Raw genomic sequence first — 253562 nt, 5'->3', positions numbered from 1 at the left:
CTCCTCTTCATGGAGTTCTGCACGTAAGTGAATCATAGGATGCTGAAATGGGAAGACATTATCTGTGCTGGCTGAGCTTCCTTGTCACTTTGACTGGATTTGCAATTACCCAGGAGGGACCCTCTGGGCATTTACGTGAGGGTATTTCCATAGAGGTTGAACTGAGGAGAGAGAAGCCGCTCTGAATGTGGGTGCGACCATCCCATGCTCTGGAGTCCTGGGCTGAATAAGAGAAAGGAGACAAAACGTGAACATCAGCATCCATTTTGTCCCGCTTCCTGACCGTGCATGTAAAGTGACCAAATAACCTCCATTCTGGCTGCCACACCATCCCCAGACTGGAAAGCAAAGTGAACTCGGCCTCTGTAAGTTGCTTTTGTCACAACGACAAGAGAAATAATTGCTATGTTCAGGGCTTCACAATATCACCCCCAAAGGCAACTGCTAGGTTTGGCTGCCATGTGGAGCTGCTGTACTTCTAACCGGCCTTAGAAAGCCACACGTGCACACCGTCCTGCTCATTTTGTGTGTTTCCTTCTACTTTTGTTAATTGATTAGTGCTCTTTATTTATCGGAGCCTTCTTTTTGTTTAGACTTCAATGCACTCTGCCGATAGGTTGAGCTTTCTGTAAACATGGCCATCTGCTCTCGGTGTACCAACTCCACCTCTTATCATTTGCACATCCTACCAGGACACAGGTCACCTGCTGCTCGGCATTCTTGAGGCTTAAGTGACATGAACCATGCTGTCTTGGTGGGGGGAGGGTGCAAGGCCTGAACATTCCTTTGATGATGTGCCTTATGACACTCACTGACTAAATCCAAGCATTTGCTGTTTGACCAGATGCCAAATGTATTAAGCCAGAGCATCTATGAACTTACAGATAGCTGGATGCAAAAATGTGATCAACCCCCCCAGGAAGATGTCTCCATACTGATTTTGCAGGGATAAGCAAGGTAGAGTTTTGATTAATTGGAAAGTTACTTGAGAAAGATATTTACTTAAGGCAGATACTTCAAAATTCAACACTTTAAAGAATCCTATACAAAGTATCTTATAATAGTCATTGTTGCAAAAAAAATGCCTTCTACTTCTTTCCAGTGCTTCCTAATACTTTTGCTGTTACAAAATGAGATCATACAGACTATTTTCAGTTCACATTTCTTCACCTGACATTACAAGACTTTAACTTAAGAATCATTCTGTGCTGAGTGCAGTGGTGCACTCCTGCAGCACTTGGGAAGTCAGAGGCAGGCAGATTGCTGTGAGTTCAAGGCCAGCCTGGTCTACAAAGCAAGACCAGGAAAGCCAAGGCTCAAAAACCCCAAAATAATAATAATAATTATTAATAACAACAACAACAACAATAGTAATAACAACAACAATAACAACAGCAGCAACAACAATAATAATGATAATAAAATAAATAAAAAGAATCATTCTGTTAGGAATATGTAGTAGGGAACTGAAACATTCTCATTTCCTGAAAGTTTGGATTCATTTCAGTTGTTTTCCCCTCTATTGCTAATTTTAAATTTTCCTATGCAAACTTTTATATGTGCAATAACTGGATCGAAGGACATGTGTAAGTGCTCATTGTTATTAATATTCACTGGACTTGCTTTCCTAAGGAGTTGCTCCCTATCAGCCCACAATCATCATTGGATAAGTTTGTCTTTACTATCTCCATTTTTATTACTAGGTGCAAGTGTGAGCAAGTGTGTGTGTGTCTCTGCGTGTGTGTGAACTTGGTCTTACTTCTTTTGAGGCCAGGCTTGTTGTGTCTTACTGTCACAGCAGCCCTTTATGTAACAGCACGGGGCCAATTTAATGAGCCTTTCAAGACAGGCCCAGAGAGGTGCACATGAGAACGCAATACATGTGGATGAAATAAGCCTGGAACAGGCCACCAGGTCTAGAAATGAAAATGGCCAATAAGATCGCTTCCTTGATAACCAAGCACTCCAGCCCCAAAGAGTGAACAATTTTAACTATTTTATGCATACTTTTTCATTCTTCTATATGTACCTTAAAACTTTTTTTAGTATGTTATTTAATAGTGCCTAAGAGTTGGAGTGTTTTAACTAAACTCAGACACACATGAGTAACTCCAGTTGGAAGCCGTTCATGCATATCGGCAAGCAGACTGTTGCCTTTTGACTTTAGCTTTTTAAACACAAGGAAATTCCATAGTTAAAACTCCACTCTTAGCTCCTCAGCCAAGATAGGAATGGTTCCAGCCATAAAACAAGACAGACATGCCTCAAGTCCCAGGAGCCTGTTGGAATTGCCACGTGTGCTCATCAAGTAAATCAAGACTTCACCTTTAGTACTCAAAATGTGAGTTGGTTAAAAGTGTGTGTACGTCATCCTTACTGGTGAGGAGGTAGGCAGATGTTGCAACAAATTGGCCACTTCCTTATTTGCTAGGATGAACAGGGGAAAACTCAGTTTGCAGCCCACAGTACTGGAAAAGGCCTTTTAGCACTACCCTCACAGTGTGGCTGTGGGACTTGTATTCACCCAGAGACTGTGGTGTTTGGATGGCCTTATCTAAGCTAACTAGGAGGTTGAAAAGCATGGTTTACCCGACCCCCCCCCCCTCATGGAAGCAAACAAACAGCAAAGCAGCAACAAATGGTGGGCATTTAATTTACAGAGACATGGTTCAGAAATGCAGATACGCAGGAAGTATCCTGCTGACATCATCAGCGTCCTCTTGCTAACTGCAGGGAAGAGTGGTTTCTTCATTCAAGTGTTGTCATCTGGAGGCTAGTATAGGCATCTGAAACTACTTTGATTCGACTTCGCCACAGCAAACATGGTGGTTTAGACTTGCCCTGACTTTGAGGGGGAAAATGCGAAGCTTGCAGGATACATTTGCAGAGACACCACATCTCCGCGGGTCCCTTGCTCTACAACCAGATTTTAATTTTAAGACACAAGAACTTGGAAGCAGCTTCCACTTTCAGAACCCTATAAGGAGATCTCTACTCCACGAATGTGTTTTCATAGCCATTTTCTTGAAAGTCCAGGCAATTAGTACACTGGTCACAGGTCTGCCTGAGGCTAAGCTCTTGTTTTGCTGGTGGCACCAGAGAAAAGGCAAGCTGAGGAGGGCCGCCCAGCTTCAGGCCTTTGCCCTGTCTAGCCTGCATGGCTTTTCTCTGCCTGGAGTGTTTTCTGTCACCTCCAAACACTGCGTGCTGTGGTGACATTCATTTAGAAGTGCCTTTGAAATGGCAGCTGAGTTAGACAAGATGGCTGTCACACCTAGCCTGCACTGGCACTGCAGGAATGGGGAGGGGGCTGACCCTCAATTGGCCCCCTGTTGTTTTTGGAAGGCTCTTTTTCTTTTTCTTTTCTCCTCCCCCCTCCTCCTTCCTCTTCCTTCCCCTCCTTCTTTTTGATACCAGTGGGTGGTCCCTTAGGTCTCCCACTACATTCCAAATATTTCTAAAATGTCCTGAGAGGTGGGAGTCAACCACATGTACACACTCCTGACTCTGGCAAGGCTGTGCACACTGTTTGCCCTCATATCCTGTATTTGTTTTCTTTTAACTCAAACTGAACACAGAAGAATTTGTGAAGATAGACCCACCTTTCCTTCCTTCTTTCCTTCCTTCCTTCGTTCCTTCACTCATTCATTCATTTCTTTTCCACAAACCCTGTGGTTTCTAAGCTTTAGGAGCCTATCAGAGTCAAAGAGTTTAAGCAGGATTTACAATACATATTTATAAATCATATGCATGTGACCAAATCAATACTCTGATAATTAAACAGAAAAATTTAAAGATGGAACATGAAATAATAATGTTACATATTTTCCCCACTTTTGCTTCTACTGGCACAGTAAGGTTGTATGCCTACTTTCTATTGACATGGACTGAATTTAATGTGTCACTTGCAGAGCTTGCCTTAGCATTTTATGATTGTAGTCGCCTGTGGGTTGTGTTCTGCTTATTTTTAATACCTGGGTTTTGTGGCTCTTCTGGCTAGAAGCTCTGTCAGAGAAAACACAGGAGGGGCACTGTCGGGACTTAGCCACCAGTTACTGTTTTTTCAGTCTCATCTACCAGTTTTATGGAGGTTCTATTGAAAGTTCCTGAAACATTTCTATCTGCATCAGTGTCAATCAAGTGCTGTTATAATGTAATGAAAAACTCCCTTCCATGGGACACATCCACAAAACATAACAAAGGGTAAGGTCAAGTTGATTTGCTGTTTTTCCCACACATATAAGCAATGATAAAAAGGTGAAAAGCTCTCTCTTTACTTTTTTGGAAAGCCACTGAAATTATACACTAGAACACTTTAAAATAATTTAGAAAGTCCTATTTCCCAAGTTTTCAAATATGCAAGTATTAGATTTCCCCCTTTTAATGAAATAGATTTCCTCTCACATAATAAATTCTGATTTTAGTTTCTCCTCCCTTCTCCCAGTTCTTCCTCATCCCACCTCCAATCCAGATCCAATATTTTTCTGTGTCTCATTAGAAAACAAACTGGGTGGCAGTGGTAGCAACAGGCACATGCCCCCCTTGCTTCTAATTCTAGCACTCTGGAGGCCAGCCTGGTCTACAAAGTGAGTTCCAGGACAGCGAGGGCTCTATAACAAAACCCCATCTCCAAAACAAAACACAACAAAACAAAACAAAACAAAACCTAAACCAACTCCCACAACCAACCACCAACAACAAAAAACAAAAAGGCATGGGGGAAGGAGGAAAAGGAAGAAAACAAACAAATAGAGAGAATAATAAAATAAAAACTATGTGTTTTTCTTTTTTTAATTTTTATTATTATTAAAAAACTAACACATTGGAGTTGGACAAGGCAAACACAAGGAAAAGAGCCGAAGAAAAGGCACAAGAATCAGAGACCCACTCATTTGTATAATCAGGAATACCATAAAAACACTAAACTGGAAGACATTATATACACATATACACATATACACAGAGCGCCTGGTGCAGGCCCCATGCAGACCCTGTGCAGGCTGCTTAAGTTTCTGATTTCATGAGCTTTGCTCATGTTGATTTCGAGGGCCCAGTTTTCTTGGTGTCTTCCATTCCCTCTTCCACGGCGAAGGGATTTAATAGAGACATCTCATGTAGGGCTAGAGTTCTAAAGTGTCTCACTCTCTGCATTATGTCTGGCTGTGGGTCTCTGTATTTGTTCTCATCAACTGCAGAAGAATCGTCTCTAATGATGACTGAGCAAAGCACTGATCTGTGAATATAGAAGAATGTCATTAAGAGTCATCCTTATTGCTATGTGTGCTTTTGTTTTAGACTAGTAGAATTTGGTTTTACCCCAGGTCTCTGGGCTACCTAATCTTAGGTTCTTGGTCACCCAAGCAGTGTCTAGTATGGGTTCCATCTCATGGAGTGGGTGCTAAGTCAAATCATATACTGGTTGGTTAATTCTCTCACAAGTTTGTCCCACCATTGCCCTGTTCTATCTTGTAGCTGGAACATCTGTCAATCAAACGGTTTGCGCGTGACTTGGTGTTTTAGTGGTTATAGTTTTCTTTTGGTAGCATGCAGAGTAACTTCCTGGACCAAAGACACTAGACCGTAGGGGTGAAGGCTTGATGTAGGCACCGGCTCAACATCTCCATGGTCAATGGGTTGTGTAGCTGTTGTCTTTAGCAATGGGATCTTGCCATCAGTTTGTAGAGGGCAACTTAGAGTTTTGGCAACAGCCTGGGTTCTTTATGGAGTTCCCATGGGACCCTTTTGGGCAACAACTCAATTAGATGTAACCCAATTCCAGTATTGGTAGCCTCATTTGGTGACAACCAATGGCCAGTTAGGATTCTGTCTCTCCATTATTTGGCAATTTTACTTAGATCTCCTTCGTATACATGTATATTTTAGGAAACTTCTATGTATTATATTTCTGTACTATCCCTCACATGGCCTTTATTTTTACCTGTTTCTTCTCTTTTTCCTCCCCTCATCCCTCTCTTCCCTCCATCATTCCACTTGCTATCCCTGTTCCAGTCTCTTGTCCACCCATAACCATCCTATTTCCCTTTCCTAATGAGAGAGATCTACCTGTACTGTACCTCTCAGCCCCTTCCTCTGCATCTAACCTCTTTGGTTCTATGGCCTGTAGCTTGGATACTGACTTAAAAGCTAATATCCACATATAAGCAAATATATACCCTATTTGTCTTTCTAGGTCTGGGTTACCTCACTCAGGATGATTTTATATTTAATTCCACCTATTTACCTGAGAATTTCAAGATTTAATATTTTTAAACAGTTGAGTAAAACTCCATTGTATAAATGTACCACATTTTCTTTACCTGTTGTCCGCTGTGAGACATCTAGGCTATTTTCAGTAATCTGGATGGCATCAGTAGAGCAGCAATGAAGATGGTTGAGCAAGTGTCTCTGTGGTAGGATGAAGTATCCTTTGGGTATATGCTCAGGAGTGGTAGAGCTGGATCTTGAAGTAGATAAATTCCCATCATCCTGGGAGAATTGCCACACTGATTTATATAGTGGCTGTACAAGTTTGCACTCCCACCAGCGATGGGTGAGTGTTCCCCTGACTCTACATCTTTGTCAACATGAGCTTTCACTTGTTTATTGGTCTTAGCTGTTCTGAAGGATGCAATATGAAGTCTCAAAGTGGTTTTAATTTACGTTTCCCTGATAGTTAGGGATGCTAAACATTTCTTTAAGTGTTTCTTAGCCATTTGAATTTTCTCTTTGAGAATTCTGTTTAGATCTGTACACCATTTTTAATTGGGTATTTGTTTTCTTGATGTCTAGTTTTTGTTTTTATTGTTTTTTTGTTTTTTTGTTTTTTGGCATTCTTTATATAGCTTAGATATTAGCCCTCAGATATATAGTTACTAAAAATCTTTTCCCACTCTGTAGGCTGCTGCTTTGTTTAACTGAAGGTGTCCTTGGCCTCGCAGAAACTTCTCAGTTTCATGAGGTCCCATTTATTAATTGTTGATCTCAGTGCCTGTTCTAACAGTGCTCTGTTCCAAAAGCCTTTCCTGTGCCAGTGAGTTCAAGGCTGTTCTCTGCCTTCTCTGCTGTCAGGTTCAGTGCGTCTGGGTTTATGTTGAGGTCTTTGACCCATTTGGAGTTGAGTTTTGTGCAGGGTGTGAATATGGATTTATTTTGATTCTTCTACATGCAGACATCCACCCTGATCAGCACCATTTGTTGAAAATGCTGTCTATTTTCCAGTCTGTGTTTTGGCTTCTTTATAAAAAAACCAAATGTCCATAGGTGTGTGGATTTATGTTTGGGTCTTCAATTCAATTTCATTGATTAACATGGTTGTTTTTGTGCAATATCATGCTTTGTGTGTGTGTGTGTGTGTGTGTGTGTGTGTGTGTGTGTGTGTGTTTGTGTGTGTGTGTAGCTCTGTAGTACAATTTGCAATCAGGCAGAGTGCTCCTTCCCACAGTTCTTTTATTAGTCAAGATTGTTTTAGCTATCCTGGGATTTTTGTTGTTGTTATTGTTCAAACTTTCATTTTGGATTAGGATAAAAAATTGACAGATAAACTAGTAGGAAAATATTTTGATTAGTAGTTACTTAGTATGAATGCTTTCCATAATAATAGCTTGCCCAACTATATAGTACCTTTTTTCTTTTCTTTTTTTTTTTTTTACATTTTTTAATTAATTTATTCATATTACATCTCGATTGTTAGCCCTTCCCCTGTTTCCTCCCATTCTTCCCTCCCTCCCACTTCTCCCCTTCTCCCCTCCCCTATGTCTGTGATTGAGGGAGACCTCCTCCCCCTATATATGCTCTTAGAATATTGAGTTTCTTCTTGGTAACTTGCTATCCTTCCTCTGAGTGCCGCCAGGCCTCCCCATCCAGGGGACATGGTCAGAAAAGGGGCACCAGAGTTCGTGTGAGAGTCAAATCTCACTCTCCACTCAATGGTGGAGAATATCATGTTCGTCGGCTAGGTCTTGGTAGGGGTTCGAAGCTTACTGCCTATATTCTCCTTGGCTGGTGCCTTACTTTCAGGAGGACCCCAGGACCCAGGTCTGCCTGTCATAAAGTTCTTCTTGTAGGTTTCCAGGACCCTGTGGGTCCTACTATTTCCCTATTCTTCCATGCTACTCTCGCCTAAAGTCTCAATAGGATGTCCTCTCCTCTGACCCACTTTCTTGGAAAGTAAAGTTTTTCATGGTACGTATCCCTTGGACTAGTGTTTTGATATAAGTGAGTATATACCATTTGTCTCTTTTTGCTGGGATTTTTGTGTTCACGTAAAGCTGAAAAGTAACCTTTCAATGGCTTGTTTAATTTCTTTCTTGAATGTCTAGAAGTTTCTTTCATACAGTCTTTCACTTGCTTGCTTAGTTACCTGAAGACATTTTATATTATTTGAGGCTGTTGTGGAAGGTGTTGTTTCCCTGATTTCTTCTCAGTCCATTTGCAGTTGTATGTAGGAGGGCTACTGATTTTCGTGAGTTAATTTTGTGTCCAGCTACTTTGCTGAAAGTATTCATCAGATGCAAGAGTTTTCCAGTGGAACTTTTAGGGTTGGTTATATACACTGTTATGCCATTTGATTTCTTCCTTTCCAATTTGTACCTTGATCTCCTTCAATTGTTTTACTGCTCTAGCTAAGAGTAAGTATGTATGGAAAGAGTGGACAACCTTGTCTGGTTCCTGATTTTAGTGGAATTGCTTTGAGTTTCTCTCCATTTAAGTTGATGCTGGCTATAGGCTTGCTGTCAGCTGCCTTGATTATGTTTAGGCATGCCCCTTGTATCCCCAATCTCTCCTGGACTTGAAGGGGTGTTGAATTTTGTCAAAGGCCTTTTCTGTATCTAATGAAATGATCACGTGGTTGGTTTTTCCCAATTTGTTTATATTGTGGATTACATTTATTGATTTATGTATGTTGAACCATTCCTGTATCTCTTGGATGACACCCACTTGATCATGGTGGGTGATCTTTTTGATATACATTTGGCTTCAGTTTGCAAATATTTTACTGATTATTTTTGCATCTATGTTCACAAGGGAAATTGATTTGTAAATTTTGTCTTTGTTGAGTTTTACGTAGTTTGAATATCAGGTTAATGTGACCTCATAAAACAAATTGAGCAATGTTCCTTCTGTTTGCATTTTGTGGAGTACTTTGAGGAATATTAGGGTTAAGTCTTCTTTGAAAGTCAGGGGGGGGGTGCTGCAGAGACAGATGTACCAACCAAGGACCATGCATGCTGTGGACCTAGACCTTCTGCTCAGATGCAGCAGATAGGCAGCACAGTCTCCTTGTGGGCCCCATAATATGGGAAGTAGGGACTACATCTGACACGGACTCTGGCCCCTACAGGTTGATCACTTCCTCCTGGCATGGTGCCCTTGCCAGGCCACAGAGGCAAAGAGTACAGGCAGTCCACATGACACTTGATAGGCTGAGGTCAGATGTTAGGGGAGGAGAGCTCCCCTGTCTGAGGACTGGGGGATGGGGGGAGAAGGCATAAGGGAGGGAGGGCGGGACGGGAAGGTGACTACAATCAGGATGTAAAGTGAACAATATTTTTTTAAAAAACGAGAAAACTAAAATTAAGGGGGGAAAAAAAAAAGGAAAGTCTGGTTACATTCTTTGCTAAAACCATCTGGCCCTATTGGTTTTATTGTTGTTGTTTTGTTTTTATTCTTTTTTTTTTGTTGTTGTTGGAAGACTTTTAATAACTGCTTCTATTTCACTAGGCGTCATAGGTCTGTTTAAATTGCTTCTCTGGTCTTGATTTAACTTTGGTAAATGGTATGTATTGAGAAAACTATCCAGCTTTAAAAGATTTTCCAATTTGGTGGAGTGCATACTTACAAATTATGTCCTTGGTACCTGTTGTTATGCCCCCTTTTCATTTAATTTTGTTAATTTGGATATTTTCTCTATGCCTTTAAGTTAATTTAGATAAGAGTTTGTCAATTTTATTGATTTTCTCTAAGAACCAACTCTTTGCTTCACTGATTCTTTGTATTGTTCTCTTTTGTTTGATTCTATTTTACTGATTTTAGCCCTGAGCTTGATTTTTTTCTTGCTGTCTATTCCTTTTGGGTGTGACTGCATCTTTTTGTTCTAGAGCTTTCAAGTATGCTGTTAAGTTACTATTATGAGATGGCTCCACTTCTTCTTCTTCTTCTTCTTTTTTTTTTTTAATGTAGGTTCTGAGTGCTGTGAACTTGTCTGTTAGAACTTATCTTTATTGTGTCCCATAAGTTTAGGTAGGTTGTGTATTAAAAACTGTAAGGGAAAAAGAGCAAGTAACATATAAAGGTAGATCTATTAGAATAACACCTGACTTCTCAATAGAGTCTCTAAAAGCAGGAGAGCCAGGTCAGATGTCATGGTGTCTCTTCATAGCAATAGAAACCCTAACTAAGACAGTATTCTTTGTTCTATATAGTTAGTGTTTTGATTACTATGTGTCAAGGGGACTTTCTCTTCTGGCCCAGTCTATTTGGTATTCTGTATGCTTCTTATACCTTGATAGGCATCTCCTTCTTTAGGTTAGAACATTTTTCTTCTAAGATTTTGTTGAAAATATTTTCTGTGCTTTTAACCTGAGTGTCTTCTCCTTCATCTATTGCTATATTTATTAGAATTGGCCTTTTTATAGTATCCCAGATTTCCTGCATGTTTTGTGACAGTGTTTTTGTTTTTGTTTTAACAAATATTTATTTCAGTGAGGTATCCATTTTTTCTATCATGTCTTCAGTGCCTGAGCTTCTCTGTTCCATCTCTTGTATTCTGTTGGTGACACTTACCTCTTAGTTCTTGTTTAAGTTCCTACATTTTTCATTTCCAGATTTCCTTCAGTTTGGGTTTTCTTTATCAATTCTATTTCCACTTTCAGGTTTTGAACTCTTATTCATTTGCTTCCACTCTTTATATCTGCAGAGATTAAGAGATTTATTAATATCCTCTTTAAAGACATTGGTCATGTTCATCAAGGTTATTTTAAAGGTGTTGTTGTTGTTGTTATATTATTGTTGTTGTTGTTGTTGTTGTTATTATTATTATTATTATTATTATTATTATTATTATTATTTTGTGCTTAAGCTATGTTGGAATATATGGTTCCTGGGCTCTACTGGAGACATACTGTACTGGATGGCTGTTATTGATTTTGTTTTTACAGTGGTGTTTGGGCATCTGGAATTGGGAAGATTGTATTTCCAGGTGATGATGTCTGGTCTTGTTCTTATTGGGCAAGTTTTTTGTTCCTTGGTTTCTGTTACCCTCTCTGATTTTCAGAAAAGTGTGGTGGCTGTGTGTTTCTGGTAGAAAAGTCTTCTGGATCCTCAGTTTGGCCGCTGAGGGTTCCAGGTAAAGTGTGTTTCTGGATATTGGCAGATGACACTAAAAATGAGGGGGCTGGGGGGCCCACAGGTTGGAGGACAGCAGGGTATACCACCAGAGTCATCTCCTAAGAGTGGGGCCAAGAATGAGGGGAGGCCACAGCAGAAGGACTCCCATAGAGCTGAGGATGAGACCAGGTAATCGGACTTGAAGGAATGGAGGGAGAGGTGAAGAGCTGCAGTAAGCCTACTGGCTTCCCTGGTCAGTGCGGCCTGTGGGTTCCCAGGGAGTGTCTGCTGGAGTTGGAGGCTGGGATAAAGCAGTGAGTTGGAGATGGAGGTGAGAAGGAGAGATCAGCGTGATCCACTGGAGACAGACACTTGGTATTGGAAGAGGCCGCAGAGCTGGGAATGAGACTTAGGGGTGAGGGGGTGGGGTTAATTTGGAGTAGGGGGAGAAGTGGTAAAGATTTATAGTCAGCCTACTTCATTCCCTGGCAGGACTCAAGTATTTTGAATACGGGTGTTTTTATTTTGGGCATGAAATATTTCGTAAAAATGGCTCGGAGTACTGAAAGCTTTGTTCTTGATGCAAGCAGTAGGCAAAGGGCTTTGCCTGCTTCAGCCGATCATTGTATCAGTGAATTCAATCTTGACTAAACTATTAGGAGATGGTTGGCCCTGGGAAGTGCAGGCTGGTTGTAGAAAGCTCACTGGAGCAGTCTCTGGGATCTGCTTTGCCCTAACCCCTTCCTATTAGTGCTGCTCATGTAACAGGAGAGTCTTCAGCCTTCCCTCGAGTAGTAGCCATAGCATGAACAGACTATGGGCTAAGGATGCTGATACTTGGAGCCCAGATACATCTTTACTCTTTCAAACTATTTCTCTCAGGTACTGGGTCACCATCTGAGTTTATTCCCTGTTGCTGTGATAAAAGGCCCTCACAGAAGCGCCTCTGTGGAGAGTTTATCTTGGCTGACAGCTCTAGGTCACACTCTCTGATGGTGGGGAAGCCACAGTGGCAGGAGCTTGAATCTGCAATCAGGAAGCAAGACATCCAATGTGTGTTTACTGCCCAGTTTCCTTTCCCTGCACTTATACAGTCCAGGATCCCCTGCTTGGGAGACATCTCACCTACGGTTAAGACGGGGTCTTCCCACAACAGTGAACATAATCAAGACAATCCCCTGACATCCTCAGGGGCCAACTTTAATCTAGGTAATCTCTCCCAGGTGTGCCTGGAGGCTTCTCTCCCAGGAGAGTCTGGATTCTGATGAGTTGACGATTAACAGAAACCATCACACGGTAACCAAAACGCTAATAGAGGCACCATTGTTTCAGGAACAAATGTGCACAGTGGTGAAAAGGCGAACCCTGTATCCTTCCCATACCCGAGGCTGTGGGTTCAATACCCGGCTCCATGTAAATAAACAGACAAGCAAAGTAGCCTTCTTCAGAGTGTTTTCTCCATCTTTCTCTCTCTCTCTCTCTCTTTTTCACAGCAGATACAATGTCATCATTTCTGGCCCAGAGCAGACTATGAGCCTCTATTTTTGCAAAACTAAGTGCTCTATTGTGTGTTCTTAAAAAAAAATTCTTGTCGTCAGTAATGTGGAGAAGCCGGTGCTTCCTCGGTGGGCTGGTCTGTCTTCTTGTGACAGGGAACTTGCATTTAGGAACAGCATAGGCAGCTGTGGTGGGGACAGAATGAACGTGTGTCCCTGCAAGTGACATCAGATGCACTGCAGAAACATGGCAAGTGAAGTCAGGTGAATGAAGGCAGCTACCGAGGCCAGGCCCAGTTCAGAGAAAGCAACACTGGCAGGAAGCAACAGGGAACAGGAAGCAATCTACTGCCCTCCTCAAACATGAAGGGGAAAACGGAAGAGGCCACTTGAAGAACCTGTGACCAGTGCATGTGGCCTTGGTTACATTACAGGAGCTGTCTTAGCTGCTCAGATTACCCAAACATTGATGCTTAAGCAGCAGAAACAGATTTTCCTGAAATTCTGGAAGAAAGACCTGGAGCCCCAAGATTAAGGCTCTGACAAATTAGTTTCTTCTGAGGATTCCTTCACTATTATTGTCTTCACCCTGTGCCTCGGTGTGGTCATCCACTGTGCTTGGTCGCTGTACCCATATTTCCCAGCATTATAAGGCCTGTAGTTATTTTGGAGTAAGGCCACGGCTAGCAATTTTACTTTAACTCATCTGCCTATCTCCAGATGCCTTAGCATCCTGAAATACTGGAGGGTTAAGTACAATTTTAGATGTAGCTATGCCTGAGGCACTCGGCATTCCAATTCTAGTTGCAGTCTCGTTCTGGAGTGCTGGCGATTAGGTTCTATTTCCAGTTGCAGCCATATTCTGGTGTTCTGGCTATTAAACTCAGAATAGGATGGGAAGGGGTACAGTTTAGTCCCTGACAGGGACACCTCTAATCTGTGTGGCCCACAGGGAAGGAGCCTGAGCAACCATGTCTTAACGGGTCATTCTCTTTCTTGTAACTCGCCTTGCAGCTTCTTGTTGCCTCCTCCTGGATACACCCAAATAAAAGTCTGGAGGCAAGTGAGGCTGTCCGATGATGCCCTGGAAGTCAGTCTTCCGGGATGCAGAGAAGGGAGTAAATTGTAGGAGTGCATAGCATATGCAGCATACAGGGTGGCTGTTCTTTTCTTGTCATACAGACAAGCTACCTGACCAAAACCACCACAGGAAGGGGCTTATTTGGCTCACAGCTTGAGGGTCTACCTCACTGTGGTGGGAGAGGCATGGTACAGATGCTTAAGGCAGCTGGGGCAGGTGGGATGCGGAAACATGGATGTTGCTGTCCAACCGCCTCGCTCCTTCCTCACAATCCCTCCCCCCATGCTTTATTCAGTCTTTTCAATGCAGCCTGTGGGTGGTGTTGGTGCTGGTCATGTGTTAACTCTGGACACTTAACTCAAATACTCGCTCACAGTGTGTGTGTCTCTGGCAAGGTGCCATGGAAGAGCAACCATCATGGTCACTGTGGCTGAACTTAGGAAGCACGTTTAGAAGCACTGTGAACTGTGGACATAGAGAGGGGACAATGGGGGTGTTCTGAGTGAAGTGGTGGGCTTTGTGGGGCACACAATGTGAACGTGATTGGCAGCACCAGCCCTGGTGAGAGAGAATCAGAGTAAGGGCTGTGTTTGTGGGCCGACGTGAAAAAGTTCTTAAATCTTTCTTTTGGTGTATACCTTCCAGAAGTTCATCTCCTTTAGCCAGACGCATCCTGTGTGGCTGTGCAACACCCTGACCATGGCCTGAGGTGGATAAACAATATCCCAGAAGCCATAAATCCGGCCACCAGAATGAAGAACCTGACTAGATTTTGATGCTATGAATTTTGTGTTCTTGTCTTCTTCAAGGTGTAGCCTTTTAGTTCTATATGGGCAAATGCAATACAAGTCTCTCATGCTTGTTTTTGTTTTTAAATAATTCAAACTCCTTTGGCTGGCAGTTTCTGGATGACCTGCACTTAAATAAGTATATGGCATATTTTATGCCAAAAGGGAGCAATTAATGTTAATTAGATCACTGTTTCTCGTTAGAGTCTCTGATAACCTAATTTTAAGAATGTATAATTATTGGTAAAAGCATTGAGTTGGTTTTAATATTTAAACAGCCTGTAATTTATGAGAAAGCTGCACACCACCCAATGGCAAAGGCACAGCTCACATGGCCACTGTCATGTGTTTGTTCTGACAGTTTTCTGGCAGGTGACATAAGAGATCCTAAGAGCAGGGGCTCTTATTCACCCTCAGTGGATAAGTGGCCGAACATTAGTGGCAATGCAAAGGGAAAGACACCCAGGAGAAAGACATGGCTTTAGTCTCCCAATGCTGAAAAGGAGGAAGACAAAGGGTACCTGTCAGCCTCAAAATACCCAGGCACACTCTCTCCAGCCTCCCTCAACCTCACTTGTGTCTGCTGTTGAACCACGAGTAAAGAATCAGTGAGGAGAACATTCTACCATCATATCCGCTCAGTGGCAATGTTAGAGCGTGGAGGCTCTTGTTTGGACTTAAGCCTGAGACCGGCTGAGCCTTATTAGCCACTGTCAGACTACAAGGGGAGTTTCCCCAGGCCAGGGGTTGGGGTGGACTATGAGCAGTAAGTTATTCAAGCAGCAGCCTGGTCAGCTCTTCAGCTGTTGTGGCTATCTCTGGAAGCTGTTGGGACATTAGCTGAGGTACCGGGAGCGGGGGGAGCCCCTTAGCCCAGAAGTTCGTCCATGTTTAGTCAAACATGGCCCCTTCTTTTTAGTAATGGAGAAGGTCTTTCATAGTGTTCACAGAGGGAGCAAGTATGCCCACAGATAGGACCTCCTTTATAGTCACCATACCTTGGCCTCAGCACCTTTTTTCATGCCCCACATGAAGGCTAGCCATCTCCCAGATATGGTTCCTCCTGTTAACTGCTCATCGTTACCAATCGCTGGGCTCTCTGTATGTCAAAAAGAGGCATTTCTTGCAAGAACGAGAAGTACTGTATCTAACCCTAGAATGACTACTATTCTAAAGATATTTTGCACAATCTTGTGAAACAGATGCTAGGCATGCCCCATGATCTAGCACTTGCACCCTTTAAGTCATGAACACACTGTTGAGACATGCGCACAGATATACCGGGAGGTGTGTACAAGTGTGAACATCCCAGTGCGTTTACAGCAACTTCAAATGGGAGAGAACCACACACTTATGGAGAACAAAGTGGCGTCCAGTGCAATACTATATAAAAATAAGGTGTAGATATGCAATGTACTTAGCAAAAGGACCTGGTGGCAAGGGTAAGGCATTCTAGGAGGCGGTGACATGGACAGCAGGGTGGTCCTGAGCGGAGGAGACACTGGGGCAAACACCAGATGCCACTAGGGGGAGCTGGAGTGGGAGGGAGGGAGGGAAAGAGGGAGCGAGGGAGGGAGGGATGTGGAGACAAATGACCAGAATTGTACAGAGGGCCTAGTGGGATGACAACCAGATCAGACGTATTTCACTGGAAGAAACTATTTCCCAGGAGGCTGACTTCTAGTCTCCACACCCACACCTGAATAGACACACACACAGACACACACACACACACACACACACACACACACACACACACACACAAAGCGAAAATAAACTAATTCTCAAGATTGGTTTTATTTTCACTCTTCCCCATCCCCCAGTTCAACAAGGAACAATTAAGATATAAAATTTGTACTATTAAGAAAAACAACTCACGTTAAATCAAGTGGCTCAACTGGTGAGGAATAGCTCTACACTCCGTGACGTTGGTTCTTGCTGGGAGGTACAGGAGACCTCCTGGGAGGCCCAGGTCTCTCTGCAGATCAATGTGAGTTTTGACTTTATAGTCTCAAAAATGGCAACTCCCTGCTGGTATCTTAGCAATGTTGACTGTCCCTTTAATGGAACTCACACCAAAGCTGGTGGCTAAGAGCTTGTTTAGGTTGCAGCTCTGAGAGCTGGCAGGAATCGACACCTCACTGCATCTTTTTTCTTTCCTGTACTTTTCATATGTTCTCCATCTTGGCAAGCACTTTGGCACAGTCCATACTTTGGCATCTCCTTTGTTTCCATTCTCTCTCCCCTCCATGCTCTCATTCTTGGTTTACATTTTCTCTCTGGGTTTCCCACTGTCACCTTTCCTGCTTATTAGCTCTTCCACCCTTTACCAAGTTCCAGAGATAAGCAGATTTCAGGGGACTGGCTTACGCCAGAGGGCACTCATGTGACACTGTAAGGTAGAGCCCCTCCCAGCTTCCTGCTCTGGGTATGAGGAGTTGCTTCCTTGTCAGCCTGGCCCCACAGGGGGAGGAGTTGGAGCCTGAGGGATCCAGCTGAGACTTGCAACTTGGGAAGTAACAGAGACGGGAGCCAGGTTAGACAGAGGGATTGATCATTTGGACAGGTTTCCCAAGGATACCAGGTTTCTGATTGTCAGAAAAAAAACTATAGAAACAAAGAAGAATGAATTGTAGTGTTGTTTTGAAACCAGAGGGATGCAGATAGGAACCTGTGTTCTCCAACACGTGTTCAGAGTTAGACAGGTGTGCCATCGTGTGTACACACTCCTTCTGCACTGTTCAGTGTCAAGGATTAGGAACAGTGACATGTTGGGAACAGACACTTCATGCCCAGATCTTAGCACCGAAAAGCCAAACTCTACTGAAAAGAGGTTGAGAGAAACGAATGATTCTAGTTGGAGCAGGGAGTGGCCAAGGCAGACAGCGCTTACAAAATGACCAGCCATATCTGAAAGACACATTAGCTGGCTGCACTGTCCAAACTTGGGAAAATGTGGCGATTACAGGTTGTGACTACTTACAACCCATTGAATAGAATAAGAAAACTGGAATTGCCTTCATACAGGCAAGGAAATGGAAAGATAGGACGAGACCATTTCCATGGCACTTCCCGCAAAACACTGTTTAACTGCCAAGCCGCAAAGGGTAACTTACCGTACAATGGCTGGCAGATGTCACTGTGCCTAAGTGAGAAGCAGGACAGCAAGCAAAGTGACATCATGCTTTCTTGATGGGACCCAGCTAGAACACAGCTCGACTGGGTGGTAATCCTGCCAGTGGTGGATGACCCAGAAATGTCATGTACCAATTGGACATGCCCCCAAATGACTGGCCTATAATCCTCAATTGTGTTGAAGTCATGAATGTCAAGGACAGATGAGCTACTTCATACTGAGAGAAAATGAAGATGGGACAACTGAGTGTGTCACGTGATCTCCAGTTGACCCTCTTTACAACGAGAAATGATACCAGACTCACTGGTGAAACTGGACTGTGGTCTGAGGGTTTATATCAGTGGTGACATTCTCCTCCTTACTTTCATAGTGGGATTGTGACCATATAGAATGTCCATTTTGTGGAGTCACAGGCCAGTAACTTGCTTTTAAGTCAGAGAAGTTCTTTGTGTTGTATTTGTGACTTTGGTGTTTTTAATTTTTAAAGATTGTTTACTACATCAAATGTCATCCCAATAGGGAGATACATTATGGTAAACAAAAATTGCTCTTTAACTTGGAAGAAGGAATGAGAACTAATGTTAGCAGTGTTTGACAGTAGGCCAGTCAGGACCCTCTATTCTCTGTCCTCTGCTCTCAAGGGATTGTTGGCTGGTGAAACAGAGATGCACTACCATTTGTGAGAATCCTTGGAAAGCTACAGCATCTGGTACCAGAAGGCACTGTTTGCTGGCTCTCCAGTGCATTGGTTACAGGCAGGGCCACTTACCCAAATGTGCAGTCTAGTAACACCCTTAGCTGTGGCTTCTGGTGAGGAGTACACAGTGTCCTCAGAGTAGTTTAAAATGCTCAGCAAGGCACTAGAAGTATTGTGAGCTCATGCATGCTTTCAGGGTGAGTGTAAAGTCAGAGCAAAGGGCTCTCAGAGGGATGAAGTACATGACCTAAGGGCGTTTGACTAGAACCTGTAAGTCGGCATACTGGTAAGAGTCTGCAGGCATCACTTGCAGAGAACAGTCCTGTCACACCCTGTAAGAAATAACCTATTCAATAAATAAGTACTCGATAACTATTACAAGCACTTGCTTATTCACAACCTATACCTTGAGCAAATGACTGATGGTTAAAAAAATTCAGAGTGCCATGTGGAAAGCATCCCATATGCTACTTGGATAAATACAAAGCCAGAAGACAACATAATGTCTTCTTGCTGCACTGGCATCTTCAGAGCAGGAGCAGCAGAGGACCATCAACTTCCCGGACATCTGCTCCAAGTCTCTGTACCCCTCACGAGGCCTCACAAGGAAGCGGTGAGAGCTCTGGAGTGATTCTTACCAGCAACGAGTAGACGTCAGCTGTGCTGGTGCCTCTCAGGAGAAATGCTGACATAGACTTGGTCCCTCACAGAGCTCACAAACATCTTAAATTGGCTCTTGCTTTTTGTTACATTTTGTGACACTGCCACTCAAAGAGATCAGCTTAACATCTCTCCTCAAGTGTTCCTTAAGGGCTAGAACCAGATCATGTCATTTTATCTTGCTTTCCAATGTGTTAAAACAGTATCTTAAGAGAAAAAATTATCTTTGTCTATATTCTGGTGCCCACAGAGGCCAGCAGAGGGCAGTACATCTCTTGGATCTGATGGTTATGAGCTGCCTGATCTGGGCACTGGGAACCAAAGTTAGATCCTCTGGAAGAGCTGCCACAGCTCTCTCTCCAGCCCTGGGGCAGCATCTTTTAAATGATGGCAATCAAACCAAAATTGTAATTTTAGGAGCCCAGTGCTTTTTGCATAGTTTCAAAATGTTCTGAAAGTATCCCTTTGGAAATTTTTGTTTATGGAATATGTTCTAGTTTTTTAAAAATCAGAAATACGTCAAGAAAGTGCCACAGCCCTTTCCATAATGTCCTCACCCACTGTTAAATACCCTGAGATATGTTCTCCTCAGTTTTCACACTTCAATATTTCATACTTTAGGGTCATGTGTTATCTCTAATTCTGTACTGAACACTCTAGCCTTAGCACTCTTCCTGAAGCTCTCTTTAAAATGACTTCACAATGCTTCCTTGCATGTTTTTAGTCATAGCTACTCCTTTTCAAATAGCCAAAGAAATGCAATTTTAATTTTCTCTCATGTATTATATCCTAGCCAGTTTCCCTTCCTCCTTTTCCCAGTCCCTCCAGTCCACCTCTCCTCTGCCCCAACACCCCCACCCTCAATCCACTCCTCTTCCATTTTCTTGTCAAAGGACAGGCTTCCCAGGTATATGACCCCAACATGGTCTATCAGCTTTTGAATTCAGGCTGGATGAGGTGACCCAGACAACACACATTTTTGAGCTGCAAATTTGAAGAATCTACTATGATTCATGTGTCTTAGGATTGAGAAGGGCAGGGACATGAAGCTTGACGGTGCTCCTTGTGACCCAGCGAGTGCTGTCAGCTGAGGTACATGGGGGAAGGTGAGCTGCTGGTGTGGAGAGTGCAGCCAGCAAAGGGGGCAGGTGGTGAAAGAGCAGTGAGAGGGACCGCTCAGTGCTCAGCCCAGAGAAGCCCAGCGCTGTTGACTGACAGTTCACACTTTAGAAGGACTCACTCCTTCTAGAGCAGAATCCTGGCTTATTCCAGTTGGCAGAACCAACGTTGGGAGGTGAAATGGCAACAGTTTTAACTAGGCCAACAGGTTTGAAGGCTGCTATAAGGAGATGCTCTGTGAGGTGAGGGAAAGCATCACTGAAGGTTTTCAAGCAGGGACAGCTTTAGGGGTGCCAGAGGGTGTCTGTGTGTGTGGGGTGCCTATGCTCCTATATGATGTGTCCACATGAATGGTCAAATCTTTACCTTTGAGTAATATTTTAGAATTAATAGCAGCAATGGCATTTGTGTTTAAGCCAATGCCACCCGCTTTTAATTCAGAGCAGTTACGAAAACCTGCTGGTACTTTCTGGTGCCCAGCGATGTGCTTGGGCCAAGCCTTTGGCTTCTTCTGTCCCTTGGCATCCTCTAGCCTTAGAAGTTCCACTGAAATCATTCTGCAGTTTAAGCACTTGTTCCCATCTCTAAGACTGTAAGACTGTGTCTGGGCTCTTATCGTGAAGCCTAAATTCAAACAGTACACATTCTGAGACATTAAACCCTCTCAGGCAGCTGGCCTTGCAGTTTGTACTGCGTCTGGTCACTTTTTGGGCTCACACCGAAGGTGAAACAGTAAAATCCTCCCTCTAGTAGCTCTAGTTCATGCATGATCTTACCCTACAGAGACAGCTTGAATGCCTGAGACACTCTGGAGGTGTGAGTAGGATTCAGACTCCATTCCTGAGCAGTTGATCACCCTATACGCTGGGCACAATGTCCACATCCGGGCTGTGCCAATGACCTCAGATTCTGATCAGTGTACCCATGGAGACGGAGTGCATGATCACCCACCTGTTCTCGGCCATAGATGAAGCTTATCTCCCTGCTTTGCGATTTAAGATGAAGAAATGGCCTGGCTTTCCTCAAATCCAAGTTCTGAGTCCTCTGCCCTCCCCTAATTACTGGTCATCCTAGGCTTTTTGTAGAAAGAGGAGGAGGGCAGATGTGATAGGTTGATGAGCTCTGTAGCAGTGTTACTGGGTCTTTCTCCTTTTGGCTATGCTGGTGGGGGGAGGTTACTGTCAGTCGGGTGTCAGCATTTCAACAGCCCCTAACAGGCTAGGGAGCATCACCGCCCCTCCCCCGGCATTGATACTGCATGTAACTCAAGGCGTAGAATTCTAATATTCACACTCCCTAGACAATACAGAGCATCACCACTCATGAAGGACATGGGTGTTGGGGGTGACCGGGGCTCTAGCCCGTCCCATGCCGCCAAAGGCAGCAAGCACATGTCTATGCTTCCCTTTCTTCCAGCCCCCAGCTCCACATTCCCACTTCTCAGGTTAAAAGGTAATCTTGACACCAGCTAACCTTCCAGCAAAAGCTTGGTTTGCCTACAAAAGTGCTGCCCCTTCTCTTGTTTTTTTGAGCCACCATGTCACTAAACTGCACTTAGGTAGTGTTCCTAGGAGTGTTCATGGACTCCTGTAAATGGCTAGCCCCTGCATCCATGCATTATGCATGAGTAGAAGTAACCAGTCCTCAACGAAAAATATTTAAGGAAAATAACTGCTCTACCTTTGCACTGCACATGTGTGGACCATCTTCCTGACATAATGAACATTACATTACAGTAGTAACTGTTAGCCCCATGGTACATAAGGCATCATACAAGATCTGGTGATGAGGTGTGGTGGTGCCACACCTTTGATCCCAGCACTTGGGAGGCAGATGCAGGTGGATCTCTGAATTCAAGGCCAGCCTGGTCTACAAACAGAGCCCAGGACAAGCCAGGGCTCTGTGTAACAGAGAAATCCTGTCTTGAAACAAAGCAAAACAACAATAAAAGATCTAGCGATGACTCAAACTGTAGGGGCAGCTACATGCAAACATTATTTAAAGGACTTAAACGTGTATGGATCCTGGCATCTGTGGAGTCCTAGAATCCATCCTCCATGAACACCAAGGGATACCGCTAAATGTAGTCAGATGATACTCATGGGACTTGTGACAAACACAAGGAAATAAAGTTAACAAAGTCCAAGGTGCCCAGTTAACTTAGTGTTTCCTCTGGCCTTTGCCATCATCCACAGGCAAGGACACATAAGCGTGTGGTTAGGAAGCTTGGCTACACACTCTGAAATCCATGTCCCCGTCTCCCAGCCGCCCTCACCCGCACCCCTAGGCAGCCATTACTTCTTCTAGGTGGTGGCATCTTTGTCTCTGGAGTGTTAGCCAGCACCAAGGGATCATGCTTCCTCTTCTCCAGGAGCCATCCAGTGCCAGGGGATTCCCCAGCTGGGCCAAGTAAAAGGGCTAAATGCCTCCTATCCATGGACTGTAGGAGTCTCAGGAATAGGGGCCCTGCCAGATGGTGCAGTGAATAAAGCTGCTTGCCATTGAGCTCCACGATCTGAATTTGATCCCTGGGGTCACATGGTAGAAATGGTAGAGAGATAACTTACACAAGCTGTCGCTCATGAGCAGTCTTCAAACCAAATATACACACGATAAATGAATAAGAAATGTAGTAGGACTTTTTTTTTTAAACTCTCTTCTTCTTACCACTATGATAGAGAACCAATGGACAGACAATACTGTATCAACTACATTAAAACATTTCATGCACTTTGCCTCCAATAAAGCAAGCGTCCATGAATGTCGCATGGGAGCCTGCTATCGGGAACAGTCAAGAGGCCACCTTTAAAGGATATGCTTTAATGAGCTAAGGCTATTTTGACACATCTGTGCTGGCTGCAGACAGGAAAATGTCTCTTTATTTTGTTTCAAATAATGGGTAGCTTAGGATGTCTGAGGCCCAGGGTCGCCAATATCATGAAACAAGCCAAAACCCCAAAGCAGACCAAGAGTGGGGTACTTTGGGCTGGACTTATGCCAAGGTGAAATTGTGAACATCTAAGATCACGTCACAGATTTAAACAAGCAGCAACCACTGCGGGGGGGGGGGGGTGGGGAGAGGGGAGAAAATGCATTTTCAGTGCATGCGGAATATGATGTAATTTTCAATCAACTTCTGAACCAATCTACCATGCTGAAGAGTGAGGTCAGAACTGAGATGAAGTTTTGACGTGTGCTTAATCTACTTAAAAAAAAAAAACTGACAGAAGAATAAAGTTTCAGATGTTTTTATTCAAAGGTTCTCAAAAGAAATAAAACAGAAAAAGCTAACAATCTGGTCAAATGTACAGTTCAAAAATGTCTTTTGGCGTTTTAACAAGTCCTAGGAAAGAAAACTACAGAGTCATCTTGAACCGGTAAATAAGTCACCACTGGCAAGTATGTAGCACTAGTAGAACAAAAATAAAAAATTAACTCTCTTGATCATATAGATATCTCTATGAAAATCTTTTTTTTTCAATCTGTACAAAAGGTCTTTCTTCATAAATTAATTTTTTTTTTTATAATTTAATGGCTGTCTACTATGTGATGTTTAACTGATTTTTTTTTTCTTTCATATGTACAGAGGTTGTTTCCCAAATCTGACCCAGACGACCTTGGCACTTAGTTCAGGCATACCTAGCAGCAGATTCCCCCTCCCCTACTGACTGAGCTGTCAACATTCTGTCTTAACTAATGGAAAAACTATCAAGTAGTGAGAGGCCCGGGCTGATAAACATACTAGGTACACACGGAGGGCGCTGCCTTCAGTCTGGACTTCCACAAAGCAGAATGTTTTAGGGAGCGTAGGACCAATAATACCACAACTTCTTAAAAAAAAAAAAAGAACAAAAATAAAAACACATTTCTTTTATGACTATGTAATTTTCACTAGAATCTACACTTTCAGAGCAGCAAGGACTTTTGAAACTATGAAATGTCACTGACATCGATAATCAAATACAAGCAATAAAATTTAAGAACTAAAAAATACTCAAAAAGAAACAACTGCTCAGCCCTAGCTCCCGAGCTAGGAGGATTTGGTCGGTGGAAACAGGGAGGGCCAGCAACCTGTCCCAGCACAAAAGAAAAATAGCCTCTGAGGTAGATAACTGATCATACAGAGCTGACCAGACAAGTACACAGTTCTGGAAGACAACTTAATTTACCATTGCTTTTAAAACGTATGCAACTGCCTTAATAAAAGAGCATCAATAACAGTGAGTTATCCCATATGTACTAAAGTAGAAATAACTATTTATGAATCAGGAATTTCATAGTTTCAAAGTTGGTTTTCTTTACACTTGAACACCTGTAGTGATGACATGAAGTGTGGCACTGCTTGGATTCAAATCTTCCTTCATGCTTTTTTTTTTTTTTTAAGTTTGTCTCTGTGAGTCCATACATCAGTTAAAATTATAAAACCTAATGCAAAGGTACAAAAAAGGCACATTCTCCTAACCGCAAACTGGTCCGGCAAAAAAGAAAGAGCAGACAAGATATATGACGCTGAGACAAGGTGGGAACTACTGGCTACTGGCTCTTCCGTCTTTGGTGAAGTTACCTTTGAAAGTGCCAAGTAAATTTTTAAGTTTTCCAAATTTACCTAATATAGAAGAGAGCGCGCGAGCGTGCAAGCACACGCCAGCGTGCAAGCGCACGCCAGAGCTAGTAGCCAATCGTTTTGTTTCTGTTCTTATCTCAGCTTAGGTTTGAAGAGAAATCCTTATTTTTCAGCTTCTGCCATTTAGTTTCAACAGCAACATTCCCCTCCCCCCCCCTCGGTTTGCCAGATCACAGGCGTGACTCTCATTCTAAAGCACTATCAGTATAAAGGACAAAACATTCGGTGACTCCCCTCCCCCGCCCCCACCCCCAAAGCTACCTACGCTAAATCTAGAACATCGTAAGTTTGTTTGTTTGTTTGTTTGTTTTTTATCCTGAAAAAAAAAAAAAAAGGCAAAAAAGACTTTACATTGCATCATACAGCAGAAATCCTAAATCGGTCAAACTATCAGAGGAAACTGTCGGTGTACAGCCTTTACAAACGATTTACCCCATTAAAAGTCCCCCAGTCAGAAAATGTGTTTCACACAAAACAGTTCTCTCTTCTTGCACATCACTACCTTACACATTATATGAAAAAAAAAAATCATTAAAAACACCTACTACATATTTAAAAAAGCCAAAATTTCAGCAACTTTTATTGACTACCTTTTAAAAGCCCTATGCTGCTGTTTTACAAGGCGTAATGGACCAGCCCATTTGGTCAAAGCAGTCTACATCATTAGTTTGAACTAACTTTACTGAAACAGCTACAGCATCTAAAGAGTTAAGGCAAATTGGAATTCATAGAAAAGGATAAGACACTTGACGCTACGTCGAAAGAAAAATGGAAAGCTAAGAAAAGACACCGAGGGCAACACTGAGTCACAGCGACACTCGCACGGCCAGCACAGAACACCATGGGGTGAAGTCAGACAACTGAAACTTCAGAAAGCCCATTTCATACAGCTGAAAAAAAAAAAGACAAATTAAACACAAATTGAACAAAACTGCAAAAATCCGGTCATGCACTTGGATAAGTCTTCGTGGTCTCTTTGTGCATACCCAGAAAATTGACATTTTCTTTTTCTCTCTTTTTTTTTTTCCTTTTTTGCATCATTATATTTGATAAAAATCTTTGATTTTTTTTTGTTTTTTTTTGTTTGTTTTTTTGTTTTTGTTTTTTACTAAAATAAACCTGTTCAGGGGAACAGCTACTAGATGAATTTAAGGGTTTTATGCACCTTATAGAACTTATAGCAAAAATAGTTTTAGTTGATTTCATTATAAATAACGTTTTCAAGAACCTGTGCAAAACTGTCAATAATTTCCTAAAGCACAATTGATCAGAAAAATCCATGATTGTTCAGCCTTCACACCCTCTTCTTGTAAGAACTCGCTCCAGTACATCTGGAAGAGAAAAACAAAACACCAATGTCTTTGCTGACTTAATAAACACAATGGCAGGGCTTTGTCATGGTTTTAAAGAGATGAAGATTGTGCTCATCCATGGTAGCAGACTGAGGGACATAAACTGGGGACCTGAGGGTCACTTTACATTCCTTGGAGTCCACCTTTCAAATCTGGGCCTTGCAAAAAGTCTTCCTTTCCCGAGGAAGCCAGAGCCAACTCCTCAGCGGTCTCAGAGGGTGACTCGATGATACCAACTCAGGACGATCCCGAAACTGGATCCCACATAACCATTTTACTAAAATATGCATGGTAAAGAGAAGTTTGACATTTGTGGCTCCAGTGAGAGCTGGTAATACAATCTTTTGCTCCAAGGATGCTAACAGTCTGAATACATAGTCAAGATGCTGCAGAGCTTGTGAGATTTGGTTAGGCAACATCTTAGCTGTATCTTCCTTAGTCGGTATTTAAGGAATATGATAGATGATGCTTCTACCGCAGGAAATTTTTGGAACCGAATGTTCTATGATGCTTTAGATTTTATGAATTCGGAGGTAGAGGAAAAATAGATTTTATTTCAACGTAAGCGTTGTTCGTTACCTAGAGAAAATCTTTACGTTCACAAACATATTAAATCTGAGTTATTCCAAGCATCATTTGACAAAGGTTACCCCAGACTGCCTCATCTGAGCCCTGCAGTCATAGAGACTTCCCCTCATACCTCACAGTTACTTATTGGGTTGAAAGGTATATGGAGAATGGTCATTAGACGTCTCCACAGCCACCTGCTGCTGGCCACTTGCTTCCTACAACAGAGCAGAAGACAAGAGATAAGTTAGCAATCGAGTCTTAACTCTGCTGCTGAGGCCTGAGTCCAAGGACATAAACCTTTAAACAAACACTCTTCAAAGTGAATTTCTTCGAGTCAAATGAGCTTTTAAGGCTAATCACTGACTGCCCTAATGCAGCTGAAATATGACAGACCCTAAGAACCTCCCGTCTAAATGTTTAACTTAAATATTGATCAAAGAAATCTCTTGGCTCCATCTCCCTGGAGTCAGATCTAGTTTGTAATTCTGTATTTTCAGATTTTAGAGTCTGAGACATATGTGTGCATATGGTGAAGGTCACAGGCCCACCCCAAGAAGGCACCTCACAACCAAACGTTCTAATATTTATATCTTAAAACCGTGAGTCAACTCAGTAAATGGAAGCAGGGCCTGGTGGTAGTGCAAGGATGTTATCTCAGCCACTTGGGAGGTAGGGCAGAAGGCTGCAGGTTCACAGCTTGCCTGGCCCAAGACTTTAAAAGGGACACAAACATAGCTCAGCAGCAGAGCACTTCTCTGGTATGTCAGAGGCCTTGGCTGAACCTCTACTAAAATAAGAATAAATCAATAATAAAACAAAACAAACAAACAAACAAACAAAACCCAAACAAAATAGTTTGGCTATTTTGCCTTGTCTCAGTTCAAACTGTGTTTGAAAAGCTATAGGTCAGCTTTGATGAGGTAGTTAGAGAAAATTTTTGTTTTCTGTTGCTTCAGAGGAGGAGGCTGCATATAAAAGCTGTGGGCTCGGGCTGGAGAGATGGCTCAGAGGCTAAGAGCACTGGCTGCTCTTCCAGCGGTCCTGAGTTCAATTCCCAGCAACCACATGGTGGCACACAAACATCTATAATGTGATCTGATGCCCTCTTCTGACATGCAGATATACATGCAGGCAGTGCGCTGTATACATAATAATAAATAAATAAATCTTTTTAAAAAGATTAAAAACAAGCTGTGGGCTCAGGCAGCTGTGGTTGTTCAAAGTTGTATGATCATGCAAATAATACCACCATACTTCTCGGGACCCTCTGGGTCCAGTAAGATACTGGAACCGAGAACGCCCTTGGATTCTTGAGGAGCCTTTCACAAAAATGCTATGTTTCCTGTCCAACCATAATTCAGGTATCAGACTTCTTCAAATGCAATATATATCCCCCAAAATAACCAAGAGTAGTTAGCTATAAAACCAGGTATGGGTCTTCATGCTTGTTACCAATTACAAACACAAGTTTTTCTTTCCCTGTTATCTGAATTATGACCAGTTTCTTTCAAGAATTATTACCATTGATTCAATCCTTAGGACCAGAATGGCAAACTCCAATTGTTTTTTTTCAAGACAGGGTTTCTCTATGTAGCCTTGGCTGTCCTGGCAGTCTTTGTAGACCAGGCTGGCCTCGAACTCACAGCTGTCTGCCTGCTTCTGCCTCCCAAGAGCTGGGATTATAGGCACATGCCATCACGCCCGGCTTCCAATTTTATCTTAATGTGCCTGTAAATATCATTTCAGGGGTAACAAGACAGAGCCTTGAAGTGGTGGGAAGTGTGCTTTAAGCCTGGAAAGTTATTTGGGGAAGTCTGGGAATGAGATGTGGTCCAGATGTTCCTGTATTAATTTGCATACAGACAATTTTACAGTCAAAAGATAATACTAAGCACACACTCTTTCTAGACCCATTTATATAAATGTTTGAATTTTTTTCCCTTTTCTTTTCTGAAGGATGGTCTGGCTATGTAGCCTATGCTGGCCTTAGCCTCTCTGGTGCTGAGACTACAGGCATACGCCACTATGTCCTGATAAAATATTTGGCTCTTGATAAATGTTTTTTGTTGTTCTATCTAAATGACTCAGACGTAAAACTACCCATGGCCACAGTGGCCACAGGATGCTCTATACCAACCTCAACAGGAACAGCTGCAGTCTGCATGTGTGTATACTGTGGCAAGTAGGCTCCTTGCATGGCTGATGTCGCAGGCATGTACTGAAAAGGAGAAAGTAGTCAGGGAATGCAGAGGCAGGCCATGCCAAATTCAGATTACTGGGGTGGTAGTGGTGGCAAGACAGATATAAAGCAGTGAGGTTTGTGGCCTACTTCTGCTGGGTTGTGTACTGTCCTGGACTCAGCTTCACAAAAAGCTGTCGCTGGCTCTCAGATTAAGAGGGAAAACACACGGCTCTTTTGGCCTCCACAGACATAAGCCGTTGTCCATCTTTTATATTCTAAACTCTACAAGTAACAAGTTGCTAGTTGGGTCTTGTACTAACTCAGCCTTATAACCCAGCCCGTCCCCTGGAGTATAGGAAAACAAGTCCGTATGAAAGCTGCAATTCAGTGCTGCAACCGTGCGTGAAAGAGGAACAGGTGAGGAGAAACTGCCTGCCTACCTGCCATGTACACGTGTGTCTTTCACTTTCTGACCTGTACCTTGTAACACAGGTTATAAAAGCTGCACTGTGGTGCTATGTGGGTGAGTGAGAGGCATCCAGAGATGGACTTGCAGGGCACCAACTAATCAAGAATTTTCTGAGTGCTGTCTTTCTTTGTGGAAGGCAATGACTGCCAGCTAGGCAGGGAGGTCAGACACAACCATTGTCACCCCTAAGCCTGTACTTTCACTAGGGATGACACGGACTTCTTTAATTCACTTTCCTATTTGCAGAAACACAGGATATTAACTTGCCACCTACTGTTCCTGTGCTGCCTAGTGACAGATGACTCATCTGCTGGGCCAGAGGGCTGATCATAGAAGCGGGTTGTAGTGACATGGTGTGTTCCATTGAGGGAGTTAGCACGGCACCCTGGAAAAGGGAGAGAAGAATGACAAAAGACAAATTGAGGGAGAATTAAGATGCGGTAGTTACAATCTGCAAAGGAAAACCCTTTGTTAAGGCAAACATAACCTCTCTCAAACTTGGAGGAGGGCTCCCAAGCAACTACTCCAAATCTTCCAGGCTGCTTTCCTGAAACTTTCATAGCCGAGGTAGAGAAAACAGTGCTGTTATTCCATTCCTCAGAAATCCCTGTGTTCAGCTTGGCTTAGCCAGCTAACCCAGCAGGAAGGGCAGTAATATGAAACAAACCGAGGACTATTGTGGCTGCAAGAGCCACCAAGTGTTAAAAAAAAAAAAAAAGGAGGAGGGGAGGCAGGAGAAGCTTTTGTTTTCTACAGCCACAAAATAACAAAATCAACATAGCCTCTTGTTTTATAGAAAGTCATCTGGTTTAAGATTATGTAGGTAGGTCCAAGAATACGTTCTTCATGTACTGGGTATTTCTCAGAACTTCCTGTTCTATGTCTGGGAAGCCAATTAAGTTAGGATTAGTAATTCCACTCCAGTTCTACGTTCACTTATTTTGCTTGGAAAAATTCTGCCATTAAAAATCAAATTAAACGTATGTAAGAAAACAGAGGAAAGGAAAAGAGGGGAAAAAAAAACCTCTCATAAAAATCGGTTCGCAGCATCTAACTGAAAGCTGAGTTCTCCATCAGAGAATATGAGTGATTTCCTACTTTGGGTTCTTGTTCTTAACTTAGCTTTCTACTGGAAACTGTAACTGCCTTGCTGTCATCCATTTTAATAGCTAGATCATGGTCTATTAACCAGATAGCAACCAAACTTGAGTTGTTTGGACACCTGTCAAAACTCTTCCACATAATCAACGGACTTTACCACTCCTCTCATTTTTGCAATCACCCGGTTGTTACAGCAGGCAACTACTCCGCCCTTCTCCATAACTATGAAAACATGTTTTGGGATCACTGTAGCTGATGGCCCCCAAACACATTGGTATTTACTGATAACCAGGCACCAGTACAGGGTCCAAACAGATATTTCATTTAGTATGAATCTGGATGGGGAACAGTAACCCAGGTCTTCCCAGAGTTCAATTAAAATATATGCAGTGCTTGCCTCTAAAAGTCACCAAAAGGAAAGACAAAGGATACAATTCATTTTTAAGGTATATCATCAAAAAGCACAGGGTAATAAGTATTATTAGAAGTCTAGATTATAGGGGAGGGGTTTTCATCTTCCTTCCTCACCTACAGGTACCTCCTATATACTAAGGAGTCCCCAGATTTAAGAGTGGGCTGACTTCCAGCCTTCCAAATCAACCATGAAGCATTGGGGCATAGACTGTCCTGGGAATGTGTGGATCGGTGCCACGGACATCCACTTGTAGCATGTGTGGGTTTATGAATGTATGGATGCACAAGAACAGGCACACAGCACGTTTTATTGTGTCTGAAAGGGTGCCTTGGCACCTCCTGTTCAGCTGTTTGTCTCACGCTGCAGTGTCCACTGTAGAGGAGCCATGCATGAGACAACTCCTTGCGTCATTTTAAAGCCAAGAGCTGAGCTCTTTTCCTAAACAAATTATCTGGTTCTTGCATTCTAAATGCTGTGGTTTATCCTGCATATGAGAATGACTATTTTGCACTGGTAACTAGAAACCAAAGGGCTAAAAACTGTGGTCTTTTTGTGGCGAGTGTGTGGTGGGCAATGTTAGTCTGAGTTTGTTCTATACAATTGTTTTTAGTTTTGGCTGTTATTTTTAAAATTGAACAAACCGGATTTTGTGTATGTTTGAAAGACACAGACTATATAAAAAGGCCTAGCATAATATTTAAAAAGATGCAATGCATCTTAGGATAATAAATGCTGAAATTGATGAAGAAATCATATTTGTTATTTAGAAAAAGCACTGTTTCCCTTCTGCATATCCGTTCCACAGATAGGCTAAGTGACCCAGACGAAAGGCTCGGCCTGGACCTGAACTTTATGTCTGAACTACAAAGAATATAAAAAGGAAGAGCCGTTTCTTTCTATGTACTGCAAAATATTTAGTCACTCAATGGTATCCTATGAACTGTCTTGCGTAGGAAATAGGATGTATTTTTCAATTCTTAACATCTACCAATAATTCGTTTTAAGTCAATGGTGAGTTAAAATTTCCTAACAAACGTGACATTTTCATGTTCCATGTTTCGAATTTTCCCACCGTCTCTGGCAAAGAAGTTTTAGCTCAACGGGCTGCACACACAGCTTGCTAGGAGGATACAAAGCCATTAACATGAGACACTTACAGGATGCTGCAGGATGTATGGCTGAGGTTGCATCCAAGAGGGACTTTGTACCTAGAAAGGATTTTAAGAGAAACATTGATTTGCACTGCAATTCTCATCTGACCCTCTAGAATTCTTTTTAACTGTGTTAAGAATCTATAGTAGGAAGATAAAGAGACAAAACTATCAATGATTACAAAGGTTAAGGCAGTTAGAGCTCATGAGGAACTGGTCACTCTAAAGCAGGTGACACAATCACTTGGAACCAATGTCAGTTTGCCCACTCAGTATGCATTTACTGAACATTAGGCACCAAGGAGCAGTAAGGGTAAGGCACAGATGGGCTTCACCCCTGAGCAAGATACCATCTAAGCAAAGGCAATAAACACATAAGCAACCCAAATTAGTGCAAAGTGTTATAATCGAGGTATGAACTACGTTTTAGGAATACTGATGGATCAGGATGAATTGTAGAACATTTCAGTAGACACTAACCCCCACAGTGCACACATTACTAGTTAAGCATAACCAAATGCAATTCTCTGATAATCAGGAAAAGTCTGTTTAGAGGTCCTGTGTACTCCTCAACAATTTCTAGTTAGTGGGGAAAAGAATGTCTGGAATGCAGATCTAGGATATTAAACGGAGGTTAACTAGATCTTGACAGTTAAATTAAAAGGGTATTCGCACAGGAACCCTCTGAACTGAGAAACAAGGTGTGAGGGTCAGGCTTTGCGGGCGGGAAGGGAATGAATACCCTGCCACGCGTGAGGCCCACGGCTTTTCTAGGTCTATGGGATTTTTAAGATACATTCCGTTCTCCAGTTCGTATGAGAGCCCTCCTGAGTCCTGTCCCTGAGTGTTAACTTCAGAGATTCTACAGAGAGAATGCGGGGAGGAGTCGGGGGTGGGTGGGTGGGGGGGAAGAACGGAGGGATTTACCTTGATAGCAGAGCCCCGATACTTGTTTTCTCTGGTTTCCTTTGCCACCTAAGGCAGACCAAAGTTAAGTGCTTCTGCCTTGTTAACGGTTCAGTTATCTGGACTGCAGCCTTTCCCCACTGGGGTACTGGTGGTGTCTCGCAGATGCCACTTTCTCAAATCCAACTGCACAAGCATATGGTGGTTTAGTGGAGAAGGCCAACTCCAGCACCAGTGTGGGCCCTTACATACACATCACAGGGGGCAAGCAGCTCCCTGCAAATCCCAATGTGGGCCAGATGCCCCATTTTTATATGCATCTGTGGTCATAATTGCCTAAGCACTTATAGTATTATAGGGTTAGGGAGCTATGACACCTAATCCCCCGTTTATTTCAGCGGCAAAGTTGCCACTGTTAAGTTTTTATTCTTCAATGTTCCCTAGTTATAAAATGGGAATAATCATCTATGAACTTTTTAACCATTGGTTCTTTGAAAACCTGAAAGGAATAGAAACTCTATTCCAAACTAACCATACACAAATCACATTTTTGGAAACATCTTAAATGGACCTCAGATTACTTGGGGCTTATCCCCGACCTCTGCCTGGCACTGGCCATATAAGGATAGTCCCATATGAGAGGTTATGGCTCTTGAGTGTACGGCACATAGAAGACATTTCACATGGGTCTTAAAAAAAAAAAAAACACCCCAAGGAGGACACGAGGCCTTGAAATGACAGGTTATCTGCAGTTAGCCTCGTCTAGTTGGCATCCAACACTGGCCTCCTGACTTTTTATTCTATAAAACGATTGATAGGCAAACTGCTTTAAAGAGGGAAAGTGGTAGAGAGATGGATTTGGAGCTGAAATGTCTATAGCAACATAATTAATAGTCCTTTGTCTGCTTAAGAGTAAGCTTACATTTGCCCTTATTTTTAATAACAGATCATCAAAGACTACATCTTAATATAAGCTGTAGAAGCTGTTCATGAGGGGAGATGTGCTATATATCCACTTGCTCTCATTGAGAAACAAGGAAGAGACAAGCATCTCAACTCCTAAGCATCTGAAGAGACACAAATGAATGAATACTGTACCCAGAAAACTGTCACTTCAGAGCTAGGTTACAACTCAGGGAAAATAAAGGGAAGAAAAGGCAGGGAGACTGGGAGTGGGGACAACCTAAAGGCTGATGGTGACAGACAGCTGTGAGACTCTGCTTTTAGCATACAACCTGTTCTCCCTTTCAACATTATGTACATTATCTTTTAGGCAGAACCAACCTTGAGAGTGTCTTATACTGACCATTATTGGAAACATGCAATTAATATGCATGATGACGCTACCAGACCACGCTTATGGAGTATTAATGATATGCCAGTACTGTGGAACCCTGTTACAGTTTCATTCTGTGCTTAGGACTCTCTCAGGTTTATAAGGCAGAAACTATTATTATCCCCATTTTAAAGACGAGGAAACTGAGGCTTGTAGCTATCACACAGCACAGTTGTTAGACCAGATGCTGTAGTCCCCTAACCCCAGATGTCAGGACTACAACATCTAACTCAGTTTTAAAAACAAGTATACCCCAGAGTTTAGTCCCACAAGGTCCCAGCAGTCAACAAGAGAGAACTCTCTTACAGGGCAGTAACTGAACTCAGTGACAATGCTCCTGTCTGGGTCTGGGCAGGAGAAAGGCACGTAGGCCTCGCTAGCCCTGTTAATACCATCAGCTCTGTGTCAGACGAGGAGCTTAATGAGGGTTCCTTCCTCAGCTGGGAATACAGGAGAAAGTAAAGCCTCCTCCCCAAGTAACAGAGGAGGAGCTAACAGTCTCTTGCTTCTTGGTGGGGGAAAGACCTCAGAGCTCAACTGCATCAGTTAATGTCACCTAATAGAGATTCTCTGTGTTAGCAGTTTTCACTGTCCTTGGATCTCTTCCTCCTAGTGAATAAACGAAGATGGGAGCGCACACTCATCCTCCATTCTGCAACTCTCTTAGGTTTCAGTTTCTGGGATACGTGACGGAGAGGGTACAGGGGCTCACCCCAATTCTAGAACCACGTGATGTTTGGAACACTTTCCTGGCTTTACACTTCCCTTCGCGTAAAAAGCAAACCGCTATGCCAAATAAAAGGCAGCTTATTCCAAACCAGGTAGCCAAGCTGCGTCAGATTTGACTTAGGTTTCATTTTTTAAAAAAAAACTGTTCAGGATTTGAAGAGACATAAAAACCGCCGCAGAGATGCACAGTGTGCTGCTGACGAGTCCTGGGGTACAAACCTGGTAGGCAGATACAGGAGATGCAATATAGGGTGTAAGAGAAGTTTGAGTGATCATTCGGTTTGTGGCAATACTGTATGGTGAAGGGTAAAATCTAGAACAAACACAAAAGCCTTTATTAAGTAATCCTTCCAATGGAATCATTCATGGAACAATGTCTGATACTTTCCACCGTCACTGTCCCTCAAGCCACGATGCAGCTGTCCTAATGACGTACCCGTTATGTAGAGCAGCCGAAGTCGGGTCGTACGTCAGGGTCATCCCAGCCTTATGGAAGGAAGCAGAAGGAAACCGTGAGAGGTCCATCTAGAAAGGCGCTGTTTGCACACCGCGTTTTGTAGGGTCACCCCATAGCATAAGACGGGTAAGAGTCACATCTGATAAAACTGGGAGTTTCTGTTAGCCAAGGATGAGCACAAATTCGGTATGAGAAGTAAGCGCCACTGTGCTGCCCCACACAGTTAGCCATTACTGCAAGGAGCTGCTGAAAATGAAACGGAAACCAATCTCTCTGGTGAAATAGCCAGACATCACGTGCTCAGGGGGCCACATGTGGCTGTCACTGGACGGTACAAGTTCAAGACATTTTCTCCACATATTCTGTTTTTTTGTTTTTCTTTTAATATTTGTTTGTTTTGTTTTTTAAGACAGGGTTTCTTCTGGGTAGCATTGGCTGTCCTGGACTTTGTAGACTAGGCTGGCCTTGTAACTCACAGAGATCCGCCTGCCTCTGTATCCCTGAGTGCTGGCATTAAGGCGTGTGCCACCATGCCCAGCTTACATTCTGGGTTCTTTCTTTCTTATTTTTTTTACATTCTGGGTTCTTTATGATCCTTTTAAACTAAAAAAACTATTGAGATAAATGCAAGGAGGAGGAAGTCCAATGTTACATTAAAACTGAAAGTTTGTTTGTTTGTTTGTTTTAAGAAAGCTTCAAAAGATTGTTTGCCTGTTTGCTTTTGAGAGGCAGGAGAGATAGTGTATAGAAATGAGGAGGAAAAATCCCGATCAGAATATATCGGTATGGCACAAACCTTTTCCAACAAGGAAAAAAAAAAAGCCCTCGAATATATAAAACTAAATTCTCAATGACAAATACATTATTGATTTCAATGTTAAGGGCAGGTTCCTGAATACTACTAATGTAAGCCTATTGGAAAAGCTATACCTACAACTGGAACCCTCTCCCCTCAAAACCTGTTCATTCACAGTAAATGCAGTGTAGCTGTTCCCATTATCTACCTGTCCCCCCGCCCCCCCACTGCCCCACCCACCCCTGGGGAATCTGCACCCAGCGAAACTCTGTGTGCTCAGGCTCACACCCCCACACTAAAGTTTCCGGAAAGGACTTACAAGTCTCACCTCTCCTTCTCTGTGCCATGGCCGCCCATTAGGGATGTATTTGTTGGGGTTTTGTCTCTTCTTCTGTCCTCCATCCGCAAACTTGCACAGTAAAGGTTCTGTAGGAGCTGTGAACACAGGGGAAGACGGCGTGAGCCCACTGTTGTAGGTGCGTCTGACAGGATGTAAGTGGGGGGGCCTTCTCTCTTTCAATAGGAGCACTGCTGGTGCTATGCAGGAGCACTTTTAAGGCAAGACCTCAAGCCCTGTGAGTCCATGGACGAAGAACAGAGCAGGCTGATGTGCTAGTGACTGTCTCTGAACTGGAGAGCTGAGGGTAAGACATGTCTAGACACTGCAGACGCCATGGCACTCGCCACTCTGGACTTGCTACAGTTCTACTACCGGTCAGCGCATACTCCCCCAGCTTCCCAGACAGCGCTCCACTCCTGACACCATGTATCCATTTACAGCAGTTATAACTGTATGCGAGTGTCTGTTTTGTTAGCACCATGTCCCCAGAGCCTACAGTCTGGGCACTCTGGTTGCTTGCTGGTTACATCAATGGATGAATACAGATGGACATCATCTGCACTTGAGAAAGCTACAGGGGCTGGAAAGACAGCTAGGTAGTTAAGCAGAGAACTCAAGTTTGTTCCCAGCAGCACCCACCAGGTAGCTTAAAACCACCTGCATGTAACTCCAGCTACAGGGGAGCCAATGCCCTTTCCTGGCCTGTGAGGGCACACACTTGCATGTGAGCACAAATACGTGCATACGCATATACACAAATGACATATTTAGAAAGTTACAAACGCCCACCCTACTTATTTAAAGGCTCTTCTGTGTCTCAGATTTTTCCCAGTTAGTCATTTTACCACCCCGTTTTCACCACAGTCCTAGAAACCCAAGAAAGGAACATACAAAAAGAATTATAGACACTCACTGAAAAGATACGTCCATGAGAGTCAAGGAAAAAATGACACGCAAGTGGCACAACAGGCTACCCACAGCCTTTCCTTTACTCTGCCTTTTGGTGACACACACACACCAGCACACTCCTGGAAGCTGTGCTTTCCTATGTTTCTAGTTAGTGTAATAAAGGCTTTCACACCTTCCTGTCTGGCTCCCACACTCAGGCTTTTGTCTCCTGTAGAACCATGATTATCCCTTTCGAGTTCTTTCAAAGTTAAATAACCATGAAGACAAAAACATTACTTGTGGAAAATTTACTCCTTTGCCTCTTATTATCCTAATTCGTCTCTTATTTTATATCACGTTACCCACCCACTAATGACATGGTACAAGCAACTGTGTCTCTTACCACGTCACTGCCAAAAAAAACCAAAACCAAAAACAACAACAACAAAAATGACAACACAACCGGAGCTGCAATCCCTCCCTGGTGTCTGGCACTCTGCATCTGACCCTGGGCTGCAAAGCGATTCTAAGTGGATCTGCTATGGTGTGGAGGTAGTTCACTTTCCTCTGGTTCAAGTTTCGTCCCTAGTGTGACAATGTTACAAGCTGGGACGTGGCAGGAGGCTCTTAGGTCACCAGGGTCACACCCTCAGAAGCAGTGAAAGTGGTTTTCTCAGGAGTGAGGCAAGCCCCTGAAGAAAGAGCTCTCTGGCTATGTCTTGTAGTACCTTTTCCCTGACTGTCACGTGGTCCCCACTGTAGCGTTGAGATGATGCAGAAACCAGGCTCTTCAAATTCCTGACCTATGACCTAACTAAACCCCTTGTTTATAACTCCACTGGTATTTTGGTACAGTAATGAAAAATGTATTGGTTATAGTATAGGAGGAGTTAATAATAAAACTGCTGGGTATCTGACAAAAAAATACCTAGTTTACCTTCTAACTCCTCCACCCCAGGCTTTCATGAATAACAAATCCCATTTAATACAAACTAGGCACAATGGAGGGTGGACGTGCCGAGGCCAAACTTCCCCTGAGCAACTAAACTATACTGCTTGTCCAGTCGAAACAAGGTGGTGATTTTAAGTTCTACCTTTCCAATAACCACAGGAGGCGGAGACTCACTGATGGGACAGGGCAATAGAGCAGGATAATTCTGTAACAATCACTGTTGGTCCTTTTAACTCTATAACTGGACCATCAGGGGACAGATGGGAACATGGCATCCAAGCAAAGGCTGCAGATAACAGGCACACCTTTCTGAGAGGAGGGGCTTTGCCACATCTGACGTTCCCTTAAGTTACTCGCCTTTCTAGGCAATCAAAAAATAATGACTACTTAAACTCCAATATAATGACCCTTCCCCCCTACCCAGGCTCTTACGTGAGTGAGCTAGTGTGACTGACTGGGAAGGGTGTGGTGTAGAAGATGCCCCAGGTGATGACTAAGGACAAATCAAGAGCTCAGCCAGGACAGGCAAGACCCACTGTTCTCAGCCCCAGTGCCAGTCCAGGTTAGCAGAGCCTATGATAACCTCTGAGGAGCTCAACTCTGCCCATGCTCATAGTAAGGAGATACTGCCCATCAGAGGCTTTAGAAAAATGCCCTCTGGTTTACTTGGATTGTCAGAAAGACAAACTGTTTTCTTTTATTAGCATGGAGTTCTTCCACAGAAAGAAGGTACAGGCAGGACTCATTCACTCTAAAGTGCATTTCCGGCAAAGTGGCTGAGAGCTCAGTAGCCTATCTGGGGACAATGCGGTGCCCATGGATGTTTGTTCATCTAGATTCTGCCCTGTCACAAAAAAGTCCCAGGTGACAACAACAGTTTGGTGTGTGAAGGCGACGGCATGTTTAAGTAGACATCATTTAACATGAAACGAATGGACTGGGAGTGGCTGACGTTTTTTTAGAGAGTACATTATATTTACTATGTTGTTTTGTGCTACCATTCCAATTTTTCCCCCTCTAAAAGCAAACATTACCGAGCTAAAGCAGCGCGTGCACCGGCAGTGTTCATCTTAGGCAGTTTCCTACTTTAAAAAACTGTACGCCGTTAGAAATGGCATGGCTTTTAGACGGTTGCTGGCTCCGCATTTCAGCCAAGTCAAGAGTGCAATAAAACTCCCAGCAGCTTCCTTCCTCTATCAAAGGTCTCTTCAGTCTCCTCAGCTCAGTGTCTACCCTATGTTAGGTCCACAAGAGCACGCTCTATGTAAGCAGCCCACAAGCCAGAGCTGCAGCCTCCTCGGGGCTTGCGTACAGTGCGGATGAGGATGCGCCCACTCTCCTGAAAGCCTGTCTGATCATCCACAGGACAGAACGCTGAGCACAGGCATACACGCCTAGATAAAAATGCTCCGGTGGAAAAGCCACAGATGCAAGAACAGCTGTCATTCTCTCCTGACTCTGCTCCACTGACTTGGGGGGAGGGGACTGGTAAGAACAAGGTCCTGAGTGAACCCTCTCAATGCTTTGTTTACTACCAAGACCACCCACTTGCCTTCGGAAGAGCAAGTCATACCAAGTTAGGGAATTTCCCGGCGCTTCTGGCAACAAAGGGTTTAATTCAGTGTGACTGACAGCTGTCTTGACAGTGTGCAACAGTTGCATGAATTTGGTTAGATTTTTGGGTGGGAAAACAAGAAGTGGGCCAGATTTTTAAAAATGTTATTGAAGCGCATGCAAGCTTGTTACAGACTGGGTGGCCTCACTTCACCAGCTTCTCTGGTGCTTCCCACATACCAGGGTTAGGTAGCTTGCCTCTGGGAGCCCAAAGCTCAGCTTCCAGGCTAAAAGAGGCAGGACTTCCTGTATGATGTCAGCCTGTAGACAGCACAGATCCTTCAGGTAGCCTCTTTATTGTCTTTTAGAAAGGAAATACTGAAGCACAAATGACACGTCAGAAATATTGAGCAATAGCTTCGTTTGGCTGGATGAACTTTATAGAACTAGCATGTAACAGTCAACCTTTAGATCATTTTCCTAGAACAACAATTCTTTATGATTTTTCATTATTTTTGAATTATATGCATGTATATGTGCATTTGAGTTCATGTGCCCATGGAGGCCGGAGAGCAGGGGTGGTGGAAGCCCTTGGGGTAGTTACAAGCAGCTTGTGAGCTAGCCAACACGCATCCTGGGAACTTCACTCAGGTCCTATGTAAGAGCTCTAAGTGCCCCTAAGTGCTGAGCCACCCCTACAGCCCTTCAACAGTGATGCTTCACATCACACTGTTGAGAAGGTTAACTGCAGAGTTCTGATGGTTCCTGTGTGTGCTGTTCACACGTGTACGCAAGCCTCCGAGGTGCTGCTTGGTACCTTCTTCCTCTATCCTTTTCCACCTTATAGTTTGAACCTTAGGGATCCTCGTGTCTCTGTTGCCTCAGTACTGGGGCTATAAGGCACATGGTTGCCCATGGCCCACTTTTCATGTGGGTGCTAAGCATATGACCTCAGGCTCTTAGGCTTTTGGAGCAAAAAGTTTATTGACAGAGCCCTCTCCCCCACCCTTGGCACACTGTTATTTATACATTCCACATTAAGAGAAGATATAAATATATACCTACTCTGAACCAATGGACTTTGCCAGGTACGCAAGCCCTCACAGGCTAAATTTACCTTCAGTACGGGTTAGCTCTGATATCTTGTGTATTTCTCAGGTTATATGCTCTCAGCACCCAACCCAGAAGAGTTCTTATGCATTGGAACCCACAGGAACATGAACCTTCCAAACTCTCATGACTCAAGTGTTACCTTCAACGCTGCTAAGGGCCCCAGGCAACAGCACAGGTAGACCCAGATGTCATATTTCCTGGCACTTCTTGAGAGCCACCTAAGGTAATGGCACTATTGCTTTGACCAGTATGTCGACAGAGCTGGAGCGAGAGGCTCTTTACACATGCCTGCTTATGTGGTGCTGGCACTTCTAAGACAGCAGGGGTGGCTATACCCATAATGCCTTGCTGTTATCTCCATCACGTGTTTTATCAAGCTCCCGAAGCCCAGACTGTGAGGTCTGTGCTATTCATACCAAACAGAGCGCTCCTCAGGGCCTGCTGTGATGTAGAATGGCTTCTTTGTAAGTCATCGCACTCATGTAGCTACCCAGCCTCACGGTGTCAGCTCCGCGGCTCACAGGAGAGTGGACCAACTCCCCAGTGCATCCTAAGTGAGCTTTTCTCCAGGATTTAATGCTCAGACCTTCACAGCAGCAATGGCTGGAGAGCCCACTCCTTCCAAATGCCCCATTTTTCTAGTTGTTCAGTCAGTATTTGACCTTAGCCATCATATTGCAAAATGTAAACTGCCCTTGACAAGCTTCTCCTCCTAATCTGGAAACTCAGTATCCTCAGCCACCGCAACTTTTCTAAGAATGATGGCTACTTCAGAATGGCCCTATCGCGGTGAGCTGACCCCAGAGGAGATAGAAATGGAAGTTCCTAGCAGCTTCAGGAATCACTTTTAACTATAGAAACTTTCTCCATCTATTTCAGCCACGTCAACTGCCCTGAAATTTTTTTTATCTAAAATTTTTAATCAATGAATTTATTCACTTTACATCCCAATTGTAGCCCCCTCCATTCTCTCCTCTCGGTCCCACCTTCCCTCCCTATTTTAACCTCTACAGTGTGAAAAATGAGCCTGGAGTTTCCCCAGAAAACCTGACCCCTGGTTTTAAGAGCATTCTGCTGCTTTGCTTGACGGAGTTCAGAGAGCCGCTCACTTCTCGTGGCCGGTGGCACTAAGAAGCATCACGGCCCAGTTGTCACCTGTATTTAGAGGAATTTACTGTATCATCTCCGCTCTGTTGTGAGAATATGGCTGAGTCTGGAGTAGGTTCTTAAGTATTTGTTTTGAACTAGAGTTTGTCATCGTGGTGTTCCTTGTGTGGACGTCATGGGACAGGCTGTTCAAGTACTGCTGAATGTGGTGAAGTGTGAGAAAACGACTTCAGCGGTGTATGATGTGGAAAACTGTGTAGCCACACTGCTGGGGCCTTTGCAGGCACACCGAGGAAAGCGCAGTGTTTGCTGTTAGGTTTCTATCAACTTGACACAAGCTAGAGCTACTTAAGAGGGGGATATTAATAGAGGGCACTGTTCCATCAGGTTGGCTTGAGGGCAAGCCAGTCGGGTGTTTTCTTGATTGATGACCGGTGTGGGAGGGGACAGCTCATGGGACAGGAGGGATAGTGTCACCCCCTGGGATCCATGGTCTAAGAAAGCAGGCTGAGCAAGTCACAGGAGCAAACCAAGTAAGCAGCACCCATCCATGACCTCTGCTTTAGTTCTTGCTTCGACTTCCCTCAGTGATAGAGTGTGTGCCCTGAGAGCTGGAAGGTGCAATCAAGCCTGCTTTCCCCAGGCTGCTTTTGGTCATGGTGTCACATCAATAGAAACCTTGACCAGAGCGTCTGGTGAGAATTCCAGGACGAACAGACGCACCCTCACAAAACGCTGCTTTGTGGTGCTGCTGAAGACTACACGCCACTCTTCCGATGCAAAAACAGATCCAAGGCTGCTGACTGGATTTCTAGCCTCTACGTGCTTACAGTTCCAAGACATAAAATGAATGCAGGGGGAAAAATGCCCCATATGCAAAAAAGCAGAATACCTGTGTAGGCTTTCCCTTTATTCTAGAAAGGCCTGTAGGTTCAGAGACATTTCAAGGCCTTAACCACACTGGGTTTTGAGATGAGATAATATGGGAGACGTCATAAATTTGCTGCAAGCTATTCAAATGTGATGGATACTCTTGGCATTCCTACACAAAAAGTTACAGCCAGCCGTGCGTAAAGTGCTTCTTACAGTCAGCTTTTAAAATATGACTTTTTATTAAAAATTTTTAAAAATGTAATTATTACAAGTTAAAAATATACCTCAACTGAGAACACGATAGGAGCGGCCCAGGCTTTGCTTTTAAAATGTTCATTGTGAGCAACCATTAGTGATTACTCATCTTTTACAAGCACACTGCTTCCTGTTTTGCCCCGTTTCTAGCCAACCAAGGGGCACAGCTGTGCTTCTCCCTATGGACACTCTTCTTCCCGGGGCTGCTGCTGTGGGAGCTGGTGGCCCCATCTGCTTTTGTCTCTTAAACAGCGCGAGGAAAGTAATAGTGCCAACTTACACATGGTAGCTTAGTTTCTAGTGGGTTTTGACTCTTACTGAAATTCTTTTTCTCACCTCATTTCACAACTCACCACAGGTTCTAGAACCCTCAGAGAGTGGAGTCCTGTGAGACAGAAAGCAGCACCCCCACCCAGCAGAAACACTTTTTACTCTTCTGTGTCTGTGCTTTTTCCAAGTCTATGCAGATGCACTCATTCTTACAACGTGCAATGCTAAGTCTGGCCCCTCCTTCTAACCTTCATATTGTAGGCTTCCCCTATCTTACCACAGACCTGTTTAGTAGCCACAGAGTGTTTTATGTGAAAATAGGTCACATACGGTTTCTGCAGTGTAACCAACAGTGCTATAATAGAGTTTGTACTGTATAGTGGTTTGGACATTAGGTCCAGGTTAGTCCTCCCAAGGTCTGAAACGTATTAGCTAAGGCTTGCAAGTCATTTGATGTCTCTCGCTCCATAATCTGTGGGATGGGGGTGACAGTACCTTCTTTCAGGGGTTGTTCCAATTAACAGTGCTTAACAGCGGTTTGGTGAGCGTCATCTACTGCTCTTTGGACTGTGACAATAGGGGCGTTCAGGCTTTGTAACTTACTGCTTCTCTCACTTCTGAATTAAGGTAATTTCTCAGGAGACTTGTGGCTCAGAAGTTACCAACGCTTGTGCGGACTGCCTGCTGTCACAGGATTTGATTAGGAGAGATTTAATGAGCTTTTAGAATGAAGGCATGTTCAAGCTGGGGCCAGGGTAAATCTACTGGCAAATGTCTCTTAGAAGGCGGGTGTAGGAACGCCCACACATTCTATGGCCTTAACACGATGTTCTCCAGTTATTGTTCTTTAGAGGCAGAATTTGGTGACACTTTTGGTTTGCAGGGATGATGTAGGCTATGCTCAGTAGCTCATCCCAAGTAGGATTTGGCACCGACACATGTGGAAAGAAACACAGCCATGTGGGTAGCTGTAGCATTCACTGGTGTGTAGTGTAGAGTCAGGTCACTCCTTTCACGACGTGGGTTCCAGGGATAGAGCTCACATCATTCGGACTGGTGGCAGGTGCCTTTACCTGCAAGGCCACCTCACCAGCCCCTTTGTTACTTTTCACAACTGGCGTCTCCTCATTGTAGGGCACGTTTTTGCACTTGGGTCTGAAGGCAGCTGTAGTGTGGGTCAGCTGCAGTGTCTCACTGATGCTGTCGTGTGTGCGCTGAAGGCTCACTTCTCCACGTAGCCTTGTTCTCAGGCAGACCTTCCGGGAAGTGACTGGATAGTGAGGGTGTTGACTTTATCAATGCATTGATCTGATGGCATCACTGGGACTTGGTAAAGAGAGAAGAGGTGGGACTGACTGGAGAACAGACAATAGGAAGTGTGTCCTGCAAAGGTCTACCTTGTCCTCAACCCATTCCCGTCTCTGCTCCCTGCTTCCTGGCCACCATGAGGTGAACAGCTTTCCTCTATCTACCATGCCTCTGCACCACGGTGATTCTGTCTTTAATCACGATGGATGAAACCTCTCCAACTGTGAGTCAAAATAAAACTTCCCCACTCTACTGTGGCTCTCATGGGTGAGTACCTGTTGCAGTGAAGCCAAGTCTTAAAGGGAAGCCCCTGTTTTAGGGGTCATTCACAACCATGTGAGCATGGCAGCAACGACACAGTGAGCACTAAAGCCCATGCTCCCACAGCAGCGGGGGAGGGAGAGACAGCACCTCCACAGGGAATAATAGCACCATTCTAACGAGAGCACCCTGCACATTGTGAGGTATATTTATCCTGTGCTGTCCATTGGGGCTGGTTTCCTGGACACACTGCAGCTACCCAAGGCATACTACTCAAGTCTCTTACATGCAACTTGGGCTGCACGGGCTTTACATGGCTTCTTGTATACCGCTCCGGATTATTTAACTCCTACGATGATGTAAATGCTACAGGAACAGTTACACTGTACTGTTTACAGACTGATGACAGCGTGTAGCACACATGAAAATCCTTGCCGAGTATTATCCCATCTGTGTGGTTGGTTCCACTAATGTATTTAGAAGACATGGTGTATTTAGTCTCAGAGCTGTCCAAATGTTCTGTTTGCCTGGAGTAAGCACATCTAAGAAAAATGTGTGTTTAATATAATAGGCACTAAAATCCTTTGGTAAGGTTCCTCACATTTACCCCTCTGCCTTCTGGTATCGGACAATGTCCTATTGATATTACCATCCTCAGAGCTATGAAGTGTGGGTGAAGATGGGTTTTAAGTCTTGCTGGGTAAAGATCCAAGCTGATGAGTCAGAGGACACAGGAACAGATGTAGAGCAGACTGGCCACTGGGTGCCCCCAGTGTAGTCACACCCACAGCTCACTCCAACCCAATATGAACCTGCTGCTCGCGACATGGCCAAGTGATGCCAGCACAATGTGTGAATACATGAGCAACCTGCCGCTGTTGCAGGATATCTGATCATACTGTGAACCCCAAGATTGTGTTGTTTATTGGAAAAACCTGTTTCTGGTTGTGGGGTGCCTCAGTCCTAGCACATACCTTTAATCTGAGAGCTTTCTGCTTGAATTAAATGAAATCAACCATAGGTCAAGAGGCAGGGCAAGCAAACAGCTGACAGGGAGTGAACATAGGAACAAACCCAAGAGAGTAAGAGGAAGTCAGGGGGATGGAAAGAGAGACCAACAGGAAGTAGAAGGGAGGGGCATTTCAGTTTGAGATGGTGTAGAGAGGTAGAACTTTTTGTTTGTTTGTTTGTTTGTCTGTTTTCCTTTTGGGACACTGGCTGAGGAGGAAGGTCAGCTGGGTGCTTTCTCTGCCTCTCTGAACTAACAGGCTTTCATGCCAGCATCTGGTTCCCGAGTCTTTTTTTGGTAAAATGGAACGACTGAGATTTTGCTTAAAACAACAAGCCGCTCTTCCTTAGCACACACGGACTACTTATTAAATGTACTGCAGAGGTCCAGAGCGATGGGTGGACATGTCATGTCCTGCAGTACGAGACACACTGTTGTCCTTGGGGAGGAGTGTACGGTGGCAGAGGTGTTCATAGCTCTGGGGGTTGCCCAGCTAATGGCATTGAGAATATTCTTCTCAAATAACATGCCCTTTTCCAGGAAGATAGTGCAAGAGCATTTTGAGACAAACCCCCAAGTTCTGATCATGCCCAGAGTTTGTGCCTGGAGCATAGCTCCTACTTTGGGCATCAGCTCTACACAACTGAAATTTCCCAGCCTGTTTCTAATTCTCTGCCACGAGGGAAACCACTACCACATTATTCCTCAATAATAGGATTTTTGTCAATCAGTATTAAATAGTGAAAAGCTCTACAGAATTCACCGAGGTTCTTTTACCCTGGGACCTTCCCAAGCAAATGTGACCTACTTCAAACCCACCAACACTCAAAACTGAGCTAAACCCAAAGAACAATATCCCAGAATTTTTAAGGAAAAATGGGTGGAAAAGGGTAGAAGAAAAGAACTTATAAACAATTTGAAGATATTATAAGAATATACTGCCTCCTTAAAATATGGCAATTGCAGACAGAAAACACGGTTCTTTTAAAATAAAAAACATTCAGAAAATAGACTACATTAAAGTTGTAATGTGATAGCTTGGACTTTTTACAGAGCTACGAACATGTCCTATTATATGTCATGGCCCCAGCTAGCGTGAGCACAGCTGGCACGGGGAATCCCAATGACACCTTAATATAAGAACATGCGTTGGCAGGATGTTGGGTAACATAGAACTCAGTATTCAAACGTGTCTTTGTTTGTTTGTTTATTTGTTTTTTTGTGAGACAGGATCTCTCTGTGTAGCCTTGGATAGCTTAAAACTTACTATATAGACCTGAGTAGCATGGAACTCAGAGATCCATCTGCTTCTGCCTCAAAGGCATGCACCACCATGGCCAGTTTAACCTCCATTTGGCCTTCTAGAAGCTAGTCTGTATGTGTCACAGCTAATATGACTACACTGTTCACTTTAATTTCAGAACTTATCTTTGGGGACTTGATTACTTTTTTTTTTTTTTTTAAGTTTCCTCTTTTATTGGGGAGAATGTTTGTGACCTGGGTACTAACTGGCCTGCCAATGACTAGCAGATCCCTTTGAGGACTCTAGCACACCAGGACGAAAGCTGTCTCAGGATGTGATTCTAGCTAAAGTGCATTTCTTTTCCTGAGCTTGGCTCCAGTGTTGTAGGCAAACTGCCAACTGTGCAAGAATCCAAGTACTCCAACAGGAACCGTGCTGGTTAATTCTGCTTATGCCAGCGCGACAGCACATTAGCAAGTAAAGCCACCTTCTGACCCTTCGTATGAGACGTTCCGTCTGCCTTGCGAACAGCCTGCAGCACTTACACATCCAAGGCGGCCCATCTACTGTAACCTGCCCGCCCTCGACATTTTACTTTTCTGCCCGATTTGGTTGGTAATCTCCAGTTGTCCCCAGACGAGGAGGCCTGTCCCTGTGACACTGGCTAGCATTCAAAGCTCCACTCAGTACGTGTAAGAACCTAACAAGTCCAGAGAAGCTGACAACTGTTTAGATTCCTTATGGGTTCCAACGTGTTGCTGGGGGTGGGGGTGGGGGGTTTGTTCTGGGGAAAAGTTGAGTTCAGCGCAAGAGTGTGCGCTTCCAAATCCCAAGCTCAGACGAGAAGTTGGTTCAAGCGCATTTATATGTCAGCGGCCTCTAAGAGGCTCTGAGTGCCGGGATGTGTGCTACATGGCAACTGCTCAGAGGTGACTGCTACAGGCACAGAGCGGTGCACACAACGAAGAAGAGCAAATGCTCCTGCACAAACAACTTTCAACCCAGTCCTGAACCCAGATCAGCACACAGTGACATCATCAAGCATTTGGAAATGAACTGGCGTTAAGCGGGGACTGGAAACACAGAGGGTGGCCCAGGTGTAATGCTGGGCGCCTACAGCCATGCTTGCAGTATCGATGGCACCCCTGTCTTGTACTCATTTGTCCCTTGGTACAACTTGGAAGAAGCTATCCTCTGGCAGCTGCAGCGATGCCCAGGCTCCTCCAATCAAGTGCATGTGGTTTGGAAACCAGGGGTTTTTCCTTGACTGGGCGTGACCAGATGTCTGTAAACCCGTGCCAAAGTGACAGTCTAAGGACACAAGTGCAGTGTCCTTTAGAGAACAAAGGGAACTGTTGACCCAGTCTGTCCCAGTCTGTGATAGTCTGAAGTCTCTTTCACAGAGGGAATTGGAAGATTTTTATCTTATACTGACACAAATGCCCCTGGATCCTTTTCCATTTTCAACCAACCTTGCTGCTGCATGAAGAACGAACCAAGAGAGGTCCCAAGTGGGTGGAGGTCAGTCCCTGGGAGGGACAGAGGCTGTGTGTGCAGGGCTGGGGTGTCCTGAGTAAGTATACAGAGGGCACTCAAGCTGGCGCTATGCTAAACTCACAAGGCAGGCTTCTATTAGTTTGGGGTTAAAACTTACTTTCTTTCCTTCCTTCCTTCCATCCATCCATCCCTCCCAGGACCCAGTGTTTATGGTCCAAATGTGTGCCTATGGGCAGCTCACCTACAGCAGCAGCTTGAGCAGTGATGTGCTGCCAGGTTTAAAGTTACAAGATCAAGTCCGGTCTGTGGTCCTACACACACATATAAGTCAGTTCCCCCTGTGAAACGAAAGGGAGCTGGCTACGCAACATTAAAGGGATTCTCTGATTATCTTCATCAGTCCTCCAGTTATAGATGGGAGCTGGGAGCTCTGGGAAGGTAAACACCCAATACCAGTTACCCGTGGGCGGGCAGCTCGAGAGCACTGCTCACTTCAGAGACTCCTGAATGGAATGAATCCAACTCCAACACACCTCAGCGCTTTCTGGATGTGTTCTAGGTGACAAACACGGGCACACATATGCTCTTGCCATTAAGAGGTGGGGTCTGACCAATCTTTTATGTTATTTAGGCTCTATCTGCAAGATCTACTCGCTTCTAGAATACATTTTCATATGAAAAACAAAACAAAACAAAACAAAACAACAACCAAAAACCAAAAACAGACTCTAGGGGCAAAGCTGCACTTGGCCAAATGACAAATTTGCCTCCTCTGGATTCCTGCATGTTTGCTTACTACAGAGGCTACCATGGCTCAGGGTGAGCTCAAGGACCAGACTGTTCCCCACAGGAGCATCTGGGTTAATTCTTGCTGATACAGCTGATCTGCTGCAGCTATTAGTGGAGTTGGAGGAACACCTCGGAAACGACCCCTCTCCAGACGCCTACCCAAGCAGGGCATTATCTGCACGGGCAGACAATAATGCTGTAAGGAGACAGACACAGAGGCTGACACTGACTTGCTGCTCTAGACCCAGAAGCAGAAGGCGTTAAGCCTTGTGCCTGCCGAGCAAGGAGCCTGAGAGTGCAGCGGGGGAGGGCACTTCTCGCTTCACCTGCTCTAACAGCGCCAGTGCCTCTCTCTCAAAGCCAGGTGCGGTGGTTTCGGAATTCGGAGACGCCGCAGGCTGGCAGGGAGTGCGCCAGGGGAGTAACTGTAAACCAGAAGGCACTTCAGTCTCTTCCATGTGCTACCCTGTGAGGAGCCAGGGCCGTCCTGGTGCTATGACAAAGTGGAAATGTATTCAAAACTAAACGAACACGAGTTGCTGCTTAGTATAGCTCAATCACTGCAAGGCCTGAACATATAAAGAGACGAGAAAACTGCTTCTAGGAGCTGCCAGTACACTGGGACTGGCATTCGCAAACACAGTCAGCGTTCCGATGGCAGGGTGAACACTATGGAGGTTCCCCAGGCGAAATGTAACCCAGCTGGGTCACAGCAGGTTCGCACAGGGAGAAGACAGACTCTCAACAGTCTAGAAAGGTAAGGAAAGGACATCCATTTTAATGGAAGCAAAAGAGATCAAGGTATGGGAGCCCCAAGAGAGAACACAGATAGGAGTGACAGAGTGCCATATATTCGGGGTTCTACTTGTGGTTCACTACTGAGGAGACAGCTCAGAAGGTAAGAATGGAGGGACAGAATTGAAGGGCAAAGGCTCTAGTTGCCATGGCCTTCGCTGTCATTTGGGAATCCTGGGTCTTTTCTTTGGTGTTGATGGGTGGACGAGCATAGTGAAACCTAAGTGTGCACTTTGCCTAAAGTCCTCTGGATATTTAGGAAGGAAACTGAGGGAGACAGGACAAGCTGAGAGACAAAGAGGCGCACAAGGCATGAAGGGAAGGGGAAGAAATAATTAGGAAGAAAAATCTAGGACCAGAGCTGTGATTTGAAAGGGAGGGAGGAAGGCTGGAGATGGCCAGGGGAGTCCCAGTCCTGGGTTTCTCACTCGGGTGTCTGATTCTGCTGAGGCGGAGAAGGCAGGAACAGCAGCAGGGAGGGCAACAGGCTTAGCTCTGGAGACAGTGGACACGTGCAGCCTGAGACCAAACAGAAAGGTAAGAAGGGACGAATGCCTGTGACTCCCTAGAAGCCGGGACTGGAATCTCAAGGTTGTGTAAAAACTCTCAGAAATACTAGTCAGAAATGTCATTCAGAAACAGCAAACCATGGGGACGGGGGTAGTGACTGGGAGAAGAATCATATGGCACAGAAGCTGTCAGTCACGAGCAAGGGTTGAAGTGTTCCCTTTCTACTCTCCTCTCCCCTTAAAAAAAAAAAGACATGCTAGAGTCCTAACTCCTGGCACCCCAGAATGTGACCCATTACAGACAGAACTTAAGGTTCCTGTCAAGTGAAAATAGCATCTCTAAGGCAGGCCATTAATCCACCATGATTGGCGTTCTCATAAATGAAAGGACACACAGAGGGCAGGTGATGTAGAGACACAGAAAAAGGAGGGTGGCTAACTGAAAGCCAAGGAGATGTCTGGAACGGACCCTTCCCTCCCAGGCCTCAGATGGAACCTTGTATTCCTCCAGCTTGGCCTTCTGGGCCCTGGGAGTTACTAATGTACTGTTTATGCTCCTTTGTTACAGTTGCCCTAGCAAACAGGAAGGAGTTTAAGCTACCTGGTAGGAGAAGATACCAAACTGGACCACACTGAGGGATGACGGGAAGTAGTGCTTCGAGAAAAAGCAGAGGGGGACTTTGCTTCGAGATCACAGAGACCAAGGTGACTTCAAACACAAATAGTTATCTTCTGGAAGAATCTTGGCATAGAGTAGTTTTACCCCTACTCTCCAAAATCTGTGATAAAAGCTGGGTCCAGTGGTGTACACCTATAGTCCCAGCACTCAAGGAGGCACAGGCAAGTGGATCTCTGTGAGTTCGAGGCCAGCCTGGTCTACAAAGCGAGTCTAGGACAGCCAAGGCTACACAGAAAAACCCTGTCTCGGGGGAAAAAATCTGTGATTAAAAAAAGTCCATTATAGCTATAGTCAGGAGTTTTTGTTTCTAATTGTGACAGTTTTGACAACTTGACACACTTACAACCACCTGGGAGAAAGTCCCAGTGACAGTGGGCGTGTCTGGGGGACTATCTTAAGTCAACTGATATGGAAGACCCAGACCACCGTGGGGGGCAACATTCCCTAGACAAAGGGTTCTAAGCTATAGAAGAAACAGAGAAATCAAGTCATGCACAAGGACATGAATTCATCCATTTTCTCCCTGTTCTTGACAGTGGACATGATCTTCCCGCCACCTTGACTTTCCTATGCTGATAGACTGTAAACCTGGAATGCTGAGCTAAAACAAACTCATTTCTGGCTGCTCTCTATAAGGGTGTTTTTATCACAACAATAGAAAGGAAACTAGAACACTGGTCGTGGATTTTTCTTTCATTTGCTCACCAACTAGTCTTGTCAGAAACATGTTATTCTATAAGTGCAAAATGAAAGCTTTAAAAAAAAAATGGGATATAAGCAAAAAGCAGATATAAGAGAAGAAGACATAGCGAGGTCCCAGTGGAACAAGATCACAAACAACTCTGAAATCCTTAAGAAAAGAGAAAGGAGAGAGTGGGACACAGGCATGGGTCCTTCACTAGAGGATACAGAAATCAAGTGGCATTTCTGGTACTCCAGATTCCAATTAAGTAAGGAGTGAGCTTATCTGCTGGAGGACGGTACGTGTGGGTGGAGGGGAGGAAAAGGCAGGTGCAGGAGAGGTCAGTGGTGGCTGAGAGTCTGGGTAGTCTGTGAATGCACAGAGAAACAAGATGTCTACCATGGATCACTGCAGTCTCGGTGTTCTTCCAACAGGCACAACCAACACTGAGTGTACAAGAAAGCGGAGGCTGCATAAACACAGCCCAGTCTTGGTAGAGACAGGAAAGAGATTAGGAAGTCAACTCTCAGCAACTATGGGAGTCGTCCCTTGGATTTCAGACCGGAGAAGTTTGGGTGTTGTCTTGGCATGACACACTGGTGAGGTGCGGCGGTGCTGATTAATGACAACACAGGTGGAATGACACAGGGAAGGGGCTGACACAGAGCGTACACAGAGGCCACGGGATTTGCAGTCCAGGCCCTCTAAAGACAAAGATGCTGAGCTCTCACTGCTGGGCCCAGTTGTGGGAAAGTCACTGAGGAGAGTGTGAGGTGGCATGAAAGATGGCTGCGGTCACAAGGGTGTTTTCCAAGTCAGTTCCGTACTACTTACCTCAGGTGAGACTCCAGCACCTCCTGTTAGTCTTATTTGCCAATACAAACAAGTGAGTTTTAAAGAGTAAGGTGAGAGGTTTTCGGTCTTAAGATCCATTGTGTGCTAAAGTTACAGACATGCTACATAAAAAGACGATTGATAAAAATTTAGGTAAACAACGTACCAGAAACTCCTGGTGGGGTCTTAATGAACTTTCCATTAAAATGACCAATTACGGCTTCGCATTTTTCTGTTGATTCCATCCTAGTCATGTTAAAAGGAAAAAAAAAAAAAGACATTTATAAACTGTACATGCACAGCATCAAGAGACTTTTGTAACTACTGCTTTAGGGTTAGGATGCAAATGAAACCTAGCAGAAAACCATGGACAGGATGAAGTGAAAAAGAGCTCACTGTTCCTTTAAGCTGTTGCTTTGGCATTTCTATAGTAAAATAACTGATTCTGCAGAATATTCTGAATTATAAGAGACAGAATAAATTCCATGCAGAGTGTTTTACAGCAGTCATATCAAACCATGATTTTCCAATTGTTGGAAATTTAAAAAATTAATTCATAATACTTAGTCATAATTTTGCATAAAAACCAAGTTTAACTTTTTGTTTTAAAGATGGTCTTTTCTTTTATGAACTCACACAATGGTAAGACTAAAGGATGGAGGTAATGGCTGGTGTCAATCAGGACGTACCTCACGTGTTCTTAACTTTGGCTCCGGGCTTAAAATTAATCTAGTGAACCTAATTATGTACTTTGCCATCTTGACTTTGAAGGAGGAAGTAAAGGCTAGAGCCTAATTTTACAATGTATGTTACATCTACAGGTGACTAAAAACATTTGAGAGGCAGTTAATTATTCTTGACTTGCTTTTCTTCAATGAAAACATCCAATCACCTACTCTTAATGCGTTATTTTCTGGCCCACTCAGGAACACTGTAGTTTTATCTGGCAGCGATAGGTGTTAAAAAACCAACAGGAGTCCGCTGGACTATGAAGGAGTGCTACACTTATTTATGTTCAGGAGAGTGCTGCAGAGGGATGGCATGAGGCTGGAGCACCAGATGTCTTGGCTGGAGCCTTTTCAACCAGTGAAGGACTGGGTGTGTGCTACTGATAGTGCTAGAAAGCTATTTGGGTATTATTCCAGGCTGTCTGGCCCAATGGGGCACGTGACAAAAAGCCAATAGAACCCAATTGCAGCCCTTGCCTTTGTGACTTAATGGTGAGGTGACAATGATAAGGTCCCTTGGTAATAAACGCTTTGTTGAAATCACAAGTTTGCATTAAGATGTGATTGTCCTTTGTATAGTTAAGAAAACGTCAGCATTTTCTCTCCAAAAATAGGTTAATAATTTAATACATGCTGATATTATCTGTCAATGCCCACTGCTAAGAAAACTCTTAAATAATTCACTGTAAAATTAGCTTTTGTGGGGGGGGGGGGCTTTAGGATTATAAACCTGCCACAAATCAAAGCTCTCTAATTTAATTCTCTAGAAACTAATTTAGCCACTAAAGTATCCTTTCTAGGAAGGAAGGGGAAAAATTCCATAGGAGGGGCAAGGGTGCTTCAGTTATATCTAGAACAGTCATTAAAAATAAATGTAGGGGCTGGAGAGATGGTTCAGTGGTTAAGAGCACTGCTTGCTCTTCCAAAGGACCTGGGTTCAATTCCCAGCACCCACATGGCAGCTCACAACTGTCTGTAACTCCAAGATCTGACATCCTCACACCAATGCACATAAATTAAATAAAAATATTAAAAAAAATAAATAAATGTATATGTTAAAAAAAAAAAAAGAGAAAGTAAAACAAAACAAAGCAAAAAAACCTGAAGACTTATCAATGGTTAACAGCTGTTAAGTTGATGAGGGTTAGTATTATATTCCCTTTTCTCTCCTGAGTATTAGAGATATATAGCTTAAAAACCTAACTAAAATCAAATTTCTGTCTGGCAAAAAGATACCAATGTATCTGTGAGCCTTAGGAGAGTGTTCATTTGTGAGTGGTTACAAGCACCTCGAAGTAATGAATCAAACTGTCAAGGCCATGTGTCCAGGGACACTGTTCTTGTAATTCCAGCCATGCGCCATTGGGTACTTAGTGTGCTTGATTTGTGGAGTCCAAAACTTCCCAAGGCTTGGAAAAAGTTTTACATGTAAAGTCGCACGTACTAAGTCTACAGTACAACTGGATCCCTTGACCCTGGCTTGGACATTTCCTGCCCCCCACCCCGACCTCTTTCTCTCTCTAACTCTTCCTTTCCTACCACCCCCTCTCTCTTTATTTTATTTATTTATTTAGTTTTTTTTTTCGAGACAGGGGTTTCTCTGTCCTGGACTCACTTTGTAGACCAGGCTGGCCTTGAACTCACAGCAATCTGCCTGCCTCTGCCTCCCAAGTGCTGGGATTAAAGGTGTGCGCCACCATGCCCAGTGGCTTGGACATTCGCTTTCTAGCCATTTATCACTTTCTAGAGCGACTTACTATAGTTAACCAGGGAGAGGGCAGCACACTCACCTGGCAAAGCCAACACCACGGCTGGTACCACTCGAATCACGCAGAACCCTTGTAGAAATAACTTGTCCAAAGGGTTTGAGCATATTTTCAAGTTCTTGCTCGTCCATGGACAGCGGCAGGTTAGAAATGTACAGGTTGGTAGGATCTTGTTCCTGTTGCTAAAGCAGAACAGAAAGTCACCCATCACTTTCCAACAGAAGGGAGACATTCATGGCAGCATGGTTTTATTCATCAGGGGCTCTACAAGTCCTTCAGGTGCTACATAGTGAAACTGGGGCGTGTATCAACACTCAAGTCACCCTGGACACTTGGAGATTGTGTCTGAGCCTTGAACCACCTGCACAAGCCAGACATGGTCCCCAGTGTCATCCTCAGCAGATGTGGAAGTGACATCACTGGTCTGCACTGAGTTGTGGAGGATGCTCTCACACATGGACAACTCCCACAGCCTGCAGTGATTCCAAAATTGACTAAGCACTGTGTTCTCAGAAGTCCAGTTTAAGCTCACTGTTACCCAGGAGGCTACTGCTGCTAATAATTCAACTTAGAGATCTGTGAAAGAAGATTCTGGATCAAACCGGTAGAGTCCAGTGCAGGTTGGGTACCACTGCCCTCCACTGGCCCGTGGTAGAATCCAGACTACCTTATTTTTGTTTGTTTCTCTTTTTTGATACATGGCCTCATTATATCACAATCCTCAGTGTCAGCTTTCTGAGTGTTGGGATGAGAGATGTCTACACCACCATACTTGGCTCCATTCTTTTCCGAGACAGGGTTTCTTTGTGTAGCCCTGGATGTCCTGGAATTCACTCTGTAGACCAGGCTGGCCTCGAATGCAAGAGATCTGCCTACCTCTGCCTCATGAGTGCTAGGATTAAAGGCATGTGCAGCCACCTGCCGGTGGCTACTATTCTATTTTAAATAGTGGTCACCAGAGAGAAAAGGATAGCTTTGAACTTGAACCAGAAACTGTAAGCCAAAGCAAATGGTACAGCACAGGCAGAACAAATTTTAGATTGGAGAATGGACAGGGAGGGCAGGCTGGGTCAATCTTCGCTCCACAAAAGGGTCATCTGTCATCAGCCCATAGGTCAGTGGACTGCGCCTGCCAGGTACTGGATTAGAAATCCAGAACTTCAGGCCCATACGGCACCCGCAGAACCAGAAGCTGCACTTTAACAAGATGCTCAGCTGATTAAGAAGCCCATTAAGTTAGAGAAGGGACTCCCACATCAGATCATTTCCCACTTGGCCTTCCTTTGTTAGAGAGGTCTCAGCTGGAATCAAAGACACACGACTGTGTGTTTTTGATGAGCACTGATGACGACCTCAGCGTGCACATATGAGGAGTGTGGTGTTGAAGTCGCCAGGGAAAGCCTTCCTGAGAACAAGAACATTTTCTGAGTAAGTCAAAATTCATCCATGCAACCGAGGTCGGCACAACCTTCATTTCAACTTTTCTTTTGATATTTCCCTTGCTTCTTTCTAGTTTTGAAGATGAAACCAGGGCCCTGAGCTTTCTAGGCAAGTATCCTACCACAGAACTGTATCCCCAATCCTCCAATTTTTATCTTTACACATTAAAGCATGAGCTGACTTCTCTTTAATAAGTGCTATTGGTAAAGTCATTAATTGATGTCTTAGCCTTTGGCAACAGAATAACACCCTCATTATGGCTCCCTCGATTTCTGAGTACACAGTGTTCTAAAGATACATGTGACGCACTGTGCATGTTTGCATATGTACAGTCTTTCTAATATATCTTAGCAACAATTAAACCTGAAGCAAAGTTTTTCCTTTCATATAATTTTCACATAACGACAAACACTGACCTTTTGTGCTCTGTCTTTTCTGGAGCTGTTAAGAGCACTTGCCTGCCATCAGATCCTAGACTTGATCCCTGTCACAACAGACATGACTGAAGAAATGGATGGGTGAACAAATGACGTAATTCAGTCTCCCACAGAATGACATATGTCCTGATAGTCTCAAGAATTAAAAGTTAACAAGGACAAAGGTACGGACAAACACATACCACCCTTAGAACTTCCTGGCCCAGATCTGAAAAAAGACAATGCACAGCCAGGCTGAAGGAATAGATGAGTGATTTCGAGCCCAGATGAACCTGAACCCAGGTCCTCAGAATGAAAAAATGAAAAATTTCAAAATGCTCAACGGCAGCACACTGACCAATCCCCATCATTAACCATTCACAGGCTAGTCAAGCCAGCACTTGTCTTTGCTTCAGCTGAGATTAGAGTTGTTGAGTGTGGTCCCCCTGATTAACCTGATGCTGAACAAAGCATCTTATTGTCAATGAGATAAAGTTTATCTTTAATGCTGAAAACATGCAAGTTATTTAACAGACGCAGGGGCAATAATGCATGCAGTGTTTCAAAGCAGAAGGAAAGATAATCAGGTTGGCTCCAGGTGTTGAAGTTTTCAATTTCTCCCCGGGGCGGACTAAGAGGGCAGCCGTATCCCTCTATCTCCACTTCACTTGCCACCTCTACTCACTTCACCCAGTAAACTGCATAGTTCCTTCACAGGCCGTCCCATTTGGGACCCAACCTCCCAAGACTCTGAACCGCTGTTATTTGTGGAAAAATACAAGCTGGGTGAAAATAGATTCATTGGAAATAGCTTCATAGAAAAAGGGCTTTCCCAATGCACCCCAGACTCTCACTACAAAACAACTATGACCCAAGTCCCGCCTTCTAGCAGCTTTCAGATCAGTACAGGTGACAGAGAACAGGTGCTCTGGAGGCTTGATATGTTCACATCACAATGGGAGGATGGATGGAAGCTCTCTTAAACATGACAGAGTAGCCGGGCGGTGGTGGCGCACATCTTTAATCCCAGGACTCGGGAGGCAAAGGCAGGTGGATCCCTATGAGTTCGAGGCCAGCCTCCTCTACAATGCAAGTCCAGGACAGCCAAGGTTACACAGAGAGACCCTGTATCAAAACATCCCCGCCCCCCGCAAAATAGTGAGAGAGTAAGTGTGTTGAGAGAACAGAGAGAATTGAGAACCAGTTGAGACACTGAAGCAGACTGCGATGTGGTCCCCAAAAAGCTTGGCCTTATTTTGTCAGTTATTTCTCCCACTCCATGAGTGGAAGGCAATGACCACATAGCCTTGCTCTAGCTACAAAACTTCCTTGAAGCCCTGTGCTTGGAGTCCATGCCTATGTGGCCCCTGCCCTCACAGAGGCTGAGACAGGAGAATTGCTGTCAGCTGAAGGGCAGCCCAGGCTACAAAGTGAGTTCTAGGCCAGCCTAGTCTATAGTGTGAGACCCTATCCCAGTATCTATCTCTATCCAACAAAGAGTTAAAACTTGACTTTCTAGTGTGTAACAATTTGAATTCTTACAGACAAGGTTTGTAACCTCATACCATAAAGTGACTGATACTTCAAGGGGACAAATGCTTTGAGATGCCTCCTTCCTCAGAGGTGGATTAGGACAGAATGGAGGAGGGGCTGTCACTTGACAGCCACACTCTCCAAGAGAGGAAGGCTTCAGGGGCACCAAACCGGCTAAGTAAAGGTCGTGAAAATACTTTTAGACAGAGATAATGCTGTAGTGACCTGAATGTGTTATATAAGAAATGCACATTAAAATTCTTTCGACTTCTGAAATTACGTTATAAAGATTTCAATGACATTTGCAAGCATGCTCAGAGAATTTGCTACATATTCAAATATTTTTAAAACAGAGTTGATGAGGTAGATATGAGAACCTTCTCATATGTATTTTACTTGCTTCTGGGATGAATATTAATAAAAGCATTACACACTTTTAAGAGTTTTAATTCAATTTGAAGGTTTACCAATAGGAGGAAAAAACAAAAAAACAAAAACAAAAAACCAAAAACCCCAAACCCTCACTCTGATAGAGCAGCATGCAATTAACTAAATATATGTAAGTATTTCCTATGACTTTAAAAATAATATCCTGGGCATATGAACTCAGGGACCTTTTGCGTGCTAGGCGGGCACTGTACTGCTGAGTCATGTACCAGGCCTGCTAAGGGTTCTGGCATTTGTTTCCCATAGCAACAACCTTGTCAGTTAAGTTTCCTCATTTTGAGATGACCATCACAGCTAGTATTATGTATTCTTTCTTTTCATGTGGTCGGCCTGTTCTGCAAACACTACCCACAATACTGTAGTTATTCAAAACTTAGCACACCTTTAATCCCAGCACTTGGGAGGCAGAGGCAGGCCGATCGCTGTGAGTTCCAGGCCAGCCTGGTCTACAAAGCAAGTCCAGGACAGCCAGGGCTACAAAGAGAAACTTTGCCTCGAGAAACAAACAAACAAACAAACAAACAAACAAACACCCAAACAAACAACCCACGAAAGAATGGATGGGATGAAATACCAGGTTGGTTGCACTTAGCCATACACACCCTAATCAAATCCCCTAAATGTCCAGGCTCATTATTGCAAATATTCATAGGAAATGGGACATAAAGTATTTATAGTAATTGGTGGTGTTTTAAATGAAGATTAGTCCCTTTAAAATCAGCATCAACCCTAACTGTGTCATTATGTCTAAATAATAAATTGCCGTGTCTGAAAAAAGTTATTCTGTTAATTATAGGTAGCCAAGAACAGTGGGTGCAGAGGGCCTCTTTATGTCCCTAGGCACAGATGAGGTTCAGGAGTTTTTCTAACTCGTGGAAAAAGAGGTCCCACATTGGCTGTGAGAAGGCTAAATGGCACTAATGCTCACTTGAGTAGAAAAGCCGGGCTCGGAGGTCTCGCATGTCGTAAAGCACTCAGTCACCATCTGAAAGAAATTAACAAAACCCTCCTTGCGCTTCTGGAATGGTTCCTAAAATGCAAGAAAGGGACCTGGCAGGAGGAACAGACATCTGTTTTCTCTTGTATTGAATAGGCTCACACACCAGCAGATTGCCGCGGACGGGTGGGTGCCTGCAGACTACCCAGAGCATGGTGGGCCTCTGGGTAAGGGGAACTCATTTCCTGCTTATTTTCTGGCTTATTTGTTGAGAAAAGTGTACAAGCTTACCACCCCTGATGGTCTGCTGACCCCCAGGTAGCTTTAGGAGGTGATAAAGAATGGCCCACAGGAGCCACTCTGCCATAGGTTATCATCCTCAGAGTCATGCCTTCCAGCATTTTAGTTGTCTGTGTTTCTTTTAATAGAATCTGGTTGTTGTTGTTGTTATTATTATTATTATTATTTTCTGTTTGGAGGCCGGCTCTCACATCTGTACAGGCCAGGCTAGACTTAGACGTACTATGTAGCTCTGGCTGTCCTCAAACTCACAGCAATTCTGCCTCACCTTCCTTCCACGTGTTGGGACTGCAGGCACAAGACCTCGCACCTGGCTTAGAATCTGAATCTTTTGTTGGGGAAGACGGCACACATATAAAGCATCTGCTATGCTTCACACACACAGAGGATGTCCAAGAGGCCCAAGGCCATTTCTGTTTAAGTTTCATCAAGGTTCTGCTCCAAGCACGTAATTTCCAAGCACCCCTTCTGAATTCCTCGTGTCTCTTCAAACTTGGAATAACGACTTTTGCTTAATTAGTTAATATTTTTAATGACAAAAGCAAACGCTTTGTGCCCTCCCCACGGCAGGTACTGAGCAAGGCTGTGGAGATTAGAGCACGAGTGAGAAACAGCCACCTTAACGTCCTCAGTTTACAGTTTTGAAATTCGGTTTTAAGTGCCCCCTGTGTGTCAGCAACATTACATCTCTGCCTTCCCTCCCACTTGGTTGTTTCAGATTGCACAAGAGGGAGAGACTTGAATCTGTGGGTTTTGAATATACTGTGGCATCTCGATTCATTCACAAGGAGAAAGTAAACAGTGGTTGGTCCCTTGTAATACAACCACAGAAGCCAGCCTTAAACTTCCTCTATAAAAATCCTCTCCCAGAAAGATGTACATCAGGTAGACCTTGAGTGCACCAGCATAGAAAATTAAGTCCACACTCAAACCCACAACTTTATGGTGGAGAGCAAGAGACTGCCTGGCATTTAAAGTGCAGTTTGTAACTTTATAAATAAAGTGAAAAAGAATGGAGTTTGTAACTTTAAAGTAAAAAAGAAACTATGTCCTAGATTTTACATTCTGCAGAATGATGGCACACAGCTACCATCCCTGACCCTGTGCACCGATGACGGAGAGTCACGTCCCTGAGCCAGTGTGCAGACTAAAGCCCTGAAGTCCTTGACTGGAGCTTGTTCTTAACCCTCAAGGAAGCTGGCATTCAGAGTGCATCACTGATATAATCTACAGAGTCAACCTATACACAACCCTGTTCTGAATAAACGCACAGTAAAGAGTTCTTCCAAGCAGAGACCATCTAATATACTGCACTCCTTTGTATTACAGATGCTAGAATGGTATTTAGGAAACAATGCTATAGAGGCTTCAGCATTTTTTTCAATAGGTTGATAAAAACAGGCTTCTTTCCAACTCAGTTTCGACAGCGGGCGTTGGCGCTCCCAGGATCCATAGTGAGAAACCAGACAACCTAGAGGAAGCCTGCAAGAATCCAGCTGTGATTTAGATGAGGATGCACGGCTGACGATCCAGCTCTTATCTGGAAGAGACACCGAGTCTGAGAACGACACTCATGTGGAGAGGAAGGCAGCCATGTTCTGAGCCTCCACATGTTGTCTGCTACCCTCTTGTTGCCAGCTGAGCATCAGGGCTGTTAGCAGACCCAGAACAAAGCTTGATCGTACCCCACTAGCTTGCTGTATACAATGGGTCTAGGTCTGACTCAAAAGCTCAACAATAGAAAAGGAGACGGCTGATTGAAAGGGCCTACGAGAATGCCTGGGGAAGTAATTACTCTCTTCCTGGTGGTTGGCAAAGATAGATGGGAACTAGGACTCAGTGGAAACTGGCTTGGTAATACACGGAATAACCCTAGCACCAGGAGGAGGAGGTGGAAAAAGTATCACCCTGGGCTATGTGCTAAGACCTCTCAAAAACCCAAAAGAAGTGGCCACACAGAATGGTCCTAGAATGAGATTCCCCAAGGAAAGCTGTCTACAAGGCAGGGAGAGATAGCTCATCAGAGTAAGGCTGAAGGGTAGCCTGGGGGATGGGTGGTAGGTTGGGGAGAGAGCTTAGAAAATCTCCCAGAGTTCCTCAAGAGAAAGAACATCAGTGTGTTGCCTGGGAGATGACATCACCGTTAGGCCCATAAACCTTGCCATTCTTTGCTATTGCTCCAACTCTGACAGGGTTAGAAAACACAGCTAGGGAGCTGAGAGAGACTGGAGAAAATCCCATACTGCAAACATGCCAGTGGAGCACATCTGACTCGGGAAGGGAACTGTCACCACTGTTACCTGGCACTCAGAATTCCTGTGAAATAGGACTGTATAGTTGACTTATAAGTACTGCACAGCATACATTAATAATCTCTTCTTGAAAATAAGTGCTTAGCTTAAAAATGTTAATCAAATGTTAAAATATTTTACGTTATTTTAGTAAGGAAAAAAAATGATAGAGTGTACACTAGTCACAAACCTAACCAATCTTCTAAAATGTAATTAGATTTAGCTACAATGTAACTAAGGCCATTCATTACACGTCCACCTATGTATTCCTATAATAAATGATTGTTGGGATGGAAGCCTTCAAAATGCTGCTTCCAGATCATCAAATAGTCAATACAGTTGCCAGCCAATAATTGCAATGCAGGCTGTGAGCCCCCCAGCCCCTCCCAAACCAGCAGCATCCAAGACTCAACATATTTTGTAGGACTCTAGGGAGTTCGTGAAACCTCTGTATATGACCCCACATTCTACACACCCCTTCTGAAACATAACGAGCCTCTCCCACCAAAGATTCTTATATAGATGTCATATTGAATGAGGTTGGACAACGTGAATACAGACAGAAATGGTTGTAAATGTACTGAAAGAGATTTCCTGTCTAGCGTGGTGGTGCATGCCTTTAGCCACAGCACTCAATAAGGCAGAGGTAGGCAGATCTCTGTGAGTTCAAGGCCAGCCTGGTCTACATACATATACAGCCAGGACTACACATAGAAACCCATAGGTTTTCAACACCAACACTGGACACTGCTCACAGGAAGGCAATCATCTGAAAACCAAGATGCTTTCTATTTCTCGTTTGTTTGTCTTAATTTTCACTCTGGAGGTGATGAATACTCAAAGGCCAACACGGTAACAAGATGTGAGGAGTACATGGGGAGGAGTACTTAGAAAAGGAATCCTTTTAGTGAATCTCTGTTGACTCTTGTAGTCAAAGTATCCCTAAAACTGCAGCAGCGGTAGCGCTGTGAGCAGCTAGCTTATCTCTCAGGTCTCTGCAGGTGATGTATGCTTTCCTCTCAGTCCTTGAACTTCTACAAGCCTTCTTTCCTGCACATGTGAACATTACTCAGGGAGTGATCCTGTGCTTCTACTCAGAAGTAGCCAAGGACGATACCCAATTATTTTCCTCTGCACTTCAGAAAGCCTGGTAACAGAAAACTATTGCTCTTTTGAAAGGAAGACTTGAAATAGTATACTGCCAAATTTTAGGCTTGAAAATATTTGCCCCAACAACTGATACAAGGGGGGAGGGGAAGCCCCACATGATTATCTTCATAGATCATCCAGGCTTACATCTGGTGTATAAAGACCAGGATATAAGTACTAGTGTAGTTATTACGACTCTGAGATGTGCTTAGTGCTGAATGAAATTCCCGTTACTGCACACAACATCTAAGAGATACAGGTGCTTCAAGGCTCACCTCTTTCTTGATTCTTACTTCCTTTTAATAAAAATACGCTTACTTGAAAGCTATATATGTCTGGCATCTCAGGAGTCAGGAGGTGGACATAAGGCATCAGAAGCTCAAGGTCACCCTCAGCTACCTCAGGAGTGCAAGGGGAGCCTGGGTAATGTGAGACTCCGACTCACAGAAAGAGAAAAGGCTCTCCGAAAGCAGGCTGGCGGTGAACAAGACTTGTAACTACACTGGATCAGTGATTTCCCTCACGCCAGACTAGCTTTACCAAGTTCATCGAATCATCTAAGGCTGTCAGCATTTTACACACGTGGATGTGTCTGCACACGTGCTACAGTGCGCTTACTGGTATCAGACGAGGAGTTGTAGGAGCTGGTTCCCGCCTTCTATAGTTCTGGCTCCGGGGATGGAACCCATGTTATCAGGCTTGGCAGCGAGGATGCTTATTGGCTGAGCCATCTCATCACAAGCATGCAGACTTTGATGAGAAATCAGAGGTGAAAAGGAAACACAGACTAGCCAGTTGTTAATCCATTCACATTTCTATGTGATGATGTCTTGGATTCTAGGTGGGTTTGTTTGTTTTTTGTTTTGGAGACAGGGTTTCTTTAGGTTTTTAATCTTGCGAGCAAACTAGCAAACAGGAACACAACTCAGGGAAACTATTATGTCCTACAGTAATTAAAACCCATGCATACTGTGCTAGAATGCTTATGATGCATGAACATACGGTCTCCGTTTTATAGTCCTTGAGCATTTAGGCATACTCCTCACTTGGAGGAATACTTGAGCAGAATTCCTCAGCTAGAATGATCAACGTTCACTGGAAACAAGTCATGAATTATACATAAAATTGCTGAAGGATAGGTTTGTATTACATAAATAACAACATATAAAAATCATCTCCCTATTATATAGGTAAAATGGCACCTATGGCATACACTAATATCCAACCTTTCATTTGTATGGATCCATGTGTGAGCCAATTACACATCCCTTCAAAACATGACACTCTGTGCAGTTACCTTTTCTGTCTAAGCGTGCGTCTGTTTGCAGAGGGAAGGAGGTTGATATCAGATGCCTTTCTCCATAGCTCTCCACCTTACTCTTTGACAAGATCTCTCTTCCTGGACTTCACCAAATCAGCTAGACTGGCTGGCTAGCAAGCCCATGATCCCCTCCTGTTCCCTGTCCAGCATGGAGATTGCTGAGGCACTCCTCAGGGCCTTGCTGCAGCCCTGCAAGACTCAACTCCAGTCAGATGTTTGCATGGCAATCACTTCGCCAACCAGACATCTCCCAGTTCCCACCTTATTAAGATAATCTGTTTATCGCACAAAGGAATGAGTTTCATTGTGACATTTCTATACATACATACTATATGTTGCTTCCTAATTAAATGTACTCATTCCTTCCTTCTCCTTTTTGCTGGTCTCCCTCCACCCCTCAAACAGCTTTTCATTCCGCTTTGGAGACAGACATTCTATTGCCTTCTCTTTGAGGTGTGCCTTAAATGGATTAATTCCTTGGACAATGAATTGTAAAGTTCTATTTCTAGAAAACAGTATCAATCTTAAAGCCTTCTGTGATTGCCCATGAAAATCAGGTGTGCTATTTCTGGATTGACTTACAGGGTTAAACAACTTGCTATGTAAAGCATATATATTTATTAACCCTCCTTCAGAATATGAGGAAGAAAGCCTTTGTGTAATTGCTGTTGCTGAGGGATGCCCAAGTGCATTCTCTGTGTTTGGAAGGATGGAGGAACTGCAACTTTCAGGAGCACAGGTCTCCACTCACCTTTGCCATCTGAGCCTGGACTCCACTAGCCTTCAGGGCGGAGACAGCTTTCTGGGCTGCTGCAGGACTGTCAAAGTCAACAAAGCCATAACCTGAAATGTAAAAGACACTCTTCTTAAGATGTTACCTTTTAAAAAAAAATTTATTTATATGAGTGCTCTATCTGCATGTACACCTGCACGCCAGAAGAGGGCATCAAATCACATTATTGATGGTTGTAAGCCACCATGTTACTGGGAATTGAACTTAGGACCTCTGGAAGAATAGTCAGTGCTCTTAACCCCTGAGCCATCTCTCCAGGCTCCTAAACTGTTACTTTTTAATGGTAGAAAGTGTTTAAAAAAAAAAAAAAGCTAAGGAAAGAAAAGGACTTCATTTTGGTTCTGATAAAGGCAACAGAAGCAGATGTGTCCTGCGGACACAAAGGTACTGACAGCCGTAGTGCAGTGACTGCCTCAGGTCCTTGGAAGCACACATTGTGTGTATGGAAGGGGGGAGGGGGCCGTGCAGCTTTGAACTTTGTCTTCTTAAAGATCTTCTCAGGTGTCTGGTAGCTAGAAAAAAAAAAAAAACCTGACATTTAAGTTGCTAATCAGGGTAAAAAAAATAATGATAAAGGGTAGTTAGGGGTATTATGAAAGACAACTTCAGACAAACTTTTAAAGGATAAAACAAAAAAGATGAAGCTATCTGACTCAGCTAAAAAGTGACAGAAACAAGAACTATATATTCTATAGACTATGTCTTAGTTTTCTAAGTTAAAATAAGTGTAAATATTTGATATTCAACTATAATATAAATTTTAGTACCTAGTTAAAAATCACTCATTTATCTAAAAGAACAGTTATCTCCCCTCAAAATACAAGAGAGAATGAAAAATGCCTCCAGATAGCCAAAATAGTTATTTCATCCATCTCAGTGTAAAGTTTAAAGACAGTTTGCAACAGAGTAAAACATGGCCACCCAAGAAAGGCCAGTGTACAGAACTCTTACCCATGGTTTCCATAAACACTGTCAGTGAGCACATCAGCTCTATTTCCAGGCCACAATAAATCGAAACAGGAAATTAGGGGGTGGAGGGCTGAAGTGGGCAGGACTGAAAAATATACACATGGATGGCACCTAGCGATGCAGAATAGCGCAAAGGACTGTCACAGAACCATCAGAAGTTGCTGCCTGAAAACCATCAGTTTTCTTTTTTTTTTTTAAATTTATTTTATTTTATTTATTGCATATGAGTGCTTTATCTGCAGAAGAGGGTATCAGAGTACATCATAGATGGTTATGAGCCACCATGTGGTTGCTGGGAATTGAACTCATGACCTCTGGAAGAGCAGGCGGCGCTCTTAACCGCTGAGCCATCTCATCAGTTTTCATTGCAGCAACTCTTTCTATAATGAGCAACACATAAGTACACTTAGTGCAGTTTGAAGGACTAGCTAGGAGCCTAGCCCAAATACCAGCTTTTTTTCTGAACTCATGTCAATTGTGAAGTTTTATTTTTGTATAGGTAGGGTGTCTCTATTATACATGTGTGCCTCTACGTGTGTACGTATATGCACATGACTTATTTAAGTTTTTGTATGAGGCAAGGTCTTGCTATGCGGCACAGGCTACCTTGGACCTCCCCACTGCTCCTCAGCCTCAGGACCACATCTGGCTCTAAAATGAATTTTAGTAAGTATAATTTGAAAAAGAGTGGCCCTAGTTAGAAGTTGTGAAGAGGAGGAGGAGGAGGAGGAGGAGCTAGGCCTACCACTGGTATTCAGAAGTTATGAGGAAATAGTAATTTTCAGAGTGTTGCACTGGTAATAAGAGGTCCAAGCATGGAGCAGCGAATCGAAACAGAAACACTCAATGCTGGCCTCGAAAGTTGCTTCTTCACAAAGTAAGCTGTAATGGAACAGACTATCGATTACAGAAGTGGCTGCTTCAGGAGAGATGGGTGCTGAGGCTGAAACAAGCAGCAGGCTTCTTTATATTACTGAGAATTGGATTGAGAGGGGCTTAAATTGATTAGCCAGTACAGAAATAGCCAGGATGGGAAGGGAAAAAAGACTGCTGACCCCAGCTCGAGCAGAGTACACTCCCCAGCTGCCAGGTTAGGAGACAGGGTGAACATGTTTGGAGCTCATGCTAATCTGAGTCACGCTTGGATACACAAGCAAGTTCTGTACCTATCTTTTTCATACAACACAATTTCTGGAGCTCGTAAGTGAACGCCCTGCCTCACTGAAGTGATGCAGCTCCCACTGATGTATATATCTCTCCCGCCAACGCAGCCATGGCCAATGTATTACGGTAAGCAGAAAGTCTCCGACGGGATGCTATTTGTTGCACTTGAAGTTGCAATATGCTCGTGTACTAGAACCATTCTTTTTTATCATCTTCATAAGAGAAACACACAACTGTTGCACTCAGTCATTGTTAGCATGCATTTCTACTTTGTCCAACCTTACTCTGAGAATTCAGAACTGTATACTGAAGAGAAACACAACAGGTAAGCCATGTGGTTTCCACTTATCTGTGCTACTTTCAAGTAAAGGTAAGACCTATAAAATTTTACACAGGGTCTATAGGACTAATTAGGTTTTATCATATAAGCAGGGGTGTCGCTGTCTTTGAAGGTGGGGCTTACTAAGCGACATGCAGGTTTGCTTATTGATGCTCCCCAGAGATAAGTCATCGGGCCCTAAGTTATATTGGTTACTGGAGTCTGCTCCCATTGGGAGATAGCTGGACACGAACAGAGCTTCATTTCTGCTTTGATTTCTATCAAGCACAGGCTTGTTTTGTGATAAAATAATTCTTTATGTCCTCACTTTATCAGTCCAATTTATCCTTACCTTTCTTATGTGCAGCCCCTCATCTCCCCCACCAAATCCATCACCCACACTCTCAACTCATCTGTACCTCAGTTTCTCAGTCAATCCTTTGTGTGCTCTGCTGTCCTGCCCTGCCTGTGACATCACTGTCAAGCACTGAAAACCCATTTGTTTGCCAAATTTCGACAAGAATTAAAACATAAAATACCAACTGAATCTTCAATAACTAACGCACCTTACTCAAGACTTATTTTCTTCAGCTTAACTTTGTACAAAATCAGAGGGCCCCGGATATGTTTGTGGAAAAGTTTCATGAGCTTCTAAGATGTCCTGGTGTCATGTGTGAACTTCCTGAATATATTTAATCTCTAAAAATTGTATTTGTGTTTCTTATTTATAGTAATCCTCTATACTCTCTTATTATTACTAATGTATCTATATTCACCCAAACCATCATATATGAAAACAACTACAGACCACGGCAAGTTACCATGGGTTGCATGTAATCTGGCTTTATTGTGAACCAAACTGTTGCTTCTCATTTGTCTCAATATTACTTCCCCATGCCACAAATTGACTCTGGCTTACATGGCTTTGTAAACCTACTCTTGAGCACCCTCTCCTCTCACCCAGATGCCATATCCCCTTCACATCCCCGAAGCTAGTGACACGGAACATCCTGGCCCCACAGGGAGGTCTCCGAAGACCAGCCTGCAGGCCTGGAAGGTGTCCAGGAGACTTGCTGGGCTTACCACCAGCTCTGCATCACCTCTACTTGTATTTAGAAGCCTCGAAAGTCCCTCCACTTCATCTACAGACACTTTCTAGCCATGCAGCTTTGCGTATGGTAATGTGAGATTAGCTGTCATTTCTTTTGACTCATGCCCTTGCCTTGTCCACACTGAACGTGGGGTAGAATTTTGGTTTCTAGGAAAGAGGCAGCTATTGGAGAAGAGAACACAGTGGTGTCTTCAGTGGAGCATGTACTGGAGAGTTCAGCTGGGAAGAGAGGTTCTTCCCTACTGCTTTTCCAGCATTCTGAACTGCCATATCAGATTCTTTTGGAGTGAGAAAGAAAGGGAGGGAGGTATGGTAGGCCAAAACCCATTTATCCACTGTTATTTCTCTCCCGGTTTGAACTTCACTTTTGAGATCAGCTTCCTGCATTGTGCTTGGCAAGAGCCGATTTTTCTCCATAAAACCAAAAGACATTTTTTTTTTGAGTGTGTGTCTCTGATCTCCCAAATCATTTATTGATGTTAAATAAGACTAATCTTGGCAACTAAGTGCATGCACTTCCGCACACATTTCTCTCTCTCTCTCTTTCTCTCTCTCTCTCTCTGGTTTAATTCATTTTAAATACTTACTGGGTACCATTTTACATAAAGCACACTCTATTCACTGTCCTAAGGCAAAACTGCCTTAATATGCCATGTTGATTAAACATGGACTTAGATATTTGCCACAATGGCTCCTTTAAATCTAGGGACTTTGAAGAGGAAAGAGTACAATGAAACACTTCAAGTCTAGATTAAAGGGAAGGAGCGGCTTACAAGCGAGGCCTCACCATAGGCTGCGTTTATGTTCCCTGCCCTTTTCCTTGCTGAGCCAATGCCCCATCACCACTACTTGAAAAACTGGGGTCTAATTAATGAGGAGATTTGCCTTCTCTGCCTATTCCTGTCAACCTTGCTTCAATTCCCAGGGTCAGTCGTTAGATTCAAAGTCAGCTGACTCCATTCTTCCGTTTTCCTAGAAATCACATGCCTATTGTTAAGATGCTGGATCATTAAAAGTCAGATGCACAGAGCATCTGCGGCGCCCCGCTCGTGACGCTTTCGTTGGCAGCTTGAGGAGCTGGGTGAGCTCACCCTAATTGCATGGAAAACTGAAGGTCAGGGCATCAAATTAATGCAGCAGCATATTTCAAAGGGGCGCGTGACCTCCCCTCCCTGCTACAATTTGGTCAGTGAAAATGGCTCTCTCCTCCCCGCCGCTGCCAATATTGTCAACAGGCATTCAGCAGAGAACAATCGGGAGTATTGAAACATGTAATTAAGTACTGCTTAAAACTACTCTATTCTAATTAATAGAGCCAATTTACACAATATGTAATCTTTTCAGTTCTTTAGTACAGCCCAATGGTCTTCAGTAAGCAGCTCTAATCTCCTCAGGCTCAGGGGAAAAAAAAAAGCTATTCTCGAGCTCTGCTCCCCCTTTTAAAAGCAGGGGCCGGAAGCCAACTTGTATTTTGCATGTTAACTCTAATGGCGCCAACCCCTGAATTCTGGCAAACTGCTAGTTGTTGGGTTTCCAGCCAAAACTCAGCCCAGGACAAAACAAACGTAAGCAACATGCTGACACTGCACAAGACAGAAACTGGGTGCCATATGAGATCTGCTTTTTAATACCACGAGGTTAGTTATGAAATCTAAGAGCGAGCCACCGTCTTCCTACAGTCATGCCTGCCCACAAAAACGTACCTTTGCACTTGTTTGTTGTCTTATCCAAAATTGCCTTCGTGGAGACGATTTTCCCATATCTAAAACAAAAGAGGAAAAAGGAGAAGTTATAAGGAACTCTGTATTCATGTCTAGGTCCAAAGAACACACTTTTATTTTTTTCTTCAAACATCTGCAAACTTTAGAGTACAAAATGTTCTTTACTATGGGGAAACACAATGAGAATTCCAAACTTTAAACCAAAAAAAAAACCAGAATGGACAGGCTTCCCCTTTGAAGCTCTGTATTAAGTTTGATGTTTAGCTTTGAAGAACAGGTACTTTCCTCACAATCTTCAGGGGGAAAAATGCACTGTCCACTCCATACAAAAAAATATTTTTTTTTCCCTCTTCTGGTGACATGATGTCTGTGGCTAACTACAAAGCCAACTACAAGGCCACAGATCTATTAAAGTTCCATGACCCACACAGGGTTTATGAAACACAGTCAGTGAAAACGTTGTTGTACTGTTTGTTCTATTCATTCTAGGCCAGCAAACAGTGTTGTGTGGGCGCAGGCTGCGTGGCAGACGTGTATGTATTATGCTTAACGAAATGACAAAAGATAGGGTTTTCCCCCTTCTTTTGCCAAAGACTTCTATATTTATACATATTACTAATAGCACTTCTAACTGAGTAATAAACTGTTTAGTTGGCAAGAGTGAGCACGTGCGTGCGTAAGATGGGCAGTTGAGACTACGGAACAGTAAACTGGAATTAATCATTAATTATATGGTTGCATGCATGAAAAATGTGGTTAAATTCCTTAAGGTGTTATAGAAATTGGGGAGAGGAAAAATGCAGACTATTCTGAGGCAGTGCACTGATGCTAACAATTAAATGTAACTTATAAACATAGACAGATACTAGCCCCCAAACCAGCTGAGTGCAGACCCCGAGGAAAAGCCCTGCAACCTACACTTGTTTTCTACAAATTCAGGGAAAAGTCTGAAAACTAGCACTTAAAATTAAAAAAAAAAAAAAAAAAAAAAAAAAAAAAAAAAATCAAAGTAAACATTAAAGAAATGTGCAGGACATATTTGATGAATCTGGAGCCCAAACTTTCTCATGTATACATAGTAAGTGCTAAAATTCCACTTTCCTGATGGTTAATTTGCACGTTTTTAGATACGTTTTCTTACGCCTTTCTCATGATTGACTTTTAAGGATTAAAAAAGGGATGAGTCTCATTGCTGGGGAGGTCACTGGGTGGCCGAGCACTTGTTTAGCATGTCACAAGCACACTGAGGACGGAAGAGAAGAGAAACTCGGTCTGAAGTATGTTGGGCCATCAAAGACGGCTATATCCCATTTACACCACTGTGAATATTATATACTCATATCTGTACATTGAAAGCAGCTGAGATATATTTGTTTGAAAGAAAGAAATGGCCGAGCCGCCTCTCCTGTCCACTGAAAGCCCCTCCCTCCTTCCACCCTGTCTAATCCCATAGTCAAATGAGTTCTAACTAGGCATGAAAGTAAAGATAATTTAAGGTTCAAATGATAATTACATCCAAGAGGCAAAATGCAGCACAAACACCTTCAACTCCCCAAAGAAACCCTGAGCATTTATAACAGCGTTACCATGGATCACTAAGTTTACAAAAAAAAAAAAAAAAAAAAAAAAAAAAAAAAAAAATAGATGTAAAGAAGCAGAAATGCTGAAAAACAAACAAGGACAAGACATAAAGATGACCTGGAGCAGCCACTCACTTCCAAGGCCACAAGCTTCACTTCCTCAGCACTCGCTCGCTCATTTGCAGTCTCCAGCTTAGAAGGAGGTGGACTTAACAGAGAGCCAGCTTTTTGTCAGGCAAACAGTAGGACGTTTGGGAGTTCTTGAGTTGGCACTGTCCCCTTGAACACATCATGGTGGCGAAGGTGTAGGGGGAGGTGAAGAGGGTAACAGCCAGACTACATCCCTGCCCCACTGGGCTCTGCCCTCTCTTCTGCCTGTGACACTGGAGCCCACTCCCACACCTGTGGGAACTGGCTCTCGATTTCAGTGGCCCCTTTTGGGGATTCCTGTCCAGTCCATTTCCTTAACTCCTTCCTTAAATTTAACCCTTAAGTTTGACCCTTGACCTTGCCTTTATTTGGACATTTATCCAGAGATGTAGCTGTAATTATTTTTTTTTATATCATTTCCTGACATTCCCCCCTCTCACAAATTCTGCAAGAGCTTTTGTTTCTGTCTTTTCCTCTTTTTACTTAAATGCCTTAATATTTGATTAAGATGTCAAATATTTAGTTAAAAATTGCCTCAGCCCATCACTTTCTAGATTCTACTCTCAAAAGCATCCCAAACACATATTCCTCTTTATTCAATAGCACTTTTGCTCTCCCAGTCTCCCACCAGGCTCAGGTTACCCGAGACTGTGTCAATGCAGGCATTCCTGAATGCAGACAGTGACAGTGCTGAGTTTTGTCTCTGATGCTTCCAAAATTCCCTCCTTCCCTAAGTCGTGACTCATTTAAGAAGCGCCGAAAAGTCTCCACCATATATATGCCACCATAAATAAACCTAAGAGGGCTTCTGCTATGCACGTTTACCTCAGGCACCACTTTGGGCATGTCCATCCTACCTGGCCATCGCCCCAGCTTACACGTCTTGATCCCGAAGGCCTGCACCAATCTTTTTTTCCCAGAAGTCAGCCCTAATTGTCTCACCTATTCACTGAAGAAATAATAAAGGGGATTACAGTAACCAAATTCTTACTCACGCTCTAAGAGCCGTGCCGCATACAATGACGATGTTTGTGTGTGGTGTGTTATATACATGTTATGTATTTTACTTATTTTCAAAATCTGTTACTATGCCCATTTTGTGTGTGTGTGTGTGTGTGTGTGTGTGTGTGTGTGTGTGTGTGTGTGTATGATAAAAACATACAACAAAATCAGGGTTTGAGGCTAAGCCTTTCCCTAAATTTCTAAAGTTCAAATACAGAAAGCATGGTATTTTCAATGCAACCTATCTATGAAGCCATTGTGAGGAGCGGTTTGCCTTTCATAAGCTCAGCCATGAATGCGGTTGGGAGGGCTAGATTGGTCTCTTCCGCTTTGGTATCGGCACTCATCTTTTTTTCCCTCCAAGGCGCAGAGTTTTTGTTTTTCGGCATGAAACAAACACACAGTTCGAGATTGACAAAGAGGAAAGGAACAGAAGAGAGTTATCAGTTTTACTTTCCATTGTGGTTTTCATCAGTTCATGGCCTTGGACTGGAAGACAGTGATTTCACAGACCATTAGAGAGGTTTCTAGTCCGCCTGTGGAGTTCTGGTCTGCTGGCTCCTACATACATCGGGGTGATTATCTGGTGCCACCAGCGGGTGTTAAGGGGTTTCCCTTTCATTAAGCATTTCCACCATGTCCTCTCAGTAGCTACACTCAGGGCACCATTTTAAATGGTCACCGTTGCCCTGAGAGCTTTACTTGCAGTAAGATTTAATATTGAGAGTGGTGGTGGTGGGGTGTTACAGGTAATTAGAACTTAATCTAAATCTCCTGTCAATCACTAGTGTCCACAAGATTAACAGATAGGAACAAAAACTGTCAGCTTCCATTGTTCCTGTATGAAGCTTAATTTGATTTTTCCAATCACCAAGGAGAAGAGATGTTCACTGTACAGAGGGAATAGCGGCCCTTGACTGGCAGAATGCACACTTGAAGGTCACCAAGAAAGAACACGCCCAAGGATGGAAGGAGTAGGACTGTGTGGAAGTTAATGTGTCTATGTTGATTCTTTAGGTTTTATCCAACTTCAAAGTAAGGAGGCTCAGACCACAGCCCTCGCTGCCCCATTATAATGCTCTTTGCTAAGAGGCGCTAATCCACTCCAGAGGAAGCTGGTGGCAGAAAAAGAATAAAGAGTAATTAAGAGATGTGACTGCAGAATAATCAGAATTTCAAAGGGAGAGGATCACAAGTGAAAACTCACATTCAAACCTACTTGCTCATGTGGACATGGCTGAAGAACTGCTTAGAATGAATGAACTGCAACCTCTTTAGTGTGTAATGTGCCTTTGCTCCTTTCTCTCCCACTTCTACTTACGAATAAAATCAGATATATATTCGCTTTAATTTTGAAAAAGGATCTGCTGTCCCCATAGATTTCTCCTTTCAAAATTATACCTTTCTTTTTAGTTTTATTTGAATCATAAAAGTTACATACTACTGGAATTGGAACACAGATTATTAGGTTGACAAAATAAAATCATCCTTAGTCCTAGCTGTAACTGGTCATTGGCTTCCTTATAGGTTGTAAGTGATGTGCAAATTTGTATGTGCATACACTCATTCCCTTCCCTACTTTCTCTCCTTTCTTCCCAGTTAGAGCTTGGGAGCCTACACCAACCACCACCAACAGATGGCGATCATGGTTGATGTGTTATCTTAATACTGGTCATTTAGAAAGTTTAAGGTATTGGCAGAATTCGTGCTAGACCTGGAATATACTATGGACACTATTAAAGCTGAAAAGGCAATGCAAATATTAAAAACAGTAAGTGATATCTTCTCACAATGTTAACAGAAAAAGATAGATTACATTTGAGAAAGCCAAGTCTTGTTCATGAATATAGGAGGATGGCTTATGTTTACTTTAAACTCAGGAGTGCTCCCTAAGCACAAGATAATAGACGATGTGACTATGTAAGTGACAGCAGACAGCAAGATAGACAGATAGCATGAAATGAGGACAAAATAAAACCATTGGAAGCTGACTGAGTTAATTGAGGGGGAAAAAAAATCAAAGGGTTCCGTCATAAACTAAAAGACTCATTAGCCCACTTTTTACCTCAAGGCACACCTATCACACTTATCCCAATACTAATTATTATTGAAACAATTAGTCTTTTTATTCAACCCATAGCCCTAGCAGTTCGACTTACAGCCAACATTGCTGCTGGACACCTACTCATGCATCTAATTGGAGGAGCTACATGAGTACTCATAAGCATCAGCCCCCCGACTGCCATAATCACATTCGTCATCCTCTTACTCCTAACCGTACTAGAGTTTGCTGTAGCTCTTATCCAAGCCTATGTATTCACCCTATTAGTAAGCCTTTACTTACACGATAACACATAATGAACCACCAAACCCACGCCTTCCACATAGTCAACTCTAGCCCATGACCACTAACAGGAGCCCTATCTGCCCTTCTCCTCACATCTGGCATAGTAATGTGATTTCACTATGGCTCTACAATCCTACTATTAACTGGCCTACTAGTGAATCTACTAACGATACTCCAATGATGACGAGACGTAATTCGTGAGGGGACTTTCCAAGGCCACCACACCCCTATCGTACAAAAAGGCCTACGCTACGGAATAGTCCTATTCATCATCTCAGATATCTTCTTTTTCGCTGGTGTATGATTTGTACTCACGAAACTTAGGAACAGAGTGAGTCTTCTCAGGGTCGTACAGCTAACAAGTATCAAAGGCCCAGGGCAGGAAGTTTGCTTTGGAGTTTAAAGGCCATGCATGCATGTTGACAATTACAGAAACTTGGGCCACCAACCGCAGATAGGTTCAAAACAATTCCACTTTGAGGTGCATGCTTTAGCTGAAGGAAGGCCAGGCTGTCACTGCTAATATCTCTAGGACTGATGCTGATGACATTCAGAGAGACGTCACTTTGGTGTATCTTGGGATCAGATGCCCAGTAAAATATGTCAGTGAGAGGAGACACAACTGGTCTTAAAAGTTTGAAAGGCATCATCTGTGGATCTATGTCATGGCAACAAAAACCATGGAGACTGTCAGTCAACTCCTCTCATTATCTCAGAATTGTTAGGGGAAAAGGAAAAAAAGCCCTCATATACAAACACAAACTTATCTTTACTGCCCCCATGTGTCCACCCAGCTATATGCTCACACCCCTACCTACCCCTACACAACTACCAACCCCACCCCTACCTGACAGGAGCACAGATGACACTGAGAGTGGAGTTTTCTCACCCTTACTGTTGCTTTAGTCTGTCAAGGGCCCCAGAGCAAAGGGGATTTCCTAAAATCTGCTTTAGTTCGTCAAACGGTGTGGCTGGACAGAGGAAATGAAATACAAATGACATCTGTTTAACGGGAAAGGTTGTTAATGAACAAAGCCTACGGTAAAATAGGAGAGATTTACCCATGTTCTGAATCCCCACTACCTTAAATAATTCATCTGGTAATATTTTCTCTATTTATGCAGTAAAAGTAGTAGTAGGGGTTTGAAGATGAGATATAAGATGTGAAAATTTTAAATTAGGCAATGAAGTTCAAACAGACTTTCTAAGACTTTATGTTTCACACTGACAATTTTTATCGTTTACAGAAAAATGGTCTAGGACATGGAACACAGACACACACAGACACACACAGACTCTCTCTCTCTGTCTCTCTCTCTGTCTCTCTCTCTGTGTCTGTCCCTCCCCCCCTCCCTCCCGCCCCCCCCTCCAGTTTCCAGGTCAGCTGTTTGAGCCAAACTCAGATAACAGCCCCATCTGCTTGTGCTGTGTGGCTGCAAGGGGTGGCATACACACAGCACAGGGAACTGTGCCTTACACAGCTGGGTATGAAGCCAGAGTTTCCAGAAGGAAAACGCTTGGCAAGAAAAGCAACTGCAGACCTGAAGGTCAGATACAACGGAAGGCCTGGTGTGGAAGGCCAGGCGATCACAGGAAAGACAAGCACAAAAGAAGAGATCAAACCAAGAACGCAACTCACTGATATTCATAGCACGGCCCAGTGTGACCTTCACCACGCAGGACCTATGAAATACGTATATGATGCCAGATCTGCTATGAAGGGGGACAAGCCTTTGAGGGATGTGAAGAATATTCAGTACAAAAACCCTCCTTAGTACTAAGTAAAAGTACAGAATCTTGTCTGCACAACCCTAAACAGAGAAGGCATAATAAATACAGAGAGAATGTCAAAGGCAAACAAGACAGCCTTTGGGGAGCACAGGAAGCCAGGCGGGCCATGAAGAAACATGAACAGATGTTTCAGGGAAACCCATGTGAGAACAACAGAAATCAAGGCTGGGAGGTCCTAGAGTGGCCTGCCTTCCAGAAAAAGAAACAGATCTTGGCTGGAAATATTTCAACTGTAGGATTAAATGGCAAAAGCAAGATTTTTAGCAAGATTCATTAAAAAAAAAAAAAAAGAAAGTTTATGCCTAGGATTAGCAAGGAAGACAGCCGTGTCTTTTAATTTACTTTGCTGTATGTTTAAAAGTTAGTAGGGGTGACTGATGAGAACTGGGGGTTTCCAGAGGCCAGCGGAGATTTAAGACAAATGGCTTCCCTAAAGGAGCCTTAAATGCTCAATTAAACTTCTAAGAAAAACAATTCCAGGTGTCTGCTATGGAGAGCGAGGGGCTCGCTCCTGAATTCTGGAGACAGAGGAAGGAGACCCTCAAGTTTAAGTTTGTGAGCTGGAGAGGTTAGCGCTTTTAGCCCAGGGCCTACAGGCTGGGATACATAGCAGAACTAGGTCCACAGTCATGTGGTTTCTCTCGAGGGCAGCTAGACCTATCCTGCAGCAGATGAGGTGATTGGACCATACCACAGAGGCCTCGGTACTAAGTGCCACGCCACACTCTAACCTATACACCTGTTGGCACCCACCAGTAAAAGAGAAAGCATCCTTCAAATTAAAGCGAAATTGATTTTAGATCTAATAAAAGTACTCACTAAACTCAAAACCATCGTCATCAACTTTCCTACATGAAACCAGTACTGCCCATACCATATTCAGCTAGAAATATAAAGTGCATGTATACTTGCATACTTAAAGTGAGCATCGAACTATCTTGCTAAAAACAGGGAAGATGTCCACTGGGTGGGGGAGTTTATATTCTATGAAAAAAAATGGATAGCCTCTCTTCTAAATAGATGCACTATGGAGACTTTGAGTTATTGCATGCATTTATGGTTACAGTTTAGAATCAGTTCTATCAGAACTGGTAATCAAGCTAAGGTAGTGAGTGTCACAGGAGTGCACAGCACACCAATGTTGATGAGCATTACACCACCATTTCACAAGTCCCTGTACTGCAGCTCTTCAGGGCACAGCTACAGATGCTTGAACCCAAGTTAGTGTTCTCAAATACTGCTGTGTTAGAGGAAATGACATGTGCTAGAGACAGAACCAAGGATGTTTTTAAAGTATATTTCATTCAACTGATCTCAATGTCTCATACACTAATTAGTTTACAAATCCTAAAGCAAAGTCAACTGGACTACAGAAAGCAGTCTGTCTCTGTCCTTTTCCTCTCTGCCTTCCTCCCTTCCTCCCTCTTTCCCTCTGCATTTTGAGACAAGGTTTCTCTGTGTGTAGTCCTGGCTGTCCTGGAACTCACTCTGTAGACCAGGCTGGCCTCTAACTCAGAGATCTGCCTGCCTCTGCCTTCCAAGCCCTGGAATTAAAGGTGTGCACCACCACCTTTTATCTCTGGATTGATGACACCATCATGATTATTTTTAAAGCTGTTTTCCTCTTCCACAACAATCTATGCTGTTCTTCTTCTGTTTCCCTAATAACCTCACCTTTTGTAGTAATGTGCCGTAAGGAAAACTTGGTTACAGCAGACAGAAGGCAGAGAGTTACAACACGGAGATGTGGCTTCAGGTTCCAATACAGCCAATGACTGGCTCTGTGGCATCTTGTTGTCCTCATCTATAAGACGGGTCAGTAATACTTTCTTCACAGAAGACAATACAGACTGGTCCATAGTGGCTTCTTCCTCCACCCCATCTCCAAAGAAGGATATCAAAAACAGCAACATGGACTATTTTGCCAAAATATTAACATTGACCTCTACTGAAAAATGTTGATTAAGTAAAGAGCAGACCCACTACTTTTGTTCCTTTTGGCATTGTTTTCTCTGTGTATCCCATATAAACACTCAATGTGTATTGGTCGAATACATCAAACATAAACAGGCAGTATAGTTTTTGCCCAGTGAAAGTGTTTGGTGAGAGAGAGAGGGAGAGAGGGAGGGAGGGATGGATGGAGAGAGAGAGAGAGAGAAAGAGAGAGAGAGAGAGAGAGAGACAGAGAGAGAGAGACAGAGAGAGAGACAGAGAGAGAGACAGAGAGAAAGGAAGGGGATTGGCAGAGATAGGGTTAGGGTTAGAGTTAGGGTTGTCTTGGAAGGCAGCTATGGGTGGAATTGTATCCTAATTTAGCTTATAAAAACATAGGAAGGAAAGCAATTTAGAAGTTTCGCATGAAATAAAAAATTAGTGGCAAAAAGAAAATTACCCAGTTGGGCCATAGGAGAAATCCAGGCGATTACTTTTTAAATAGATCTAAATATGTTGCACTTAAAAAATAAACAAATAAAGCAAAACAGAAAATCTTAAGTAACACACAGAAACACCCAGACAACCCCCAGTTAGAGTCTGTAGAAACTGAATGGTACAACCCAAGCACTGAAAGCCACAATGACTACTTCATTCAAAGCAGGGCAGACTGACGGAGGGCTGAAGCAAGCATGCTTCCTGAAACAGTTCAAACAGAATGCCAAATGACCCCAATATTTCTCTCCATTCTACCACAAGCCAAAAGTATAGGAGTCAAACTGGAAACTTTCTTGCACTTAACAAAAGTTGGCTGTGATACAGAATATGGCATCAGTACAGCAACTCTCCACTCCCCCACAGTCTCAGGAAGCCAGGCTGAGAAGAAACTGGCGAGGGAAACAGTATTGATCTTCCTTGTTTTACTTCTGACGAATCTGGAAGTACGGTCTAAATGCCTCACAGTGAAGATCACACTTGGTCCGAGAAAGTAACGCAATGCCAGCCAGCAGCCTGACATCTTTAAATTTACTTAGCCCAAAAGGTCGCCCGTGACAATAGCTGCAGCCCCAAGAGCAGAGCTGAAGGGGAGGGATAAATAAGGTTCCAAATTGATCACCCACAGGTCTGTCCCTGAACCACACTGTCCTCAGACACTGCAGACAAAGATGAGCAAGCATTCCAAAAGCACAGGGGAAGAGACGCCAGGGCTCAGAACCTTTACGCCGCAAGAAAGGCAGAGAGAAATGATCTTTGTCTGAAAGAATGTAGCCGAAGCGAAGCAAATGCTCTAAAATTACTCTCCTGTCAGTTCCACTCAATTGCCACGTCCTAAATGAAGGTGCTGCGCTTCACTCCAACTGGAACTCAGACTCACTTCGTTTTCTGGAAGGTGTTCTGCTTGTACTCTGCAAAGGTGGGGGAGGGCTGTGGGTAGCGATGGCATGCTAGATGCTTATGTACTATATGACCCAGCCAGGAAGACTTTCCCCAAGCTCAGTTTTGCAAAATCATGTGTCACAGAACAGGTAATCATGCATTGCAAAATGCTAGATTCTTTCCAACAACAACAACAACAACAACAACAACAAATCTCCAAGATGCTAGGAATTAAAAGCTAGGGAAAGGAAAGCTCACTGGAAGCCAAGTTCTGGAGTAGCCATGGAAGAGAAAAACTAGAGACTTGGGAAAAGATCAAGCACTAGTGTGCGAGGCTGCTTCCTCCCAATGGGGACACTCCCCTCCTAGAGGGAGGAGGTGCCTCCATAGATTCAGGAAGCTGGGAATACTTAAGAGGGCTCACAAGGCCACCCCACGAAGCTGCACAGTCAGGAAGCACTGCAGCAAGTGCGAAGACACCATAGTGGCTCGGCCTGCTAACGGTCCAGGAGCCCCAGGAGCAGCTTCCCACGTTATATCACGCACACTGGGATGGGGCTTTTAGATGTCGCTTTTGGAAATGACCTTGGTAAACTCAATGGTTCCTTGCTGTGTCATCCGTGTCTTCTTTTGGCTAAGGACACACCTGTAAAGCCCGAACACCCAGGGATGTCCTTAATAGCCAGCCATAAGCATTGAACGCCGGCTCTGTTTGGGACATGGTGAGAAAGGGAGGGCTGCTTTATTTGCACCGAAGGAAAAGAAATTATTTGTTTGTAAAACACACAACGTGACCAGGAAAGGTGAAATTTGGTTTGAGTAAGTGGGTAACTAACCAGACTAGTGTTCCGTTAGCATGGAGCAAAGCGTGTAGTGACATCTCATGAGGCCCAGTCATTAGCTAGCACATCGAAAAACAAAACCCCCAAATCTACAACCTACATAAAGCTACTGACAACACACTTTCAGATAGATCACTGTCCTAGAGCTAGATGGCACGGTGTAGACAAGCTGTCTGAATACTCTGAAATGATTTGAACAAACTAGGACTGACACTTGGCCAACAATGATTCAGTTACACTTAACAGGGAAAAATAATTCATCCCTAAGTTCTGAAGTGGCAAAAATCAACTGACAAAGGCTTGCTTCATGCACATAAAAAACCCTGGGTTTCCCGACAGGGATATAAGTAAGATTTAGACTGCATGGATCCTAATTATAAATTATGTTCTTGGTCCTCCGGCTCAGTGTTCATCCACACAGTTATAGGTGAGTGATGTCGCCACCAAAAGCTATGCCAACGCCCTCTGTCGTCCACATGCCATCTCTTGAGACAGGGTCCTCTTTGCAGATGCAATCAAGGTAAGACAACCGCCTCTCCGCTAATGGGAGCTCTAGTCCAGTATGACTGGCACAAAAAAGCAGGAGTGTCCAAGTGATGCTGCAGACAGGGCGCGATGATGCTCTGGCCGGCAGAGCTGAGAACTGCTGCCACACCCAGGAAAAGATAAGGGAGGTGCCTCCCGGACATGGTCCCTCGACATATCAAATGTGGACTTTTGTCTTCCAGAGCTGCAGATAATGGACGCGAGTTGTTTAAGCTCCCTAGCTTGTGGCACTTGGTTATGGCAGCCCAACAGCGAAATATAGCTTTAGCTTAACCGTGTATTTCTTTATAGGCCTTTGAACCTGCTCGGCTCAATCTTCATTTTCTGCTCTGTTAAGACAATACCTCACGTGGTAAATGCACTATCATTCTGCAGGGCTCAGTTTAACAGCATTTCCCACAGCAAGCCTTTCCTGACCTTTGCAGGCTAAGCTAAGCGTTGCCTCTGCAATGTGCCCACAAAAACAGCATGCTCAACTCCATTGTGCCCCCTGTATGGCTCTGTCCTAACCAGGCTGGCACCGTTCGACTGTTTACCTCCTCTTTGAACATGTGGCCTCAGCATAGTGCTCTAAAAGCAATGAACATTCACCATTCAGGAGAAATGGTACCCACAGCCAGTTTCTACTGAGTGCTTCCTGTCTGAAGATAATTACTCTCAATAGTTTGCATGAAGTCTGGGAGAGCAGACTATAAGCCAGCCATTTCCCATGTGAAGCAGTGGGGACCCTGTTACATTTTCAGGGTGAGTTAGGTGACTGCCTGGGTAAGAGGGATGGGGTACACATGATCTTTCATTACAAACTGACCAAGGGAGGGTTATGCGGTCACTGCAGGGCACCAGTGGTCATCACCAAAATAAGTGCAATGAAATTTCCCCCAAACTAAATATATTCTGTGATTGTAACCTTTCCTCCTTGAAAGTTCACACAGGCCTCAGGTTGTTCTTTTTTCAACATTATACAAAACTTTAACTGTACCTGAAAAACTACCAAACAAAGCAAAACAAATTTTAAAAAAGGCTGGAAATATTCTGTGTTGGAGATCAGGAGCTGAGTCTGTCCGCTTTTAGAGTGACCTAGTCTGATCAACAGGATTAAAGTTTAAAAAACAAAACAAAACAAAACAAAAAAAATAGCCGGGCAGTGGTGGCGCACGCCTTTAATCCCAGCACTCGGGAGGCAGAGGCAGGAGGATCGCTGTGAGTTTGAGGCCAGCCTGGTCTACAAAGTGAGTCCAGGATAGCCAAGGCTACACAGAGAAACCCTGTCTCGAAAAAAACAAAAACAAAAACAAAAAACAGGAACAAAACAAAACAACAAGGGTTACTTACAGAGATGAGCCAGTGATAAGGACAGGCCCAAAATAGCCTTTAAAAACCACACCTGACAGGATTTATTCTGTGTAAATCTCAATTTTAAATCAAAACAAACAAAAAGAGCTCAATAAAAATTCTGGAAAATTGTTTACAAAATGAGCAGACCATAAACAAAAGAATTCCCATGGGAGAATGCAGAAGGCAGAAGGCAAAGTCTGCCATCTTCCTGTCTCTGCAGGCCAGGCTGGGGTGGGCACTTATGGGCAATGGTGTCTCCTAGCACTTCCTGGCACCACCCTGCTGAAGCAGCAGAACAGCAGTTCCTCAGCTTCCTGTTTCCTTTGCTGCTCTGTTTACACTATATGCTTAACCGGGGTGAAGGAGAGCCCAGTAAGACAGCTCAGTGGGGTAAAGGTGCAGCCTCACGAATTTGGGGTTCATCCCTGGAACCACCAAAAGGTGACAGAAAAGAGCTGTCCCAACAAAGCTGTCCTTCTGACATGGGTCATGGCATGAGTGTGCTAGTGTAAACACACACACATACACACACATGCATACATACAATAATAATAACTAGAATTGAAGACAATTTAAATGAAAGTAAAATGTGTCCTGAATATGAGGGAAGTATTTCACAGATCCCTGAAGGTCCCTTAGGCTTTTCAAGGACTACTTTTCAAAAGAAAGCTGAAATATTAGTGTTATAAGACCGGAAAGCATGACATCAAATCAACAGAGCTGAGAGTGTCACCACAGAACAGCTATATACACATGCACTGTATGTACACACACATACACAGTCTTTTTCAAAGAGTGTAAAAATACCTGTCCTTTAAAGTTTGAGTGTACCATCTCTGGAGGGGAGTGGCTACAGTCCAACTCAGATGGCGGTGAATGTATTGTTTGTTGACCCAATCCAAGGTGCTGCTGGGTAATGATGTAATTGGGAGGCAACTATGGTAGATGGACTTTCGTTTTGAAAGTTCTGTGCGTGTGTAAACGTGAGGTAGAGGATGGAGGACAACCTCAGATGTCCACCTCCTGTGAGACAAGGCCTCACCGGCCTGGAACTCACTAATTAGGCTAGACTGGCAGACCTGTGAGCTCCAGGGCTCCTCCTGTCTTTGCCTCCCCAGTGTGGGATTACAGGAGTGGACCACTACAGCCTTACATCCTCACATGTGTGCTGAGGACCAACTTCAGGTCCTTAACCTTGCAAGCAAGCACTTTATCAACTGAACTGTTTCCCTAGCATCCCCTGAGCCATCTCCCAGCCCCAAGGTAGGCTTTCTACTCATTTGAATAATGCAGATTACACATAAATTGACATTCTGATCCTGATCCTACAACTCCCTCTCCTTTAAGGAATATGGTATCTGTCCTAGAACTGGGGTAGAATACAAGATACAGTCCTAGACAAAAACCAAGCACCTTCCTGGCTGTTCAATGATTAGCAGCTCAGCTTGTCAGAATACTGCTTTCTTTACCTGACTGAGCCCACCAGGCCCACCTGAGACCTTCCAACAGGACAGTGCCAGTTCCAAGCCACATCCAAAATGAAGGTAATAACTGCCCCTTTACCATCCAGGCCTACAACCGGGCTCATTTATCATGCCAAGCCCTGTGTGTTTCCTCTCAAAAACACTTGTTCAAAAAGAAGGCAGAGAACGGCCTTAAGATCAGTGCCTAGACCTGACTCCCAACCCTGGATTTCATTACGGAGGCAGCGGGACAGACTTGAAAGAAAGGCATGGGTAGTGTGGACAAGAATACGCACTTTCGGGTTCATTCAATGACAGATCAAACTTCCTTTTCTAGTGGCTGGGCATAAAACACAAGAGACCATCAACCACAGAGGAAGCAGAAACAACTGTGGCAGGAAGTCAGAAGGCAATAAGTGACAACACAGGCTTTCTGAAACTAGCAAGCACTTCAGAGATGAAGCTATCAGACTTTCCTGCCTGAACACTAGATAGAGACAACAAATGCAGGATGATCTGATTCAAAGACATCAAACCTAGAAGCAGGTCTTGTGTCCCAAGATGCCCACACCTGTACATCCGTTTGACAGTAGCTAGTTTGAGAACTCAATTCTAGGGATATTTTTGTTTTTGTAATGAGGACATACTGCGTGACTACCCATAGAGCATTCACCTGCAGTCCCCAGAGAGTTCTTGTTCTCTGATATACCATTCTAAAAGGAGAGTTTGTATTATGTACTTTAGGGCCACAACAAAATCTAGAGTAAACTGATGGGCAATGAGGCATTATGTATTTGTACTGAGTTTATGGCGAATATTAGACATTTAGAGTAAGGGTGAGGAAGAAGCTCTGCCAAGTGTTTGTGATGACCTTTGAGACAGCTGTCACAGCTGACCCTGGAGAGTTCCCACATGGAATCTTGGCTGTACCTCTGGCAGCCAGCAAAGCAGGTACAGTATGAATCCTGTGCTCTGGAGGAAACCAAGCAACGCCCTGGGAAGCATACCAACACACCGCATCTTTCCACTTTCCTGCACTGGAAACGAGCCAGGCAGAGAAATCACACCGTTCCCTAAGTCCTTCGTGGAAAGAATAGGTTTGTGTCAGGCTCCTTCTGGGGTTTCCTTAGCGGCCAATCTTGAATGACAGTGCGTGTTAAGGAAACGGTTAGCTAAAACAGAACAGACCATTACGAGGACCAAGATGGGATCCGTGCCATGAAAAGCACCAGCCAAGGAAATCCTGCAACACAACTCTCTCCTTGAGTGAGAATGAAAGCTAACATCCAATCCTTTAGTCACACCATTCCAGGGTATGGAAGTTTAAATTTATATAAAAACAAGAAGAGACTTGACAAAATGATGGGGGAGGGGAATCACCTCAATAATAGTCTTTGAGCAAAACATGGATTGCTCTATGATTAAATATACACTTAAGGTTTATATTGAAACAGAAGGAAAAAGATATTTATTTATTCCAGAAAAAAAAGAGGCTAAACTCCTTTAGCTCACCATGAAACCAGAGCAGAATAATGAGTTCTCAAACCTCTCCTGCCCAGTCTTCACAACACAGGAAGTAGGGACTAGTCCGATAACGTGAGAGGTATGATTTACACTTATAAGCACAGCAGAGAGACAAGTACTCCAGGCTAAACGGTTGTGTGATGACCTACCTACCTACCTAGGGGGGATTGAGAGATTGATTGATTTTTTTTTTCCTTGGTTTTTTTGAGACAGGGTTTCTCTGTCTCAGCCTTAGTTGTTCTGGATTAGCTTTGTAGACCTGGCTGGCCTCGAACTCACAGTGATCCACCTGCCTCTGCCTCCCAAGTGCTGGGATTAAAGGTGTGCGCCACCACGCCCGGCTTGATTGATTTTTTTTTTTTTTTTAAGGGAAGAAGTATATTCTGAAATGTAGTTTACTATGAATGTAATGAACTATCTTTTGAAAAATGCAGAGCTGTGGTACTTTCAGCTCCATCACATTCTACTCAGGAGAAGGAACTCACCAAACAGCTGCTGCTATTGTCATGGTGACACAGCCAACCCAGAGATGACATATTATAGAACAGCAAGTTCCAAGGGGGCTTGATCAAGCCGCTGTGTGAGAAGAACGCTGGCATGCTACAGACAACAGTGACCATCAATTTCTTGGTATAAACTCCCACTACTCTTGCTAAACAGAGGAGAACTAAAGTGCGCTCAGGGGTCCTTTTCATGTGTTCTTCTCAACTTCAGGAAGTACAGGATAGGTTTTTGGGAACCCTTGGCTAATTGGATGTGCAATCCTGATGTAACTGTATCCCAAATAGCCGTGCCAATTAAAAACTTCCCAGTTGCGAGGGACTCTCTCCCTCAGGATTGTCATTATGTACTTCTAACTTCTAACACACGTGTGGTGTAGTTTCTAGGTCATATCTATGAATTGGTTTCCATAAGATTCACCTTGCCACAGCTCTATGCATTTTTAACTGATTACTGCTTATGTCTTTGTGGCCGACAAAGAGGACCAGCCACTCACTCCCAGTGTAACTTGGAATGATTACTGAACCTGATGCATTTCTGCAGTGACAACAAGTGAACTTAACCTCTTATCCAAAGAGGGTTACAGCAAGGGCTACACTCTTCCATTATCTTACACTGAGCAGCTCCTGTCACAGTATGAAACTTAGCTGAATTTTCCTTTAAAACAGAGACAACATACTCTTTAGGCAACGGGCAAAGATGCATTAACTACAAAAAAGGGGGTAAAAGTCTTTAGGCAGAAGACAAAATGGCAAAACGGACATATGATTCTGCTGGAAATTAGTGGGCCACCTTCAGAGGCCAATCTGCCAAAGTGCAGCAAAAGTTCTGCATCATTTCCCCCAAGTGAAAGCACTGCTAGTACGCACAGTCACTGCTGCAAAGACTGAATGGAAAAGCTATAAAGAACCCAGTACTGAGTAAACCACAGGACAGCCAATAAATGGGAAAAACTTGTCACTGGTGACACTGTGCACCCTTGTTTCAGAGAGGAGACAGCCAACACTAAGAAATAAGCAAAAAAGGCAACCAAACAACAAAACCCAAAACCTCCGAGACTCAGTGATACATTGTGAATAAACCATATATATATATGCCCTACAAACCTAGGCCACTGTCCTCCAACAGAAATAGAACCACAGATGAAACCATGTATATAATTTAAAATTTCCTAGTAGCCACATGTAAAGTTAAAAAAACATATAAATTAATTTTAATAATTGTTTCCTTAACTCAATATATCCAAAATACCCTCACTGTAAGCCGTAATGAATATAAAATGGCAGCACGCAGGGTAACATTTCCCACAAGCATTTGAGATCTGGTGTGTCTCTTACCAAGGCATCTCTACTTGGACCAGCCACATCCCCACACTGAAGAACCACATGTGCTGGCTGCTGCTATCTGTGCAGATCCAGAGTTTTTTTTTTTTTTTTTTTTTTTTTTTTTTCTTGGCTGCTGCTTCTTTCCTGTTTTAACATTGTCCCTATTATGGCAGATAGCAGCTTAGCACTATTTAAACCTTAGTGAAGGTGAGCTTGCTACTACTGTATGTTTATAGCAGTTGTTTTAAAGTAGGCAAAAATCATCAACAGGATCCAACTTCTGTACTTTTGATGTTCGCTTTTAATGCTGGATGTAAGGGCAATGGCCTCTTATCATCTGTAACAGATCTTTGAGAACACTGGAATAGCAAGATCTGCCTTAATACCCCTAGTAGTGTTTCCTTCCTGCTTAGCGGGCAAGGGTCTGTATTTACTCTCACCATGTATGCTACACAGTGTGGACAGTAAGCAAGTAATCACTAATTCTTCCTTGGTCATCCTCAACCCTTGAGGCTTTGGTCACACACTACAAGTTTACACCTTTCTCATATTATCTTTACAACACTCGCTTTGTGCATGTAACAGCCTCTATCAGAATGGCACATTTGGGGGTTACGGATAGCTCAGCGGGCCTACCTGGCCCCACATCTGATGAGTTTAGTTCCTGGGACCCACTTGGTAAAGAGAGAATGCTGATGGCCACAAGCTGTCTGTCTGCCAGTCTGCCATTACATACACACTCACATACAGACGCACAGACAAATAAAGTTACAAGTTACAAAATAAAATATATTTAAGAGAAAGGAAAGTAAAACATAGGAAAAACAGCCATATTTATTATCTGAAAGTAATAATTTTTAAAAACTTGAGTAAGGCTGAAGCTAGCCAGTCTTGGATTTTTGTTTGGTACCAATTTCACATCTGAAACATATGGCACTAGGGGAGCTATCTGGGCAGCCATAGACCCCTAAAGTATCTTTCTTGCAAATCAGAGAAGGACGTCCTGCAGAAGAGGAACTAGCAGCTTAGGTATAGGGCTTAGTAAAGGCGACTATGCTGGACTGAGGCTCACTTGACTCAGGAAGGCCATCCTCTGCACGGGCCAGTTTCCCCAGTTGTGCACAGGGTCCTGGGAGCAAGGCCTCATCTGGCACTTAGCAGCGGTAGGTTAAGAACTGTCCCAACAGGTCAGTCTAGCCTGTAAGTTATGAGGGCTCTTCACATACCTCAGTATCTGCAACAAGCAAGAACTGACCTTTTTTTTTTTTTAATGGGAAATTCTATATACATATAGGTTGTAAACAAAAATGTCAAAACTTCAGGTAGTTCTTACTGAATTAAAGAGAACTTTTTAAATAAATATTTGTGACGGATACAAAAAATGATTCCATGAGAGACCATGGGATGAGACGCCTGGGAAAGTTGGAGCTTGTGGACCATGTGACCTTGAATTCTTCTGTTCCTATAGTGAGTGTAACAGAACAAAAACTACAGGATAAAGTGGAGCACTCAAATGTATATGCTTGCTACTAAATAGTTATATCGTAATCAACTATCTATTTAAATATGGTCTAAAAGATGATTCAAATTAAACTTATCTCCTCAAACAAATCTTGTATTTCTGCATGTCAGAAAAGAATCTTAACCCATTCATCCACCCTTCCTTCCTTCCTTCCTTCCATCCTTCCTTCCTTCCATCCTTCCTTCCACTTTTCCACCCACCCATTGATCCACTTACCCTCCTTTTCATCTCAAATATATGTCATATGCATTAAAAAAAAATGAATCTACTTCCTATCGCAATGCTTTTTAAATGACAGGTGCTTAATAAATAGCAGTTGAATTTTTTTTTTTTTAACTTAAAAAGAATTAAACTGACCATTGGGGCCTACGGATCTGGACAAAGGGGGGCCCTGCACGGCCTGGTGCACCAACCTAGGATACGGCACACAGAGAACTAAGGCCCCTGGCCAGATGGAACCCACAGACTGCCAATTCTGCACGGAGATTTGGGGGGAACTGCTGCTCAACCTCCGACATGCATGTGGTCCCTGCCTCTAGATAAGATGGCCTAGCAGGCACACAGAAGAGGAGGATGCAGGATATCCTGATGAGACCTAATAAACTATCACCAGACATTTGGGGGGCGGGCTCCTGTAGGAGGTCTGGGGGAGGGGAATGGGCAATAGAGGGAGGGAGGGAGGGAATGGGAGGATGGGAGGGGACGGCAGTCAGAAAGTGGTGTGAATAGGTTACAACAAATAAAATATTCATTTAAAAGAAAATGGCCAAAATGAAATAGACCTAGATGAAAGAGACTCCAAACTCAAGTCAGTCTATACTTACATGAATTCAAACTTGAGAACAAGCAGGCAACTTATATTGCTAATCCCATTACACGGAAACAGCTCTGAGACTGGCCAAGACATGAATGTCTATGCATAAGCAATGCTTCTTGTTGGTTACAGAATCCCCGTGACTTATTTTCAGATGCCATTCTTCACATGGTATGAATGAAGATTTACAGATGTCTTTCTTCTGCTCATACAAAGAGCAGAGAACCAGCCTTAACTCTTCTGTGCATCTTGCACACCTCATACTTTTATAATGTTAGGACTGTATAAATGCTTGAGAGAAATTGTATGTTTTCAGAATAGAAGAACCGGACACTGATGCTGGATCAGACCTGACAGGATACATTCCTCTCAGCATGCTGGATGCTGACATCCTGCATCTTCCATGTTCCAGCCCCAAGTGCTTTGGTTGCTGTCCCACATCAGAACAGGACAGCTTCAAAGACAGCTTCTGATCCCAATTGGTCCAGAATTTCAGACTGTCCCACACAGAATTTCTATTAAGTGTGGAATTTCTCAACATTCAGAAACTGGACCACAAATGCTATTCCTAGCTTGATTAACCATTTTCCCCAACTGTATGTGGGCTCCTATGAAAGTATTACTCATCCAAATCAGCCAGAAGAAGCCTCAAAAAGAGAATTGACACCACTTTTCCCTTAAGGACGGTTGGGCAGGGTTTTGGTTGTTTTCTTGGGATATGAATATTTATTTTCACTGGGAGTTAGTTATAAATTATTATTGGTCTTATTCAGAGAGAAGAGATATTTCTCTCTTCTATCTTTCTTTCTTCAGGTATGGAGATAGGGGTTGAAAAGAAAGAAGGGGGAACATATAGGGAGGATAGGACAAAAAGTAGATTACTGAATCTACTACTCAATTTACGGCCTGTTACAAATAAGGCTATTTTTAATTCATTGATATAGAATGTTGTATATTGATGCAAAGTAACTTTTATTTTGATACATTGGTATAGAACTCAAATTCAAGATTATTCTTCATACATATTAAATATATTTCTACTAGAATATGAGATAGTATACCCATACAACTCATTTATAAATACAAGATTTACTTCCAATACTTTGAAGGTGCAATTGTAAGTTGTTTAGGATAATTAATACAACTGTTAGTTGATCAACTCATGGTCATGGCAATTAGTGTATTTTTATCACAAGAATATACACCCTAGTTTTAACAGATAGATATGATTCTATAGATAAGGTAAGACAGAGAAGGTCTTCAAAAACTACAGAGACCTACAGAATACGGCAATTAAAGATGTTTTTATGATTTTAAGGATCCTTCGACAGCCAGTCAGGTTAACTCCTGGCAACACTCAGCCTACCTCAAAGATGAGCATCAAAGAACCTCTGTACGGAGATGGCTTCAAATGTGGCAATGAAGCCACTGGGTGAAATGTCCTTATTTCTGCCACAGACAGAATTCTGCCTAAAAGTGGACAAGCTTGGATGCAGGCAGAGTCAACGGCTAAAGTCTGCAAAGACAGGATAAGCAAGTCCTCATTAGGTCCTGCCTCCCAAATATGTCAGAAGGCTGAAGATGATGCTCCAACGTTAGAGAAGAGTTTGGGTGACTGTCTAGGCAGCGAACTGTCTGTCATTTTCTCATTTTGGAAGCCGCTAACTTATACTTCCTGTTTACTCAGATAATTAATTTTATTCCTTCTCAAGTCTCTGATGAGGTTGAAGACCAGATAGTTTCGTTTTACAATTAAGCTTAGTTGTTTAGGGGTTAAGATGTTTTTAGGTTGATAAAGATGAGATACTGATTTACATTCAGAATTGTAAACTCACCAAGATAGAAAAGATGTTTTCTCCAAGGTTGCCAAGTACAAATAGGCAAAACAATATGAATGCAACATTTATATAATTCCTAATTGTTTTGTGGTCCTTCTTGCTGTAGGTAGTTTATTGCATATATGTGTAATAATACAAATGCATATGTAAAAGTAAGAAAAATAGTAAAAGAAAAAAAAAAAACAGCAGCAAAACAGTGTTAAACTGGAAAGAAAAACAGATGAAAGGAAGAAGATACAAGACAAGACGATGAGCACTCACTGTCGGGAGACGGGAGGGAAAGACATCAGCGTTTGTTATTCTCCCTGTGTGTGTTGTCCAGGAACTTCACCCTCGTCACTCTGTCACCCCTCTTAATCTTCATGGTAGCCATTGTCATCCCCATCTTATCAACCGAGAGCCACAGAGGCCAGACAGCAAAATCATCATGCCCTGCCAGCCCCAACCGGCTGCACAGCCCAGCCAGGATTTGCCCAGGTCTTCCCATCAGATCATAGATAGCCCTTTGCTCACACCCTAGATGGAAAACGGCTAAAGAAAAAGTCAACATGCCGGGTGGTACAGGTCATATGCTGTCTGGGTCAGGGACATCACCTCCTTGCACTCTATGACACACAATCTCGATAGGATTAGAAACTGATGACCAAGTTATTTTAAAACCGTTCAGTAAAAATGTCCAGAAAATAAAAATACTTCGATCTTTAATTCCTTTGACGTTTTGATAACAAGCATTTAGATGTTAGTTCTTCTTGTGTTTCTGATGTAGGTGAAAACGAGCATGACAAAGCTGTGCTGGTACTTCAAAGCCACTTGGGGTGAGCTCTGAGTTCTGGGAATGGCATTTATAAATTAGTTTTTGCTGCAATGCTAGGATCTTGGACACAATGGTGTATTTATTACACACTGTGGGGTGTCTTTTCAAAAAGGTTCTCAGTGAAGGATCCAAATTAGCAAAGTGAGTACAGAGAAACTGAAAGGTCATTCATTTTAAAATACTTACAAGGGACACAGTTTTTAAATAATGTCTCTATATTCACATATGTATAGTAGCCTTCGTGATTAAAGTATATTATAATAAGGTATAGTTATTGAAAGTTAGGCTAGTTTTTAGCTTACAGAATTTATTATTAAAGTAAATGTACTTTAACGTAGTATATACATTTTTTCCACATTAATCATGTCTGAATCATTATCTGTGCACTGAATGTCACAATACTGAGGATGCTGAGCAGCTTCCATCAGTTTTAGAGTCTCATGTGTCAGTCACCCTCACTGAGATACTCAGGGGGACATGCGGGGCTCTGTCCTGCGAAGCTCCACATGAATCAGCTTGTTGACTAAATACACACATCCTGGGTCTCAACCAAAATAAGAGGTGCTACTTCATTAGAAACAAGATGACTTTTGATTTTTCAGCGTCCTCTTTATGTCTTTCTATTTACCACCACACACACATAGTGCTTCTGAGATAAAGCGTAAGAATTTTCCATTTCCTTTGCTGTAATTTACTACTCGATCAATACTATTCAAAGAATGTTGCTCAAAATATTTTTAAAACAGTGAGACAATCATTTGAATCCATCTCTGATTCTGTACAAACACACTGGCAGCTTTTTAGTCACTGAGCTCATGTTTTCATGGTAAATATAAGATTACCATATTAGAGAGGAGAATTTCTCAAAATTCTCAAAACACACTCCTAGGAGGCCCACACTGTGCTCTTAGTTCTCTAAGGAGCCCTATGGGAACAGCAGACACGCAGCAGCAGCTGACAGCACAGTACCTGAGGGGAGAGGAAGGAAGGTAGGGGCCCTCAGGAAGCAGCAGGGGAAATCACAGGAGGCCGAAGCATACAGGCACCTAGAGTGGACAGAACACAGGCAAGGCAGGAGCAATCCAACAGAAAGCAAGGGTGGTACCAAAAGCCCGACACAGAAGAGTAAGGCATGGGCACACTACAGAAAAAGAAAACAAACAGCTTTTAGGTCCTGGTTCCAGTGTTGAAGAGAGAGAGAGAGAGAGAGAGAGAGAGAGAGAGAGAGAGAGAGAGTATGTGTGTGTGTGTGTGTGTGTGTGTGTGTGTGTGTGTGTTTGTGTGTGTTTGTGTGTGTATGTATCATACAAAGATCTCCAGGTTAGGTTGTAGTTGGGGAAACAGAATGATGACACTGCAAAAAATTTCTTTACCAATGGTTGCTTTTTTTCCTCATCTGAATGCTCTTAGGAACTCTGGTGTGAGCACAGGGAGTTAGGCTTCAGAGTGAAACAAGCATGTGACCTCTAATACTTGCTGCAACTGTGACTTACTGCGCTGAGGAGGAGACTGGGCAGAGCACGTAAGTAGTCAGCCAGTGTCTTGAGAATGAGAAAGCATATGGCTTCCTCACCTGTCTTTCTGGTTGGATTGCCTTACTTCGCAGTATGCAGTTTCACCGCTTACTTCAAGTGCTATTAATGACTCTGCTGCAGGGACACACCTCTCAGAAGATTCTTCTGTACCCCTCACACCCCAGTGTTTCATGGATCATGTCACTCATTAACAGTAGCCTTTTTTGGGGGGCAGGGAGAGAAAACTTCAGATAGTTAAGGTAAACATAGATAGCTGACAGTAATTAAAGTTACTCAGAATCCAAGCAATCTCAATTAGTCTTTTAAAAATAAGTTACTGTCTCTCTCCATCTCACAAGGCATTTTTACTCGTATTAAGATCCAGTGAGGCGATTATGAAATGAGACTCATTGGTCAATGCTGGACAGACCAATGACTTAGGCAACGACTCGCCAAGCTTATGGAACTTGTCTTTGGGAGAGTCCGAGTTGAACTCGGTACAGTTAGAATGCTACACCAAGTCATTCAGTTGTACATTTCTAAAAAACACACGACACGGTTAGAAGCAAAAATCTAACCGTAGACACTGCTTTGCAATGACTTACCTACGCAAATATTTATTGTGGGACATGAAGTAAAAGAGAAATCAAAATGTGGGATAAAATTCTACGGCCATTTTAGTGTACCTTGCTGGTTCAATTTACAACAGAAAGCAGATGGCAGCACAGCTCAAATGCCCCACTCCTCCTTAATTAGGCACACTCCTTTCTAGCTGTCCCCAAGAAGAGGGAGCTTGTCCTCAGGTAATAGCTAATTAACATGTCTCCTTCTGCAGCACTGCAATGAGATTTAAGCTCCCTCTCCTCAGTTCTGCTTTCTTTGGAGACTCTGATCTCCCTAACTCACAGGGAAGACAGGGTCACCCTGACCCTTTGAGCATGCTGGGGCGGGGGTGGGGGATGGAGACTCCTGCAGGTGACCTCAGGACTCAGTTTTAGTGTGGGGATGGTTGAGCTGGGCCTGGATCCCTTCCCAGGCGGCAGAAGCAGGAGCTGCCCAGTGAAGAGGGTGTGGCTGCAGGCCTGTGACCACAGAGGGGCATTTGCTACACAGTCATTGGTTAGGATAAAAAGCTGGAAATAACCTGAGCATGAAGAAATCATTAATAACTCTGTAGTGCCCACTCAAACAACATTACTATAGGCTTCCAAGGGATATTTAATGACACACACACACACACACACTCACACTCACAAAAAAAAAGTCTGGCTATACTAAATAAGTAAAAAACATATGTGTACTCAACACAGTTCTGGTCTGATAGAATAATTATTCACTCATCCACTTATCCATACACATGTGAAGACAATGCCCTACTCTGGCCTTCAACTCTTGTTAGCTCTAAAGTGCGGAGATAACAGGTGTGGGTGTGGGTATATGCCCGTCTAACTCAACACATACTCCCCTGACTAGTAAGAGAACTAGTATCTTGACAATTTTATAAGAGCAAGTTTATGATCAAGAGCAAAGAGAACATTTTACAAAAGGGAAGAAAGAGCATGCAAAGTCAGACTAGACGGAGAATGCACTTAGCCACTGGAACATGGACCGTGATTTCACACATGGCATGCTACTGAGTGGTCACTGAGGTCCATTTAACAGTATTGGTCACTTCTCTAAGACTTACATGAAGTTTTCTTGAAAGAATCTGTGTATGTACTAATATTCCTATGAAACATCCCAGTTTTCTGGAAACGTAACATGGATGTTTCACCTCTTCATGAAGCAGTAGGCACAGACTGATTTCTGTAGGTTGGCATCCACCATGAGCATTTCCACAAGGCCAGGCCATACGAGGAAGACAACTACTGAGTGGGTGAGCTGGGTTAGAAATGTTCACTTCAAACTATCCAGAGGGGTAAAACTGGCGCAAGAATCCCCTTTTGCACAGAATCAGATTTCAAGTGAACATCTCTACAGTAAAAAACCAGTGTGCCCATCAAAGGACCTTCTGAAACAGTTGCTCTGCACTTCCAACATTCTCCAATATCATTACAGACGGAGAAGTGGTCAAATTTACACTGTCAGGGAAAACCTGCTTTGTAAGTGTGGGACCACATTTTGCAGTCTCTCCGTAGCCAAATGATAGCTATGCCTTCGTCTTTGGGCTGCATCTAGAAACTGAACCACAGCAATGGGCCCTCGAGTTCTATTACAATGTGAAGCCCACTGGATCAGTGGTTCTAACTAAGAACAGTGGCACTGGCTCACAGTCGTGAGCAAGCACTGCCGCTCCTATGGACAGCTATGACCTCTGTGGAGTCACCTGGAGCAGAACGGAATTGTCATATGGAGAAAACGGGAGCGAGGATGACAGGAGATGGCTTCTTGTGAGGCATTGTTAAGTTCTATTTGGTAATGATTGCTCTGCCATTAGCGGATTAATTACAGAAAATCCCTTACTGAAATCCAAAAGCAATTCATCTAGAAAGTGAGACCACAAGGTATCTTTTCATGTGTTGGTAATTCAGCAAATTATATGGTATATTTTTCAAAGCTCTAGAACATGAGCTACAAGAAACTGAACTTCAGTAAAATTAGGCTAATGTTTATAACACCATCAAAGAACCTGTCAATCAATGTAGGTTTTAGAACTGCATATATAATCTTTTATCTTATCCCCTGCTAGCCACATCTGCATTCAAGTCTTCTGGGGATACTACTGGTCATTTTTGGATGTTGCATGATAAACTTTGATAAAAGTAATTAATTAGCAATCCAGACATCTTAGAACTAAAGTAATGTGAACGCTGTATATTTTTTTGAAAGTCAATGTGGCATCAATGAGCTGATTCAGTTTGATATTTCAATTACAAAACTATTATTATCTCACAGTTGTTCTTACAGCAGCTAGTAAGGTAAAAACACGTGAGTGGTAAATAGGACACCAGGGACGCAGCAGCAGGTGTCCCCACTGAAGAAAACAGCTTATTTACCCTGCAGGAATTATAACCGCAGACTAAGCATTTACCTTTCCGAATTCTTCCGGATTGGCTGTTGACAAAGGCCTCATGCATCTGATGAGCATTTTAACCTAGGACTCCAATACGTGGGGACACTGAGGTTTTCTACAAAGTGTAAGCTATTTTAAAAAGAGGGCAGCCAGGTGTGGTGGCACACACCTTTAGTCCCATCACCCGGGGGGCAGAGGCAGGCGGATCGCTGTGAGTTCTAGGCCAGCCTGGTCTACAAAGTGAGTCTAGGATAGCCAAAGCTACACAGAGAAACCCTGTCTCGAAAAAGCAAACTAAACCAAACTAAAAGGAGAGCATCAAACTTTAGTTTTTTGAGAAGTGTATTGAAATGACAAAATATTTCTGAAGTAAATAATTTGATAAGTAGTCAGTACCCATCACTGTCAGCAGTCAGTGTAGATGCCAGCTGGAGAGGAGAAAAGACAACCCAGTAATACAATACAATTGGCTCAATGTCAGCTACAATGGTCAAAGCACAAGCTTCCCAAATTAGCGTCCAGGTAGTAAGTCTTCTAGTGATGCACTCCTACACTATGCGTCTCTGGTTTGGTTATCTACACTTGTAACATTCATGAGATTTCCAAATGTGCTCCAGAGGCTTGCTCTGCCTGCTGAGCCTAGTACCAACATAAACCACATTATCATCTCGCACAATGCCTGATGAATAGTTAGATGCTAAAATCAGACCAGACAGGCAATCCATCATGATCTCTTAAGAGTGAAATGGCATCGGTGATTTTTACAGAAACATCCAGCTATGTGTGTCATGAGGCTGGTGGTCTCCCTGGCAGCTAGGACACATACGGCAGCTACACATAAATTACATTAGCATTCTTCCCTATCTTACTAAAATGGAGACTGAGCCTCTGGGGGAAAAAAATCTGTCCAAAGTCACATGGTAATTCCAGGGGGAATGAAAGGAGAATCCTGTTCCTAGCTATTGCGGAGCCCTCGGTGCTGAGCTGAACGACCCTACAGGACGGGCAGGCTCTGAATCCTAGACAGACACAAGACAGGATCAGCTCAGGGAAGAAGGGCTTAGTAGGCATTTCCACACTGCCTTGCTGGTGTATGGAGAGCAGATGGACATAGGGGAGGTGGAAGAAAATGAGCTATCAGCATTTAAAGGCAGGAAGGGTTAGCCCACAAGGCAAGGTGCTAGTGTCTCAGGACTGTGACAAGTTCCTCCAAAGGGAACTGAAACTACCCACTTCCAAGAAAATTAAGGGACGTGAAGTAGGGGACATTGATTCATATGCCATGTAAAATGACCTCACTTCCATTTAAAAGCTTAAGCACTTGGCATGTTGTTCTGGGTTTATTTCTATGCAACCCTTGGAAGTACCCGGCAGATCCAGGCCTGCAATCAGGTACTCTGCTTCTAAGCTTCAAATTACATGCTCTGTCTTTTACTTATTCTTGGAAAGACACGTCAGGCCACTCAGGCCAGGCATGGTGGCGCATGCCTGTAATCCCAGCACTCGGGAGGCAGAAGCAGGCAGATCTCTGTGAGTTTGAGGCCAGCCTGGTCTACAAAGCGAGTCCTGGACAGCCAGGGTTATTACACAAAGAAACCCTGTGTCAAAGAAAAAAACAACAAACAAACAAAACAACAACAACTGCAACTCCATTCATGAATCACCTCTAACACCCGGCCCCATGGTCAGGGGTTCTATACATTCTCAGTTCTTGATCTCTTTGTATTTGGTTCTTACCAAAGATGGCTTCAGTACTATTTGCCGTCAAAGTTCTACTCTCTAACATGGGCATGCCAGCCCAGGTGTGTGGCTAAGCGTAGTCAGTGCCTGGTATGATACAGATATGGTGAGCAGCAACCAGTGAGCCTGCTTGATGCTGCCTGCAACCTGTAAACAGCCTGCTCACCCTTTCACACACTGTACTTTGCTATTTTCCTAAGGTGGGCATTTTGCTTATCAAAACTATAGGAAACAAGAATCTGCGCCTATACGCAGCCACCACAGAAACCATCTTCATCACCTCATAGGTAGTCGGCCTCAACTGACCTGAGCTGGAAAGCTGCCTCACACCTCCACTCCACTCGTCCATTTTAAGTGCATCTTGTCCACCTGGGAGTGGAGTGGAAGCAGCCACCAGGCTAGATTCTGAGTGCGCAGTCTTATGACTCACATCAGGACTGGACCTTCCATTTGTCTTAAGCTACTTAAGCAATCCTAAGTAAGGAAAAGAGCAGGAGAGGAGAAACTAGTGTTCTTATTTTTACCAAGTAACACAATCTTTTGAACATTACAGGGTTCCAAACAAAATTTCCTAAAGCTACCTTGCAAAAGATACCATGTATTTGCCCATTTGAGTTACTTAATAAACTTAAACATAATGCAAATACTATATTTTAAGAATAGATGACAAAATTAAATAGTTTCCTAGAAATACATGAGAAGGAATTTCTTTGCTAGTAGTAAAAACGAACAAAACCCACAAACAACTCCCTCCCCTTACACACACACACACACACACACACACACACACACACACACTGTAGAAGCCTGGTCAGAGAGTGAGCCTTTGTGTTTTAAATCGAATATCAGGGCTAGCAGGTAGCAACAGCCGGTAGACTGCTTGCCAAACATGTGGGGTTCCCTAAATTGACCCCACCACCTCATAAACTGGGTATGGTGAGACATGCCTTTAATCTTAGTACTCAGGAGGTAGAGGAAGAGGATCAGAAGTTCAAGGTCATCCTCAGATATACAATGACTTTGAGGCCAGTCTAGGCTACATGAGATTTTGTTGAAAGGAAGAAAGGAAGAGTGAATCAGAGAAAACACAGATGACTGAACAAAAGAGTAAGACTATTTTTAGTGTCAATCCAGAAATGAGACCATGGATGTCTTGTCCTTTCCAAGGGCTGGCAAGTAACCACTTAGAGTACTAGAGCAATATTCGCTGTGGGTCCAATTCATAAGGCTTCACGTTTCATGGAAACCCCCAACATCATTGCTCACGAGGTACCCCAAACCACATAAGCAAACCAAAAAATGTAAACTCAACCTTACCCAAACACAAGATCCTCAAACATGCTTTTATGTAACAAGTGCTCACAGTTATAACCCACACTACACTTTTTTATTGAGATGCTGTTTTGACCTTATTTTCATCCCTGCATAACCTCATGTGCTATCCAGTGATGCAAAAAGTAGCGCCACGACAACACTATTCCTCGATAGGAAGGATCCAGCGAGAGTGTGAAACTAGAAAGTTATTCTAAACAGAATAGTAGTGAATACAAGACAGTAGCAAGACTACTTAGCTCTTCCCCGGAGGTCAACAAGGACTTGACAGATCACAACCAACCCAGAACACTATGGACAAAACCAACTTCCAAGTCTATACAACGACGTCTACTTATGGTATGTACAATTTCCAGCTATAATGTTACTGATCTATAAAGCCATATGAAAGCATTTTTTCATTTATTATCACATGAATTATGTTTTGAAACAGAGGAATTTTATTACATTTCCTGAGTAATTCATCTAACCCAACAACATACCAGAGAAGCTATGATAGCCTCGACCCTGTTCGGATGGCATGTTTATACTTCATAAATCTATTTTGCATTCATTATCTCAAGCCTAATTTAAAGCTCATGGTTGAAAAAGAGGCTAACATAAGCAGTAAAAATAATCAGACACTTTCCATTGCAGGGTGTGTGTGTGTGTGTGTGTGTGTGTGTGTGTGTGTGTGTGAGAGAGAGAGAGAGAGAGAGAGAGAGAGAGAGAGAGAGAGAGAGAGAGAGAGAGAGAGCGAGCGCGAGCTTTACTGGCTTTTTCAGCCTGTTGTCTTATAGAATCCAGGGCCACCAGCCCAGGTATGGCACCACCCACAATAGGCCAAGCCTTCCCCCATCAATCAGAAATTAAGAAAACAGTTGGCATTCTCTACCTGAAAGCATGTTCTCAATTGAGGTTCCCTCCTTTCAGATAATTGTAGCTTGTGTCAAGCTGACATAAAACTAGCTGGAACTGCATGCATCTATCTTACATTCTAACCTATAAGCTTGAGTATATGCAAATGTGTGCATATACATGTGACGCACAGAAATATGTGTACATGAATGTGGGTATGTCTGTGCACAGTCTCTATCAGCATATAAAGCATCACACAGATGATCATATAAAGACTGAAAGAATGGAATGACAAGGAATACATGACACAAACACAAAACCAAAGCAGGAATGAAATGCCTCCGAGGGCAGCTACTGTCTCACGTGGAGATCTCTCCCTGTGGTGGCAGGATCTGAGAGTTTAATCTATCTAGTGACTGCCAACTGGGGCTGATCAAACAGAGGAAAAGGGCCTGGAGACGAAATGCCTGACTGACAAGAAGCCTATCCCACGCTGTTCCAGAGCACACGCGCGCCCTGACGATGACCAGTCCCGACAATGGCATTCAAGTACAAGTGTTAACTGTAGCCTGAATCATGGAGACAGAAGACTGGTTTCAAAGTCCCCTGTTGCCTTGAAAACCAACAGTAAGGCAAAGCTCCATGATCAGAAAGCCAGATTAATTAGTGCCACATTCTTGGAGACACTAGAAGGTAGCCCAGTTAATGATTACTCGGGGATAATTGTTTCCTGCAGGGGGGCTTTAATACTAAAAGCAAACAAACAAAAACAAACAACCCCTGAAAACTAGTCAAGGTTCTAGGTCTGTAGAAACCAGAGTTGCCCTTTTCTTTGTTTTTGTTTTGGATCAGAGCTGGAAGGAAGGAAATCTACTGGGAGCTCTGAGCAGTTTTCCACTGACAAGCTGCCTCCTGTGGTCCTGTGGGGTAGGGAAGGGCTCTGAGGGCAAGCAGGAAGTGCAGCTCCGCTGGAGAGGGGAGAGTGCTAGTAGGGTTGCTGTTTCCTGGTCTCTGGTTCAGTTTGCTGATGTCACCAGAGAGGAGCTGGCAGCTGGAAGTGGCTGGTTCCTCATGTACCCGTTCTTTGATCTACTCAGTCACTGGTGACTTGCCTTATAACAAAACTTAGCTGATGCCACAGAAAAATACGTAACAAGATAACCATAAACAGATGAGAAAAACAGGGTGAGGGAGAAAAATATGTATCATGGAGGAGGTCAGAGGAGTGTTCCTTCATCAAGGCCTTTCCCAACACTGAGGAATCCACACTCATTCACAGCAGCTCAGCAAGGGCGGGGAGTTAATCGATTCTATTTGGCCATCAGGATAATAATTCCTATACAAGCTGGGCTCTAAAGGCACATCCCAAACTTCGTGGTGATAGACAGAGAGGCATTCCACTTCTTAATTAAAAATCATTTACAGATACTTGTGCAATGTGATTTTTTTAATCTTATGCGTGTTATGTGTTCAATGTCTGTGTGGGTGGACATGCCTGCATGTGTGTGTAAGCTGAAAGAGAAGCCTGAAGGTCTTTCTCAGGAAACAACGCCCACACCTCCTTTGAGATGGGGGACTTCAGGTTAGGTTAGTCCTGAGGAACCACCTGTCTCCACCTCCCCAGTGTGGGATCAGAAGGGCAAGGCCACAACCTCAAGTGGGTTCTGGAGACTACATTTCTACCTGCAGTCACAGGTTACTGAGCCATCCCCTCAGCTTCTGCGCAGCACAGTATTAGAGAGTGGGATCTTGACAAGTGAGAAATAGTTGAGATGGCTGAGGCAGGCTGCGTGGAAGGTAACACAAGCAGAGTCTTAAAGGCAGATGAAGGGAGTGAGGGGCAGGCAGACGGCGAGGACAGGGGCAAGGGCTGGAGGGCAAAGAGAGGGCTGGTGTGGAGATAAACAGTCTACAGCCACAGCAGGATTTGTGTAAGTCTCAGCGGAGAAAACCAAAAGATGTGAAGAGACCACGTGGAACCTGCCGAGCCTCTGGTTTTTCAGGAACAGTATTTAGAACCAGAGCAGACCTGTGCTTTTTGTGCAGACGTGGACAGCAATGGGATATGGAGATTTCAGGCACATGCACAGAGATGTTTTTCCTTATGGCTTATCTTGGTAATAAATAAATAAATAAATAAATAAATAAATAAATAAATAAATAAATAAAAACATGCAAAGACATGCTCAGACTGGGACAAATCTACAATGGTGACACCATGGCCCCAGCACACCTAAGACTGCCCTGCTGAGTTGTTCATAAATGATCAGCTACAGCTGTGCAGGGGGAGGGGCAGCTAATGTGCTGCTGTCTGAAATGCCCCGATAAGTGTTACCTCCCATGTCTTTAACATGCATTAAACCTTTGCTCCAGACATGGATTACCTGTGGGGCCCATGCAGCAAGCTCCAAGCCTGGTTGTACCAGAGGTCAGGGAATCATCAAATCTATGGAAAGATTCGAGGGAAAGCTCAGTGAAGATTTACAGACAATCCTGGAAAACTTAGGTAATGTACATGGATGTCTTTGTAGGCCCGGTTAAGGTGCACTGTTAGAGCAGGTACCCAAACAGAAAGGCAGCTGTGGAGGAGAGCTCCTGACCATGTGCAGGATGAGGGACTTCCAAGAGAGGAGTTCCAACCCATGAGCAGCTCACAGGTGAAAACCAAGAAATCTAAACTGTAATTGTATTTAATTTTTTTTTATTAAAAAAATTTTTTTTGGAGACAGGATCCTACTGTGTAGCCCTGGCTAGAATGTAACTCACTATGTAGACCAGCTGCCCTTAAATGCATAGATCCAAGTACCTCTGCCTCCCAAGTGCTGGGAGGTGTGTGCCTCCAGGCCCACTACAATTGTTTTTTTGTTTGTTTGTTTGTTTAAGGTAACTAAAATACAAGTGAAGTTAAAACCTCTGGATCTAAAGCACATGCTCTAAGTGGGTTGTTTTCCTGCCTTCAGACATTAAGAAGAAAGGCAATGAAGTGAATCCCAAGGAAGAACGAGCAAAATGAAGCTGCGGGCGCGCACACAGACACTCCGTCACACTCTTCCTCTCCTTCCTTCCACTAGGGATGTCAATCACCGGAGGAGCTGCTCTATCTCAGTGTGAGTATTTGCTGCTTTTGGTGACTACTGACAATTCAGGGAACAGGCATGCAACTACTCTTTTCTCTGAAGGACCCTTACGAGAAGGGATCAGATTCCCTTCCCCTAGCCCCAGGATTCCCAGGGGAGCCACTCTGACAAAAGTAGTGACTGCTACACAAACTGACAAAAGATGATGACTAAGCAATGCTCCTTGTACCCAACCTCAGAGCAAGTAGTCAGCGAGCATGGGAAATGCTATGGATGCCCCTTCTCCTCCAAAGATCCAGGCTTCTGGCAAGTATGTATGCAGGAAGGAAGGACAGAAACAGATACAAAGCTGAAGGAGAAGAGAAAGTAAAGCCAGGAGTACATTTTCCCCATATATATTGTATACATACTCACACACACACACACACACACACACCCACACACACCCAAACGACCGAAACAGAAACATATATATGTATGTATATATGTGTGTGTGTGTGTGTGTGTGTGTATACAGACACTATATACATATACACACATAAAAACCAAACTAAACAAAAATATATGTATGTAAATATATGCACATATACACATATGTATTTGTGTGTATATATGTATACATGTGTGCACATATATATATACACGTACACACACACACACACACACACACACGCACGCACGCACGCACGCACGCATGTACGTACGTATGCTCCAAACAGAGAACAATTCCTTGGGCTTGCTAACCTAGAGTTTATCTCAACTAAGAATGTTGTAGTAGGCAAAATAAAAAGGAAATATAATTATGAAATTGAGTGCTCACTAGATTAAAGTCCTGAGCCAAAGGGAGTTTAGATTTCCTCAGCTGTATAGACAGAAGGCACTTCCTCAGGGTAGGTGGGTGCTGGGTGTTGGCAGTACCCTGACTACGGCCTGAGCTACATGCAGACAGTTTTAGGGTTAATTTATAAAGCTATAGGGACTCTGAATCCCCCAGTGAAATCTATGCTCCCTGGAGTTATTATCAAAACAGTCTCTGGGCCAGGTGAGGTGATTCATGCCTATAAACCCAATACTTGGAGAGGCAGAGGCAGATGGATCTCTGTGAGTTCGAGGCCAGCCTGGTCTACAAAGGAAGTCCAGGACAGCCAAGGCAATTATACAGAGAAACCTTGTCTCAAAGAAAAGACAGGCTCTAGGCAGGTCTGTATTAACTTTCTATCTTATTACCTCTTAACCTTGAAACCTGACAGATGAGAGAAAATGTGGACAAACGACACCACGCTTTAACACGCTGATGACTGCATCTATATTAAGTTGCTTCATGTGCAGATACTTGTCAAACATGTTTCTTGCCATCTTTTTGGTACATTTGAACTCATACATGAGTCACTAACCAGGAAAGTTTATTCTGCCTTAGTGTTTCGGTTTTTTTTTTTTTTTCCTTTCGGTGAGCTCAAGCCTGTGCATGTTCATTCATATAAAACTGTGCCAACGACCTACATACACATCACTTTCAAACAAACACCAGGCCAGAAGCAGGTACAACTGGTTGGCACAAACGCTCACAGCACCTGGGGGCCAGTTGTATAACAGAGCCTGGCCTGCTGGTTGCATCATAATGAAGTGACATCATGGGCTGGCACGGGCTCTACGTTTTAGGTGCTCCTATGTGACTTTTATGTCTTCCGTGGAGCTGCGAATAGCTGTGTCTTTAGGAAGTCGATGGGGGAAACAAAGAGCTCTCAATGTGCTCGCTTTCTAAATCAGATTAACTCAAAAGTCTACCAAGAAAAGTGAGATTAGCAATTGTCAACTGTTATATACTCTTAAACTGCTTATACAGGTAACTGAGGAATTTCCAAGTCATACAACCAAAGCGAGAGAAGTAAGTAAGTGACACTTTCCACTGGCTATGTCATCGCTCTTGGGTGGCAGCTGTCACCCAGGAGCTCTGATCTCTGATCTGTGCATTGGCCTCGCCTATAAGTTTATAAAGTATTATAAATTTCTACTTACAAAATATTATAAAACCACTACTTTTAAGCATTTTACGTGTGCTTTTGTTTAATATTTCATTTTCCTGGAGGGCTTTTCAACTTAAAATTTACAGCGACAACATCAAACCCCACAACGCTCGTTGAGATAGTGCTGTTACAGACAGGAGGCGGTATGTCGTGCCCCATCGGGGCCTGACCCAGCAGTGAACAGCTTCTCCAGCAGCCATGGCATGCAACCCAACACAGTAGCAACACACTTACAATATAGACACTGTCCCTGTGTCTGAGTCTGAGCTCACAGAGTAGGAAGCTGTTCAGTGAACATGGCTCTAAATAAAGCTTGCCCTTTATTCTCCTGTCTGATTCTCACCCTGATGGCAAGGATGCGCAGTGGAGACAAGACAGTCACATTCCTTGGAAAGAAACGGAGGTACAAGCTAAAGCTATGTCATACTTATAAATGAGCGCGAAGCCGAGATTCCGTTCACTCGGGCAAGGAAGAGTCAGATCAAGACCAGGTGGGTGTTTCAGTAGACACAGAATTCATTCTGACTTGGGCACATCCTAATCCAGCCTTCTCGGGCATAAACCACGAAAGCCCTCAGTTGGAACTTCCCAGGAAAGCTTAAAAAAAAAAAAAAACTAAAAGAGGCAAACAACTAATTGCACGGTGGAAGATGGAAGAACACAAACCCGAGACCGCAGGTGCTCAAAGCCCTTTAACGCCTTTAGCTTTTCCAAGAAACTGTGTGCAGCTGACGCTATTATCATCCTGGCTTTCCATGGGGGGGAGACTTGGGCAAGGGAGTTCAAGGGGTGTGGTCAGGTGGAAGGCTGCGCCTTGTGTGGCATAGCCCCTCTCTGCGCTGACTCAGAAGCTAAGGGAGAGGCTGGGCACGCAAAGCCCCGTTCTTAAAGCACTCCTTTTTCTCCTTTCTTTAAAGGATGGGGGGAGGGTGGACAAGCGCAGAAGCTGTCAGGATGGTGGCTCAAGGGACAGACAGAGTAAACACTCCTTCACAGCACTGTGAGTAGGAGACACAAGGCTCTCAATTTCTCAATTCTAACTAGAAGGGGCAAGAGTTCAATGAAATTTTAAATCAAGTACTTTAGCTTCAAAAAACCTGAGCCAGCATTAATTAGTATGTATTTTAATAGGTGGTATCAAACGTCAACTAAAGCTAATAAAAAAAAACGAATGGATTGGAGGAAACAAAATATAGTCTTCCTAGTAGGGATGAGACACTGACCCCACCACATCCCCTCGATACTGCCATCTGCGGGTGCTTAAGACCCCAACATACAATTTGCCTTATTTGAAGGGGCGGCGATGACGTTATCATTTGTGGCCTGAATTTGCAGATGAGTGCGGAACACGTGTGGAAGAACCCTTTGTACGCAAATGTTTTAACAGGCTTCATCTGCTTCCGGGACCAGAAATGACTGCACCCTCCTTTCATCTTTAAAGAAACAGCCCTTGTGCCATAACAAAGTGTTCTTTGTAATTCTGGAAATCTGAGTATAAACACTGATGTTTTGACAAGTGGTCCCCTCCATGCAGAGGTTACATTACACACTGTTATAGAGATGGGCATATGCTACATCATAAAGAGAAATTAAGCAAGATGCTGGTTTGGACCCCATAAGCAGCTTAGGCCAAGGTGAGGGAGGGAGCAGGCAGCCAAGAGGAGAGAGAATACACACCCCCTGGTGGAACTACACACATGTGCCCAGAACTGTTTGTGTTTTGAATCTACTCCCTTGCGAGCTCTAGGTACCCCACTTAGGGAGCTACGTCCTCACTTCTCCCTCTGACCAGGCTCTATGACTCTTGCAGTTTTCTCTCAAAAGTCTCCAGTCTGAAGGCAAATGACCCTGGTCAAGGAGACTGCCAGGCATCTGTTACTCAAAAACCAACTTTGAAGGCGTTAACCCCTTGACACTCTACTATGAGATTCCGGTTTGGAGTTTTTGTCGGTTATTTTTCCAGCCGGGTGTTGCTAGGTAGGGCGGGCCTGGTAGTACGTTTGCTATGTTGTACCAGTTCTCCTGGGCCAGCCTCCCAAATCCTGGGATCATGGGCACGTACTGGTAGGTCTGGGTCTACTACAAAATTTTAAGAATAATTTCTGGAGAAACATGAATCTTATCATCACTTCCCTCTGGCTAAAGTTTCTAACACACCAAGTGGCCAGTGAGCTATTCAAAGACCGTATCACTTACTCTAAATGACAATCACGACGTCTAATTATCAGTCACTGTTCTGCGCTGAAGATGCACCCGTGTGGACTGGTGCCGGCATTCCTTCTATTTAGTTTGCCATACCACAACAACATTCATGAAGCAAACAGGCGACCAATTTCAAAAGCATCCCCTGAGAGTGGGCAAGTGTTCCCAGCAACAATGAAAATAAGTGCTTTCCCTTGGTCCCCATATCTGCAATGATATCAGACCCCCTGTTTTTAGCCTGCAATCTTACAGTTGGACACACACTCTCTACCCCACAGTAGGTCACAGGCAAACCTCAGGGCAGTTTATATCATCTCCCTCCTCTGAGAAACATAAAGTTGACTCCAGGGTTCAAGACAGCCCACCGCATGTGCCCCACTCCCCAACAAATACGAGACAGCAGGCAGATAAGGGGGTACCCTCTTCAGTCCTGCATTGTGAAGACTCATGCAAAGGCTAGCTTCTGCTTTGGTAACCCCTACCACATGAGATCTTGGTGGCAGCTTGCAGCTCTACAGTCTACTCTCCGTTGCCCGGGCCCTCCTGGAAGGCAGGCTAATGTGTCTTAAAACTGCCAGCATGATGCTACGATTCTTTGCTAAGCTAGATTAAAAAGGAGAGTCACCCCTTACTTCTGCTAAAGAGTGACTTGATCTGTTTAATCAAACATATTACTCACTCACAGGAAAATTACAATGGTCCTACAAAGTCCATTATTTGGACTGTATTTGTCAGAAAGCAGTGTCAGGATTTGTCAGACAATAGTCCCTGACAGAATGCTTCTTTTTATCCGATTCTCCCAGGCATCAGGCAAATAACATGACGTGGACGTGCCTTCTCCGTGCTGTGCAATCTCGGGGTGTCGCACAGCAGCTGACCATGAGCCGTGTTTCCGTGCCCAGCTGTATGTAAGGAGATTACTACCGGATGCCAGGAAAGACAGATTCTGCCTCTATTCTCAGGCCTCTGCTCTGAGTTTTTGGTTCTGCTGACTGTTTAAGTAGACTTAATTAAAAAAAAAATTAAATAAAAAAGATATGATTTATTCACTTTACATCCTGATCACAGCCCTCTCCCTCCCCTCCTCTTGGTCCCCACCCTCTCACCTTTTTTTTTGGTTTTTTATTTTTTATCTTGCCAAATCTATCATGGCTCTTTCAGGGCCTTCAGTTAATGTGTCTCTGTAGGTTGTGGCAAATGGAACAACACAGGCACAGAGGGCGGGAGCTGGCAGATCACAGTTGTACTCAGAGAGCTCAGCAGCTAAGAGTATGGGGCCCTGGAGTCAAACTAGTCGGAGTCCAAGTTTGGCTCAACCACATTGGCCGTAGGGTCCTGATCAGTAAGAAAGAGGCCTCCTTCATCTTCATCTTAGCATGCAGGCAGGATTATCGGATGCACAGCTGCTCTGAGGATTACATAAGTCATTTTGCATACTGACAGCTATTAACGAGGATTTGATAAACCTTGGCAGTGAGGATCATCTAGGCATGTATATGTAACACATGGATTTCCCACATATGGTTTCTCACGCTCAATTTTGATTGACACATAATAACTGGGCCTATTTGCCAAGTACCATGGGGTGTTTCGGCATCTTTACATTACATGATGGTAAAGGGTGTATCCAGCACCTTACGCGTTCGTCGTGCCTTTGTGACAGGAATGGCCAAGCGTGTATTTGAGAATATAAAATTTAAAACACACCATTTGGTCAGCATGCGTCACCCTCATGTGCACTGTATCAGCTCTGCACCTACAGGGCACGGCCAGTCCTCACTCTTCTGTCATCCAGTTTATGTGACGTGGAGATGGGCAAAGGGTCAAGGGAATCTCTGAGGTTCATGGTAACTCAATAAGGAAAGTCTAAATAAAACCCATCACAACGGCCAAATAAAGAGTTTAAAGGCTTTCACTCCAGATGACAATACATTTATTTACTTTCATAGAATGGCTAAACACCTCCGAGGTGCTGCTACAGAAATGCAAGGGTCACTTAAACCACCAAGGAATAGGTGTGCATCAAATATTATCATCTATGCCATGGAGGACAGGCCAGGTTTCCACGTCTGTGTCATTAGGATCCTCTCATTCAGGGCTTCCCAGGTTAAGTTCTGCTAGGGCTAATCCTGAAGTTGGAGACCCACCCGCATATGCAGTTTGGACATTACAGGGGAGGGTGGCTCTGCATTATCCTAGGAAGTACCCGCCCCCAGCTGCCACCAAAGCCAATCGGCAAAAGAAGAGTAGGTACCCAAGTACATAGCAGGTACTTGGCAAAAAGTGACTATATGTGGCGTCAGCTACTCATGGCGACACTCAAAGTCTACGTGATGCAACTCCTTCTATACTGCGCTGCAGCAGGTACTTGAATTGCAGGCCATGTTGGCAGAGGGAGGTAAGTCACGCAGCCTGAAGATGCCCAGGCCCATCGTCTAGGACCTGTACTTCAGTTTTGTACAAGGCAACTCTCAAGGATTAAATACTATTGTCACCTTTGGAGAATTGCCTATATCCTAAAAATAAACAATTCTAATTATAAAACCAAAGAAAAGGTTGAAGTGAGATTTTTTTTTTTTTAATTGGGAAGTATACTTTTGTTACTTCCTGGGGATCTGTACCCCAGCCCCCAGCCACAATACTAAAGCTATTTTGTGAATTATAAAAGTCTCTAGAGCATATCTAGTTAAGTATCTATTGTATACAAAGTATTTCTTACATTTCCAGGATATTTCCACAGCAAAAACCCAGAGAAGCATCTCACGTGGTTAAGAACATGGCTGACCTGTTGGGGCGTGGTGGCACACGCCTTTAATCCCAGCTCAGTAAGTTCGAAGCCACCCTGGTCTACAGAGCGAGCCCAGGACAGCCAGAGCTATACAGAGAAACTCTGTCTCGAAACCCGCCCTGCCCCCAAAGAAAATGGCTGACCCAAGAGATGAATGAGGAAAGATTCAAGGAAACACAGTATTGTGTCTTAAGTTCTTAACTGTGCTTTGACTAGGAAAAAAATGACGAAGGTTATTTTTCCCAGCTTCAAATATGGCATTTATTAAATTCTTCAACTCAACCACTGGAGATCTCACAGAAGTACTGGCTAGTGGGACAAAGTTGCAATCCCTAGCTCAACATTGTTGGCTTGTTAAATTGGCATTTTTTAAAAATAAAATGACGAGAGAAAGTCAAAACAGCCAGCAATGTGCTCGGGTACCTTGGCACAAGCCCTCTCAGTGTTATGTATTGTGCGTTTTTCTATTATGCTAATAAGCACAGTGTCAGAAACTATTGTGATTTAGGCCGCCTCCTCTCTCTTTCTTTCTTTCTTTCTTTCTTTCTTTCTTTTTTTTTTGTATTGAGAATTTTCTAGATTAATCAAGAATTCTTGAGAGGCTAAAGAAGAGTGTCAAGGGACACATTTAAAACTATTTTCTGTTTTGTTTTGTTTTGTTTTTTTATTCCCTGCCCCTCAAAGAAATCTAAGAAATGAAAACTCAAGATTTGGCTTTCAGTAGAGATTTGTAACAAGTAGGCCTAAAAACCCCAAGACACGAACGGTGACAATATGGTTTTTATTAATGACGCTACAAAGCAGTGGCTGGGGCAGAAACCCACTCATGTTGGAATAAAACAACAGCCACTTATTCTGAGACTAGAAGAAGAATGCTCCAGAGAGAGACCTGAAACAATTCTCTAGTTGGAGAAGATGGAGATACAAGGGAAAGCATGACCAGCCCAGGTCCCCACTTGGTCTTGTTAGCTTCGTCTTTAGACCAGTGGTTCTCAAACAAAGTCTCTCCTCATGTTGCTGTGACCCTCCTTCAACCGTTAATGAACTATAGTGTAAATACTTGCATTTTCCAGTTGTCCTGTGTCTTTGTCCTTTGAGGGCCTGAGACTCACAGGTTAAGAACCATTGCTTTAGATAATCTGAGTAACTTAAAACCTCTTGCATCAAAAATGCTCTTTTTAAATTTTTAAAAATTGAAAAAACATAAAACTTAAAAAAGATTACATCTCTGTGTGTATATGTACCACACTTGTGTAAGTATGTGTCTGTGTGTACATGTGCACACATATGGTGTGGGTGCTTTTCTACCACCGTGTGCACCCCAGGGACCAAGCTCTGGCAGTCGGGCCTAGTTGAGTTATAGTCAGTGTCAGACAGCCTAGTGGTTTCAGAACAGGGTTTGGTTTACTGGCCTTATTTGTGGATCCCATGGGGGAAAACATGGTCACCATGGGAACATGGTTGGATGCTGGAGCTTCAGCTCCAAGAGGGAGCCCTCTAAAGCTGCTTAGCACTTCTCAAGCTTTCTCTGTACCAACAGCTAGGCTCTTCCAGTCACTGTCAATCAGACTCAGATCTCTATGTTCCTACATGCGCTGTTATACCCCCTACTGTCATACACCATAGCCCCTGGATATACCTTGCCACATCCCTTTACTGTCTCATGCCAGAGCCCCTGGAATCCCCTTTCACAGCTCTCAGAGGCCACACCCTCTTAGGCAGGAGTACCTGCTCCTCTAAGGGAGCCTTCCTCCTGTGCTCAGAACGACCAACTGGGAGAGAAGGAAAATGAAGGAATTATATGTCTTCTCCACTCCAACAACAACTAAGTTCTCTGTGAAAAATCAATTCCAGGCCTTTTAGCTTCTGGTCCAAGGTATAAATATATGTTCCTATCAGCATCTCCTCCTCCTCCATACTCACTCACTGGGAGCTCTGGGTAACTAATGAAAGCTGCAGACCACACAGCTGCACACCAATAACCCTCTGTTTCCTGCTCTTTGTCTTCTAAGTGCCCAGAACTCTCCTACCTCTGGAACTCTTCTTGGAGCCTGAAGGACACCAGCAGCTATCCTTCCTGACATGGTCTGTGTCATTTGAGACCCAAATGTTGTCTCATTCCTGGAAGCTACTCTGTGCCCTCAGATCACGTTAACCTGAACTTTCCTCGGGTTATCTCATGCAGAAACATAGGCACAAATGCTTACTTTGATTCTTTCTAAAACGACGGCAGGCCCTTCCGGTCTACTTCTGTTGACCTATCTTGCCTTTTTAATCCACTTTCAAAGAACTGTAATGTTAAAAAAATGATAATAATAACCAGGAAAACTTGCAGAGAACAGAAAACAAGGAGAGAGGAAATCAAAACACTTAAGGCCAGCGAACATGGTTATAGTTCAAGGATACTCTTTCTGGTTAGTAACAGGCATATCAGAAGATAGATTCAGTTCCACGCTTAGGTAAAACAAGCTCTTTTACTACACTTGAAACAAATTTTTGTGCTACCGAGTGAAGAAAAGTGGGGGCGGGGTAGGTTTAGAAGGACGAGGAACAAAGTGGGCAGGATAGGAATGCTTTTGTAAATCCACAGGCTACTCTTCAGCCAGCTCTCTGGACCTTGCAACAGAGACCCTGGCACTGCAGCAGTCTCCCTGCAGCTGGCGGTATCCCCTACACAAAGCCAGGATGCACCATGGGACAAGCTGTGCACACAACACTGTTTTTTATTTATCTGTTTAGCTGGCTTGAGACGATCTCACTGTAGCCCAGGCTGGCCTTGAGCTGCTGGTGATATTTACACTGTCACCTCCCAAAGGCTGAGTTTTCAGGGACAGAACACCATACCCCACTTCAAATACATGTTGTGAGTCTTCAAAATAAAAGTTTGGACAAAATGATCAATTTCCCATGCCGTGGTAAAAAGAACAGCCAGGAAGGCATGAGGAGGGTCGCGTGACCCTGAAACCAGCCTTTTACAGGAACCCCAACAAAAAGCCTGAAGGAAGAGAGGCATAGGTTGTGTGCATAGAAACTACGTCCTCCCATTTCCCAGCTTTCAAAAGTAGAACTCTGGTGGGGAATCTTCTCTACTTTTCGTTTCTGAATGTAATACGACATATAATCACATCTTTTTCTGTAACAGAATCTTGACAAAAAGGATTAATATTTGCTTGGTGTTGGAAGGGCTGGATCAGCCGTCTTCCTGTTACAAGTTCTTTTACTACTCTAAGGAATGCAAAGTCCAAAGTGGGCCAAAAATCTAAATTCTGTTTTGCACGCTGTGACATGACACCACAGTAGAAAAATCCCACATCTAACTCCATGTGGTAGATCATACCCAACATGCAGGCGCATTGGAAACGTATAAAGTTACTTTCATAGTGTGTGTGTGTGTGTGTGTGTGTGTGTGTGTGTGTGTGTGTGTGTTTATAGGAGCCATAACTAAATTTTGTGTATAGACTTGGACTCCTTCCCTGAGCTATCTCATTGCATATATAAAAATACTCCAAAAGCCTGAAATACAAAATACTTCTTGAACCGAGCATACTAGTAAGAGAATATATAACCTGGATCTCATTTGTTTTTTGATAACAACCTTGTAAAGAATGGATTATTTGACTTACTTTGCAGACTATGGACTAAAACAGAAGATATCTGCCCAGCCCTGTTGTAGTAGCCAGCATTGGGGTTTCTAAAGCTTGCAGCCCTGACTATCATTGTTTTTATAAGCTAGAGGAGGAGTCAGTAGACATGAGACACGATTAGCATGAGGCATGGCGTGATACAACAGGCGGGTAGACAGCAGGATGGTATGGGTTGAAATACCAACTGTTGAGTGCTGATGGAAACAATATCATCATTATTTATAATAAAGAAGACGCAGAGTTAGCGGCATGGTCCAAGCATGAAGGAGAGACAGGGAAAGCTTGGGGCCACGGCCTCACAGAACTGAGGGGTGCTGAGTGGAGAGGTATTTTAGGCGAGGTGGCAAGCAGCTAATGTTCTTTCCTGTCACAGCACAGGGAGCAAGGAAAGAAACGACCAGTGTCACACGGAGGGGAAGGACCTTCCTGAAGAGCAAGAAGCAAATGAGAGATAGTGGAGCAAGTTAATGGGATAAGTCACAGCTTTGAGGGGAAGAAGGTAACAGAGAATTTGGGGGCTCAGATGAGAAACTCAAATGGCAACGTATGGCAAGTCGGAAGGTGCGGAGCACTGCCGTCCGAGAGTGGCGGCAGAGGACCCGGATGTGAAAGGGGTCAAGACTTGTTTCTTAAACAGGAGCGGCAGGCAACAGCGTCAACATGACAAAGAGAAGGGCAAGGCAGTGGCCACCCAAGGACCTGAATATGTGAGGGGACGTGCACATGCAGGAGAGCCCCTGGCATTTTATTAACCCAGCTCAGAACTAGGAATAGAAGAACGATTTTACTGATACATATCAGAACATGCAAACATATTTGATTGGTTTGGTTTCAGAGAATGGGGAGAATTAAGAGCATCTGTGGCCTGGGTGTTAACGGAGCAGTCCTTTCCGCCACCTGGACTACTTTATCTCCCTAAGCATGCTGGGTCTTCGCTCTCATGTCGTCTCACTGAGTAGATCGGTGTGGAGGAATGGAAGGCACCTGCAGCAGCCTGGAACAATTAACAGCTCCCTTTATTTCCACCCTCCCTTCACAGGTTACCCAGAGCTCGTTGATATCTTTCCTCAAGTTCTCCTGTAGATGCACCTACCTACTCACAGTCCAAATCACTGACCATGACCACCACGGCCAGCCAGGTCCTCCTTGCTACTCTTCAGTTGTTTGAACTCATGCCTTCCCAGCTGAAGTGCTATGGGCCGACATCCTTTTCCTCCTAACCAGATGGTCTACATCATCCGGTGACATGAGCTGACTTTACTCTTTTTTTGTTTGTTTGTTTGTCTTTTTTGTTGTTTGTTTCTGTTTTTTCTTTTTGACTTTACTCTTAACATCATAACACTACAACATTTTCATTGTCTTTTCCCCTAACTTTCTTTCTTTCTTTTTTTTCGGGGGGTGGGGTGGGGTGGGTTTCAAGACAGGGTCTCTCTGTGTAAGCCTTGGCTGTCCTGGACTCGCTCTGTAGACCAGGCTGGCCTCGAACTCACAGCGGTCCGCCTGCCTCTGCCTCCCGAGTGCTGGGATTAAAGGTGTGCACCACTACGCCCGGCTTCCCCTAACCTTTCCATGTTATACCACAAAAACCAAAACAACCCCCCCCCCCCCCCCCCGCCAAACCATACAAAAAAAGCTTTGTGTTCCTCTCCAGCATGTAAAATCTCTGTCATACTTGCTTTCAAGCTCCATGCTTATTTTGTATGGTACAAATATTGGCACACTTTTCCATCTCTCCGACACCTGGAGCAGATCCAAGCTTCAAAAGAAACAAATCATTCATTTTGACTGTTTGCTGCTCCCCTGTACCACCCTATCCCCACAGGTCAATTTGCAATTAGTGTTAAGTTTGCACTTCTAAAATTCTTTCCCCCTATTCAGAGCTGCGGGTTTAATCCACCCTTAGTGCAAAGTTGCCTATGCTCAAAAACCTTCCTAGGTCCTAGAGTAAGTTGTTTTCCCATAAAGGCCACATCCCACCACATCACCAACTAATTACTCTTGACCAGAAACAAGCTGAGAGCACAGCTGCCTGTTACGTCTTCTTTTTCTATATATATGAGACACAAACGCTCAACAAGTAAGCACCTGTATCTGCTCTCTATGTGAAGTATAGTGAGGCTGGCTGGACCTGGGGGGGCAGCATGCCCTATCAGTGCCCTATCCTGCCTCCATAGACATGGCTGCCAAAACGATCACCGGCATTTAAAGCCCACCCTGGGATCTTGTAAGAGCCTTCATTTATAAATGACTAGACAGGAAGAGAGGATGGCTCTGTTACTGCTACGAACGACGACAGTGAAGAGAATAATGGTCCCACGTATTAAGAAAACCTATGCATATCGAAGACACTAACAACAAAAAAATGCAATAAATGATCTAGGAAAAATGATAACACATTCTTCTATTATTTTTATAAACCGATCTGGCTCAATTAAAAAAAAAACCCACTGGCCCTATTTTTCAAGCACATTTCCTGTTTGTAAAGCATGGCATGGATCTATTAGCACGCGCCTCCTGTCCTGTCTCCCTGACATCGAATCTTACATAAAGCCAGCCGAGGAACGGTTTCCTTCTGAAATCCTCGCCTTTTATCCCTCAAGACTGTGAGAATCGGCCTCATCCCCTTGTTCCTACAGTGTATTTTTAGCTCCTTAGACTGTACGGTGCTCGATCTAGCTGCAATTATGCTGCAGAAGCACAAGGAGACGCCAAGGAAAGGCCAGCAGCAGACAAGGCAGCGAAAAGGCCTCCTCGTGGTCTTCATGGCTGTGGAGGAGCAAGGTCCGCATGGCAGAGCTCCCACAGTCCCCAGCTAGCGCTGACCGACTCCCAAGAGCTGGACTTCCTTTCAGATGAGACCCCAGTGTGAGATATGATTTCATTCTCCCAGAGTCTAGGAGGATGGGACTGAAAGGATGATAAGGAAAAGGCAGGAGCAGCTTAGCATGGTGGAGATGGCCTTTTACCCAGCCTTCCAGAGCCTGGAGGAGCACCGCCCTGCTTCTCAAAACAAAGCAAACCAAGGCCAGATGTTAGCGTTAGCTCCAGTTTGGCTCATTAGTTTTTAATATACTTTTTTTTCCTTTAAAAAAAAAATGAGTAGTGCATCTGAGCTTCACCCAGGGCCTGAGACATGAGATGCTGTCACGCAAGCCATTTGGAAGGGAAGAGACAAGCTCTCTAGCGGAAGGCTCAGTGCAGTTGTTTCAACTTCCCTTTTTGTAAAAGACCATTGCAGTCCTAGGAAAAATGCAAAGTGCTGTCAGGTGTAAGCACATACTGCTCAACATGGCCTGGGGTTCCTAGTCTTCCCAGAGTGATCTTTGCTCTCAAAGGTACTTCTGCCTTCTTAAGTTTAAATCAGACCTCTGTTACTTAGCAATCACATCTGCTATATTGTTATTTAGCAATAACTTTGTCACGCTGCAATTACATAAAGCAACTGCAATGGAGTCACATTCATATTCTACTCACCAACATTAATATAAAATGCAAATTTACCATAGAACCTGATGCACATGCATCCTTCTCATAAGATGCAGGAAGCAGAGACGTTCTTATCTCCGCTGAGAAAAGGGAGACCGAGCTGCACCACGGAGCCCCAGGTGCTCAGGAAAACAGAGGATCACCATCCCAGCAGGAACCAAGGGTTGACACACACTCAAGGTGAGCCTAGCTTGGTAACTACGTTTCTGACAAATAATGTCAGCTGCTTTCTCTTACATTGACTGGACCTCCCCTCTCCTCCCTCCCAGGCTTCTAGGAAAGATGAGTACTCTTAAAAAGGATGTAATGATCAATTTTCCTTACACTCGTGTTTATTTCTCAAATGCCAAGTCAAATTTTATCAAGAAAACACGAGTTTCACTTGTATGTAGGCATTCTAGAAGCACATGTGAATACTGGCTAAGAAGGTGAGCAAGTGTTTAGCACACGGGGTCTTATATATTTCCTTATCCACCTCTCCTTTAGCACAACCGACATCCTCTACGGCTATGACCAAGGAAATCTTAGCAGCTAAGGCTCTCAGAGCAATCATACTCACGGTTGACAGAGCTTCACCAGGTCTTGGTCAGTGGTGTTGGGGGGCAGGCCTCGGATGTAGAGGTTCGTCTTGCTCAGCTGATCCCACCCTGAGTTGCTACTGCTGCTACTGTTGTTATTACTGCTGGTGGTGCTGGGGCTGGGAGGGGCCATGGGGTGCGCTGGGACCAGAGACTGCTGCAAAGCAAAACATGAGGAGTGTCAGGGCAGAGGTAAGGAAGGAGCCAAGTGCCACTCAGAGGCTATGTGAACTACAAAAGGAAGACATCAAGATTAAACACAGATTATCCTGAGCTAATGTGATGTAAAGATTTAACTTCCAGATGAATAAAAATCTATTAAGTTTAAGGAAAAAAAAAATCCAAAACCAAAAGGCAAACAAGCCTCTCAACAAGAAATAAAAGAATTTTACTCAGCAATACCTGAAAATGTGGTTAAATTTATAGATAACCAATTTAGCCACATATTTTAAGGACCACATCTCCTGAGACTCAAAATGACCTTGCATGACGTCACATGATGCTGTCATCTTAACATACAGTAATTTAGAAATGACTAGGCTTTTGAAAAGGCTTTCAGACTCTGCAGAATATTTGATTGAAAGTAGATGAGCATTTAAAGTACCCTTCAACAGAGACTAGTCTTAATAGGTAAGAAAGCTAGAGCTTTGCCTAGAACCTCAAACTCCTAAGCTAGCTCTGTGGCTTCAGGAAACATTTGGATGAGATTTGCCACATGCTGCCTTTCACTCTGGCTGACCCTGTGAAATTTAACCCCTGTGAGAATGCTGTGGCAGTGAGAATACAGCAGACTTCCCCAGGGGGCATCTTATAAAGCTAGGGGTTTCAATCAGGCTTGGCTCTCCAGTCAGCAGCCACCTAGGAAGAGTGGCTAAGGAAATCATAGCTCTCTGACCCCATGTCCCACACAAGACTTTTTTCCCCCCAAGACAGGGTTTCTCTGGGTAGCCTTGGCTGTCCTAGACTCGCTTTGTAGACCAGGCTGGCCTCAAACTCACAGCAATCTGCCTGCCTCTGCCTACAGAGTGCTGGGATTAAAGGTGTGTGACACCACATCCGGCTCCACACAAGACTTTTGAGAAAGTTAAAGGGCTCAGCCTGAGGACAGTGAACTGGACCCAAACTGCCCTTACAGCCAATGGGTAGCAAGGCAGTGATATTCTCCTTTATAATTTCTAAGAAATAAATGCATTGAGCCAAGAATAGCACTTAAACAGTTTGAACATGTAAACTTGATTACTTGTTGGACACTCAACAAAGACTGTCAAATACGACAGCAGACACTTACTCCTACACACAAAAATGTACAGCACACAGAAGAAAACTTAAACCACACATACGCAATTCTCATTTATCTCTCCAGCAATTTCAGATGCCCAGGGTAGACTTCGGTTCTGCACCTAGTTACTGCCACGGTGTGCTAATTCCACAACAGCTTAACAAGCAGAGAATTTAGGAAGTCTTTCCTCTGGTCTTTTACCTTCCTCCCTTTCGTTCAGGGCCCCTGCTAAGTTATCATGCAAATCTCATTTCATCTAAAGAGACTTGAGTACCCAGAGGAACGAACAAAGAGTGAGGAAACTGTACGTCCTAAGAGCTGAAATTCAACTAGCAATACTGGTATTGCTTAATCCAAAACCAAAACTGCCCTGCCTGAGATCACATCCTTCCAACCTGTGACTCACACCTTTCACAGGCAGTGAACTCACACGCTGTCCCCACGCTCCATGGACTCAAGGCACTGGTTTCTTGGTGTAACACTAGTAGGCCCTGTCCCCTGCTCTGCCATAGGTGTCACACAAAAGTGTGCCTTTCTTCTCTCAAGTCTGTCAGTATCTCCATTACCTATCCTCTCTTTTTCTCATTGTTAAACTGAGGTACACCCACTAGCCCCCATCTCAAGCTTCTGACTGACGAGAGAACATTCAGCCATAGACAGAAGTAGGGAAGACCAAATTTTCTCTTAACCGTCATGTGATCAGTGTCTGAGATGCCACCCCAGAGCATACGGCGATTGGTGTCAACACAGGACAGAGAATGTTGGCTACTGGACAATTCTAGGGATGAAGGCCTGGGCTGTTGTAGTCCGGAGCAAGAATACTTGCCTCACATGCAGAGTCCTTATGTGCCACACCAGGATTGACAACTGGAGAAGTAGAAAACGGGGCTGTGGTTTGGGCCCCTCCCAGCTCCTAGTGTCTTTGTGAGAAGACAGCAGGGACAAGCCTATGTATCAGCAGACTTTCTACAAACTGCATTACAATCCAAGTCTGGGTCCACGCTAGGCCTGACCTCGTCTGGTTCTGATGAGGGCAGGGGGATGTTGGGTGTGGTCTTGTTCTGATCAGAAGAAACATCTGAGTTGTTAATTTGGGGACTATTTAAAACTAAAGGTAGGCTTTATTTATGAACTGAATGTTGACAATAGGGAAACAGTTATGACTTGTACTTCTGACTTTATAACTGATCTAGAGTATGAATGTATGACAGCCATCCATACTTAGTATAACAATCCCTTCCCAGTGACAGAAGAAGCTGGGGACCTGGGTCTTCCTGTTGGGGTACAGGGCCTCCTGGAGTTCAGATTCCAGGAAGGGGAAGAGGGTCCTGAATCCAGGAGACCATGAGGCTGTTGACTCCGTTACAGCACAAAGGTCAAGTCAACGTCTACCTAAAATATCAGCGCTCCCAGAGCTAGCCCAAGACAGAAAGATGTCCAAGAGAGAGCTAAATTATTTTAGTTGAGGGGTAAAAAAGGCATTGACAATTTTAGAGTAAAGATTAACCTTTTAGAAGTCACCGAGTGTGGGCTGGGAATACAGGCCAGGAGTAGGCTTGCATAAGAATTCTTGTTTAGTACCATCCAAAAGACTGCCCCCAAGGGGGGGTCCCCCGAATCTAGTGGCAACAGTACAAATACAATAGAGACTTTACCCCCAACTATTCAAAAGGATTGACAGTGATGTGAGGAACATAAATACGAGCACTGGCTGAGTACCAATAGCGTAACTGGGTGCTCATTTGCTAAGCGCTGCGTGCCGTGTTCTGCTTTTCTCTTTTAACGCCATGGACAGGTACAGCACCTGTTCTCTCACTGCACAGATTAGAAGACTGTGTCCTAAGAGGACCTAACTATTGTCCACGGCACAAAGTAAGGGCAGGGCTGCATTTCAAGCCGATATCTGCCAGATAACAAAGTCTGAACTTTCAGAAACTTGAGGCGGCTGCCCAACCCCACCCATTTCTTCGAAGAGCCACGCTGCTTTCTTTCGTTTTCTGTACCCATCCTCTTACAACCTAATTACCAGATTCTTGCTGTTCTGCAGTGTGACTCTTTATACCACTGGCTGCTACGCCAGAGCAAAAGGTGCCTCTGGGTTAGTCCTAATTAGCACATTGTGAACTAGTGGAGGTAAAAACCCCATTAGCTTGAAAAAGAAGGATTAAATAAATCCCGCTTTATAGATTGTTCCCCTAAAGAATGGACTCTGAGGGCAAGAGTAGAAGTGACAGCTTTGACATGCACATGGCCTTAGGTTCAACTCCACACTGCACAAGAAAGGACAAACAAGGGTGAATCTTTTGTTTTTGTGAAACGGGGGTGGGGTGGGAGGGGCTCACTGTGTAGCCTCAAACTCATGATTGCTGTGTCTCCTGGGCACTGGAACTGGAGGTGTGTGTACCACCACACCCAGCAAAAAGAATGAATTTTGACAGCCACAATGGACAGCATTACAGAGGTTCTTTTAAAAATTAAAAATAAAGAATCTAGCATGGTGGATCACATCTATAATTCTAGCAGTTGGAAATGTGAGACAGGAAGAAGCCAAAGTTTGAGGCCAACCTAGGCTATATAATAAGATTCAGTAGAAGAACAAAACAAACAAGAAACAAAACCAGAGCTATCATGTCCTAATATGCTACATTTAAAGGAAATAAAACCAATATGTCAGAGCAACATCTATACATCCTTGATGACAACACTAACTATTCCCAAAAGCCAAAAAATGGTAACAAACAAAATGTCCATTAACTGCTGAATGGGTGAAGAAAATGTTTACATATGCACACCATGGAATATTATGTAGCCATTAAAACTGACATTGTATGGTAACATCATAAATAAATTAGACACGGAAATGATGCTAATTACAGTAAAATCTACAACCAACGATCTTGTAGAAGTTGAGGGTACAGTACAGGATCTAAGGAGAGTAGAGAAGAGGAGGCTAGGGAAAGGTTTATCACACAGTGCTAAAGCAGAGTATTGACATCATGAAGAAACTGTACATTTCAAAGGGAAGGAAGGATTTTGAAAAGTTTTCAACATGAAGAAATGGTTTGAGGACAGAGGTTTATCCTGATTTAAAAATTGTACAATGGGCAATAAATATTCTGAAACATCACATTACTCCATTAATATACACAATTGTATATTTTAATGTATCATTTAAAATATCTTAACTGATAACTTATTAAAAGTAAGTAAGTCATTGATCTCATTCAAACTATTGAAATGAGAGAATGAGTCGTGTACATGCTTTCTGAAAGCTTCCATGGAGTAATGCTGAAAACTGGAGTCAGAGCTTTAAGAATGTTTAACATAAAATGGAGCAAAATTAAACCTTTACTTGTAGATTTAAATAAAAGCAAAACAAAACACTGAGTCTTTAACTACATCTTCAGAACTTGATAAAACTCCAAGTGGCTATCCTTAAAGTCAGATTATCTGCCTAGATAGCACAAATGGTAATTTGTTTAAAAAATAAAATACTTACAAGGGCTAACTTTCATCATATTGTTTTGTCACTGGATGAACTTTAACATCTATCTAGGAAAATCCCTAGACTGCCTTGCAACGTTGTCCTGTGACCACCGTAGTTTAAACATAGTTAGTGCTCCAAAGACTCCAATGTCTACCTCAGTCTTCCGTAGTTGTCCACTGGCTGAGCTTCCAGGAATAAGCCACAATTCTGATTTCTCTAATGGGTGGGCAAAACAAGGTTTTCATGGTAACATTTATCTGAGCTTAATTTGTATGTTAGGGTTTCTATTATTATGATTAAAACACCATGATCAAAGGTAACTTGGGCAGGAAAGGGTTTATTTCATCTTACACCTTGTCCGTCATCCACGGAAGTTAGAGCAGGAACTCAACACAGAAACTGGCACAGAGCCCAGAAAAGAATACTGCCCATTGGCTTGCTCCTCCTGGCTTGCTCAGCCTACTTTCTTCCAAACCCCAGGAGCACCTGTCCCAGGGGTGGCATGGCCCGCAATGGACTGAGACTTCCCACATCAATCAGTGACTAAGAAAATGCTCTACAGCCAGGTGCAGTGGTGCACACCTGTAATCCCAGCACTGGGGAGGCAGATCGTTGTGATTTCAAGGCCAGCCTGAACTACAAATTGAATCCAGAATAGCCAAGACTACACAGAGAAACCCTGTTTTGAAAAAACAAAAAGAAAATGCCCTCCAGCCTTGCGTACAGGCCAGTCTTACGGAGGCATTTTCTCAATTTAGATGCCCTCATCAAAGATATGTTTAGGTTTGTGTTAAGTTAACAAAACCAACTCACACAATTTGCTTGCCAAAAATTGACAAAAAACTAAATCAGTGGAGAATAAACAGTGGTTGTAATAATAGATGCTCTGCCTGTGTGAGTAGATGACATCAGCAGAAGTTCCCGTGAGCACTCAGCAGGGCTTCCTATGTGGACAGCATTCCTGTGAGCAGCTCTCGGGGAGCACTTTCTGCAATGGCAGAACTAACTGTCCACCCTGCCAGGAAGACCCTCTCGGAATTCCTCACTGCCACAGGGAGTCGCAACAGGCCAAAGATAAGCAAGGCTCTGGCCTCTGCATCCTATACCCCAGCAAAGAGCACCAGGCATGTCAACTCTGTCAGTGCAAGGCTAAAAGACCCTTGCAGAAGAGGTAAAATTAACTATATGTGCACTAAAACCAATTAGTCACCATGTCATTGCTGTAGGTGGTAATTCAGCCAGGCCCATTAAAACTAAAGACTTTCCATTTTGAACTGTCTCATTTCCCTTCCTTCACTAATAAGCCAAAACCACCCATCCCCCGCCCATGGCCTTTACTTAGGAACCTCCTGAAGAATTTTAGTATCTTTTAAAGGGAAAGAAAACCTAGGGTGTATCTTGGGAGCTGCCACCAATCTCCTTTAAGACAGTCTAGGTCAGAATGCCCACCCCAATTTAAAAAGGTCATAACCTGCCCCCATTGTAGTCCCCGCCCACTCCCCCACACCACCATCACTGCCACCCAAACACCAGCGACCTTCCTTTTCTCCATTGTTCCTCAGAGCAGAGAGACATCACAGAACACAGGAAACAGCACACTATCACTCCTTCATGTGACACTACATAGGAAGCAAATGGCCACACACCCATCATTCTGGATGCAAAATGAAGTCAACAATTTAAGGGAAGTAGCCAACTGGAAGTGGGGATCAAAACAGGACAATTCCATCCTAGTTGGGAATGTTTTCTTCCTCTGGGGCTGGAATGGAGACGGAGAAAGTGCTGGTGGAAAGAAAGTGGAGAAGGAAAACTGAGGAGGATAAATTGGAGAGCTACTAATTTGCCCAGGAAGCTGCTGTTTGTTTTTACTGGTAGATCAAAGGATAACCTGAGGCACCTGCTCACACAGAGAGGGTCCCACTGGCCTGTGCCTAGGAAGGGAGGAAGGAGCCATTAATCCTCCTCAACACGTGGATAGTATAGTGTTAAATCCCCTAGCTAATTAGGTGATGAAACTGGCTCCCCTACCTTTGCTCTCCCTTGTTTGGAGATAAACCTGGTACTAGTCCCTTAAGACTACGGAAACAGGCGGCAGGTTGGATGCAAGCTTGCCAAAGGAGAAGGGCCCATGTTACATTAGCCATTCAAATAAAATCTAGAAATAAAAGTTCTCTAATGGGGACTGGAGAGATAGCTCAGAAGTTAAGAATCTTTGTTCCCAGAACCCACATGCTGGGTCACCACTGTCTGTAATTCCAGGGGTTTCTGACACCCTCTTTTGGACTGAGTGGGCACTAGGTTTGCACGCAGCACAAATTAATACACGCAGGCAAAACACACATAGGAAGTAAAAATAAATACTTTTCAAAACCAACCCTTGCAGGTCAACTATACCTTCACTTTGAAATCTGTTTACTTTAAGGTCACCATCAGCCAGGCTGCCCACCAAGAACTCCAGGCCAGTAAATGTGACATAGCTCTGTGTCATGTGTTCCCCTTGGCTTCTCTTAGCACGTATGTATTTATAAGTGTGTGTGTGAAAGAAGGTTCATTATGGAACAGTTAAAGACCCAACATGAAGTTAGCAGCAGGCAGATGCTAAATTTTAGGCACTTAACAAAGACCAGAAAGGTCCAGAAAACAAGCAAGGGGCTTAAGACAACACTTCCTAAACATCTTTGCCAGAGGAAAACAGATTGGGAAGGAAAGCTCCCGGGGGGGGGGGGGGCACTACCCTTAACCACCCTTAACTAGATCACAAGCCATGGTGTGGGATGTGTTGCTAAAAATAGAACGCAAACAAGGATGAGGGAGAAGGGAGGATGACAAGGGATGGTGACAAAGGTGGTAACTGAGGAAGCTGCATATTAAGTACCAGTACCACTGGAAGGTAGGAGTGTAGGAGAAAACTGTCTTTCTAATGCTATAATCAACACTGTGGCCAAAGGCAACTTGGGGAAGAAATGGTTTATTTGCTTACACGTGCAGGGCACAGTCTACCACTGAGGGAAGTTTGGGCAGGAACTGTGAGGCAGGAAATGACAGAGAGGCCGCAGAGAAATCGGGATGCTGCTGCTTACTGCCTCTCTCAGCCTGCTTCCTTACACAAGTCGGGACCCCCTGTCCAGGGGTGGCATCACCCACACCAATCATTAAGAAAATAACCTCCTCAGATTGACCGGTTTGGAGATCCTTTTTGAACTGAAGTTTCCTCTCCCTAGATGACCTGGCCTGTGTGGAGTTGACAAAACTAAATGCAGGAAGCTCTGATAGCATGATAGGAAAGGAGAAATGCAAACGTGGAGGAAGAACCTAAAAAGCAAGGTGGAGGCCATGATGTCATAGGTCTCACAGGAAGAGTGTATTGGCATTAGATCAAGAGGGCTGCTTTTGGCGAATATCAAACTAGTCATCCTCACCCCAAGTCCCAGTGAAAGGACAAGACTTTTGGGTAGGACGATCAGCAAGCACAGATTTAGTCTGTCTTGGCCAGAAATGAGAAGGAATCCATCTTTGTACAGCTCAGTTGCTCCCGTGGGAAACTCGCAAGTGAGGCTGAGGGATTTTTAAGTTCCCTTCCAGCTCTAAAATTCTACAGCTGGCTTCTACTCCTTGCCAGCCCAGCTAAAGCACACTGAGATAGAAGGCAGCAAGCTGCTGCCAGACAGACAGACAAATGGAGCGAGAGAGTAGATGAGCAGACCTGAACCGCAGCGTCTGTCCAACCTGTGCAGCTAAGTGGGGCAGGCACTACCCAGCAACCATGGCTGCCTACACCCTGGGGCCAGCACTATGCTTCTGGGTGATCACTATGATTTGGAGGAAATGGCCCCAAAATACAGGCTAAACTAAAGTCACAACGGGCCGAAAGGAAGAAGCTGAAATTAGGTGTCTGGAAAACTAGTGTGGGGGCACAGAGAAAGGAGTATTTGCAAACAAATTCACCTGGCTATCTCAGCTTTCCTGGGACTCCAAGCTCCTTAACAGCCTGGCACTCCTGAGTCTGGGCGTGCATAAAAGTGACACTTCAAGCTCTGCTCATTTGCAACAGATCCAAAACTACCTTAGGAGCAAACTCAAAACAAAGCAAACTGCACTGGCAGACAAGCAGCTCTTGATACAGGGCGAACAAACAAACCCTTGCTAAACTCTCAGGTGCAGGAGTAACTGCGCCAAGGCGTTCTGAACACAGGTGTGCAGTGTTTTCCTCCTCCCCCGGAGCCCCAAATGCACAATCTCCAGGCCAAGCTAATTCTCTGCCTGTAAACAGCACAAGACCAAAGCCTTCCTCTTAGTTTTTCCTAAAAAAAACCAAACAAACTGACAAAACTTCTGGGGATGTTTTCTGCTTCTACTGTAGATAGTTCTGAGCACTCCTGCTGTGCTTTGGGGAGTCCAGGACTAAGCACCCACCCTCCCAGCTGTCCCCCAGAGTTAATCCACAGCAGAGACTGCGCCTTTGCTTATATTTTCTTCTGTGAGAAGAAATCTTGCTGAGGTTGCAAAATTCTCAGAGTGGCAATTACGCATTCTGAAATTCTTCCTGCTAAACAATACTTACAGAAAACATTGCAAAATGACTGAGCAAGCATTAAGTTAGAAAAATTAGGAACAAGCTTTAAACAAAAGACCTGCGAATGACTTGATTCAAGTCACTCATTGATTTTAGACGCAGAGGGACACCTGTGAGTGAGTGCGTCTTATTTATGGTTTCACAAATTAACCCCTAGAGAAAAAAGTATTCTGGGTACTTTTGGGAAACTGAATACCGTATTTTTCGGACTATAAGACGCACCTGACCATAAGACACACCCAGTTTTTAGAGTAGCAAAACAAGACAAACAGTAAAAACAGCAATCAGACCATAAGGCACACCCTAATTTCCCCCACACTTTTGGGGGAGAAAAGCGCGTCTCACGGTCCGAAAAATACGGTAAGTAATGTCTGAACTTTTCTTCTTTAAGAACCCACATGAAATACTGCCCTTTGACGTTGTGATTTATGTATTATAAACTGCAGAAAATTCTTTAGTTAACAGAACTCAAAAATTAAGGCTCCTTTTTTCTTCCTTTGCACCTCTGTGTACTGAACCCAGGGCTGAGATTGTGAGTGCTTGTGGCCATGCCCTGACAGAGGTTATATCTGTTTCTTTTTTACTGGAATGATGTAGCAGTTTATACAAGATACAAGTAGATGACTGCAGAGAGACCCTGAATGGGATGGCATCACCTTGTATGGGCTTCTAAATAGTGTAAGGAGTGGGTAGCGTCTCTCGGCTAATACTCCCTACAATTATGGCTTTAATTTAAAAAGAAAAAAAAAGTTTTTTTCTTCTGGTATTTGTGTTAGAAATTTACTTGTCTGAGCTCCACCCTGTATGCACACACAGGCACAGACATGTAAAACCAAAACAAATTTTAGTGAGATAATACTTTCTTTACAATATGCATTATACTCTAAAAACCTTCTTATTGATTGATTTATTGATTAATAGAAATATATGCTGGTAGAGACTCACTGAGTTCACTTGATACCCTTTTTTGGCAGCCACCTACAGGTTTAAAAAAAGAGTGGTCTGCAAGCATTTCTTAAACTAATGTGTCTACGACTCAGGAGCAGGTGGAGCATAACATCTGACTCAGCGGTTTCCCCCTGGGGCATTCTAGGAAGCCTCTACCTTTGCTCGTAGTTTGTGGAAACAAATCAGGAAGGCCCACGCCAGCATTATGGCAGAGCAAGCTGCTGCAAAGAATAAAGCCTTTGACTTATGGTGGGCTGGAGCACCAGGTATTACAAATACACCCGCTGTATTTTAAGAGAGACTTCCCTTTCCCTCAAAAGGAAAACCAACACAAAAATCAACACAAACTTAAAAAAAAAAAAAAAAAGACAAAAAAGAAACCCATGGTAGCCATTTTGTGTTGGCCACCTTCCCAGGCATGAGACATGGGGCCTGCCCTGGAGTGTGGTTGAGATTCTCACTGACATCATTGGAGGAAACTGACTTGCCCTTTCCCAACAGGTATCACATGCAAATAGCTTCTGGGTCAGAGGTGGGCCTCTGTGTCCAGTTTCCCCTTTCAGCACTGGGCTATGTCTGATTAGAGCCTGTGCAGGTCTTGTATGTGCTATCACAGTCTCTGGGAGTTCGTACATGCAACAGTCCTGTAGTGTCTGGAGACGCTGTCTCCTTGGGGTCATCCACACAGCTGCGCCTTACATTGTTTCCACCTCCTCTTCCCAATAGATCCCTGAGCCTCGAGAAAGGGGTTTAATAAAACCATCCCACAAGAAAAGGGGAGCCTGGCTATAAAATGCTGAGAAGCATAAATTGCACCTCTTTCACTCTTTGGGTCTCCTGAAGTCAAACCACGCAACCAATGTCAGCCCTCCCCCTACAAAAAACATTAAGCGGGAAAAGCGCAGTCTGTGTTCCCATCAGAGCTGTTATAAAGCACCAATACTTAAGGGCTGCGAAAGCCACAAGGATAACAACAGCGGCCAAATTTCCTTAGAAAACATTTACAAAACCAGTAGACTTGACATTCTACTTCTTCGAAGACACCAGAGAAGAAGTTGTCTCTTCAGCGTGGCTCTTGGTATGCACCACTGTCACCCCATGTTTATCCAGTATCAAATTCTAGGTGACTACACCTGGATGTCCATCTTATGTTCAGATCTGGTTTTTTGTTCCCTGGGGGGGGGGGGGGCAGCATAGTAAAACTTGGTGATGAGCATACTTGATCTTCATTTGTATAATCTCCAGGAACACACAAGAATCAAATGTATTATTTATAGCAGTCTGAGATGCCTTTCTGTTTAAGGGGTGCACTCAAGGTTACCTAGCACTTTAACTGGCTTGGATTAGGAACCTTTGGAGGGCCCACCCACTCTGTAGTTCCTCACATGTCATAAATCCATATACTTTAAAAAGTGACACCAACTGCTTAATTTTCTTAAATGAGTTATTTCTAAGATTTTTTTTTCTACTATTTACTCATGTTTCCTTTTACCTGCCAGCTATAAATGGACAAACTCAGATGAACTATCTGGACAAACTGGGTTTTCCTTCAAGAGCACAAAAATCAGTATAGAACCTGTTCTGAGCAGCCCCCAAGAAATCTGGGGAGCTGCTTTTCATCACTATTTTGAACCAGTATTTCATCAATCACCTGGTATTCTCCATTTTCACAGGGACACAGTTTTTTACATGTCAAATGCTGACTACCTGGGTGAACAGAGTCTCTACACGAACAATCATTCCAGAACTCTCATCCCCAGGCATGGTTGTCCACCAGCACAGTGATGGTAGAATCGGGATTAAACTTTCAGGTGCCTCTCGAACTAGAAGTCAAATACTGACTCAGGTATTTCTTCTTATCTTTAGTGAAGCAGACTGAAGGAACCTCCTCACTTGCTCTGTGAAACAGAATCTTGGAAAAGGCTTCGAATTTTACATCCTTCATCTAGGTGTGGTGTTGCACACTGTTAATTCCAGGAGGCCAGCTGGTCTATCGTGAGTTCTAGACCAGAGAGGGAAGTATGGTGAAACACCATCCCAAGGGGGGGGGGGAATACACACACATACACACACACACACACACACACACACACATACACACATAATTCAATTGTGGCTTTTCTACTTTAGATTCTAAAATTTCTTTGCTGTATTCTTTATAAAAAATGTATTGCTCAACAACAGAAAAGCAAAAGTAGGAAGCTGCACAGCTTTTACATTTTCTGTTAAAAACGTTACAAGCCATGGGCTCATCTGCCCCTGGTGCACACTGCTCTACACTCATAGTGTCCCATAGCTCTTTCCCAAGGCATCCTGTGCCAAATATAGGCCTGCCTCCTCGGCCCCTACTTCGTACTTTGAGGTGGAAATTGGTGGGCTCATGACACTTGGTTCACGCATCTGCATTTTCCCATCTTTTCATTAAAGTTAGCTTTATTACATATTTTACTTTTGTTGCTCATAACAGAACACGCTTTACTTTCTGCTGCTATTAATCCAAACTATTAGCAAGGGGCCTCACAAACCCCTGCTCTTCTGAGGGACTAAAAGGAGGAGACACTGTCCCCACCAGCTGTTCTCCTCCACCACAGAAACAGAAAGCAAGGTAGAGCTGAGGGAAACTGGCTTTGGAGGACTCCACACTATGGCAGTGAAGGGAATCAGCTCTCTGCTCCACCCTCATTCACACATCTGCCAAGTGTTCCACAAGAGGAAAAGGGAAACCCAAGCCAGACACAGCGTGATCCTAGCATGGATAGAGCAGGCAGGAGCAAAGGTGGCACACTCACCCTAACCTGACAGTCTCTGAGTTAAGGGGGCAGACAGACACAGTTCATCTGAGACCCAAGTACTGGGCATCATTAAGCCATTTTCAAAAGGACAGCAGGGAGGGGACAAATATTCCTCTGTAAGAGTAACTTCACAGACTCACAAAATTCAAGTCCTTGGGAACTCCTTCAGAGAAGTTTTAAACTTGATTCCATCTCAAAACAGTAGTATCAGTCAGATTAAAAAATTAGGACACCGAACAAAAGGAATGATTGCAGAGGAATGGTGGACTGGCTTATTCTTTTAGAATCCGAGGCAGGTAAGGAAAGCTTCTAGTATGGAAAGCCACTCAGAAAGCAAAAGACAGGGTTGCATGTCTACACCATGGCTGGGAGGCTAGGGGTGTCTATCAGTTACATGTGGCTGAGTGCTTTCCTGCAGGGCAGAAAGAGATCGCAGTCACGTGACTCAGAAAGTACCTCCACCACAAAGCCAGTAAAGGGGATCTAAGTCTAATCGTCCTGTCTGATGAATTGGTTTTAAATATGAATTATATGTGTAAGGGGCCAGAATTTGCCCCTTCAGTGACAGTTACCATGATGTCCTCTACACAAGTTTAGGCAGGCCTGTTTGTATGACACTTTCCTTGCATGCCTTCATCCTTTACTGCAAATTGCCAATCTTGCCTCTTATCAACAACTGATAGGCAAATCTCAGCTATCAATCACCCTAGGAATGATGGGAAAAAAAGAACAGCAGTTGTTTCTCAACAGGCAGATGCGTTCACCTCTTGGTTTACCCATACTGGTTGTGTCTACACTACTTTTTTCTTTCTTTCCTTTTTTAACCATCACATTAATCTAGGCAATCTTTAAAAAAATAGCGAAATAGAGACAGAGTATGCAGCTCAGCGAATATTTTACCCCTAAAGAACTGTCATTCATAGCATTGATGGCTCACACTACTGAGCCCTGTTTGTGTTTCCTGCACCAAAGTTAAGTGCTCTGTGTGAGTTCTCACATTTAAACAAGAAGGTACGGTATTGCCATTTTGTAGACAGGAAAAGAAATTTCCTTATGGATCTCCCCAAGGTTCCAGAGGAGGTGGCATCTGTTTATGAAACAAATCATTGTGGTGACCTATCCAGCAGCTTATCAAAAGAGAAACCAAAGGAGTGACACTTGGTCTCACTGGATTGGGGGCCTTACTTGATACACAATACTATATTACCACTTAAGGCTTTTGTAGGAATGCCTCTTTGCTATGAACAACAGCCATAAAAGCCTTCCCAAGAAAACATAACCAAAGTCTTAGCTCAAGGAACTGGTTGTCAGACATGAAACTGAGCGGCCTGTCCTTCCTTCCTGCAGAACCAACAGCACAGCTGTTGGAAGGGTTACAGCTAAAAACCATTCAAGGCACATACTGCTTCTCAATTCTTCCAACGTATGATATTTATCTCAACAAAAGATGATCAGTTTTGGATAAAGAACAATCCTCTTTACTGTCCTACAAGCCCCTTGAGGACCAGAGGCCATGCCTGGTGTCATCAGGCCCCATGGCCCCGAGTCTGTAGCTGAGTCCTAGATGTCAAGTGAAGACTAACGCATTTGGAGCCATTCACTTACTGCCTTGATTCAAATGTTGAATGCCTAATAGCCCCAGGGTGTAAAAAGGTGGGCTGCATCAGCCAGGGCTGGCTGGTGATGCCTAAGTACTTTGGGAAGGAGTCTGATAGCTGAGGAGAAATAGATTAACTGTTTCACTTTGCTGGCTGAAACTGCATCTTTTCTGTCATTGGAAATTTTTATATTTCCTCTTCAGACTAGAGCATCTCTGAACAATTTCCCACCTCCATGAGACTGATAATTCAGAAACAAAGAAAGACAGACAGACAGACAGACAGACAGACAGACACACACACACACACACACACACACACACACACACACACACACACACCAAACCTGAGTCTTGATTATCTTAATCTATGCCTTTGGATACACAGGCTATGTGGGGTCAGTCTTCTCATCTCACTCAATCAGAATCACTGCAAGTGTTCTAGAAGATATATATATATATATATATATATAAAATCACTTTGGGCTGCTCTGGCCTTTGGTGAGAGCCATGTCTGCTCAGACAGGCAGTACGCAGCCATGCCAGGACTCAAATGTATTAGACTTTCAACTGAAAAAAATGATACCTCCACTCCAATGCTTTTTAACCTCAGATAAGTGTGAGATACAATTTTTGCTTGCCTTAGTTTTGCTTTTCTTGTTGTGATACAATAACCTGACAAAAGCAACCTACAGAGAGTGCATTTATTTTGGCTTACAATTCCAATGCCAATACAGTCCCTTATGGCGGGAGGGTGAGGCTGGCCTGTAACACAGCACTGGCAGTCAGGCAGCGGAGTGAACAGCTAGTGGGGCCAGGCTATGAAACCTTAAAGCCTACCCCTGGAGACACTGCTCCTCCAGAAAAGACCCAGTTCTTTCTGTTTCTGTAACCTCCCCAAACATCACAGCCAGCTGGGAACCAAATGTTCAAACCCACGAGTCTATGGGAAACAGTTCCCATTCAAGCCACACCCGTTCCCAACTTAAATCCAGCCTGAATTTATGTCAAGATCCCAGCAATGCCCTTGTTTCAAATACAGTCACATCCTAAGGATCTAGTTCAATGAATTTCGTGTAGATACTGTTTAAAACCACCTCAGTGCTTTCTCTAAAGGGCTATTCCCCCAGTTTTACTTTAAACAATACTTGGCAGTGTAATAATACAAGGCTTGTATGAAAAAGCTATTTTACATAAGTTGTAACACCGATCAGTTTGGTAACCACATTCAGATCGAGCATAAGGCACGTATCATCTTATACCCTATCAGAATCCAAGCTGAATTTTTGGCATGGATATTGGGGAGAGAGATGTTTGGGGACAGAACTTTCCCGGGGGAGACAATACATATCTACTCAACTCAGATGGGAGCCCACATCAAACCAAAGTATGGATACCATCAAAGTCTAGGCTGGTGAACCAGTGAGTTTTATGGAGTTACTTAGAGGAATATGGGTGAGGAGTCACTTTACAGGAGCAGAAATGACTCAGACAGCTGTATCACCAAGGCCCACGCCAGCATGGGTGACAGCTCCCAAACCTGGGAACCTGGCACATGGCGGACTCTGCAGGCAGCCCAACGGACTGGATGGAAGAGTGTCCTTTCCAAGTGCCTGCGTTGGTCTGAACTGTTTTCCAGGCAGCTCCCCTAGTTCCCTAAGCTGCTGGTCTAAAAAGAGTCTTTGAAGCTCTGCTTGTCTAAGAGTCTTTTTTTGCAGCTAGTTTTCCCTTTGTCCAAGAGTCACTCTTACCTTTTATTGTTTAAATTTGGCAGGAAAGGGCTTACCTAGTGAATCTGGTCAGTTTCAGGGACTTCCCGAAGCTATTTTGAGTTGTTTACTTTCCCACATCAAGAACTTCCCTACAGAATAGAATGTTTCAATCTTGAAGGAAACTGTTATCCAACCCTCACTCCACCCTTTTCTCTTGCTCTTACAATCTTTTTACCCCCTCTTCCACAATGATCCCTAAGCCTTGGAGGGGGTGAGTATAGATGTCCACCCTTGGCCAAGGATTAGGCAACTGTGCCATAGCCACAGTTTACTTGTTCTCCAGAGCATCACCAGTGGTTATGAGTCGAGGCTGACAAGAATGGTTATCTGTGGGCATAAATCCACATGTTTAGAAGACAATTTGACAGGCACATCGTCACATCCATCTTGAAAAAAATAGAAGTTGCTTCCCCATGGGACCTATGGCCTCCCTAGCCACAGGACAATTAGGTTTTATGACCCAACTTTTCCTGGGGAGATGCGACACTCATGTCCACACAACCCAAACAGGCACATGACAGAACCAAAGATGACTTGGACAGAAGTGAGTACACAGTCATGGCTATGGGGAACAAGACAAGGAATGCAACTTAGGCTGAGAAGCCTGAGTGGGGGTCATCCACTGAGGAAATTCCATAGAGTTGTCCTTTTCGGTCTGTGTTAGTATGCCTGGGTAATACGACAGCAGTTGCATGGATCTTTCTATGGGAAGTAAGACATCCAACTAAGGCCGAGCCATCAGGATTGGGAATGAGCGTCCGTGGGAAGAATGCCAGGATGGCATCAGACTTCATCTCTGTGGTATGGGGTGGGGTGGCATGCCTGCTTGATGAGTGGGGTCTACCTCATGAATATGGAGATACCCTGATAACAGTTAAAGGTTAGACAGGAGTTACAGTCTTCAAGAGTAGTGCACAAGGGCGGAGACTGGCGGGAGCAGCTGTCTGGCTTCTTGTATGTCCTTAGGAATGCACCTGAGGCGGAGACAGTGGCCAAGCAGGAACGTGCCGTATAAAGAAGCAACTGCAACAAGAAAGGGAGACGTGGCGGCCTCTGTGTTATAGACTCCGATTTGGCAAGTGAATGAGATTAACAAGAGGATGAGAAAGCCACAGTGAAAAGTGTAAAAAGACATCCCTCAAATCCAACTATTAGTAGAAAAAAAAAAAAAAAAAAAGAGGAAAAAAACCTGTGTCCCACTGTACAGATGGGGGAATTAACATGGTCCAAGGCAAGATATCAGGGTGAGTAGGAAATACCCAGCCCTGCAGCTGCTGAAATTGGGGAAGACTTAAGCAATGAAAGAGCCTGTCTCAGCCTGGCTTGTGGGGCATGGGAGCAGATGCCCAGTCTGACTGCTATGGAGGCAAGACAACTGAGGAACGCATCTACCCGTGCCTCCTTGAGGCAAAGGCTGCACAACCCGAGGCAGTGTGAGGAAAGTCCGTCCCTGACAGACTGGTTATAAAAGCCACTGGGAACACTTGGGTTATCGCCATCTGAAGCTCCCATAAATGTCCAGGAATGGAGAACCAGAGGAGGGGTAGGTGTTATTGAGAGAACTAGGAATACAAGGAGCTGTGTTTGAAGCCCAGTTCACTGGGCTGGGTAGAACTCTGCTCATGGATGAGTTAAGAAAATGTGGACACAGCAGTGACCTGGAGGCTGGTGTGGAACCTTCTTGGCCTTGCTGAGCCCTATGTGAGGCAAGAACTTTGTTGGACAGGTGCTGGCAGGGCTAGGTGACTAAGACCAGCATGTAAAGAGTATTTATAAAGTAGTAGTAGTAATAATAATAATGATAATAATAATAATAATAATAATGATAATAATAATAATAATGTAGAGGAAATTTTTAAAGATAAAGCAGAGGAAGAGGTTTGCCTGGATTACTCAGAGACAAAAAAACATGGCAGGACTTGTGTCAAATTGGAGATCCCAGGGAAAATTTGACAGAAAGCCAAACTGTGTGGTAAGGAGCTGCCAGGCAGCTTTTAAGCCTGAGGAGCACCTGTGATAGAACAATACAGGTGAAGATGAGCAAGCCTGTCCCAAGGCCGGGTAATTATCACCCAGACTGAAGAGGGTATATGTCTCTCCTGCAAAAATACTAGGGGTGGAAGTGATTTGCCCAGATGGGAATTCCCTAGCAGCCAAGTGTGTGGTGAATGGGGAAGCAACAGGGAGCCAGAAGGTGCAGCGGAGGGGGCGGGAGCGGGCCAAGACCATCTACCCGCTACCCCTGGGGTCTGAGCCAATTAAATCAGGCTCACTGAATTTATCAAGTGTGGAGAAATGTTGTAGGGGGCTCAATGGAATAGCTGCAAGTAGGGAAACACAAGGGCTCAGAGTATGACTAAGGATTACAGTGAGCATTTAAACTAGCCTCATGCCTCCTTATCCATGCTTTGTACCCAACCTTGATCTACAGAGGAAGCAACTGATGTGAATGCGTGGGACACTTCCATGCCATAGACTTTGCTCATATTCAACTTTCATGTCATCTTAGATATGAACCTCTGGGGTCACCTGACACTTGCTGAGGACCGATGACAGCAGACTTTCAAGAGTGAAGTTTCACCAAGGTGAAAAGTTGTAATGGGACAGTGGTTTGGGATGTTGTCTCGTCATGCCCATTCTCTGGAAAAGGTTTGTTATACAGACGATATAATGCTATATCCGAGAGTTTTGCAGATTTTGAAAGCCATTGGAGAGTCGATCAGGTGCAACGCTCCTTCCATATACCTTACAACTCTACTGAGGCCAGGTTAACCAAAAGGGGAAATGGATCCAAAAGGAACCCCTATATGGGTGGGAAGGGAAACGCCCAGAAGCCATGAGGTTACAAATAAAAACTCCAGTGCCAGTGGTGGGCTACGTTCCTCCGAGTTGTTGGGCCAGAGAAGACCGGGGGCATACAAACCCCAAAAGGCTGTTGCTACTGCTCTTGGTTGTATGCCAGAACTAGACAATAAGACCCGATTGCTAGACTCCACATGCTTTGACTACAGGACATGGAGAAGATGGGACCTAACGGAAAACTCCCTGCTAGCTGTCTTTCATAGAGCTGGCAGCTGATGGAGAGCTGTCACCAACATTCCTGCTTGGCTTTGGACCCTATGTGTCTCAGTACTGGCATACTACTAGGCATGCTAGACCTGCCTGCCCTACAATGGCTTCACTATTGTGGGTTAGACCAATAACTTTGTGGTCAAATTTTACTTTGTTTTATTTTGAGACAGAAGGTTTCTCTGTGTAGCCTTGGCTGTCCAGGCCTCTGTAGACCAGACTGGCCTCGAACTCACAGAGATCTGCCTGCCTCTGCCTCCCATTATTTTACTAGATGGATGTGATGTGTCTGCCAAATCTGAACATGTGGGTTTACACCTAGAGATAACCACTGTGGTCGGCCTCAGCTCATAACCACCAGCGATGCTCTGGAGAAAAAGTGTCTGGAGAACGTGTGGCACAGTGATGCTATAGCCTAGTGGCCAAATTCCTCAACACAAGCAGACAACTGTAGCTGCCCGAGGCTCAGGGATCACTATGGAAGAGCAGGTAAAAGAATATGAAAACAGGAGGGAGGGATGGAGTGTTGTCTAAGAGATTAAACCAAGCTGCCCAGAAGAAGCAGAAAACAGCTAAGCTACCTGGAAAAGGTTTAGACTGGACACCTGGAAAGGACAGTCACCAACCTGTTAAGCTGCCTGCAGGCTGTGCAGTATGCTCCAGGTTTCTCCACTCTGAGCTGTCACATTCTGGGGTAGGTCTTGGTGATGCAGCTGTCTTTGAGTCCTTTCTGCTCTTTTAAGTGACCCTTCACCTACACTTCTGTAAGGAAGCCCAATAAAACTCATTGGCTCAGACAGGACTTTGGTGGTATCCATACTTTGGGTTATGTGGGTTCTTCTGTGGTGTGGGTAGATCTGTGTGTTGTGTCTCCCAAGAAAGTTTTGCCACACAACAGGAAAATAAATGTCATTAGAAAGCAGCGGATGCCTCAAGTTATTTCTTAAGTATTGCTACAGAACACAACTAAACTTGACTTTTTCGATCCTATTTAAGTCTTTGATGGTAAATGTCATTCTGCATGGTATTCCTCAAAACCTAAAGGATGACCTTGAAGGAGGGGATAAGAGGGTAGACTCTGAGAGCAGATTGACAGAGCTTAGATGTCACACATTCTATTTGTCCTTGGCAAAGTGACTCCTTTCTCAATCTTGATGCCACCTATTCCATTCCAGTGGGAGTTGACCAGACATCTCTGTAAGTCAGACTACAGACCCCTCAGGAAAATGTCAAGCTCAGAGAAAGTGCTCAGTCAGTGCTGTTCGTGCCAAGCCTGCCTTTCCCAGGCCTCTAAAAGTGCCACAGCCAGTTCTAATCTTAAAACTAACCCGTACGCAGCAGCTCCAGACTCCCGTCTCCTACTCTTGGACTCCTGTGCGCAAGCATGTTGAAGACAGGATGGAGCAAATCACACTGTGAGTTCAAGTGGCAAGACATGAAAGGCAGGTGGGGGTGGGGAGTGCAATGATAGGCGCTTGCCTAGGAAAGGCTTTCTGCTCAAAAGCACCAGATGGCCTGGACCTTCTCATTGGTCAGTGTAACAACCTAAAGGTTCTCAAGTACACATGCACTGGCTAGAGGCCCTGTCTGAAACCCTGGAATTCCAGCACTGGAAGTGGAGATGAGCATGGTGGAGGGTATTAAGCCATTACGGTGGCTTCATTTGTGCTGTTCTCAAGCTTGAAGGAGAGTAGAACAAAAAGGCCCGCAACATACACATCTTTCACCACCACTAAGGATATTTTCCCTCCACCCAGTATACTGTATGATCAACCTGTGCTCACAAGAGGCTAAAATCTTAAGCTGGTACGATCAGTCCTAAAACTCCATTAAAAGACTATATTCCTGGACTAACTGGAAGGGTGGGAAGATTGACTATTATCAACATTTCAACAGGAAAACTTAAGAGCCAAACCATCAGATACAATGTTTCAGAGGGTGAGGGTGTGTGTGTGTGTGTGTGTGTGTGTGTGTGTGTGTGTGTGTGTGTGTGTGTGTGAGAGAGAGAGAGAGAGAGAGAGAGAGAGAGAGAGAGAGAGAGAGAGAGAGAGAGAGAGAATGAGAGAGAGAATGTGTTCTGTTTGTAAAAATCTCATTTTTGGATGAGAACTGTCTCAGTAGTAGTTTGTTTTGTGAGAAGTCCTAGTTATAGCCCAGGCTAGCTAGGAATTCCATATGTAGTCCAGGCTAGCCTCAAATTTTTGATCCTCTTACATCAGCCTCTCCAATGCTATGATTACATATGTACACAATCACACCCAAGGCTTTTGTGAATGTAAACATTCTCACTTTATTAATGTATTTTAAACTATGATCTAAACAGCTATTGAGAAGTCAGTTTGATGGCTGGTATTTATTTACAATCAAACCACTTGTTATGAATTAAATTGTGTCCCTTTCAAATTATATCTATCTCAAATATGTTGAAATTATGATCTTTGCCCAATATGACAAGTATTAAGAGATTGGACCCTTGGGAGGTAATCACGTCATGAAGGTGGAACCCTTGGCCATGAGATTAGTGCCCTTAGAAAACAGAGTCCTGGACGCCTCTCAAGAGATAGGCCCTAATCACGATACTACAGGTGGCAGTGGTGTGCAACCTGAAAGAAAGCTCTCACCAGACCCAACAGTGCTGCTGCCCAAGCTAGACATCACTTTTCAGAGTTGAGGGAAATAAGGTCCCTAAATTGACAAGCCACCGAATCTCCTTTGTTAAAGCTACCCAGGACAGGGGTCCCACGTCTTCAGACTCAAAGGGTTGCGCTCTGTTTCTCTCAGGACTTTTCACTGAATGAAAGATTTCAGAAGTGACAAGCACGCTTCCTACATGCTTACAAAAGCTGCCGTTTTCAATGGATTTGATCCCAAGATATTCGATGTTTACCAAATCTATGACAGCTCCAACTCTAGATGTTTCTGCCTGCATTTCTTACTAGCTACTCAAAAGCCATATATCATATGACGTGTACAGGAGTCAAAACTTTCAAAATAGCATCCTATATGAGGCTGGGTGGCTATAATGCTGAGAAAAGATTATATTATAGTAACAAAACCTTTTTTTTTTTTTTTTTTTTATCAGAATGCTTCTTTTTAGAGCCTTTCTTAAGGAGGAGTGAGTGAATAAGCTCCAGGTTAAGCTTCTACATTTTATTAAGAGTTTTGATCAATAAACACCTCATCCCAAAGAACAGTAATGAATCCACTGGAAAGTACACGAACAGAGGCCGAATATCTGGGGATGGTGACAGGAGATGCACACCATGGCCTGGTGGCCTCTTGCCTGGGCTGCAGCCTGTGTGCTGATGGTGGGGGTTTTGTATGATGGTACAAACCCTGGAACTGCTCCTGTATCTGCTGTCTAAGGAAGCCTTGGGCACCCTGAGGTGACAGCAGAGAGAGTAAGAAGAAAGGTCAACAAAGGAGGAAAATGCTTGATCTCTGAGATGCTTTGGCACCTCTCCTTTTTGCTGTATCTTCCCCACAAGACCCTCGGCTACATGCTGGCACGAACACACACACACACACACACACACACACACACACACAAACACACACACACACACACACAGACACGTGCACCCACACACCTACAAACCACAGGGAGGTGCTTGAAACCTTAACAGGGCAAAATGTGTCAAGAAGAAAAATGAGAACAGAAAAGCCTCTCCCCATCCTGGTTCCTGAGTTTCAGCCTTGCCCTGGAAGTACAGTGGCCTAGGAGGTTCTGCTGGCTCAGCATCTATGCAGCCTGACCCCTGAAGCCTTTTCCTGCAGACACTCAGATGACTCTAGTGCATGACTTTAGCTATCAGGACTCAGGCTAATGAAGGTTCCAAGGAATGTGTGCTGTCAGCGTTTCTTACATCAGCTTTAAGTGAAGTACCCCTATTTTTCTTTAGAGTCATTCTGACTCAATTGCTTATCAACTTGTCATTTTCCACTAAGCACCATGTACATTTACTGCCTGTATCACCTCTAGGCTTAAAGATTACTATTAGGAGACAGTTCATTCCTTACCACTGACAGGACACACACAATAACTCCTGAGGAACTCCTCAGATCTCTACGTGTTTCCAAGTCACCCACCCAAGAACCTCAGCTGCCCCCACCGTGTTGGGCATGCCACGACACAAGAATGAGCAATCATTTGCACTTTTGAGATTCTGACTGGGACCACATTTAGTCAACAGCGAAGTAGGGAAGAGCCACAGCTGAGACAGTCTGTCCCTGAAATGGACACTTCGAGGGACAACAGGAAAAGGCGTCTCCTGATTCTAAAACTGCATGCTCTCTGGGCACACCCTCCAGATCCTGAGGCCAGCCAGGCCAAGCAATTTCTGTTTCCTTGCTCTGACAGTGCAAAGCAACCATCCTTCCGGCGGGAGAGGCTCTAGAGTGTCCCTGGCTAGAACTGACATGTCACAAGTTCAAAGTCGAGCTCTCTAGGTTACAAGTCTCCGTGCTTCCCGAGATGGGAACCAACACAGCCCATAACTGGCTGCTCTGACCATCCCAGTGACCCCACATGGGGCAGAGCACCGAGCACCTGAGGTGGGCGTCCTGACAGTTGACACTGCCAAGCAAGGACACAAACTTACTGAGAAAATGACCTCCAAGCATCCTTAACCTCACGTGTTGGATGCAGCTTTTGACATCTGGGCCCCCGAGTAAATCCCTGTCTTAAATATGATTTAAATTAAAAAAAAAAAGGTTTTGAAAGAAACTCTTGAATAGACTCAGCGAATGTTGGGCCCTTAAAAGATGCGTAAATTACAGTACAAAAAGGATACATCCAGCAATCTAGTTGGTAAGAGGAAGTATACCCAACCAAAAGGTTAAGGAACACTGCAAGCAACCACTACACACAAGCAACAACCCTTTGTGCAAAGAAATGGCTAACTTGGCTGATTTCCCTACAAATTAACACCATCTGAGGTTTGTTCTCGATTAACAAAAGGGAGACTATTTTTTTTAAGTGAAGGCTAAGAATAACTGAGAAGTGAAATGCCTGTTCATCAATAAAGCACATATCACCTCTAAGTTCTTGTCGGGGTCTTAACAAGTTGCATTTTAACACCACTTTACCCTAACACAACTGCCCTAAAATAACTTTTAAAAGAAAGTTGCTAATGGACAGGAATCTCCATGCTACGCCAATCTTCCCTAATAATGACAGGAGAGGAGTCCATCCCGCTTCCCCAGAGGCAACCTGACGTCTCCAACGCGGTGGCCCAGGAACTCCCTGCTCAGTACAAGGAGAGTGGCTGGGTTTTTCCACTCCACCCACACTACCATCAGGTGTGGTGGATGAAAACCACAGCACCTGGGGCTCAGTCCTGGCACGAGTTTTGGGTATACCTTAGAGAGAAGAGGGAGGTGACCGGAAGGTGGCAAGTCGGGGCTCTGCTACCATTCGTAATGGTCTAACAAAAGCCCGGGAGAGAGCCAAAGAGACTTCTAGACGCTGGGAGAAGCTTCTGGACAGAAGTGTGCAAATGGACTTTGCTGAGGCAGAGCAGCAATTCTCAAGCTCCTTGAGGGCTACACTTAGAAGTAGGTGCTTCCAGCATCACCTGTGTATTTCAGCCATCTGTATAAAGATGTATCTTCTGACCTATGAGTTCAAAACCAGCCATGAAAGAGAAAACATCCTTATGGCTGGCTATGTTCAATGGATACAGCACAATACTTCCATTGTGGAAGCTACTGTAACAACTATGAATGTGTCTTTAAGTATCTTAGCCTCTCTCACAGGCCCAACCAACTGTCTCAAATGAATGAACACTTGGTACCAGGCTGTTAGTGATCAAATGTATGCCCTAAGGCACGCTGGAGTTTTGACACCTGCCCGCCCCCCCCCAATATCCTGGAATGTGACTCTCTTTATAGTCAACTGTCTAAACAAAGGGAACTAAACACCACAACTGGTACAGGTGAACAGAGAGAGAAATCGGGGTACAGGGAGACAGGATGAGAACGGCATGTCAGGTAACAGCAAATACCAGGGAAGAAGTGTGCGGCAGAGCCTCTCTGGGGTGTCACAGAGGGAGCATGGCTCTGCCTGCACCCCCACCCCCCCTTCAGAGGATGGCCATCAGAACAGGACATAAGCTACTGCTGCTGAAATGACCTTACTGAATGACACTTTGGGGCTCTGGCACTATTTCTTTTTATGCCAGTCAAACACCTGTGTCACTAAAAACATGTTAAAGGAAAGCATTTTGCTACAGGCAGCCTTTTGTGTTTTACAACTTTCTTGCCATTTCAGTACAACCAAATCTTTAGAAAATATGGCTGGGAACACGGCTCAGTTTGTAGTGTTTACTACAGAAACATAAGGACCTAAGTTCATATTCTAATACCTACACTCAAAAAAAAAAAAAAAGCTGAGACAGGGGATAGGAGGAGGAAGGGGAGAAAGTCCCAAGTATTCTGGCCAAACCTGTGAGCTCCAAGTTCACTGGGGGACCTGTCTCAAAAGTACAGGTTCAGGGAGATAGAAGAACACACCTGACATCAACTTCTGGACTCCATATGCATGGACGGACACACACACACACAGCACTGATGACATATATACAAGAATGCCTCCCTATGTATAACCACCAAAGTCATCTAAGATTGAACCTGAAATTCAAAACCTTCTGGCCAAGCTGTGAGCCAAACCCACCTTTCATATGGTTCCACTTGCTGTTTACCTTACACAGAACACACACAGCCCACACTGGCTTCCACACTGAAGTTTTACAACAGACACCGCTTTACCATCCACGGCTGCTTCCAAGTTGCAAAGTTGGTACCCAGTGAAGAGTGGCAGAGACTTGGAGTGACAAAGCTTAAACATTTGTCAGGCCAGCACTGGGAAAGCCATGAAAGGCACCGACAGTACCACAGTAAACCTCTACTGATGGTCCTCCTTGGCCACCAATAATCCCACTGGGTACTGTCCCCAGTTCCACTTCATATAGTTGACTAGATGACAAGCAGAAGGACCTTCCAGAACTCCAAACACTTTCTCCCTTGTCTCTCAATATCCTGCAGTTTTTCCTACATCACGCAGATGTTTATTTGAGACTGAGTCATGCTAGGCATTGCTGGCTGCCTAGAACTCAGACTCTCCTGCCATCTATTCTCCAGTGCTAGTTCCCAGGTGTGCACCTACCAATACCCGGCTTTACACTACTTCCCCATACAGTAGTCAGCTATGAGCGCTGAAAGACAGTTAAAATCAAATTCAACCCGTGAGCAGCTGGTGTCTGCAATTATCTCAGTGATAACAACGCATGTGCGTGGCCAGCCAGTGCACATGGCGGGCATCCTGACGGGCTCTTGGCACGGCTGGATTGCAAAACCTCAGCCATGGTCTCCTCTACACAGGAACTTGCACCTAGAAACCGCAGAGGAAACCCTGCAATGCTAGAGAGTAAGGGAGGCAGGAAGAGGCTAACATCATGTAAAATTTGCCTACCCACAGCCAATTATATGAAAACGACAAAACTAATTTTGAGAACAAAAGGGTATTCATTAGTAATTGTGTGTGGGCTTTCCAGATCACTGGTACTTTAAACTGGGTTGAATCCCCAAGTCGCAGTTATCCTGATGTGATAGATGCTTGAAAAAGTAATAAAAGAGATAGGGGAATTGGCCTTAAGAGAGAAGAAATTAAAAGCAGAGAGAAAAACAAAAGGTGACAGATAGTGGCTTCGTTTAACAGGCCACTGCCACAGGACTACTAAGGTCAGAGAGTAGCTTTCAAACGCACAATGAGAAGAATTCTGAAGCCCATGAAACTATCCCTTAAAATATACAGTCTTTACTAATGTTCATTAGGGTAGCCCTGGTGCAAGGATGTGGCCTATTCACACAAGTAAAGCTGGTAAAGGTGGGAGGAGCCCTCACCATCACTGGATGACTTTGGGTATCAATTCTGTCAGAGGAAATAAAAGGAGCAGCTGGCTAGATCATGTACACGACCTGGCTTCCAACACCAAATGGAAAGGCTCCTTTAAAGTCAGCATGGTTCAAACTGTTTCAAAACATATTGTTAAAAACTTAGGATTAAGGAATCCTGAGATGGCCGGATGTGGTAGCACACACCTTTAATGCCAGCACTTGGGAGGCAGAGGCAGGTGGAATGGCTGTGAGTTCAAGGCCAGCCTGGTCTACAAAGCCCAGGGCAGCCAAGGCTACACAGAGAGACTCTGTCTTGAAAAACTGAAACAGAAAAACTTAAAAAAAAAAAAAAAAAAAAAAGGAATCCTGGGACCAAATACTTCCTGAAAGTAAATGAAATACACACATAACTGGACAAACTTCACTGCAGAGCCTCAAAAACTTCTCTGACATTTTAAACTGTTGCTCTCCTAGGGCAATGCTATGCAGTGTGTGTTAGCACCAACTTTCTTTGCACACCGAGTGTTTTAATTCCTGGAACAATTTCAACATTTAATAGATCTGAAAATCTCAGTGCACACAACCGAGAAACAGAGTTCAGGAACTTAAAAACCAGCCACCGAAAGATGCAAAATGCCTCAAGATCACTCAGCATCTCTGTATAATTTAGAGGTGTGGGCAGTCCTGGCACAATCGTTTTTGCTTTCTCAGTGAGAGCTGCTGTTTGAGATCTTCCTCACGTCTGATAATGAATAGACTGGTGGCACTCTTCTCCCACTATCACAAGCACACAATTTCCTTGACCCCCACACTCTTCTATGTAAACTGACTTGTGAGGGGAACACCTTGAGGGAGGCGGGGACAAGTGAGAGCAAGCTATGTCAGATGTCACATGTGACTGCATCTTCCATCTCAAGAATGTCAAGTGGCCATTGTCCCAAATTTTTGTGTTGAGCAAAGATCTAAGAAACGTAAGAAATGTGGTCGCAACCATCTGCACTATTTCCACAGTTTGACTTTCAAAGTAACTTGTGATGCTTTCAAACAATGTCAGTGAGATTTCCTAAACTCAAGTTTAGCATGTAGGTCAGGTGAGGAAAGAAAAGAAAGAAAGAAAAGAAAAAAAAACCCCACAATATTCAGCTTATGGTTCACAGTTGGCTAAAATTTCTATAATAATAATAATACAAGATTTGCATGGTACATGACTGTAATTGCTGAACTTGGGAAGCCAGGGGAGAAGTATATGATCCCAAGGCCAGCCTGGGCTACAATGGGATATCTTGTTTCATTTAAATTAAAAAGAAAAGAAAATTTAACACAACCCAATTAAGTCTAAAAATATTGTAACAGAAACGACAGGAAGGCGTAATTGTGCAAGTACTGGAGAGCTACATTATAATAGTCATGGCCACCCAAGGCCGCAGCCCATACCGGGGAAGCAACACCATTCTTTCACTTACCTACCCCAACAATGTCACATGGGAGGGCACGGTTTCTGCCCCTATTCCCAAGCAGGTGATTCAGGGGTGACCTTCTAACAATTACTCTAGTTTCAAGATTTTGACCCTGCCTATCACCCACACTCCATGGCAGGCCCCATGCCTAGGAGTAGTTGGCTAACACAAAAGGGATACACTCTCCCTCCCTCCCTCCCTTTCTCCCCATCCCCTCTCTGTATGTGTGTGTCTGTATATTTAATGTGTGCTTTTTGCTCTGTTTTGTCTAACTTTCTTCTTTTTTAACTTGCTTTAATTTTAGTTTTTCCCCATTTTGTTTTCTGTGTTGTCTTTTATCCAGAGTAAAAGAAAGAACATCAAGGTGGGTGGGGAGGATCTAGGAGGAGTTGGAAGAGGGGAAAGAAAATGGTCAAAATATATTTTGTTTTAAAAAGGGGGGACTGAAATAACGAAGTCTTTTTTTTTTTTTTTTAATAATTGCCTCACTATCCAGACTTGTTTCTGAAGAAAACTGCCAGACTGCCAGGCTCCTTATTCTGAGCATGCATGACCCTCTGTGTTACCTGCCTCCTCTGCATCCCTAGCAATGCTCAAGTTGTATACAATTCTTGCTTTACCAATGATGATGCTATGCAAACCCATTCTCCTGAACCCACCCCATTGATTGCAAGCAAGATCACGCTGACTCAGGCTGCTTTGCCCTCACCACCGCTTACTCATCCTTTACTCATCTCCTGTTCTGTGCTCCCCAACTTCTCAAGAACCCTCAGTGTCTCCATCTCACACCTAAGCCTAGAAGGCTCTGCCATTCCCACAGCCAGTTCCTGTGGTGCTAACACTTGCCTCTGTCGCTCTTAAAGTAAAGCAGACCCACCAACAATTCAAAGTACCTTCAACACAGATCCTAAAACAGTCTGTGCAGGGCTGTCACTCTCCAACTGGGAGGGACTCTTTTTTTTTTTTTTTTTTTCTGCCTGACTTTCCAAAAGGCACACCCTCCTCACTCATCTATTCTTTAAACCTTCTGGAATGTGCTTCCTCCTGCTCCCCCTTCCTGCCCCATTACACACACAGTGTTCTGTGGAAACTTCAGATACACACACACACACACTCACACACACTCACTCACTCTGGCCTCCCAACTGACGACAATTCCACTGCCTTTTGCCAGCCTTTGTCTTCTATGACCTCTGGGCGTTATTTACTGGAGCCAACAAGTTCTCCTAGAAAGGCCTGCTGAGACTCTGCCTGCTTTCAGAGTTCTGGTGGTTCTGTCACCTACTGTGTCAAAGGCCCAGCCTGCTCTTTCCTGGTTAGAATGCATGTTCCCCTTGGTTTCTTAACTTCTTTTTTTGACATCCCGCTCCCTGGAGTGTGTTCATTAACTCCCAGTGCTCTCTCCCCAGGCTCCTGTTCTATGTCTAACTGCCTTCTCAACAAACTTGGGATCACAGTGAGGAGTATAACAGCAACTGGTGGGGAGATGTTAAAATGGCCAGGGCAAACTCACTGCCCTTCCATGGAAACTTCTTCCTTATGTGATGATTAGCCCACTGGCCCTGTCATCATATGGCCTGTACTTTCTGGCATATTCCTGTTGAACTGGGAGGTGTTTTAACCTATGGCACTTTTTGTTTGTTTGCTGTTTTTTGGTTTTCAAGACAAGGCTTCTCTGTGTAGCCCTGCCTATACTAGAACTTTCTCTCTCTGTACACCAGATGGCCTCAAACTCAAGAGATCCACCTGCCTCAGCTTCTAGAGGGTTGGATCAAAGATGTGCACACCACACCCAGATTCTGTGGCCTTCCTTATTTCAAAAATGCAACTGATGGCTCTACAGGCCAGACTGGTCTACAGTGACATGGATGACCAAAGCTATCAACCACCACCACCACCACCACCACCACCCTTGAGGTCTTTGAGATGTCATACTGGGAAACGATGCTTGCTGCCAAACCTGATTACCTGAGTTTGATCCCTGGGATCCACATAGTGGAAGGAGAGCTCTGATCTACACACACAATAAAAATAAAATAAAATAAAAAAACTAATAAATGAAAAAAAATTAAGTAAACCCTTTGCAAAGTATGTTTTCTACTCTAAAGACTATCAGGGTGGTCATGAAAAAAAAATCTATGCACCCATGAGAGGCAGCCTTCACAATGACTTGAAGGCAACCCCCAAAGAGAGCAGTGAAATATGTACAGCCCACAGTACAATGACCCATTAAAGACTGGAAACTTTCAAGAAACTGCTGTGAACTCTCCAGAACACTTGGCATTCCTGGTGTCTGGATGGAATGCCAGCCACAGAGTTTAGCAATCCTACCCCTCCTTTTTATAACATCTAAAAAAAAAATGCAGAAAATCTCTCGAACAGAAAGGTCTATCTGCCCAGTGTGGTGGTGCATGCCTTTAATCCCAGCACTCAGGGAGGCAGAGGCAGATGGATCACTGTGAGCTCAGGGCTAGCCCTGGTCTACAAAGCGAGTCCAGGACAGGCAACGCTAACATATAGAAACCCTGTCTCGAAAAACAAAAAAACAAAATAAAACAAAACAACAACAACAACAAAACAAACCAGAAAGGCCTAGCTATCCCTATCAGCCCAGTGATAAGCAAGCAAGGGACAGAAGCATTTCAACTTCCTAAGCAAGACTGAAACCTGGGCCCTTCTTTTCTTGAAGCTCATCTCTCTCTAAGCAACATGTCAACAGCCACCACAGCGCATTGCCACGACGCCCTTTGACATCTCTGTTTCAACTGTGACACCCTCTACGCTCTGGCTCCACAGTCATCTATTTTAGCAAGCGTGATCTCATAGGCTCTCTGACCTTCAACCTCTGCCCTACATCCTGCTAACTTCAATTACTCACTAGTCCCCCAGTAAAACCTGTCTTTCCCCATCTTCAAAGCCTCTGTTGTAATTCGGCATCCACTTGAATTGAAATGCACGCACCAGGCAGCCACCATACCATCCTCAGAAACACTGACACTGGCTTAGAGCCAGCTTTCACAGTCACAAAAGCTTTGGGAGGAAACACCCAACAAATGAAACATTTAATTTGTTTGTTTGTTTACTTTTTAAAGACAGGGTTTCTATGTGTTAGCCTTGGCTGTCCTGGAGTCGCTTTGTAGAACAGGCTGGCCTTGAACTCACAGAGATCCGCCTGCCCTTGCCTCCCTGAGTGCTGGAATTAAAGGCACATGCCACCACGCCTGGCTAAACTAAATACTTTAAGTACTAACTTAGGGGGCTTGTATACTCAGTTATCTGTATAACTTGGTATCCCCTCCTATAAAAAGTCAAATTGCTTTGTTTTGGGTCCTCACTATCCCCTAGCTATTTCAACAGGCAGGACTCTTCAGCTATCTGGGTGCCTCTCTCTGACCAGCTCTTTACTTCCTAGGTAGGACTCATGAGCATTCAGAAAACCACATAACTTATGCTACCCAGCATTTTGAGTTGCAGTTAAACTTTTCCCTAAACCGAAAAAACTAACTCTGCTTGAGCTGGTGGGTACATGTGAGTAGATATAGCCTGGCTGACTACAAGAGAGGTCGTAAACCAAACTGATGCTTTTGAGTTTTTTTGTTTTGCTTTAAGTTCACAGCGATTCGCCTGCCACTGCCTCCCAAGTGCTGGGAGTGAAAGTGTGCACCACTACCACAGGCCAAAGTGATTTTATAGCCTGTGTTCCCCAAAGGAGGCCAAAGAACAGAGGACCTGACTCCCAGATGATGGGGCTGATATGACGGGTAGGGGAGAGGAGGCTGTAAGAATCTGGGCGCACATCTATAATCCTAGCACTTAGGAAGGCAAAAGCAGGTGGATCTCTGTGAGTCTGAGGACAGCATGGTCTACAAAGTGAGTCCAGAACAGCCAAGTCTACACAGTGAAAGCCTGTCTTGACAAACAAAAATAAAAAGACTCAGGATTGGTGTGAAATAATGAGGCTACATTTTTGTTCCTGGCCTAGCCAGCACCAAAATAACACTCCTTGCAAAGATCGGGGTCAACTGACCTAGCGATGCATAAACGAGTGAAGTCAAAAGCTAACATGGTAACCCTGTTTCTTCTCTTCCTCTATCCATTGGCCCGCAGCCCTGTACTGTCCCCTTCCGGCACTCAAGCCTGGGAGTCTCCGCAACACACATCAAAAACAACCCCTAGCCACCGACACTCCTTTAGATTGCATATTGAGAAGTGCTTCTATAGTGCCAAATTGATTTGTGTTCTATCGCCTTACAGAAATCCTCTCTGCTTCGTTATACATGAAACACACCTCTCAGAGGTCACACCCACCACACTGCGCTTTGAAAAAAGCTGAAAAGGAAGTCCCCAATGAAGACAATCATGACTAGTCAAAATAAATTACTACCAGAGGAATGTGACAGAAGCAGAACAGCTTGAATTTGTCACATGTAATACAGCCAATAAAGGTGTGGGGTATTTATCTGTCCATAAAACTGTTATACTTATATACAATTTTAAGTTTAAAATATAGACATCTGAAATAATTTCTCAACACTACAAAAGCTATTCTATAAAGTAACTATACTGGATAGTTTTGCCAAGTTGACACAAACTAACAGCCGTCCTTTGGAAGAAGGAATTGCAACTGAGAAATTGCCTCCATCAGACTGGCCGGTGGGTTTGTCTTTTCTTGACTGGTGACTGATGCGGGAGGGAGCAGTCCACTGTGGGATGTGTTGAGGGTGGGTAGGGGGGGGGGTGTAAACTGAACAAGCCACGGAGAGCGAGTCGGTAAGCAGCGTTTCTCATGGTCCCCACTTCAATCCCTGCATCCAAGTTCCTAGTTTGAGTTCTATCCTGACTTCCCTCAAAGATGGACAGTGACATTCAAGCTTAAGGCAAATAACACGCCCCCGCCCCACGTTACTTCCAGTCACAATGTTTAACACGACAACAGAAAACAAACTAGACCGGTGACCTCAAATATGAAATCTCACATCCTGGCTGCATCTCGTCCACATTGTTCAAATATGTAAATTAGTGCCTTAAATTTTTTTTTTAAAGAGTTCAGGTGGTCTGTTCAAAATAGGAAAATCTAAGTTATTAAATGTTAGGGGGGAAAAGTATCAAAAGTAAACAATTTCCAAAAAATTAGCATAGAACTTTTTTAAGGTAGAGAATCAGAAATAACAAAGAAAGAATAACTCCTAAAAACTGAGGCCAAAGAAGAGAAACAAGCAGTGCGTGTGTGTGTGTGTGTGTGTGTATGTGTGTGTGTGTGTGTATGTGTAAACAGTGCTGTGTGTTGAGTGTGGTGGGGGAGGTCTTTTTATTTTTTATTTTTGTGATAAACTCTTACTTGGCTGCCCAGCCTGACACTGAGTGTCCCCTCACCCACACAGGCTGGCCCTATCCTACTTTTGAAAATTCTCAACATGAAAGAAACTTTAGTATTTCACCACAATTTTGAGAAACTAAAGATAACTAGCCTTTCAAGATTTTTCAGTTCAGAAGAAAAATCTGATAACCCAAGAACTATATACTTGTATTCTGGTGGCAAGAGGGAACTGAAGGTTAAAGAAACAGTATAAAGAATCAAGAGAGGAAGCCAGGCATGAGCTACAACAGAAGAGGCAATGAACATTTTATAACATTTCCTCTGGCCTTGTGTTTATACTTTATTTATTCATTTATTGAGACAAGGTCTCACTAAGTAGCTTAGGCTAGCCTTAAACCTAGAATCCTCCCACCTTAAGCCTCTTGAGTGCTGCGATTATAACCACTCCACTCAGCTCCAACAGTTTAAAGTTAAAATTTAGAAATGATATTAGATATGCAATTAAAAAACACAAAATAATCTTCTCTAACTTCATTGTTTTGGAATTCCTGGTACTTCAAGTGGGGCCCACATAATTTTTCCCCCAGGTCATAGTAATCTGAATAAAGACCTGATTTATTCTCACTGTCCTTTAGAAAGTGTTAAATACCAAACAGTGGCATTGATTCATTAGCTTAACCCAGAATTGGGTTTCCCTGTTTATTTCATAACCTTATCCTAACCCCAGAAAACCCTTTTCTCCTGGTCTACCATGTATCTATATTTTAAACTCCAAGAAGCTTTAGAATGTAGCAAGCCAAGCACATTAACAGAGTTGAAAAACAAACACCTACAGACACCCAAGGACAAAAGGAAAATAATGTTTCTATTTCTGAGTAAGGTAAAGATGACTTCTTGGAAAACTCAAAATATATACCAACACCACAAAGGATGGAGTAGAAGAAACTAATCCTGGGCGCCACACTAATGATCAAATCTGTCAGTATTCAGACAAATGTAAACATTTCGCTTTTATTTTATTTTATTTTGGCGTGGCTAACAATGGGTGGTGCTTTTTACTTTCCGCTTTCAAATACCTACATAAAATAGACTAGAGGTCAGGGGTCCTGGTTCTCCAGGGAGATGCACATAAAACACAAACCTTTCTGCTTACTAGTTGTTTTTGTTTTATTTCTTTTTCTTTTTCTTTTTTTGTTAAACGTGGTTAAGAACTTGATTTCCAACTCCAAGCGCTTAGCCCCTCCTCTGAGGCTGCCCAGAGCCTAAGCATGGAGCCTCTCCTCGAGGCTGTAAACAGGGTCCCCTTCTCTTAGGACCTCACAGTTTCTCCAGGGACCACTTGCTGCTGCCTGATCTGTAGGGACATTAATAATAACACCTTAGAAGGATTAACAACCACCACCTCCGTGAGTGCTCACAATTACCTTTACTGAGCAGAACCCCAGGCTCAGGGAGGTGAAAAGGCCTGGGAAAGAGAGGGCCAGAACTTGAGCCAAGGTCTTGCACTATCAACAAGGCTCGCCGGAGGAAGCACTGACCAAAATGGCTGAGGAAGGTAAAGGATGAATTTTGCATTTTCATCAGGTCTTAAGGATGTGTCTGGAGGCAAATTTCTAAGTGGAAGAAATCAAGAATAGATGTTTTATAATCATGTTTTATAACTAGTCTTTTAAAAAGTGAATTGGGTTCCCCAAGATAGAACTGCCAGATTTAGCAAATAAAAACACACAGCACAACATATTTGAGACACTCATACCTTTAAAAAAAAAAGGTTTATCTGAAATTCTGATTTTACTCAATATTCAACATGCTAGCTGACACCCTTAGAGCAAAGGTCTTTACGGAACAAACAAAAAAACTACCCAAATTACAGTGCCTCGGTTCCCCAGGCTAAACCAGAATACCCTGCGCCCTCCATGTCTTTCAGAGGCTGAGTAAAGAGGAACTTGCAGGAGGCTCAGCTGCTCTTGACAAAGCACCATCCTTTTCTTTTCCCCCTAGTGGCAGACACAGCCCTTGACCCCAAAGACCTGGCTTTCACTAACCAGGCCATTTAATTTCACTGCCCATTTAGTTTCCAGTCTCTTCTCCATTTTAGGTGGATATGGTGGGGATTAAACACACTGAGGTGACGCCAGGATATGAGACATAGGCCTCAAGTATTTACTACTGATTGAGAACATTAGAAACATCTACAGAGAATTTAGATCCCTCCTTCCCCCCCCCACACACAAAGAAACAGATCAAAAATACAATAATTGTAACAGCTTGTGGGGCCCACTCTTGACAGCTAGCCACCTATCTGTGTCAAAAAAAGAAGGAAAAATGAAATCCAGAAATGCGTTCAAAACATAATGTCAACTACGGAAAAATGTAGTGAGATGCCAAAAGGCACGCCCAACAGAACGGTGTGCAGCCTTGAAGGGGTCTAAGCTTCACAAAAGCCTGTGGGTAGGCATCTACAAACCGCCACTTTTAATTATAAATACTACAGAATCACAAGCAAACACACACACAGAGTACACTGTGAAAAGAGACAGAACTTTATTTACACCAATTCTGTTTTCTTCTACTCTCCCCAAGCACACCTCCAATCTCTGCCTAAATGTCTGGCTCTGTCCAAAAAGGAAAAAAAAAAAAATTGGATTGGCTTAGGCACTATTCACTTAAATATCCTCCACACACAACTTTGATCTACAAACTTTACAAAACACGATCTACTCAATACAAATTGCTGCGAACAGAAATCGCTTTGGCGAGGAGCAATCAACAGCGTTTGCTGTCATCTTGAGTCCCTTTGAGTCACTGAGGAATTTCCTCACGTGCAACTACTCCCTGTTAATCCTCAGGAAAGCAGCAAACTGCGTAAATCTACTTACACTGGGGTGGTAAGTACTTTACTCACCAGAACTGAGCAAGAGTTGCTAAGCATGCCTATTAGAAGGCAAGCTTACACTCACTCTCCTACTTCCAAAACCCTGGGACAAACCACTAGGGCAACAGACTCAGCCAAACTCACACTTCATGACATCACTGAGTTAACCACCCCAAGGAAGGAGCTGCACAAAGGAAACAGGAAAACAAATCGCAAAGAAAGAAAAAAGAAAAAAAAAAAATCAAGACACACAACCCAAAATAACACTGGAAATATTCACTTTCAGTTCGTAAAGCCTTTTCAAGTATGAAGCACTTTCTTTTCCTTTCAAGCCACAATGAAACGTTTTCACAATGACAAAAGTCCTGATCAATGGTTTCATTTCTGTTGGGGGATGCTGGTTTCACATAATCAGAGTACATCTTCTTAAGGAATATCGTATCTGCAAGTCACAACCCACAGTGATTGTATGTGTCCATTTCTTCAGAAACTTGAACTGAGAGCCTTTATCTAGGCGCTGACTAGCAGGCAGTCACTGGAGGACTCACAGCCCGCTGGCTGGCCTGAGCTGAGCAGGTGTATGCGCCCACAGGCCTGCGATGCAGGAAAATCCTGTTTATCCCAGGTGCCCTGGTTACAGCACTTGGGAAGAGAAGGATGAGCAAGGCCCACCTCTGCTTCCGCTGAAACTGGGTGACTCCTACATACGTAAAATGAAAAAAACAGGTTCTCCTTCAGCAGAACAAAAACCAGACAGCAGGGTTCCCACCAACCACCACAAGCTCATTATCCTCCGGATCAAACTTTGAGCATCCTTTACCTTCTGTCTCACAACCCCCCCTTACAGGGGTGGGTGGAGGACTAGGGACCCACAGGCACAGCCATGGAGAAGCTTTGCATAGGTGTTCCCTGGGTTGCACATGGCAGAAGGCAGCTGCAGTATGACGTCCTGAAGGCCTAGTGGCCAGGATTTAAGACCGGGCTCCACACACTGGGTGGTATGGACTGTGGGCCAGTTAGTGAATCCATGCCCCGGTGTTCACTGTAAAGTGGAGACTGATATTACCCACCACACAGGGCCGTTGCCAATGGGATGAAATCAGTTCACCCCCCAGAACACCAACCAGCAGGCAGCACACCTTTCAGAGATCATGACCTACTGCCACTCTGTGATTCTGACTTCCCAAAGTTGACTGAAGTATGCAGCCCTTACTTTCCTATTCCTCAAGGAAGTTTTCTGAAAGCAGCTCTCATGGCTGATTGTGTATTTCCAGATTAAGATCAAACTGCATTCTGCGCTTGAAACTCGCCAGTTCTGTAGCCAACCCGAAGAAAGCGTTTATGAACTGAAAAGGCACAAGCTTAGCATCACAAAGTCTTATAAAAGGCATTAATTAGATTTCCCATTCGGCCTGAGCCAGGATGAGATCACGAAGTCACTCACGGTAACCAGGTCCCTGCGCTGGAAGTGTGCTTTTCCAGTGAATGGCAAAATAGGAACAAAAGAAACCTTTGACTCAAATACCACTGGTACCCAGGGTCTTGTGTCTGTATAATGCCTACGCATTCATTTCTTTCTTTGCCTATAGAAAAAAGAAAGTCTGTTTGTTTTCCTGATTCGGTCAGCCCTTTTAGTCTTTGAATCTAAGGAGAGCCAAGTGAAAAGACAGCATCTTATCAGCATGCTCCAGCCAGCAGGCTGTCTTCCCTCCCCCCCCTACCTCCCTCACCACCCCCTCCCCGCCCCTCCACATACAAACCTCCAGTGTCCCTCAGCAAAAGGCCTCACCCTTGGAGCCTTTTCCCATTTCAGAGCTAAGACCCTGCTGGGTTTTGACAACAAATAAATGAACACACAAGGCCCTAACATAATTAGCCATCTTTTCAGGTAGAGAGAAGTGGGTGGGGGAGGAGGGGCTGGGAGAGTACTTAGGTTTGATTTGGCTTCCCTTCAGAAGTTGATGCTGGCACACAGCATCGGAGGGCACTTATTTTAAATAAAGCCACAGGAACTTGAGTTTTATGCCCATTTTGTGAATCCTAACAATAAGTATATGTCAGCCAAGTCGTCAGTACAGATTTTAATTTTGTAACCCAAAGATTGGACTTCTTAATCCAGGTGGAAGTGGACACAGAGGGCATACAAACCAGGGGCATTTACTTCTTTTAAAAGGAATTTTTAACAAAAGAGCCAAAGAGAAGAGTATAGAAAAACAGTACTTTTTGACACTGCAGAAATATTTCAGACGGCCTGATGCTGGGACAGCCCGGACATTAATTCTGTGAACCACCACAAGAAAGTCACCAGGCATCAGTGTCACACATCTGGATCTTAATGGACCCACAGTTTGCATGGAAGGATACAGTCTGCTAGTATCATTACTGGGATAACTTAATTGACCTGTCTCTGTGGCTGAGGATGTGGGCTAGAGATTTATTGTGGAGGGAAAAGATCTGCAATGCTGTTTTTCCCCCTCAACAACCATTCTGCCACTGACCTCTAAATGAGTTTAACCTTTTCTAAACAGACCTGCACATTTTTAACATAATTTAGAGCCTAGGTTTTGTTATTGTTGCCGCTGAGACGCTGTGCGATTTTTATCACATCATGGCTTCAGTTAACCTCCTTTCAAAAACAAGGATGAAAAACAAAAGACCGAAACTAAAACCTGCCGGTTCCACTCCTTTTTCCAGGCAGGGGATTCGGACGTAACCTTTTAAGTGTGCTTCTGGAGTTCAGTGTGTTAGGAAATGTATGGAACAAAATTAGAATAGGAAAGGCGTGCATATGACTCAAGGCTTATCCGAGTATCTGACTATCTCTATCTCAGGATTTCCCTGTGTTTCTGAAAACCTTGAGAAAGTGACAGAAGTTCCTGTTTTTCTTTTCTTTTTGTCTTTTTTTTTTTTTTAATAAGAAGGGGGGAGCGCTCGAATACACACATACACACACACACACACACACACACACACACACACACACACACACTCACTCACTCACTCTACGTCTTCCGGGTTCTCTATGAATCAGACAGGTTTCTTGGAGGTCCCCCCAGGGCAATGCAAAGCCCCGTCCCGACTTATTCCGGGCTCCTCTGCACACAAAGGTCTCCAGGAAAACCCCAAAGTTGTTGCGGGTCGGCAGAGCCCCTGGCCGCGCGCCCGCCCTTCCCACCTCTCCACCGGTCCCCCGTCCGGGTTCCCCGGGCATCTCCCCGCCCGCCGCCTCCTTCCGAAACACGGTCGCCGCCCCGCTCGGTCGGCGCAGGCCCCGGGGAGCCCGGCAGCCTCACCTGCTTGCGGTAGGGCGTCCTGCAGCCGCCGGCGGCGCCGGGGTGGCCGCTGCCGCTGGGGAAGATCATCGCGGGCACGGGGCGCTCGGGAAATGCGGGCCGCGGTGCTCCGGGAACTCCCTCTCGCCCGTCCGGGCCGGCGGAGGCTGCGGCCGGGAACTGGCTCGCGGCTCCCGCCCTAAAAGTGCGGCGCGACGCGCGCGGCCGGCGACTCTCGAGCAGCTCCGGGGGCCGCCGCCCTGCGTGCCATGGACCGGAGTTCGCGCGCGGTGCCGGTGGCAGCGGACGAGCAGCGCCGCCGCGTCCCCACCTCCCGCCGCCTCAACCACCGCCCCGAGAGCGCGCCGGCCGGGGGCGGGGAAGCGGCCGCGCACCGCCTAGTGCCGCGCCCAGCCCTCCCGCGCCGCCCGCCCGCCAGCCGCGCCCGCTCCGCCAGCCTCGGCCCCCGCTCTCGGCCTCCCCAGCTGGGGCGGCAACCCGGCCTGCGCTTGCGCCCCCATCCCGCGCAATGGTTGGGTCTGGCGCCCCGCGTGCCGCACATTCCTGGGAGCAGCCACCCCTAGGCCCTTAGGCGAGGCATCGCCGCGGCTTCGCGCCCCACTTGGCAGCCCCTTTTAAGGGCATTGCTTCGGGAACCGCTGCAACACCTGGATTGGAAGCCAACTGCCCGCCTTTTCTTTCATCTTTCACATCAGTCCCTGTTCCCGAAAAGGCACGGGTAATCACTCCCACTTCCCGGTACAGATTAGTCTTCCAGCACACCTCTCCGTCCCCCCCAAATCGCATGCTACATTTTTTTGTAGAGCAGACGGGTTTCTCTCTCCAGTCCTTCACCTAAATATGCCCGGGAAAGTTTTCAATTTCCTTCTTGTGCCACAGAGAACGAGTTTTCCTTCAAGACCAGAGTATCAAAAAGGTAGTGAAACCCTGTAAGCATTGGGGGGAGGGGGAGGAGCGGGAAGAAGATCTGTCCTTCCTGGAAACGACAGAAGGGGTATAGGAACCCATCCTCAACGTAGTTATTAAACAAGGCAAGAGACGGACAAAGACAGGAGTAATTTCCTTTGTTCCCAAATGGAAAAAATAAAAACTGCTTCTCCAGCGGCTCCTTTACGAGTCACCTTTCTGGATGAATCCAGCTTTTGAACCTGTGTGGTGTGGAAGCCTCAAAAGTGGGTGGTCATGGCAAGCACGCCATTTCTGGATAGGGTTACCAGGGCTGGTTGCCATCTTTAAATTGGCGGGGTCCCTGGAAAGTATTCCAGAATTCTGGGATTACAGCCATGGTGCATATACACAGGTCTAACATCTTCCTGGAAAGGCCCATCTGCTATGATAATGAAAAATTCCAGCTTGTTTAACAAGTGAAAGGACTCAACTTTTGGCTGTCACAATGAAAGTGGTGAACATCGACTTTCTAGCAAAGGAGTAGCCATTCAGAGACTTATCTGACAACAGCAAGTTGAAAAAAAAAAAAATACACTTCCTAGATAATCCAGCTGGTGACTTAGTAAACTGTTTCCATAGTCCCCAAAGCACCAGCAAAAGTAACAAATAGTAATTCTCCCCTATTGAAAGCAGGCACACATGCAATCCTAATTCTCTTTATTTAAAAAAAAAAAAAAAAAAGCAAAGGTACTAGGTGCACAATGGGCAAGTAAAAACGTTCTCAATAAAATTCACAGGATATTTGTCCCTTCAAGTGCTTAAAGATTGTCTAGCACAGCTAGCCTGTGAGATAGTGGGGACACCAGGACAATTTCCCACAACTCCATGCGTTTAGTCATTTGGCGTGTCCTGTTGTCTCCTCTCACTTTGACCAAGCACAGATATAAACTGGATAGTTTTAGTTCCAACCGTTCAAGTTCAAGTTTCCTTTTCCTGAGGACTTACTGCTCGCACCCTGTCCCCAGCACCCGGACGCGTTTCCCACCAGTCATCTATAGAAAAATCACATGCACAACCTCAGTGGTCCTGACCCATCTCTTAGGAAACCACAGTTGAAACCTCAGAAGAACAGCATTAATTTTCTTAGGGCTTTCCTCTCAAGTCATGATGCACTTGCTGGGTCATGACCCACTGGATGCTGTGCCATTCAGAAATGCTAACACGTGATTGGATGTCTGATAGGAGTTCTCTAGAGATGAGAAAATGTTACGTGATAATAAGATTTAAAGAGACTACAAAAAACAAAACAAAAACAAAACAAAACAAACAAACAAAAAAACCCAAAACACCCTGATACTAGTAAAACGTGCCAAAAAAGGAAAAAAAAAAAAAAAAGAACATTAAAGGAACTGACTTTAAGACTAAAAAAAAAGAAATTTAAGATTTAACATGTTTACAGTGTCACATGAACTGCTTAAAAAGAGAAAATAGATATATGTTTTTTTTTAAAGTACACTTGGATTCAAAAGTCTCAAACGTATGTAGACCCACAAAGCATGATAAGAGGAAAAGATTGCTCTTCCATCCTCAAAATGGGGTCACTCAAACCCAAATAACAGGAATGTGAAACCCTGTGTAGAACATACACAATCAATTACAGATAATCCATGAGTGCATAGCTGGAAAAGCAATTGCAGGGATGGAGTCTTGTGAGGTCCATCTAGAAAGTCAACTTGTTGTTGTTGAAAGAGATGTATTTGAAATCAGAAAAGCGAAGGAACCAGACCAGAGAGAGCCCTGCGAGCTGCTAAGGTGAGAGAATCAGTGCCTTGAAGCCTTGCCCTGTTGACAGGGAAAAACCAAGACCTCAAGGTAGCCTGAGCTGTGTGCCTCCTCCTCCTCCCCCTCCTCTTCCTCCCCCACGCTCAGCACTAGGTAAAACTGTGGGAACCTGACCCAGGGGCAGCCAATCCACAGACTGACCAGTGACCTATGATCTGGGTGGGATTGAAAAACACATGAGCTGTCCAATCCAGATTCTCACCCTTGCTAAATTTGATTCAGAAACCTCCTGGGTGGGTGGGTAGGAGGCAGCTAAACCAGTTGGTTAAAGGGACAGAAACAACAAGAGTGCCCTGGGGGTAGAGAAGAGGCCACAAATGGCCAAAACCATATGCAGGGAGCTGCTAGGAGGAAGCAGAAACTATGAGTAAACAGGAAGCTGACTGGCAGCAGGCAGGAGAATAGCCAAGCAGACACCAGGAGCCCAGAGCACTTAGTGGTGAGATAGATGGCAGCCAGAGCGCCTGTCCCTAGAGATGTTTTGCCTCTTCAGGCTAGCAGCAGCCTGCTAGCCTGCTTGTGTATATACTTAAGCCACGGCCCTGTTTAGAAGAGTGAAAAAAGCCCTTGTCTCTGTAACACAGGAGACAAAATAAAAGCAGAGACAAACAAGCCTGACTCCATATTTCAGTTCCCGGTTACTGCACACATGATTTGGGGCACATAAGTCGGGTTCTCTGTGTCCCACATGGTATCCATGGTACAGGGCTAATTCAGAAAGGTTCCAGACTCAATAAGTGGCAGCTGCTGGTGTTGTCTTCCGGGTTTTAGAGCCCCGGAGGGTGGGATCATACCTCGTGCGTGTATAGTAAGTGTGGAAGGCCATCGAAGAACAGAAGTGAAGGGGCATTGGTACCGCATGGCAAGTAAGAAGCACGTCTAGCTACTACGGGCAGGTGAGTTTCCATACCTGTTTGTTGAATGGCTGAAGGAACAACGTGCTCTCTAAGGCTATCTAACGACAGATAACCTCAACAAGAAAACAGTTGGATGAAGGGTGTGTCTCAAGAGCCTAGACACATTGAAGATTTTTCTCTATTATATTCTGCTCCAGTCTCCTTTTGAGAAACTATCTGTTGGAGCCATTTCATGAATAGGAATTCTGAACAGTATCAAAAAGCACACAGTGGGGCAAGCTAAAGGCACACAGTGGGGCAAGCTAAGTCTATGGGCTCAAGGACGATGGCAGGGGAGCAACTGGGACAAGTAGAAGCCTGTGTGCTCGCAGGGGAGATCAGACACAGGTAACGGCGCCTCCTAGGATAGCAAAGAGCTTGTACAACTGGAATGTGAGGAAATGACATGAGATGGCACTCACCCTACAGAAACCGTTGTAAAACAAGACTTTTGGTTCAACCCTCTGAGGGTAGAAAGGTTATAAGGCTTACTACACAGAGGAGCGAAGAATAAAAAAAACGGACTCACCTCCTCCCTCCCTACCCATGGAGGTCCTAAGTAATACCAGAGTAGGGTTAAAAGTTGATGCCTGAGTAGGGTTCAAAAACTGAGTCCTGCACTCTCTCAAGATGTGAGATGTGGCATCGGGGGGGGGGGGGAAGACTCATACCCCAGGTTCATAGGTAAGTGCCCCGTAAGCCCTGCAGCAGTAATGCAAGTGGGCTAGACTGTAATGTGCCTGGGGGGAGTCCACAGCAGCGGAGATCGATACAGGAAATAGCATGGGTGTGTGGTGCTTGGCTACATAAATGTTTTGATTATACATGTCATGTTCAGAAGGAAGAATTGTGCAGAGGACCAGGAAAACCAGCTCTCAACACAGTAAGCAAAAAGGGTGGAAGTGCGTGGCACTTAGAGCTCAGATCACTGCTAGGGAAGAGTTAAAACCCCAAGGATTTCCATCCTGAAACATCCTAATATCCATTCTATTGGGCCTCTTCAGAGCGAGGGGAGTGTGGGGCAGGGCGGGGAGATTGATTGAGTGAAGTGATTAAAAGTAAAGTAAAAAACAAAAATGCAGTGGGGCTGAGGGGTGCCTCGGTTGGTACACTGCCTGCTGTGCAAACCTAACACGAGTTCAGGGCCCAGCACCCATATAAAACACTAGGTGTGGTGGAGCATGCCTGTAACCCGACAGCTGAGGAGGCAGAAAACTGCAGATGCCTGGGCTCGCTGACTACCCAGTGTAGCCTACTTGGCAAGTTCCAGGCAAATAAGAGACCCTGCCTCAAAGGAGGTGAACAGTGCTTTAGATGATGACTCCCGAGGTCATCTTCTGGACTCCACATGCACGCATATACACATGCATGTGCAGGAATACATACCTGCACGCACTCACAGTTGTAAGGAGACAGTATATATGACGTGTGGTGGCGGAGGCAACTTCTAAAAGGCTGTCCAACAACATAAAAATAGCACTCTATAAGTAAAGAGCTCCGGGAGGTTCTGTCTTTGCATGACATGCTAAAACACTGAAAGGACCTGTTGTATTTAGGTCAACTTGAAACCCGAAAGGAAGGGTAAAAAGTCATTCAACATTGTTTCAAGTCACAACCTTTAATGCATAAAAGGTTTGGTTAGTATAAGTTGTTCACATGGAAAAAATCATATTTAAGAGTGTGTTTAAAAGCTCACAAGACTTCTGATTGACTGCTAGCAAAATAGAAGTAAAAATATGGTCTTTATATTTCTGTTTTTATACAAAACACACAGAAGTGCCCTATCTCTGAAATAGAACGATATTTTCTAGTATGTACTATTTTCCTTTTTATAAAAAAGTTGCAAATATTATTCCATATTTAAAGGCTCCCTAGATATGTACAAAATCGCACATATAAAAATGAAACCAGTACAATAAAGCTGTGGCTGTAATTTCTAGAATACATACAGAGTACCAGAAATGTAGCCTTACGCTGACATCTCTTAGGAGAGGCCCTGCTTGGGTTACTCTTAAATCTCACCTAGTGAGCAAAGCAGAAGACATGAGGTTTCCCCAAGTGCTGCTGGTCTGCATGGATGATTAACTAAAAATAGCTGTCATGTACTGCATCATTCCACACAAACAAATGACACATGCAACACATGTAGGAATGCCTGTCTCTTTTTACCCAAAGACATAGACTCAATCCATAGCGCAAGGGGGTTTTGAATTTGGCTCTCTCTCACCCCCAAACCATATCAGATTTCTATATTACCACTAGTTATTAATGACTAAATATGTGTGTGTGTATATGTACGTATATATATGCATGTGTGTGTCTAAGTATTAATGACTATATATGTGTGTATGTGTATATATATGTATATATGTATGTATATATACATATGTGGAGAATATATACATATCTCACCACAGTACTCTTATACAACATTGGAAAGTGGCAGTAAGCCACAGCTCAAGGGAGGACAACTCTGCAGTACATCGCATTGTCATGTCATCAGTTCAATAGACTGAGCCTATCACATGCATTTTCAATTTAGGATATATTCAAATTACATTGTGCTTCCTGGGATTGAAAAGATCTGGACATTCAACTTCCAGTCAGTTGACTATTAGGCAAACCTTCCACTATTAGAACATTAGACTATATACTGGATGGTCCATATATAAGTTCTGGATTCAACCTGGTGCCTAGATCTCACTTTACTAACGGTTGCTAAGGTAGGCGCTCTTGCAGCCCATTTTGTTTTAAGGAGACAGCTGGAGGGATGGAATTGTGACAGAGGCAAGAGGGACTATCTTCTACAGGATGGCATGATATTAAGAAACTTCTAGAATTCTGAAATAAAATTGGAAACATACTTTCCCTCAAAAAGTAATATAAGACCTATCTGAGATTAGTTTAATTGTAAAATTATAAGTCAACCAAAACCTTAACCACCAGAGCATTTATCTCTATGAAAAAAAAATGCTTAAAATTCCTTAAAAGTTATAGATAAACAATTCTGGACATAGTTGTTACTCTCGTCTTGAAAAGGATAATAAAAGCTTAAAGCTCACTTAAATTTCTGGTATTAAAAACTAAGAGATAAAATTTCCCATTTTTATATAAAGACATGACTTAGTCTTTCTAAAATAAAACAAAAGAACAGTAGGAACAAAATCTTTCATATGGACAAGACAAAATGAATATTTTGTGTTGTTTTGGTTTGTGTTATAATGAATTTGTACCTGTAGCTCAGATTGTATAGACAAAAAAATTGTCAATGTGTTAGAAACAGAGACAAGGTGAAAGTCATGTCCATACGAGCGCGTGACTGCCTTCCTAAATAAACCAAATGGAAATGTCTATCTTCCACCCTCTTCGGTGGGAAAAGCTGGCACTGGAGGTGCTGGACTCTGGGCAGGCCTTTAAAAAAAAAAAAAGAGGGCCTATTTTCAGACTGTTCCCGATAACTCACAGAAGTTTCCACAAATTGCAGTGAAACTCACAAGTTATGAAGGAGAGCTATTATTATTGGGTAACCTCTGAGATTAGCTCACCTGGAGCACAAGAAGGGGGTGGGGTAGGGGGGGGGGGGGGGAAATATCAGCTAAGCTTGTGTGCTAAGCGGGAAAGGAACAGCTGGAGAAAGGGAGGGGTGGAAAATCGCTAATTGCACCCAACCTCTCTGCTGCCACATCTTCAAAGAGACAGAAAGTACTTAGGAAAAGGAGCAGAGTTTGTCAAAACGAGAGCCAAAATCTTTAAATCACGGAAAACAAAATTATTTCAAACCTGGAATAACCACCTCCTTTCCATGAGTAAATTCCAATTAGATGAGTGACAACTTTGACAGTGCACAGCAAACTGTACCTGGGACAAACAAACCCATGTCAGCTGAGAATAGTAAAGAGGTCCTTCCAACATAACGCTAAATGTCAGGGCAGATCCCTAATAAGGGGTTCAGCTCAAAGCATTCCAAAGACAGAAGAAAAACAATAAAAAGCTTCTTTCCTTTTCAGTTGCTAAGATCCTTATTAAATTAGGTCTATTTCACCTGAAGTGGACAATTCTAGGACAATTAATGACATCCATCATAGAAATGAGAATGCTGAAAAGTTTCTCACTCTCTACTGAATTATAACGTTCAAACAAGAATAAATAGAATTACAAGTAGATTTCTATTCAGTTGAATATGTATGAAGGCAAAATTTCCAACATTAGGAAATGTGGCTGGGAATCCCAAAATAGGACACCTAAGGAGCTTACACAAACTCCCCACTCTAAGTGTTTTTAAGAACAAGTTCTGGGTTACCTAACATATTTAACACATGGGGTATACTAACAACAGACCTGTGGCAAACTGATACTCCCGAGGTGAAGAGAAGGCAAATGAGGAAGTTCTAAGGTTGCCATGACAATATGGCCAATCATGACATCAGCAATTCCTAATTCCATACTGTAAGGACACTCCTAGAACACTCAAGCTGTATCAGGGACATACTCCCTGGACCACCAAGCCCCAATCTAACATTATGATGTATTATCCACAGGATTATTATAAAAAGTCAAACTCTCAGAGAGAGAGAGAGAGAGAGGAGGGGGGAGAGAGAAGTAGGTAACTTCTGAAGACATTAGAATGTTTTAGATGCACACACACATGTATTCATAGTTGTAGGCACAATGCATGCATTAACATGTTACCATTCATAAGAACACTTTATTATCCCATTAAAGACTCAAAGTCATAGGCGGAGCAACTCTCTCCATGCTTCCCTGTGCAAAGGTAGGTTAGGCAACTTGCCAAAAGCCATGAAAGGCAAAAATACAGAATTTCAAGGCCAGAGAGAATCATATAAGGTTCAATAATCACTCAACAAATATTTTTTTAAATATTAAAAGGTAGAATTATTTTATTTTATTACACATATTTATTTGTGGGTGAGTCATGTGCTCCACATGTAGAGATTGGAGGACAACCTGCCGGGGTTGGCCCTCCCACGTTGTGAGGAGGAGTGAAATCAGGTCATAGGGCTTGGTGACAAGCACCTTTACCTTTTGAGCCGTCACCTGAGCCCTCAACAAGTACTTCAATAATTGAATGAAGACCGCTCTTTTTCCTTGAACATACTAGCCAATGACTTATGTCTCCTGTCTCTCCAAACTGGCCCACATTTATAACAAACTGCCCTGTGAAGCAGCCTCTGGAACCATCAGTCCTCTTCCAGGGCCAGAATCTACGTCCTCTGGAGACTGGGAAATTTTTCTGTATTCTACATCCCTCTAAAGTGGGATTCAGCCATCTTTGGTGGGGTCTCCACAACCTCTGAGGATTGCCCAAGTAGTGTATAGACCCTCTGACTATTTACTTAACATACAGTTCTGCATCTAGGAGATTTTCCTGGCTCCATGAATGGCAAAACAAGCTAGCTTTTTTTTTTTTACATAAATATGTAAATGGCAAAGTGACGGTTTTATTTGCTCATTCAAGGCCATGAAAACCAGAGTTAGAAAGAGCTGTCAAAGGGGGACCAAAACTTAAAAGTATATATTTTACAAATATTGTTACAGTAAATCACTTTCATCAGTAGATTATTTGGGATTTAGAGAGAGATTACGCCACATGCTGCAGTTTGTACCTTTATGTGAATTTTTAAAACATGAAAGCAGGTTCCCACAAAATCCAGAAGAGGACTTTGGACCCTCTGAAGTTGGAGGTATAGGAGGTTGCGAACTAGGAATCAGATGTGGGTCTTCCAGAACCGCCCTGTCTGTGACTTCTAAGGAAACGGAATTCTGTTATAAAATGGCCTCTCTTGACCTCAACTATTAGAGTCAAAAATATCTTCTTGCTTTACTTTTTGGGATGAAAGAAAAAAGTGTTTCCTCATGTCTCTGTCACCAGTGTCCTATAAATATTTAGATATTAGCTCTACATCATGTAATCTAAGGCACTACTGATTATAAGTGCCCAAGCTTTACTGAGAGGCTAGCTACCATTTTAAGAAAGGTGGATGACAGTAATTATAACACATCATAGATTATGATGCACACTAATTTCAAAGAGCTTGCCACTTAAAGAGTGAGTCTTACTGTCCGCAACCTACAGCCCACAGGTGCAGAGCACACTTCATGCAAATGGACATGTGTCTTTCATTCAGAATTTAACTTTGATTCTGGAAAACATTTAATCAAATATTCATTTTAAACCTTCCTAGGGACTAAGAGCACAGAGGAAAGGAATCCCATAATCTTGCTGAGGAGGAAGACAACAGGCGAGCAGTTACAGGGCATCAAAATGAGGAAGTTTCTCCTACGCTCCCCAAAAACATGGATCACAAAGAGCTGGCTAAGTTGTGTTTCCTTCCTCAGCCATTCCCTCACCATCACAACCCAGCACTTAACAAGAACTATTAAAGGGAGATGAACTGAAATCTGTCTTTGTCCAACTCTCTGTCTCCATTTCCTGCTGTGAGTGCTTTGAAAGCGGCAGACCCAGCCTGAGCTATGCCCACCCTTTTCCTAGTACCCAGCAGAATTCCATCCTACATCACTTACAGATCCCCAGCCATCCACAGGGCCAGGCGTGGCAGCTCTCTGCCCTTCTGGGCCTTTGGATTAGAAAAGCAACCTTTGTGTAATCAGGTTAAGTCAGAGAAAGGACATGTCTGCAATAGCTGTCACAGTCCTTAAAACTGAGGGGAAATGACCAAGTGGATGAAAAGCGAGTCGCTTCACGGGCAAGTCAAGCCAGTTACAGGTAGAGATGCTCTATTCTGGGAGCCACAGCTGCTATGCAAGCACTGTATTTCTTCCCAGCCTTATACAGCTCTCCTTACCATTTCATTGCTGTGACTGACAAGAAAAGCAAAGCAAACTGGCTTTAACCAAAGTTTTGACGTTACCTATACATTTCATTCACCTATAAACTTTCCCTTCTTATATCACTGTTCTAGCCCTGAAAATCATCTTAAGAAATTAATAACATACCTAACAAAAGATACACACCAAGCTCTTGACTCAGGATTTGGTACACATGAAGTATTCAAATACTCAAATATAAGTTCATAGTTATGTAAATTAACAACTGAACAACATCTTCTAAATATATGTAAGAATAGGGTGGAGACTAGCTCTTGTCTAGTATTCACAAGGCCCTGAGCCCAATCCCCAGTGTGGCAAAAACAAAACAGAGAGTATGTCAGTCAAATCCAAATATGTGTTCCTATTTCATTCAAAACAAAGCTGCTCATTGAGGTACATGTTAAGTCACTAACAAGTTAAAAATTCTAGTCTATTAGAAAACATTTCTCCATACTAAAGGGCATCACTTCAAATCCTCTAATTCACAATCTCTGGAGTGATTTGAAATTATATTCTATTTTAGAGGCTCTCTTAAGAACTCTTAGAATCCATTCACTCTGTGTGCCATGAAAGTCATTAAATATATCTCATGGCAAAATGCCACAACACTGCAGGAACTGTTTTTCAACTTTATCTATGTCTGTCAGTGTCACTTGTTTTAGAAAATTCACAGTTTAGGATTCTGGTAACTAGTAGATTATTTAAAGCAGGCGGACAAAGCGGAGTAATTAAAAATTATGTGATTTGTTTCACTCTATCACATAACATTCAAAATGATCCTACGCACAAACAAAAATGGTCCAATTGCTGATGGCTGTTGAAACCACTCACTGTTTCTACTCTGGTGAATGTTTAGACGCTTCCACAGTTAAAGTATCTTTACCTGATGGGAGTGTAAAAACAGCTGCTGGGAAGGTAAAAACGTCTTGGGAAGCTGACTCTGAGGGAATCCCAGACAACTCAGGTGAATTTATTCCTAGCAGTGACCACACAGCAGATGGTTTTCTTTTAAATAACTGTAACTGCCCATTTCCCCTTTTCTCAGCCAAATATTCCCGTAAAAAAGAAGAGAGAGAGAGAGAGAGAGAGAGAGAGAGAGAGAGAGAGAGAGAGAGAGAGAGATAGAAGCCATTTAAGAGGCTGAGATATGTAACTCTATAAGTGCTAGCAATGCCTCCAGTTGGAAATGCCATGAATCCAAGTGATAGAATTGAGAGGTCTCAGCTGATTTCTGTGGTTGACAGCAACCCCTCCTACTGACTATCAGAAGGAACGCTGTGACTCTTGTTGAGTCTCTTCACCTCTTTTACTAATCAGATTCCCCAAGCTAACTCCTGGCCTTTCTGTTTTCTCCTATGACCATTCCTTATGTATTCTGCGTTCCCACGGACCAGCCCTTACTTGCCCCAAATGCTGTGTTCTACGCTTTCAAAACAGCATTTTACTATCTCTGGCTGTGTCATTCTACCTCCTAAAACACTCACCTCAAATGCAAGGCACCCCACGCACTCTGCCCCTTCCCCTTTATCTCAGCTACTTCGCATGCATTGTCTGCCCATGGGCTTGCTCTTTCCTGGTTCTGAGCTTTGCCAGGAAACAGCCTCTCGCCTTCCATCCGCCAGACCACAGGCACCCCTCCCTGTTTGCTCTGTTCACATCACAGCTCATGGTCTGCCCCCTCTGAGCTTTCCATGCTCTCATTTCCCGAGACTTCTCTCTTTATTTTCTAAGGGTTGTCTTAATGCATACGCGAGGCCATCTTAGTACACAGCGCGTTGTACATCATGAGCTCCCCTGAGGAAACTATGCCAGGATGCAGCATGCACTCCATACTATTTGCTCTGTGGAAAGGCAACCAGCAAGAGATCAGCACATGCTCACTGGCCTGGCTGCAGCATAAATCAGTGCCTCTCAGCCTCCTTGCCGGTCCAGCACTCTCGAGAGGCTCTGTAAACTCCCACCAGTTCCTGTGGCTCAGTTCTTAATGATTTTTTAGAGCCAGAACTGATAAGGACATACCCGCTTATCCTAACTTGAAGACAGTTATACAGAATAAGCCAGAAAGTGGTTAAAGGGACACAAAAGAGAGGAGCCATTTCTGTCCGTCCATCCATCCATCCATCCATCCATCCATCCATCCATCTATCCAACTATCATCCACCTAACCACATACCTACCTATCTTTCCTGATTTTAGAAAAATATTTCATAATAAGGTACACCCAAAATACAGCTTCTTGAACTAAGAGGTTTAGAAATAACTAAATATTTTCCTTCTCTTGAACAAACATTTACTTGTTAAAATCCAAAACAGTACCAAAACATATTTTTAGAATGACTGTCATCACCAATAATTATTTTCCCCTCATGACACAACTTCTTGAAACTCCAGCAGTTGATTTTTCTGAAGCATCTGCGTCTTCCTTGTTCTTCTTCAAAGAGACACAGCAGAGCTCTCCGAGGACCACTTCATCTCAGCGCATCATTTACAAACTGCCACAAACCACCACTGCCATCTGCACCCCAGAGTCATGAACTTTCAATAAAACTACAATAATAACTAAGAAAAGAGAAGTCTAAACCTATTATCTTAGCAACCGTCATCTAAACCTGAAGACATACAAAGGAAAAGATAACACCTACCTTACAATTTTTCTGAGAAAAATAATTATGAAAACCATAAGTTTATTAAGCTATTAAGATCAATTATCATCTTTTATCATCAGCAGTGTCAACTTTCTCTAGATAACGTCAGCACAGAGCCAAGATGTTTCCATGAGCGCTCTTATTTCACCTAAAACTCCAGTCTTGGCCCTGCATTGTGGCACAGTCTATAATCCCAGCATTCAGGAGGCGGAGGCTAGAGGATTGCCACCAGCTCAAAGCAAGCTTGGGCTGTATAGACAAACCTTGTTTCAAAATAAGAGAAAGGGGGGGGGGTCGGGAATTAGATCACATCAAAAATATTTACTATGATCAGGTTGGTTTTATTCCAGAGATGCGAGGCTGGTTCAACTTACTCAAACTGATAAATGTAATAAATGATATAAATGGACTTCAAAGACAGAAATCACATGATCATTTTCACAGATGTAGAAAAGGCCTTTGGGGGGAAAAAAAAACCCACCAGAATTCCATCCTGATAAAAGCCCTAGAAAGAATGCTAGAAAGAAAGTAGATCAGCATAATAGAGGTTCTATTAGGCAAACCCATAGCCAATATTATGCTAGAGAAAAGTTTGAAGCAATCCCATTAAAATCAGGAATCAGATAAGACTGCCAATTGTCTCCACTCCTATTCAAAATAGTGCTCACAATCTTAGCTACAACGGTAAAACAAAAAAAGGAAATAAAATTGATTCAAAGAGGAAAAAAAGTCAAACTATCCCTGTCATCAGATGGTATGATTCTACGCCTTAGGCACCCTAATGACTCCACCACAAAACCCCTAAAACTTAACTTTCAGTAAAGTAACAGGAAACAAAATTGACACACACAAATCAGCAGTCTTTCTATATACTATTGAAAAAGGCCCTGAGATAAAAATCAGAGAAATGATTGTATTCATAATATTCTTCTAGTGTGTACCTTGGAATAAGCCTAACTCAGAAGCTGCAGGGCCTCTACAATGAAAACTTTGAAACTGATGGAGAAAATCCAGTAAGATATAGCAGATGGAAATACCACCCATGCTCATAGATTAAAAGAATTAATATTGTAAAAATGACCCTCCTACCAAAAGCAATTTACAGTTTCAACGCACTCCCAATCAAAGGCCCCATGATAGTCTTTAGAGAAACAGAAAAAACAATCTTAAAATTCACTTGGATGTTCAAAAGACCCTGGATAGCCAAAGCTATAATACTAGAGGGATTACCATACCCTATCTCACGTCATACTGCAGAGTTGTAGTAATAAAAAGCATGGTTCTGGCACAAAAACAGACACATAGATCAAAAGAACAGAATAGAACACTCAGAAGGCCCAGATATATGTCCATGAAATTACAGCCACCTTTTCTTTCCCCCGGAAAGATGCCAAAAAATATAGACTGGAGAAAAGACAGAATTGTCAGCAAATTATAGGGCACAGTGGATGTCTACATGTAGATGAATGAAACTACTTATCTCCTACTGTGTACACACACACACACACACACACACACACACACACACACACACACACACACACACACACGAGCTACAAATGGGTCAACAACCTCAACACAAAACCTGAAACTCTGAAAAGGTAGGAAATATGCTACAAGATAAGACACAAGTAAGAACTTTCTAAATATGATGCAAGCCATCCAGGAAGGCCAACAATCAAACAAATGGGACCTATGAAATATAAAAGCACCAAAGGAAATGGCTGACTAAGTTAATACTCAGCTCACAAGATGGGAGAAAAAAATTGCCAGTGATACAGCTAACAGAGTAGCTCAATTAAAAAAATGTGGGGTGGGAGACTGTAGCAATGTTTAGATTGTTAAAATAACTGGCTGCTCTTCCAGAGGATCAGGGTTCAATTCCCAGCAACCACAGGACATCTCACAGATATCTGTAGTTCCAGTTCCAGGGCATCCGATGCCTTCTTTTGGTCTTCACAGGCACCAGGCACATGTTCTGTACAAACATACATGCAGGCATAATACCCCTACACAGAAAAACAAATGAAATGGGCTACAGAGCTGAACAAAGACTTCTCAAAAGAAGAATTATAAATGACAAAATAAACATGGTTTAAAAAAAAAAAAAAGCCTTTGCCACCATTAGCCATCAGGGACATGCAAATTAAAACTACATTTATATTCCATTTCACCCCAGCCAGAATGGCTATCACATGACAAACAAATGTTGGTGAGGATGTAGGGAAAGAAGAATCTTTCCTCACTGGTGGGTGTATAAACTGACACAACCACTATGGAAATCAGTGTGGAGGTTCCACCAAAACTAAGATGGCAACTACTGTATAACCCAGCTATACACTCCCGGGCATATACCCAGAGGACTGTATCTTCTACAGAGATACGTCCTCATTCATGTTGATTGCTGCTGTCTTCACACCAGCTAGGAAATGCAATGAGCTTAGATGTCCATGAATGAACGGATAATGAAAGTGTGTTAAGTATACGGGATTGCATTGTAGTCAGCTGTGAGGAAAAATTAAAATACGAAAGTTTCAAGGGAATGGATGGAACTGGCAGTACAAACAAACAAACAAACGACAACAACAATAACAAAACTCACTGAGTGAGGTAACCCAGACTCAGAAAGACAAACATTGCATAATCTCTCTCATGTGTAGATCATGCCTTTGAAACTATAGATTAGTGTGTTTACTCTGAAGTGCCTGCAGAAGCAAGGAATCTAGAAGGGCTTGGAGGGTGCCCTAAGGGAACGGGATACATAGCTAATGTAAAAAGCAGAGAGGGATGAAGATACTGGGGTGAAGGTGGTGTTTTGTTTTTTTGGCTTTGGGTTTTTCGAGACAGGGGTTCTCTCTGTAGCCTTAGCTGTTCTAGACTCACTTTGTAGACCAGGCTGGCCTCGAACTCACAGCAATCTGCCAGCCTCTGCCTCCTGAGTGCTGGGATTAAAGGCATGTGCCACCAGGCCCGGCCCTTGAGGTGGAAGTGTTTAAACCCAGGGGTAAGAAATGAAGATGAGAAAGGGAGGGATGGTTAATCGAAAGGAAAAACAAAACAAAACAAAACAAAAAACATATGGAATCCACTACTTTGTAAGCTGAAAAAGAAAATTAGAAAATACCCTTCATGGCTAGGTATTACTGCTCCGAAAATCCATGTATTATTAAACTAAATTCCTGTGCCAGGTTTGGGAGGCCCCTAAAACAATACAGGACTATTGTCGTTCCTTAGTTATTCAGCAGAACCGGTTGATAAGACCCTGTGGAAAACACCACACACCTTGGTTTCAAGATATAGACTAATCAACATGGAATGCTCTGGAAGTTTCCTTCTTATTGGTTAGTTTTCATAGTGCCAGAAGGTGTGACACAGAGTATCAGAAAAATAGCTTCCATGGTCTTGAGCTCTGTGCACTGAATACCAACCTGCCACGGGAGATATGCTCACTTATGCAACAGTGGCACAACTATTACGGGCTAATCAACAGTTCTGATTGAATTTGAAGCCTGTCCCACTGGAGGAAATTTATGCCGTGTACTGTAAACCTGGCCTAAATCTCATGGCTGAGAAGGTCTTAGACCTTAGGGAAAACTTATTGCTATTGCTTAGCTAAATTGACATAATGTCACACTCTCTAAATATGTTTATACTAATGGGAAAAAATGTTACTCTCAGCCTTAGTCAGAGAATCTTGTGTTTGCAATGGATAGGAGTGAACGCAGAGTAAGAAATGGCTCAGTGTTCAACCCTAATCATGACATTTATTCAATCCTCTCTAAGGCTCAGGGAATATTTCAGAAGAGGGAGGGGGGAAAGTGAGAGCAATTAGAAGGAGGACTGTGAACAACTGATTTCTGGGCAAAACACAACCATTGCAATCTCAGAGCACCTGCAATTGACTACTGTGCTGGGCATGCGCAAGACTGCACATAGCAACAGTCAACTATGGATGAGGGAAGGAACCACAAAGTCACACAGATGGCCCTGGTTAGACTCAGTGGTCCACGAGCCACTTCATCACCAATCTACTGTTTTATTTCACTTAATCATTCTAAACCCACAACCAGCCAATCAAGAGTGCTGTTTGTACCACGAAGCTCTTCCACTCCTTTTTTTGAAGGAGCATTTTGACAAAAGCTTTCTACTGTATTTTTTGGATCATAAGACTCACCCAGTTTTTAGAGCACTAAAACAAGAAAAACAGTAAAAACAGCTATCGGACCATAAGGTGCACTCTAATGCCCCACACACTTTTTGGGGGGAGAAAGTGCGTCTTATGGTTGGAAAAAATACGGTACCTCTCCTGAACTGCCCATAACCCCCATGCAAATCACAGTATTGCCCACTAATCATTCCACTAAACTTTTTACCTGGTTTTAGTTGCACCCTCGTTGCTGTGGGATATCCATTTTACTCATCTCCAAATGTTCCTGGCCCCATCTCTCAGTGAATTAGTACAAACCCTCAATTCTCCCTTCACTGCCAAATAATGAGACATCACCTGGAACTGATTATGTGCAATGTCCTCAGTTCTTTTTCAAATATATCTTTATAGTTTTCCATATCTTCTTGACATTTCTCTCTCCACTTGTAGTTTCAGCAATGTTTCTAGTTCTTTAAAAAAAAAAAAAAATGCAGATGTTTGCCTTGTATCCCTTATTGTTTAAGTGAAGTTCCCTAGAACTGTTCCTTGTCCTTACCCTCATCCTCATCCTCATCCTTACCCTCATCCAAACCTGTACACCTGAAGGATTGTTTTGTTTGTTGGCTGTTGATACGTTTTCATTAGTGAATTTTTTTTTTAAGGATTGAAGACATAGGGTGGGAAAGTGCCTGATTCACAAACATGAAGATATGAGTTTCATCGTCAGAAGCCATGTAAAAATGTCAGGCATGGTGACACATACCTGTAACACTGGTGCATGGGAGGAAAAGACTCGAGGGTCCCCGAGGCTTGCTGGCCAGTCCCTCTAGCCTAACTGGTGGGTTCCAGGCCAATGAGAAACCCTTTCACAAAGGAGGCAGATGGAGTTCCTGAGGATGCCAAGGAGGTTGTCCTCTGAGCACCATAAGCCTACTCGCGTGCCCACGCTCACATGCGCATGCACGATGCACAAGATAAATGGAGTATTACATGAATATGTCTTCCTTGTAGGAAAGAAGATGCAGTGGTTTTCCCTGGGATATTTACCTGCTCAAATTTTCTCCACCCTAAGAAAAGGAAAGAAAGTGTTTCTTGTTACTTAAGCTGTTTTATTCCTTCTCTCCTTCACAGCCAGAGTTATTAAGTGACCTCGCAGGCATAGATGCTTGCACAGGGCAGCTCACCCTCTTGTTGCAGAGCAGTGCGCAGCTCTGACCCCACCACTGCACAGCTTCTCTGTTCTTGCCGCATTACTGCGCTCTGTATCCATGTCATCAACCTGCTTTGTGGAATTCCAAGTTGTCTTCTTTTCGTTGTCCTCCTTTGTCCCCTCTCTTCTCTACTTCAGATCTTTTCAATGTATGATTTCACCGACAACCATCATAATTGGTCTCCACTGGACCAAAGAAGCCTGTGTACAGTTCTAAGCTTAGCTTTTTGATCGGGAGAGAAACTCATCATGGCTAAGGGGTGAGAAATATTTTAGAGTCTCTTTTACTCAGTCTTTGGAAAGTGCTAGGAAGATATATAATGACTAAAAAGCAACTGGATGGGAAAAGATGCTTTGAAGAATTAAAGAGACCTACTCATCTCTTTAGGTAAAAAAAAGTATTCACTGTGGGGGATGAGGAGATGGTTTAGTGGGCAAAGGGGTTGCCATGCAAGCTTGAGAATCTAGGCCCTCCTATTCAAATTAGAATTGCTTTAAAAGTCTCCCACTTCACAGTGCCTCGTCTAAGCAGCTGGACCCTCAGGCAGCTCAGTTTATGTGTCTATTTATCATCTATCTATCTATCTATCTATCATCTATCTATTATCATCTATCTATTATCATCTATCTATCTATCTATCTATCTATCTGTCTGTCATCTATCATCTGTCTATCATCTATCATCCATCTATTATCTATCATCTTTTTATTATCTATCTATCTATCATCTATCTATCTATCTATCTACCTACCTATCTCCATCATCTATCTCTCATGAATGCTCCTTATTATAGTCACCTGTATACAAATGTAACTCTGGGATCAAAAGTGATCTTTTTATATAGACATAAGAGTCTAGGAAAAAAAAGTATAATTTTATAAAATTAAGAACAGAATTTTCCTCAACTCAGATGGCACTCTTACTGGCCATTTTGTTTTGTTTTTACACAGGAAGCCTTAGGAAAGGCTCTGAGAATTCCTGGTTCTCTAATGAGTGAACATACCCCTTGGTGCATTTGGGAATGTGGACTGCTTCCAAAGTGCAGGGGAATGAAAGCCCCATTAACGGACAAATGGTGGAGCTACATGTGCTGGGAGCCAAGGCACTGAATTTTAAAATGAATTCCAACACAACTTTGGGTTGAAAACTTTTAAATGAAAAAAAAAAAAAAACCCACACACTTGAGTGCAAATGATATCTACTGTCCACTCACACGTAAGTGACTATACATGTAGCAAAACCAAAAAATGATTTTGCATAATCAATTTCAGAACTTCTGTTCATATTTTAAAAAGTGAAGGAATGCAAAGGAATGAATAATTAAGGACTCTTCCCTGGTATTTATTTCTATTTCCTGAGCAGCTAAAAGGTAAAAGGTAGGCAGGGACAGGAAAGGAAGGAATTTTAAAGACAAATATGAAGAGGGTGTTTGCTAGTCTGGAAATACAGTACAGTGGTAGAGCACTAGCCTAGCACGTAGAAGGACCTAAGTTCAATGCCCAGAAACAATAAATAAACAGAGGCTGTTTACGTTAAAGTAATTGGGAATTGCTGTTCTCTTTCAAAACCATTACTAAGGGATGGCTTCACAAAGTGCTCTCCAAATATATTAGTAGAAACGTTAGTTCTACCTCTTGAACAGACTACAATCAAGAAAATGATGGTCTTATCTGGCATGTGAGGTGACATCATCCCTGCCTGAGGGTCCAGCTGCTTAGACGGGGCACTGTGAAGTGGGAGGCTTTTAAAGCAATACAATTTTGAACGGGAGGGCTTAGATTCTCAAGCTTGCCTGGCCACCCCTTTGCCCACTAAACCATCTCCTCATCCCCCACAGTGAATACTTTTTAACCTAAAAAGATGAGTAGGTCTCTTTAATTCTTCAAAGCATCTTTTCCCATCCAGTTGCTCTTTAGTTGTTTTACATCTTCCTAGCACTTTCTAAAGACTGAGTAAAAGAGACTCTAAAACATTTCTCACCCCTTAGCTTGTTGCTCCTCAACTCATTCAACTGATGTTGATGACTGGTTGAGCCACTAGGTACTGAGCACAAAGGCGGAGCCAGGAGTAAGCTGGTGTTCGAAGGAGAAGCAGTGACACAGTGGTGAGTCACAGGATTTCAACATAGACTCCAGAAAAAAGAGAAACCCGTGGATGCCAGAAAGAAAGGACGCAGCCTCGGAAACCTGCTAAGCCACTGGGTGACAAGAACGAACGGTAGGAGTTCAAGAGGACGTTTTAAAACTCTTCTCTTTAAACCCAGGCCTGAACCAAGGGCAGTTACCGAGCTGGCATCTGCAGGGCCCGTGCTCACTGCAGCCAGGCCTGAGATGTGGGAAGGCAGCACGTCTAGGTTTCTCGCTCCCATTCCTAACCCCAGTTCTGATTCCCTTGTGTGTCCTCAGTATAGCCTCACTCCACTAACTACGATAAGCAACAGTGAGCCTCTTACAATCAAGATGTCCCGCTAAACAAATACTACCAAGGTTTTGTGAGAAATAGATTCTTACAGATTAATTAATCCTAATTAGTTATTTTGTGCAATTCTGGGATCAAACTCAGGCTTTGTGCTAGATGAGCGCATGTTCTACGATGAGCACATCTTCAGCCTTAGCCTTAGAGGATGGTACTTGCCAATCCTGAGCCATTTTAAAAGAGGAGTCAGCCACACCTGCTTACCTAAGGTGTTATTTTTCTTATTTCAAAGCATTTATTACTAAAGATGTCGTAGTACTTTCACCTGCATCAGTGACATTACTTTTATTCCAACTGAAGGTTTGGGGGATAGTAAAAAAAAAACAAAAACAAAAACAAACAAACAAACAAAAACTCCCATATGCACTCCGAGCACCCCAGATTCTTGAACAGGAATAACAGCTCAGCCTCTACCCACACCAAAGCAAAGCAAAACAGAACAAAAACACTATACAAATTAACTATCCTGTCCTCAACTTTAATATACATCTTTAATCTTACACATTTCAATGCCTTTAGAATACATTATAACTTCATAGCTACAATTTAATATCAATTATGGCAAATTCTTGAAAACAGTGTTATGAATCAAGAGCTCTTTTGGTTGGAAGCATACGTGTTTTATGTTAGCGAAGACATTTTTTTTTTTCCTTGCTACTAGAAGCCAGCAGATTTGTGATGAGATGGTTTTAAGAACTGTGTTATATTTTGGGAATGAGCCCTTCCTGTCCAGATTTGTGCCGCCACCTCATTCCCGGTGACTTCTAAACAACCGAAGGTCACAGTGGCCTCTCTGTAATTAGTAGCTCATTGCTGGGGGTGGGGGTAGGGGTAGGGGTGGGGGTGGGGTGGGGCTGCTCCTCAAGAGGGAAAGAATGCAAAAAGAAATTATAAACAAAGGTCTTCAAGGCAATTTAGTAGTCCAGTCAAGGAACGGAGGAAAAAAAAAAAGTCTGGCTTCTTTGTCACCAAAGTAAGGCCGGAAATAGTTTTGCTTCCTGCAAATTGAGAAGGCTGGAATTTCTATGTCTGGTTGTTAACTCTGGATCAACGTGTTAAGACTTTGTTTCAACCTGACAGCCTCTGACTGAAAACCCCACCCTAGATGCTAAGATGACAAAAATGGGCCACAGAGAAGACATGCATCTTGTTGCATTTTTCTCACTGAAGACCTTAAGACATCAAGGCTTGGCAGTACCCACGTGACAACAACGCAGCACTCCCTTTTGAAAGCAAAGAAGTATAATATGTAGGAAAACAGATATCAGCAATGCCTTCCCAACAGATTTTTTAAAGCCTATATTGACTATCTAAGATGTCCAGGTGGTGCTGGCACACACCTTTAATTCCAGTACTCAGGAGGCAAGGGCAAGCTGGATTTTTTGAGTTCAAGGCCAGCCTGATCTACATAGTGAGTTCCAGGACAGACAAGACTACACAGAGAAACCTGTCTCACTCCTTTTCCGAAATCTAAGATGACACTATACACAAATATATGTGGAAAATCATCTAATCTATGAAACTAAGAAAAAAACACACCACTGAATTGTATTCATCAGCAATAAAGGAATAAATGAGAGACTAAAACTGAAAGGAAGTAAAATTGCCTGAGAATGAAGAATGACAAAATATTGAAATTCTGAAAAGCTTGACTATAAACATATTTGTATCTATCTGTCTGAATGATTATGTACATACATAGAGATTATAGAGTCTATATGAATAAAATTCCAAAAGGGAATTGCATCTTTAAAATGTAATTTAAAAATAATCAGAGAGGGAAAGTTATGTGTATGAGTGAGTACTGTTCTAGAACACTTAGTCTCTAGTTAGAAATACTGACACTGCTTAATGGCTTCTTGTTTTGTTTTGTTTTGCTTTCCTTTGTTTTTTCAAAACACGGTTTCTCTGAGTAGCCTTGGCTGTCCCGGACTCACTTTGTAGACCAGGCTGGCCTCTAACTCACAGAGATCCACCTGCCTCTGCCTCCCAAGTGCTGGGATTAAAGGCGTGCCCCACCACGCCCGGCTGCTTAACAGTTTCTCTTGGGTCCTATTTACAAGCAATCACCCAAGCAAGGTGCCTATATCCAGTTTCCCATAACATAGTACACTCACCCTACAGGACTGTGTTCCAGGCAAGTTCAAACTCTAAGTCAAATTTCATTCTTGTCTAGAAGTAGCTTTTATTCAATTGAATACAGCTGTGAGCATAGGCTACCATCCCAAGAAACATTTCTCTGAGAACACCATTTTAAGAAATGCAAATTCACTTTCATTATTTCAAGTCTGCACAACTAGAGTGGGGATGGAGTCTCTGTTCTCTGTTTAGCCAAATTAGATTTTTATAAATATTCAAGAGAAAACAAGCAGGGTGCTTCTGAGTTGGGCAGCATGACTTCTGTGCTTCTGTCACCTATATATTTGAATAACCATCACACCAGGGCATTTGTAACAAATATACTGTGTTTCGGGTTTGTTGTTGTTGTTGTTTGCTTGTTGGAAAAAAAAAAATCAAAGTTATACTTAAACTCAGCTTTTTCTTAAATGTCACTCTCTAGTATAATTCAGCTTCCTCTTTATATATTCAAAGAACTGTAGCCCAGAAAATAACCGGGGCCGTCTCAACAGAGGAAATGCGGCCAGTTCACAACACCGGATGCAATGGAGACCACAAGAAACACACACTTGGCTATGAACGCTGAACTTAGAGGTATTGGAAAGAAAAAGTCTAACTTTTGATCACGTAGACTAGTTTTTGGTCCATCACACACATGTCAAACAAAGTGAATATCTTCGGAAATTATTTGGGTCACCCCAGGCTATCCTTTCTGGAAATTTTAAAAACAAACAACAGGCCCTCTATGGAGCCTTACATCTCCCTACCTTTGAGGTCAGGAGAACACAGGGATATAGTTAGGGGGTGCAGGAAAAGCTGGCTCAGCTTTTACAAATAGTTGGGAGTGCTATTTTGTAAAAATGTCTTTTCCAGTAGCAGTATTGGAGATACCATCTTAAAAGACAGGACTAGATCTGTCCATAGACGGGCAGGTGACACAGTAAGCTACTGCGCACCGTTAACTGGACGGAGCCACGGGATGGGCGAAGTTAATCGGTACCGCACGGAGAGCTGCCTTCCTGTTCCCACCCTTGGCAGTTGTGCTGTCTTTTGTGCAGACTGATGGTGAGACTTATGAGTAGTGCCTTTCCACTGGCTCTGAGAAAGCAAATCCAAGCTTTGTTTTTCAAAGATGAAAGCACAAGGATTTGGCACCTGTATTCGTTTAAGTTTGGCTACTGTTGCTCTGCAACCGTCACAGCAATAGCAGTGCTCTCTTAGCCGAAGACATCTGCTTTTAAATATAGTCAGCTATAAAAAAAAAAAAAAAAAGCGTTTGGAAAAAATTTAAAAATTAGCTTACTTATTTAAAAAAAATCAGACAACAGAATATTTTAATTGTCAAAATATTCTTTTTTTTAATTTAAGGGCATGAACCAAAAGTTAGCAGTTTTTGTACTTTAAAAGTTCACAGGAAGCCTCCTTTTGTTTTGAGAGATATGATTAACATTGCTAAAGATGGCGTATACTTGTCCTAAAAGATCAAAGAACCTTCTGCATCACTGAGACAGTGGGCACTGTGGCAAGAACCGTGCGGTTTTGAAACTATGTGTTGTTATCTGTTAGTCAGCCATCTTATTAATTCAAAGCAAGCTCTCTGGGAGAAAAAAAAAATTACAGTAGAAATTTCTGCCACTAGAGGGGGTTCAAAATTGCCTTTGCAGCAAATCCGCTGGAACAATAAAGTTAACATCTGGAGCAACATTAAGTCTGACTCTGGTACACTTCTTTTTCATTGCTCATTGGGGAGAAGTTAAAAGGCGAAGTTTTGATGGGGGTAAACCAGAAAACCCACTGTAAGCACGTGAGCCTTATATGTGCAAGCTAACAAAAAGACTCAAATCTCTGAAGGTGCTATGAACTGAGTTTGGTTCTAATTGCTTAATCACTGCGGATGGAATCTTCTCATTTCTCAAGTGTTCCTTTGTTTTGTTTCTGAGACAGGGTCTTGGATTACCCAGGCTGGCAATCCTTGCTACATAGGTCAGGATGACTTTGACTAGTTGGTCCTTCTGCCTCAGCCTTCCAAGCAAGTGCTGAGATAACAGATGTGTGCCACCACAAGTTTCTGATACTATTTAGTGCTGGGGGAACCAAACTCAAGGCTTCACGTGTGCGAGGCAGACACTCTCCCAACTGCACTCCAGCCAGGCCATCAAGCTTTCCTCTAACAATGATACAGATGCATCCCCCGAGTCCTCTCAGCTGGGCTGCAGTGTAGGGAAGTCTAAACCCGGCTCCTAGCTAGTTAAGAGCCTACGTGAAGCAATGTCTTGAAATATGACAAACCACACAGAAAACCAAAGCACTCCAGCCACATCCAGATAGCTCAAAGATGTGAGACCACTGTGGGCTTTCCACCTCTGGCTGTGTTCCCAACTCTATCCACCTGCATCAGTGACCTAGCCAAAGTCCCAGGGAACAAAAATACACACAAAAACAAACAAAAGCAAAAACCACCAAGCTAATTCGATCCTACCTAAGGAATCATGCAAAATAACAGCTCATTGTTTTGTTTGCAGTATAGCAGGATAATCAATAAAAGATAATCAAAATTGTATTAGTTGACATGTGTATATGATGTCTGATTTTTGTATTTTTAAATTAATTTATTATTTCTGTGTGTTGGAGTGAGAATCATAGTGTGCTTAAGACAGAGAACAGCTTGTAAGAATCGGTTTTCTCCTTCCACCTTGTGGGTCCCAGAGAAGGATCCGAGGTTATTAAGCTCCGCAGCAAGCACCTTTCCTGCTGAGACCTCTCACTGGCCCATGCCCCATTTTTGTTGTTGCTGTTGTTGTTGTTTGTTTCTTTGTGTTTTCCTAGGGGTTCTGGGACAAGCTCTGTACACCAGGCTGGCCTCGAACTCACAGAGCTCCACTTGCCTCTGCCTCCCAGTGCTGGGACTAAAGGTGTGCACCACCAGGCATGTTCAGTATTTTTAAAAGCCTTTTCATGCCCATTATCTCCCACAGCCATGTGACACAGGAGAACACTAGGTCATGCTTAAATTCTCTAAGACCTCAGAAGTGTTTTAAAAAACAAAAACTTTTCCCCCTTAAAGTTAAAACAGCGCGTAACTTAACATCTTGCCCCTCATTGTGTATTTTGTAGCTAGCACATTGTCAAATAATCACTTATTGACTAGGAACTGTTCAGTTTTGTTTTCAATTAAAACTGGCCTTTTAAATAATAACCATAGTTGGTTTTGCTTATCATCTGAACTAAAAATTAAAAATCACCTTTCTGGACCTATGCCCCTGACCCTATGGACACCTCTAGTTTTGTCTTGATGCCTAGTAAATGCTAATCTGAAGTTCCACTGGTGTTTTCAAGCAGTATTATAAGCTAGATTAAAGGTGAAGTTTGGTATTTTTGTTTGTTTGACAGTTTCTCCCTATATCCTTGGCTGTCCGGAACTGGCTTTGTAGATCAAGCTAGCCTCAAACTCACATCAGTACACCTGTCTCTGCACCCCTGAGTGCTGGGATTTCAAGTGCAAGCCACTGTGCCTGACTTTGAACTTTGGAATTTTAAAGACTCCTGCCATGTTTTGGTTAGTTTTCTCTGCTTCATGTGTATAGTTCAAGATATTCATCCCTCAGATTCCTGTTCCTGCCTCTGTACCTTCTCTCCATTACCATGGACTCTAACCCTTTGGAACTATGAGCCCAAACAAATTTCTCCTTCTGTAAGTAGCACTGGTCATGGTGTTTTGTCACAGCAATAGGAAAGTAACTGATCCCTAGGAGAAAAAGACTAAGTGACGGCTAGAGAAAGCTTGCTGAAAGGGAATCTGAGTGTGCCTGCTAGAAAGGGCAAAACTGGCACACTTATGAGTGTCACCCCACCATCCATCCTCCTGACATTCACTCTTGGTGTCCACTGGGCTTCCCAAACATCTTCCAGAATGGAGGACAACGCAGTGGTGGTTTATTAAAGCCACACTGATGCTTTCCTCAAAAGAAGTGGCATTTAGCAGCAAGCCCTTAGACAGCTGCGGATCCTCAACCCACTGCAGCAACAACTGCTTGGTGTCTTCAGAGAAATTCAGATTAGAAACCACAGGCCAACCCTGTCTAAGAAACGACCTTCCCTTAGTTCATATAAAATATATAGAATGTTTGGGGAGAAGGCACTAGAACTGTGGGGGAAGGGAAGCTAGTCATCACATGAAAGCCTTATATATGTCATTGTGCCTTGACTCAGCTATTAGGAAACATTGGTGACACATGTTTTACTTAATGACTTGGAAATTGTGTGCACACACAAAATAGCCTATCTAGTTACCTAGAGCCAAGCAGAATTAAACCAGGGAGCTTGCCCCACAGCCTCGTCATCACACATTCGTTGTTGTTTGTTTGTTTTGTTTTGTTTTTCTCCAAGATCCAGTTCAATGAGCTATAGCTAACTGCCAGATCTCATCAGTACACACCTACTCTTGACAAGGTCTGAAAACACATCTCCATGTAGAATGTAAGATTCTGGCCACAAAAGTTCACTTTTAACTTCACAATAAAGAAAACACTAAACTTTGGCGCAAGTGACAGACATTAAGTGACATTAAGGTGGAATTTCATTTCCTGGCTCTGCATAAATTATGTCGATATGAAAGTGGAAAACAGGCTTCTGTTAAGGAAGGCATGTCTGGTGAACCACGATGCTTACACACAATTTTCTGATTCTGATCCCAAGAAGTGTGGCTTGGCCTTGGGAGCTGGTCTTTTTCATGTCAGAGCTCCGTGGCACTATCGTAATGCCTTTCAGCAACCCTTCAACACAAAGTAAATTTTTGTTCCCAAGCATTTTTAAAATATCAGTCTCCCAACAGGAAGGGCTTGTGATTTAAACCTGGTTGGAATACCCAGGAGCACGTCGGCACAGCTGAACTATATGGCGTCTTAAGGACGCCTTGTGCAATCTCCACTAACTGTGCATTGTGTGATAAGGACTCAGCGGTGAATCATTTTAATCTCACATTTTTATGACCTCTCTATTTAAAGTCAATATTTTACCTGGCAGGTATCAAGATCTGCACAGATCTTGGATTAGAAATTCTGTTTAAACTGAGAAAATGGCACGTATTACTACAACAAACTTCAACAAGAATATAGTTGGCCACTTAGCTACGGGAAAGAAATCTTGTGTAAAGTTTTTAGAAATAACGAAACACTCAATGCAAAATGTGTAGTCATCAGTTCACAAGAAGGGTTAACTGCCAGGTGGTTCTAGTCCATTTAAAAGCCAAAACAAGCAAGCAAGTAAGTCAACCAGCACACAGGGCTGGGGAGATGGCTCAGTGGATAAGAGCACTTGCCGCTCTTGCAGGGGACCTGGGTTTGGTTCCCAACATCCACATGGTGGTTCATAGCCATCCTGACTCCAGTTCCAGGGGATTTAATGCCCTCTTCTGGCTCCCAGCGACACCAACTATACACATAGTGCACATATGTAAGGCAAGCAAACACTCACACATATAAAATAACTCTGAAAGAATGAGCAAAAACTTTTACAATCACTAAGAGACACTACATATAAATTTTAAGTATTTAAAAGTCGGTATAGTTGGCAGATTATTCCATTCAATTACCAGCAATTTTATTAATATAATTAGAAAAACAGTGTTTGCACTCCCTTCTCTCTGTTGCTTACCCAAAGCACGTGAGAGTGAAAAGGACACTTTGAGGGAGGTAAACAGTACCATGTAGGTTAGAAAATGTCCTGTGATATTGCTGTCTATTATAATTTTTCTGCAATACTGGACACATGCATATATAAGCCCTGGTTACATAGTTAACATGACTGGAGATCTGTGTGCTTTATTTTAGTTATTTTATATTCCAATAGTCACAAGTGGCTCATCCAATCCTTGAAGACCGTAAGAAGCAAACCATTGTATAGGATTAAACACAACTGTCTAAGAACAGCAGAAAGCTCCAATCATTTTTATTTTATAATTATCTTCTAACAAACCTTATCAAATCAATCATGAAAAGGAATTTCAAAAGCTGTCAATGAAGGGAAGAAATGGGGAGGACACCACAGTTCATAGAAGAAACCCAGTGTGGAGTCCTGTGGTCACTCTGTTCTGTCACCAACCTCCCCAGAACACAGACATTGAGAGGGATTGAGCATTGGCCAAGGTGGTTCAAATGACCTAGATTGTCTATAGAATCAGTAGACACAAGCAGAACTGAAAAAGATTTAGGTATGGTTAACTAACCACCTCTCGAAATGACTGGGCGTTATTTTAAACCATGGCTGTGGCTTAGTTAACAACTTGGTATGTAGACCAGGATGGCCTTGAACTCAGAGATCTGCCTGCTTCTCCTTCCCAGGTGCTGCCAATTAAAGGCCTGCACCACCATATTTGGCTATTATTGGAAATACGGTAACAAGACAGAGCCCTTTAGAAAGGAGAGCATTGGCCTATCTATCTTTAAGTCTGTCTGTCTGTCTGCCTATCTGTCCACCCACCTATTCATTTATCTTCTATTTGTTTATCACCTATCTAAATAATTTCTCACTTTTGGCATATCAATACTTTGCTTACCCAGTTATGTCTTTTGTGTGCTCCTAAATACTTTTATTCACTTAAGCTTTACACAAACCACCTGAGGTAGGCAGAGAATGAATTGTTCTCATTTTATTAAAAGAAATGCTTGAAGTTAAAGAGCTTGCTAAAGATGCCCAGAACATCAACACTGTGACTTAGTCTATCTCCCTTTCTCCAGAGAACTAAATATATATGATCTATAAAAGACATTTTATAAATAAAATTCAAATGCCAGGTATTTGCACTCATCAAGCTTTCGAGCAGTCTTTGCATTTCAGATTTTTTCATGTTGAATTCCAGCTTTAATTAATTAATTAATTTGGGTTTTTCATGATAAGGTCTCACTATGTGACCCTGGTTGTCCTGGAACTCTCTATGCCAGCCTTATTTATTTATTTATTTTCTGAAAAACTACACTTATCTTTAAGACCGTTGCTAGATATGAGAAAATGAACTTGTATCATTCTTCCGGGAAATGGAAGGAAATAGCAAGACAAGGTCGACCAGGATATGATGCTGCAGTACCAGAGATAGGTCTTAGTCTAGACTAAATCAATTTTGTCTAAATTTGCTCCCAGTTAAGAATGCACTCATCAAATTATCCAAAAGACTTAGTTACAATACATAAATCAACATTCCATCACAGGGCCAAGCAATTATCTAATAAGTATAAATAGCTGCAAGCAGGCTGGGGGAGGAGTTTTGACCATTATTGAATTTACAAGCCCCCCACCCCCACCCCCCTGCCCCATTTCTGTGCAGTCTACCCACTAAGAAGGCTTGCACAATCTCCACAGCAGCAAGTTAAAATGAACAGTTTCTCTACCATCGTTAGGCAACATATGGAAATAACATGAGTTGGTAATCTGTAGGCAGCCACTGTGGACTCCTTCCTTCCAGCCACTGGCATTGCACCGCACCCGTGTCAGCTTGAAACTGGCTGGCACGGTGGCCTACTTTGACCAACAGACAAGGTCATGTGTGCCTGGCAGCTTTAACTCTTCCTCTGGGAAGACAGGCACCACCTAAGAAGCGAAGTGACACACACCAGACCACCTGTGTGAAGGGAGAAAAGTTAAGAGCAAAGCAAGAGAAACCAGCCCTTAACAGTGATGCAGCCTTCCTAGCCCATTCAAACTCTTGGTTGTGTGTTTGTTTGTTTGCTTGCTAATTTGTGACAAGCAGTTGCCATGTTGACCAGGCTGGCAGGGAACTCCTGGACTCAAGCAATTCTCCTGCTTCCATACCCCATGCAGCTAGAAGTACAGGCGTGTGCCACCATCACATGTTGCTTTAAACTGCCAGCTGAACGTGCCTGGGTAAACTGACTGAAGATGGCCCGATGACACACCCCAGCTCACGGCGGCAGAATAGCCAGCCGACACTGTCTAAAAGGCTGATCACGAGAAATAACAAATTACAATTGTTTCAAGCCACAAAGCTTGGAGTTGATTGGTTACCCTGTGTCTTTCTAAACTTCGCTGTCCAACCTGCTATGTACATTGTATTCTGAGTGAAAGAAGCAGCTAGGAAGACCTAGTGGCCCCATTTCATTCAAGTGTACACGCAGCCGAACAGATTTCTGGGTGTCACTGCCCTGCCGAGCTCACCCTCCAGGTTTCTTGCTACACTGGTCTCATTCTTAATTGTCACCAGCAACTGAAATAAACAAAATGGACGCTGGTGGAGGGACGGGTTCCTGGAAGCGCAGAGTGCATGCTTTCTACCACCTAGAAAGCACACGCTCAGCAAAAGAATCCTGAGAAAGGCTGGCATTTGAAGATGGGAGGTGGGGACCAGAGCAACCTGGCATCCAGGCTTCCCTGTCCCAGAACTCACCTTTGCCTAACCCACAGGCTGCCTTTTACTTTTCATGTCATGAATATTAATTTGGTAGTGGGAGGATTTCCAACTATTGCGAGCCTGGGAAGATCAATGCTACATTTCCACCCCCCATTTTTGTTTGCCGTGGAGGAGATGGCTTTGTTTCTCTACCGTGAAATTATGCTGGGGGAAAATATTTAAATAGACAAAATTATAAGCATGGATATTATTTTTAAACAGGGCACACTGATTAGCTAGAGGAGCCTAAAATGTGAATTTTCTTTTAAAAGGAGGTACTCTCTAAGCTTAAACTTGCATTCAGGCTCTCAGTCTATTCAGGCAGGACCCCCTAAAGAGTGAGACTAAAGCAACAGAACACACCTACATAAAACACCAGAATGGCAAATTGGCAGTTGGTGCCCTAAAGAATACCACCCTAGCGCCTCACTGTGTGCTGTTAGTGACACCTGGCTTCTCTCACCCTACCCGCCACCTTCATTTCTTACATAAATCGCAGCCCCACTTGGGCCCCTCTAGAAGGTTCTTGACAGTCTGTTCTCAGTGTCCTGTGGCCTCTCCCAGTTTAACACAATTAGCAAGACTGGTATCTAATCCATAAGAAACTGAAATATAATCCATAAAGCAAAGGCAGCCTGACGCCTCACTCAATTTGAAAATTGCCAGTTCTGTCAGAAACGCCAACACTCCAATCCAGCATTCACCACACACAATCCTCGTCTCTTCATCTTTCCGTCAGTTACAGTGCAGGGGCAACAGAGGTTGAAATGTGACCAATTTTTGTAGCTGACAAATGAATCCTGAAACATCTATAGCAATATAAACACAGGCGCGCAGATGAGGCTCGGTCAGCTTTGCAAGGGTTTGATGGGCACTGTCTCATATCTTTTTTTTTTCACCACTTGGATGTGTAACTCAGGGAACATTCTGAATGTGAAGGCTGCAGGTATAGAGGCATGACCCACAGCGCCCAGGCAACACAAACAGCTTGCAGCTACCAAAAAACAAACAAACAAATAAACAAACAAACAAACAAAAAAACAGGGGCCAAAAACAGTGCAGCACCCAAGGAATATGCTGAACCATGTTAGATATTTCCTGAATTGAGGGATTTATGAGCTATGGGGAACATTCCCTGAGGTGGCTTTCAAGGGACTTCAACTGTCTGTGCCACTACTATTCCTGTGATCAGGTGGGTACATTCATTGAGTTTTGAGAGAATCTGGACAAGAAATAGGAGCTGCCTTAGGGCCTTGCTGCTCCACTGTGGTGGGAGGGGATCACTCTAATCCTGAGAGTCTCTCGACTTCCTTCTTGTCCCTTTCTCTTTCCAGCAGCATTGAAAGAACTCAGAAGTCAGGAATGCTCTGTGCTCCTTGTCAGAGATCCCACTGGGGAATCCAGTTCTACACTTCCATTGTTCACGCAGATGAAAGACAGTCAGCGGAGGATCAATGCTTTCCAGTAACCAGGAACATAAGGGATTCTCCTGTCAGGAAGCCTTTTTTCTCGAGGCTCCACCTCCTGAAGGAAGCAGAATCCAACATCCTTAGCCTCATACAAGAGGTGGAACAATCCTAACATCTAGATAATCCAGGACTCCTGTCTTCAGGAGCCTCTCACCCCAGCTCCGCCATTCATCCTGAGCTCTAACTGATCTCCTGGCAGTCGACTCCCAAGCAAGGGAATGTGTGAAGTTGTCCAGGAAGAATCTCTGTATACCATTTTCTCCTCCAGAGGCAGCATGAAAGTCACCATCTTTACTGCTGGCAACCTGTGTTCCCATCCCCGCCCTCTCCTCTCCCCTTCACCAAAATCACTCTAAAATGGCCTCTCAGTGATGTCATGAGATCTCTTGGTACTGAATCCATACTGTCCATTTTCTTATAGGTTGTTGACCCTTGGTTCTCCTCTCTAAGGATCTCCTGGTACCACAGGAAGCCATTTCTTTCTTCCATGAACTCCTATGTAGGATACTTCTTCATATGACCTGTTTATTCATCAGCCCGCAGTTGGTTCAGTGGAGGAAGGGGATTATTTTAAGATTTTTGAAAACACTAGCATATAATTAACACAGAATAAGACAGAGATGAAGTGTTCAGTGGCCACTGCCATGTCAACACAGCTCTCAAGGCCACAGGGTGTTTCAGTCTGCAAGATGCTCCCTCATTTTCATTTCTTGTCAACTCCCTCTCCAACCTTTGTGTAACATCTGTCACCAGAGACGAGTTTTTCCTGTTTCCGATTTCACGTAAATGGCATCCCAGAATAAGGAATACTTTTCTGTAAATGACTTCTTTTACTCTAGATGTCTTCCAGATTCATCAGTTTTGTTCCTTCAGCTTTGTTCTTTTATATTGTTGTGTAGTATTCCATTCTTCAGCTAATAATTCAAGCCAGGCCATTCCCAGCTGGGATTTTAAAAGTAGGTGTGGCAAACATCTCAACAAATTATAAGTTCATTTTACAAGTGTATATTATAATTTCAGTAGTTCATTCAAACAAACACAAACGAACAAAAATCCCTGAACACTTCTAATCCAATTAGGCCAATTTATACACCCACAATGATAGAATGATGACAACTCCAGGTTCCAAATGACATTGGCTAATTTTTTTTTCCTGTTTTTCTCAGTGGCCATTGACATATCTTCTTTTGGGCACTCATTGTTTAAGTCTTTTATTTCATTTTTTGTTTATATGAAACAGTCTTACTGGACTGCCCAGGTCGACCTTGACCTTGAATTCCTCCTAAGGAAATCTGGGTTGTGCTTCAATTACAAGCATGTCCCACCTCAAAAAACATTTTTTTTCTTAAGGTATTTGCCCATGGTGTAGAGAACACTGACACACAGTAGTCACGTACCTCCGCTCACACATACGTAGCACATGGCCACTTCTGCCGATTTTATTTTCTGCTGCCATCCATCAATATTCTAGTATAACTGGCCACCCTAATGCTGAGAAGCAATGAGAAGCCTTTAAACTGTGCAAGCTACAGCAGCTCAAGGCTCGGGTGTACAGAAATACTTCGCTTTGATTTTATTTTTAAAGCAAGAGCTCAGATATAAAAAGACTTTCGGTTTTCTAATTTTAGTAAAAGTTTTATAATTTGACTCACAAGTATTTAGAATGAAATGTTTATAAGTGTAAAGCATCTATGATTGGCTCATGTACCAAAATGGACTAGAGAGGCAGCCGTGGCCCCAGCTCAGGCAGCGTGAATTCAGAAGGCAGGGGAGGACAGCTGCTTGCTAGCACGAGTGCTGGCAGAACTTGTGGGCAGTCCTTTCTTCATCTTCTTCCTTTAAAAAAAGAAGAAGAAAAAAAAAAGCCTGCCTGCAAAATAGATGTGACCTTGATTTGGGCTGAAAATGAACACAGCTACTCCGCCGGCCTTGGAGAGTTCCAGAAGAGCTGAAGACTGGCTGATGGTGTGTGGTGCAAAGCAGGGAAAATAATGCGCTGATCGAGAATCCGGTAAGCACACTCCCTCTACCTCTTCAATTCAGTTCAACAGGCTGCGACTGCTCATGTCCAGAGCTCTGATATGCTGTCGAGCGCTTCCTACTGAGCTTGCCAAGACAAAGTGGAAGAAAGCTTAACCCCGCCCTCCCTATAGGAGTCTGAAGACGGCTGAATGTCTTACCCTGTTCGACACACTTGGATTTCTATAATAACAAGGTTCACTACTATGAGTTTTGTTCGAAAGCATGTGTGTGTATGTGTGCATGTGTGCATGGGCATGTGCGTGTATATGTGTGTGTGTGTATGTGTGTGTATGTGTGCATGTGTGTGTGCATGTGCGTGTGCATGTATATGTGTGTGTCTGTATGTGTATGTCTGTATGTGTGTGTATGTATATGTGTGCATGTGTGTATGTGTGTGCGTGCGCGCGCGTAAGGAGTAAGAGGAAAGACAGGAAAAGCAGAGTTTTTGTTTTCCCATTAGGAAAGTTGTGTCTGAATAATTTTGCAGGATGTGAATGTGTACAGATGACTTTAAGCTCTTTAGGACAGGATTGGTCTTGAACCTGCCTGGAGAGCAATGGTTGTCCAGAGCCATAGGCTGCCCAGATCAGCACTGGTGGGGACAAATTCTTTGTAACAGTGTTAGCTAGGCAGAATGGTGGCACACGCCTTTAATCCCAGCACTCAGGAGGCAGAGGCAGGCAGATTTCTGTGAGTTCAAGGCCAGTCTGGTCTACAAATCAAGTCTAGGACAACCAAGGCTACATACACAGAGAAATCCTGCCTAAAAAAAAAAAAAAAAAGAAAAAGAATAAAGAATAAAGAATGTATACACACCCAAATATACTTGTTTCTTTTATATTTAAGCATCTATCAAGGTTTGGGGTAAATATGAAGACATAATATGAATCACTGACATGATCAACCATTTGAGATGGAAACCAAGTACTTGATGACCATCACCACAAAATTTTATCTTAATACTTCACTGCTGAGTCAGATATTTGATAATCCCTAAAATTTACTGTGTAATTAGTAAATACCATATACCATTCTGAACACCACTGCATGTCTTAACTTTTTTATTCAATATAAAACGGTTACAAAGGCTATCTTTACTTTCAGTGTGCAGAAAACTAAGAAACAAAGAGAGCAAATAACCTGACTCAAGTTCCTTCCAACTCAGCCAGCCTGACTCCAGTGCTCTAACCTGTGTGCTGAGCACTACACCATCTCTCCTGGCACTCGCATCCCAAAGCCTGTGTCTCCAACATGTCTGTGTTTAGAAATAAGTAAAGATACAATGAGGTCAGATGAGGTCACAACAGTCGTATCTTAATCTGTAAGGAAAGGATCGTGCGAGACTTTTAGGAGGCAGAGGGGAGAGAAGCACCCTTTGTCTCTCTCTAGATGCCCCCCTGAGGACTCACAGCTAGCAGGAAGTGCAAGCCTGAAAGACAGCTGTCAGCAGCCTCTGCTGTTAACCTGATCTTATACTTTTTGTTCCAGAACGTGGAGAAAATCTGTTGCTTAAGCAACACAATCCATAGCAGGCTAGGCCAATACACAACATGGAGGCCACTGTTCCCAGTAACCCCCCGAAAACACAGAAGGACATAAAAATAAACCTTTGTCTCGCCCATGCAGTCTCCTCATCCTAGCAAATTTCCACTTTGTATCCTTTCAGGAGACTGAGAAACTGGGATCTTATTGGATTTTAAGGTTATAAATATTCATAGATATTTTCAATATTCATTCTAATACATGCAGGTTAAGACGAGTCTACTGCATTGATCTTTGCAATGGAAACTTAAAAGCTTCTGATCAATATGAATGTAAAAGTTTCTGGCCATATTTTTCGCATAACTAGATTTTCAAGTGATGTTCGTGGGGCTAGAATGGAATAAGAATGAAGACCTTAAATGGTGGCGCTTTGAGTGGTCCCATTTATTAAAAATAATCACAGAGCATACTCGTGATGCCAAGTCCCCAGCATTCTGAGCTTGTGAAACGAATTATCAGTGTCTAAAAGGTCTTTGTCAACTCGAACATCTGTAAACATTTAAGTGGTATTGAGCAGATTCCATAATCGGATCTGCTTTTAACTGTGGAAATCAATGCAGTTATTAAGAAGCTATTTGAATAATTCATGGTGCAAGGGGAGGCCTTCAGAGTAGCTGTAATGTGTTTGCTTCTTAATGGTATTTTAAATAAAGTTGTGTCTTGCTACAATGCACATTTAGTAAGCAAGGCTGCTCCCCATCCATCAGTTCAGAGGCGTCAATGTGACGTTCTGACAGTTGCAGGGGAGCAGCTGATAAAGAAGGGAGGAGTGAAGGGAGAGATCACTCCTCCAGTTCTCAGAGGAAGATTCTATCTGCCTTTCACTCACCCACTGCCTGGTTCCTGAGCTCTGACATGCCTGCAGATGCTCATCAGTGAGGCCATTCAGCCAAGTTAAGCAGACTCAATGCACATTCATAAGCTCCACTTAAAATGAGTCAAGAACCAAATGGGCAAACATCTCCCCTCCCCCCCTTTTTTTTTGAGAAGAAAGGGGCTGATTATCAACCTTATATGAAACATTTCCTTCACACTAAAACCAAAAGTAACATCAATCTTCCATAAGCTTCTACCTTTGGACAAGCACATAGAATGTGAGAATTCTCACAAGCAGCAGTGCCCTAAGTTATCCTTATCTTATCCGATGTCTGAAGGCCCTCATGGGCTGTGAAACCATCGGCCTGAATTCTTCCTCTTCTCAGAGCCCATGGCTGCCTTTCTCCAAGATGGACCAAACGCTCTTTAGGCAATTAGCACCAAGCTCTTCCTAGGGCTGAGCCAATTCTTTCGGCCCACCTTTCAACGAGTTTGTCTTAACTCAACCTCTGGAGCCCCTCAGTCAAGCAGAACCCTTCCTATCTTTCCAGTGGATGGCTTTTACGATTTTCCTGTATTCAGCTAAGTGCTTTTCTCATGCTCTGCCACCACAGTCACATACTTCTGGAGATTGTGTGTGTGGTAAAAAAAAAAAAAAAATCCCCTGGCATAACCGTTATTAAAGACTATCTCCTTATGCTGGGTGGTGGTGGTGCACACCTTTGATCCAAGGATGCTGAGGCAGAAGCAGGTGGATCTCTGAGTCAGAGTCCAGCCTGGTCTATCGAGCAAGCTCTAGGCCAGCCAGGGCTACCCAGAGAAGCCCCGTGTCAGAATAATTCAAACAAAACAAAACCTAGCTCCATCATAGGATGTTGTTTCTATTATAAAACATATTACTAGAGAGCCATTGGCTGCTACGCGAAACCGCCCTCTCCACTCTCCAAGGCTCACCGTTCTCCCCCCGTAGCTCAAATCACACAACTTACCACGTTTTCACCCCGACTTCCATCTTCAGTCCCATCCATAAATCCAGCCCTCACTCCCACTGCACCCTGCCCACCGCACTCAGCGCTGACTGTAGGTGGAAATTTCCAAGCTTTCTCCCTCTCCCAAGATCCTCTCAGCCTGGAAAATCTCCTCTCCTTTTCTTAAAAGCAACTAAGGCTTCCTGTGGGCAGGCAGCCTGAGAGTGAAGAGAGGATGTTCTCGGTGTAGGCTAACTGCTTTAGAAATAACCCTCGAAGCCGAGGTTGCTTCTCACTTACACTACACACCAATCTTGTTGGGGGTGCCGGGTCATTTTTAAAGGTGAGTGGGTGAGTGCACAGAGCCACTAAGAGCTCAGCCTCTTCCTGCCTAAGAAGGCTGCGTTCATCTCCGCCTTCAAGATCGACTGAGAATGGATTGCGTAGAGACTTCCCTGGCCAGCCCAAGATATATGTTACTTCCGCTCAATCTTACTCAATCACAGGGCCCCAAACTGACTGCAAAGGAAGCTGGGAAGCAAAGCTGCAGGAGGAAACTATAACAAGGTTGCTGCCCCACAGGGGTTTTCCAGGAAGGGTCCTGCTAACTGATCTCATTAGGGCCGGTATTATAAAGAGGGCGTAAGAGAACACTACGGCACTCCATTATAAAAGGGTAGTTATATAAGCATAAAAAACCACTTGCTATCCTGGATGGTAAAATTCTACTTATTTGTGCTCCCAGTTGAAATGTGAGTTCCTGGCAGGCAGCAATATGACTCTTTTCTTCTTTCCTTTTTTTTTTTTTTTTTTTTTTTTTTTTTTTTTTCTTCCTTGAGATAGGGTCTAATTACACAGCCCAGGCTGCCTTTGAATTCATATAATCTTCCTGGCTCAACCTTTTGAGTGTCAGGATTAGCAGATAACATACCACCATGGCTAGCGTGGTAATGACTTTGCTTTTCCTATTACCCACACGTAGCACAGGATATCCCTGCCACAAAGTCAGTCCATGCTTGCAAATGAACGGCTTAAAGAATAAGTCTCGTGTGTGCTCTTCCTGGACTCCTACCTAGACTGTACTTAAAGATCTGAAGGTCAAGTCGTGCTTGCACATGGCTCCTCTGAGCACATAGGAACCCTCACAGTGGATTGAATGGTGCCTGTGACCAGCAGGGGGATGCTGAACCTGTCTCCTTTTGGGGATTGTACGCTGAGTCTTATTCACCATGAAATCGTTAGCACCCAGCACTCTGAGAAAGTGTCTGTTGGGTGAATAAATGTAAACTCACGAATTTTTATAACTCAGTTAATGAGCTCATAGCACTTGTAATTTAATTTCAAGCAAAAAGCAACAACACTTAAGAGAAGCACCAGCAGAATAAACTATGGAATTCCCTTTACTATGGATTACAATTATCTTTCTATCCCTTAAAAAAACTATTAGCACACCCCATTATTCCCATAATATCAGCTCTAATACACCTTAGGCTACGAAGATTTTAGAAAGTTGTATTGATTTTTTAAATAAAATAAAGAGGCACATGCCTCCCAGCTAGTTGCTTCTGATGACACCAGTTGAACAGATGCAGAAAGGCCTTTTCCTTTGCACTGGACCAGGGCGAGCTGAGCGATCATTAGGAAACTGAAAAGGCAGGAAAGGCTGTCTTCCTTTCCCAGTCTAAAAATAAACAAGCAGGCCAGGGTAAGGACTAAAGTGTTCCCGAGTCAGTATTTTTCAACTTGTGTTGACCTGTCTTAAGTACCTTTCTAAATACTGGGCCTGGATATTTTCTTTTTCCTTCAGGGTGGAAGACCTGCAAATGTCTAAAACTAGAAGAAAAAGAAAAAGGATCACAATATTCTTCTTTTTTTGATACTTTGTAATAACTGTTAAAGAAACAGGCATGATCCTTCAAATACTTTTGGTGACAGTAGTCTAATTGAAGTGTTTGTTCCCTGAGGCTGACGGTGGTAGTCAGAGCACTCTGGTGAAGGAAGGAAAGCAGAGTGCTCACTTTCAAGTGCTTCCTGGTTTTTATCTTCTTTGGTAAATGGAATAAAGAAGCAACAGGTTCTGAGCTAATCCAAACAGCATTTGCTTTAGAGCTTAAGTTTGAATTAAAACACAAGCATCAATAATTTTCATTTTGTTTTTTTTTTAACTAATAATATCCCAGTCTACTTTAACTCAACTGTATCAGACAAAATAAGAAAATGAAACTTTAATACACTGATTTGTTTTTATTTTGTTTTGTTTTTTGTTTTTGTTTTGTTTTGTTTTTTTTTTTGGTTTTTCGAGACAGGGTTCTCTGTGTAGCCTTGGCTGTCCTAGACTCACTTTGTAGACCAGGCTGGCCTCAAACTCACAGCGATCCGCCTGCCTCTGCCTCCCGAGTGCTGGGCCCGACCAATACCACTGATATCTTATAAAATTGCCTTTTAATGATCTCCATCTAATTTGTCCTCAATCTCCAAGCACTCAGTGCAAACCAGATGGATCACGCCTAACGTAAAGCACCATCGAGCCCCATAAAGGAGACTGACTGAGAGACTAAACGTGAATGTGGACTGGCCTGGAAGCCCTGTCTTCTGCAGAGCTGTAGGGATGTAATCAAGACCCACAAAGTCCTGTGGCTTGTGCGAAGGCCTCCTAGGGTTATGCAAAAGAAAGTTTTATCTAGAGGTCTCCTTGCCCCTAGGAAATACTAGCATCCTTATCTCAGTGCCTCATGGCTGTCTGCCCTAGTAAGCCAACAGTCCCTTGTAGTGTGTATTTTGTCAGGTCGCTGTGTGGTGGGTATAGACTGACCTTCTAACGGGGCTAGTGACCACGAACACACTGCGTGCCAGAAACCTCCATGCTAAGCACAGTCTGGAAACACAGGGAGCAACAGACACCAAGACCTGCTCTCACGGGGCCCACGGTCCAGGGCACTCCATCTCTGATGGTCACGAACACGGACTCACCAGCAGAATGTGTTCCTCAGGAAAAAATAGGAACTGTGAAATGACATTACAGGGGTTGGGGTTCCTAATCTGGGGTGGCAGCATGGCTTCCTGAGAAAGTGACTTTTTTTTTTTTATATTTGCTTAAACCACTGAATTTTTCTAATACATCAGTATCTTCACCTGTCAAAGGGAGAAATAGTACCCACCTTGTGGAACTTTTGTGAGGATTAGATTAGATGACAAATGAAATCATGAATGACAGTAACAAGCATTGTATACTCGATCCATATAGGTATGTGCGAGTATTTTATAATTACAGTGATGATTGTGATTCTTTTAACTATTAATGTGGGTGAAAAATAAAGGTTGGCTTGCAAGAAGAGAGGAGGAAGCTTGAGGAACTATGCAAGACAGAGACAAAATTATATGCAAAAACGAAATGTATATGCAAATTATATGCAAAACTTCTGATGTCCTAGGTAGGTAGAATTAGGCTTTAAAAAGGAAGTAAACTTTAAAAATCCTCTGGATCTTTGCAAAAGTCCTTCTTTTCGCCCTAATTATCCTAAGAACATCCTAAGATTCCTCTTGTAGTCCTTATTCACAAATTTTTTTTTTTTTTTACATTTTCCAAGTTTTCTCTACCCAGCATATATTACCTTCATGATTTAAAAGGGGAAATATTTTATGGTGGTGCTCGCATTATTTCCTTATCTGTAACAAGCTTTCAGGGTATGGCTTTTCTCCTCAGCATCTGTCACTTCCCTCTCCCCTAACTGCCCTGTTCCTCAAGGCCTTCACTGAGAGCTGGTCAGGTAGTCTCCTCCACTCACCAGGAGGACTAGAGTGTGTGAAGGCCCCCTCTGCCCTACTATATCACACCCACAATCCTTAGCAAAACCACGCTTATGGCTCAGGACCAAAGCCTGTCTATTGTTCTAAGGTCATTTCCTGTCACTCTCTGGCCTAACCCTCACACCCACTCCAGCCACACAGAACTTCCCACAATTTCCCAAACATACCATAGGCGCCCCCCCCAACCCCCCGGCTTACTTTCATTTTTAAGCCAAGAGTGGTCTTTTAACCTCATCATCATGCAGCAAAATTATGCTATTCCTTCCCCACCATTGAGTTTCGGGCCTCATCCTTCACCCTGCCCACCTCTCCAGAGCACCTCCCCCCTCTCCCCCCCACCCCCCCCACCAGAGCCTTCTCCTGGACAACACTCACCCTACTGCCCTCCAGTGAATTAGATAAATGCTCATCTCAGCCTATGAGACCTATCAAGAAAGAATCTATGGCCCATATAACCTTCGTTTGTTGCTACATCGAGCTCATAAATCAGAATTGTCTATGTTGTTGCTATTCAAATGAAGAGAACACTAGAGCGGATGCTGGGAGTCTTGGTTCATGCCTGTCATCCCAGGCCCTGGAAAGCTAAGGCAAGAGGATGATACAGTATAGGGAGACCTTGCCTTAAAAGAAACAGAAGGGGGTGGGGGTGGGGGTGGAGGTGGGGAGTAGGAGGGTGGGGGTCAGGGTGGGGGCGTGGGGAGTAGGAGGGTGGGGAACTAGAGTGGTTTGAGGACGTCCCTAAGAAGCAGATTGTTTAGGATAGACACCAAAAGGGTACCAGGACAACATACTATCCTAGTTGTTTATTCTTTTTCCTGACTGTTAAATATGATGATTTATGGACTTAATACTTAGTTTTCTGGCAGGCACTTATTGTGAATAAGAAAGAAACACAGAGCCAGGCGTGGTGGTACATGTCTTTAATTCCAGAACTCGGGAGGCAGAGGCGGGTGGATTGCTGTGATTTTGAGGCCAGCCTGGTTTACAAAGTGAGTCCAGGACAGTCAAGGTTACACAGAGAAACTCTGTCTTGAAAAACCTAAATAAATAAATAAATAAATAAATAAATGCTCTAAAAAAAGAAAGAAAGAAAGAAAGAAACATGGGAATGCAATTGTAAACTGTGGTAAATGCTATAGAGGAAAAGAACAGGAAATGAGGTAAGAAGGCATTGTTGAGGAAGCAACTGCAGTAATGGGAAGCAATGAGCAAGGAAAATTGTTAACATGAAGGATAGGAGAAAGTGTATTCGAAAGAGGGGAGAATGTACTGGAAGGTTCTAAGGGAGGAAGAGAGAGCTGGCTTGTTCCCTTGGGAAAGTGAAGGATGGCCAAGCAGCCTAGAAGCTGACCTTGGCAGAGCAGTGGTACCTTCAGATGGTAAGGGTTCCTCTAAAGGATGCTGATTCTGTGACAGACACGGAGCCTCCTCTGGGAGCATCTATACATCATTGAAGACTTCTTGTAGGGGGTGGAGGATGCTCAGATTGAATTTATGCATGTGTGTCTATGTCTGTGCGTGTATGTGCATGTGTATGGGTGTGTAAGTGTATGTGCATGTCTATGTGTGTATGTGTGTGTGCACATGCACATGTATATGCATGTTCATGTGTGCATTAGTGTACATGCACATGTGTAAACATGTGTGTGGAGGCCAGAGGTTGATGTCGGGTGTCTTTCTTAATCTCTCACCATCATATTTTTTTTGAGACAGGGACTCTCACTGAACTTGAAACTCATCAAGTCACCTAAACTGGCTGTCAGGCAAACCTCAGGGATCTATCCTACTTCTGCCTCCCTGGCTCTGAGATTATAGATTCATGCCCACCACACTGAGCTTTGCATGTGGACTCTGAGGGTATCTAATTCAGGTCCTTAAGCTTATGTGGCATGCATTTTACCTACTGAGACACCTTTCCCATACCAGCAGATTTACATTTAAAAATGATATCCTTAAGTGAAAAAAATTAAAATTAGTCAGATTGCTAGTGAAAGGGACAAAGTTCCCAGGCTTTTCAATGCATTTAGAATACGAGTTATCTGAATCCCTATCAATCAAATACACTCACCAGTCGAATTTTTGTCTCTAATCACTCTCAGGAGTTAAACTCAAAGCCACCTCTGTGTTCTTGTTTCTCTGAAAAGCAGAGTTCACATAGCACAAACCGTGGCTCCTAGAAGGCCACCTTGAGCTTGCTGTGGAATTGTATTCACTCCAGCATCTCTAAAGCTTCCAGTCAAGACAAAGATGGTCATCTGATGCTGGCTGAGACTCAAAATTTCATTTTAACTCCAGTTGAAAACTCAACCTTTCCCACCTGAGCGGACGCTTTGTGAGTGGCAGGCATGACACAGCAAAAGCTGCTATTCTTGCTTGTTTAGAAATGCTACCGGGTTCAAAGTTTACTGTATTGTCCTTGACTGGTGCCATAGTTTGAGCAGGACCCTTGGGCCCAGATCTGCCTATCATAATGTTCTTCTTGTAGGTTTCTAGGACCCTCTGGATCCTTCTATTTCCCCATTCTCCCATGCTTCTCTCACCTAGAGTCCCAACTGGATGTCCTCCCCTCTGTCCCACTTTCCTGGTAAGTAAAGACTTTCATGGGACATATCACTTGGGCTAGTGTCCAGATATAAGTGAGTATATACCATTTGACTCTACCCCTACACAGATCTAGCCAATGGACAGGACATTCTCCACAATTAAGTGGAGAGTGGGGTATGAGTTTCATACGAACTCTGGTGCCCCATATTTGACCACGTCCCCTGGATGGGGAGGCCTGGTGACACTCAGAGGAAGGATAGCAGGCTACCAAGAAGAGACTTGATACCCTATGAGCATATACAGGGGGAGGAGGTCCCCCTCAGTCACAGTCATAGTGGAGGGGAGTAAGGAGAAAATGGGAGGAGGGAGGAATGAGAGGATACAAGGGATGAGATAACAATTGAGATGTAATATGGATAAATTAATAAAATATATTTTAAAAAAAAGAAACGCCACCAGCCTTCTCCTTGGTGAGAACAAATTCACTCAACTTACAGCTACGTCACAAAAAGAGATAGAAATGCAGTGTCACTGCTCGAATGTTGTGACATTTTCTGAAGCTGAAAGACATGGTACAGCCAGAAAGGGCAAGGAGAGAGAGAGAGAGAGAGAGAGAGAGAGAGAGAGAGAGAGAGAGAGAGAGAGAGAGAGAGAGAGAGAGAGAGAGAGAAAAGAGCAGGGACACTTAGAACCAACGAAGGCTGGAGGGACATCAGTTCACACTTCAGCGCGCAGACTCTGGATGCCAAGCAGTTTACGCGTGTGAAGTCTAGTGCTGAGGAAGAAGCCCTGTCCAAGCACGGAGAAGGCAGCAAAGTGTCCAACGAACAGCCAAGGAAAGGACAGCAGAGTAAAGCTCAGGGCCAGTACATACACTGCCTTGCAAGCTTTTTTTTCCCCAGTTGTTTTATAAGCAGTGATTATAGGCAGTGTTAAAAACAAACAAACAAACAATGTTTGGAAAAATCAACAGAAGAAAAGGAAAGTCCAAAGAAGACAGTAAAGAGCAGACACCTTAAAGGAATGTACATGGATGGGGAAACTCAAAAGAGGGAAAATACTAGGTATGCCTTGGATAATACCACTGCCAAGATTAAAGCTAAAAGTCTTAACACGTGCCGGTTTGGTCCTGAACTAAATGCCTTCTATGGTTCATTTGATTTAAACTTCGTACAGACTCTACAGTGGGGAATAAGGCTCTTTCTATTTGGATGATAAGGAAATGAGTGTGAAAGCCAAGATCTGGAAGCCAGCCTGGGAGTGTGAGGTCAGTCTGCAGCCTTTGCAAGTGAATTCCGCATACATTTCTCTGTTGTTGTTTTTTTTTTAATCTAGGTAATGGGGACTTAAATTACAACGGATATAAATTGGTTATTAGTCCTTTAAAGGGAAAGGCATCAAAGTCATAGTTTGGGTTTCCCTTCTGTCTTAAACATACCACCCTCAGCAGAGTTTGAATTTCTCTTCGAAAGTCACAGTAGACTAAGCATAGCTGAAACCTGATGGGTCAGGATGTGCTAAGAGATTCATAGATCTGTTTTGTTCTTATCCTCAGCTGAAGCAGGATGCTCTCTGACCTCGTTGCCCCGGCCTGTCTCTCTTGGCTGTTCACACCGCCAGCTCTCAGCCTGCCCCCTGGTTGCCATGAAGATCCTCAGCTCTAGCAGAAGACTGCCTTTACCCCTTCTCCAAACCTCTCCTGCATGATCTACTGTCTATCAAGTTCCAATCAGCTCAATTAAACACAGTTTTACAAAGTCCACTTCAGCTGGTCCTCCTCCACAGGCTGCTTCATCAACAATAACAGCGGATATTCTAAGCCAGATCGAACACCCACAGTGTACCACCCAGCAAATGTCAGCCAATCAGAGCTGAGGGTTCTGTACAGCTTAGTAGAGACTGAGAAGATCGGCCATTCCATCACCATTGCCCAGCAGGGTAAATCGAGACTCGTATCTACTGGCTGGGAACACAGCCCAGTACATGTTTGGCACATAGGAAGCTGTAGGTTGATCTCCAGCACAAAAACAGAAGAAAAGAAACTCAGGTCCTCATGGCAGACAACGAGCCAGCTGTGATTTGAACATGGTCTTTTGCCCTTCCACTTCCTGTCACAACAGGTATGGAAGAACAAGACGATCTTTTCTTGTAGTAACGGCTGCAAAACACAGCCAGAACTCCCTCTAGACAGACAGCACGCATGGCCAGCCCATGTCTGAGCTGGTACCAGCTTGATAAGTGAGGGTCACACTGCCACATGGCAAATGGTCCCCCTTGGTGACTTCCTGGCATCCTTGGGCATGGCTTACCACTTGCAAGAAATCTTACTGCACAGGACTAAACAAACACACAATGAAACATATGTTTCTCTGACCCAAGCTAGATTATCTTTGGAAATAAAGATATTCCTAACATCAACTTTCCCCATATTGTCACACAAAAGTTTTCATGATCTTCTCATTCAAAACTCTTGTTTGTCATCCCCTGTGGCCTGGCCATCTGCGTTCCCCCCATTGACTTGCTCAATATATGTTAAGTACCCTTGGTGCTAAGGAAGGAAAGCTAAGTAGATGCTAGGCAGGAACAGTCTAGCAAGTTAGTAACTGGACTAATGTGAGCCTGCATTTATTCTCAATAATCATCAAAACTATTAGTCTTTTTGAAGCAGATTCAAAGGGCTGAAGATAAAGGTGGGTGACAGAGCACTCACGTAGCATGCACACAACCATGCCTTGCATCCTCAAAACAAAACAGGACCGAGAGCCTTAGGTGGCTATTTCAAAGATCATATTACATTAAAATGTCTCTCATTCAAAATGCCTTTCACATTTAAGGTAGCTTCCTATGAAAATTACCACACCAAAACCAAACAGCTTCCTTTGACCTGTAAATGAGCATTGTTGACCACATCGTGGGCTCCTGGACCTCAGAACATTCAGACAAGAAACTGTGGAGAAAGATTTTAAATACGGAGGCCAACAATGGACACTACATGAACAAAGCTGCGGGGGAGGGGGTGACTATGGGGTAACAGACCCTGTCACTACAGCCACTTTACACTTGCCTTTAGGCCTTTCAGGGCTGCTGTGACTTGGCTTAGGTCACAAGTCATACATGTCAGTGAAGAAGTCTTCCTTAGGCAGCATTCTTAGGATTCTGCTTTGGAGAGAGCCCTGGTACACACAGGTGGTCTAATTGTTTTTGTTTGTTTCTTTTTTGTTATGGCGGTGGTTTTATGTTGTTTATGACCTGAGGAGTTGAGGTCATTTGGCTCAGGGCTGGCTCCGATTTGAGTTCTAAGTGGCCGTTAACGCAATGTCCTTTGTGCTTCGACAGTGGCACAGGCATTCCAAGCCCTCTGTGTACCTAGCACTTCTCAGTGTTCCTAAGTTATTTTCCTCCTTGAAGGAAAGGTCTGATTGGCTCCTCAATTAGATGAGATCTAGTTACACTTTAGAAAAGTCCACAGAACATGACACACCGCGACATCTGGCCTCCTACTCCCAAGATTTCCGTTTAAGATGCCTTAGCCTGATCTTCCATGATCTTCTTAATGGCACGAATGTTTCAAAGACCGCATGGATCATAGAGAAACTTCTGAATCCTTAATTCTCGATGGCATATTCCAAATAACTGGAAAATATATACACTCTAATCTTAGAAATCTCTAACAGATGTCAGAATCAACATGACCATTGTGCATCTGAGCTGGTGGGGAAAAAAAATGTTTGCTGCTCCCTTCTTTCATGTATCATTATTAGCCATGAACGCAAATCGTATACTATTTCACATTTTATATGGTTAATCTCATTGCCTCCAGTAGCCAGTGGACATTTTATGACCGAAGTTCTTAATAAATAATTTATTCTGCCTCTCCATTACTCAGAAAGCAATGTTTCAGAGTAGTGCCTGACACTAATACTCCCGGCACCTCCACTGCCTCATGAACAAATGAGCCGAAGCCTAATGCACATATCTTCTTCCTATGAGATCAGGTCGTCAATATTGATTGAACTGGTGTGCACAGGAGCGTGGATTGGAAGACCGTCGCTTCCTCTTAGCAGCCCTTTACAGTAAGCCTGACTTTGCTTAGCCCTGAGGGAATTTACAGCTCTTCCTCCATCGGTAACATTACTGGGAAAAGTTCCTAATCATAATCTAACACACAATTAAATCCATTAACTGGGTAGATAGGTTAAAATTTCTTGGCCCCCAGAAGGCAGATGCTCCTAGAAGCAAGGAGCCATTTCCCTCAGCCACTGCACCTTTACCTGACCCCATCCACTGGGCGGGGGGGGGGGGGGCGAGGGGGTCAGGGTCTTGCTTTCTGGTCATCAATTGTGTGAGCCGTCTCCTTTTCTGGGAGGAAGAGGAAGTTGAAACCACTTAATGATCCTGAAAGGTGCTGAGTGTGAGAGGCGGGGTAGCAGCCTGATCTGTAAGCTTTCCATCTCCAAGGTTAAGCGAACCTACACCAGACACGCATGCATACCTCCACCATTGCAAAGGGCAATCCACTCAGTGTTGGCAGCAGCCCTGCTGGGTAGGCAGCCTCATCCGCTTTGCAGATAAGGGCACTGGGTAAAAGTGCCTAGCAGCCTCTCTAAGGTCACAGTGGAGCTACTGGCACCTGGCCAGAGGTCAGTGGGGGTGTGGCCATGGACCACAAAGGTTATCTACTAACCAGACTCCAGGGAAGAGAATACTAGAACTCCTTCTGCACACCAGAGCCCATTGCTTCCTGTACCACAGACTATCTGGACCCCTTGGAGTACTCTCACAGTTTCCTTTTCCTGGGCTTTCTCTTTTTATTTTTTTTTTTAAATTTTTTTATTATTAATTTATTCTTGTTACATCTCAATGGTTATCCCATCCCTTGTATCCTCCCATTCTTCCCTCCCTCCCATTTTCCCCTTATTTCCCTCCCCTATGACTGTTCCTGGGGGGTATTTCCTCCCCCTGTATATGCTCATAGGGTATCAAGTCTTCTTGGTAGCCTGCTGTCCTTCCTCTGAGTGCCACCAGGTCTCCCCATCCAGGGGATGTGGTCAAATATAGGACACCAGAGTTCATGTGAAAGTCAGTCCCCACTCTCCACTCAACTGTGGAGAATGTCCTGTCCATTGGCTAGATCTTACCAGGAAACTGGGACAGAGGGGAGGACATCCTATTGGGACTCTAGATGAGAGAAGCATGGGAGAATAGCAAAGTAGAAGGATCCAGAGGATCCTAGAAACCTACTAGAAGAATATTACGATAGGCAGATTTGGGCCCAGGGGTCCCGCTCAAACTATGGCACCAGCCAAGAACAATACAGGCCATAAACTTTCTCTTTTTAATACCACACTGAAAACTGGAAGTAGAGTAATGAGCCCATTGGGTGGATATGAGGCAGAGAGGAAGGAAGTGTGTTTCATCTTTGCTCTGAGGAGCCCCGTTCTTCTGCTCTCTGCCTATGACCTTGTCTGTCTCTCCCTCGCTATTCTTCACCCATTCTCCTCAGAGTTACACGAGCAATAAAGCATCACATTAGTCTCTCTGGACAATGTGATCCCGAGAAATAAAAGCTGCTGGTAATAGCAATAAAAGGCACTGGGTGGCATGACAAGCATCAGCGGACAGCAGGTTAGCTAGCTGTGGCCTTGTCCAATGTTCTAGAACTTTCCTCCTTCCAGTGCAAGTAAGCATAGGGGCAGAGGTTGACTTCCTCCCCCTCTGACTTTGTTTCTGTGGAGTGAGCACTGTGCTTGCTGAGGTGGCAGAGCCTGGTCAGTCATCACTCTGGATGGACAGCTGCTGGCTGGTTCTGTCATCTACCCCATGAGCAATGAAGGGTCACCATGTGTGATAAAGGCTATAGAGACTGTGCAAGGTGCTCCCACTGCCCCCTCCATCACTGCCACACATGCCTCCCTTCCTGAGTTACAACTTGTTTCTATTCCTCTGTATACCAAGAAACTTAAGCAAGTATTTGCCTGCAGCAAACAGCTCAGAAACTTTTCCCAAATGCAAATGTCCATTAAAAAAATCAAAAGGGGCATTTCAGAAAAGAGGTTATAATGCCTCCTGGCATCTGCTACTTATTTCATTTAGGCACTGGCCATAGTGTCATTAGCTTGAGCTATGAAAGAATCTCTCAAGGCTGCATAGGCAACTGGATGGTACTAGCGTCACCATCTTCTTGATTTAAGACATTTCAATCCATTTTCTGACTGCCCTGATAAAACAGGCAAGCAACATTGCCTTGCCTTGTAACATCAGCATTATTGTCCCTGATATTAGCTGGAAACCTGCCCTGCCCCTCCCGAGTTTTCTCACCTTTTGAACAACAGGACCCAAACCTGGATGTAACTCATAAGGAAGGGCAATGAAATAGCCCAAGATTATGCTCTGTTCTGAGGAAAAGCAATCAGTTTTGAGTCACCGGTCACACAGAAGTGGCAAGAAGACCCCTGGGATTTTGTGTTTCGGATTTACTAAGTGGCAAGCACTACACTGACCCGACAGAGACGTATTCCTAGGATTTCTAGGTAGCAACCTTGACAAGAGCTTCTTTGGACTTGTTACGAATCCACTGCACAGCACTGGTCAGAGTAAGGTAGGAACAAAGGAATTGGAGACAATGGTAAAAGGGGAAATTCTGACGGCAAGGGCAGCGAGCAGGTTTGGGGACTCTCCACTGCAGGATAATGACGCCCACAAGAATTAGAATATTTGGCAGGAGGAACAGAGTCTATGGGCAAAAGATAAAAAACATTCATTCTATTGGCTGTCCTCATTTCTAGATAGAGACAGGAAACTCAGATTAAGACTAAAACCCCAAGATGAATACAAAAGATTTGAGCTTGAGACAAGGTCACATTTGCCATTTATACTTTAAAGGAGAAACCAGGCAAGGAAATAGACTTTCCTAAATAAAAGAAGGAATGGAGCCACGTGGCTGCCCAGAAACACAACAAAACAAAAATGAAAACAAGAAACTAGTATCTATTAAAAATTAGTCAATGACTTTTTTCTTTTTGACAACAGTAAAATTTTATTTCTAATATAATTTGTTTCCACATTAAAAAAGTCTGGTCTAGATATAAAAGGTGTAAAAACGTTTAAAGTTATGAGAAGGATGGCTAATCCAATAACTACAGATGCTGATTCTAATTCAATGGAATTATGCAACACCAAAACTTTCACTGCTATTTCTACTTTTATTTTGCAATACATCTCCCATGGGGGCATGGGGTGGGCAGGGAACACTACTTAAGGCCTGAAGAAGGCTAGGAAATTTAGGGCTGAAACATGATTTTTATGTGATCTTTTCAACCAGGGTTGCTCCTGGGAGATTCATGTCTGCCTCTTTCATGGAGAGTGTCATTGAGCTCAACAGAGACCTGCTTCTATGTAGGGCAACAGAAGCCATTTAAACCCAATATCTCCTACATTGCATCTCTCCACCCCTGATTGACCAAATTGCTTATTATACTATCTGTTTTTTTTTTTTTCTTTTGAGGTTATGAAAAGGAATTTGAATGTGAAGAAATTAAATAGCACTTTACCTTTTTCTAAGGCCACTGTTTTGTTTTGTTTTGTTTTTAAGGCCACTGTTTTACTGGCTGAACACTGGAGCCACTTTGAAATGCATTGAGTTAAGACATTCTTTTGCACGCTGGCAGAAGGATAGCTTGAGCCAGCCCCTGCAGTGAGCACATGCCTCATCACAAGCCTACACTCCACTTTCTGATGCATCTCAGAGCTTCTGCACATGCTCAGACAGACTGACACGGAACGTTCATTCACTCCTTACAGTTTCATCACTGAGAAGAAGCTAGTAGCAACCTATGTCCTCACACTGATCAAAAGCCAATTATATAAGTAAATTATATAAGATTTTTAAAAACAGAAAACTGGAACTGGAGGAGATAACTCTGTTGCTTAGTATTTGCCATGCAAACCCAAAGGAACTGAGTTTGATTCCCACTACCCACGTAAAAGCCAGGGATAGTGATGTGCACACGTAATCCCAGTTCTGAAGAGGTAGAGATAAGGAGGATCTTTGGGGTTCACTGTCCCACCACCCTAGCCTAACTCTGAAGGTCTAACTCCCAGTGAGAGACCTCATCTCAAAAAACAAAGTGGATGGAATCTGAGGAATAACACCCAATGCTGACCTCTGGCCTCTACACAAAAACTACTAAGTGTGTGTGTGTGTGTGTGTGTGTGTGTGTGTGCGTGCATGTGTGTACACATATCTGTGTAATGTTGTAGCATATTATTTTTATTATATTGAAATCTGCTACATGTGGACATTTCTCAGAAGCAGTAGCAATCGAGCAATGTGCAAGACAGTAGGACACAGTAGGACATCATGAATTTAAAACACAAAACACTGTGTAATATACCATTTTACTGACATACAAAATATAAGGAAAGTGTGACTATGAAGAATAGACTCAAAATTCATAATTTGAGAAAGAAGCAGAAGCAACATTTAGTTTGATTTAAAAAAAGGAAAGGCCTGATCAATGAGATGGTTCAGGAGGTAAAGATGCTTGTTTGCAAACCTGAGAATCTCGGAATTTGTCGGTGGAAAGAGAGAAAGATCAAAGCCCACATAGTGTCCTCTGAGCTCCACACACATGTTCACACACATACAAGATAGATAGATAGATAGATAGATAGATAGATAGATAGATAGACAGACAGACAGACAGATAGATGTAAAGAAAACTTTCAAAGGTAATGCTTTAGTCCTTTAATGCTATCAGGAAAGTGACAGATATTTTATATGATTCTCTGCAGCTTTCTCATTGTGTTTTAAAAATGTTTTTAAACATTGTTTTTACTTAAGAGAGTCACACGTTTTCTTTTCATTCAACTGCTCATTTCCTCATGTACTCAACAAATATTTGTTGAAACTGCCCTTAATTCTGAACCACAAAGTAAATACTCTCTCTCGCAAAGTCCACCAAAATTTACTCATTCCTATCAGGGAATCTTGTCATACTGTATGATATTGGTTTTTTGTATAAAGTAAAAAAAGGATTTCTATTTTTTTTTTTTAGTTTGTCTAAGAATAACTATAATGTGCTTCTTTACAGAATATCACACTAATGAATTCCCAAAAATATAATTGCTGAGAGATTTTTAAAGGTCATCTAAGCAAATGAGTTTTGAAGATGTTCAAACAGACAACTGTGACAATGAAGTTGAATAAGCTGATCCTGTTTTGAAGGTTTTCCAAAGAGACAGGATAACTGGCCCACTCGGCACTATTAATGACAAAAGCATGTGACAGGACAGAGTCTGAATTTGGCATGGGCACTACAACAGCAGTTCAGCATCTTAAGGCTCAATTTTCCAGAAGTTCACCCTTGAGTGTCTTATCTGGCCTCTTTTTCCTTAGGTTGGTGATGTTTCTTCTTTGCAGAGCAAATAACGCATCACCAGCAATACTAAAAAAATATCAGGCCCAACACTGTTGGTTAATTTCAGCATCACTGCTCCTACCCAATGTATTCCTCCACTTCCCCCTTAACTGGTTGGTTTGATAGCAATGAGAGAAGTGCACTTTTAGGCTATGAAACGTCAATCATCTGTTCTGATGGCAGGCTACCCTGCATGATACCCACAAGTGTACAGATAAAAAAAAAAAGTCAGTCCACAACCATTCTGGAATTCAAGTAATTATTACAGTGGCTTAACTCAGGAACCAATACTGATGGCTGGGGAGTAGAGGGGCACCATTTTTCTCTGCTTTTGTAAATCCATCTCATGAGTATATTGTCCAATAGTCGATCAGATTATGAGACTTATTAGCATAACCCAAGCCTGTGCTTGACCTAATCGGCAAGAATGGAGAGTTCAGCTGAAGAAAGTAGAGTTGGGATGTGTGTCTTTTTCTTCCACTCTTCCTCTCTTTCAGACACACATACATTTATAAGCCTAGAGTTCCAGTTTTTATCTAGTAATTATGTCACCTATCTCCTACAAGTTAAAAACTTCTAAGACTTCCTAGAAAGCAGCTAATATCTTAAAGTGTCTTATCAGATGGTATGTATGCACTCAGCATCTTTTATTATACTTTTATTGCCCTTTATTGCCATCCCAAGAGAGTTACACTATGTCTGTCAATTATACCCATAAAAAAGAAAGCTTTCTGACGTTGTTTTCTTTTATGACTTCAAATATACTGAATAAGCTATACTGTAGTGACACATTCTAAAGATTCCTCAGAACATAACCAAATGTAAATATAAAATAGTGTTTGCTTTCAGTTGCTATATTATCCAATCATAGTAAAAAAGGATTAGACACCATGGGAAAATGAGACACCAAAGAGGATGCCATAGTAATTATAAGATTTTTCTCCTTTTTTTGTTTTTGATTTTCAAGATAGGGCTTTTTTGTGTCACCCTGGCTGTCCTGGAACATAGTCTGTAGATCAGGCTGGCTTTGAACTCAGAGATCACCTACCTCTGCCTCCTGAATGCTGGGATTAAAGGCGAGTGCCATTACCACCCAGCTAAGTATAAGACTTTTTAAATTGGGAAACAGAACAGGAAGGATCTCAGCATTTTAAAAAATCTGCAGTACTCATTTGTCAACTGTGAATACAGCAGCCAACAGCTCCCATGTATGTGCACACAGAAACACAAACCAAAGCAGAACTCAACCCATCTCCACCCTCAGAGCTTGCGCTGAAGTGCCACCAGATCCAACATTAGCTCCTGGTTGACTTTCCTATGTATTTTGAGTTTCTCCTGTGAATAAATAACTTGAATGAGCATAGAAGAACTTTTAAAAAGCGGGGGGGGGGGGGGGAGCCTCAGTGGAAGCCACGAGACAAAGTCAAAGTTTACCTTTGAATTGACTTGCATATTGGAAGCTGCCTGAATGGCTCTATGCAGGTGCTACTCTCTCTCTCTCTCTCTCTCTCTCTCTCTCTCTCTCTCTCTCTCTCTCTCTCTCTCTCTCTCTCTCTCATACAACATGAACCTCGATCTCTTCGTATTGAAAATGAGCTAATGATAATTATCTCCTACAGCTGATTGTATGGATCAAATATTTCATAAAGTGCAACGCCTTACAAAAAAAAAAAAAAAAAAAAAAAAAGGACTAAAGATTAATTCTCTTCCTGCTATATCTTCCTCAAAGGAGATGTGACAACGACCCACAGACGGAACAGTAACAAAAGGCTGACAAGTGCCCTGGCCAAGCCACAAAGGAAAAGAAAGGACATTAAGGACCGAGGAGAAGAATCAAGACCCACTCGTTATCTATAACCTAAGCGTCATCCCAAGCTCACCTTACAGAGAGCAGGAGCAGCATCGGAGGAAATTCAGAGGATGTACTCCCCGCCTCCCTGCTAAGATAGTGCCAATCAATGAGGCAGACTTCTAATGCCAAGTCTTCAAGGGCATCATAACCATCTCTTCCACAAAGATAAGCCTTCTGCCCCTCTAGTGGGCCACACCTTTCCAGGTTTTCAGATGCCTCAGATCCCCCTCCAGTTATGGCAACCTGAACAAGGACAGTATTTCATCATTTAACGTGACACCAACAGTAGCATATACTACTATTCTATTCAGCACTAGTACATGAAAGGTACTTCCAAAGGAATAGTGTTATAAAGGCTGTCACAAACACGAAGCTAGTAAAGGGTCCCATTTTCTGGGGAGAGAAGTTGACTTACCACACCCAAAGAGTGCAAGGAACCTTGCACGGCTCAAGCTTGCAGCCAGCCGAAGACCCCTTTTGGAAATCTCCCCTAAACATCCGGACTCCCCAGGTGGCGCTGAGAATGCACCATCAGCGAGGGCTAAGGAAGCCTCAAGTAGAGAACTCAGTTTTTAGTGGTATCAGATGGGCCGTGGTCCTAGGGAGGGGTTCCAGGTGAACAGAATCGGCTTCTTTTGCGTTGGCAAGCCGTTCAAGCATACTCACAACCATAAGACAGCCCTAGACTTCAGAGGCGTTGAAGATGAGGAAAGTGTATGCACTGGAGTTCACAAAGCGGCACGGCACCCAGTTTTCACAAGGAGCGAAGCAATACTACACATGGTCTGGACTACACAGGTGTTGATTAGTGTATCTGCTCATTAGGATCAGGACTTCTGGAGCAAGTCTGGCTCACCGGTACCCTTGGGATGTGGTTTCGTGCCTATGTCTGTCTGTTTGGCCGATATGATAGTTAGCACTGTTACAGAGGGTGAGTAATTGGCCCTACCCAGACCTCAAGTCAGACATTTTGGTCTAACATGGAAAAGGTATCCATTGAAAGTCAGCTTTGGTAGAAATGAACTTTCTTTCATTCTTGCAATTTTTAGCAAAACTAAGTAAGGTAATTTCCGATTATTCTGATTAGCTTCCATCCAACAAAGTATTGCTATGTACACTGTGTGAGACAGGCAATTCCTTTGGTTTAAATATATAAGTTGCATGAATATGATTAGTTGCTACTGAGGGCAGGATAGATTTTTATGGAATTTTTTTTAAATAGACGTAGTATAACTAGGCATCTTTTTTTTTTTTTTTTTTCATTTGCAGAAACTTCATCCTTATTAGGCACTTGGAGTCAGGTCTTTTTCCTTATTGAAACATCTCTATCCCCACCTTGGTTTTTTTTTTTTTTTTTTGGCTCTATGGGTCATCTAAAAAAAAAAAAAAATTGAGATAGTAAAAGATAGCTGACTGGCCTAACTATTTGTATTTGTAAGATAACAGAAAGAGAATAGGGGAGGGTAAGAATACAAAACTTGGACATATTACAGGTAGTCCCCAAATTTCTCATGGCCCAGCTCTGGCTGACACACTAGCGCATTCTCTCATGGCATTTGCAAGGTCCTTTCCAGGTTCACCTGCATGTCCATCTCCAAGCATCCTTTGCTCTATCCGCCAGAGAGGCAGACTCCAGAGCTCCTTCAGGGGTCCACTCCCCACGCCCAAGGCTCCTTAGCCTTCAGAGACTCAGCCCATGCCTCTGAGGTCTCGGCCTGGATGGAGACTTGCACACAGGCACTGGATAGGCATAAGGCTGGTCTCTAACCTCATTTCTCTAACAGGTTGTGATTTCTTCCCAGGTGGATCCAATTCACCAGAGTCACAATCCAGAGCTTTGTAGGTGCCCATCTGACTACCACCTTCCTAGAGACCCTCCGTCTTCAAAGCGTCATTAATTTTAGAATCTTTATGAGTGCCTTCTCTCAGGGTCTTACTGGCAAGCCTATGACTAGATCCCACACAAGCACACAAATTCAAGAACGGTTCTGTGGAGACACCAGCTACTGTCAGATAACATGTATAATTATACCCAGCCACACATCACTGCAAGGGATTAATACCTTTCAAAAAATAAAATCACAAGATGCAAAGTTGGTCACTTAGTGCACAGATAAAACAATGAAAACCGAACTACGCAGAAAGAGCTCGCACTTCTGCAAGAGGAGAGAGACAGTAAAACTTTTGTTGTTTGTTTGGTTGGTTGGTTGGTTTTTCGAGACAGGGTTTCTCTGTGTAGCTCTGGCTGTCCTGGACTCTCTTCCTGGACCAAGCTGGCCTCAAACTCACAGCGATCCACCTGCCTCTGCCTCCCAAGTGCTATGATTAAAGGCGTGCACCACTATACCCAGCTGACAATGAAGATTCTTTTTTTGTTTTGTTTTTTGAGACAAGGTTTCTCTGTGTAGCCTTGACTGTCCTGGACTCGCTTTGTAGACCAGGCTGGCCTCGAACTCACAGCCATCTGCCTGCCTCTGCCTCCCCGAGTGCTGGGATTAAAGGCATGCGCCACCACGCCTGGCTGACAATGGAGATTCTTAACAAAAGATGCTTGGCCAGCACTGGCTACACCTGAAGCTGAATGACAGGACGATGACAAGCATGATTTCATCTTAGTATGAAACTCACTCCGGAGAGAGCCAAGATGGGAAGGAAACCCGCGCAGACATGACTGCTGTGCGGGTGTCGATGAGGATTCAAGCTGGTGTTCTGCTTGGAATAGCTTCACATCACACTCCCCAAATATTATTCTCTCAACCCAATTTATTTTTACTTTCTAGCATATGTTAATCAACAATTTCAGATTGTCAGTATAAAACAGCAACATAATCCCGCACGCTGAAGAGCACATATGCATTTTCCTGATTACAAGAAATGGATAATATTTATAGATGGAATTTATTCTGTTTATCAACTACATCAACTTGTCACTGTTTTTTTTTTCTTAGTGTTTATTCTACCAGGAAATACACTTATGCCTAGCTATGTATGTTAATAGTGATTTGCATACATATGAATTCCTGGATCAGAGCCTGACACATGTAAATATTTAATAAATGTTAACGACAACCACTATCATTACCATCATTGTTGCTGTCTCTTCCATTAATAAACTCTAATTGTACCATAATCTATACCTGCCTGAAATTTCCCGCAGCTTTGTACCATTTATTTCTAGTGTTCAGTCTTATAAACTGGAATTCTAAGTTGAAGTACTAAAAACATATAGAATTACTTTGGTTTACCTGAACGGGTCTGAGGACAGTGTGTTCCATCATTACTAATTGGGAAAACTTAGCTCTCAGTGTGCAGTACTGGGAAATGGAGCCCAATGGCAGGTGATAGGGACACTGATGCCTTCCTCTGAAGAGTAGGCTAGCCAATGCAGGCGTTATACCCTCTCCCCTCTCTTCTACCTACTAATACCTTGACTAAGCCTGTAGCATCGTGAGGGAAAGCATTTCTGTTGTCAGCGCCACCCACCAGTCTGTATTTTGCGATGGCAGTCTGAGCAGACTAGGACAGCCAGCCTGTGCCCCATTTCTTTCTGCTCCTGCTCACAAACTAACAGCACTGCACACCACTGTTGTCTTTCAGACCAGCACAGGAATGTCATCTTACCCATAGAGGATGTTTTATCTCCCCCAGAAAAAGGTGAGCTGAGTGTTACTGTCCAGTTTTCCCACAGGCATCTCTCCGGAAGCCACCCCTGACTCTCACCTGGGATTACTGATGTCAGTAGTTACCTTCTGTTTCGAACAGACCGTATTGTGGTCTCTCTCACACACGGGGCCTATGCTTTCCCACCTCTACATTATCTCTAAGCCTCATACAAAGAGCTTTATCATGACTTAATTGTGACATGATCGCTGTGTTCAGTCCCAAGAATTGTCTTCCTCAGACCCATGTCTACTTCATCTGACATCTGCATAAATACAGCCTTAGAGAGAAGTGGTCCACAGTGATCGCAACATCTGCATGGAAGAAGAGACAGAGACGTGGTAGGAAAATGAAGGCAAAGATGGCAGACAGCCTTCTATATGTGTGAGAGTATGACTGACAGGCCACTACTTTATCAGGGACAACTGGGTCACTAGTTGGGTGACTCAGAATCATTCATGAAAGGCAGCAGCCCAGCATGATCTCTGACTCAAAAGAACAGCACTTCCATGAAGAAAAAAGTACTGCAACTAAACTGAAAACATGATGTTATCAGATAGAGAATCCAGATGCATATGAACTGGTGGTCACTGTAATATGCTAATATTAGTACCCTTTAAAAAACAACAAAAGGAGGACCAAAAAAAAAAAAAAAGAGAGAGAGAGAGAGAGAGAGGCAGAGAGAGGGAGAGAGAGGGAGAGAGAGAGAGAGAGAGAGAGAGAGAGAGAGAGAGAGAGAGAGAGAGAGAGAGAGAGAGAGAAATTTATATAAATCAATTTTTAAATTAGGATTTTTCAGTCTCAGGGAAAGTATTAGTTTAAGTTTGTAAAAAAGTTTGTAAGAAAGAATCACAGTCAGCTTTCTTTTACACTATGGAAAATTAATCCTAGAAAAAGGTGTTTGAAATGCTTATCTTTCTGGAAAATGTAAGCCAATTGGAATTCATAAATATTAGTGGACCACAGTACTATATCCAGAGAACATGAACAGGCCCAAGCACAGTTCAGGCACACTTCAAGATGGTTTCTCCAAGTTTAGTTAAAGAATATTTGGATCAACTTATTGATCTATTTGCACCGACACCTGGTACTCCAATGTCTCTCCTCCACGGCCACAAGTCCCTCCAGCTCTTGTCCAGGAACTCCTTTGTCTAATTCAGTGCAGGCTTTCACATCTTCTGACGAAAGGCAGTGACTCACTTTGAGAAGTGGTGGAGGTGGGGCTGTAGTGTAGAGAAACTTAAGGACAAGCCGTGATTTATAACATGGACTCTAAGTTTTGAGTTCCAGGGCAGGGATAGAGGAAGGCAAACACACAAAGCTACACACACACACACACACACACACACACACACACACACGATAACCTGCTAGCAGTTTGAGGTGCCCTGGCATGTGCGTGTCAAGCACAAGTTCCCCACGCTTCCGAGCGGTAGTCATTTGTTTTCCACACACAACAGGCAAACTTTGTGACTAGCAGCTCAAACCTCTCCATTCAACTTAACCAAATGTCCTAGTTTCAGGCAGCAGAATAGAAACCGAAGGGAGAAACAGCTGGAGCCAGTGGCTCCGGGGGCCTTGAGTGAGTCCAGAGCATCTTGGTGTGGAGTCAGGCTGTGGCCTTTGTGACTCAGACGACAAAGCCATGCTTCATTTTGGTATCACTATAAACTATTTTTCAGAACTACAAAAGCCAAATGTCCCTGATAAACTGACAGGAAAAAAATACTGCAAGGAAAACGCAATAGGTACATTTTAAATATATATATATATATTTATATTTATATTTATATTTCTGGGCAGAACTATAAACCAATCCCTTATGTATTTCCACCCTCCTAAAGTAAAGCAAATCACTCTTATTGTGTGTGTCCCAAGTTACTGTTGCCATCACTGCCAGAGACCCAATCCTTGTAGGCTAGATGCAACGCTGAAGTTGGTCTAATCTAACTTCTTAAATAGGGCGAGGGCTGAAGCTGGCCCGTGGCTTGTTTCACTTTTACCTACGTGCTCATCTAGCCCTTTATAGAGAAGCCGTGGAAGGGGTCCCAGGAGGCATTCTCTTGTATTATTTCCCAGCATTATTTTCAAACAAAATTCATTTGTAAACAATTTAAACACAGTCTCCTATGTTGATCTCAACTAAAACAAAAATCTGGGGAGCCAAAATGCTTAGGCTCAGTTGCAAACAAAATAAAAGTATTGCATTCTTTGACAGTCAAAGAAACAGTCCACTTTTGGCGACCCCTTTATTATGGCTATTGTCAGCTTCCATGGGGGTTTATGTGAATTAAGTAAAATCCCGTGTGCGCTTGGAATTACAAATCAATGTTCTGCATTCCTGTTTACCTTAAGGGTTCCAAGGATGGTCACGTGAGCGTGCTGGCAGTCTTCTGGCAGGGCTAGCATAAAAGGCCGTTCAACCACGTTGTTTAGTTGTATGTGGTCCAATGCTAGGCAACTCTCCAAGCCTTACTGTAAACACTGTGAGAGGTCTGGAAGTTCTGCGACATAATGGAGTTCAGGCTTTTTAACAGTTAACTTCAAGTGACAGTTCACATCTCTTTAGGGTTTTATACAGTGTTTTCCATGATTAGTGCACATTGCTTTGTCACATAAAACAAGCTGGCATTTGAAACGCTGTACGGGTGTCACTCTCCCCCACCGAGTGTGCTGACCTGGTGCAGTGTTTTGTTTCAAAGCTAAGGAGAAAGGTAATCTGTCTCAGAGTCTTGTGTTAAGGTAGGAAACAGAACAGAATCGAATGAGGGTCTCTGAGCACTGGCTGCACAAAGTGGAACCAAGTGCACAGGCTACTCTGTTAGAGCAACCCCAATACTTTGTTAGTTTGATGGAATTTATTATTTCAAAGTGTTTGAAAGGGAAAAAAAATCCATGTTTCTATACACTCTTGAACTGCACACTGGCTTCTGAGCTATTGACGAGGAAGGAGGGGAAAGCGGAGAGCCATAGGCTAAGAGCTAGGACATTCCTACCCTTGAGTTTAGAAGAATGTGGCTCATTTACTGTTCAAAGGACACTGTTTATACATTCCAGACTTCCATCTTATAATTGCGCCAGGATTTGTAAAAAGGAAATCTCAGCAGGGCAGGAAAATTATTCAAAGCAATAGCTGCACATAATTGGTATAAAATACCAGAACAGTCTGCTCTGAAAACTCTTTTTCTCAGCGACGCAGATTTACACCCCCTCAGCTCTCTTTCAATATTCAAAGAGTTTGACTACTTCTCTCCTGGAGCTTGTGCCTTTTCTTTCTTTCTTTTTTATAGTGACTTTTCAATTTTTTTTTTTTTTTTGAAATTAGAATATGATTGCATCATTCCCCCTTCTTCTTTTTTTTTTTTTTTTACTCCATCTAACCCCTCCCATGCTCTTTCTCAAATTCATAGCCTCTTTTTCTTCAGCTGTTGTTCCATATAGACATATATATATATATATGTATATATATATTTCTAAATATATAAGGACATCCTTCTCAGTATATACAATGCCATTTTATTCCGCTCTTACCACACCCCAGTTGCCCTTAGCTATCTAGGGTTCAGACCTCCTGAGCTTTGTCCTTTTCATGTTAACACGTCCACTGTGTTGCTACCATTGTTCAGGTCTTGTTTTAGGCAGCCATGTTGAAGAGATTTCTCTGACATTTCTAGGAATCACAAACTTCCTTTTCCTCTGGCTCTAAAATCTGTCTACCCGCCTCTCCCACAATGATTTCTGAGCCTTCTACAGGAGTTATTCTGTAGATGTTTAGGCTGGGCCTGGGGCATTACGCTATCTCCTGTTCTCTGTATTTTGATCCTTTGTGATTTTATGTTACGCTCTCTCTCTATTGCTCAGAGAGGTTTCCCCGAGAGGGACGAGATAGTACACTTGTCTGTAGGTAGACGATAAATATTTAAAATGTAGTCAGGGATTGTCCTAGTTTAGTAAAGTAGTGATTCTAGATTCTCCTCCAAGATCCACGTCTTCACTAGCTCCAGGTATGTGTAGCGCTGTTACACTCTTAGTGCTATCGCTAGGTGCCATGCCGGTTAGTGGTGTTCATAGGAGTCATGGCTGGGGAAGACGATTTGTTTCTCTCCCTTGGTAGTTTGTTTGGCACCTTCTGGTATGAGCCTTTTCTTTCTTTTTTACTCAGATGTCTATTTTAAAGGGTCCTATGAAGAATTTTCAACACAATTGTTGTAAATTTTATACCCATCTAGCTATATTAGTGTTTACCTAGTTACCATAGCAACAGGTAAGCTGCACCCGTGTTATGAAAGAACGGTGGTTTTATCCTTTCTAGTTTTCATAAAACACTGTAAGTTAATTATGTGTTTTACCGCATGTAAAAAGTAAGTTTAAAATTGCATTGCTGTGTTATTACCATCTCGAGAACTCAATTAAGTGGACAAAAAAAGCAAGCTTAAGTCTGAAGATTATTATCCACACTTGAAAAACAGATGAAAGGAGTGAATGTGAGTCACAAAGTGAGGCATACATGCCTTATGCATTCCAAGCTGGGACATTTTTCTGCACAGCCTATCTCTGGACCTCAGGGGTAGCTGGGTTTCTGACATCATCCCATCAAAAGACAAGTGGAAAGAAGCAAAGTAGAGTAGTAGCACCTTCTACTTAAAGTGACATCTTATGTTCAATGTTATTTTAGGGGAAACCTCTTTGTGCGCTTTGTTCAAGACCACTGCAAATGTCACTTGATGGAATTTCAGCAGCGCATGCACACTACGATGAATAGGGACTTGGAAATTTCATCGTTGATCCTTTTGAAAGAGAGAAAAAAAATCCCATGAAACAAACAAACAAACAAAAAAAAATCACCTTAAGTAATTAAAGATGAAAAGACGTTGTCAAATTGTGATAAATGCACAACCTGGAGAATATATTGAACGCCATTTAAGCAAACACAGGAATGTGGCTTAAATAGTAAGTTTTGTATAAACTTCTAATGTGCCATGATGGAAATTAGAACTTAGTTTGTTTTACTTGCTCTGTGTGTGTGTGTGTGTGTGTGTGTGTGTGTGTGTGTGTGTATGTGTATGATACGTGTTTGGTAATACCCCTATGGTGTGTTTGTGTAGAAGTCAGAGCATAATTTGCAAGAGTTGGTTCTTCGTCCATCAAGAAGGCTCTAAGGAGCCTGCTGTGGGGAAGCAAGCACTGTCACCCTCTGCGCCATCTCTCCAGCCCAGAACATGATCCTTCTACCTAAATGGCAAAACACTCAGATCTAATCCTTAGATCTATTTAAGACAGGCCAACTAGAGCATGGTTGCTAGAGTTAGGCAAGAGCTGGGCTCACATAGAAGAGGAACAACCAGAAATGCCCATGCATTAAATGTGCTCAAAAAGGTTCTCATTTGCAATATAGATGTTATTTCATGTTTGCTGTGTAACGCGTTTCACTTTATGGAACAACCATGAGCTTCGTGTCATTCTTCTTTTTTCAGATTTCTGGAGACTTTATTTATTTATCTTTTGGTTTTTCAAGACAGGGTTTCTCTGTGTAGCCTTGGCTGTCCTAGACTCACTTGGTAGACCAGCAATCCACCTGCCTCTGCCTCCCAAGTGTTGGGATTAAAGTTGTGCATCACCACGCCCAGCTCTTCGGGAGGCTTTAAAAGAGAAGATTAAATGTTCTTAGAAGGTCAACTAGACCATTCTCAACAGATTCAAAGACATCATTTTAAAGCTAGTCTACACAATGTGGCATTAAGACAAAGACAATGAACAAACAGCAGAGAACTAAAATTAATAAATGTCAAAATTTGGAGAGAAGATGAATATAAATTTAATAGTCTAGATCATCTTTATAACATATCTGTCATGTTTTCTTCTACTTTCATATATAGTTCTTCATTCTTTGTGACCAAGGGAAGAATCCAATGTCCAGAAAAAGTACATTATAAAAATGTGCATCTGCAATCTAAGTGCTGGGTTGTTTTTTGTTGTTGTTGTTTTGTTTTGTTTTGTTTGTTTTTTGTTTTGTTTTAGGTTTTTTGAGATAGGGTTTCTCTATGTTGTTCTGGCTGTCCTGAATTCACCTTATAGACCAGGCTGGCCTCGAACTCACAGAGATCCACCTGCCTCTGCCTCCCGGGTGCTGGGATTAAAGGCCTGTCTAAGTGCTGTTTTTTAAATTAAGGTAGCCTTTCAAATGATGGGAAAGTCAACCAGTGGTCTAATTATAATTCAGCATAAACAAAGACACCTACCTGTGTTAAGTTCATACTACAAGCATGAAATGGCTCTCCCACTTTTGGCCTCTGTGGCTTAATTAGCCAATGGCTTTAGAACAGACTCACCTGCATTGGTTTCGTTTTCTTTCCCCTTTGCATGTAAGTCACCAGCATGGCTGGGGTTCTTAATGATTTCAAAGGGCCCGGGAATTGCAAGATACACCTTCTTATTTCAAAATTGACTCACCAAAAACAAACAAACAAACAAACAAAAACCCAACCAACCAACAAACAAACAAAACAAAAAAAGACCCTAAGCCAGGGAGTTCTGGTTGACACGAGTTTATTCCAGCCACATCTGTCCCACACAAGAGCAGAATGTGGCTGAAACATAGAGCATCAGTCCCTGGGTCACACCAGTCCAACCCAACGTCGAATGCTTCACAGTCTCCAGGGACCAGTGACAGACGCAGACCGTCCTCATTGATGCACAGCTCTACTAGACAGAGCTGCACGGACTGCGTGAGGAGCTACGGAGGCGTCCCCAGCACCACCTTATAACGTCACCTCACAGTGTCAATACTTGTCTGCTGGTTTTAGGTATTTAATGTGGGAAACAAGACACAGCTCTACCAAACTACTTTTCTTACACAATGGTCCTTTCTTGATAGTGACATATCTACCAAACGCCTCACGCCTAGTAGGACCCACTAAGCATATTTTTATGTTCCTCAAATAATATTAGATTGCTAAGAAGGTACTCAGCAACACGGCTAAGGAAAGGAAACAAAAAGATCCATCAAGAAAAGTAGTAATAAAGAGATTTAATTTTCTTTACTGGCCTCAGAATATACCATGACTTGTTTTGGCTCACCTAAGTTTTGCCAGTATGTTTCTAAATAATCTACAGAGTCCATTCCTTTCACACCAAGTGTGACGATGGTCACACCATCACTTACTACTGCCAGGCAGAAATCTAGCTTAACAACCTATTGCTGATCCTAAGAAACAGAGGTCAGAAAGGTAGCCCTTAATTTTTTTTCTACTTTTAAAGTAATTGTTTAAATTTTTAAACAATAATGCCCCATGATGATACTGCACACTTTCATTTTAAAGCCTCTCTATTTCTATATACAAAAGCTGCACAGTTGGCTCTCTGTATCTGAGAGTCCCATATCCTCAGATTCAATCAACTGTAACTGAAAATATTGGGGGAGAAAAACAGCATAGCAAAAAAAAACAAAAACAAAAATGAACCAATATTGTATAATAATGACGTATACATCATTCATATTATATTGGGTGTTATAAGTAGTCAGAGGTTATTTCAATGATATAGAAAGAAGTTTGTAGATCATATGCAAATACATTTAAGCAACTCAAGCAGCTATAGATTTGGGCATTTGTTGGGGAGAGGTGCCTGGAGCCTCCTCCCTGTAGAAACCAAGGGACAACAGTACTTGGTTTTGCTTTGTTGTTTTTGTTGTTGCTTGAAAGGTATTCTGGTAATGCTGTCCACCATGGAAGGCGTGGGATTGCTGAGCTGAGGTGAGCCCCCTTCCTTGGTCTCCTAGGAAGCTGGAATACGGATGCCCAGCACTTTGCCCTGATGCACCGTCACTGACCATCTCACTCTTGAACTATATAAAGTACTTATGGTAGCGATCACCTTTGTGAGGACACAAGGATCAAATCTAACTGAAAACCTCTGTATGGGTTACACTGCATAGGTCATTTAGATTAGAAGCTCATGTTCAGTCTGACCATGTGTACATTTGAGGTGGATGCTTTTCACCCCTAAAGACATCTCTGCACACCTCCTGTTTCTCTTAAGTAAATGAAAGACACTGATTCAAACCAATAAAGCATTACAGTAGATGTAAAACAGTGCTTCTTATCTTCAGGAATCTTACATTCACGCTGGGCCTCAGTAGTGCACCTTTAACCCCAGCACCAGAGAATCATGAAGTCAAGATGAACATCAGTTGCCTAACAAGATCCTGTTACATTAAAAAAATGAGAAAAAACAAAAAAGCTGAAATGTATAAAATGCTATACTAAACTTATCAAATACATGTACAACTTTGCCATGTTTTATTTCTATGTCTTTTCCAAGATCAAATATAAATAAATATATTTTACATATTGTCTAACTGAAAAAACCCTTAAGTGAAAGTAAAACAAAAGAAAAAACTCAATTAATAGACTACATGTCCCCCATGTCTTTATATTTTATAAGAATGAGGTTTCACTCTGCCTAAGAGTGTTGAGGCACCCACAGAAAACTATTTAGGTAATATGCCTGTGCACTGTCAAAACCTGAGTAAACTACTTCATAATACATTGAGAAAGTGGGATGAAAGGACTGAAATTTATAAGTTAGGAGGGCAACTTGGTTGAAGAAGGAAGTGTCCCATAATTCAAGGGAGGAGCTGGAAAGATGGCTCAGCACATAATAGCACCAGCTGCTCTTGCAGAGGATGGGGCTTGATTCCCAGCATCCACACAGTGGCTTAATTATCATTTGCAGCCCTGGCTCCAGATTACTCTTTCACCCTCTTCTGGCCCGTGTGGGTACTGCATGCACTTGGGATACAGAAATTTTTCATTCCTAAAGAAACGCTGTTTCTCTTAGGAAAATAAGAGACATGGATTCAATCCAATAAAGCTTATTAAATGCCAAAGTATTATAGTAGGTGCAAAAATAATACACATGAAACAAAAAGAAATCCCATAATGCCAGCAGTGATGGTGCACATCTTTAATCCCCGCACGCAGGAAGCAGAGGCAGGAGGATCTCTGGAGTTGGAGGCCAGCCTGGTCTACCGAGTGAGTCCAGGACAGCCAGGGCTACTAGACAGAGAAACCCTGTCTTGAAAAACCAATAAATAAATAAATAAGTAAGTAAATAAGTCTCATACAAACAGCAATCCAAAGGGATGCCTCATCTGTTGATCTGAATTTCCACTTCGCTCTCAGACTTTAATCCCCTCATTATGTGCATTTCTAACATAGACAAACAATGTGCTCCAATTCTGAGGTGGCAAGCCTAGTCATCTTTACTAATAAAGATTAAATAAAGAAATCCAATACAAGGCTATAGCTGCAGCTGCGTTTGGGAAAGGTTCGGAACAATCCATTTACACATGAATACAATTAACAGCAGCACGTTTGAAGTCCATGTGTTAACACAATTTCCTCCATTTTAACTAAGGAGATCTCAGCTCCAGCAGTAGGTTCCTCCACAATAAAAGGCTCCCCCAACTGTCTACATGGGTATGCTGCTCCACATCCTTTAAACACTGCATCTCCCTGCCCATGATACGTGTCAAATAACAGTGGTCTGCACAGCTTGCTCCTATTACAGATAACGGGATTTAAAATTGCCCAACAGCCGTCTCTGACAGTTCCCGTTGCTTCCAGAGTTTGCCGGTTATTGTTGCCCAGGCTTTGAGGATTTCAGGCAGAAGGTGCTCAACTCAGTAAATAAATAAATAAATAAATAAATAAATAAATAAGCAAGTGAGAGTACTCATAGGCGACTCAGTTTTGTAATCCTGAGAGACTGTCAGTCAAATACAGGAAACTCCTCTTTTCCGATGGACTTCAATGATTTCAAAAATAATGTTTTATTTTTCTTAATGTCCAATTAGCCTTTTTAATCATTATGCCTCCCGGTGGCCATCTTCCTTCTAACCAAACACCATGCCTTAGGAGAAATCCAGTGACTGCCGTGGAGTGGATGCCTCAAGAATAAGGTGGTTCCCATTAAGAAGATGACCAAGGAAACGTAAAGAAGGAGAGGTGGCTAATCAAAGCGCCCACTGGGTTTGTGGTTGTTGTGGACCAGACCAGTTAAAGTGAGCCAGTGATGGGAGGAGAAACACAAGTCAGAATGAAACAGTTTGGAGTCTACTTGCCAGGGTGAAAACAGAACCCCTCAGGACCATGGTAAAAAGAACCCAGAAACAGAACAAGGACACAGATCGTCCAGGATCTACAGGTCCTACTATGGGCTGCTAAGCTACTCTATAACAGGAGAGAAAATGGAGAGAAAAATAAGATGTAGCGCAGAGCCTGGCTAGTAGAGGGAGGTGGGGCAATCCAGCCAGGCTTCCCTGCAGGACGACCTCAGAGAGTCAAACTACTGATTCCTGTTGACACCAGCTGGTGACACTTGTCCCATCCAACTTTGCAATTGGTTTCCTGGAGAGATTCCTGCAGCTCACGTGAGGACTCCCTTCTTCTTTCCTGGCCATCACACTGAACAGTCATGTGAGATCGGGCCCAGCCCCCGATTCCAGCTCTCCTGCTACTGCCCACGCCCTTCCCCCATGCCTCCCTGCCCCGCCCCCCACGTCTCTCCATCTGTACAGCCATCTTTATCTGTAAAAGGAGGGCTGGGACATGATGATCTTCAAGTTCCTTCCAATTTTAGCATTCTGTGGTTCTTGGATGTTATAAATCCCCTTTCAAAGCTGAAAGGTACTTCAGAAATCACCTATTTACCCACCCACTCAACCTAGACCAACCTGGCCAGAACTAATAAGCTTTGAAGGTTCTACAGAGTTGTTTTTGGCTGGTTGGATATGGCAATAATCAAAGCTTTAAACTTCACAAGGCAAGAAAAGCACATATGTAAAGTTTCTGGAAGGAAGTGAAGCCAGGGAACAGTACAGGCTTGTGTTCAGAAGTTACTACCGAAGTAGAAGGCCCCAGTTTTTGTTTTCACAATATCAGAGGCATGTTTTTAAAAGATCTTAAAAGATGTCAGAAAAACATCCAAACAAAAGTAGTTGAATTCAATTTATTACTATGTTCAGACAGGCAGACACAGCAGCAGACTTCCAGGACAAGAGCAAGTCAAGCCTCCAAGAGCAAACAGAGCAGAGAGGAGAAGGTATTTTGGGCAGAATAAATGAGCCATCTAGAAGGATGCCCTCTGTTCACCAAGGTGAGTGTCCATGACAAGCTACTTTTCGAACTTAATCTTGACCCTGACAAATAAATATTATTCATTCTTTCTTCAAAGCGATTATTTGTTGTCACAGTTTACACCAACCACTATCAGACTATACATTTTAAAGAAATCGGTGCCTACAGTTAGTAAACAAAGCACTTAGGAACAGCTTCTGTTGTCCTTGTAATCACCCCAAGCAGGCATTCAAGGAAAACACATCACACCCGCAGTTTGGAAGACTCAGCCATGTTTATCACTTCTTCCACTTTTCCCCTATAGATTCCATATCATTTTAATATGTAAAATCCTAGCTTTTTTTTTTTGGAGGAAAACTGACGAACTGATACTGTAATTTGTAAGGAAATGTAAAAGACCTGGAATGATTCGGCATTACGAAGGACACACGCTCTGTGTTGCTAATTGAGATAATGACGGATGAGCACAAGGCTAAATGTGGAACCAAACAAGAACCCAGACAAAAAAAACCTTACACAAATGTGGTCACTTGATTTAAAAAGCAACACAGAAACTCACAAAGGGAAAATGTCTTTTCAACAAATGGTGCTGATTCATTATGCACCCAGATGGGAAAAATCCTGAGCTTATACATATGATACACAGAAACTAATTAGAAATGGGTTGCAGACCTGAATTTGGGGAACAGAGCACTGCTTCTTAAGTAGGAAGGAAAGAACTACCCCCATGACCTCAAAGCAGCAGAGTCTGCTTAAAAGACACCAAAGCCAATGGTCATAGAAAACTGACAAATGAAACATCATTAAAATGAGAAACTTCCATTAGGAGATACTCTCATACATGCCTGATGAAGCAAGGCTTCCAGAATACATTAAAAAAACCCACAAAGCAATACAAAAATACAGCGATCCAACAATAAAGGAAGTGAAGGGTGCTATGTGTATCATAGCCCAACAAAACTGTTATTCTTAAAATGTGAATGGAAAACTTGAAACAGACTTCACAAGAGGACACTATTGTTAAAAGAGACGACTAACTGACCAATACATTTTATGAAAACCTAGGGAAGGTGACACATGCTTGAACATAGGAGGTCAAGACCATCCTATACAATTGGGGGGGGGGCAAGATGAAGAAGAAGGAGGAGGAGAAGGAAGGGAGAAGGTGAAGAAAAAGAGGAGGAAGAGGAGAAGAGGAGGAGGTGGAGGAGGAGGACGAGGGTGAGGAGGGGGAGGGGGGGAGTAAGAAGTCTAAGGACGGCATGTAGGAGGAACTGTTAACCAGAAGGATAAAATGAAGTCGGCTGACAACTGCAAGTGTTACTGAGGCTGCAGAGCAGTTAGCTTTCTTGGGCCGTGTTGGCAGAAGTGGAAGTTGTTAATACCTACCGAAGCAGAACACACAGACATCCCACAACCTGTAATTCCAATATTAGGAGTAATGCACTGAAGGCATGATATGAACAATAATTATAGCAATTTTATGCAAAACAGCCCATACAGAAATAATCCAAACACCCATGAATAATAGGATCGGTAACTGCACTTCAGTCTATCTGGGATAAAGTACTACACGGGATTTTTAAAACACTTCACATTATTAACACCAATGACTCAAACAAAAACGATGATGAACTAGAGAGGACAAATATAAGAGGAGACAAACGGTTAAATTTCTTTTTAAGGAAACATAAGAACGAGTAAAAGTCCTCAAAGGCAGAAGCTGGGTGAGTGGCTATGGGTGGTCCATAAAAATGAAGATGTTCGAGGGAGCTGGAAATGTTACATTGTCACCTAGGGATCTGTTATGTGACTATATAACCCCACTCTTTAGAATACATACATATATATTTTTTTAACTGTAATTGCAATACATCCTACATCAATAAAAATCTTTAATATGTTACCTCACTATGTTGTATGGTGGTACAAATCATGTCTTCTTTACACATTCCCACTTTTTAGGGTGTAACACAATGCCTGCTCCATAGACGTTTGTCCAGTTTAATTAAATTGGCCAGACCATGAATATGATCTCAACTAGATGATTTTACAAAATGTGCTTGAGCTGTGGAAGAGCTGTAGCTCTGGTATCCTGTGGTCTGCTTTTCAACTCTCTGTGCATTCACTGATATATATAAAATATCTGCCTTTATTTTCCCCATAAAGGGAAACAGGTGCATCTGCATATTGAAAAACAAACAGAAATAAGCCCATTTGTTGGATTTAACAAGAGTCATATCAAAGAGGCAAAGAAGCAAGAAACAAAGAGAGATGCTATGGTGGCGCCCTGGAAAGCAGATGTTTATTAGGACCCAGACACAGATCCTTATCACAACGCACTTATCTCACACGTGACCCTCAGCCCCAGGCAAATCAAATCCTGTGGCCTCAGAGATGTGCCCGGGTTACATAGAGACAAACATCTGAATTCTGTGACTGACACACAAGAGGACTGTTACCCAACATTATCTCGAACCCCTTTTCTGTCTGTTAAAAAAATAAAACAAAGCAACTCCTTCTTAAAAGTTAATGTTTAAGATTTCTGCTATTAAAATTTAAATCTAAGGAAGTGCTACAAAGTAAGAAACATGTTGCTTTAGTCTTTTCAAAATTAAGATTGGCAGAATTCTTTTGTTAATTATTTGTTGAGTAAATACTGAAATACTTAGGAACTAGAAAAGGTTACATATGACTTAAAATTTTACTGTGGATTAAGAAAAACTACGAACACCTAGCATTTGACCATGCATGCTTAAGTTATAATCTCATTAAGAACACACATATTTGTCATCAGAATAGTTCCTAGTATGCTGATTATGCTTATGCATTAACAAATAAAAGTGCATTTTAAACTTCCTCATAAAGTTGGATTTTAAAAAAACATAAGAAAATTCCAATTCAAAAGGGCAACTGTAGTTAGCAAATTCTCAGTCATAGTCTGTATCATTAAAAGGTAATAGACTTTTTTAGTCAAAATAAATGGGAAGCACACTTGGTCCCAGATCTAGGCAGATAGAGAAGCTTCCCTGAGACATCACAGTGGGACACACACACACACACACACACACACACACACACACACACACACACACACACGTCAGTGCTCAGAAGTCAGCCCACAGTGGCTCAACTCTTAGTGTAAGAAGAAAAGCTGAGGGTGGGGGGTGGGGAGCAGCAGGGAAAGGGGAAAGGCAGAAAGGAAACCCCCTAGTGTTGGCGAAACCCTCACTGGCTGTGGAATGGTCTCCTACAATACCAAGTGGAAGGCCACTGGTTTGTCCAGCTCTTCACACTGGAAGCTGGTGAAGCCACAATCCACAGACAAAATCCCAAGGGTCTTTTTAAGCATAGGCTGGTTAGTTCTTTGTTCTTCGTTCAGAGTCAGATTCTTTTTGTTTCTTGTTTTTGGTTTTGTTTGTTTGTTTATTTGTGTTTTCGAGACAGCCTTGGCTGCCCTAGACTCGCTTTGTAGACCAGGCTGGCTTCGAAACTCACATCAATCCACCTGCCTCTGCCTCCCGAGTGCTGGGATTAAAGGCGTGTGCCACCATGCTCCCAGCCAGAGTCGGATTGTTAATCTGTGCTCCCTAGGATGACTCTAGGTAAAAACTTAAAGTGAATAGGAACACATACTGTCTCAAGAAGGTCCAGGATTCCCTAGATGGATCAGGATGAAAGCAAAAGAAGCGATGGAACTGGGTAGTTGGGAGACTTGGTGTTTGTGTTTCCATATTACCAGTCATGCCAGATTTGCTTGGCTCAGGGCTAAAGAGCACTGAAAGATGAAAGAAGGGCTTTAAATAATGAATTGCTATGAGCTAGGGATGAAAAATACTATTAGTACCGCCACTTGGGGCTGCTTTTTTTTTAACATTGGAAAGAAGAGGTTAGGGAACCAGAGATTATCTCTTAGTCTAGAACAACAAATGGAAAGTGAAGAGTGGAGAGCCGATGAATGAGGAAGACCCCCAGGGGTTGACCACAGCTGAAGGCTCCAGCATCAACAGCTGCCTTTGCAAATGTCCTACTCATCTGATGTCATGATCCACGTCTCTCATCTTCTAGAAGCCCCAGCCTAAAAGCTCAAAGCCCTATTTTAGAACTCTGAGCCAAGTTGTCCCCACTCCCCCAAAGAAGGCAAAGATGAGCTCCAGGAATTCCAACTCCTAACACTCACCCTGGTCTCCACGCAGCACCCCCTGGCGGGTGGTTGGATTCTGTAAGGGAACTGGCATAGACCTGTAAGTGATTTAACTTCTCTAGGCTCATATGGTTTGGGGGGGAGGGATGACTCGCCCTTTAAGTGTGACCATTTGTACGGGAAGGGAGTTTTCAGTTCCGGATCACCAACTGAGAATGTGAGCTGTGTAGGATAAACTTACTGGATGGCTGGAGGGATAGCTCAGTCAGGAAAGCACTTGGCGCGCAAACATGGGGACTCAAGTTTAATGTGCAGAACATGAATAAAATGCTGGCCATGGTGGCAGGCACTTGTAATTCCAGAGCTGGGCAAGGAGAGGCAGGTGGATCCCTGGGGCTTACTGGTCAACCAGCCTATCTTAACAAGCAAGCCCAAGTCATTGATAGACTCTGTTTCAAAAAAGAAAGTGGACTCAACCTATGGAAGAGCAACTGAGGCCATCCTCTGACTTTGGTGTGCACCTGTGCGCGCACACACACACACACACACACACACACACACACACACACTCATGTACCCACGAACTCATGCATGCATACACCCAACTCACTTTAAAGTTAAAGTGTAGCTAATCACCAAACAAATTACATAGAGGATGAGGAAAATATCCATGAATTCTTTTAAGAGCTAATTCTATTAAAAAAACAAAACAAAAAACAACGAGGAGTATGCAAATGATCAGATGGGTCAGAAGGCTGAAGATGATGCTCCAATGTTATAGAGAGTTTTGGGGGACTATTCAGGAAGCAAACTGTCTCTGTCATCTTCTCATTTGGAAAGTTACTAACCTGCACTCCTGGTATACTCAGGTAATCAATTTAATTCCTTCTCAAGTCTCTGATGAGGTTGAAGACCAGATTGTTTAGTTTTACAATTAAGCTTAGTTGTTTAGGGGTTAAGATGTTTTTAGGTCTAGATAGATGTTGTAAGTTGATAGAGATGAGATATGATAGATATTGATTTACATTCAGAATTTTAGATGCACCAAGGTAGGAAAGATGTTTTCTTCAAGGCTGCCAAATACAAACAGCTAAAACACTAAGAATGTAACATTTATATAATTCCTGATTATGTCATGGTTCTTATTGCTGTAGGTAGTTTATTGTATGTATGTTTGGTAATATAAATGTATATGTAAAAAATTTAAAAATATTTAATAAAAAAGACTTGCATGTTTAAAACAAGGAAATTAATCAGAGCTGTGCTATGTAGAAGGGCAGGAAGGTTTTGATAGTATTATACTTAAAAACTTGAAAATAATTTTTCTGGCAAATTTTTATTTTTATAAATTTCTTCATTCTTGCTTGATGACAAATTAAAAACACCACAGAGATGAGTAACCTTGATGGTAAAGTTTACTTTTCTATGTAAACAAACACGTCACCTGACATCCTATACTATAAATAAACTATGCCAATATGTCTTGTGATTCTGTGTGTGAGGGGAAGTTTACCGGAGGATCTCCTGTACAAACTTACTTTTATTGTCAACTCAAAATCAGTACCAAAAAAATAAATAAATAAATAAAATAAAATACAAAGCAGGGTAAACAGTGTATTGTCACTTGAGGATAATACAGATGTAAGCTTATGACATGAAATTCATTTTTGATAATTTTTATTTTCCCATCAGGAACCTCAGGTTAAGGACAGAGAGTTTAGCAAAAGCATCTACCTAGGTGCGCCACTCTGAATACTCAACTTTTCAACTCATAGGAAGGAAAATTGGTATTTTGTGAAATGCGACCACTCCTGCAGAGCTTGGAAACTAGTCCTTTAAGACCAGTGAAATGATGTATGGCATCTATGAAGTGATCTCATTTTGTTGCATATAACATTTCCCTGAAATCTCTTTGTCTAGGACCTAGGAGCGCCAACTGTGTAACACATGTCCAGGGAGCAGCCAGAGGAAGGGTGGGGTCTGGATCCCATACAGCGGCAGGCAGAAGGCCACACATGACTCCTACAGCATTTGGTTCTATTTACAGAGGTGAATAACAGCTCGCCTAAGATAAAGTAAGATAATGACCCCATAAATGGATGTTCACAAAAGATCAGGAATACTTCTGAAAACTCTTTCAATAGTTACAGTTCATCCTGGGTATCATCAGTGCTCACAATGAATGCAGGCAAAGATCTAGTTAGAAACATTTAGAACCCTGAATTTGTTTTCTGCCTTTTTTCATAAGTACGGCTAATGGGGTAGGAGAAATAAACATTACCTTAAGTAAAATGCAACAATACAAATAACATTTCTGTGTGCCCATTATGTCATCATTTAAAGATTACATTACCAGCCTGCCACAACACTAATAGGTTGGCTCAATGGCACATTTGTACGCATAAAACTGAAAATAATGTAAAATAAAGTAATTGAGCATTGAATTTTTAAGAAAGGGAGTTAACATAAAGAACAACAAAATGTAATTCTTTTAAAACTCCAAATGCCCTCAAGAGAATTATAAAGCAAAAGAGCAAAAAATAAAGCTGATTATAAATTCAAGAAATTTCCATTCATTTATTTAAAGCCCATTTCTTTCTAAAATTCTCAGATTTATGGTAGCTTCCTTTGGAACCTCTACTTTGACTCACAAAATCCACATGGATTTTTAGTCCCATGTATATCTGAGTAGCTTCTCTGTCACTCAGACCATTGGCTGAAATGTTGATGTCTAGATGTGCTGTTTTATAACTATCATTTTCTTTCTTACACGGTGTCCATTCTGTCTTCCCTGGTGTTTTGCAGGATGCTAGAATCAGGGATCAGATAGATATTCCACTCCCCAGCACATCCTTGCATCAAGAGCAGAGGATGGACACTGGGTTCACTCAGGAGCACAATGGATGGGCAAAGTGTTTTACTCTTTTGTGGGCCTCACAATTTACCCACAGGCAGCCAGCCGAAAACTTAACCTAATTTCAGCATACATTTATTACGGCCACTGTAGGGCACCATGTGCCAGATGATGATTCTGCATGCTCACAGTGGCAGTTAGCTACATATTAGCATGCAATCTCTGTTTGAGAACCCGTATTTTTAGTCATTATTCAGAAGAGTCTCCTTCCTTACCATCTTCTAAAATGACAGATGCATCCATTTAAGAATCTGCTAAATGATAATGCAGGGGAAAGGCAAGGCTCACTATTCTAGATTTGCTGCACCAAGAGGTCAAAACATCACCTTGTCTTTTCTATCCCTTTTTTGTTTCTTTCTCATCATGTCAACATACTTACCTTCCCGTGACTGGTTGAAAATTAAAATATTCATATAGACATGGTAAGGAGAATATCTACATTAAGCAAATATAAGGAATTACATTTTGGATTATGTTTGGTTTCTTGTCAACATCGCAGTTAGACTTTTGATATATTCATTTAGATGTTGGCATGACTACCACATCGCCCTTTCACTGTCTATCTCATACCTACTAGACTTGGGCATGTTTAGCTTCCAATATCAAATCTTCCCCCGCCCTGTGTGTGTGTGTGTGTGTGTGTGTGTGTGTGTGTGTGTGTGTGACATGTGGTTCTAAGAGGTCATTTTCTGTCTATCACCTGATGCAACTCCCAGCTGTATCATCTGAAAAATGTTTTCATGAAGCCCTGCCAAGTTCTACAGTTTCCACTATTTATTCATTAAAATGAGACAGCAAAGAAAAAAGAACACTCCAGTCCACCCCACACAATATCCCTAAGTCCAATGTTCGACTTTTGAATATTTACCTTGAAGTTACACCAAATATTATGGTGCTGCATTTAAATAACTGACTTCATTCTGTGTGTGTGTTTAAAGAAGTTATTTTCCATTGAATAAGGCTCTTCCTTGAGGACAACTTGATATATTCTCTGGTTGTTTTTCTTTGACTATCACAATGAGTGAGATTAAAAAACAACAACAACAAAAACCTATATTTTCAGTATTTAAGAGCCAGAAGAACAAGTGCCAAGTTCGGATCATAGAGTGAGAAGCAGCTACGACTCTCAACATATTAACCTCAGTTTGTATGTTAGGTGGTAAGCTGTTATGAGATAAGTAACCATTTTTCACCAAGTCTGAAATTCCCCAAAAGGAATTTTCAGGAAGATTAAGCTGAAGACATTCAAGCAGGATTGGTAAAAGGAGTGGACTGATGCTAGAAGTCCAGGTAGACTGCACTACGAACTCACTGTGTGAGACCTCCTTAACTTGCTGCGGTGACGTTTTTTGCTAGCATCCATATGCTTTCTTGAAGATCTCTCATATTCACCCCAGAAAGAAACGAAGGAATGCAAGGAAGGAAGGAGAAAGAAAGAGAAGGGAGGTAGGAGGCATTTTTTTTTGTTGTTGTATAAATTATCAACCAATCAATAAATAATTCTTTTTAAAAAATAATTCTTTTTTGGGTTCTTACTTAATTCACAAATCATTTGGAAAACTTCACAACAGGAAGAAAGTAAATGAAAACACAAAGTTCACTGTAGTCAGACTTGATCAGAAAATTAGGCTCAGTTGTTATAGTTTTAGATTTGTGTCTACACAATTTCTCTGGTCTAAAATAACTTGGTATCCTTTTTTTTTTTTTTAATGAATAATATTAGTTCACCAGCAAGCATTTATTCAGTGCCTACTGTTTTGGAAATTCAGCAAGGAACCAGGGAGGTGCTGGTGTCTTTGAAGACAGGGTTATAGAGGGGTTGTGGCACTCTGCTTGGAGAAAACAAACTTCAGTTAAACTGTGAGGCGCCCAGGACAAGACAAACTAGATAAGAAAGCCCTCTTAGGAGCATGAGCAAATTCTTATCAGCTCATGCCATTTTATAGAACATTTACTTCTCCATTCTAGATAGATCTAGATAGAGCTTACTCATATAGCTTAATTGGATAATGTGATTAAAAAAACATATGATTTGCTTCCCTGGAAATTCTTTCTTAAATAAAAAGAAAGGGGGTGGGAAGAGTAATTTTCTATTTAGCTGAAAGATCTATAACTTGAAATTCTATTACCTATGAGTAGGTTAGCTGGAATAACTTAAGAGTTTCAATAAACCATTAAACAAACTACAGTCCCAGCAACATGTTAGTAAAGGTCCCCAAAAAGGTATATCACATGGGCATTCTCTATGTTTGAACTTAAATTCTACCTCAACACTTTCAAAACTCCAAGGAGTATCAGCAGTGGTGACACAGAAGCTTATATTCCTCGCTCCACCCGTCTTCCCCTGTTCTTTACTAGTGGCTTAAAGTTTCACTCTCAACACAGAGCTGATGTGCCTCTAGATATTTGCATTCTGCAACACTCCACAGATACCCGAAAGAAAGGGTGCAATGTTATCGCTCCATAATGTAACTTTATTTTTAACATTTCCATAACCTTGATTCTTTCCTGCCATGTCTAGGCACTCAAAAATATCCTATCAAGGAAATCAAGTTAATGCATGTATGTGGAATACTGCATTACTATGCTGACACATTTAAGCAACTATGACTCACCTGGTAAAGGCAGGGACAACTCAAAGTACCCGTGGCTTGGGCCTTGTACACCCTATCTACTTTGTTATAGTTGCTACTTTTGCTCCTAGAATCACGACCTCGATTTCTAGAAGAATCAGATTGTTTGGCATAATATTTGCTGACTACGGATAAAGAACTGTTTAAAAATCCAATGAAATGGTTAAGTGTGTGAAAGGAGTTGAGTTCAAAGTCACTTTGTCCCTGCAGCCTTCATTAGCGGAATTGCAAATTACTTTGTTATTTCCAAGATTTTGAAGCTGGATTCAGATATATTCTTTGGTATCCATTTACACAGAAATCATCTTAAGACAAAATTATCTTACATCAGAAACAATCATTTCGTTAGTATAAAACATTTCTTTAAGCCAGACCTGGTGGCGCACGCCTTTAATCCGAGCACTTCGGAGGCAGAGGCAGGCAGATTGCTGTGAGTTCGAGGCCAGCCTGGTCTACAAAGCAAGTCTAGGACAGCCAAGGATACACAGAGAAATCCTGTCTCAAACAAACAGACAGACAGATAGACAGACATTTCTTTAGTACAGAAAACAATGGACAAATGCACAAAATGAAAGCTTTTGGTACATATTTTACAGAGCTATGGACTAAAAAGATAGGAATAAACAGTATATGTATCATGTTGCCTTCAACTGGTACAAAATATCAAGCAAGCACTATAAATTAAGAAAAGTCTACACTTCACTTTCTTTGGAAGAGAAGGACTAAGCATTGTATCCTCATAAACATTCAAATATTTGCATCAGCACTAACGCATGTTATAGCATCTCTCACGTAGACTAGTGATGATTCATTCCAGGGCTGCCTGTACAGAAGTCAAACTCCTATAGCCACTGGCTGACAACTTGTACATACAAATCTTTGAGTCCAGGACAGCCAAGGCTACACAGAGAAACCCTGTCTCAAAAAACAAACAAACAAACAAAAAAAACCCAATTTTTTCCTCCTTCCTTCCTTCCTTCCTTCCTTTTTTTGAACAGCTAAAACCTGAAGCATGAATTTAACTTTTTATGATATCACATAAGTCATTTTAACATCTGGAATATTCTTTAGAACAATGTGTGCTTGTGTTTGCAAAGCTACATCAGCCTGAATGTGCCAGGTGATAAAAGCATACCTGCTGAAATAAGATGGTACTGACTGTGAAATAAAAGCCAACCAAACCATACCAGACCACACCACATGGAGTAAAGATCAGGGTACTTGAGTTCTATATCTCTTTAAGACAAGGCCTGATGGGAACTTTACATCCCATGGCCACCCATGCCCATTACCAGCTGCCTCACATGAACCTGATGCCACACATAGATGTTACTGCATTTTCTTTCTGTGAGAGCACGACATACACCAACATAGCTGTTGGTTCTAAGGGTTATTTTCTTGATTGAAAAATGAAGAATTGTTGTGTTTTATGAGAGTGTCTTTCAAAACAGATTTGCCAAAACAGGTCGTGATTGGATTAACACAAGAAGCATTGGACACACGCAACTTTTGGAAAGTGTAGTATTAAAATTTGCTTTAAAGTGCTTTTTAAAACCTGTATCACCTAGCCCTCTGATGAAACACAGCAGATCCGTCTATTCCTACACGATTCAACAAAACCACGTCTACTTCATAACAACAGGCTAAAATAGGTTTTTAAAGGACCAAACCACTCCTTGGTTTTTGACACAGCTTTCAAACAGAAGTTCACAACAGCTGGGACTAGCCAAACACATCACAGTGTACTTTACAGAGAGTGACGTAGTCTATCTCAGGAAGGTCAGAGCACACACAGGCAAGCATTAGCCCAGTAGACAACAGCTTCTCAGACCGTTTATTAACTCTTCAGGCAGATCATGCTTGTTGTTAAGCTGGGAATCAAATAAACTCTCCATATTTCTTAATGTCTACCACCACTGTCCTACCAATGACTACACGAAGGAGAAAGAGGGATGGATGTCCCTGACTCGTACTCTACTGTCTATAAAATCTGCATCTGGTCTCTTTGTATTTTTGGAGAGACACTCCTTTCTGAACTAATTATGACACCTTTACAATAGGGAGTTTAGATTTAATTACCAAACTTTTAAAACACTGCCTTATATAGGTCAAGTGAGGACGCACCTTCCTCCCGAAACAAAGGGACTCAGAATAATAGGATTTCAGATTTCATAGGAGAAACAGCAAAATACGTTTTGAGACTGTCATTTACTGTAATACAAATCAATATTAAATGCTTTATGCAGGAAACACACTTTCAGAAAATGGGCCCTAAAGCTTCCTGGGCTCCAGCCCTAATTACTCCAGCAAGCCCTTGCCGTTTTTCTCTCTCTTCAATTATTTACAGGGCGGGAAGAAGGCCAAATGGTATTGCGTTCGCTGTATTCAATGCTATGTACTTGGATCCTAACTTACTGATGGTACATAAAAATTACTAAGGTAAATGTTTCATAGAAACATGGCTTTTTTTCTTCTTCTTTTTCTTCACCTGAATGTGTGTATTTATTATTTATGAAGCTAAGTGTTGAATAGGCTGTCCTTCAGGCACCCAAAATACTGAATAATTAAAATGAGTGCATTAAATATATAACACATTTAAAAGGTTGTGCATTGATTATGTTACAACAGCTTTGGTGTAGCGTGCATGCACACACACACACACTCAGGGAGAGAGAGAGAGAGAGGGAGAGAGAGAGAGAGAGAGGGAGAGAGAGAGAGAGAGAGAGAGAGAGAGAGAGAGAGAGAGAGAGAGAGAGAGAGAGAGAGAGAGAGAGAGAGAGAGAGTATCTCCCTCAAGTTCCTAAAACAATGATATGACAACCACAGGGAGATAGCAGTGCACTTAAGATTGCTCACACCTTACAGATTCCTGATGACTTAAGGTAAGAGGGGAATTATGAGAGAGTAGCAAAGAGGCCTTTGGGTGCCTCTGCTGACAAGTCCTTTCTAGATGGACAAACCCAGGGCTGTGTTGTAGGTCCAGGATAGCAGGGACCACACACATTGAAAGGAAGAAAAGATTTCAAGGTTGAATCATAAATTCTTAGTATCAGGTCGGACATGCCCATCTGCCACCAACCAGTCCCCTAAAGGAAGTTCACACACTGCATTCATACCTGATTCTTTTGTGACCTGGGAGAACGTGCTAGATGTTAAGGGCGGAAGGAGGCCCCTGTACCCACTGTCACCTCTGCCTTCCCTAATCATGGCAGATGTTTCCAGGGCAGTAAAATGCACTTTTCATGAATCCTGATAATTTTTAAAATTAATTTAAAAGGCATCAAACTCTTGTTGTAAAATTAGCATAGGCCCATTAGCAAAGAACCTCGGGTCTCTGGAAAGCCAGCTGTAACTTGCCTGCGTACATGTCAGTAGCTCTCCGTACCCAAGAGTGTGCCACTGTTGAAGAGAATTGGAAAATCACTATGGTAAACATATAAGGTAGTTTAAAAACAAAACAAAACAAAAAGAAGAAGAAAGAAAAGTAAATACGAAGCCACTTCTCTCTATTCACCGAAATCTGCCCATCATCCCTCCTATGTAAAAGCTACAGAGAAGATTAAAAGGGACATCAATGAATGCGGAGTGAACTTTGGCCACTTTTCTACCCAAAACACCAGCGTAAAAGTGGAAATCAGTAACCAGGTGAAGTGCCACACCGCACAAAGATCAGAGGCGAGGGGCGGACGCACAGGGCCCGAGGCGGGGAGGAGACGGTCCGGGCCCCCACCAGCCACGTTCGTAGCGCGCGCGGGAGCTGGAGGGGAGTCCCGCGGGGCGGGGCGGGGCGGGGCGGTGGGCTGCGCGCCACTCCCGGGGACCCTAGAGTTACTGCTTGCAGGCGAGGCCCTGAAGAGGTCGGAAAGCCGTGTCACCAGCAGGTCCTGCCGCGGGCCCCAAGCATCGGCTGGCCGCCAGCTTTGGCTGGACCAGGAGCGCCGTGAGGCCGTTGAGACCCTCCCTTCTCGCCGGCCAGGAAGGGGCTGGCGGTCCTTTCCTGTCTAGTCGCTCCCCCCACTACTCTCTGTAACCCGATCGCCGCGATCCGCTCCTCGGGAAGCAGCCGCCCCAAGCTTAACCCAGGCCAGCGCTATAGTTAGCAATCCCAGCAATTGCGCCCGAGGGCGGCGGGGTCGCCGTGCGTCCCTCCCTGGCCCGGCTGGGCGCGCGCCGCGCCGGTCCCCTCCTTCGGCGACCCTTCCTCGCGCCTCCTTACCTTGGCTTGCAGATACTGGGGGTAGTAGTAGGTGGCGTACTGAGGGTACATCTGCTGTTTCCACACTTTGCCCATGAAGCTGGAAGGAAGCCTGCCGTGCAGGGTCGCCGACACTTTGGATTTTCCAAGTCCCGATCTCTCCTGCCTCTCCCTTTCCGGAGGCGGCGGCGGCTGCCTCAGCGGCTGCTGCTGCCGCTGCTCCACCTCCCAACCGGGACCAGACGACGTCCTCCTCCACCACCTCCTCCTCCTTCTGCTCTTCCTCCTCCTCTTTCTCCTCCTCCTCCTTCCAGGCAGACAGAAAGACACTGCAGAGCGCAGAGGACACCCCGGACAGGGCGCTCCCAAGGAGTTTCCTCTGGGAGCCTGACTGTGCCCGAGCTGCCAAGGGCTGGCGCGCTGGCCGCGCTGCGCTCGGGGAGCAGGCTGAGCCGAGCTTAGAGTGATCAATACAAGTGGAAAGTACGGCGGCGGCGGCGGCTGCGCTTGGTGCCAGGCGGCATCTGGGGTGGGTGCGCCCGACCGCGAGAGGGGAGAGGGGCTGGCTGCCGAGGCCGCGGGGGAAGGGCGGCCAGGGGCGGGGCTTGGGCGCCGACGAGCCCGGGACCCGCTGGAGGTGAGGGCTGACTTTCCACCACTCCTCACCTCCCTGGCTCTCAAGAGGACACGCAGAATCCCTGGGAGCGACGATCGCTTTGTGTCGGGGGTGGGAGTTGGTTTGGTTGACCCTGCTTAAGAACTGCCGAGAAGGCAGCTCTAGCTTTCCCTAGTTTTTAATCTTCATTAGGGGGAAGGGAGAGAAAGGGGAAAGAGGAAATCTGATTAATCTCTCACTTCCCCCAAATTCCCGGTCCGGTGATTTTTTTTTTTCTCCCCACAAAGGAAAATGCTTTAATGTCCAACCACAAAACTGGAGCCAGGACACCTGGGTTGTGTTCCATCTACACACCAGGTCACAGCACTAATTTTCTAAGTGACCTTGGGAAGGTTAGTGTCCTTCGGTTTGGTTTTCCCAGATGTGAAATCATGTTCTTTGCGTAGGGAAGACAAGAAAGACACACACACACACACACACACACACACACACACACACACACACACACACACACACACACAAAACTGGCGGGTCCTTCTAAGGGGAAGATGCCAAAAAGAGGAAGAACGTTATTAGAGGACACAATATAGACGTCAGCTTCTCCCTGCCTTTTCTAACGCTGCCAGACAGTCTGTCAGCTCCCACTCACGAGCAAGGAAACTCCCTGAGTTTGGAATATTTTAAGGCCATTTTGAAAGTCACGATGGCATATTGTTGCAGTGTGCTTCAGTGACACATAAAATCAATCTCCCTTTCTGTTTCTCTCCATCTCCTAATTGTCTCAGCTCTAGACAGCCCCAGACGAGCAGCGGTTCAGTTCACTACATAACTGGATATAATTTAATGGAGTTAATTGGTCCCTGAAGTTGCCTGCAGAAGACTTTTATATTCTCGCTCAAACAGAGACAATACAAAATGTGCAATAGGATAGGGAAGAAAATGTCCGTAAGTTGATGTCCTTATACAGCTGATAAAAGGCAAAGAGAAAAACATTTATTGAACAGAACTCAGTTGCTTTGTTTTGTCCTTTTTTTTTTTTTTTTTTTTTTTGAGAGTCACTTCTCAGTACAAGGTAAATCCAGCAGGACATAGATGCGTGATTCTCTTCAGTGATCAGCCTTTTATATGATTACGTTTAAGAATGATAAAACAGTGAGCTGGAACCCTGGTCTTTATATGATTTTGACAAGTTTCTAGGCCATACATTTCTTGACAAAAAAAAAAAATAGATGCAGTTCATGTGAACATAATTTGGACATGTCAGGAGGCAGCTCCTGTACTTCCTCATTCATCCATATAAAATCTCACAAGGAAATTAGATTTACTTCGTTTCTGTCACATGCTGGGCACTGCAGAGATTAATGCCAGCCTGCAGGTTAAAGTGGTGCACTGTCAAAGTAGGTGAACTAAAAACGTTCTTCGTATTGTTTCAGTACTAGAACACTTTGGTTTTTAAGTAAAGAACTTACTGAACTGATGTGTTAGGGAGCCCAGACAGACAAGGGGTAATGGTTTTGGAGGAATGAATGACTGGAAAGAAATAAGTTGAGAAAGAACTCAATAGGTCTAGGTTTGAAAGACACAGGAAATTGCCCAAGTTAGACTGTTCTGCTTATGATTGTTTTTTCCTCTCCTGGATGATGAAAATCCAGGCCATTTTCAAGAGCCCAAAAGCAGACCCAGACTTATATAGGGATTTGATTTATGACTGAACCACTATTACAGGGCAGTGGGCAAAGGATGGACTTTTCAATAAACGATTCTGGGTCAATTGGCTATCCACATGATAAAAAAAGAAAAGAAATCAAAGTCATGCCTCACAAATATCAAAGGTGGGGGAGTCCAGCTGCATTAAAGATTACATGCAAAACCCAAATCACAAAGCTGCTAGCAGGCAGCACGAGGGGTAGATGCTGGAGCTTGACGTGGAGACAGATTAATAAGGGCAAGGAGAGTGTGAGATTACTGAGACGCCTGGTCTGTAGAATGAGCATATAAAGATAAAAAAAAATGAACCCCAAAATAATTGCTTTTACAAATAACTACAAAAAGTTGATATGCATAACATATACGAAACCCCTCAAGATCAGTATGAAAAAGGAAAGCAACTTGTTAGAATAAAAAAGATTTTTTTTAATTCACAAAAGAAGATCAACAAATGTTCAACCAACATATGAAAATATGCTAGCGTTCAATTAGGACCATGGTAATTACAATAAGGTGACATTTTACTCCTTTTTTTGCCAGGCTGGCAGAAAAAAAAGAAGAATATGGAATATTCTTGAGAATATGAAATATTATGAGCAGGTGGAGGGGGGAGAAGGAGCTTCTCAAGCATAGCGATTACCAGAAGAAGCGTGTGCTTGTACAGCCATCGACACAGAACGCAGTTTGCCATTACCCAACTTGGTATATAGGCACAAGTCCTTGGTATATAGGCACACGAGGACAATGCAACAGAAAAAAGTAAATAACCACAGTTAAAAGCACCAGAAGACATCATTTCGAGTTTAATGTTGCACAAAGAAGCAAGTCAAGGGGCTGGAGAGTTGGCGCAGCCATTAAGAATGTACACCAGTCTTTCAGAGAACACAGATTCGGTCCCCAAAATCCAAGTTCTGGCTCCTGACCACCTACAACTCTAACTCCAAGGGATGCATCACCCTCTTCCGGACTCCACAGATTTCTGCACTCGTGCCCGCATAAAAACACACAGATGCAGATATACACACACATAGGTGCAGATACCCACACACAGATGCAGATACACACACACACACACACACACACACACACACAGATGCAGATACACACACACACACAGATGCAGATACACACACACAGATACACATATACTTATTTTTAAAAACTCTCTTAAAAGTCAACAATATATAAGACATGATTCCACTTGTATGAGCTTCAAAGCAGAAAAGTAAATAGTATGTAAGAACAAGCATAGGAATAACTTTTTTTTAAGTATAAATAAAACATCGGTAATATAAGTATAGAATTCAGAATAATGACTCTCTCCATAGGAGCAGAAGGTTGGGGGTAACCAGGAAGGAACCAACGATGACCCTGGATTGTAGATGTATAGGAATATATTTCAATATATTCTCTTTGAGGGGCCTAATGATTTGTGTGTGTGTGTGTGTGTGTGTGTGTGTTGCATCTCAGCCTAATAAATACATTTCTAAAACAAAAACTCAGTTAAGCATGATTACTTACAAATAAATGCAAACACAGACAGTAGAATAATGACCTTTTATTCCTAATACCTAATTTCAACTTTTATTATTTTATTTTGTCAATCTTGTATGTGTGCAGGTTTACACACACACACACACACACACACACACACCTCATTTCTATTTTCCTGGAGTGATTAAAAGGAAACCTCTAAAACCATCAGTTCACAGAAAATTTTTAAGTATCACCCATTAACAAATAAGAATATTCTGTAATATTGTTACACCTAATAAATTTAACAATAGTTTTGTTAAATCAGTTAACTCCTGATGTTTGCTCATTTTTTCCCATTGTCAAACTCCCTTTTGTCATTTGATTATTTAAGTCTGAATGAAATGATGTTGCATATCAGTTTGGTTTGTGTGCTCCTGGGTGCATTTCAACATCTAAAACCTCACCCTCATTCACTTTTTAAATTGATGACTATTTGTTGAAGTTGATGACTATCTGACCTATAAAACTTCCCACCTGACTTGCTGCAGCATTGTAGCAGTATTTCAAGTGATGGTTAAGCTCTAAAAGTTTGAGTAGATGGCCTTGGTGTCAAAGAATACTTTTTAAATGTTACTATCCAGGCACAGGGTATGTACCCTGAGAGATAATCAAGGATGTGGTGTCTGACTGTTTCATTCTTGATGATGGCATGTGTTAGCTTAACAAGCCTGCCTCCAGGTTGCTTAGCAACCTCTGACATCATCATCTGGCTGACCTGCCACCTTGTCTCTCTCTCTGTCTCTCTGTCTCTGTCTCTGTCTCTGTCTCTCCTCTCTCTCTCTCTCTCTCTCTCTCTCTCTCTCTCTCTCTCTCTCTCTCTCTCTCTCTCTGTCCCTCTCTGTCTCTGTCTCTGTCTCTCTCTCTTACTCTTGTCTCTTGCACTTTCTCTAAGGGCTCTCTCTCTGTCTCTCTCTGTCTCTGCCATCATGGCCCACTCAGGTCACAACTTCTCCCCATATCCTTTCTCCCTAAGTAAATCTCTCCATATTCATATCTGTTGTCTCAGTCTCATTTTTAAAGATAACAGTATGAATGCTTGTCAGTAGTGTGGTTATCGGTCTGACTCATGCACTATAAAGATCCCCCATCAACCATTCATAGGCTGGCTTTAATGTTCAGAAGTTAACCAAACACATTATTTCAGTAGGAGTTGCAAACTTGGGGTTTTCTAATTTTAGCATTCTGCCTGTACTTATTCAGAACGTGTCTTTGGAGGAGTTCTTCCTCCAGCTCTTTGGTTAAGTTAAATAATTTTTCCTTCACTTGACAAGTTCAGAATAATAAGTTTTTGTTTCCACGGGAAACTCTGAAGGTTATCATTTGAACGTCTTGCCTTTACAGACTTTATACAATTTGAGTTGCTCGAGTCCTTTATGTCATCATTTGTAGATGTGCACACTGCCCCATTTTTGATCAGTGGGAGCCCTTTAAAGTAGCTACTGGTTCTTTTTATCAGACCAGAAAATTCTTTAATAATTGCTTTTTTTTTTTACTTTTTTTTTTTTTTTTTTTAGCATATTAAGGTTGTCTCAGGGTTTTATGAGAATTTGTTCAGATTTTAATGAGTCATTTGTGAGGACTATCATGCCTTGCTTTAAAAAATTTTAAATTAAGTATGTTACAACAGTAATAGAGTCTTTAAAAATGTATTCTATGTGCTTACCACACTTGGGGGGAGAAGAGCTCCTGAAAGGTTCCTGATGGAATTTGGTGCCTAGATGACTTTCTTGAAGAAACTAAGCCACGGGGTGCTTTTTCCTGAGAATTCCAGCTTTGTGTTTACACCTTAGACAATGTTGAAGAAGCGTTTTCTATGAGCAGGACAATGGGGAGACAGTGGAGTTGGTGTGTGCTTCATGAGACTTAGGGTCACTGATAGTGACAAAGGTGAGATAATGACAAAGCACAGTTGAAAAGCTATGGAGAGAGCAAGAGACTAGTGGGAGGAGCCTGGGAGCTCAGCTAGGAATGTCAAGTCACTGAGGGTGAGTCTCGACAGGTTCATGGTAAAAGTTGGTCAGCAGAAAGGAGTTTACATGGGTGAAAGGTTGAAGGCTGTGTTCCCGCATAAGACAGCCTCAAGGTAGAAACTGGATTCTCTGGGCTCTTCTTCTGGTGTCTTTTATAAACAAAGGTCAACAGTTTTATTATAGTAAATCAGAAGCAGAATAAACAAATTATTTTTAATCAACTTTTTCCCCTGATGCCATTTGTCAGAGTATTGAAATAAGTGAATGATAAAATTGGTCATTTTGCTATAAAAAGCGCTGCGCTCAGGAACCAGTAGGCTACCTGTGGAATTTAGGCTTAAGAGAAAAAGCTTTATGCAAAAAGGAGAAATTACTGACTGGTCGATAGTTGTCCATTTATACTCAGTGATGAGGTATGTGTACAGTACATGTTCAGAACACTTAAAAAGGAGAGCCACGGTAGGACAGAAATATGCCTGTTATACATAGATGGCAGAGTTCTTAGAAGCCTGAACAAATAATAAAGAAGATTAAAGGAATCCATGCCTTGAGTCGATGATAGGGTTTTGTCATGAATCAGGAGTTGTTTTACAGTCTTCAAGAAAGGTTGTCTTTAAACCTTCTGATCTGATGTTTGCACATGCTTCCACTCAGACTTCATTTTGTGGATCCCCAAGTTAGACATGTCAAACCTTGAGTGTCACCAGGGATGCTTTTCGGTGCCTAGAATCTTAGAACCTTAGGCTTGAGGGCAGGAGGATGGTGCGGCCGAGGCCACACAAGCTATATAACAGGACTCTGTCTCAAAACAAAACTACCCATAAAAACTAAACATCAAGAGATCCCTGGAACACTGTGCATTGTTGCTAAACAAAAGTCATTCATTTGTATATATCAGTGCATATTTTAAAAGACGGTAAAGTGAAATGTAAGAATTCTTAGCGTGTCCGTGCCTCACCAGACTCTGAGGTGCACCAATGGTTCATCCCTCTTAGCATGCCTCATGACTTACGTCTGCACTAGGCCCTCCATTTCTAAGATTCCACAGTTACTTCTTGTCATGGAGTTTCCTTTTCTCATCCACACTGGCTTCTTCCAACCTTCACATTGTACAACGTCAACCAGTTCTGGACTTCTGTGTACCTTTTGAACTCCTTCACCTGGCTCACCTTTACTCTGGCCTTAACCTAGAGCCCCTTCAGACTTCCTTCGAGTTGGGTGTTGCATCCCCTCCCATGACATCCAGTATAAGCTGTTCTCTGAACTTGTGTCACATGAACCCACCTATAAGATGGGGTATGACTGGAACAAAGTAGAGGTTGACTTAAACTTGGAGAATGCTAGGCAAAAAGACTAGTCTGTGTGCACGTCATATGCTCCTATCAGTATAACTGAAATTTTACAAATAGTTCATTATGATTTAGAATGGCAAAAATATGCTGGTATGGTCTGAATGCTTCTCAAATTCACGGTGTTGAAACATAATCCCATTTGTAGTAGAGTAAAGAGGTTGAATCTTTTAGGGTATAATAAAATAATTATTACCCATTACTATTTGAAAAATGATTCCTGAGATGGGTGTGGTGGCACATGGCTATAATCCCAGCACTCAAGGAGGCAGGGGCAGGTGGATCTTTGTGAGTTCAAGGCCAACCCAGTCTACAAAGCAAGTCCAGGACATTCAAGGCTACACAGAGTAACCCTGTCTCAAAAAAGTGAAGAAGAAAAAAAGAAAGAAAGAAAAGAAAGAAAGAAGGAAGGAAGGACAGAAAGAAGGAAAGAATAAAAAAAATAATTTCCTGAATTTAGCCACTCAAGATGCATTCTTTCATATGTTTTTTGCTGGTCAGGAATTGAGAGTGGCTTACTGGGTCATTCTGGCTCAAGGTCTCTCATGAGATCAAATCTATCTCTTGAAGGATTCACCTGAAAGTTTGCCTGGAGCACAAGTATCCAGTTCCAGGCTGTTCACTGATGCTTGTTGTATGTGTGCAATACTCATGTGTGGAAATACTCATGACAGGACAGCTAGTGGCTTCAAAAGTGAACGATGAGCAGGGAGGGGACCTAAGCACATGGCTAACCAAAGCCGAAG

General features: G+C 43.2%; 1 protein-coding gene across 11 annotated transcripts; it reads right to left on the bottom strand.

Moving 5' to 3' along the window:
* Positions 1-25253: 25253 nt before the first annotated feature.
* On the bottom strand, positions 25254-246197 carry Rbms1 (RNA binding motif single stranded interacting protein 1). 11 transcript variants are annotated; one of them, XM_051166384.1, is made up of 15 exons: positions 245660-246197; positions 120673-120848; positions 71736-71794; positions 66428-66519; positions 55867-56024; positions 53515-53594; positions 36710-36825; positions 35574-35623; positions 35357-35450; positions 33094-33141; positions 32173-32223; positions 29774-29884; positions 28986-29066; positions 26979-27063; positions 25254-26257 (listed from the first exon to the last, which is right to left on the bottom strand). In XM_051166384.1, the coding sequence occupies exons 1-14, from the start codon at positions 245732-245734 to the stop codon at positions 26986-26988; spliced, it is 1269 nt and encodes a 422-aa protein (XP_051022341.1). In that variant the 5' UTR covers positions 245735-246197; the 3' UTR covers positions 25254-26257; positions 26979-26985. The 11 variants fall into 11 exon arrangements, with proteins under 11 accessions (XP_051022341.1, XP_051022343.1, XP_051022345.1 ...); XM_051166386.1 differs by lacking the exon at positions 245660-246197 and adding an exon at positions 161047-161257; XM_051166388.1 differs by lacking the exon at positions 245660-246197 and adding an exon at positions 161047-161253 and having other exon boundaries at positions 36719-36825.
* Between the last annotated feature and the right edge of the window lie 7365 nt (positions 246198-253562).

The sequence above is a fragment of the Acomys russatus genome, chromosome 24 (genome assembly GCF_903995435.1).
Source record: "Acomys russatus chromosome 24, mAcoRus1.1, whole genome shotgun sequence".
In the NCBI taxonomy this organism is placed as follows: Eukaryota; Metazoa; Chordata; class Mammalia; order Rodentia; family Muridae; genus Acomys; species Acomys russatus.
The sequence above is the reverse complement of the archived record's forward strand: the minus strand, read 5'-3'. Positions and strand labels throughout refer to the sequence as shown.

What these genes read in the sequence shown, in the direction of transcription:
- Rbms1 (XM_051166382.1), bottom strand. Translation starts at nt 159,320, where the DNA reads ATGCGTAGGCATTATACAGACACAAGACCCTGGGTACCAGTGGTATTT. An exon ending in CATACATCCTGCAGCATCCT is followed by an intron (nt 29,885 to 32,172) that starts GTAAGTGTCTCA and finishes TCCCTTTTCCAG; the next exon opens with GGTGCCGTGCTAACTCCCTC. An exon ending in CTGCAGCTGTTCCTGTTGAG is followed by an intron (nt 27,064 to 28,985) that starts GTTGGTATAGAG and finishes GCTCTGTTGTAG; the next exon opens with GAAGCAAGTGGCCAGCAGCA.